General features: G+C 42.5%; 2 protein-coding genes across 3 annotated transcripts; one reads left to right on the top strand and one right to left on the bottom strand.

Moving 5' to 3' along the window:
* Positions 1 to 97,949: 97,949 nt before the first annotated feature.
* suclg1 (succinate-CoA ligase GDP/ADP-forming subunit alph) lies at positions 97,950 to 227,566 on the bottom strand. The gene is made up of 9 exons (XM_069923541.1): positions 227,410 to 227,566; positions 216,571 to 216,677; positions 183,304 to 183,420; positions 177,379 to 177,591; positions 174,420 to 174,477; positions 164,296 to 164,379; positions 159,539 to 159,690; positions 129,905 to 130,093; positions 97,950 to 98,165 (listed from the first exon to the last, which is right to left on the bottom strand). Exons 1-9 carry the CDS (start codon positions 227,441 to 227,443, stop codon positions 98,139 to 98,141), a joined length of 981 nt encoding a protein of 326 aa, XP_069779642.1. The 5' UTR covers positions 227,444 to 227,566; the 3' UTR covers positions 97,950 to 98,138.
* Positions 227,567 to 237,835: 10,269 nt separating this feature from the next.
* rpia (ribose 5-phosphate isomerase A (ribose 5-phosphate epimerase)) lies at positions 237,836 to 269,208 on the top strand. 2 transcript variants are annotated; one of them, XM_069923540.1, is made up of 9 exons: positions 237,938 to 238,016; positions 242,370 to 242,430; positions 252,113 to 252,168; positions 254,647 to 254,706; positions 256,802 to 256,866; positions 260,277 to 260,345; positions 265,290 to 265,431; positions 266,039 to 266,138; positions 267,682 to 269,208. In XM_069923540.1, the coding sequence occupies exons 1-9, from the start codon at positions 237,960 to 237,962 to the stop codon at positions 267,777 to 267,779; spliced, it is 708 nt and encodes a 235-aa protein (XP_069779641.1). In that variant the 5' UTR covers positions 237,938 to 237,959; the 3' UTR covers positions 267,780 to 269,208. The 2 variants fall into 2 exon arrangements, with proteins under 2 accessions (XP_069779640.1, XP_069779641.1); XM_069923539.1 differs by lacking the exon at positions 242,370 to 242,430 and having other exon boundaries at positions 237,836 to 238,016.
* Positions 269,209 to 288,003: the final 18,795 nt, after the last annotated feature.

Here is a 288,003-nt window from a genome sequence, read left to right as displayed (position 1 = left end):
AACTGATTTTATTATTAACCATCCTAACCGATAGCAGGTTCCAGAGCAATGATTCCCTCTGCATAAATTAGATGTTCCCAAACATTGTGGTCATTGTAACAGATGAATCCCATTTCCCCTCTTATTTATCTGTGGTCCTGCAATTAATTCCCCCTCACATGTCCATCATTTGCCTTTGGTTCTTTACCACACCCATAGTAAGCTGCCTCGTGTGATAAGGGGCATGAGGGGGAAACCAACACGATCACAGGACAACACGCAAACAGAGCACAGACATCACCCGAGGTCTGAATCGAACCTGGGTCCCTGGAGCTGTGAGACCTCGCCATTTTTGAACCCTTCAGCAGGTGGGAAAAGTTTCCACCTCCTTCTCTTCCTCCAAGGGAGTCTCGGATCACTTTTCAATTCAGCCTGAACTAGCTCAGAAATTTCAGGTGTTAGGACAATTTCCGTGGCAACTTCAGCGCAGGAATTGACTCTTAAAATTCAATGTCCAATGGCCAACTTCAGCAGACATCAATCCTTAAAAACCATTCTTTCACCTGGGCTGGAGTCCAAAAGTTATTTTTCAGAGGTCTGCAAAATCATTTGCCTTTTGAAGATAATGTGATGGTGCCAAAGTTATTGGTGAGCTTCAATTAAAAGGACATTGATAAGAGTGGAGTAGTTACTCTTTATCACAGTTCAGTAATGCCTGGAACCAGATATGAAAATCAGTAATAAGCATTTAAATCAGACCGCATTAAATCACCTTATTTACAATTTAACAGCTGGGCAAGCAATGCATTTGTGGAAGTGATTTAGAGATAGAGGGGGGGATTTGTTTGTGGATTTTTTTAAACCTTACCCCTGCACATCAACAGTCTCAGAAACCTCCTCTCCAGTGTGCTCTTTAAACTCACAGTACTGTCTCCCCAAGGATTCACTGCATACTAAATGGCCTGTTGCTTTCTCCCACACTACTTCTCATCTGGACACATGAATCATCACTTACTCACATGCCATCAACATCATCGCCGTCTTCGTTACCATCACCAGACTCAATGGGCCAAATGGCCTAATCCTGTTCCTATTTCTTATGTTCTAGTTCACTTTTAATCATCTGCCTTGTATCAGATATTGTTGTTCCCTCTAGCAGCTGTCAACAATCACCTTTCACCTGTTGTCTACTATTGAAGTCTGCCTAATTTGAGACTTTATCCTTTTCCAATGACGACCTCAAAGCTTATTTAATTGTGGTCACTGATTACAATGTGTTTCTCCACAGGTCTATCCTCATTCCCGAAAATAAGGCTGAGAACAGTTTACCTAAATGACCCCCCACCACGCACCCCCCCCCCTACCCCAACACACATACACAGAAGACTTTAAAACCCTTCCTGATCCATTTAAACAATCCCATGGAAGTTGTGGAGATGATGTTTTGCAAACCTGAATTTAATTTTTAAAAATGGACACCTCCAGCACGGTAACAGGTCATTTCGGCCCATGAGACCATGCTGCCCAATTTACACCCTATTAACCTACAACCCCAGTATGTTCCAATGGTGGTTGAAACTGGAGCCCCAAAGAAGAACCCACACAGACATGGGGAGAACGTACAAACTCTTTACAGTCAGCGGGGGATTTGAAACCCTTTCCCAATCGCTGGTGCTGTAAAGGCATTGAGCTGGCCATTATGCCAACAGTGTCACCCCAGATAGTGATGGTGATGGTGGAAATGGTGATAGTGGTGATAAAGATGGTGGTGATGGAGATGGTGATGGTGGTGATGGAGATGGAGGTGATGGAGATGGTGGTGGTGATGGTGGAAATGGTGATGATGGTGATGGTGATGGTGATGGTGGTGATGGAGATGGTGGTGGTGATGGTGGAAATGGTGATGATGGTGATGGTGATGGTGGAAATGGTGATGGAGATGGTGGTGGTGATGGAGGAAATGGTGATGGTGGTGGTGGTGATGGAGATGGTGGTGATGGAAATAGAGATGTTGGTGGTGATGGTGATGGAGATGGTGTTGATGAGGGTGGAGATGTTGATGGTGATGGTGGTAATGGTGATGGTGGTGATGGAGATGGTGGTGATGGTGATGGTGGTGAGGGTGGTGATGGAGATGGTGATGGTGGTGATGGAGATGGTGATGGTGATGGTGGTGAGGGTTGTGATGGAGATGGTGATGGTGGTGATGGTGATGGTGATGGTGGAGATGGAGATGGTGATGGTGATGGTGGTGATGGTGATGGTGGTGATGGAGATGGTGGTGATGGTGATGGTGGTGAGGGTGGTGATGGAGATGGTGATGGTGGTGATGGTGATGGTGATGGTGGAGATGGAGATGGTGGTGATGGAGATAGTGGTGAGGGTGGTGATGGAGATGGTGATGGTGGAGATGGAGATGGTGATGGTGGTGATGGTGATGGTGATGGTGATGGTGGAGATGGAGATGGTGGTGATGGTGATGATGGTGAGGGTGGTGATGGAGATGGTGGTGATGGTGATGGTGATGGTGGAGATGGAGATGGTGATGGTGATGGTGGTGATGGAGATGGTGATGATGATTTTGACTGTGGTGATGATTATGGTGAAGAAGATGTTCATAAAGGTAAGAGCATAATAGGAGCAGGAGTCGGCCATCCAGCCTGTCAAGTGCTACGCTATTCAATAAGATGATGGCTGATCTGATGATAGGGTCATCTTCACCTACCTTCCTTTTCCCTTATTTCCCCTACAATGGAAGGATCTAACCAACTTTGTCTTAAGTATATTTACTGAGGTCGCTCCTCTGCTTCCACAGATTCACCACCCTCTGGGAAAACCAGTTCTTCCTCCTCTCTGTCCTAAATCTACCACCCTGAATCTTGAGGCTATGTCCCCTAGTTCTGGTCTCCCCTGTTTACTGATGTAAACAACTTATCAACCTCTATTGTACCTATGCCTTTCATAATTTTATATGTGATAGGCTCTATCAATAACCACAGAGTTATAGGCTGCAGGAACAATAGGCTTTATTGCACACAAGACTTTTGCTGCCCCGGATCAAGGTACAGGACTGCCGGAAAAAGGGGAGGTAACGCGACCTTTATGGCCAGGGCAAAAGGGGAGGTGACTTAAGGGATGAATCATTAGTGGGAGGGCCAGCCTCAAATATACAGTAACTGGTAAGGGGCTATAAAATGGAGGAAAACATATCAGTACAGATCCCCTCTCATTCTTCTAAATTCGAGCGAGAACAGTCTGAGATGACTCACTCTCTCCTCGTAGGCCAATCCCTCCAACCTTGAAAACAGTAAGATTTCAGAGAGTGTAGGTTCCTGTCAAGTAGGAAACCACAAAGGTAAGACTTGGGTCCATGTTTAACAAAGGAAATGGAGGGTTTAATCAAGGAAAATGTTGGAAGTATAAGGGAAAATGTTATCAGGACCCTTGTGTATGGTGGAACATGGTACCACGGGCATGTCCGGGCATGTCCTCAATGTGCTGGGCAGGCTGGCCCACTTTCTGTGCCTGTAGCCCCTCCCCATAAGATCCCCTAATAAAGTCTCCCCCCCCTCATACCTGCCTTGGACGTGAGCCAGCAGCATGTAGAGGCATGTCTGGGCCTTCTGATCAATGAAGCCTTTGACTCTTGCTTCATGTCTGAGAGTGGTCATTGATCGCGCCACATTGAGGTTTCTGGAAAATAGAGGGGAGAGCTTTAAGAAAGCAGTTAGAAGGGCAATAAAAGGTATTGAAATAGTTCTGTCCATCAGAAATTCCAGAATATTTTCTAAGCAGGAAGATAGCTAGGGAAAGAGTAGGTCCCCTCAGAGAAGTCTTCATGTGGAGCCAGGGGATATTTGTGATCCCCTGGATGAATACTTTGTGTCGGCATTTACCAGGATGGGGGAGGTTCTGATAGTCTATCTCATGTGTGCATCAAGGAGAGAGGAAGTGTTCAAGATACTGACAAGTAATAGGGTTGACAAATCCCCAGGGCCTAAAAAAAATATATTCCAGGATCCTATTATTATAGGGAGCAAGAAAAGAGATTTTTGAGGCTCTGGCAAAGACTTTTTCGTCGTCTATACCCATAGGTGAGGTATCGGAAGACTAGATGGTGGGTAATATTGTTTCTAGATTCAAGAAGAGTACTAGAGGCTATTCAAGGCACAAACGGCTAGTGAGCTTTATGTCAGTGGGAGAAAAATTACTCTTCTTAGCAGTGGTGGATTAACCATTAGGTTAAGTAGGCTGAAGCCTAAAGGCCCAGAAGACAAGGGGCCCATCATAACCACCGCTACACCAATGTAACCACTTGTCAATATGGGCTCACATTAGTCCTGGGGATAGGAGTCCTGTGACATGAGTCCTGTGATCATGTCAGAGATTCAGATCTGAAGCTGATAGTTTGATCGGGTCTCTGTGAGGTTACAAAGGCTGTGGCAGCGCTGGTGGCGAATTCACGGACACTCAGTGGACTGGGAGGAGTTCTCTTTTCGTTCTCTTTCTCCCAGTGCAAGAAGCGCTTCAGACCATTTCTGCTGATGGCAAATATTTCTGTGTAATATTACACTGCTTTCATTACAAGACTAACTTGAATCTTGACCAGTAAAGCTTCTTCCTATTGGCAGCAGCGAGAACAGAGGATGTCCTGGGTGGTGTGGCTCTTTGTGATATTCATGGACTTCAGCAAGGCTTTTGACAAGGTTACACACAATAAACTAGACCAGAAATGTATGAAGCATGAGATCCAAGGTGGTTTTGTCAAACTGGATCCAAATTTGGTTTGCTGATGGGAATCAGAGGGTTGTGGTGGATGTGTGTCACTGACTGGAAATCTGTAGCCAGTGCTGTATTGCAGTGATTTGTCTAGGGACATTTATTGTTGGTCATATAAATAAAAAATTGGAGAAGAATATCTGTGATCTGAAAAAATGACACAAAGATTGGTTTAGTTCCAGGTGGTGAGGATGCTTGACGAGAGAGAGAGAGAGAGACATACAGTTGGAAAGTTAGGCAGTGTAGTGGCAGATTAAATTTGTCCCAGACAAGAATTAATTTAATCCAGAAAGAAATAGCAAGACCTGTGGATAGAAATTGTTCCATCATGGCACATTAATGAAAGAAAAATAGAGGATTATGAGGGTTATAAGGTAAGGAGGGTTTTGGATTTTTTGGTAGGTACATATGGGTCAGTACATCATAGACATGTACTGTGCTGTAATATTCTGTGAAGACACAGTATGGATTTAAGATGTGCAGGTCATAGAATCAGGGAGACATGCAGCACAGAACAGACCTTTCAGCCCATCTCATCCATGCGGACCAAGTTCAAGTTTATTATCATCTGATTTTACATATAAAACCCAACAAAACAGAGTCTCTCCAGACCATAGTGCAAGCTCAAGAATACACACACATAGTACATAATGATCACATTAAAAAATCAAAATAAATATTTATAAATATTTGCGATGATTTACCCAATTATAGGATGCTGTTCATCAATCTCACAGTCAGCGTGAAAAAGCTATTGCTCAGCCTGGCAACTGTTGGAATATAGGGTAAATTAATCATAGAAAATATGGAGAATATATGTACTATTCAGTTTGTCAGTGAGCCCACCTCACTGACAAAAGGCAAAGGAGGAAAAACCCAACACCCAACCCCAACCAACCAATTTTCCCCTGCAGCCGCTGCAACCGTGTCTGCCTGTCCCGCATCGGACTTGTCAGCCACAAACGAGCCTGCAGCTGACGTGGACTTTTACCCCCTCCATAAATCTTCGTCCGCGAAGCCAAGCCAAAGAAATTCAGTTTGTATACATGAATCCAGTACTATGTAACAATTTAATATTTACCTCATGGTGAAGGGAAAGAGTAATGTAAGTAAGGGGCAGCCACAGTATGTAGCAAAGTTGGCTGATTACAGTAGGTTTAGAATTTTCTGCTTCCAAAATACAAAAGAGAGAATATGTATGAAACAATTTAGTAGAAAGGTTAAGGCAAAAGGAGGTGTTGATTAGCACAGGAGACGATGGCCAGACAAGAACAAAGAGAATCCTGACAGAGACTGTCAGAAACAAAGAGAATGGAATAACTCAGTAAGAAGGCAGAAGGAGGTGTTGAGTAGAACAGAAGAACATGGCCAAATGAGAACAAAGAAATAATTAGAAATATCTGGGGTATGAATTGATTTCTGATCAAAATAACAGGATATTCTGGCCTTGAGGATTAAGATGGGAGCTCTACACCCCAGATATCTGCAGAGCAGGAAATTACTTGTGATAAATCTTATGCAAGAAATCTAGCAAAGAAAGCCAACTTTTGCTCTGTATGATAATGAGATCTAGCAAAGGAAGCCAACTTTTGTATGATAAGGTCGAGCTATATAAACTTTAGAGACTGGACAGTAGAGGTCAGTCTTGGGGAATAGCTCACATAGGTGACCTATGAACTAACGACTGACCCAGAGCTCTGTTAAGTTTTATTCTTGTGCTGTGTAATAAACTGATTGTTGAACCGAATACCTTCTCCTATCACTTCATTCAACGAGCTATATAAATTGTAGAGACTGGACAGTAGAGGTCAGTCTTGGGGAATAGCTCACATAGGTGACCTATGAACTAACGACTGACCCAGAGCTCTGTTAAGTTTTATTCTTGTGCTGTGTAATAAACTGATTGTTGAACCAAATACCTTCTCCTATCACTTCATTCAACGAGCACGCTGGACTAAATTGAGGGTAGGGTAAAGCCAGAGTCCGACACAATACTGAATTTGTTGCTTCACTATCTTCTTCCCGATGGTAGTGTTTGAAGATACTGTCCACTGGGTGGAAAGGGTCCTTTGTAATTCTTTGTAGCCCTATTTAGACAAAGTTTCCAGTAAATATCGACAAACAGGAAAGGGAGATCCCAGTGATCTTCTCGGCTGTTTTATTGATCCTCTATATCAATACTTTGCAGCTACCATACCACACCTAGTTAAAATATTTGGTCTAATCCTATTTGTCTCCATTTGATCCAGATTCTTCTAAACCCATCCTATTCATATTTCTATCCAAGTGTCTTTTAGACATCTTAATTGCACCTGCCTCTGTGTCATCCCCTGGGGTAGGAGTCTAGAACCGCGAGCCACAGTCTCAGTATATAGGACTGAACAGAGGAGAACGGAATTGGGTGGAGTCCACATCAAAAATATTGAAATGAGAAGAAATTTCTTCACTCAAAGGGATGTGGATATTTGCAAGTCTCTACCCTAGAGCACTCTTCTTAATTTCAGATTTAATAGATGTCTCTATTAGATGTCTCCACCCTCCACCACAAATCAATAACTCCGTCGTGGAGAGAATAGAGAGCACCAAGTGCCTTGGAGTCCACTTAACTAGTGACCTATCTTTGGCACACAACATCTCACTTCCTGAGAAGATTGAAGCGGGCAGGGCTACCGGCCACCATTATTCTACAGGGGCACTACTGAGCACATCCTGGCCGGCTGCATCACAGTGTGGTACACTTGCTGTAGAGCATTGCATCAGTGGTCAATCTACAGGACCATAAGATCACCAAAGAGGATCACTGGGATCTTCCTCTCACCCCCCCCCCCAATGACATGATCTACAAGAATTATTGTCTGAAGGGCATGCACAAAATCATTGAGGACCCCTTCCACTCTGCACACATCTTTCAGCTGCTCCCATCGGGGAAGAGATCCAGGAGGATCAGAGCCAGCACCACCAGGCTGAGGAACAGCTTCTTCCCACGGGCAGTGAGAATGCTGATCAATGAAAGGAACTGCTCACACTAACCATCCTTGACTCTAATATTTGCAAAGCAATATTTATTTGTTTGTTTTTATATATGTATATTTGCCCTGCATATGCTTTGTTTGTCTATATGTGTGTTATGTTGCAATGGAATATTTGGGAATGATTTTGGAAGATAAATTGGTAAAATTAGAGTACATTACATACATACACTTTAAAACAGATCTTATTTGAAAGATTGAAGAATTCATATCTACAGTACTTTGAAGAGGAACAGTGAGAAATGCTATGCACATTTCACATGTATGTGCTAATTGAAATTATGTCATGAAATGAATGGACTATTGTCTTGGAAGCTAGAGCCAGGTTGTCTGTTTTGGACCATTTTGCAAGGCTTTTGACCTCTCTACAAAGTGCTCACTCAGAGGTCATTGAGAGGTTCTTGTTTACCTAAAACAACAGATTGATCAAAAGAGGAACTCCTATTGTTTGCTGGGGAAGGTCAGGGGTTTTGCAAGTGGGAGAGAGGAGAACAGGCTGCCTGGCAATTTGGAGTCTCAGAGAGAGAGAGAAGGGAGTCTTTGACTATGTGTGATACCGAAAGCTATAACAAGCCAGGAGAAGCTTGTTGGAACTGAAACAGAAGCTCCAGGGCGGCGGATGGCTGGAAGAGCTATCTGTCTGATGTTTCTCTTGCAATAAGTAGAACAGAAAGGCACTCTGCGGTAGCCTGAAAGAAAGAGGTTATCATCTGGAGAACCCCGATGGGGCAAGTTTCCTCAGTTCTGGAAATCCTAGAACCACACACCTCTCTCTGCAAACCTACAATAACCTTCCTGAGTAGTAAACATTTACCTTTCAAGCACCAAAGCCTGGTGAACTTTATACTTGTTAAATTCTGTGCACAGTATAAGAATTGCCTGCAACCAGAGAACTTGGAAGAATGAGAAGTGAGATTGAACTGTGAACCAAAGAACTTTTCTTAAATTTACACGCACGTTACATACACATGAGTTTAGAATAAGAAGGGGGTTAAGTTGGGTTAGTTAAGTTATAGTGATAAGTTAAAGTTTGATTCTGTTTTCAAGTTTAAAGATCATTGAAAACAACATTTGTTTAAGTAAGCATTTGTCATAGTGAATATCTATTGCTGTCTGGTTGTGTGTCTGCATGTTTGGCACCGAAGACTGGAGAACACTGTTACATCAGATTTAACTTGTGCAATCAGATGATAATAAACCTGAACCTGGACTTGTCTGGGTATTCAGGGTATTAAAGGATTTTGGATAGGGCAGGACAATTCTGTTGAAGTACGAGATCAGCCACAATCTTGGGCAAGGACAGAGCTGGCTCAAAAGGCCAGAGGGCCCACTATGGTCCCCATTTCTCATGCTCTTTCAAGAGCTCTGTTTGCTGTACCATGTTGCTATACCTTGTGATTGAATAGCCTGTGAAGTGACTCCAGTCCCTCCATTCTTTCTCCTGGACATGATATCCCAACTACCCTTCGGGATCATCTTAACCAGAAGGAGAGGTTCATTGAGGAACAATCAATAAATGTTGACCTTGCCAGCAATAACCAAATTTTAGAAAATGGTTAAAATAAAAGAGGAAATTAAGGATCTTATCATAAAACAACTCTCTGAACTACGTATTTCCAACCAAGAAAGTAACAGCGAGTGACCCAAGGGAGTTGATAATTATCTCTCTTTACTGCCTTCTCTTTCTTTTTTTCTTTGGCTTGGCTTCGCGGACGAAGAAATGTCCACGTCAGCTGCAGGCTCGTTGGTGGCTGACAAGTCCGATGCGGGACAGGCAGACACGGTTACAGCGGTTGCAGGGGAAAATTGGTGGGTTGGGGTTGGGCGTTGGGTTTTTCCTTCTTTGTCTTTTGTCAGTGAGGTGGGCTCTGCGGTCTTCTTCAAAGGAGGTTGCTGCCCGCCGAACTGTGAGGCGCCAAGATGCACGGTTTGAGGAGATATCAGCCCACTGGCATTGGTCAATGTGGTAGGCACCAAGAGATTTCTTTAAGCAGTCCTTGTACCTCTTCTTTGGTGCACCTCTGTCTCGGTGGCCAATGGAGAGCTCGCCATAGAACACGATCTTGGGAAGGCGATAGTCCTCCATTCTGGAGACATGACCCACCCAGCGCAGTTGGGTCTTCAGCAGCTTGCGGACTCTGCCAGCTTGAGTACTTCGATGTTGGTGATAAAGTCATTCCAATGAATGTTGAGGATGGAGCGGAGATGGAAGCGTTCTAGGATCCGTAGGTGATGCCGGTAGAGGACCCATGATTCAGAGCCGAACAGGAGCGTGGGTATGACAACAGCTCTGTACACGTTGATCTTTGTGTGTTTCTTCAGGTGGTTGTTTTTCCAGACTCTGTGTAGTCTTCCAAAGGCGCTATTTGCCTTGGCGAGTCTGTTGTCTATCTCTTTGTCGATCCTTGCATCAGATGAAATGGTACAGCTGAGGTAGGTAAACTTTAGCAGAGTGTAAATGACATTTCAGTTGAAAAGCTCCCTCTTTAGAACATGTTTTTGCAAGGATTAGCATGGAATAAAATCCAGAAAAGCCCTGCTGTGTTTCAGCGCCTTCATCCCTCTGAACAACAGGTTCAAATTTTCCCTGGATTTATCACTTTAATAAATGATCTACCAGTACAAAAGTCCTGCAGAACGGCTGTGTTCAGCTGCTACTTAATTGCTTGCACTAATTTGCGCTGATAGAGTGTCGAATTAGCCTTAGTTTTCTGGAGGAGCTCAGCCCCAGTGCATAGGAGGGATGATGCCCCAGTTGCAGAACGAGAACACAGGGGCTTAGGAACCTGGAGTGGGACTGATCTCCATTGGCCATCAAGCTTGCTACACTTTTCAATGAAATCATGGCCCATCCCTTGCCTTCACTGTCTTCCTGTCCATTCCCCCATGTTCTCATTCCTCCGACAGATTCTGCTAGGACGCCTGAATCAGAACGAGCCACGGTCACCAGGAGATGGTGTAACCACAGGAGCCAACAATCAACTGAATGGCTCATGAGATTGTCTTGTGCCTTGAAGTCAAGCTTGTGTAAATTTCTATAAATAGCTCACTCCATTTTTTTGAAAAATAAAGAAGTAAAGAGAGTTCGGGTGTGGTTTGGTGAAACTCTGTGTCTGTTGTTAATTCTCTGAGTAAACTCAAGGTGGGAGTTGGATTCCTCAGCTACGTGTGCAGCCCAAATATTTTGGGCACAGATTCAGACTTAAATACACTCAACATCTGAGCACTGTGGCTTCTTGTAGAGAAGTCCAAGGGTCACAGCCCTCACATCTCTCCTCATCCTTCTTTTGCCTTAACCTTCTCTGGACTCTACAATCTGAAGAAATTGTAGGAGCGTGGGTATGACAACAGCTCTGTACACGTTGTAAGCTTCCTCAACAATTGACATACTTCAATATCAGGAATGTTTGCTCATTTAAAGTCTTGTGTATAAGACCATTCCACTTAATTATTTGTGAAACACTCAAGTCTGCAGACGCTGTGATTGTAGAAATCTACAAATGCTGTGAGACCTCCTGAGCTCCGCCAGCATTTCTGTGGTATCACTTAAAATTTTCCCCTTGAACAACCCCTTAACGTCCACAGCCTCAGAATAAGTGGACATCTCTGTAGAACAGAGATTAGGAGAAATTACTTTTGTCAGAGGTCAGTGAGTCTGTGGCATTCGTTGTCAGAGACAGTTGTGAGGTGAAGTCATTGGGTGGATTTAAAGCAGAGGTTGATAGATTCTTAAATAGTAAGGGTGTCAAAGATTACAGGGATGAGGCAGGAGAATGGGGTTGAGAGGAAAATTGCATCAGCCATGATTTGAATATGCAAAGCAGACTCAATGAGCCAAAAGGCCCAATTCTGCTCTAAAATCATACGGTCTCATGGAATCTTTTTTAATAAATTTTCAGTCCACCACTTCAAAGAAAATAAGGCCAGGGGTGAGATATTAAGACCCTGCTCTATTATTTGAAATGATTATGACTGATCCTTTATCTCAATCCCCATGTGGCTCAATCTCTTCTGTCTCAAATTTTATGCATCTTGTTATGAGTCCAGAGGGACCCTAAAACCCAGCAGGGAATAGAAATTCACCAAGACAAATGGTTACTTAAATAAAAGTTGCTTTTATTTTCTTTAAACATAAAAACAGGATCAAACTTTAACTTATTACTATTAACTTAACCTAACTTAACCCCCTTCTAATTCTAAGAGCACGTGTATGCAACATGTCTATGTTCAGGAAAGTTCTTTGATTCACAGTCCAATCGCACTTCTCACTCCTCCAAGTTCACCGATATCAGGCAATTCTTATACTGTGCACAGAATTTAACATTTATGATTCTTCACCAGGTTCTGGTGCTTAAAGGTAAATGGTTACCACTCAGGAAGGTTCTAGTTGGTCTCATAGAGAGAGATTTGTTGCTCATTGGACACACACAAACTGATTCCCTCCAATCAGCCACTTCAATATCTTGCCGATGAAACCTGCCCCATCATGGGTTTTCCAAATGATAACCTCTTCTTCCAGGTCACCACAGGGTTCATCTTGTTTCCCTTATTTCAGGGGAAAGACTCTAGTCAGCCGTTTCCTCTTGTAAGGATTACAAGGGGTTTCAACAGGCTGAACTCAGAACTCACAACCCATCTTCAAAATGGGGTTTTAACAAGCTGCCAGCTTGTCATGTTCCAGCCTCAAAAGCCACTGTACTCACTCTCTCTCTCTCTCTCTCTCTCTCTCTCTCTCTCTCTCTCTCTCTCTCTCTCTCTCTCAACAGAATTACTTTTTTTTCTTTCTCTCTCTGTTTGCAAAACCACATGACCTCTTTTAACAGCAAACTACAACCAGACAGATTTCTGGTACTGGAATCAGTTTGTGAGCCTGGATATCTATTGCTTTAAAGACAATACTCCATTTATTCCTGCTTCTGAAATTCCTTCCAAAGTAGTTTCATGGTCTTTGCAAAGGCACTGGTGCCTCCATGTCTCACTATGAGATGTGGATCCTTGAACATTGCTACTGCTCTCTGACAGCAGCGTTCCCTGTTGATGTGAGATGGGTTTTGTCTGTGATGTCGTGGGTTGTGTCCACTACCTTTTGAAAGGCTTTATACTCAGAGTACTCAGAGGTATTGCCGTCGCCATGATGCAGCCAATCAGCTCACTTTCCACCACACATCTGTAGAAATTTGTCAGGATTTCTGATGACATGCCAAATCTCTGTAAAGGCCTGAGGAAGTAGAAGTGTTGATGTGATTTCTGCATGATGACATTAATATGTTCGGTCCAGGTAAGGTCCTCCGAGACAGTGACTCCCAAGAACTTAAATTTGCTCACCCTCTCCATCTCTGATCACTAGATCGTACTTTTCCCTTCCTGAAATCAACAATCAGCTCCTTATTTTTGGTGACATTGAGTGTGAGGTTATTGTTGGTGCATCATTCAGCCAAGTTTTCAAGCTCCCTCCTGGATGCTAACTCATCACCTACTGTGGTAGCGTCAACGAATTTGTAAATGGTGTCATTGTTATAGTTAGCTACAGAGTCGTAGGTGCACAGCGAGTTGAGCAGAGGGGGCTAAGAATTCAGCCCTGTGGTGCTCCGGTACTGATGGAGTTTGTGGAGGAGATGTTCTTGCCAATCCTCACTGATTGTGGTCTGGAAGTGAGGAAATCCATGATCCAATTACATAGTGGGATGTTGAGTCCCAAGACTTGTAGTTTGTTGATCAATTTTGAGGGGAAGGTAGTGTGAAATGCTGAACTGTAGTCGATAAAGAGCATCCTGATGCATTCATCTTTGCTATCCAGGTGTTTCTGTAGAGCCAGTGAGATGGCATCTGCCTGTAGGCAAATTGGCTCTACCTGTGAACACTGTGAAAGTCTCCAATTGTTCGTCCTCTTGTGGAGGGTTATGGGCCAAGTGTGGGTCAATGGGACTAGGTGAGAGAAGGTGATTAGCATGTACTAGAAGGGCCGAACTGGCCCATTTTTGTGCTGTAATTGTTATACAATTATATGCTGACTACTAGTCCCAACCTACTGTAGGATGTTTTTTTTTAGATAGCCTGTTTCAATTGCACAGCCAATTCCCTTTTGGAAGTTAATATCTAAATCCGTTTCCACACCCCTTGTCTTTCAGATAGTGTAACAATACTCGTTCCTTCATCCTTTGATCTTATGCCAATTGCCTCTGCTGGACCATTAATATCCCAGAGCCTGTGCGATGAATCAGCTCCATGTGCTAAACAGAAGACAATGTCTACAAGTACCCACGGACGGGCCAGGCAGGGATGTGCAGCAGGGCGTGAATGGTGGACCAACTTGGCGTTTGGCAAAAGAACATTAAGAAATACAATCATGGTGATAATTGGTACCACTCAGATCAATTGATTTTCCCCCAACCTATAAATTCATACTCTCCGAGGCCAGAGGAGCAGCAAGTATCCTGACCCTCACCCAACCCAGAGTATTACAGTGGCAGTTGAGTGGTATTATCTGCGATTCGAGCACACAGCTTCTCTCAAGCTCTATTTACAGACACAGAGTGATTTGACATATGACAAGAAGGGTCCCACCGACAAGTGCCCCACAAAAGGTGGAATGAATATAAGTCTGAGGTTCAAGCCTTGGCAGAATCAAATGCTATGCATTTTCAAGATTCAAGATTATTTCGCGTAACATTGTTTGCAAATGTCGTGGATGTCCTTTTGTTTGTGTCTATCTGCGCCGATTCACCTAACACATAGTCCTGTTGTTTAGATTTTAATATAGCTTTTTCTGTTCCATATCTTAGCTTTTTTATTCTCCAGTAACCTGTATTCTTCTTGTATCCCCATTCGTTTATATTTTTTTCTAATTCTATAATATCTTTCTCCAAACTATTTACTTCTGCTCTCAATACTTCTTCTCTCTCAATATTCTTTGTTTAGGAGCCCAAGTACAGAAATAAAATGGGAAAAGGACTATAAATGCAGCTATTTTATATATTTAACCGTGGTTTCCCAAATGTATTCTATTTATTTAAGAGGAACTAAGTTCTGATGGTGTGCGGATTCGTATGTAGGGAAGGGGGGAGGGACTGTTCTGTTTTTGTTGTTTGGAAGAAAAAGGTTAATGTATTGTGATAGTGACATTTTTATTATGTATATTTTTGAAAAAATATCAAAAATAAAGTATTCATGCTCAGGAGGCCTCCAGCTATCTCTTGCATCCCGGCTCCAATACCGATACCTGGTACCCCTTCATCCAGCCTCAAGCTAGTCCCCAGCAGTCTGCAGCCTGGTGTGAGTCCTTTGACCGCAGTCGCCAGCAGCCTGCATCCTGCGGGGGTATTTCGCCTCAAGTCACCAGCAGCCCGCCTCCTATGTGTTCTTCAGCCTCAGAACCCTTCACCCGGGTCCACTGCCGTGGTCACAGTCCCACGGGTCATCTCCTCTACTTCTCCTTCTCAGACAGGGGTGGTTTCCCCTATTTCTGCTGTCCCGCTCCAGTCTTCCATCTCCCCAGAGACAGCAGCCCTTCATGGCCACTGCCAATCATAGGTGCCGTCACCTTGGGCCCAGACCCCGCGGGCATGGCTTTTTAAACTAAACCACCATTTGGGTCCTCTAACAGGCCGTCTGTACAGAGTCAACGTAATCCAGACTGGGCAGTTGACCCCATGGGGAGCGCTGAGACATCACTCCCCGGGGTCCTGCGAGACTGCTCTAATGGCAGTGAAACCATCATGCACAGAGGTACTACCAGTCACCAAATAAACACAAATGAAGCACTTCAAAAATTAGTTATTCCTTTCTTAAACCATTGGAGCATTGCTGTCAGCCAGCACAATCTTTCTGACATCAGGATCAGGGTGAAAGCCAGAAATAAAGGCCGTTCCGCACAAAGGAACTGAGAATACATTTCTCAGAGCTTTCTTTTAAGATTAAAATGCTACTTGACAGCACTTAGAATGGTAATATATTGAGGAAATTTAAAGAAAGTGCCAACAAGGGATTTTCAAAAATGAAATGGAAAAAATCAATTGAATAAGAACATCAAAGCATAAGAAAGAGAAGCAGGAGAGAACCTTTGAGCCTGCCTCGACCATTCATTAAGATTAAGGGTGATTTTTGAACTCAAGCACCATTTTTGTTCCCATATCACTTAATCCCCAAAACATCTGGAAATCTATTCATCTCTGTTTTGAATGAATTCAATCAGTGATAACGCAAAGCCCTCCAGGACGGAAAATACCGGAAGAAAAATCCACGACCCTCTATGAGATGAAATTTAATGGCACGTTCAAGTTCGTTTATGATCATCCGATTGTGCAGATACAACCCGACAATCTCTGCAGACCATGATGCATGTTCAAAAACATACAATGCACCGTGCATGTTGATCACATGAATGATCAAAATAAATATTTGGGGTGATTGTAGCAGACACTGTTCATCAGTCTCCCAGCCTGTGGGAAGAAGTTATTCCCCAGTCTGGCAGTTCTAATTCTGATGCTCCCGTACTTTATTGATGGTGGTGGGATGAAGATACAGTGCATTGAATGGAAAGGGTCTTCTAAAAATTCCTTGAGCTTCTTTTAAACTTAAATTTTAAATTCAGACATGCAGCCACCCTTCAGCCCACAAGCCCATGGCACCCAAATACCCCAATTAACTTATAAACCCCCATATGTTTGAAGGGTGAGAGGACACAGACACGGAGAGAATGCACAGACCGCGTCGGATTCAAACCTGGGATGCTGGTACTGTAACAGCACTGTGCTAAAAGCTGCGCTAACCATGACACCTGAAGCATCCCTCCCACTGAATGGAATCCACGGAGGAAAGGGAGACCCCATTGATCCTCTTGGCTGCTTTAATGATCCTCTGTAGAGAATTCCAGTCCGATGCTTTGCAGCTACATAATGATGGAGCCAAACAGGACACTCTCATTTATGCTGCTGTACATGCTTGTCAAGATGGGGGCTGCCAGCCTTGCCTTTCTTTGCTTCCTTAGGAAGTGTCGGTGTTGCTGTGCCTTCCTGACTAACGAGGAAGTGTTGTCAGTCCAGGAGAGGCCATCCCTTATATGCGCACCAAGGAAGGTTCACTCTCTCCACGATGTGTAATGGAGAATGGTCGACCTTTGTCCTCCAGCCAGACAAGACTGTGGTCTTCGCATCAAGAGGTCCAGAATCCAGATGCAGAGAGTCCTGGTGAGGACAGCTCCTTCACCAACCTCAGGTGTGATCGTGTAGCTGAGGTTAATAGCATATGAAGCATCGTACTCGAGGTGGGTCAGGACGGAGCGGAAGGTCTAGGTTATTGCATTATCTGTGGATCGATTTGGAGGCAAACTGGAATGAGTCAATGTCATTGGAAGGTGCAATTTCATGCATTGCATAACCAGCTGCTCAAAGCGCTTCATGATCGTAGAGTTCAGTGCTACTGGGCGGTAATCATTTAGTCTATTTAGTTCTTGGACACAAGGATGATGGCAGCTGCCTTGAATCCTACAAGGGAAATAGACTACAACAGTCTAAACTTGCCGTTATTTGAAACCATATCCCTGGTTATGGGCTTCTCCCTGCATTTGATCCGACGACACTTTAAACATTTTGTATATGTCAATGCTCTCATTCTGGAGAACACCAATCTACTCAATGTCCCCTCATATGGCAAACTACCATGCCTGTGAGAGTCTAATCAACCTTTGAATCATAGAATCATTGAGATATACAGGCCCTTTGGCCCACCATACCCATGCCAGCCTTTGAGTTTCCACCTCTGCTGCCTCTCCTCTATGGTGAGTACAGTAGGATCCCCGTTATCCGGAATTCAATCAACCAGAAACCCAAACAACCGGCAAAAAAGTAATCTAGGGAATAAATTAATAAATAAATGTTTAAATAAATAAAATTTTAAATAAGGTTTGAATAAATTTGTGTTGAATAAAATGGTGGCACCCAGGATGAAGAGCTGGCCGACGCCATTCACGACTGTGGCAGCTCTCCCAAAGAGTCTCTGCCTAGTAAGGATCTTTATCTTTATCGGTATTTGGCATATTAGTAAAGCTTTATCTGTAAACTTGGGGGAGGGCGGGTTAATTATGACAGCATAATTAGCGCAGTAGCCAGCACGACACTGTCACAGTGCCAGCCACCAGGGTTCAAATTTAAATGTTATGAGTTAAGGGAATTACCTGAATAAAGTGAACTTTAAATATTACAATACTGATTCTTTTTTTCAAATTACTTGTCATTTTGTAGTTTTTTTTCTCTTTTAAACCGTGTATTATAAATGCAGGTGTATTAGTTAGGCATGGTGACTCTCAGTCAACCAACAAATTCACATATGCGGCATTCATGGTCCAAGTAGGTTCCGGATAATGGGGATTCCACTGTATATCCTTTCTGAGGTAAGTAAACCTGAATTGTTCACATTATTTCAGGTCTCATACAAGCCCCCGTGTAATAGGAGTAATGCCACATCCGGAAGTCAAGCAGCAATATTCCTTTATATTACAATCTACGTTATATCTCTAATTTGGCTTTTGACACATAGAACATGGCAGCCAGGCCATGTGCCTTGGCGCCACTTGAAGGGGGGTGCCACTGTGCTCACCTTGCCCGCCCAATATTGAACTTCTGAGTCCAACGCTGATCCTTTCCTTTTGCCTCGTACTCGTGGCCCGCCGACCCAGCTGCTGACCCTACTCCCGCTACAGCACTGCCCAAGTAAGCCCGACTGCCGCGCTGATCCTCAACCCTGCCGTCCGTCACCCCTCTGCCCCATCTAACCCCCGACTCCTGACTGTCTCGGCCTCACTGATCATACCTCTCCACCTCCTTCCCCCACCCCACATAGGAGTCATATAATTTATTCGTTCAGCAAGAAAGGATCCCCCTGCCTCCGTGCTATGTGGGAAATTGATGCCAAGAAACAACCCCTGGTTACAGGACGCCAAGGGGAGATCTCTGGCACTCGGCGCCACATTGAATGATGGCGGACCTACCCTCTCAGAATTCCGTGCGGCAGGGAAACCCCTCCAAGCGTGCTCCATGGATACAGCCCTTTCATTATGCCAAGGTGCTCTCTCTCTCTCTCTCTCCCTCTCTCTCTCTCTCTCTCTCCCTCTCTCTCTCTCTCTCTCTCCCTCTCTCTCTCTCTCTCTCTCTCTCTCCTTTCTCCCTCAGGATGTTGATTTAGGAGAAAAACTGTTTTGGTAATTGTTGAACTTTTTACCTGGCTGTCCAATAGCTGAGAATTTCTTAAACGAGGGCCATTTCAATAGGATTAATCTGTGGGAGTGAGCCTTTTGATTCAAATAACTTTGATGCCATGTTTCCAAGCTTGAAGTACTTCCCCCTCAACCACCATCTCTCTCTCTCTCTCTCTCTCTTCCCCCTGCCACACCCTTGATTTGCAAAACCTCTAGCCACTGAGCTGCCTGAAAATTAATTAAAAGAGCCGCTGAACTCATTTCAACGGGGGTGCAAATTGTAACAGTCAGTGACCACGAAGGAAATGCAGAACAGTCTTCTAACAGATTTTTCTGTATTGTTGATCAGAAGGCGAGCAGTAAGGCCAAGGCTTGGACATATAGAAATCTCCATGAATTCCCGATAGGTCGTCCAGCTCACATAATCCCCCGATTTAAGGAGCTCTCCTTTTCAAGACAATTGCATTGCAAAGCCCTCTTTTTTTGCTCATAATTGAAGTGATGGACAAGTATTATGGACTATAAGCTGTCAAAAGACTCCATGGCAATTGCTTGCCCGAAAGTGAGAAGCAGATAAACGGAATGGCAGCACTGTTTAGGATGTGTACGCTCCTCATAAAAGGACATTTATTATTTTTAGCAGTTTTGGTTGACGTGAAGAGAAACAATGACAAATTTACAAGTGGTCGATCTTCAAAACTAGCCCAATTGTGTGTGGAAACTGGCCAACTGGCAACTTTACTTGTGCTTTTTTAATGGGGGTGGCACAATTTTACCTAGATTCACCAATGTTTCTACATTATCATGGAGCCAGACTATAAAGTATTAAGTCGCAATGTCCTTTGCTCTGTCCTATCAGGTAACCTGTCCGAATGTTATTCAACACTGGGTAGCCTAAATTCAGCATTTCTCAATATCCATGCAATGATTATAAAAGCTAAAGAGTCCGAGAACAGAAAGTAATGAAAGTTCAAGACAAGTCAAGTTTATTGTCCACTGATGGTACAAGTACAACCCAACGAAACAGTGTTCTCTGGACTTCGGTGCAAAACACGCAGGCACACAACCAGACATAACACACATACAGACAAACAATATGTACGCAGAACAATTATTCATCTATACAAATAAATATTGTTTCATGGACATAAGAGTCTCGGATAGTTAGTGTGAGCAGTTCCTTTGGACTCTCACTGCCCGTAGGAAGAAGCTGTTCCTCAGCCTGGTAGTGCTGGCTCTGATCCTCCTGTATCTTGTGGCCATTGGAATCGCAGTGGACACGACAAAATCACCACACAAGAGGTTTTCTAGAATGAATCCAATGGATTTGCTCTGCATCTCCCTCACAACCTTTTAAAAGCCAGGATCACGTACCCGACACACACTGACGTCATCACGCACTGACGTCTCGTGGCTGGTTTGATGCCTCCTGCGAGTGGTAGTGCCGCCATAGCACCCCTATTATCTCTTGTATAAGTTAATCTATGGTTATGTATTGCACTGAAAACGGATGAAGGCGGGATGGCAGACTTTGTCTAGGTGACTCTAGTTAGGCTTTTGACAAGAACCCACATGGTAGGCTGGTCTAGAGGATAGGGTACATGGAATGCTCGATGATTTAGTGACCTCGGTCCGTGAAAAGAGGTAGAAGGTAATGCTGAAAGCATGTGTTTTCCTTTGGAAGTCTGTGACAAGTGCTGTTCCACAGGGTTCGGTGCTGGTGCCTTTAGAGTTTGTGACATCCTATGTTTTGGATATAAATGGGGGCGGTATAATTAGTACATTTTCAGGTGACATGAAAAGAGGTGGAGAGTGGAGAAAGTCCACTCAGGCCAGAGCAGGATATAGATCAGATAGAAAGTTGGACACGGCGTTGGCAAATGGAATTTACTTCTGACAAGTAAGAGGTAAAGCATTTTGCAAAGTAGAGGTTTTTTTGATTTACAGTAAGATAGAAGTCAGTTCTGGCCATTTAAACCCATGCTGCCCAATTATACCCAAATTAAGCTATAATTCCATATGTTGTTTTTGGAGGAAGCCAGAGCACCCGAAGGAAACCCACACAGACACAGGAAGAATATACAATCTCCTTACAGACAACTCCGGATTCGAACCCGGGTTCACTGGCGCTGTAATAGCATGACACCAATCTTGCTCCTCTATTCTTTCTTCTTTGGCTTGGCTTCACGGATGAAGATTTATGGAGGGGTAATGTCCACGTCAGCTGCAGGCTCGTTTGTGGCTTAAAAGTCCGACGCGGGACAGGCAGACACAGTTGCAGTGGTTGCAAGGGAAAATTGGTTGGTTGGGGTTGGGTGTTGGGTTTTTGTCAGTGAGGTGGGCTCTGCGGTCTTCTTCAAAGGAGGTTGCTGCCCGCCGAACTGTGAGGTGCCAAGATGCACAGTTTGAGGCGATATAAGCCCACTGGCGGTGGTCAATGTGGCAGGCACCAAGAGATTTCTTTAGGCAGTCCTTGTACCTCTTCTTTGGTGCACCTCTGTCACGGTGGCCAGTGGAGAGCTCGCCATATACCCGATCTTGGGAAGGCGATGGTCCTCCATTCTGGAGACGTGACCTACCCAGCGCAGTTGGGTATTACAGTTGGGTAATAGCTCCTTTATTACAATTACGCTAGACTAACAGTGCCGCCCTGTTAAGGCACTATCCAATAACTTCAGATAAATAATGCTAATAACATCACCTTTTAGATCAAAATGATGCTATGAAAAATTCAGCTCAATTTTGTAAGCACATGGGAATCCATTTAAAAATGCAACCACTGTTCAAAAGAACCTCTGTGAAACACATTAACAGTCTAAGCCTCGTGTTGTTTGGTAGTTCATTTGTCCTTTTAATAACATTTCTTTTGAAAAATAGCCATCATTTTAAGAAATGTCAGAAGTCAATACTATAAAATGGTACAAACCAAGAATGGAAAGATTATGGGGTCTAAAATCTATTGAGAAGCTGGTTAAGGAAAATTGCACTAAGCTATATAGAGTATTAAATGTTACAGATAAGGTAAATCCAGAAATCACTTCAAAGTAAACATGATTTATGGGAGCCAGAAATTTAAATTAGTAAAGGATAAATTTTGAAAGGATTTTCAACAAAAACATCCTTACGTAAAGGTCAGTATTAGGCTGGAAGTAAGAGAGGCAGTGAGTCAGAGGATGAAATCATGATTCTGCGTCACTAAAGTTGGGAGGTTGAAAGAGGAAGGACCCAGTTTAAGGTGAATGGCACCTTCAGAACTCACAGCTAGCCCACTGAGCCCAACTTCATCCAAGTACTTTGAAGAGGCCAGCAAACCAGAGGGTTGATTTTAAATACTATATATAATTGCATAAAAGTCGATCTCGTGTAAAAGTTGTCCCCTACTATTGGCCAAAAAAAATCTAGATTTTTCCATATATCTTGCGTAAAGGTTGACATAGTCTATCACCTCGACCATGGCTGCCAGCTGGCCTGAGCTCCCGACGCCTCTGTCGCGAACTCGTACCTCGGCCCTGAACACCTGACCATCGGAGCTCCCGAAGCCTCCAACGCAAACTCTAACCTCGAACCCGGCCTCCCGCAAAGCAGAGCTCCTGACGCATCTAACGCGAACTGTCACATTGGCCTGGCCGCCTGCCCATCGGAACTCCCGACACGTGTAAAACTGACTCTCGTCTCGGACCTGGATGCCACAAAAGACGCAGATGCTTCCTGCAGCCCCAACCTCCCTTGTAGTAGGACGAGTGCTTTGATGTGAAAACTTTGTATTATTACTTCAATTCATTGTGTTTTTGTTCTTTATTCATTTAGAGATCATTTGGACTCCTGCTGCTGATGTGGTGTTTTGGATTCTGGTGTGAATTTCAGCTCCTGAAAAGTAATATTCATGTAATAGTCAACCCCTTAAATTTAACATTAAAAAATGGTTTACAAAATTCAACTTTTACATGGTTGTCAGCAGAATTACAAACTGCAATGAGGAAATAGATCAGCTGGTTGAGTGCTATCACACCAACAACCTTGCATCACATTGGCAAAATCAAAGAGATGATTGTGGATTTCTGGAGGAAGTTAGGGGAATAGGACCCAGTCCTCATCAAGCATTTGGTAGTGGAGAGGATCAAGATCTTCAACTTCCTGGATGTCACCATCTCTGAGTATCTCTCCTAGAGCCTCCATGTTGATGCAATCATGAAGAAGGCTCGCCAGCGGCTGTACTTTGTGAGAAGATTGAGGAGATTCAGTATGACACCAAAGACTCTTGAAAACCTCTACAGGTGTACTGTGGAGAGCATTCTGGCTGGTTGCATCACTGCCTGGTACGGAGGTGCCAACTCTCAGGACAAGAATAAATATCTGCAAGAAGCCGTGTTTTTTAAAAGCAGCCTCTAACCTCAAAGACCCCCACCACCCAGGCCATGCCCTCTTCACTCTGCTACCATCAGGGAAAATGTACAGGAGCCTGAAGACGAGCACTCAGTGGCGCAAGGACAGCTTCTTCCCCGCTGCCATCAGATTCCTGAATGAAAAATACACAAAAGACACTGCCTTACTTTGAATTTTTATTCACTATTTCTATTACCATTTATACTCATTGAATTTCTTGGACCATTTTTGATTTTTTTTTAATTTTATTTATTAATCATGGTAAATCATACAATAAAAAAACAACTGAAGGAGAAACAAAATACAAAATGATATTTTTGTAAATAATGCCCTCTACCCTAACCCACCCAGCCCTCCCCACCCCCTTCTAAACTACTCCCAAAAGAAGAAGGAAGAGAAAGAAGAGGAGATCACATAACATAAAACTTTCAATTGATTAATTGCCCTGGTTCGGAGCAACATCATCAATGCGAGGGAAGCAGGTTAATAATTCAGCCCTATATATTCCAAATACGGGCTCCAGGATTTAACGAAAAAGAATAATTATTATGTAAATTATATGTTATCTTTTCCAACGGAATACAAGATCTCATTTCCAAATGCCATCACTGAATACTCAAATTAGTCTCATTTTTCCAGGTAAATTGCCAAACATTTTCTAGCCACAGCTAAAACCAATCTCAAAAAAGCAATTTCAAATTGATTTAGTTTTAACTCCAAACTCAATTTCTTAATATAATCCAACAAAAATACTAAAGGATCAAGTGGAATTTTCAATTTAAAAATAGCTTCTAAAAGTTCCTTAAATCTATTGCAAAAAGGTTTCACCGTCTCACATAGCCAAGTAGAATGTAAAAAGGAACCAACTTCCCTATGACAATTAAAACATAAATCCAAAGAAATAAACATATATTTCCCTAATTTTTCCGGAGTTAAATATAATTGATGAAGAAAATTATAGTGAACCAATCAATACCTGACATTTACAATTTTAGTCATCCTGAGGAATAGATACGGACAAATCTTTTTTTCCCATTTTAATCTTGATTTATAAACATTGGCTTAAGCATTTTATTCTGTAAAAAAGCATACATCTCAGATGTAAATCCTTCCTTGCCAGTAAGTAAAATTTCAAATTTAGACCATCTAGGCAACTGTAATGCATGCCCCAAATTATTCAACTATAAGGCTTTAATTTGATAGTAAGAAAGAGTAGAAGATATTTCATACTTCTCTTTCAGTTTCTGAAATGAAAAAAAAATCCCGCTTCATAACAATCTTCTCCCATTGTAATACCCTTCTGATCCCAAAACTTCATAAGTTGATTATTAAATATAAAAGGAAAAAGCTTATTTTAAAACAAATGGTTTTTACCCAAAATTTTACCTTGAGTACCTATAATTTCATAATTTTACTCCATAAATCCATTAAATGTTTCAACACAAGTAAATTATAATTACTTAATAATTGAGAGTTCCATCTATAAATAAACTGATCCATCTTCTTCTTGCCAATCTGAGATAATACAATATTAGCCCATATCAAAGGTTGATCCACTTCAAATATCCTGTTAATAAATTTCAACTGTGCCGATTCATAATAATTCTGAAAATTAGGAAGTTGCAATGCTCCTAATGCATCCTTCCAAGTTAATTTCTGTAGTGACACACTTACCATTTTATCTTTTAATAAAAACCTCCTCACCAAAGCATTTTGGTCTTTAAAAACTAATTCCAATTTAAAAGAAAACTTTTTATTAATCAAAAGAGTAATCCCTCTTGCTTTTGAATTAAAGGAAGATGCTATAACTTCCCCAACCCAAATTCTTTTTTAATTTCTGATGTTCCTTTTGAGTCAAATGTGTCTCTTGCAAGAAAGGAATGTCAACCTTCATGTTTTTTTAAGATACACCAATACCTTTTTTTTCTTAATTGGATTATCAAGCCCATTAACATTAAAAGTAGCAGACTTTAAATTAGCCATTAAGATGTATTGTGACAGAGTATATGGATATGTTTTTGGGAGATAAATTGGGAAAGGTTTGTTAGAGTAGGTCACATACAAACACTTTAAAACAGATCTTATTTGAAATACTGGAGCTCTGCTAATGCTAGACTTATCAGCCCCACAGCCTTTGCAAAACTGTTGGAGAGTGCTCAAGAGACTTCAATAATGGATTGTTGTTTACAAAAAGCTAAAAGATTAAAGAACTTGTCAGAGTCGCAGATTGTATAGAGCTGTTCTAAGAGGGAGAGAGAGAGAGAGACACACACACACACACACACACACACACACACACACACACACACACACACACACACACACACACACACACACACACACAGATCAGTTCAACAGCAGCTGGGACTGAAACACAACAAGCTGGCAAGCTTGTGGAAACCCCCATTTGGAAGACAGGTTGTGAGTTCTTAGTTCAGCTTGGTCAAAGCCCTTGTGGTTCATGCAAGAGGAGAGGACTGGCTCCCTAATGTTTCACTTGGAATAAGAGAAAAAGAAGGACCTCTGTGATGATCTGAAAGAAAGAGGTTTATCATCTGGAGAACCCTGATGCGGAAAGTTTCATCAGGAAGACATTGATTTATTGATTTGTCTTTAAGTGCCCGTTAAAGTTCTTTTAAAAGTTTATAAATAATAAGAGATGCTGGATTAATGCCTAATGGTTTATATGCAAAAAAAAGGTAAAAGAAAACATCAACAGACTGTTAAAAAACTACATTTTCCGAAATTATCTGAGCCTACTTGTTTACAAGAAGCCAGGACTCAACGTAGAATGGATCCAGAAGAAGACGTACAGAATTCGGCATTGAAACTCCATTTTGAACCGATAAGGCTCTCTGAAGGTCGCACTCAGCAGCTTTCAGAACAAAGAGCTGGCCGGGTGCCAGTATTTCACACAACGGCCACTGTGAATGCTGTTACTGAAACTTTGACAGTTGAATCAGCTGGGGCGCTACCAGATGGAGAGTTAAAGAGCTGTCATTCGACTGCTACAGTGGTGGCGCTGCAAAATGCATCTTCAATTACAATGGTTTTTCCAGACATCGATTCAGTGAAGATGATTAAAGAGATTTGGCTTAAAGATAACCCTGATCTTCAGTCTCCTGGCATTGCTGGGGGGACATTGAGAGGGATTTTTATACGAAGTCAAACTGCTAGAAAAGATACTAAATTAAGGGAAGGGACAGAAGATCCCGTGGTCTCTAAGGAAAAGCAAGACCCCATTATGCCTGAATCTACTTCTGTTGAAATGTCTGTTAAGGATCTTGAAGATAAGATATATTCTGTATTGAGTCACTTAGCTAATTTTGTGAACCCGTTTATTTCCAAGATTAATGCGATGGCGGAAGCCATTAATGGAGCTTTTAAGCTTGAAACCATTGAAAGATTTGAAATATGTGATCAAGGTTTAGTCGATGTACAGGATCAACTGCAAGATGAAAATAGAATAATCGAAACATTGCAGATCCAAAATAAAAATTTAGCAAAAAAGGTTGATTATTTGGAGAATCAATCTAGATGGAACAACGTGAAAATTGTTGGATTGCCAGAAGGCATAGAAGGACCAGATCCAAGAAAATTTTTTACTGAATGGATTCCACGAGTGTTAGGACAGGATAAATTCCCTGAAGGTTTAATACTGGAACGTGCTCATAGAGTTTTAAGAAGAAAATCTTTTTCAGGACAGAATCCAAGACCTGTTCTGATCCGTTGTTTAAACTATTGTGACAGAGAGACAATTTTACGTACAGCTATTAGAAATGCCCAGCAAAATAGATCTCCTTTGATGGTTCAGAATAATCCTGTTTTCTTCTATCAAGATTTGAGTCAAGAAATTATGTTTCAACGACGCGAATTTAATTCTGTGAAAGAACGATTGTGGAAAAAAAGACATAAGGCAACATTCAGGTATCCTGCGGTACTGAAGATTTTTTAGGATGGAAATTAGCCAAAGTTCTTTGACAATCCTAAAGAGGTTATGGACTTTGCTCAGTCTCTACCAATCATGCAGTTTCAGGAACGATGTAGTCCTTCAAGGTCTCCAAAGAGAGTAGAGGTGTAAGGTGGGATCCAGTTTTTTAAAAGAAATGGAAGCAATGGTGACCGAAGTGGTAACGTTGATTTAAAAAAAATAAATCTTTTATCTTTTTTTTTTGAGAAGAGTTTAAATAGTTTAAATAATGATGATAGTTTAATGAAATGGGAGTTGGGAGAGGGAACTGGGTGGGCACTAGTTTCCAGAAGTCATCAGCTACCTGTGAGTTATCTCACACCCAATATTTTGGGGGAGTTACCGCTTTGGGCGGTTTAAACAGGAGGAGGTAGTCGTGACTTCCGACCTGTTTTTGTTTTCTTTTTAATTTTCGGGTTTAAAAAGTGAAGGTTTTTTTTATTATTTTTTTAAATAAATAATTTTTTTTAACTCTTTTTGTTTTCTGATTGTAATTGAGAGGGAATTAGGAGGTTTTTTTTCTCTCTTCTTTTTGGGGGATTCTCTTTTTTCTCTCTTTTTTAAGAGGATGATGTCACAGAAGATAATAAGTCAAAAATTGAGGATGTTGAATTAGATGAAGAGGAAGATGAGGGGAAAGGTGATAAGAAGAAAAAGAAGAAAACCAAGTACAAATATATTGAGGGAGAAGAGTTTAATAAAATTAAGTTAATTTCGATAGAGAATTTTGAAGATGTTATAAATGAAGAATATGGAGAATTTTATAAGAGTTTGAACTTTTTTTTCTTTTTTTTTCTTTTTTTTATATAAGGGGAGGGGAAGGGAATAAAAAGTTTATCTGATTGTTTTCCTAAGGGATGTTTTTGTTCTCTCGATGAATTATAAAGGAAACTTGGTATTAATGGAAATTCTGTATTTATGTATTATTAATTATGATTTTTTGTATAACAGATATGTGGTTGATATATGATTTTATTATTTGAACCTTGTTTTAAAGTGGATTTCATTTGTTAAATACATGTATTATGTTTGATTTAAATATATGTTTAAGGATATTATGTTAGTATTGATTTTTTTTTTGTTGTTTGTAATTTTTTTTGTTGTTAAGTTTTATCCTTTTTTTTGTAAGTGGGTTTTTTTCTATTTTATTTACAACATTGTTAATTAATTCTTCACTCTTTATTTTGGGGGGAGGGTTGGACTAATTTTAAATTAGACGATTAATGTTGTGTTATAATTATTGGGGGGTTAATTTGTGTAGTTTAATGATGTAGTATTCTAATTTTTATTATCTTATTTTTTATTATTTCTTTAAATGTAATTTTTATTTTATTCATGTCATAAAATTTTAAATAAAGTTTAAAAAAAAGGAAGACACTGAAGTAGCTGATGGAAGTAAATCATTTGTGGCTGTCCTGGAACAACAAATCTCTCTCTGAAAACCAAAAGGACCTTCCTGAGTGGAAACCATTTACCTTTCAAGCACCAAAGCTTGGTGAACTTTATAAATGTTAAATTCTATGCACAGTAAATTTGGAGGAATGAGAAGTGAGATTGGACTGTGAACCAAAGAACATTTCTGAACTTACATACACATTACATACGCATGTTCTTAGAATTAGAAGGGGGTTAAGTTAGGTTAGTTAAGTCAATAGAGATAAGTTAACGTGTGATTCTGTTTTCATGTTTAAAGATAATTAATAGCAACTTTTGTTTAAGTTACCATTTCTCTTGGTGAATATCTATTGCTGCTGGGTTTTGGGGTCCACTGGGTTCATAACAGTATCTATAAACACCCCACTTGAAATGGCGAAGCACCTCCCTATGGCAACAATACAAACTAAATCAAAGATCTCCTCAAACATAAAAGAAAACCCCCATTAAAAAAAACCCAAAAATGAATACTGTAATAGTATTATCTCCCTCAATTATACAGGAGTGATCATAGCCACAAAGTGGCCGGTGACTTCGGAAGGATCAGTAGCTGAACCACCTCCCCCGAACAGAACAACAAAAATTAACATATAAAAATTATTTTGAGTATGGAATGCTTCTTCCAAATCTCGATTAACCTGGTCATCATCAATTCCAAAAGCAATCGACTGTTGAGATTCCATCTCTCACTTCCCATTCTTCCTTTTCGGAATCAAAACAGGTTGTTGAGGAAATCTTTCTTAACTTATTATCGGGTAAAGAATTAGCAAATGTAACAGCTTCAGCATCATGACTAAACAACTGAGATTGATAATCGCCATTAAAAAAACTTTTAAGTACAACATGATACCGAAAAGCAAATTTAAATCCTTTCTTCCACAAAACAGTTTTAAACAAATTAAATTCTTTATGGTGTTTAATTACAACTTGATTCAAATCAGCTTATTTAAAAAAATCTATTATTTTTAACCACTAAAGGGCCTTGATTACATCTCGCATTTTGAACAGCAGGTCTTAAAATCAAAGCTCTATCTTGATAATGCAGATGCCTAATCAAAATGGAACGTGGAGCATGACCGAAAAGCAACTTCCTTCTTATTGTACAGTGAGCTCTGTCAGTTCCAGACCATTCGTAAAATATTCTGTTCCCGAAACCTCAGTAATCCACTTCTGAAATAACTGAACCGGGTTCGGACCTTCAAAATCTTCCGGAAGACAGACAATTTTAACATTATTTCTCCAGCTTTGATTCTCCAGTCAATAAATGACTTTACTGAATTTCCCAGCCAGTAATAAAATCCTCCATCTGCCCCATCTTTTCTTTACAATGATCCACATCATCTTTACAATCAATAAATTCTTCTTCAATCTTCTTAAATTTATCCTGGACCTTATCCACTGGTTTAAAACATTTTTGCCACGTCCAATTTAATAGAGGATATTTCCCCCTTCATATCAACAACCTGCTCCTTCATAGATGAAAACCCTTGACTCATCTGGATAGCCAAATTCTCAATCTGCTTGGATAAGTCAATATGTAAAGTTGGATCTGACTGGTGAGGATCAAACTTAAACTTTACGGCCTGCTTTACCATGGGCTTACCCTTATATATGACAGTTTCCTCCTCCTCTATACCTTGTTCTTCCTCTTCTTCCAGTCCAGCTGTATCCACTTCTCCCTCCTCTGTCGATATCGAGGTCGCTTCCACCTGACTATGGGTACAGACACCCCTTCCATTAGCCCAGGATCACTGGACCGAGTGGGGTCAGGTCCCCCCAGCAGCCTGGGCCATTCCGGGAGTAACGTGCATGCATGAAGTTTTGCGCATGCGTGATTGTTCTTCTTAATCCATAGGGTGAACAACGTTGGGCACCGGAGCCATCTTCCACAGCGCTGCATGAAGTTGACATCAGTGTAGACAGAATCCTGCCAGAGGACGGGCATTGTGGACAAGGGTGAGGAAATATAAAGACTGGAGGCTCCACTTGCAAGGTAGGCCCAAATTCTTCAGCAGTTGTTTATTGTTTAGTAGCCATTTTCTTTGCTGGTTAAGCTTTAGTTTTCTTCATGGCTGCTTCTAAGATACTTCAACAGTATATTTAAAACTTTCTAAAATTATTTTTAAAACTTTAAAATGGGTTTTAAGTAGTTCTGCCAGGTGGAGGTGTTTTCCCACATCTTCTCCCTATGCCATCATGCAACACCCCCAACCATTTTTTTAAGAGGGGGTAAATTTTTACATAGGACATCCTTTTGACCTCAGTAAGTACCTGTGTCATGCAGGGCATTGGGAACTCAGATAACTGGGACCGGCTGGTAAGTCTGCGGTCAGGGCATTGAGAACTCAGCCGGGCTGAGGGTCCACGGTCGGGAGTTCGGATGGACAGGCGGCCGGGACATCAGAAGTTCGGATGAGTAGATGGTTGGGGTGAGAATCTGCGGCCAGGAGCTCAGATAGGAAGGCGGCCGGGGCAAGGATCTGTAGCAGGGGCATTGGGACCTCAGATGGGCAGGTGGCCAAGGCCAAAAATAAGGGGAGGGGGGGGTTCGACTTTTACACTGGATTGACAATTACACGAGTATATTCGGTATTTTGCATGGTAATTTATATAAATGTTTGTACTGCGAAGCTCCTGCAAAAATAACTAATTTTGTGGCATGTTCATGACAAACTGCTGTCAGTGATTGAGGAGTGAAACCCTTCATCAACACTGACCGTTGAGAGTGGAAACAGCCGGGATGGGGGTGCATGGCCATGCTAAGGAGCTGAGTAGATGTGCTTTGAAAGGACTCTCCACAAAAAAATCTATTAAAAAGACAGAAAGCTCAAAACCAGAATTTTAGCATCAAAAATGGCTAAAACTAGTGCCAAATGGCCAAACGCAAAAACTGAAGAAGAATTAGCTCAGCCAGGAACATCGAGTGGAAGCCCAATGAGTAGTCACTCAGGAGGAGCCTTGGGACTGGCTAAACCCATCAGGGCTATAACCAAGATTTAACCAACATCCTGAACAGGATGGAAATCTTATGCATCATTTCACGAATGTGTAATCAGCGATGCGAAACATATCGGAAAAGGTCATGGAAATCAAAGAAGTCGTGGAAGACTTAATGGAATAAGTGACTCGTTCAGAGGCCAAACTGAACATAAGACAGGCTGAAGGCACTGGAAGGTAAAGCAAAAACATGGGACACAGAAAAAAAAATTGATGGACAAGATTGATCTTATAGAAAACTTAGCAGATGTAACAATGTAAGAATCATTGGACTGAGAGGAGGAATAGAGGGAAAAGACACAGTGAGTGTCTTTGAAATATGGATCCCACAAATACTAGGACAAAACAAGTTACATGTAAAGCTGCAAGTTAAAAGGGCTCACCAGACCCTCGGACCCAGAAGAACTGGTAAATTGTGAGCACAACCAGTCCTAAATTACCGCAAGAGAGATGAGATCTTGGGAGTAGCATATGAATATTCTAAAAATAATAATGGCTCATGAGTGGAGAGCAATAAAAAAGCAATGTTTTTCCAGGACTTCACCCCTGCCTTGATCAAACAAAGAAAGGAATTTGATGAGGTAAAGAGACAACTGTGATCTAAAAATTTTAAATATTCAATGATTTACTCAACGACATTGAGGGTGGCTGTCTCAGAAGGTAATCAACGAATTTTCAAGAATAAAGAAATGGAAAAAAATTTAAGAAAGTTAAAGTTGCCAGCTGAAAGGACTGAAAAGACCATTTCAAAATGGGACTAACTGAAAGATGTATCTTTTTATTTATATAAGTAGTACAGAATTGTCTTGTTTTCACTGTCAAAAGAAAAACATTTGTGGTTTATATGGAGAGCTCTGAAGGGATAGAAAATGGCACTAAAGGAAGGTTTTCTTCTTCTTCTTTGGAAGAATCCGTGGGCTTTTTTTTGCAACCTTCCCGGTAGTACTATTGTCAATGCCCCTGTCAAAGTAGAGATGTAAATTTGTGTGTGTGTGTGTGTGTGTGTGTGTGTGTCTGTGTGTGACTGTGTGTGTGTAGAGAGAGAGAGACAGTAATATCCATCTCTCTCAGTCCCTCTCTCTATATGTGTGTGTGTGTGTGTGTGTGTGTGTGTGTGTGTGTGTGTGTGTGTGTGTGTGTGTGTGTGTGTGTGTGTGTGTGTGTGTGTATAGAGAGAAAAAGAAATATCCTTCTTTCCCTCTCTCTATATATATGTGTGTGTGTGTGTGAGGAGAAATGTATGTGTTGGAAATGTCTGTTAAAAGGGCAATGATATGGCAGTATTTAAAACACTGGAAAGATTTCATTGTTATACAATATCTTTTTGGAAAATGGTATGGATAAAACACTAAAGTTTATTAGTCTTAATAGGATTAATTGGATGGTGAAGAGGAAGAGGGTCTTGACATACTAAAAGAAATTAAAAGTGAATATAATCTTTTTGCAGGAAACACATCTTACCAAATTGGAACATGATAAATTAAAAAGAGGATGGGTGGGACAAATAATATCATCTTCTTTTGGTTCAATGGCAATAAAAATACATAAGTGTTAATATAAGATATTTCAATTGATCAAGCCAGAAGGTATGTAGTGGCAGTTTGAAAAAATTATGGAGAAGCATAAGAATGAAGCCTTTATTGAAGGACATGAAGGACATCTTCTTAAAAACAGCAGAGGGAAGACAAAATATATTGGTTTGAGGAGACTTTAATTTCTGTTTGGACCCAATACTAGCTAAACCAGCAAGAACAATAATGAGGGTGAAAGCAACAAAAACCGCATTTTCATCTATGAAAGATCTAAATCTTATTGATGTATGGACCCATTAAATCCCACAGAGAGAGACTATTCTTTTTACTCAAGGGTACATAACTCACATACAAGGATTGACTTATTTGTAATGCCTGCCCAGTTAAAATGTAGGGTGATAAAAACAAAATACATAACAAGGCTTCTATCAGACCACTCTCCATTAATATTAACTATGGCAATAACGAAACAACAAGAGAATGTATACAGATGGTATCTCAATACAACATTGCTTAATGGAACAGACTTCTGCGACTACCAGAAGAATGCAAATCAATGGAAAATAAAAAGCTAAGATACAATACAATACAAAATTATACAAATCAGAATTACCAGGAGATGAGAATGAAATGGAATAATTTTTGTTGAATGTGGAACTTCCAAAACTAGAACAGAGAGAAATGATAGAATTAGATACTCCCTTCACAGGAGAAGAAATCGAAAATGCCCTTGACGTCCTACATCAGCAGGGGAGGATGGATTTCCACCTGAGTTTTAAAATTTAAAGAATTATTAATGTCCCTGTTAATGGATGTCCTTGGCCAAGCAGTGGAAACACAGACCCTCCCAGAATCATACTCAAACACAATTATTATACTGCTACCAAATAAGAATAGGGACTAAATAAAAAACTTCATCATACAGACCAATATCCCTGTTAAATGCCGATTATAAGATACTAGCGTAAGCATTGGGTAATAGGTTTGGACAATATTTGCCAAAATTGATACATATGGATCAAACAGGATTTGTTAAAGGAAGGCATTGCTCAAATAGACTAGGAAGATTATTCAATATATTACCCATGGCAAAATCTGAACAAAATCTAAGTATTACAATCTCCCTAAATGCAGAAAAAGCATTCAACCATTTGGAATGGTCCTTTTTATTTAAAACAATGGAAACATTTGGAAAAGGGAGAAAATTTATAAACAGGATAAAAACTTTATACCATAAACCACAAGCTAAAATAATAACAAATAATCAGATGTTAGCAATGTTCCCCTTGAGTAGATCAAGTAAACAGGGATGCCCCCTGTCCACAGCACTTTTAATTTTAGCAATTGAACTGCTGACGGAGATAAGAAGAGATCCGGATATAAAGGCTTGAAAGCCGAGCAAGATGAACACAAAATTATTCTCTTCACCAATGATATGCTATTGTACCTATCAGAACCAGTTAAATCTTTGGAAAAATTACAAGGAACACTAGAAAGATATGGAAGAATACCAGGCTACAAAAGAAATATGGATAAAAGTGAGATAATGCTATTAACAAATTTTAAATATGAAAGGTACCAAAAACGAGGTAAATTTAAATGGAAGATGGATGGAATAAAATATATTGGGATAGCAACTGAAAATAACTTGCAAAATCTGTACAAACTAAATTATGTTCGTCTTCTTGGAAATATAGAAAGAGACCTATAGAAATGGAGAGACTTGCCAATTACTTTAGTGGGAAGAGTTTACTGTGTCAAAATGAAAGTGATGCCAAGACTGCAATTCCTTTTTCAATCATTGCCTATTCTGTTACCTAAAAACATTTTAAAGTTACTAAACAACCACATTAGACAGTTCCTATGGAATTATAAGGTACTGCAGCAGCTGTTACACACAGAGAAACACACCACAGGACACAGTGGAGGTTTCAGTTGAACTGTTTATTCAAACTTTGCGCGTGCCTTTTAAGGGCGGCTTGAGCTCCACCCCTGCGCTGGCAGTGATGTCATCATGTTCGCCCAAGGCACGCACTTTGGCCTAAGCCACAAGGCAAAGAGGTCCCCCGATGGTGCTATCTTCCCGCGGCTGCCCCGCCGGTGCAGCAAGACAAGCGGGACCGGTTCGCCATGAGAGTTGTGCACCGTCACTGTACCAAGAATTGAATTGGAAAAATTGACATGAGACTATGGGTTGGGAGGACTTAGACTTCCAGATTTTTTTTTAATTACCTAGCTGCACAGGTTAGATTTCTCTCAGCTTTCTTCACTGAAGACAACCCTTCACCACCACCCCCCCCCCACCCCCACCATGTCTTGGTTCAAATGGGAATGTACGCAATGGAAGAGGGTGAATCAAAGAACTGTATCTATAAATGGAGATAACCCCATTTTAATATATATGATTAGAATGTGGCAAGAAATTAATGGATGTATAGAAAAAAAAGAGATATCAATAAAATCAGGAATGTGTAAAAATGTGTTGTTGCCTATGAACATGAGCAAAAGAATATTAAATTCATGGTATTACAAAGGTATAAGATATATTAAGGACTGTTGCATGGAAGGAACTCTTGTGTCCTTTGAACAATTAAAACACAAATACAGGTGGCTGGATACGATGAAACACGTGGTTCTAAACATGATTGGATTAATGGGTGGAAAATAATGAAAATAATTGAGGCGAGCCAAGGGATGATGTCCAGTTAAGATATGAGGTTTATCAATGATTGGGTGCAGAAATGTGATTAAGTCAGGACTATAATATCAAAAAAAAGACAGTGTCTCATAGCAACAGGCATTTCAGAGACAGGCTTTGATTTGTCTCAGCCTTTGTTTGCAAATAAAGATTTAACTTTTCTGAAGAATTCTCCGCATTGCCTGACTCATTATTAGACTTCATAAACCACAACAAGGACCGCGGATGTTAAATAAAAACAGGTAGGAGAAAAAATGCACGTCGTCTGCGCTGCATTCCCCATTTCATACTCTCAATTCTTTATCTGCTGGGACGGATTGTTTCTTTTCTCTTATTCGGGGGGAGGGGAGGTGTGAATTATATCTACACACGTATGTGCCACACTTCAACGAAAGGATCATATCTCTTCTGTAAATTGTAGGTAATTTTCTCTAGGGGAATGCAACACAGTATTTCCATATTCTGTTGTGTGATATTTAGCTGGGCGTCAGCCTTCCACGTAACCGCTATACACTTCCTGGTTACTGGTAAGGCGACCTTCACAAACTGAATTTGGTGTTTGGACAGTCTCAGCTGCACTTCTCCAATGTCCTCTAGAAGGTAAAACTCCAGATCCCGTGGAAAATCCACCTTTGTAATTTTTTTTTCAGAATGCCACCCAGGTCTTCTCAGAAGGATCTCACCCTTGTACACAGCCAGCTGGAGAGGACAAAGCTTCTGACCTCCACACTGCTCCTAAAGCACATTTCCAAAATTTCTGGTTTTGAATTGTGTAATTTCATTGGTGTGAGGGTATAACTGATACAAGAAATTATATTGCACCAACATGTGTCTCGCATGAACAATTCCCATCAGGCTATTCGAACACAAATCTTCCCATCAATTCTGATGCCCAAATCTGACTCCCATCTTTCCCCTGCAATTGGATTCTTGACTTCCTGTTGCAGAGATCTCAAGCAGTTCGGATTGGTAACAGCACTTCCAAGGAAATCCATTGAGTATGGGGGGGGGGGGGGCTGTTACGAGCTCCAATGACTCGAAAACCAGCAGTGACAGAAATTTACCAAGATAATGGCGACTTAAACAAAATTGGTTTTATTTTCTTAACACAGAATAAGATCAATATGTAACTTATCACTATTAAGTTACTTAACTTAACCCCTCCTAATACTAAGTGCACGTGTGTGTGTGTGTGTGTGTGTGTGTGTATGTGTGTGTGTGCACGTGCATTTGCGTGTGTGTGTTCAAAGTGGTTCTTCTTCATTGTCCACTCATTTACTGTTAACTTCTCCATGTTCACTGGTATCAGGTAGTTTTCAGTACTGTTCACAAAATTAAAGAAGGCTGCCTGGTCAAAGGAGAAGACTGGCGGTCTGAAAGGTGACCTGAAAGAAAGAGGATCATCTGGAGAACCTAGAAGGGGGCAAGTTTCGTCAGCAAGACTGATTGAGAAGGAATCAGGTGTGGATGTCCTGGAAAAGGAATCTCTCTCTGAAAATCAGCAAGAACCCTCCTGAGTGATAACCATTTGCCTGTTAAGCACCAAAGACTGGTGAACTTTGTTAATGCTAATTTCTGTGCACAGTACAAGAATTGCCTGCAATCAGTGAGATTGGACTGTGATCCAAAGAACTTTTCTAATCTTAAATGTACATGTTAATCTGAAGTCAAGATTATTGCCATCCTAGTCTACAAGTACAATCCAACAAAACACATTCTATGGTCCTCAGTACGAAGCACACAGACACACAACCACACATACCACAATTCAAATTCAGGACAAGTATTCATATATACAAACAAATATTGTTTAGTGAATACGAGAGTCTTGGGTGTTTAGTGTGAATAGTTCCTTTGGTCGTTCAGTCTTTTCACTGTTCATGAGAAGAAAGTGTTCCTCAGTCTGATGGGGTTGGTTGTGATACTTTTGTTCCTCTTCCCTGATGGAAACAGCTGAAAGATACTATGTGCAAGGTCGAAAGCCCCCTCAATGATTTTGTGTGCCTTTTTCAGACCAGGATTCCAGTAGAACATGTCATTGGGTGGAAAGGAGACTCCAGTGATCCTCTCTGCCACACTTATAGTCCTGTGGATTGACCTCCGATCCATTTCTCTGAAGTAACTGTACCACACTGTGATGTAACCAGCCAGGACACTCTTGATAGAGCGCTCCTATTGAAGGTTGGCATAATGGTGGCTGGTAGCTTTGCCTGCTTCAGTCTTCTCAGGAAGTACAGTTGTTGCTGCATCTTCCAGACAACTGAGGACAGATGGTGTGTCTACGATAGGTCACTAGTTAAGTGAACTCCAATAAACTTTCCACTCTGTCCACTACAAAGTTGTTGATATGTGTGCCCATTTCTGGTCCTCCTGAAGTCTACAATCATCTCCTTCATCTTCTCCACGTTGAGACACAGGTTGTTACTCTCTCAACATATCACAAAATGTTCCAACTCTTCTCTGCAGTGCGGCTCATCGTGGTGGCTGATCAGCCCAACTACAGTTGTGTCGTCTGCAAACTTTAAAAAAAAAAAAAATTTTGCACTATGAGCCATTGTAGAGTTCGTCGAAAGAATCAAAGACTTTTTGATCCAAACCAAGGCTTTTATTAGCAAAAGACAGTAGCTCTTCACAGGTGGCCGACCAGTCCGGAATGATGTGACCTGGCTAGGGACACAACCCTCTAAGGCCCAGACAGTAGGCATGGCTTAGCTCTCAGCCAATCGCTGTAAGCACAGTCTAGATACTGTAACTATATACACTATATACATTGGTGATAGATCTGTACTATCACATTCACCCCTTCTTGGAGAACTGACCCTGGAAAAAAAAATGAGGGAGAGAATGAAAGGAAGGGGTAGGTTAAGGACTGTAGCGATCAGGGGGTCTGACCATCCGGCGTGACCGCCGTGGTGCCAGGATTGGGGTGGCTGGAGTGGTGTCGCCAGCGGGCTCGTCGGGTGTGACCGCTCCTTCGCTCAATTCCCCAGTCGTGTTGTTGGTAGGGTGGCCCGGGTCGTTGGAGTGCTGTTGGTCCTTCTGTTGCGGCACGGGGCTTGGGGAATAAAGAGTTGGGGAAGGTTGGGTTGGGAGTTTGCTAGGTCTACCGCGTCCTGAGCTAGGTCCCGCACGGAAACAGTGTCCTCCCGCCCGTCTGGGAACTCAACGTAGGCGTAATGCGGGTTCGCGTGGAGTAAAGTCACTCGGTCGAACAAGGGGTCGTTCTTTGAGTGCCAGACATGGCGTCGCAAAAGGACGGGGCCAGGGACGATGAGCCATGCCGGTACAGTGGTTCCTGATTTGGATTTCCTCGAGAAAAGGAACATCCTTTTGTGGGGAGTGGCATTTGTTGCAGTACATAGGAGGGAGCGGATGGAGTGTAAGGCACTAGTGAGAACCTCCTGCCAGTGAGAGGTGGGGAGACCTTCAGTGTAACCGCTCTCCATATGGTGGCATTCTCCCTCTCAACCTGGCCGTTACCGCATGGGTTATAGCTCGTGGTCCTGCTTGAAGCGATACCACACTCTCGAAGATACTGTTGCAGCTCTACGCTCATGAATGAGGACCCCCTATCACTGTGGATGGAATTGGGGTACCAGAAAATGGCAAAAATACTGTGAAGGGCCTGTATCACTGAGGGGGCAGGGCACAGCGAACGGGAAGCGGGAGTACTCGTCGATGGCCATAAGGATGTAGTTATTATGGTTGGTCGATGGTAGGGGCCCCTTAAAGTCTACGCTAAGACGTTCGAAGGGGCGGGTAGCTTTGATAACGTGGGAGTTATCTGGATGGAAGAAGTGGGGCTTGCATTCAGCGCACACCGAACAGGCTCGCGTCATGGATCTCCTCGACTGTGTAGGGTAGGTTGCGCGCCTTCACAAAGTGGGCAAACCTAGTGACCCCTGGATGACAGAGTGCCTCATGGAGTTTCTGTAGTCTGTCCATCTGTATGCATGTTCCCCTGGAGAGCGCGTCAGGCGGGTCGTAGAGCTTACCAGGCCGGTACAGGATGTCATAGTTAAAGGTGGAGAGTTCGATTCTCCATCTGGCGATTTTGTCGTTTTTTATCTTACCACACTGGGTGTGGCTGAACATGAAGGAGACCGCGCGTTGATCAGTCAACAGTGTAAAGCGCCTCCCAGCGAGGTAATGTCTCTAACGACGCACCGCTTCAACTGTGGTCTGGGCCTCCTTCTCGATTGAGGAATGTCTACTCTCTGGACCCTGGAGGGTTCTGGAGAAGAAGGCTACAGGCCGACCGGCCTGGTTCAAGGTGGCTGCCAGGGCGAAGTCGGATGCATTGCTCTCGACTTGAATCGGGACAGACTCATCGATCGCGTGCAGCGTCGCAGCGGCAATGTCGGATTTGATTCGATCGAAAGCTGCTTTGGTTTCGGTCGAGAGGGGAAAGGAGGTGGTCTTGATAAGAGGAAGCGCCTTGTCGGCGTAGTTTGGAACCCATTGGGCGTAATATGAGAAAAGGCTCAGGCAGCTTTTGAGAGCTTTTTGGGTATGGGGGGGGGGGGTAAGTCCAATAGGGGATGCATGCGGTCAGGATCTGGCATGACTATCCCGTTCTCCACCATGCAACCTAGAATCGTGAGTCATGTGGTCCGGAAGACACACTTGTCCAAATTGTGTCAGGTTCAGCCAACGGGCAGTTTGAAGAAATTTGTCTAGGTTGGCGTCGTGCGTGTCGTGGCCGCAGATGGTGATATTGTCCAGATAAGGGAAAGTAGCGGTTAGCCCGTTCTGGTCCACCATCTGGTCCACTTCCCGCTGGAAGACCCCGACACCATTCGTGACCCTGAATAGTACCCTTAGAAATTGATACAGCCGCCCATTTGCTTCGAAGGCCGTGAATGGTCGGTCCTCACAGCAGATCGGGAGCTGGTGGTAGGCCGAACGTAGGTCAATGGTGGAGAATATGCGGTATTGGGCGATCTGGTTCACCACATCCGTGATGCGTGGCAGGGGGTATGCATCCAGGAGCGTGAAGCGGTTAATGGTCTGGCTATAGTCGACCACCATCCATAGCTTTTCCCTGTTCTTGACAACCACCACCTGGGCTCTCCAGGGACTTGAATTGGGTTCGATGATGCCCTCATCCAGCAATCTACGCACCTCACTCCTAATGAATTGCCTGTTTTCGTAACTATTTTGCCGGCTTTTGGTGGCCACAGGCTTCCAGCCAGGGGTGAGGTTTGCGAAGAGTGCTGGCGGGGCAATCCGGAGTGTGGAAAGGCAGCAGGATTGGCCCCGGGGCATGGGGGTGGGTTGCTCAGGTGCTTCAGGGGTGGGGCGATGGCAGACCGAGAGGGGGACGTGGGGTCCCCCAAAGTGTAGGGACACCGTTCGGAACTGACACTGAAAGTCTAATCTCAGCAACATTGGGGCGCACAATTGGGGAAGGACGAATAATTTGAAGTGGGTGACCGTTACGCCCTGTACTTCCAGCGTGGCGATGCAATACCCCTTTATCCCGGTCGAGTGCGACCTCATCGCTAATGAGATCCTCTGGGTAGTGGGGATAATGCCAAGTCCCCAACGGAGGGCCAGATTTGACTGGATAAAATTGTCAGTTGACCCAGAGTCAAATAAGCAATTGGTGTAGTGTCCATGCACTTTAATCAGTTCCATTGCTCCGGTGAGGGGATGAGAGCATTGCTGGTTTAGTGTTATTGAAGCAGCCACTGATCCAGTTGACAGGGGAGTTCCGCGTGATGACGTCACGCAACGGGATGACGTCACACAACGGGATGACGTCATAGACGTAGTCAACGCTGGAGGAGCAGGTTGGAGGACCTCCCGGAAGTGCTGTTGTGGCGGCGTCGGCGGATGAAAGGTAAGTAGTGGGGTTTGTAGTTGCTCACGGAAGGCGGTGGGTAGGTCATCAGTCGCAGCGGTCGGGCCCCGGCGGTTGTCAGCGATGTCGCTAGGGTGAGTACCTGGTTGGCCGCGGCGGGTCCCCGGTCGGTCGTGGTGGCTGCACCGGCGGCGGCAGCAGGGGAACGGGCAGCAGCAGTGGTAGCATTGGCCGTGGCGGGTCCCCAGTCAGTCATGGTGGCTGCATTGGCGGCGGCATAGGCAGCGGCAGATGGGGTGCGGGCAGCAGAGGCAGTAGCGTCGGCCCCGGGGGTGGCTGTGGCGACGGCAGCAGCAGCGGTTGCCAAAGTCGGGACCAAGGCCGGTTCGAGTGTTCCACACGGGGGCGAGAGGCGGTCCAACACCATGGTTGCGAGGGTGGGCTGCTCCTTCCGGGTTCGGCGTCTCCGTGACGTCAGGCGTTGCCGTGCAGGGGAGCCCTCGCTCTCATTGGACGAGAGCTCTGGGGAAGAAGAGTTTGAGTGGGTTAGTAGCGGTTGGGCTTCACACGAGGCACTGTGTTTGCCGGCAGCCATTTTAGACCTACAGAAAGTGGCCCTTTTTAAGGCACTTCTGGCACCTGGCTTTTCTTGCTGGGCACTGGGACCTGCTGTGCTTTTCCCTCCCGCAGAAATTACATTTTGGGTTCGCAGGGGGCAGTGTAGCAGCAGCCGACAGGCCGTCAGTATCTCGGGGGGTGGTAGGGTAGAAGGGCACTCTACTCACATCAGAATGTGGGGTCCAGTCCTTAGAGAACTTGTTGGACTTTAAGGCTGCATCCTCCATTGTGATTGCAATCTGGGCCTCATCCTCTAGTTTTTCTACCCCTTGTTCGAGCAAGCGCAGCCTCACTTCGATCGATCGGAGCCCGGCCACAGAGGCATCCCGGACGAGGTCATTTGTGATCTCGGCAGCAGTTTTGTCCACACAGTTACAGTCCTTGCCCAATGCCTTTAATACTTGTAAATATGCCCTGCTGGACTCGCCGGGCTGTTGCTTCCTCGGCGCAAGCACAAGCTGGGCATGGACTCTGTTCACCGGTTGATCATACAGTTCTTTCAGTACCTTTATGGCTGCGGTGTAAGTGGTCTCATCCTGGATGTTCTCGTAGACTCTCAAGGACACCATAGACAGCAATGCTGTTAGACGCTGGTTATCCTCCTCCACCCGAATGAATCTCAGGAAGTTTTCAAAGTTCAGCAGCCAGAACTTAAAGGCTTTGAAGGCTGTAGCTGACTGTGGGTCGATATCAAGTTTTTCTGGCCGAGTCAGAAAAATAATTCTTTTTTCTTTTTGCTAATAAAATTGTAGAGCTCGTCGAAAGAACCAAAGACTTGTTGATCCAAACCAAGGCTTTTATTAGCAAAAGACAGGAGCTCTTCACAGGTGGCTGACCAGTCCGGAATGATCCGACCTGGCTAGGGACAAACCCTTTAAGGCCCAGACAGTAGGCGTGGCTAAGCTCTCAGCCAATCGCTGTAAGCACAGTCTAGATACTGTAACTATATACACTATATACATTGGTGATAGATCTGGACTATCACAGTCATATCAATAACAACATCCACAAATGATCAACAATTTATAGAGTGACATTTTTTCTTTTCCCCCCACTTCCTCTCTCCCCTTCCCCACCCTCATCAAAAATCAATAAATCATAAAACACTTAAAACAAAGAAATAACCAAAAAAGAGGGAGAAAAAATATTGTACTGTCTACTTTCACATATTTAAATCTTATCATGCTCTTAATTATGTTGTTTTACAAGATGGAGGTTTGTGGTCAGCGTTCTCTGACATATTCTGTGTATAGTTCCCAAATTTGTTAAAATAATATACACTTGTATTTCAGATTGCATGTAATTTTTTCTAATGGAATACACTTGTTTATTTCTGTAAACCATTGTCGTGTTTTAAGATTCATTTCCAATTTCCAGGTTGTCATAATACATTTTTGGTGACTGCAAGCGCTATCATTAAAAAATTTATTTGGGCTTTGTCTAATTTTAGTCTTAATTTTTTTGTCTTTTATACTATTTAACAAAAAAATGTTTGGATCTTTTGGTAAATTATTTTTTGTGATTTTGTTTAATATTAGGTTTAGATCTTCCCAGAAAGTTTTTATTTTTGAGCATGTCCCAATTGCATGCAATGTTGTTCCAATCTCTTTCATCTATCCGAAGCTGTTGGGTACCATCCTTTTAATTTCTATGGGGTAATATATAATCTGTGTAGCCAGTTATATTGAATCATACATAATCTACTATTTATCGTGTTCCTCATTGTTCCTGTACATAACTTCTCCCATGTTTCATTCTTTATCTCTGTGTTTAAATCTTTTTCCCAACTTTGTTTCGGTTTATATTTTATTTCTTCTTCTTTATATTGTAATTTGATGGACATGTTTGTAATAATTTTTTTTAATTCTCATTGTGTCTGTGATTAATTATTCATAGTTGCTACTTTCTGGTCATCTCAAGCTATTTCCCGATATATCTTTTAGGTAAGTTTTCAATTGCAATATGTAAATATTGTACTTTGTGTTATTCCATATTTATCTTTTAATTGCTCAAATGTTAATAAATTATTTCCAAAAAGCAATCTTCTATTTTATTGATTCCTTTACTATCCAATTCCTTGAAAAATAAATTGTTTATTGTAAAGGGGATTAATGGGTTTTGTATTAATATCATTTTTGGTATTTGATCTTTTTTTTTTCTTCCAGGTTCATTTTTTTCCATAATTTAAGTGTGTGATGTAGTACTGGTAAATTGTTATATTGCACTAATTTTTCATCCCATTTATAAAGTATATGTTCCTGGATATTTTCTCCCAATTTGTCTAATTCTATCTTAGTCCAATCTGGTTTTTCTCCTCTCTGATAAAAATCTGATAAGTACCTTAATTGTACCGCCCTGCAGTATTTTTTGAAGTTTGGTAGCTGTAACCCTGCTTGATTGTAACTCTATGTTAATTTTTCTAGAGCTATTCTTGATTTCTTATGTTTCCATAAAAATTTCCTTCCTATTTTCTTCAGTTTTGCAAAAGATTTCTCTGTCAGGGGGATTGGTAACTTTTGGAAAAGATATTGCACTCGTGGGAACACATTCATCTTAATACAGTTTACTCTTCCTATTAAAGTTAATGGTAGTTCTTTCCAATTCTCTAGATCTTCCTGTATTTTTTGAATTAATGGTTCATAATTTAATTTGTATAAATGTTTTAGGTTGTTATCTATTTTGATACCAAGGTAACGTATTGCTTGTGATTGCCATTTGATAAGGGTACTTTTTTAAAAATTCTGAATAAGCAATTTTGTTCATTGGCATCCCTTCACTTTTATTGGTGTTAATCTTGTACCCTGATATCTCTCCATATTCTTTCAGTTTCATATGTAGATTTTTATTGACTTATCTGGATCTGTTAAATATACTATGATGTCATCTGCAAATAGGCTGATTTTATATTATTTCTCTTTTATTTTTATTTATTTTATCATAGTTTCCTTCCTTATCAACTAGGCTAATGGTTCAATAACCAAAGCAAACAGTGAAGGGGACAATGGGCATCCCTGTCTTGTTGACCTGCTTAATTTAAAATAATCTGATACATATCCATTTATTACTACCTTTGCTAACAGTCCATTATATAATGCTCTAATGTAGTTAATAAATTTTACCAGTAGTTTAAACTTCTGTAACACTTTAAACAAATAGTTCCATTCTACCCTATCAAAGGCTTTCTCTGTGTAACAGCTACCATTGTCATTTTATTTATTTGTCCTGCATGTATTAAATTAATAAGTTTACAAACATTATCAGCTGCTCATCTTTTTTTAACAAATCCAGATTGGTCTTGACTTAATAGTTTTGGTACATAATCATTCAGTCTGTTTGTTAGTAATTTTGCTGTTAATTTATAATCTGTATTCAATAATGATATTGGTCAGTATGAAGATGGCAATAGCGGGTCTTTTCCCTCTTTTGGGATTACTGTAATTATTGCTGTTTTATATGATTCTGGTAAGTTTTTGGTCTCTTCTACTTGATTTATTACTTCCAGGAGGAGAGGGATTAATAGATCCTTACAAACTTTATAAAACTCGGTAGGGAATCCATTTTCACCTGGTGTTTTATTGTTTGGTAGTTTTATTAATATATCTTGTATTTCTTCAGTCTTAAAAGGTTCTGTCAATTTAATTTGTTCTTCTATTTGTAGATGTGGTAGTTCCATGTTAGATAAAAATTCATCAATTTGTCATTTTTCTTCTTTATTTTCAGTTTGGTATAATTGTTTACAGAATCTTTTAAAATTTTCATTAATCTCCAGTGGATTATATGTGATCTGGTTATCATCTTTTGTTGTTGCTCGAATGGAGCTTGTTCTGTTTTAAGTTGCCAGGCCGATATTTTGTGTGCTTTCTCTCCTCGTTCATAATATTTTTGATTTGTTTTCATTATATTTTTCTCTACATTATATGTTTGCAATGTTTCATATTTTAATTATTTCTCTGACAGTTCTCTCTTTTTCTCTGTATCTTCTCTTTCTGCTAATTCCTTTTCTATGAATTTTATCTCTTTTTCCAACTGTTCTACTTCCCAATTACATTCCTTTTTAATTTTAGTCATATAGCTAATTAGTTGTCCTCTAATAAAGTCCTTCATTGTGTCCCATAAAATGAATTTATCTTTTACTGATTACATATTTATCTCAAAGTATATTTTAATTTGTTGTTCAATATATTCTTTGAAATCTTGTCTTTTTAACAGTGTAGGATTTAGTCTCCCTCTATATGTCTTTGGTGGGATATCCTCTCATTCAATTGTTAATAACAGGGGAGAGTGATCTGATAATAATATTGCTTTATATTTTGCTTTTTTAAACTCTTCCTTGGATCTGTGCTGATAACAAAATCATGTCATTTCTTGAATAGGTCTTATATCTATTTGAGTAGTGTGAATATTCTCTCTTTTTGGTGTGGTTTTATCCATATGTCAATTAGTTTCATATCCTCCTTTGCTTTTAGTGTAAATTTAGTTACTTTATTTTTATTGTTAATTGTCTTCCAAGTTTTGTCCATCATTAGGTCCAAGTTGAAGTTGAAATCCCCTCGAAGCAAGATATGACCCTGTGTATTTGCTATCATTAGGAAGATGTTTTGCATAAATAGCTGGCCTTCTTAGTTAGGTGCATAGATCTTTAGTAAATTCCAAAATTCAGAATAAATCTGGCACTTTGTCGTTATGTATCTACCTGCTAGATCTGTTATTGTTTCTTTTATGCAGATTGGTAGATTTTTGTTGATTAATATAGCTCCTTCCCTGGATTTTGAATTGTATGATTATGTCACTACACGGCCTACTCATTCTCTCTTCAATTTTCTGGGTTCTATCTCGGTTAAGTGTGTTTCTTGCACAAAAGCAATGTCAATTTTTTTCTTTTTTAAGTAATGTCAGTAACCTCTTCCTTTTAATTTGGTTGAGTATTCCATTAATATTTAGTCATGAAATTTAATGTACCCATCTTATACCTCTTTCAATTCTCTCTCCTCTCCTCAACTCTTCCATCTCTTTTTTCCCAATATTTTTAAAAATAAATGTTGCACATTACAGTACACGACGACACAGTTAAAAAACAAATTATCCTAGAAACCCCCACTAAATTTAACACATAAAATATTCCTATCCAAAATAATGAAAGTCCCCCCTGTATTGGTTGCCTTTGGCTCCTTCCCAGACAACCACAATTCCCTTATCTATTTGGGTTAAGGCGGGGACGGGGTACTGAACTTTAAGATCAGCCATGATCTCGTTGAATGGCAAAGCAGGCTTGAAGGGTCGAATGACCTACTCCTGCTCCTATCTTCTATGTTTCTATGTTTCTATAACTGCAAGCATCAACAGATTTTGCGGTAGTATTTCTTTTCTTCTCCCTAGCCCCTAACTTGATGACACTGTTGGAGCTGGATCTAGTGATGCAGTCATGGGTCAGTAACATGAATAGGAATGGGCTGAGCACACAGCCCTGAGGTGCACCATTGCTCACGTAATGGAGCTCGATGTTCTTCCACTGACCCAGACAGACTGGTCTTCCTGTTAGGAAGTCCCAGATCCAATTACAGAGTGAGGTGTTGAGTCCAAGTGAGGACAGCTTCACCACCAGCCTCTGGTGAATGATTGTATTAAATGCAGAGCTGAAATCGATAAAGAGCAGCCTGGCGCATGAGGCATCATTCTCCAGGTGGATCAGGATGGAATGAAAGGTCAAGGTTATAGCATCGTCTGTACAACGATTTCTTCTATAGGTAAATTTAAATGGCTTCACCTTCTCTGGTAAATATGCTTTAATGCATTCCATCACCAGGCACTTGATGCTATGTCTGATATGTCTGATTCACAAGGTGAAATGAAGTTTATTGTCATCTGAATGTACAAATACAACCCGACAACACAACATTAACTGGTCCTGCAGACATACAACCAAATATAACACACTTACAGACAAACAAAACATATGCTGGACAAGTATTTTATCTATACAACTAAATAAATATTGTTCTTTTACAAATGAGAGTCTTGGATAGTTAGTGTGAGCAGCTCCTTTGGTTGTCGAGCACCCTCACTGCCGTGGGAAGAAGCTGTTCCTCAGCCTGGGAGTGCTGGCTCTGATACTCCTGTATCTCTTTCCTGATGGGAGCAGCAGAAAGATATTGGGTGCAGGGTGGAAGGGGTCCTCAATGATTTGGCACACCCTCTTCAGACAACGATCCCGATAGATCACCTCGATGTGGGGGGCGGGAGGTAGACTCCAGTCATTCTCTCTGCCACTCTTACGGTCATGTAGATTGACCTCCAATCCATTTATATTCTCGTCAGCTGGCTAGGACACTCTCAATAGAGTCCCAATGGACTGTTGTCATAAGGGCGGTTGGTAACCTTGCCCTCCTCAGTCTTCTCGGGAAGTGCAATCACTGTTGTGCCTTCCTGACAAGTAAGGAGTTAAGTCTCCACGACAGGTCACTAGTTAAGTATACTCCAAGAATCTTGGAGCTCTCCACTCTCTCTAATACAGAGTTGTTGATGTGTAGTAGAGGGTGGTCGTTCCTGGTCCTTCTGAAGTCCACCATCATCTCTTTCATCTTGTCCACGTTGAGACTCCGGTTGTTACTCCTGCACCATTTCACAAGATTTTCCAATTCTTCTCAAAACCACAACTCATCATTGTTCCTGATGAGGCTGACTACTATCTCATTGGTTACAAGAATATACAATAAAGTCCCTCACGTAAAATTCACTAATAAAGAAAGGTTAGCACAATGCTATTACAATGCCAGGCATCCGGGTTCGAATCCGGGGATGTCTGCAAGAGATTTGTTCATTCTCGCCCTGTCCTCGTGTGTTTCTTCTGGGTGCCCCAGTCTCCTTCCACATTCCAATGACATACTGGGGTTAGAAGGTTATTTGGTCATATGGGTGTATTTGGGCGATGCGAGCTCAGGGGCCAGAAGGGCCTGATACCACATTATATCTTTAAATTAAACAGTATGCACTTTCATTTGAAACCTCTGGACTTAACCTGACACAAACTACACAGAATACAGTTTCAAACGGGCAGCTTGAAGGGACTATATCCATTCCTGCCATAATAAGCACCAAACTCTTAGGAGAGTCTGAGTGAACAATTAAAGCCTGTCCCCCTCCCTTATTATCCAATTTCTCTATCCATTAAACGACTGCTAATCCCTTCAGCCTCTGGCCTTCTGCTCGTGAAAAGGCATGTTTTATGGCCCATTCGGAGAGCATCACCTTATTAAAGCTGTAGCTTTTGTTTACCTTGCTCATCATTCTACATTTTATTGATTACATATAACATTCAAAGGACATTGTACGGATTAGCACTGAGTTTAGATTGAAACCATTTATCCTCATTCATCCAATAAATAGACTGCTCTGCTTGATCTGTGCTTCAGAATCAGAATTTAATTTCAAGAACATGTCACAAAATGTGTTGTTTTGCAGCAACTTCACAGTTCAAACATTTATATAAACCACATTGCAAGATAAATAAAAAATAATGCAAGAATAAATCAAAGAAAAGGCAGTGTCTGTGGTTCATTCTTCATTCACGTATCTGATGGCAGAGGGAAAGAAGCTGCCCTTGTGCCACAGAGTGATCATCTTCCTGTAACTTTTTCCCAAAGGTAGCTGAGTAAAGAGGGCATGGCCTGGGCGGTGGCGGTCCTCTCTTTTGGTTGATTATTTTATTTACAAATGTTAAACAACAATAATAATTGTATTTCATAAAATTCAAAAATCATTTCAAAAAATGACATGTAGCATGGTGGGGGTCCTTGAAGATAGGGCAGTGTTCTCAACCTTTTTCTTTCCACTCATATTTTTCTTTGGCTTGGCTTCGCGGACGAAGATTTATGGAGGGGGTAAATGTCCACGTCAGCTGAAGGCTCGTTTGTGGCTGACAAGTCCGATGCGGGACAGGCAGACACGGTTGCAGCGGTTGCAGGGGAAAATTAGTTGGTTGGGGTTGGGTGTTGGGTTTTCCTCCTTTGCCTTTTGTCAGTGAGGTGGGCTCTGCAGTCTTCTTCAAAGGAGGTTGCTGCCCGCCAAACTGTGAGGCGCCAAGATGTACGATTTGAGGTGATGTCAGCCCACTGGCAGTGGTCAATGTGGCAGGCACCAAGAGATTTCTTTAGGCAGTTCTTGTACCTTTTCTTTGGTGCACCTCTGTCACGGTGGCCAGTGGAGAGCTCGCCATATAACACGATCTTGGGAAGGCGATGGTCCTCCATTCTGGAGACGTGACCCACCCAGCGCAGCTGGATCTTCAGCAGCGTGGACTCGATGCTGTCGACCTCTGCCATCTCGAGTACTTTGACGTTAGGGATGAAAGCGCTCCAATGAATGTTGAGGATGGAGCGGAGACAACGTTGGTGGAAGCGTTCTAGGAGCCGTAGGTGATGCCGGTAGAGGACCCATGATTCGGAGCCGAACAGGAGTGTGGGTATGACAACGGCTCTGTATATGCTTATCTTTGTGAGGTTTTTCAGTTGGTTGTTTTTCCAGACTCTTTTGTGTAGTCTTCCAAAGGAGCTATTTGCCTTGGCGAGTCTGTTGTCTATCTCGTTGTCGATCCTTGCATCTGATGAAATGGTGCAGCCGAGATAGGTAAACTGGTTGACCGTTTTGAGTTTTGTGTGCCCGATGGAGATGTGGGGGGGCTGGTATTCATGGTGGGGAGCTGGCTGATCAAGGACCTCAGTTTTCTTCAGGCTGACTTCCAGGCTAAACATTTTGGCAGTTTCCGCAAAACAGGACGTCAAGCGCTGAAGAGCTGGCTCTGAATGAGCAACTAAAGCGGCATCGTCTGCAAAGAGTAGTTCACGGACAAGTTTCTCTTGTGTCTTGGTGTGAGCTTGCAGGCGCCTCAGATTGAAGAGACTGCCATCCATGCGGAACCAGATGTAAACAGCGTCTTCATTGTTGAGGTCTTTCATGGCTTGGTTCAGCATCATGCTGAAGAAGATTGAAAAGAGGGTTGGTGCGAGAACACAGCCTTGCTTCACGCCATTGTTAATGGAGAAGGGTTCAGAGAGCTCATTGCTGTATCTGACCCGACCTTGTTGGTTTTCGTGCAGTTGGATAATCATGTTGAGGAACTTTGGGGGGCATCCGATGCGCTCTAGTATTTGCCAAAGCCTTTCCTGCTCACGGTGTCGAAGGCTTTGGTGAGGTCAACAAAGGTGATGTGGAGTCCTTTGTTTTGTTCTCTGCACTTTTCTTGGAGCTGTCTGAGGGCAAAGACCATGTCAGTAGTTCCTCTGTTTGCGCGAAAGCCGCACTGTGATTCTGGGAGAATATTCTCGGCGACACTAGGTATTATTCTATTTAGGAGAATCCTAGCGAAGATTTTGCCTGCAATGGAGAGCAGCGTGATTCCCCTGTAGTTTGAGCAGTCTGATTTCTCGCCTTTGTTTTTGTACAGGGTGATGATGGTGGCATCACGAAGGTCCTGAGGCAGTTTTCCTTGGTCCCAACAAAGCTTGAAAAACTCATGCAGTTTGACATGCAGTGTTTTGCCGCCAGCCTTCCAGACCTCTGGGGGGATTCCATCCATACCTGCTGCTTTGCCACTTTTCAGTTGTTCGATTGCCTTATATGTCTCATCCTGGGTGAGGACCTCACCCAGCTCCAGCCTAAGGGGCTGTTGAGGGAGCTGGAGCGGGGCGGAATCTTGGCTGTGTAGGCCCCTCACCCCAAATCCAAAGTCCGCTGCGCAGCTCAGATGGCAAAGTCCTCCTCAGCGACAAGATCTCCATCCTCAACCAATGGTCAGAACACTTCCAATCTCTTTTCAGTGCCAACCGCTCAGTCCAAGATTCCACTCATATACCACTTTAAGTAATCCCTATGCCACAGGTGCTCTGTGATTAGTGAGGGATTGCTTAAGTTGGTATGTGGGTGGAAAGAATTTTCTACCACTACTCTCTGACACCTCCCATCCAACCACTGCTGAATCCATTTCACTACCTCTTCATTTATACCTAATGCCTCCACCTTTTTTCCTAACCTCCTGTGGGGAACTTTGTCAAAAGCTTTACTAAAGTCAAAATAGACAACATCCACAGCTTTCCCTTCATCAACCTTTTTTGTAACCCCCTCGAAAAACTCATTCAGGTTTGTCAAGCATGATCTACCCCTGACAAAACCATGCTGATTACTCCCTAGCAATCCCTGTACGATATTTAGGAGGGATCGGCAAGAAATAAAAGGGGATGGGGTTGTATTGATGGTGAGAGAAGGGACTGACACAATTGACAGGAAGGATATCAACTCGGAAGATGCAGAATCTATATGGGTAGAACTGAGGAATAGCAAGGGGTGGAAAACGTTAGTGGGGGTGGTATATAGGCCTCCAAATAGTAGTGTAGAGGCGAGGGAAGGCATTAAAAGAGAAATTAGAAAAGCGTGCAATAAGGGAACAGCTGTCATCATGGGAGACTTTAATTTGCATATAGTTTGGACTAGTCAAATTGGTAAAAATACTGAGCAGGAGGAATTCCTTGAATGTTTACGGGACGGTTATCTAGACCAATATGTTGAGGAACCAACTCGGGAGCAGGCCATTTTAGATTGGGTATTATGCAATGATAAGGGGCTAATCAACAATCTTGTTGTACGAGGCCCTTTGGGTAGGAGCGATCATAATATGATCGAATTCTCACTCGACATGGAGAGTGAAGAAATTAAAACCGAGATTAAATTCCTGAATTTAAATAAAGCGAATTATGATGGTATGAGACGGGAGTTGAGTAAGATTGATTGGGTGGTGTTTATGGGGGAGTTGACTGTGGATAGACAATGGAAAGCATTCACAGATCTAATGGAGAAATTGCAAAAATCATTTATACTGGTTTGGCATAAAAATAAACCAAAAAAGGTGACTCAACCATGGATAACAAGGGAAATTAGAGACAGCATTAGGTCCAAAGAGAGAGCATATCAATTGGCCAAAAAAAGTACCACAACCGAAGACTGGGAGCAGTTCAAGATGCACCAAAGGAGGACAAAGGGATTAATCAAGAGAGCAAAAATAAATTACGAAAGTAAGCTTGCGGAAAATATAAAAACCGACTGCAAAAGCTTTTATAAATATGTCAAGAGGAAAAGATTGGTGAAATCCAGAGTAGGTCCTTTGCAGTCAGAATCAGGGGAATATATAATGGCGAATAAGGAAATGGCAGACCAATTAAATTCTTACTTTAGTTCTGTTTTTACAAGAGAGGATACAAATAACCTCCCAAGGATGTTGGGAAACATAGAGACTAATGCAAGGGAGGAACTGAAAGAAATCAGTATCTCTAAGGACATGGTCTTGGGGAAATTGATGGAATTGAAGGCAGATAAATCCCAAGGGCCTGATAATCTACATCCTAGGGTACTTAAGGAAGTGGCCATTCAGATAGCAGATGCTTTAAGAATTATTTTCCAGAACTCGATAGACTCAGGATCAGTACCCATGGATTGGAGGGTAGCTAATGTTACCCCACTATTTAAAAAGGGGGGTAGAGAAAAAGCAGGGAATTATAGGCCGGTAAGCCTTACATCAGTAGTTGTCAAAATGATGGAATCCATTATTAAGGATGTAATAGCGGAGCATATGACTAGCAGAGAAGGGATCAGACGGAGTCAACATGGATTTACAAAAGGTAAATCGTGCTTGACAAATCTATTGGAATTCTTTGAGATGGTGACAGGTAAAATAGATGGGGGAGAGCCAGTGAATGTGGTGTACCTGGACTTCCAAAAGGCCTTCGATAAGTTCCCGTATAAATGACTGGCTTACAAATTCAAGGCTCATGGGATTGGGGGCAAAGTATTGATGTGGATTGAGAACTGGCTGGCAGGTAGAAGACAGAGAGTTGGGATAAATGGCTCGTTTTCTGAGTGGCAGGCGGTGAGCAGTGGGTTGCCACACGGATCTGTACTGGGACCCCAGCTGTTCACAATTTACATTAATGATCTGGATGAGGGGTTTGGATGTAATATCTCCAAATTTGCAGATGACACTAAGCTAGGAGGGGTTGTGTGCATGGAAGAGGGGGTCAGGAAGCTCCAGTGTGATTTGGATAAATTGAGGGAGTGGGCAGATACATGGCAATGCACTACAATGTGGATAAATGTGAGGTTATCCACTTTGGTAATACAAACCGGAGGGCAGATTACTATTTGAATGGCAACAGATTAAGAGATGGGGAAGTGCAGAGAGACCTAGGGGTACTTGTACACCATTCTCTGAAGGCGAGCATGTAGTTACAGCAGGCGGTTAAAAAGGCAAATGGTATGTTGGCCTTCATATCAAGAGGTTTTGAGTATAGGAACAAGGATACCTTACTGCAGCTGTACAGGGCCTTGATGAGACCCCACCTGGAGTATTGTGTGCAGTTTTGGTCCTGATCTAAGGAAGGATGTTCTTGCAATGGAGGGAGTGCAGAGGCGATTCACCAGGCTGATACCTGGAATGGCAGGAATGACTTATGAGGAAAGATTGCGCAAATTGGGATTGTACTCGCTGGAGTTTAGAAGATTGAGAGGGGATCTCATAGAGACCTATAAAATTCTGGCAGGACTGGACAGAATGGATGCGGAAGGGTTGTTTCCAATGGTGGGGGTGTCCAGAACTTGGGGCCATGGTTCGAGGATAATAGGCAAACCATTTAGGACCGAGATGAGGAGGAATTTCTTGACCCAGAGGGTGGTGAATCTGTGGAATTCATTGCCACAGAGGGCAGTAGAGGGAGGTTCATTAAATCTATTTAAGAGGGAATTAGATCTATTTCTTCAGTATAAGGGTATTAAAGGTTACAGAGAGAAGGCGGGGAGGGGGTACTGAACTTTAAGATCAGCCATGATCTCGTTGAATGGTGGAGCAGGCTCGAAGGGTCGAATGACCTACTCCTGCTCCTATCTTCTATGTTTCTATGTTTACCTCCAAATAATTGTAAATACCATCCCTCAGAACACTTTTCATCAACCTGCCCACCACAGACGTCAGACTCACGGGCCTATAATTCCCAGGTTTACATTTAGACCCTTTCTTAAACAGCAGAACCACATGTGTCACCCTCCAATCCTTTGGGCACTACCCCCGTGGCCAGTGACATCCTAAATATCTCTGTTAATGGCACCACTATCTGTCCACAAGCCTCCCTGAGTGTCCTTGGGAATATTTTGTCCGGTCCCGGAGATTTATCCACCTTTATCTTTTTCAACACAGCCATCACTACCTCCTCGGTTATCCTTATATGCTTCATTACCTCCCCACTATTTTTCTTTACCTCAACTGGTTCAATATTTTTTTCCCTAGTGAATACCAAGGCAAAGAAATCATTCAAAATTTCCCCCATTTCCTTTGACTTCTCACTCAGCCTACCCTCCCTATCTACAAGGGGTCCAATTTTATCCCTCACTAATCTTTTACTTTTAATGTACTTAAAGAAACCCTTTGGATTTATTTTTACTCTGTCTGCCAAAGCCTCTTCGTGCCTTTTTTTGGCCTTTCTAATTTCTTTCTTAAGATTCCTTCTACATTCCTTGTAGTCCTCCTTCAAATTGTAAGCTCTCTGTTCTTTATACCTTTTGTACACCTCACTTTTTCTCCTAACCAAATTTCCAATATTCCTTGAAAACCAAGCCTCCCTATGATTCCAGACTTTCCTTTGATCCTCACTGGGACATAACTACTTTGTACCCTCAAAATTTCTTTTTTGAATATCCTCCATTTCTCATTTACACCCTCACCTGAAAATATCCTGTCCCACTCAATACTCCCCAAATTCCTTCTTATTCCTTTGAAATTTGCTCTTCTCCAATCCAGAACCTCAACTTTAGGCCTCTCCTTGCTCTTCCCTAAAACTACCTTAAAACTAACAGAATTATGATCACTAGACCCAATTGGATCTCCAACATTAATGTCTGATACCTGACCTAGCTTGTTCCCTAACAGGAGATCCAGTATTACACTGTCCCAAGTCGGTTCTTCTACTAATTGATTCAGAAAACAATCTTGAACACATTTAATGAACTCTAGCCCATCCAGCCCTCTAACTGTATTGGAATCCCAATCAATGTGAGGGAAGTTAAAATCTCCCATGATCACTACCTTATGATTCTCACACATATACGTTATCTCTCTACACATTTGTTCCTCTAGTTTTCTTGACCCATTTGGTGGTCTGTAATACACCCCTATTAGCACCCTCATGCCTCCCTCACCCCTCAATTCCACCCAAACAGCCTCACTGGACGATCCCTCCAGACCATCTTGCCACCTCACGGCAGTAATGTCCTCCTTAACAAGCAGAGCAACTCCTCCCCCTTTTTTACCCCCTGATCTATCACATCTAAAACAAATGTATCCTGGAACGTTAACTTGCCACACAGACTCCTGTTCAAACCATTGACAACCTGAGCTCCAAGACAACACCTTTGAAGCCTTTAGTGCCCAAGAACCCTTCTTGTCCACGGCAACCTCTCGAATCCCAGTTCCAATATTAGGTTCCCATGAGCCAGTCTTCAGCAGCCCGCAGCCTATGTGGGTCCTTCAGCTACTGAGTCCCTCCATGGTCTGCTAGTGTAGTGACCCTTCCTGTACGGTCATCCCTTCTGCTTCTCCTTTTCAATGGGTGGAGGTGGGGGGAGCGGAATTCTCACTGATTCATGAAGAAGGCACGTTAGCACCTCGACTTCCTCAGGAGTTTGTGTAGGTTTGGTATGACACTAGAAATCCTGGCAAATTTCTACAGATGTGTGGTGGAAAGTGTGCTGACCAGCTGCATCTCGGACTGGTATGGGGACAGCAAAACTCCTGAGCATCAAGCCCTCCAAAAGGTACTGGACACAGTCCAGGACATCACAGCCAAAGCCCTCCCCATTCTGGAGAACATCTACAGGAAACACTGCCACAGGGGGCAGAAGCAATCATCAATGACCCACACCACCCAGCACACGCTCTGTTCTCGCTGCTGCCATCAGGAAAGAGGTATTGGTGCCACAAGACTCGCACCATCAGGTTCAGGAACAGCTGTTACCCCTCCACTATCAGACGCCTCAACGACACTCTTACTTGTGCACTTCATTGATTTTCTTTGCTCTCTTTGTATCGCACAGTTTGTTTACATTCCTTATCTGCTTACAATCTTCTTTTGGTTGTTTACACATTCACACTGTGTACAGTTTATTTTTTGCCCTACCAATTAGGAGTAATTCTGCCGCGTCCGCAGGAAAAAGGAATCTCAGGGTGGCTTGTGATGTCATACATGTGCTCTGACAATAAATCTGAAGTCTACACCAGTCTGCTGCTTCTCTGGATGTCCAGCACAGGCGTTGCCATCTTGAGCTCAGAGCTCTGTAGTTGCAGAATTTAAAAAAAACACCATTGCTCCTTTAACAGGCCATTTAAAGCCTGTGCTGAGCCATCTGCATCAGGAATAAAACACGAAAGCCCGCAGGCACCGCGATTGCAAGGCAAAGACAACACTGGAGAAATACAACTGGTCAAACCGTGCAGTTTATATAGCAAAGATAAAGATACATAACCAAGGTTTTGGGCTTGATCCCTTCATCAGGATGTGAGCAAAACATAGGCACACATCTGATTAAAACCGTGGGGGCGCGGGGTACAGACCGAAAGGCAGGAGGCAATAGGTGGATAAGGGCACACCAGAAAACGGGGGGAGGGGAGGTGGCTCTGTGAATGGAAGGGAAGGGGGTGGCGAAGAGGAAAGCGGGAATAGAAAGGGAGGGAGAACAGAGAGTAGACTAGCAAAAACTGGAGGTCAATGTTAATGCATCTGGTTGGAGAGTATCCAGATGGAAAATAAGGTGATTCTCCTCCATTGGCCTCAGGACCAGGGGGTAGGACCCTGCTGAGCAGCTCTAATTCTCCACTCCCCACTCTCCCAGGCCTGCACCAGCAGCAGCACCGCTGCTGTTCATTGCTGTTCACAACTTGTGATTTTTTTTGTTTAAAGTTTTAAGCTCATTGCCACTAAGTACCATGTTTAGTATGGTGTTCTTCTGAGAACAGACCAACAGTTCACCCCTGACCATCAAGTGTAGAGCTCATAGGATTGCAAGGAAAAGATGTTCCGGTATCAAAATAATCATTTCTAAATTTGCAAGTATTACCAATGGGGATTGCACTGGGGCTGGTAGGAAGGATATAATCAACTCAAGGAAGAAATTACTTTGACGATGGGCACAAGGCCCAAAATTTCTGTTTTGTACCTTTGCCTTTACTACTAAAGGACATGCTGAGCTTCTCCAGCATTCTGTGTTTTTGCTTCAATCTTGGTGTCTACAGAATTTTGTGATTTACCAAGGAAGAAAGTAAAGTTCAGGATTCAGATATGCGTGAGATTGTACAGTGTGGCAGGTTGGAAGTTTAGGTGGGAGAGAAGAGCCAACGAATCTCAGAGATAATCATTGATTTCTATAAACTGTGCTGAAGTTCGAAAGGAACCATGTGAAAAAAGGAAACAAAATACCAGAGATTACATTTAAAGACAAAGGAGGGGACATTCTGCTGTGCCAATACCTGGAGAACCGTGTATGGGCCAACAAAATACAAAATCAGAAAAGCAATTATATGTATTTGGAAAGGACACCCAAAATGGGCCTCTTGCCTTGAGAAAAGATTTCTGACAAGTGACAAAATATTTGGTTTTTAAGAGATGGGAAGGTCAAAAAGGCCATGTTTCAACCTTTGAGGATGGACGTGACTATTGGTCATCAATACAAGTCATTCACCAACAAATCTAACGGAAAATACAAGATTCAAATTCCTTTATTGTCATGTGTTAAAACCGGTGTAATAGTACATGAAATTAACTTTAGCCTGCCGTAGGGCAGACAAAGATTTGCCACCAGCAGAAATTGCCTGGCGCCCCTTCCAGTCAGAGAAAGAGAAGCAAACGTAAGGCCCCTCCGGAGTCGCTAAGTGTCCATGGATTCACCTCCAGTGCTCCCCCAGCGTCCGCAGCCACACAGATGTCAATCTGAACCATCAGTAGCACGAGACCCAGATCCTAACTTCCGACACATTCCGGAAAACTCAGCGCCCTCTCGCATCCCAGTTTCCTAAACCTGGTACCCCTTAAGCCAGTCTTGAGCCAGTCTTCAGAATTCAGAAGTATTGTCTGAATATGCTATACTTCTAAAATCTGTTGGACAAGCCCTGATAGGCTTATATGAGGAAAGACAGAAGGAAGCTTGTTTTATATAATCTACATATATAAATAACACTTTATTTATTTGAATAGAGGAATTAAGGATTATGGAGAACAGTGGATAAAAGGGGGATGAGGCATGACCTGATCTTACTGAATAGTGAAACAGGTTGGCTGGTGCCAGACCATCAATCTTGCTCTCAATGTCACCACGACAAAGGAATTTATTGTTGATTTTAGGAAAGAGAGGCCAAGGCACTAAACATCTGATTACATTGATGGGACGGAGGTGAAGAGGGTTGAAAGCTTCAAGATCCCAGGAGTTACTATTTCAGAAGACCACTCCAGGAGGTGTGTGGGGATTGGATACCCATGGCGAAAATAAAGTACTAGGTAGTGTCGTTCACCGTTGTCATCAAGTTTGGACAGCTGCCTAATACCCTGGCAGACTTCCCTGTGCCATCCTGCACACTGGCATTCAAAATGCCTCTCCACCTCTCAAGCTGCAACCCAGGTTTCACACAGTCCATGGAACAAAATAGCACAGAAACGGGCGGCGTGTGTGTCATCATCAATTCCTCGTGGTGCACAGACGTGACAGTCATATCCCAGTCATGCTCCCCTGGCCTGGAACATCTGGCAATCAAGTGTCGCCCATTCTACCTGCCAAAGGAGCTCACCACTATCATCCTGGTTGCAATGTACATTCCGCCCCAGGCTAACATCAGGCTGGCATTGGAGGAACTGGGGACTATGATTAACATGCATGAGACAGCACAACTGATGTGGGAGACTTCAATCAGGCCAACCTGACAAACTACCACCAACATATCACAGCCAAGACGAGGGGAGACAATACACTCGACCATTAGAACACCACCATGAAAAATGCATATTGAACCATACCACGACTGCACTTCAGCAAGTCTGTACTCCTACTCCTGACATACAAGCAGAGACTGAAGACCCCTGCATCAGTGGTAAAGATAGCAAAGGTGTGATCGAGGGAGGCAGAGAGGCATCTGCAGGACTGCATTGAATCAGTGGACTAGGACATATTCAAGAGCTCATCCAATGACTTGAATGAATATACAACAGATGTCACCAACTTCACGAAGATCTGTATGGATACGTGTGTGCCCACTCGCAAATACTGGGTGTTCCCCGACCAGAAGGTCTGGATGAATCAGAGAATCCACAACCTACTGAGAGTGAGAACAAGGGCGTTTAAGGCCGGGATCGAGACCTGTACAAGAAGTCCAGGTATGACCTGCACAAGGCCATCTCTGAAGCCAAGTGGAAATTCTGAAGAAAACTAGAGACAGAAACAGATACACGCCAACTATGGCAGCGAGTGCAGGCCATTACAGCCTTCAAAGTGAGGGCAAATGCTATAGATGGCTTTAATGCTTCACTACCCAATGAGATGAACATCTTCTATGCCCGCTTTGAGAAGAAGAACCAAACAGGGCCTACTGGAATCCTTGAAAAGCCTGAAGACCCTGTGAAATCTGTCTTTGAGGGTGACGTCAGAACAACATTCAAGAGGGTGAACCCTTGCAAAGTGACAGGGCCTGATGGTGTAACTGGCACTCCAACTCGCTGGAGTGTTCACAGACATTTTCAACCACTCATTGCGGGAATGATAGGTTCCCACCAGCTTCAAAAGGGCATCAATCATCCCAGTACCCAGCATGGGCTGCCTCAACGACTATCGCCCAGTGACTTGTACTGTGATGAAATGCTTTGAGATGAAATGCTGGTCATGGCCAAAATTAACACGTAACTAAGTAAAGAACTGGATCCACTGCAATTTATCTAACAGCAGATACAATATCGCTGGTTCGCAACTCAACTCTGGACCACCTCGAAAACAGCAAATCAAACATATGGCGGCTCTTCATCGACTACAGCTCAGCCTTCAACACCATTATTCCCTCAGTACTGGTCAAGAAGCTACAAACTCTAGGTCTCTGTACCCCCCCTCTGCAATTGGACCATTGACTTTCTCATTGGAAGACCACAGTCCGTATGAATTGGAAATAATATCTCCTCCTCACTGATTACAACACAGACACACCCCAAGGATGTGTGTTTAGCCCACGGCTCTACTCATTATACACTACAACTGTGTGGCCAGGCACAAGTCCACTGCCATCTACAAGTTTGCAGGTGGCACCACATTTGTCGGGAGAATCACAATCAGCAAAGAGGAAGGGTACAGGAGGGAGATCGATCAGCTCGATGAATGGTGAAGAGGCAACAACCTTGCGCTCAATATCAGCTAAACCAAGGAGATGATTGTGGACTTCAGGAGGAAGTCAGAGGAACACGAGCCAGTCCTCGTCAAGAGCTCAGGAGTGGAGAGGATCACGAACTTCAAATGCTTAGGTGTCAACATCTCCGAGGATCTGTCCTGAAGCCTCCACGTTGATGCAATCACAAAGAAAGCTCGCCAGCCGCTATACTTTGTGAAGTGTCTGAGGAGGTTCAGTATGTCATCAAAGACTCTTGTAAACTTCTACATGTGTACCATGGAGAGCATTCTGGCTGGTTGCATCCCTGCCAGGTATGGAGGTGCTAATTTTCAGTACAAGAATAAACCCCAGAGGATTGTTAACTTGCCCTGCAACATCACAGGCACCAGACTTCACTCCATCGAGGAAATCTACATGAGACGGTGTTTTAAAAAAAGCAACCTCTATTGTCAAAGACCCTCACCATCAAGGCCATGCCCTCTGTGGTGATACCACAGTAATGCTATTTGTTCCATTGTACTGTCTCTGTGTGCATAGCCGGCCCGTCTCCTTGCTGGCTAACCCTGTGGCTCCTCCCCTTGGAATTCCCTAATAAAGGCGGTTACGCCCAAGTCCCTCCTCCAGTACAAACCCTGGAATCGGGCCAGCAACATGAGTGCATATTTAGTCTTATGGGAATAAAACACTATGGTCTGGTAACTTCCAGTCTTTTGAAGTTCTTCTTTCTTCTTTGGCTTGGCTTCGCGGACGAAGATTTATGGAGGGGGTAAATGTCCACGTCAGCTGCAGGCTCGTTTGTGGCTGACAAGTCCGATGCGGGACAGGCAGACACGGTTGCAGCGGTTGCAGGGGAAAATTGGTTGGTTGGGGTTGGGTGTTGGTGTTGGTGTTCCTCCTTTGCCTTTTGTCAGTGAGGTGGGCTCTGCGGTCTTCTTCAAAGGAGGTTGCTGCCCGCCAAACTGTGAGGCACCAAGATGCACGGTTTGAGGCGATATCAGCCCACTGGCGGTGGTCAATGTGGCAGGCACCAAGAGATTTCTTTAGGCAGTCCTTGTACCTTTTCTTTGGTGCACCTCTGTCACGGTGGCCAGTGGAGAGCTCGCCATATAACACGATCTTGGGAAGGCGATGGTCTTCCATTCTGGAGATGTGACCCACCCAGCGCAGCTGGATCTTCAGCAGTGTGGACTCGATGCTGTCGACCTCTGCCATCTCGAGTACTTCGACGTTAGGGATGAAAGCGCTCCAATGAATGTTGAGGATGGAGCGGAGACAACGCTGGTGGAAGCGTTCTAGGAGCCGTAGGTGAGGACCCATGATTCGGAGCCGAACAGGAGTGTGGGTATGACAACGGCTCTGTATATGCTTATCTTTGTGAGGTTTTTCAGTTGGTTGTTTTTCCAGACTCTTTTGTGTAGTCTTCCAAAGGTGCTATTTGCCTTGGCGAGTCTGTTGTCTATCTCGTTGTCGATCCTTGCATCCGATGAAATGGTGCAGCCGAGATAGGTCAACTGGTTTACCGTTTTGAGTTTTGTGTGCCTGATGGAGATGTGGGGGGGCTGGTAGTCATGGTGGGGAAAATTATTGATAGCGCATTACCCTCTTTCACTTTGCTACTAATGTTGAAAAGGTATAGGTATAGACGAGCACTCAATGGCACAAGGACAGCTTCTTCCCCGCTGCCATCAGATTCCTGAATGAATAATGAACCAAAGACCCGGGCTGACTTTTTGTGCACTACTTATTGTTATTATTATTTTATTTTTTATAGTAACGTCGTAAGATGGTTATAATATGTATGTTTTTTCAATGACGCTGCTGCAAACCCCAAATGTCATGGCTTGGTTCATGGCAATAAATCCTGATTCTGATCCTACCTCCCTGTAGGGCCCTGGCATAGGAATTTATGCAATTACACATACACATTACAGTAGCTTGGTTCGAAATCAAAGATGGAACACGGCTCACTGTGTGCATGCTGATCGTCAAGAACTCGCTATCACTTACCCGACATTGATCCCATTTTATTCCACACCTCCTCCCCTAACATTCCTTCCCAGTTCCCCCTCAGTCCATTCTTGTGGCCAAAAAAAAATGGCCTTAATTTACAGAAACACAAGCTGGGTCAGTCAGCACTCTGTGACTCACACATCGTGGATAATCTGAGTGGTAAATCCACACTCTCCCCCTTTACTCTCTCACACTGCAATGGAGCTAGAAATTGAGCAAGACGGCAGGTTAATGGACTAGGAAATTGGGGAGCTTTTTGAGCAAGACGGACTAGGAAATTGGGGAGCTTTTCCATGCTCGGCACATTACCCAAGCTCTGATCCCTGACTTAATGGAAAAAGAAAACTGAATGAGGACCGACTGTGCAGCAACTTCAACAACCTGATAATGTGCCATTTTCGAAAGGTATGCCATTGGTAACGCTGCCAGAAAAGGTGTTTGCACCTCTTCACTGGCAAAAAGGGTTTAAATCAGTCAAGGTGTGGTCACAGCACATGCATGCCTAATGCCTTTACTGCACCAGGGTTCAAATTCCATGCTGCCTGTAAGAAGCTTGTACCTTCTTCCCGTGTCTGTGTGGGTTTTCCACAGAAGCTCCGGTTTCCTCCCACTGTTCGCAATGTACTGGGGGTGTAGGTTAATTCAATGTAAATTGGGTGGCATGGACCCGTGGGCCAAAATGGCCCGTTACCATGCTGTACGTCAAAATTTAAATTAATTTTTTTATTTAGAAGGGCTGGCAACAGCCTCTGAATAAAAGGGTGCCCCATTCGAACAGAGGTGAGGAGTCATTTGTTCGGCCAGAGGGTGGTGAATCGAAGGAATTCATTATTGGGTAGACTTAAAAGTCTTAAAAGTAGAGACGTTGATGGGTTCTTGATTAGTTGGGGCGTCCAAAAGTTACAGGAGAAAACAGGACAGCAGGATTGAAAGGAAAAATACATCGGCCATGATTAGAATAGCCCAGACTCAATGGACTGAATGGCTTTATTCTGCTTCCACATCTTATGGACTTATGGACATTTTTGGGGCATTATATAAAATAAAACTGTGGGAAAACTAAGTGCTTACCAAAGATCCCACTACACTACAAGAACTTGGCAGCAGGTTATATTTTACTTACAATGTTTTGGTCTCTGTCACCTGACTAGGGAAGTTATTCTTGTTTAATAGATGATGGATGGCTTCATATATATTGTAGTGACAGATTCTCTGAGAAATTGAGAATCCTTTTGGATTATATTTTAATAAATGCGATGTCAGCCATGACATTTTTGATTATCTGCACGTTACACTGTTTAAATAAACATGGCACACAGGTCGCGTGACACTTTAATTCTCTGCCCCTCTGACCTGGGAGTGTAGAGTCACAGTCAAGCAGCATAAAACTTGACCTCTTGGTCCACCATGCGGACCGTCGAGTACCTGGCCATCGGGTAATTAGTAAGAGATTCACAGGCTGTGTTGCCTTGATCACACAAGTGCCCATCCAGATGCTATTTTAGTCGGCCAGAGGAACTCAGTGGGTCAAGCAGCATCAATGGGTGAAAAAGAATTGTAGACATTTTTAGCAGGAAACTTCTATCGAGACTAAGGAGATGGAGGACAAACATCTCCATTTTCATAAAAATGGACAAGGTTGGGGTGGGGAGAACAGGAAAGCCATGTGGGATAAGTGGATGAAGGAGAGGTGAAGAATGATGGACAGAGGCAGAATATTGGCAGACGGATGAGACGGATGTGTTATTATTAATCTTTATTTATTATATATTTCTTAGTGATGTTAGTTTTAGGATAGACAGGGCACATTTACAGAGACAAAATTACACTCAGAGAGAAACAATTATGAAAATCAAAATGTCTGTTAAGCCGTTATTTGGTGGAAGCTGTCTAAACAATCAAAGAGCTGGAGTGATTGTCCATTCAATTGCTGGAGCAATGAATGTTTGTTGGAGAAACAGCTGTGTGCACAAGGAAGCCACTTGCTGGTTGAGCTGTGCAGACAACTCATAATCACATGAGCTCATAAATACCTGGAATTTAAACTTCAAAGACAGGAACGATGTCATGCCATGTGGTAAAGACGCTTCAAGACAGAAAGCATTTTTGAATATGAAGGAACTAATTTCAAACTGAAGGCAGAAGATACCTTACCTTCCTATAGATAACACAGGATTGAAACAGTTGCTTGGCCATCCTTTAATCACACAGGATTGAAATACAAGGGGGGGTGGGGCAAGGCCTGATGGCGGAGGAACAAGAAGTGTAATTCCATCTTCTCCCAGTTGGACTAATAAATACCTAAATTAAAATATTTTTAAAAGTCTTGAAAGTTTGCTCTGAAATTGTCTGAATGATAAAAGACTACAATGGCTACTAATACAAAGAAATGAAAAGCACAGATTCAGAAGAAACTTCCTTTTAAGAGTACAGAAGAAATGAGGCCTACTTACCAAGTGGAATCCACGGAATCGATTGGACAGCCACCTAAGCAGCAACGCACTCCAGCTCGCTTAAGTATTACCCCGGCGCCCTCGCAAGATGGCGCTGGGCTTCCAATTTTTTTCTTCTTATCTTGATCAGTGTGCCTGCAATGACGGGCGCGTTGTAGAGTTGCCGGAGTCTACAGTGTCAGGCCCGGTGCGTGACACCGCTGCGTGTCCCGGCGGCGCAGAGGTCCAAGGCAGCGCGGTGCATCCCAAGTCCGCGATCTTTTGGACAGGGTTTGGGCTGTCAGTGAAGTTGGCCGGCAACGGCCTGAACATGTCAGGTCTGGACCTGTAGGTATGCAGACCAGAAGTAAGGTGATGAAATCGATGGCAGAATCAAAAGAACAACAAGGAAAAACTTCATTTCAAACTGAAGAAATGGAAGAAGAATCATTGACTGAAGTGAAAGGAGGTCGGCCTCAAGGAGAGACTCGTGACACTACATTTGATGCTGTTTTTACAATTTTGGAATCCATAGCTCATCAAATGGGTAAAATGTCAACACAAATGTCCACTCAGATTGATCATGGATTTATGAATACGACTAAAAAAATGAATAATATTTGTGAAGAAGTTTCTTCTGTTAAAAAACTGTTGTTAAAGCTGATGTTAATAGATGCTTGAATATGCTGGATTCAGTTCAAGACAATTTTAAGAAAATGGAAGGTGCCTTTCAAGTCTGTAGAGAACAAGTGGAACGTAATAATGAAAAAATAGAAAAAGTGAAAGACTCTTTTTTTGGATGGGAAATCCAGAAGAAGGAGTTATTGAAGAAGACAGATTCTTTCAAAAATCAAAGCTGCCGGAATAATGTTAAAATAATGGGAATTCCAAAGAATTGAGGGTTCAGATCCAATAATTTTTTTTAATGGATCCCTGAAGCATTGGGATTGGAATTTTTTCCAGAAGGTTTAGAATTAGATAGGGCCCATAGAGCCTTAAGAAGTAAACCATATCCGGGTCAACCTCCATGAGCTGTTTTGATTCGATGTTTACGGTATCGAGATAGGGAAACTATTTTGAGAGTAGCGGTCCAAAATGCACGTAGATATCAGTCTCCATTGATGGTACAGGGAAATAAGATTTTCTTTTATCTGGATTTAAGTCAAGAAATTATTAAAAGGCGTAAAGAATTCAATTCTGCTGAAGAGGTGCTTTGGAGGAAGGGTTATAAATTTTCTTATAGATACCCTGCAGTTTTGAAGTTCTTTTATGGTAATTTCCAGTCACAGTTTTTTGAGAGTGATCGTGATGCTTTAATGTTCACCAATTCTTTGCCAGACAGGGCTACTGAAAGGCACTCTTCACCTAAGAGGAAGACACCTGATAAGAAGAATGGAAATGGGAAAAGGAAGGCAAATATGTCAAAGAGTTTGATTGATATTGATGATCCGGAACAAGCCTTGGGATTGAATTCATTGGGGCTGTGAGCTCACTTAGACTCATAATTTTATAAGTCCGGATGGGGGGATGGATGTTGCTGAAGCTTTCAGAAGTCGTCTGCCACCTGTGGGGGGGGTGGAATGGGGGTTATTTCTTTCCACACCCAGTTAAGCAGGGAGTTACTACTTTTGCAGTCTCTACTTTTTTTTTCAAGAACACCTTTTTATTTGTGTAAATTTTACTTTGTTGGGGGGGGGAGTTTAGTGGCTGTTTAATTTAGAGGCTATTTAGCAAGGGTTAGGGTTAGGGTTAGGGGAGCTTTAATTTTTCTTATGGGGGTTTTGTGGATAGAAGGAATAGAAGGCGTGGGTTTTATTTTGTTTTAACTTTATTTTGATAGCAATGTCTAGTTTGAACTTTGCAACATTTAATGTGCAGGGATTTAATAACCTGATTAAGCGTAAATGTGTTTTAGCCTATATAAAAAAGATGAAAGTCGATATTGCAGTTTTGCAGGAAACTCATTTAACTAAAAAAGAACATTTAAAATTGAAGATGGCTTGGGTCGGTCATGTAATTTCATCTTCTTTCAATTCGAAAGCAAGAGGAGTGGCGATCTTGATTCATCAGAATATACCATTTGAATTTGAATCTTTGGTGGAATCAGCTGACCGAATTTTAATGATTAATTGTAAATTGTTTGCTGAGTCATGGTCCTTGTTGAATGTGTATGCACCTAATATTGATGATGAACAGTTTGTGTCTGAAGCTTTTTTAACTTTAAGTAAAGCAAAAGAAAATATTTTGATTGGGGAAGATTTCAACTGTGTATTAGATCTATTATTGGATAAATCTCCGAAAACCTTGAAAAAAATCAAAAGCAGCGGTCCAACTGGTTTCCTTGATGAAAGAGGTTTGGAGAAGGTTAAACCCTACTGAGAAAGATTTTTCATTTTATTCTTCGTGTCATGATTCATTTTCAAGGATTGACTTTTTTTGGCATCAGCACATTTGCAATTTCATTTTATTCAAGCTGAATATAAGAGTAGAATAAATTCTGATCATTCATTGTTATTCATTTATTGTGTTGGGCCAGAAGTAATTCAATCAACTTTTCGGTGGAGGTTTAATGCAATGTTATCAAAAAAAATGGAATTTGTGAAATTCATTAAGGATCAAATTGTTTCCTTTTTGAATTTGAATAGGAATACAGTTCAGAGTCATTTTACTTTATGGGATGCATGGTCAAATTATTAGCTATGCATCAAAGGAAAAGAAGAAAATTTTGGCAGATACTCAGTCATTGGAAAAACAGATAGCTGATTTGGAAAAAGAATCTCAGAGGAATTGTACAGAGGATAATAAGGCAGTTTTGACTAAATTGAAGTTATGATATAATACACTACAAACATATCAATTTGAATGTTTGAATCAAAGATCTAAACAATGTTATTTTGAGTTAGGGGACAGAGCCCCAAAAGTTTTAGCGTGGCAACTGAAAACAGAACAAGCATCAAGAGCTATTAACGCTGCAAGGAGGGATAACTCAGTTACTTTTAAACCTCAGGAAATCAATGACCAATTGTTATCATCTTATCAGAAATTATATGCTTCTGAGGGAGTTCGAGATGATGGTTCCATTGAATCTTTTTTGTCAGAATTAAATTTGCCAATATTAGGGGAAGATTATGTAAGGAAATTGGATTCTCCTTTTACAGATTTAGAAATAAAGGATGTTATTCAACAAATGCCTAATGGGAAATCACCAGGAGACGATGGGTTTGCTGTTGAATTTTATAAAGATTTTTTTTATGATGATCTGTCCTCTATCTGTCCTCATTAGGTAACACAGGGACAAGCTTTACCAAATTCATGTTTAGGTGCAATAATAACAATTATACCAAAAAAAGATAGAGGCCCTTTGAATGTAGCTTCATATCGGCCAATTTCTTTATTAAATGTAGATTATAAAATAATAGCAAAATTATTGGCGAATAGACTTGCTAAGTATTTACCACAATTGGTACATGCTGATCAGGCTGGTTTTATTAAAAATAGGTAAGCTTCTGATAAAAATCTTAGAGTGATTTCACTGATCAATGCTTCACATCAGCAACCTAACCTACCAATGGTAGTTGCTTTAGATGTTGAAAAAGCTTTTGATTGGGTCGAATGGAATTTTTTATTTAAAGTTTTAGAAAAATATAGTTTTGACCCTTTTTTATTGGTTGGGTGAAGGCATTATATAATAATCCTGTTGCTAGGGTGACAACAAATGGTCAAACCTCTTCTTTCTTTAAATTTTCACATTCAACTCGTCAAGGTTGTCCGTTGTCGCCAGCTCTATTTGCAATGATCATTGAACCGTTAGCTCAGGCTATTAGAAATAATGAGAATAATGGAGGTATAAGAATAGTAGATGATAAATATAAGATTAATCTATTTGCTGATGTCATTTTGGTATATTTAACTAATCCGGAATGATCTTTAATTTACTTGAAAGAATGTTTAGAACAATATGGTAAATTATCAGGATATAAATTGAACTGGGACAAAAGTGATATATTACCAATTTCTGAAGGAAATTACGACCAGTGTAAACAAATTACTAAACTCCATTGGACTGATAAAATTAAGTATTTAGGGATAATGATGGATATAAATATTCAATCATCGTATAATTTAAATTATGTACCGTTAATGAGAAAGATCAAAGCTGATTTGATTAAATGGAAGGATTTACATCTGTTATTAATAAGTCGAGTAAATTGTATTAAGGTGAATATCTTTCCACAAATTCAGAATTTTTTCAATTAATTCCTTGTTCTCTTTTGAAATCTTTTTTTCAAGATTTAAATAAAGTAGTTCAAGAATTTTTATGGAAGGGAAAATTAGCCATGTTAGCGATACATAAATTGACCTGGAAATATACTTTGGGAGGTTTGCAATGACCCTATTTTCAAAATTATTATGAAGCAGCTCAATTAAGATTTATTAATCATATGTTGGATGTTTCGTGCCCCACTAGTTGCACCAGGATAGAATTGGCTGGTATATTGGAACCTTGTCCACATCAATTTGTATTCAAATGGAATTCTTTTTTATTACACAGATATAATGTACCAATTTTGAAACATTTGTTAGAGATTTGGACCAAAAGAAATTTATTAATAGGCTCAAAAAGTAAAATATCAGTTCAAGCCCCAATATATCAAAATTAATTGATTTGTTTTTCATTGAATAATAATTTTTTAGGAAAATGGCAGATTAAAGGAATAAATTTATTACAGGATTGATTTGAAGAGGGTAAATTGTTATCATTTAATCAACTTAGAGAGAAAGTTGGGATTTCAGTGAATTCTTTGTTTGTTTATTATCAAATCAGAGAGTTAATTAAAGATAATTTTGGAAGAGAAATGAAAATTCCGAGGTTAACGAAATTTGAGTTTATGATCTCTCATTTTTCAGATAAGGGTTTTATTTCAGAGATGTATGCGTTGTTACAAGACACTATGGATAAAATAAATTTAGATAAATCCAGGATTAAATGGGAAAATGATTTAATTTGCGATATTAATCAGGTTGACTGGGAGATTATGTGTTTTGATGGTGTGAATAAATTGTTTAACGTAAGATATAGTATGATTATTTATAATTTTTTGCATTAGCACTATTTAACCCCTGAGAAATTGAAAAAATATGGATTTAATAATTCAGAGTCATGTTTTAGATGTGGATCATGTGTTGGAACATCTTTACCTTCTGTTTGGCTTTGTGATAAAGTTCAATCATTTTGGTATAAAATTAGGGAATTTCTTCAAAATTTGTTCAAAATTCAATTCTTATTAGATCCCAAAATGTTTTTGTTGGGTTATATTGTTCCATTTATGGACTTGTGGTTAGATAAGTTTCAGACAGCATTTTTACGTTTAGCATTGGCTGTAGCGCGTAAATGTGTCGCGACTTCCAGGAGAGACGAAGCTGAGATAAATGTAAATCGTTGGCAAAACGAGTTGAGGTCCTGTATTTATATGGAGAAAATAACATTTAATTTGCATGATAATTATGATTTTTTTTGTTAAGATGGTGTCACCTTATTTGAAATGTATGAATTTAATAATATCTTAAACTGCTGTATGTATTTTTTTTTCAATGCTTCCCTTGTGGGGTTTGTTGAGGGTGGGGGGAGGGCTGGGATAGTTCTAGTTCTCATTTTTATATTATGGATTTTGTAAAAGTTTTTGTTTTGAAAATATTAAATAAAGTTTAAAAAAAGGATTGAAGTACAATAACCAGGTCAAAGAAGAGCACAGAAATAAGTGTTTTTTGAAAGAGAATGCCTCTTCCAACTGTCTCTTTTAGAGAGAGAAAGAGTGGGCAGTCTTACTGTGTTCTTTTCAACATGTTTGTGAAATCATGGAAGAAAACAAGTTCTGTAACCTTCAAGTAAGAAGGGAGAAATCATTTGTATGAAGAAACAATTCTTTGAAAACTACTCTAGAAGAAATTCATGAGGTGAGGAATCTGAAGCCTCCCTCCTAATCTATAAATGCTGTTGAGCAAAATTTTAAAGATTTGAGTTTCGAAACAAAGCTGATTGAGCTTTAAGTTCATCTCTTCAGAATTATACTTCAACTGTAATGGTTTTGGTTCCCCACCCCCCCCCCCCCCACACACACACACACACTTGCACATAGTGGGGTTAAGTAAGAAGTGTTATGTTATTAATAGTTATTAACAAAATTATTGTTTTGAAGATACCATTGTCTTGGTGAATTCCTATTGCTACTGGTTTAGTACGTAACAATGGCAGACAAAGGGAGGCAAGAGAAACAATGGGGTCTGGTGGTGGAGGATGAATCACTCAGAAGAATTGAAATGGGGAATCTCACTGAAACTAATCGAATCGTGAAAGGCCTGGATAGAGTGGATCTGGAGAGGATGTTTTGCATGGTGGGGGAGTCTTGAACCTGTGGTTACAGCTTCAGAATACAAAACTATCCCTTTGGAACAGAATTGAGGAGGAACCTCTTTATCTAGAGGGTCATGAATTTCTGGAATTCATTGCTGTGGATGGCTCCCCTTCCCTGGTTTAAGTTCAGATATGGCTTACCAGTTCAGATGAAGTGCCATTGACTGAAGATGTGAACTCTTTTATTCTCTCTCCACACATGCCATCTGAACCTTTCTCTCAGGAGGTTCTATTTTCATTTCAGATTTCTAACATAGCCGCATTGGTTGCCCTCCGTTGCTGAAGGTTTCTTGACATCTCCAGAAGCTCTGGAATGCCATACTCCTGAAGCAAATTCATTGTGAGGTGGAGTCCCGTGCTGATTAAGCACAAAATGAGGGTCAGCTTCCTAGCTCTGAAGGAGTTTGAAGTACCAATTGTGATTTTTCTGTAATGAGGCAGATCCTGGATTAACAAGGACACAGGAAGATAGAAATGCACAATTCCTATGGTTCATGATTCAAGGTTCAAGATTATTTTATTGTCATGTAATAAAACAGAAAATGTGACATTTTACAAAATTTCCTTTCATCTACCATAAGGCAGACAAAGATTCGCCAACAGCAAAAATTGCCCAGCACACCTTGCAGCTTGAGGAAGAGAAGGAAAAGAGAGAGACCCCCCCACCCTCCCCCCCCCCCAGGATCATTAAGAATTCATGGATTTGTCTCCAGCACTCTTGCAAACTCAGTCTTCAGTCTGAACCATCAGCTACCCGAGCCCCTGATGTTCACCTCTGACATAATCAGGAAGCCTCCAGCCTCCCTTTCACATCCCATTCCAACAGTCTCGGCAGTCTGCAACCCGGTTCGAGTCCCTTGACTGCAGTGTCTAGCAGTGCACAGCCTGCATGGTTTCTTTGCCTTGAGTCCCCAACAGCCCATCGCCGGTGAGTTCTTCCATTTCAGAGCCCCTCACTAGTCCACCGCTGCGGTCACCGTCCCGAGCGTCATATCCTCTGCTTCTCCTCCTCAAATGCGGAGTGGTCTCCCTGTTTTCTGGTGCCCTGCACCAGTCCTCTGCTTCCCCGGAGTCGACAACCTCTCATCCTTGCTGCCAATCATAGGCATCTCCATCTTGAGTCCAGACCTCATGGTCAAGGGATTTTAAAATATTCCATGATATTCCAGTTATGCTTCTTTGTCCTTCTGTACTGCAGAACGGACAGACTACTTGAAGCAAGTCACAATGCAATCTTTTTCTCTGTCCTTCAGGTGGATATTTACTGAACCTCTGCTACATTTGATCACTGCTCGCCCTCTGTGGTTGACCGGCTCTCTCCCTCTGCACTCCCAGACCCGATGTAGGTTACAGCCCAAAACGTTCACAGTTCATTTACTCCCACTAATGGTCCTTGACCTTCTGTATTTCTCCAGCATGTTATGTTTTGCTGCATTTGCTATGACCAGCCCTAAGGCTCTGATAATACTGTGGAGCAGATTTGTCATGAAGTCAATGAAACTTTCCTTTTCAAAATGGGGCGAAGGGCAAAGATAACTCCGAGTACAGATTTGCAACTCATTCTGAGGGGCTGTTAGGTCTGCTTTGTTCATGAATGAGTGAGACAAACACCAGGCTGAGTCGAAATCAGGGTTCTTTGTTCTTTATTACCGGATTGTAACACTTGCGACTAACGATGTTAGTCGGAGAATGCATTCTGCCGTTATCAGCAAAATGGTGATTTTTTATACCCTTGGATACATGCTTAGAACATCATCATATCATTACTTGTCCAATGACTAAAACTGTTGCTATCCTTTCCCTGCTAGCTTCCTGCCTCTCAATCCATCAATGTCTCTCTTAAACTGTTGCTATCCTTTCCCTGCTAGCTTCCTGCCTCTCAATCCATCAATGTCTCTCTTATCTTGTAAGTACAAGGATGCATTCTGTTACTCCTTAGTACTGGGTGACTCCTTCTCCGGTCCCATCTCATGATGTTTTACCTAACAGGAGTACAAGGACACCTCCCCTTCTTGTTACTGCCCTGTACAGGGTAACTCCCTACACATTCCCATCTCATGATGTTTTACCTTACAGGGCGCACAGCTTATTTCAGTCCCAAAAACGGAAGGTTTTCAAGTTCTGAATGGTTTGATGAAGAGAAATATATTTGTGTGTGTCCATAAGCTCGCCGTCATCAAAGGAGTGAGTAATGAATCCAACAAGCATTGCCCAATTAACCTACAGCCTCTGTGTGGTGGTGCACAGTAGTACAGGTGTGACCTCACTAGACTGCACAGGCTGGCCCACCTATGACCCTGTAACTCCTCCCCATAGATTCACAATAAAGGCCGATAGCCCAAGTCTCCTGTCTTGGATCCGGCCCAGAAGCATATAGAGATATGCCTGATGTTTCTGGATATTAAAGTCTTTCATCGCTCGCTTCGTGTCTGCCTATGCTTATTGATCGCAACACACCCCGTGCATTTTGAAAAATGGCAGAGAAAACCGAAGCACCCAGAGGAAACCCATGGGAAGACACAGGAAGTATGTAAACACTCCTCACATACAGTGCTGGCTGAATTAGCGTTTATTGCCATACTCATTACAACAATATACAGATGCAATGAAATTTTATATGCTGCTGCTTCCCAGTCACATAAAGCATAATTTAAGCATAATTAAGATGCTACAAGGAGGGGAAAAAAAGCAGGAAAAAATCCTTGAATCCAGATCATTCTTGTTTTCAAGTACATGCATCTTCTGCCCGATGGAAGGGCAGAGAAGAGGGAAGATGATGAAGTTGGAATGTCCTTAAATATTTCAGCTGCTTTCCTGAGTCAGTCGGAGGTATGGATCATGTTGATGGAGGGGAGGTTGCTTTGTGTGACCACCTGATTATGGGAATGGGGAGGGGTTATGGGCTAATGTAAACCAGAGAAGATGATGTTAATGTCACCTGGAATATGAGGTGTTATTCTTTCAATTTGCGAGTGGTCTCAGTCTGGCAGTGCATGGACAGACATGTCAATAAGGGGATGGGGCAGGGAACCAAAAAGAGTGGCTTCTGGGAGATCCAACAACTCTCTGCAGTTCTTTGCGGTCTTGGGCAGAACAGCTCTCGTACCAAACAGTGATGTATCCGGACAGGATTATGTTGTTATGCAGCATCTGTGAAAGATGGTAAGAGAATTTGGGGGCATGCTGAATTTTCTTGGGCTTCTGAGATAGAGAGACAGACATGGTAAAATGACAGCTAAGTGGGAAAGTTTCTTTAGCCGGAGGGTGGTGAATTTGCAGAATTTGTTGCCACAGGCAACATTGGGTGTATTTAAGGCAGAGATTGATAAGTGATTGATTAAATGGAGCATCAGAGGTTATGGGGAGACAGCCGGGCAGTGGGGCTGAGTGGGAAAATGGATCATCTCATCAGGGCAGACTTGATGGGCTGAAAAGTCTATTTTTGCTCCTATGCCTTATGGTCAAATATTTCTCTGCCATGTTCATAGATCCTCAATGGTTTCATGAGTCTTTTGAAGTTTTGTGCATGGTCGAGGAGGAGAAAGGAAAAAATACCAAGGGTGGTATTTCAATGCAATGAGATGAGATTGTACATTCAGTGCTGGATGAACTCAGCAGGTCTCACAGCATTCATGAGTGAAGGCATATTACTGACGTTTCTCAAGGTGTGAGCAAAAATCAGGCAAGGTGCCTTTATTAGAAAGCTGGTGAAAAGGGAAGACAAAAGGTGCTAATCAGATATGATAAGAGGACAGGAGAGGAAAGATGAGAATTGATAGGGGAAAGGGAGTTTGTTTTTGGTTCAGTGAAGGGAGATAGATGGAAAAGGGAAGAGAGAGAGAGGAAAGAAGAGATTATGGGAATGGGGAGGGGATATGGGCTAATGTAAACCAGAGAAGATGATGTTAATGTCACCTGGAATATGAGGTGTTATTCTTTCAATTTGCGAGTGGTCTCAGTCTGGCAGTGCATGGACAGACATGTCAGTAAGGGGATGGGGCAGGGAACCAAAAAGAGTGGCTTCTGGGAGATCCATGCATTGCAGTGGACAGAGCCAAGGTGTTCAACGAAGCAATCTCCCAGTCTGCGTTCAGTCTCTCCAATGTAGAGGAGGCCACAACAGGAGCACCAGTTACAATAGATGACCCCTGCAGATTCACAAGTGAAGTTTTGGAAAGACTGTTCGGGACCCTGAATGGTGGTGAGGGAGGCGGACTGAATGTAAGTGGAGCACCTCCTGCAATCACAGGATTAGGTGCCAAGGGGGAGAATGGTGGGAAGGGTGTAGTGGACGAGGGAGTCACCAAGGAAGTAGACCCTTCAGAAGGCAGAGAAGGAGAAGCAGGGAAGATGTGTCTAGTGGTGGGATCATGCAGTAGGTGGCCAAAATGGTGGAGGAGGATATGTTGGTTACTCCATTCAAAGCAGGGCTGTGGACCTCATTAGTAATTTCAATTCATTCATTTACTGCTTCAGTGTAATTAAAACAGTCACGAACAGAGCACTGCAAAGCTTTGCCTGTCGTGCACAGTGAATCCAATTTCATGCACATTGTATGGGTCTTTGATTAAAAGTTTAACAAGTGAATGTCACTGCACTTTACGTACTCCAGTTTGCATTATATTAAAAAAATACCCACATACCATAAAAAACAAAAGTTATCCAGCTGGAGAAACCAAAGTTGTGGATGGTTATTTCTGATCTGCCTTGACACAAGATTAATTAAAGTATTTTCATTATTATCTTACATGGCTAAATCGCAAGAGCCACTGCCTGCAAGAGTCAAATCCTTTCAGTTCCTTCTTGTGCACGTCCGTGATGTGAAATGCAAATGAGCATTACATATGCCTCTATAAAATGTAAGGGTATACTCCCATGACTATTACTGCTTTAGACCAGTGGTTTTCAAACTTTTCTTTCCACTCACATTCCACCTTAAGTAATCCCTGTGCCATTAGTGTTCTGTAAGGAATTTCTTAAGGCATTATCGGAGTGGAAAGAAATAAGTTTGAAAACCATCGTTTTAATCGTACTTAATTGACTCATTATGTGCACAGTTTCATCCCTCCAAAGGAAATGGGCCCAATGACAATTCTTCTCAAGCAAAATATTTCAGTAAAAATTAGATCTGGAGCAGTGATTCTCAACCTTTTTTTTCCCCACTCACATATCACCTTAAGATTGTGTCAGGTGGTAAGTGAGTGGAAAAGAAAAAGTTTGAAAACCACTGCTTTAGACCATAAGACTGTGGGGCTGACTTAGGCCATGTGGACTATTGAGTCTGCTCCACCATTTGAATCATGGCTGATGTTTTGTTTTTCTATCTTCAGTGTAACCTAATTAGAGTTTTATCGAGCTGCAACATTACCTTGGGGCTCTTCAATTCAGTCCTTCAACTAATGAAGGTGAACACACCATACACCTTTTTAACCACCCTATCAATCTGTGTAGCAACCTTGTGGGATCTATGGACGTGGACCCCAAGATCCCTCACTTCCTCCACAGTTAAAAATTTTGCCATTAATTACAATCTTACAATGTGCTTCACAACACACTTACTCAAATTGAATTCAATAGAACGATAGAACCGTGGAATATTACAGCACAGAAAAACAGGCCCTTCAGCCCTTCTAAACCATGCCAAACTATTATTGTGACCTTCACCAGTTTCATATCCCTCCTACCCCTCCCATCCATGTACCTGTCCACATTGTTCTTACATGTTAAAATTGAACCCATATTCATCAGCTGGTAGCTCATTCAACACTCACAGTTTTCTGTGTGAAGAAATTTCCCCTGGCATTCCCTCTAAACATCCTCCCTTTCACCCTTAGTCTATGCCCTCTGGTTTGTATCTCACCTAAACTCAGTGGAAAAAAAAACCTCCTTGCATTTACTCTGTCTATATCCATCAAAGTTTTGTATAAATCTTTCGAACCTCTCCTCATTTTCTACGCTCCAGGGAATAAAGTCCTAACCTGTTTAACCTTTCGCAGTAACTCAGTTCCCCAAGTCCCATGATATCCTAGTAAATCTTCTCTGCAAGCTTTCAATTTTATTGGCATCTTTCCTGTAGTTAGGTAACCAAAACTGCACAAAATACTCCAAATTCAGCCTCACTGATGTCACATACAAATTTACCATAACATTCCAACTCCTGTTCACAATACTTTGATGAAAGCAAATGTGCCAAAATTTCTCTTCATGGCATTATCTACCTGTCACGCCACTTTCAGGGAATTATGTATCTGTATTCCCAGAACCCTCTGTACCACCACATTCCTCAGTGCCCCAACGTTTACTGTGCATGTTTGTCCCATGCTCCCGCTGTGGCCTTTTCGACTTCGGACGAAGACTGGGAGATCACTTTGCTGAGAACCTTTGCTCTATCCGCATCAGTAACAGGAATCTCACAGTGGCCAACCACTTGAATTCCGCACCCCACTCCCACGCTGACATGTCTGTTTCTGGCCTCGTACTGTCAAACCAACACCACCCATAAATTGGAGGAGTAACACCCAATTTTATGTCTTGGCGCTCTCCAGCAGAATGGCATTAACATCAAACTTCTCCAGTTTCAACTATCGCACTCCCCTTTCTTCCTGTTTCTTCTCCACTCCTCTGCTTTATTTCCTCCAAATCTCCAACCCCTTCCCTCTCCATTCACAGAGCCATAGAAACATAGAAAATAGGAGTAGGCCATTTGGCCTTATCTTTCCTGGATCCAATGCACTAATGGCATCATGCAGAAAGCACGTCAACGCCTCTGCTTGCGGAGGTTTGATATGACACCAGAAATCTTGGCAAATTTCTACAGATGTGTGGTGGAAAGTGTGCTAACTGGCTGCATCATGATCTTGTTTGGGAACAGCAATACCCCTGAGTGTAAAGCCATCCAAAAGGTAATGGACACAGCCCAGTACATCACAAGCAAAACCCTCCCCACCATCTCAAAAATATGCAGGGAACACTGCTGTTGGAGAGCAGCAGCAATCATCAAGGATTCACATCACTCAGCACATGCCCTGTTCTTTCCATCAGGAAAGTGGTACAAGTGCCACACGACTCACATCACCAGGTTCAGGAACAGTTGATACACCTCCACCATCAGACTCCCTCAACAACTAATTCAATCAGGGACTCATTTAAGGACTCTTACGTGCACTTTATTGATTTGTTTTTAAATTTTCTCTGCATTGCCCCATCAGTTTGTTTACATTTGTTATCTGTTTAGAGTTCCTCTTTTGTTTACATGTGTACAGTCTTTTGGAACAATCATTAAGTGGTAATTCTGTCTTGCCTGTAGGAAAAAGAATCTCAGGTTTGTCGGTGATGTCATGTACTCTGACAATAAATCTGAAATCTGTGATGCTGAGGCTTGAAAAGGCACTGGTGAGGCCTCACCTGGAGTACAGTTTTGAACTCATTATTTAAGAAAGGATGTCCTGGCATTGGAAAGGGTTCAGCAAGGTTTACAAGTGTTACAGAGTCCAGAGGTCCCCAAAAACCAGCAACAATAGATATGCACCATAACACATGGTTACTTAAACAAAAGTAGTTTTTAATTATAATTGAACAAGAAAACAGAATTAAACTTTAACTTATTACTATCAACTTACTTAACCTACCTAATCTACTTAATCCCCCCTATAATACTAAGAGCAGGTGTGTGTAATGTATATTTAAGATTAGAAAAGATCTTCAAAAAGATCACAGTCCAATCTCACTGGTTGCAGGCAATTCTTATACTGTGCACAGAAGTTAGGATTAACAAAGTTCACCTGGCTTTGGTGGTTAACAGACAAATGATTACCACTCAGGAGGGTTCTTGCTGGTTTTCAGAGAGAGAGATTCCTTTTCCAGGACATCCACAACTGAATCCTTCTCAATCAGTCTTGCTGACAAAACTTGCCCCTTCAGGGTTCTCCAGATGATCTTTTTTTCTTTCAGGTCAACTTTCAGACAGCCAGACTTCTACTTTGACCAGGCAGCCTTCCAAAGTTTGCCAGCTTTGTCCCTCTGGAACTGATTTCTGTGACTCCTTCTCTCTCTGTTTCACAACCTCCCTCTCTGAGAGCAAAACTGTTCTGCCTTGCCTACAAAGATCACATGCTCTCCCAGGCAAGCTGTTGAATGTAACTACTTTGTTGCTCCTCTACAAAAAGCATTCTGCAAAAGTCCTGCAAAAATTCTGTGTTTTGAAATGTGTGTGTGCAAGCTGCTCTAGCAATTCCTCCCAAACCACCTCTAAATACTCTGTCACACAAGAATGATTCCTAGAATCAAGGAATGTTTGGCAGCTCCTGGACTCTACTGCTTGGAGTCCAGAAGAATGAGGACGGACCTCATCGAAACATTTTGAATGTTGAAAGGCAAGGTCAGAGTAGAAGGAGCAAAGTTGTTTCCCATGGTTTGTGAGTGTAGGACAAGAGGGTTCCCATTTAAAACTGAGAAGCTGAGGAATTTCTAAAGCCAGGGAGTGGTTATCCATGGGCAGCTGTGGAGGCCAGGCTGTTTGGGATATTTGTCAGATATTGAAGGGTATTGGAAGAGTCGGGATATCAAAGGTTATGAGGAGAAGGCAGGGGAGTAGGGCTGAGTGGGAGAATAGATCAGGTCATGTTGGAATGGTGGAAGGGACTCGACAGGCCAAATGGCTCCTACACCTTATGGTCTTATATTGGTCCAGGCATTAGGAGCACCAAATATTTTAATGTTATGATAGTTGGCAGAATTTTAAAAAGATGACCTCTTCCTCAAATTTATACCTGGACTCAAGTGCTTGAAATTTTGCACCAACAGGTTTAAAGACAGTTTCTTCCTTGCAACCATCAGGCTCCTGAATAAACCCCAAGACCATGCTCTCATGTGGCTCTGGTTTCTGCTATTAGATCTTTGTTCCCATTACAACTTTGCCCTCTATAATTGCGCTTTTCCACTGCTACTTTATACAGCTGTATATAGGTTAGTGCTGACCTGTTAGACTGCTCTCAGAAGAACCCTTCTCACCGAACCAGGTTCACATAAGCTTAACCATGGGAGATCCCAGAGGGCTACCTGACCACAAGAGTCCATATTTGATGGGCTGTCAATCATCTGTCATGTCACTGTATCCAAAAGTGTAAAACGCAATATCTTTAATATTCCACTGGATCTCCTTTACCATGTGTTTGTTTATACTGAATAAAAGCCTGTTCCATCAATCGATCTGTGAACAAAACAATTTGGCTGCGCTACCACTGGTGTGGACTAGCGGAGAGCAGGGAGCGGAGACACTGGGCTCCTCTGCACGATTCGACCACCCAGTCCAACTACTGAAGGCTCCGTACAAGCTTTAAATGGCCTGTTAAAGGAGCCGATGAAGGTTTACTTTAAAATCCTATGACCATGGGGTCTGGGCCCAAGATGGTGGGCCTGCATTCAGCAGCTGCCACGAGGGGTTGCAGACTCCAGAGAAGCAGAAGACCGGAACAGGGCATTAGAAAATGGGGAGAATACCCCTGTTTGAGAAGGAGAGGCAGAGGAGACGACAGTTTGGCACAGTGATCACAGCAGCAGACCTGGGGGGGGGGGCTCTGCATCTGAAGAACACACAAGAGGCAGGCTATTGGTGACTGGAGGTGTGGAACCCTCATAAGCTGTAGGCTGTTGGCAACTGTGATCAAAGGACTCCGCCAGGCTGAGGACTGCTGAAGACAGGCTCATGACTGGCTGGAGGGGCACCAAGTATCGGAAGTGGGATCTGAGAGGGTGCTGAAGGCTTCCTGATTGTGTTGGAGGTTTGGATCTGGAGCTCAGGTTGTCAATGGTTTGGACTGAAGTCTGTATGGCTGTAGAGACCACAGGACGGCTGGAGGGGAATTCATGGACACTCAGTGACTCTGGGAGGGACTCTCTTTTGCTTCTGTCTGTCAGGTGTGCCGGGCAATTTCTATTAATGGTGAATCTTTGTCAAGGTTCTCAGCCTTGCAGAACCCAAAGCTGCAAGTTTTTAAAAAAAGGTTCTCAGCTCTACAGAACCAAGAGCTGAGAATTAAGAAAAAATAGATGTTAAAAAATAGGTTAGAATCTTCCATTACAACCTTACCGCAGACTAAAGTCAATTTTGTGTAATATTAGATCTGTATTATTACATGATAATAAAGGAATCTTGAATCCTTATTCTTGACTATGAATTCCTGCTGTATAGTCCCAGGCTAGCTCAGATTGCATTAACATAGAACGAGAGAATAAATTGCAGAGCTTTACGAAATGAGGAAAGGGTGAATGGGACTGGAAAGGGGCCAGCACAGACCTAATAGGCTGAATGGTCGCCTGTGTTGTAAAAAATAGAAACCATGCTATTGATTTTCATCTGTTTGGCAACTGATGATTTTGTGTTTCTCCAGTAATTGCATTTTCTACCTCTTTTAAGTCAATGACTTTATCTCATTTGACCATAACAGTGAATCTCAAAATAGCAGGATCTTCATTTCAGAACTCTTGCAGACATGGCCAGAGCTGTCATTGTCCCGGCGGATGTGACACCGATCTAATGCCCCTGAAACTGGCAGTCCCTGAAGGATTATGATGGATAATGAATATAGAATAGCCAATCAACACATCCATAAGAGGGTGTCAAGATTATTCACCAACTGAAATGTGTCCACTGATCTCTTTATCCTTGTATTTGTTTTAATGATATTTCAGAAAACTATACTGACGTCCAGTCTTTTATGTGAGTAACACAGTGAGAATAATTTCCAACCACAATAATAAGGATGAATTTAGTCCATTTAGGTGAATTGAAAGTAAACCATTTTATGTCCATTCACAGCCTCAGCACAAGTTGCTTTACAACTGATCAACATGTTTTAAACTGTAAATGCTGCTCGACCCTCTTGAGCCCCTCCCACAAAACGTGTTTATTTTTGCTCCAGATTCCAGCATCTGCGATCTTCTGTGTGTTCTCACATTTTAAACAGATATATTTTTTAAAAAAAATACAGCCTCTACACTCCAGAAAATTATTCCCAATTTCCTGGAATGCAGTCTGTGCAAAAAATGTGAGGCGCTTCATTTCGGTAAGAATAATCAAAACAGGGCATATGCAGTGAAGGGGAGGGCGTTGAGGAACAGAGAGATCTTGGAATAACGGTTCATCGTTCTTTGAAAGTGGCATCTCATGTGGATAGGGTGGTGAAGAAGGCTTTTGGTTCGCTGGCCTTTATAAATCAAAGCATAGAATATAGGAGCTGGGAGGTGATGTTGAGACTGTTCAAGGCATTGGTGAGGCCAAATTTGGAATACTGTGCGCAGTTCTGGTCACCGAATTAGAGGGTGCAGAGAAGATTTACTAAAACGTTGCCTGGATTGCAGTATCTACAATACAAAAAAACGATTGATAAGACTGGGTCTTTATTCATTGGAGCATAGAAGGTTGAGGGGGGATTTGATAGGGGTGTTTAAAATTATGAGGGGGATCGATAGAGTAGATGTGAATAGGCTCTTCTCCTGTACTGTGCTGTAATGTTCTATGCTTTTAAAAGTTACCTAGTCCTCTACCTTCCCACTAATTTTTACTTCCTTGGATGCCCCTCTTACATTTTCTCTGGCTTTGAATTCTCGTTAGCTACAGTTGTGTCATTTTTCCACGCAGATACTTCTTCTTCTTTAGAATATACCTGCCCTGCACCTTCCTTATTTCTCGCAGAAATTCCAGCCACTACTGGTCTGCCGTCTTACCTGGTAGTTTACCTTTACAGTTAACCTTTACCAGTTCCTCTCTCATACCTCTGTAGTCCCGTTTAATCCACGTGTTCTGACACATCTGGTTTTATTTTCTCCCTCTCAAACGGCAGGGAAAATTCGATCCTTTTTTGATCGCTGCCTCCTCAGGGTTCCCTTACCTTCAACTCCCTTATCGGCTCTGGTTCGTTACATTAGACCCAATCCAGAATTACCAATTCCCTGGTCGGCTCAACCACAAGCTATCCTGAAGGCATTTGATAAATTCCTTCTCCTGGGAACCAGTACCAACCTCATTTTCCCAATCAACCTGCATGTTGAAATTCCACATGACGATGGTAGCATCTCCCTTTTTGCATGCCTTCTCTATCTCCCTCTGCAGTTGGCACGCCACATCCTGGCTACTGTTTGGAGGCTTGTATCCAACTCTCATTAGGGACTTTTTACCTTTACAGTTTCGTCAGTCTACTCACAGGGATTCTACGTCTTCTGATCCAATGTCTCCTCTCTCCAAAGATTTAATTCCATTTTTAACCAGCAGAAACACTCCATCCCCTCTCTCTACCTTCTTGCCCTTCCAAATATCCCAGCATCACCCAAAGTGTGTTTCATGGAAAGGTGTAGGGGTTCCACAGAAGAAATGAGTAGTAATAACCATAACCAGTAATAACTTGTTCTTTAAATTACTTTTTACCTGTATCTTTAAATCTCTGTGGTTCTGTGACAACAGCAAACAGTTGCCTTGACCCTAACAAAACCAAATGCTGTCTTGAGGCCTGACATCTGCACTGTTGATGGCAGGCCCTAAGACGCCATTTTCAACCAATGAGACTCAGATTTCTTTTGGCGTGAGGGTGGCCACATTTAAAAAATTCACACTGAAAGATATTCCACGCGTGCCATACAGCGGGAATGTCTTTTTCTGAGTCTCTGTGGTTTTTGTACTTCCGCCCCCCTCACTGAGGTTGGTGTGGGAACTGGTGATGGAGTCGGCGTGGGCGCCGGAATGGTGTTGGTCGGAACTGGAATAGAAGCGCTGGGGGCTACAGTATTTTTGCAGTCAGGATCACCAGAGGAGGTGACAGTGGCTCCACAACTGGGGTTAGAGGGGACGGGATGTTGGAAACTTGGACGAGGGCAGCAGGGGCTGGGATGCAAACCCATGTCGGAGGCATCAGGAGCTCCACCTACGGACAGCCAGAGCCAAGGTGGATACTCGCATCAGAAGCGTTGGGAGATCTGACCTGTGTGCAGCAGGGAATGGGTTGAAAACCAGCTTCTGGAAGGTCTGTGATAGTGGGCATTTGGGGTATGGGAGATCGGTGATATTTGTATTTGGAATTTGATTAAAATTCAGTTGAAACAAAATAATCAAATTCTGAAGAAATAGGATTTTGCAAGCATTGGCTCAGATTGTTTACTGTTTAAGAAAAATAATCTAAATTAAAACTCAACCACGCTCAAACTGGAAGTTGACACCATTTTACTTCTGGTTCGTAACTATGGGGTTCCACAATTCCAAATGTTCCCCAAAAAAGTTCTACCAGCTAAAAAGTTTGGAAAGCCTGCAATACAGATATTTATATCCCATTTGTGGTCAACTTCCAGCTACATAAATAGATCATCAACCTTATTTCTTATACAGCAGGCATTTAAATACAAGGCCTTCAGTGGTTTCAGTTTTGTTTCCAAAGTACTCCAAGTTAAATCATTAATAGTAGACTTGCACTGTTGCCCTATTGATTGCCTATCATTCGTCACAATCTCAATGCAAAGGGTATCAACTTGTGTATCTCCTACCCTAATTCACTCCCCTCTCATTCTGGTTCCCATATTCCTGCCAAACTAATTTAAATCCTTCCGAACAGTTCTAGCAAGCCTGCCTGCCAGGATATTAGACCCCCTTCTGATCAGGTGCAAACTGTCCTTTCAGTATAGGTCATACCTTCTCCACAAGGGATCCCAATGATCCACAAATCTGAATTCCCTGCACCAACTCTTCTGCCACAAATTCATCTGCCATAACTTCATATTCCTGCCTTCACTGACACATGGCAAAGGTAAAAATCCCAAGATTTCTACCCCTTGAGGTTCTGCTTTTTAGTTTCCTTCCTAACTCCCCATATTCCGTCTTCAGGACCTCATCCCATTTTCTATCTGCTTTTGGAACCAACGTGGAGTATGATATCTGGCTGTTCATTCTTCTACTTGAGACTGCTGTGGACTTGATCTAAGATGCCCCTGAGCCTAGCACCTGTGAGGCAACATGTCCTTCAGGAGTCTCGATCTTGCTCACAGAACCTCCTATCAATTCCTCTATCGAATCCCCAATCACTATAGCTCCCCTATTCTACCCCCTTCCTTTCTGAGCTGAAGGGCCAGTCTCTGTGCCAGAGACCTGACTACTACAACATGTCCCTGATACATCATTCCCCAAACAGTATCCAAAATGGTATACTTATAGTTGAGGGGAATAGCCATTGGGGTCCTCTGCGGTGACTGTCTATTCTCCTTCCCTCTCCAAACAGTCATCCCATGACTTGACTTTTGCCTCTTGGGTGTGAATCTCTCCTTATTGCTTCTGCCTATCACCCCCTCTGTCTCCCAAATAATCCAGAGTTCATCCAGCTCCAGTTCCAATTTTGTAAGGAGCTGCAGCTGGATGCAGGTGCAGTCATCAGGGACAGTCGTGCTGTCCCAGATATCCCTCACATCACTGCCCTAGCTACTCCACGACCTACTCTAAGTTATTACGAAAAGACCTTACTTGACCTTAACTGTATTTGTAATCCTCAGCCTCTGCTCACCGAAGCCTCTCGAGACAAAGCCTCTAATTCACCAATCCTCCACTGGCTGCTCCAACAATGACTGATCCACTTGTGTCTGCTTTAGTTTTATTTGTTCCTGCTAATGAAACACAATGTGATTGGTCCGCTGAATTTCTGAGTCCCACGAGCTCTCCTTTTTATCTTTTCTCCCCGACCAGTGTGCACTTGTGAATCGAATGGTCCGATAAAGCCACATGGTGCATTTCTCCTTTCTGTAGTCCATTGATCTCCTTATCATAAACTCATCACTGTGTGGTGAATTAGAGTTTCAAGTTCAAGTTCAAATTTATCATCATCTGATTGTACTTATGCAACCAGACAAAACCAGTTTCTCATACCCTGGTGCACACACATGCACAACAGAACACATTTCTCACTCTGCACGTCAAAAAAATCAAATATAAAGTAAATATTTATAAATATTATTGGAATAATTTACTCTGTTTCATTTATAAGAGACACATGAATGGACCATCAATCTCACAGCCTGCAGGAAAAAGCCTGGCAGTCCCGATTTTGATGCACCCACACCTCCTTCCTAATTCTCGGAGCCCTATTTAAGTAACGCTCCCAGTGAACGTCATTTCAATGAATATCTCAGAGAGTTGGTTGGGATTCAGTAAGTATATTCCTTTGACTCTTTGCCTCGGGACGACCTCATTATGATTCTGGTACCTTTCTCCCATAATCCCAAAATCATGTATCCTTTTCTCTGTCCCAATATTGAACATGTGCATTTTGAGGAACTGATTGTTTGTACAAAGACTGTCATCTGTTTCAAGAGCACTTATGCCAAGTGACTGCCAGCTGTTTCAATAGATATCAGTCTTTGTTTACACAGCCCTACTTTCAAAACTAATCACTGCTCGTAAGTATCAATGCATTTAGTTGCAGTTTGAAGTCTGGTTAATGCTTATATAAATCTGTCCAATATTATCCATTTACTCTCCTTCTATGTCCCTTTACACACTAACAGACCTGAATAGATTGAATCCGTGTGGATGGTATCACCATCGGTCTGGATATTTAATATAGTTCATCACAGTCTCATGGGGTTAAATTACTGCACAAGCAATCTCGAAGCCTTGACTGATAACTGGAAGAAAGGTTTAAGTTCATTGAGAAATTTAAATTCAGTTCATTAAATAAATTTTGGATTTAAACTTTCATCCAACACTGCTGAGTCTTCCACAAACAGAGATTGTCACAATTTATCACCAATTACTTGTAGGTAGGAAGTCCTGTGATATCTTGTTGAAGGGCTCAGGCCCGAAATGTCAGTAATATATCTTTACCTCCTCAGATTTATTGCCAGAGTATATATCGGTGTTGGTACTGTGCAATTTCTCAGAAAGAGGAAGGTGTGAGGCGCTCCTTCCCTTTGATAGTCTACAGGTCACCCTTGGGCAAGGTGTAGTACCTATTTAACCTCCAAGTCAGGGTCACACGAAGCCACGGATTGCAGACAGTTGGTGGTTTTTACCAGCAGATTTTACAAATTGGAATTTGTGGTTGTAAAACTAAAAATGCTGGGCAGATGGATCTGCTGATCAATGGTCAGGGTTGCCCATCCAGTACGCACACTGCAACTGAAGAAGGCAATGGGAAAGCACTTCAGTACTTTTCCCCTGTGTAATCATGAATTCAACGTCGATTATGGTCTCAGCTCAAAGATGGAGCCTTCAGTGAAGGAGAACAGGGGAGGTAACAACTACGATTCGGAGGGTCTGAGATCGTGATGGATAGAGAGACATGATTGCTCGCGCCGAACGGCAAGGCCACCTGAATGATGATGACATGCATGGTATCACATACAACCTAAAGATTCTTTTTCCTGCTAGAGAGGCGGAATTACCACCTATGCCCAAAAAATGTACACAACATACACATATAAACAAATAAATAAATGTAAACAGATAACAAAATGTGAACAATGTGCAATACAGAGAGAATTTTTAAAAATCAATAAAGTGCAAAAGAGTCCTTAAATGCATCCCTGATTGAGTTTGTTGTGAGTTTGTTGAGCCCTATGGATTCTCCAAGACTGGCCAAGCTTCTCCAGCATTTCTGTGTATTTTTACTGCCATCACTGCATCTGCAGACTCAAGTTTGACTCTTGACTGCAGTATCACACTATTGAATCACACCCTATGAATAAAACCTATGGGGTCAATATCATAGCATGGACCTTTCTTTGAATGGCAAGGTTTAGCTGTTTGTTATAAAAATCTCTCAGATGCAGGACTGCTCAATCAGATGATATTTTCAAGGAATATTGAAGCAGATCTTGTTTCGTACCTTACGCTGGAAACAGACCCTGGAACCAACCTTGGCATCTTCCCACACACAATGCTCCAAGTGACCCATTCTCATTATCTCATCCTCATTCGGATGTGTGGAGTGATTATTAGTCGCGAACACCATTCAGCACACACTCAGAACCATCCAATGCAAGAAAGGTCTGAGTTATATTGTAATTTGGCAACTAAGTTTATGCAATGAATATACCTAACTTTTGCAGTAGCAGACAACATCAAGACTCCCATCAATACTGCAAGAGAATGACAATGCGCTGAAGAAAAGGCCAATCACTTAAATTCTGCTCCCCACTCCCATGCTCACATGTCAGCTCATGGCCTCCTGCACAATCCCACCAAGACCACTCATAAATTGAAGGAACAACACTTGATTCTCCGTCTGAGCACTCTCCAACTGGATGGCATTAACATCGACTTCTCTGGTTCCTGCTAGTCTATGTTCTGTTCTCCCTTCCCTTTCCTCCAGCTCTCTACCCTCTTCCCTTTCCATTCACAGAGCCATCCCTCCTCTCCCTGTTTGCTGGTGTGCCCTCCTTACCTTATCCAACTATTACCTCCTGCCTGTGGGACTGTGCTTCTCTCCCTGCCCCTCTCCTCACCCCTCCCTCCCCAATATCTAGTTCGGGCACCTGCCGACATTTTTCTCATACCTCGATGAAGGGCTGAAGCCTGAAATGCTGGTTATGTATTTTTATCTTTGCTGTATAAAGTACATTGTTTGACCTGCTGAGTTTCTCCAGCATTGTATTTTCACTTCAGCTACAGTGTCTGCAGACTTTCGTGTTTTTCCGCATGGACGGAGGTGCTGAAAGGGAAAATGAACATAACATATTATGTAGAAGCATCGCCGTAAGGTCCTCTGGCGGATGGGATTTATTCTCTGGTCATATGTGGACAGAATAAGCCGAAGTAAGATTAGTTTGGTTGAATTCGACTTTAACTGCCCACCTCATTCATGATAGCCAAGGTATAAAATAGAGAGAGTGCAGAGAAGGTTCACGAGAATGTTGACAGGATTTCAGGGTCTGAGTTACAGGGAAAGGTTGTGCAGACTGGGGCTTTTTTCTCTGGAGCGTAGAAGATTGAGAGGGGACTTGATAGAGGTGTTTAAGATTTTAAAAGGGACAGACAGAGTAAATGTGGATAGGCTTTTTCAATTAAGAAAGGGGGAGATTCAAACTCAAGGACAAGATTGAAGGGGGAAAATTATAAAGGGAACATGAGGGGAAATTTCTTTACGCAGAGGGTGGTGGGGATGTGGAATGAGCTTCCGGCAGACGTGGTCGAGGCGGGATCATTGGTTACATTTAAGGAAAGTCTGGATCGTTACATAGATAGGAGGGGACTAGAGGGGTATGGACCGGGTGCTGGTCAGTGGGACTAGGAGGGTGGGGATTTGCTACGGCATGGACTAGTAGGGCCGAACTGGCCTGTTCTGTGCTGTAAGTGGTTATATGGTTATATGGTTTAGGGGAGACATCCAGAGGAAGTTTTTTTTTATGCAGAGAGATGTGGGTGGCTGGAATGCTTTGCCAGGGATGGTGGTGGAGGCTGAAAAAATAGGGGCATTTAAGAGACTCTTAGACAACCATATGGATGAAAGAAAAATAGAAAAAGAGGTAAGGGAGGGTTTAGTTCTTTTTTGGGAGGTATAAATGGGTCAGCAAATTATTGTGGACCCAAGGGCCTGTACTGTGATGTAGTGTTCTATGTCCTCTTGAGCTAGGCCCACTTGCCTACATTTGTCCCAGATCTCTGAATCTTCTCAATCCATGTAAATGTCGACTAAACTGTTGTAAATGTACCTCCATCTATCATTTCCTCTGGTGACTTGTTCCATATAAACCACCCTCTGCATAAAGCACCTCCCTCCACCATTTTATCTTTGGTCCTCACAACTTTTCCAACCTCAGTCAATTAACCGCTCAGCTTCCTTGGTCCACCCTATTCATTCTTGACTAGTCAAGCCCTGCAGTTCTAGCAACATCCTTTTAGATTTCTTCAAAAGTCTTTACAAAAACAAATACCTCTGTAATTAATTTAAATTATTTAAAATGTAATGTATTATAATTTAAATTTTAATTATTTGAAAATAAATATGCATTCCCCAGAGGCTGGTGGAGAAGCTGTCCTCGCTGGGGTCAACACCCCTCTCTGTAACTGGATCTTGGACTTCCTAATAGAAAGACCACAGTCTGCCCTAGTCGGAGCCGAATGTCAAGCCCTGCCACACCTCAGGGCTGTGTGCACAGGCAGCTCCTGTTCACGCTCTGGAACCATGACTGAATCACCAGATCCAGCTCCAACTGTGTCACCAAGTTTGCAGATGAGAAGAGGTGGAAAATCTCCACATGGACAAGACGAAGGAGATGATCGTGGACTTCAGGAGGACCAGAAACCACCACTTTCCACATGTTGAGGGTGGAGAGCACCAAGTTCGTTGGAGTTCACTAAACTTGTGACCTATCATGGGCACACAATGTCTCCTCACTTGTCAAGAAGATGTAACAGCGACTGCACTTCCTGAGAGGTGGGCAAGGCTAGAGCCACCATAGTGTCAACCTTCTGCAGGAGCTCTGTCGAGAGCTTGCTAACCGGCTGCATCACAGTGAGGTATGGTTGCTGCAGATCAATGGTTTGGAGGTCAATTCACAGGACTACAAGAGTGGCAGAGAGGATCACTGGAGTCTCCCTCCCAACCCCCCGCCCATCCCCCCACCACCCCCCCACCACCAATCGACATGATATAGTGGGATCATTGTCTGAAGAGAGCATGCAAAATCATTGAGGACCCCTTCCACCCTGCACACAGCATCTTTCAGCTGCTCCCGTTGGGGAAGAGATACAGGAGTATCAGAGCCAGCTCCACCAGGCTGAGGAACAGCTTCTTCCCATGGGCAGTGGGAATGCAGAACGACCAAGGGAAATGCTCAAACTAACCAGCTGAGACTCATATTCATGTGTATATATATTGTTCCTGCATATGTATTGTTTGTCTGCATGAGTGTTCTGTCTGGTTGTGTGTCTGCATGTTTTGCCCCAAGGACTGAAGAACTCTGTTTCGTTGTGTTATACTTGTGCAAGCAGATGTCAATAAACTTGACTTGAAAAATATATACAAATGCTTGGGAAGGACAATTAAATTCCATTTCCCAGTTATTGATTCTTAACAGCCTCCAAGTATGATCAATTGAGTGAATACTAACCAGGTTCTAAAGAAGAATGAGGTGATTAATGATTACTGATGCACTTGTGGTGGTTTACTATGGAGAGTTATGATGTGAATATGGTATCAAGGTGTCCCAGCAGGTTCAAAGGAGGCGCTCGGTGGGTCAGACAGCATCCACAATCGGTCAGTGTTTCGGGTATGGGTTTTTTATTGAGACTAAAGAGAAAATGAAGTGGTATTACATATAAAGAGGTGAAAAGAGCTTGGTGGAGGGGCCAAGAGTTGAGAGGGTATTGAGGATGTGAGAGGCAGGTAGAGGGAGTGACCACTGGGGCGGAGAAAGAAAGGGGAGTGTGTGTGTGTGTGTGGGTGTGATTGATTAGTACAAAGCCCCACAGGGTAACAGCATGTCAAATATCAATACATTCACCAAGTGTTTTTGGAAAGGCCTTGTCAAAACGCAGAAGGCATTTGTGAACTTCTTGCCCTTTCAAAAAAATGTAGATTTATTTCGCCCTCCCCCACCCCACCCCACACCAGTTTCTACTCTACCAATTATGTAAAATTTATTTGAGCCGAATAAAGGATCAAGACATCAAGAAATGCGATCAACACTACACTGAGAGCCTTTCTCCTTTTGTCACTGACAGCGAGTACATTGGAAGTCAAGCAGAATGCTGTACATATCTGACTGGGTGAAATACTAAAGTCAGCAGGAGGTAAAGATAGACCACTGACGTTTTGAGCCTGAGCCCTTCTGACAGGTACAGAGAACTTCTTCAGGGTAGGTAATTAAAAAGATGTCGCAGTAAAACTCAAAAGTCTGCAGACGCTGTGATTGCAGTCAAAGCGCAGAAATGCTGGAGGAACTCAACTGGTGTCGCAGCGTCTATAGGAGGAAAAGATGTCTTACTGTGGTGGCCTGAATGGATCAAGCCCCACGTGGTCAGGTGTCAATCACCCTCCGGGATATAAGCCTGCACCGGCCTCCCAAGGCCTCACACTGAGCTGCTGCAGCCACAGCCAGCCTGGCTCTGTGGAGGTTTTTGTGGATTAAAGCCTATTGTTCAGTCTTCAGTCAACCAACTGAAATACCTCACAAAGATAAGCGTATACAGAGCCGTTGTCATACCCACACTCCTGTTCGGCTCCGAATCATGGGTCCTCTACCGGCACCACCTACGGCTCCTAGAACGCTTCCACCAGCGTTGTCTCCGCTCCATCCTCAACATCCATTGGAGCGCTTACATCCCTAACGTCGAAGTACTCGAGATGGCAGAGGTCGACAGCATCGAGTCCACGCTGCTGAAGATCCAGCTGCGCTGGATGTGTCACGTCTCCAGAATGGAGGACCATCGCTTTCCCAAGATCGTGTTATATGGCGAGCTCTCCACTGGCCACCGTGACAGAGTTACACCAAAGAAAAGGTACAAGGACTGCCTAAAGAAATCTCTTGGTGCCTGCCACATTGACCACCGCCAGTGGGCTGATAACGCCTCAAACCGTGCATCTTGGCGCCTCACAGTTTGGCGGGCAGCAACCTCCTTTGAAGAAGACCGCAGAGCCCACCTCACTGACAAACGACAAAGGAGGAAAAACCCAACACCCAACCCCAACCAACCAATTTTCCCCTGCAACCGCTGCAATCGTGTCTGCCTGTCCCGCATCGGACTTGTCAGCCACAAACGAGCCTGCAGCTGACGTGGACTTTTTACCCCCTCCATAAATCTTCGTCCGCGAAGCCAAGCCCAAAGAACCTTGTATGTGTCTGATTCTGGCTAACAGCACACCACACTTACTGATGCTTCAAGCCTCAGTATCTGACTGGGTGCACACTCAGAATAAAAGGTGCAGCTGTCCTCCCAGCATTAAGTCAGACTGGACTCTGCTGAGTCCACTGGTTCCCACTGGACATGATCCACATTTACAAACACAGAATGGAGGGTAGGTCATTGATGGAACATTTAATTCTACTTAAACTACAGCCAGAATATAGTAAGTTTGGTTACTGCTTTACTATAAAGTTATGCCTGCATTAGAAAGTATAAAAGGATTTAAAATTGCCGTAAGTGGAGAATTTTAGCATCCAGGAAAGAATGATTAGACCAGACTGTGAGAGAAGAAGGTGGTGAGGGAAGATATAATTGAGGTACAGGATAGATTTGTTAGGAAAGACTAATCCCATCATTTAACTGAGACATAGATTAAAGTGATTAATGAAGGATTTGGGGACAAGACATCCCCTGCCCTGTTTAATTCTGATCTTTCAATGGTAAAAGAGTTGTGGAGAAATTGTGGGAAATTTCTTAAATGTTAATGTTACCAGGCAGTGATGTGTAAAAGGGCAAGTCTACAAGAAGTCAGGTGGATCTGGATGGGAGTGTAAAAGTGAAAAAAGCTGAGGTGAGAGGGGAAAGTGGTAGCTCGCTGGAGAGGGAAGAGGATGGGGGGAGGGGGGGGTTGGAGGAAAGGAAACTGAAGGTTAGGGAAAAGATGGATACAGGGGAGAGACAGAACAGACACTGGAGAAATCAATGCTGATGCCATCTGGTTGGAGCGTGCTCCGATGGAATCGTAGGTGTTGTTCTTCCAGCTTGTGTGTACCCTCTGGCAGGGCATAAAGGCATGGACAGACATGCCGGTGTGGGAATGGATGTGGAATTGAAATGGTTGACCACTGAGGCGCTCCATTATTGCAACGGACAGAGCAAAAGAGATTAGCGAAACAAGGTCTGATGTAGAGGAGGACACAGTGGGAGCACTGGATGCAGATTCACAAGTGAAATGCTCTTTCAGTTGGAAGGACTGCTTGGGGCCTCGAATGGTGGTGAAGTCACGTCAACTCACCTTCATTTATCATTCATGCCATGCTTGCACGGTAAAGATAGCATTTCTCCAGGACCATGGAGCATCTTTACAAATATAAGTTAGAAGTTATTGAAATATTAAAAACTAAAATTATGTAACTATATACCAGTTTAGTTATACTATTTAACCATAATTAAAAGAAATACAAAACGAAACCACCGGTGTCCTGGAGAGGACGTTGCGTCCAGCATTGTGCTGCCTCAATCCAAGGAGGAGATTTGGGCGCAAGTGAAGCAATTCATGCAGTCACTAAAATAGGTACTGAGGAGGCGATTAGTGGGAAGGGATAAGTGGTTGAGTCAGAGAGTGGTCCCGGTGGAAAGTAGATAAGTTAGGAGAGGGGTAGATGTGTCTGGTGGTGCTATTATGTTGTAGGTGGCTTATTGGATACACAGAGGATGGTGGGGTGGTAGGTGAGGACAATACGAATCCTGTCTTTGTTGGTCCAGGGCGGAGGGGGCAAGGGCAGATGTGCAGGAGATAGAGTTGCGGGTAAGGGCTAAGTTGATGCCAGCAGAGGGGAAGCCACATTTTTGAAGGACATCTCGGATGCTCTTGAATGGAAGACCCCATCCTGGGAGCAGATGCACCGGACGCAGAGGAATTGAGAGAAAGGAATCCAATCCTTACAGAGGACGGGATGTGAAGAGGCAAGGTCATGGTGGGAGTTGGTGGATTTGTAGAAAATATCTGTAAAGGATTTGTCTCCTGAGACAGAGATCGAGAAAGGGAGAGTGTTTCCAGAGGAGGACCATATGAATTGGAGGTCAGGGTCAAAGTTAACAGCAAAGTGAATAAAATTGACCAGCTCATTGTGGGTGCCTGAGGCAGCACTAATCACATAGAGGAGAAAGAGTTGAGGTGCCTTTGCACGTGTAGGCTTGTAGCATAGATAGCCAACAAGATAACATACCCTTGTGGGTATCCACGGCTCCTTTGACGGAGAAAATTGAATGTCAAAGGAGAATTTATTGAAGGTGAGAACAAGTTCTGCCAGGTGGAGGGTGGTGGTGGTGCAGGGGACTGGTTGGGTCTGCTGTTGAGAAATGGGGGATGGAGGTGTTATAGAGATTGGATATTCATGGTGAAAATGACACAGCTGAGTTCAGGGAACTGGAAGTTGTTGGGGGGTGGGGGTATGTGAGGTATTGCAGATGCAGGTAGAGAGGGACTGGACTGGCAGGACAAAATGGCGCCAAAGTAAGATGATACCAGTTTGTCAGGGTACGAGCACACCGAAAGAATGGGTGTACCGGATCAATTGAGTGTGTTGATCTGAGGTAGAAGATAGAACCAGGTAGTGTGGGGTTGGGGAACAATGAGGTTAGAGCTTGTGGGAGGGAGATGACCAGGTTGTGAGGTCAGGGATGGTGCACGACACAGTGGCTTGATGTATTTTGGTGGGGTCCTGTTCGAGAGGTAAGAGGAGGAGTCTGAGGGCTGTCATCTGGCCTCAGTAAGTGTGCCAGAGCACAGCAGCTCCACCCTTGTCTGTGGTTTTGATTGTGGGGTTGGGATCAGTATAAAGAGAGTGGAGGACAGAACGTTTCAAAGGGGTGAGATTGGAATATGTCAAGACCATTGATGTCTCAGCAGCAGTTGGAAACATAAAGATCCAGAGAGGGCAGAAGACCAGAAAGAATTGTCCAAGAAGAGGAAAAAAGGCTCAAGGCGGAAAAGGGGGTCTCCAATGGGGGGTGGGTGCAGATTCCTGGTGGAAGAAGTAGACACGGAAACAGAGCTGACAGAAAAAAAGAGTTGGGCATTGGCACTGTGGTGTTTGCAAAACTCAAGATGTAGATGAAGAGGTCAGAGCATTCTGTCTCCAACATGGGAAGGTCAGAGGGGACAGTAAAGACCCAGTAGGGGGTTAGAGTGGGTGTCAATGGAGGGTGTTGAGGGGAGGAGGGTGGGGAGTTGGGATCAGGTGGGAGGCTAGGAGGTGTCACCTCAGCTTTTTTTAAAAATCTTCCACCCACATCCTCCTAGGACCTCTGCTCTGTTGGCCTGTGCACCTCCCCCTTCTTCCCTCTCCCCCGCCTTTTAGTTCATGCCTACCTGCTTTCTGCTCACATTCTGACATGAAACATTGGTGAGATATATTTTTGCTTCCTGTGGAAGCTGCGTGACTACTAAGTTTCTCCAGCACTTTTGTATATTGCAGTAATATCCAAAATGTGTGAATTATGATGAAATGAGATGGGATATGGAGAGAAGGTAGATTGGAGATTAATGTACAAACAAATGGTAGGCAAGTTAGGGATGGTTTTAACCTACTCTTCCTGAAATTTGTACTGAAAAATTCTTCAATTAAATCTGAAGACTGGGTTATTTTTGAAAATTATTTATTTTGAGTGTTTCATCTCATGTACACAATTGGACAAAACATATATTTATGGCTCTGTTCTTTTTCAGTAGCCACGCGTTGTATCCAGCAGAATGAATGGTACGACGACAATCAAATTCAGGAACCGTTTAGGAAGCTTCTGGTCTTTTCCAAACCTTTTCTGTCGACATTCACAGCAACTTCCTCTTCTCAAACTCCTGGGAAAAGGGATAAAAAATAAAGAATAATTCAGTCTCATTAATCAAAACAGGTTTCAGATTGCCTTGTAAATGGAAGCATTTCAATCCCTGATCAGATATAAATTTCATTTTCATGAGTCTCTTTTGTATTTCATCTTGCACCCAACTACATCTCCCCTCTACTATATCTCATACTATACAATCAAAAATTTCTTTGCTCATTGCAAATATAAAAATAAATCAATTCCAATCTGCTGCTCAAAATTTTGAACTACATGCAGATTAAGAACAATTCTTGAATCCTTCCCTGTCCACAGCTCCAAACCTGTCCTCATGAGCATCTGCACTTTAATCTTCCACTGACTACCCCTCAAGCTCTGCAATTCCCTCCCTCTCTGCTGCAAGGTGTCCCTCAAAATCTAACTGGTTAACTAACCAAGGTAAAAATTATCTGGTGCAATTTTCATGTCTGACAAGTGCTGTTTTGTCGCAGGAGGCTTTAAGTGCACTAGAAGTCATTGACAGGCATACGGGGAAACATTCGCCTTCACTTCCCAAAAAAAGGCCAATATCAGGATCCTGAGCCACAGCAATAACTTATCTGCTATCTAGAATGGATTGGTATACAGACTCTCTGATGCTAAGACACTGATGGGCAGTGAGACTGTTGAACTACTCAAACAACTCTCCCAGACTCTACTATATTGTGTGTGTGTGTGTGTGTGTGTGTGTGTGTGTGTGTGTGTGTGTGTGTGTGTGTGTGTGTGTGTGTGTGTTTGTGTGTGTAAGATGTGTTTCCTGCAAAAAGATTATATTCACTTTTAATTTCTTTTAGTATGTCAAGACCCTCTTCCTCTTCACCATCCAATTAATCCCATTAAGACTAATAAACTTTAGTGTTTTATCCATACCATTTTCCAAAAAGATATTGTATAACAATGAAATCTTTCCAGTGTTTTAAATACTGCCATATCATTGCCCTTTTAACAGACATTTCCAACACATACATTTCTCCTCACACACACACACACATATACATAGAGAGGGAAAGAAGGATATTTCTTTTTCTCTCCACACACACACACACACACACACACACGCACACGCACGCACACACACGCACACACAGAGCGTGTATATATAATTTCTATGCATGTGCACTTGTACTGTTTTTGCATTGAGGAAAAGAGAATGCTGTTTCGTTTGGTTGTAGGGGCAGATGATAAATACATTTGAAAATCCCATCTCCCCAGCTGTGTCTGTAAATTAAATTTAAGCAATTAAATCAGTCACGGTGACTATAAATTGAACGGCATTATTCTGTCAGGTTGACTGAGACACAGTAATTTTTTTTATTTTCCACGAGTTAACTCACAGAGCAGGTCGTGAAACAGTAGCCAATAAACATAAATATGTAATAGTGTTCGTAGCAGTATTACAAGTCAAAGAATACAGGGTACAGAGAAAGGTAATAGTAAAAGACCATTTAAGAGACTGATAGCAGCAGGAAAGAAACTGTCCTTAAATCCAAAGGTTTGTGTTTAGAGCACATGCACCTTCTGGCCAACGGAAGTGGGGAGAAGTAAGTATGACCATGCTAGAATAGGTCCATCAATGTGAGCATCTTCCCAGAGTCAGCAGAAGGTTGAGATGAAGCTGAAGAACAGGAGGTTGGTTTGTGATGGCCCTTGGTGCAGTCTTGAAAAGAGCAGTTCTCGTATCAAGCTGTGAGGCACCCAGGCAGGATACCTCTTCTAATCTTTCTTTGGCTTGGCTTCGCGGACGAAGATTTATGGAGGGGGTAAAAAGTCCACGTCAGCTGCAGGCTCGTTTGTGGCTGACAAGTCCGATGCAGGACAGGCAGACACGATTGCAGCGGTTGCAGGGGAAAATTGGTTGGTTGGGGTTGGGTGTTGGGTTTTTCCTCCTTTGCCTTTTGTCAGTGAGGTAGGCTCTGCGGTCTTCTTCAAAGGAGGTTGCTGCCCGCCAAACTGTGAGGCGCCAAGATGCACGGTTTGAGGCGATATCAGCCCACTGGCGGTGGTCAATGTGGCAGGCACCAAGAGATTTCTTTAGGCAGTCCTTGTACCTTTTCTTTGGTGCACCTCTGTCACGGTGGCCAGTGGAGAGCTCGCCATATAACACGATCTTGGGAAGGCGATGGTCCTCCATTCTGGAGACGTGACCCATCCAGCGCAGCTGGATCTTCAGCAGCGTGGACTCGATGCTGTCGACCTCTGCCATCTCGAGTACTTCGACGTTAGGGATGTAAGCGCTCCAATGGATGTTGAGGATGGAGCGGAGACAACGCTGGTGGAAGCGTTCTAGGAGCCGTAGGTGGTGCCGGTAGAGGACCCATGATTCGGTGCCGAACAGGAGTGTGGGTATGACAACGGCTCTGTATACGCTTATCTTTGTGAGGTTTTTCAGTTGGTTGTTTTTCCAGACTCTTTTGTGTAGTCTTCCAAAGGCGCTATTTGCCTTGGCGAGTCTGTTGTCTATCTCATTGTCGATCCTTGCATCTGATGAAATGGTGCAGCCGAGATAGGTAAACTGGTTGACCGTTTTGAGTTTTGTGTGCCCGATGGAGATGTGGGGGGGCTGGTAATCATGGTGGGGAGCTGGCTGATGGAGGACCTCAGTTTTCTTCAGGCTGACTTCCAGGCCAAACATTTTGGCAGTTTCTGCAAAGCAGGACGTCAAGCGCTGAAGAGCTGGCTCTGAATGGGCAACTAAAGCGGCATCATCTGCAAAGAGTAGTTCACGGACAAGTTTCTCTTGTGTCTTGGTGTGAGCTTGCAGGCGCCTCAGATTGAAGAGACTGCCATCCGTGCGGTACCGGATGTAAACAGCGTCTTCTAATGGTGCATCTGTAATTGGTCTTTTTTCTGAAAACTTTATTTAAAGACTTTAAACAACTTACAATCAAACATAACAGAAGAAAGAAAAAACAATTTTTATATATATAAAAAAAACCCACCCACCCTCCCTCCCTCTTCAGCCAACTCCCTTAAGGGGAGCCAAATATAAAAATAAAGCATAGAATGTAGACAGTATTTCAAAGTATTTCTAAATTCATGTACTCCAAATAAGGAGAACACATTCTAACAAAGAAAGAATAATTATCATGCAAATAACATGTAATTTTTTTCCATAATAATACAATTTCTCAACTCATTATGCCAGCGCATTATATTAACCTCCACATTATCTTTCCAAGTACTAGCTACACATTTTCGAGCTACAGATAACACTAGATGTACAAACGCAATTTGAAATTTATCCAACCCTAATCCTTTCAAAGAGACCAAATATCCCAACAAAAAGATCGACGGGTCTAATGGTAATTTAATCTTAAATAATTTTTCCAAAACCAATCTAATTCCTTCCCAAAATGGTTGTACTTTAACACAAGACCAAACAGCATGTAAAAAAGTTCCAATACATAGTCTGTATCGAAAACAAGAGTCCGAATTGCTAAACCCATATTTTTTTCAATTTCTCTGGAGTCAAATATAACTGATGTAAAAAATTATAATTAACCATTCCATATCTGACTTTCATCAATTTAGTTACATTATCAGAACACATAACCTCCCAATTATCTTCCGGAAAAATATAGGTGATCACTTTCCCATTTAAGCCTACATTTCTCCAAGTCTGGTTTATCTTGTAACAATCGATACATATCCAAAATATAACCTTTCTTAGGTACAGAGGAATTCAAAAGCTCAAATTTCATCAACATGGGTAAATTCATTTCTTTACCATAATTATCTTTTATCAAAGCTCTGAGTTGATAATACACAAATAAAGAATTTACAGATATATCAAATTTATCCCTCAATTGGTTAAAGGAAAGAAACTGGCCTTCTTCAAAATAGTCCTGAACTATCTTTATGCCCTGAGAATTCCATCTCTTTAAATGATTATAAAACATTGAAAAAGGAATAAGTTGATTATGATATAACAGGGTTTGGATTGATAATTTACCCTTTGATCCTAAAACCATATTTTGTTTAACCCATATTCTTAACAAAAATAAATTCCCATTTCACTTAAATATAAACTGGTGTATCTCAACTTCAGATACACAAGCCATTTCCACCTTTGCTCAACTCGGAGGGTGGTCCATATCCATCATCTACTAACAAATTTCAACTGAGCTGCTTCATAATAATTTTGAAAATGAGGTAACTGCAATCCATCTAATGCATATTTCCATGTAAGTTTATGCAAAGCTACCCGTGTTAATCTTCCCCTTCATAAAAACTCCCGCATTGCTCTATTCAGATCCTGAAAAAAAAAACCCTTTGAAAGTAAGCATGGTATTGACTGAAACAAATATTGGATTCGAGGAAAAATATTCATTTTAATGCAATTTACTCGACCAATTAATGTTAACGGAAGATCTTTCGATTTAGTCAAATCCATTTTAATAAAGTAACATAATTTAATTTATATAAAGATTGATAATCTTCATTTACTACCACTCCTAACTGAGTTAAGTATTTGGCAAGTCTATTTGCTAACTCCTTCGCTATAATTTTATAGTCTACATTTAATAGAGAAATAGGCCTATACGAAGATACTTTCAATGAATCCCTATCTTTCTTAGGAATCACTGTAATTATAGTACTCGAACAAGATTCCGGTAACAACTGCTCCTCAGTTACTTGCTGCAATACATCCCCAAATACAGAGGATAAATCTTCATAAAATACTTCATAAAATTCCACTGAAAATCCCTCATCTCCTGATGACTTCCCATTCGGCATCTCCGGTATAGCCTCTTTAATCTCAAAATCCGTGAATGGAACTTCCAATTCTTTAACCTCCTCCTCCCCGAAAACAGGTAAATTTAATTTAGATAAATAAGAATCAATAGAACCAGCATCTTGCTTTCCCTCAGAAGTATATAATTTCTGGTAAAATGAATAAAACTGGTTATTAATTTCCTGAGGTTTATAGGTAACTGTTGAGTTCTTTTTCACAGCATTAATAGTTCGTTTTTAACTGCCATGCTAATACCTTATGAGCTCTCTCACCCAATTCATAATAATGTTGCTTAGATCGATAATAAGTTTGTAATGTATTATGATGTAATTTCAACTTCGTTAAAGCAACTTTTTTTATTTTCTGTAACATCTTTCTGAAATTTCTTTTCCAACTCAGTAATTTGTTCCTCCAATGTTAAACTTTCCGCCACATATTGCTTTTTAACTTTCGTGGTATAGCTAATAATTTGCCCATGTAAATATGCTTTCAAAGCATCCCATTCTCAGCTAAAAACAAAGTAATCTGCTCCTTAACAAAAGTAATAAACTGGTTTCTTCAGTAGCATTGAATTAAACTTCCATTGCACCACCTCTGGACTTACACAGGAGAAAAATAACATGGAATGGTCCGATATAACCTGACTTTTATATTCAACCTTGCAAATGTGCCAAAACCAATAAAAAATCTATTCTAGAAAATGAATCATGTCTAGATGAATGAAAAGTCTTTCTCTATAGGTTTTAATCTCCTCCAAACATCAACCAAATTCAAATCAAGGATTTATAGAAGTGAAAACTAAAATGAAGAGATTAGTATTATGAAGCAAGATATTACTGTAGTTAAAAGTGATGTTAGTAGGTGTATAAAATCAGTGAACACTGTACAGGATAATTTTAAAAAGAATGAAGAAGCTTTTTTTGAATGTAAAAACCAAGTGGAGCGTAATAGAGAAAAAGTGGAGGATTCTTTCTTGGATTGGGGGATTCAGAAGAAGGAACTATCGAAGAAGATTGATTCATTAGAAAATCAAAGTTGAAGAAATAATGTAAAAATAGTAGGTCTTCCAGAAGATATGGAAGGTTCTGATCAGGTAAAGTTTTTAAGAAATGGATTCCTGAGGTATTGGGCAAGGAATTTTTTTCAGATGGTCTGGAGTTAGATCGGGCACACAGAGCATTGAGGAAAAAAACATTTCCAGGCCAACCACCACGAGAAGTCCTGATTCGTTGTTTGAAATATCAGGATCGAGAAATGATATTGCGAATGGCGGTGCAGAAGGCACGGCAAAACTAGGCTCCAATGATGGTTCAGAATAACAGAGTGTTTTTCTATGCTGATATGAGTCAAGAAATTATTAGAAGGCGCCGATAATTTAATTCAGCCAAATAAGTATTGTGGCGAAAGGGATATACATTTGCTTTTCGTTATCCAGCTGCATTGAAAGTTTTTAATGGGAACTTTCAATCTCAATTCTCTGAAAATGATCATGATGTATTAATTTTTGCTAATTCATTGCCAGATTTACGAGGAAATAGACGATCGTCATCACTGTCACCTAAGAGGAGGGGAAATGGAAATGGGAAGAATGGAAAACATGGAAAGAATGGGAAGAAAGCTGAATTGACGCAAAGTCTTCTTGCTATTGAAGATCCGGAACAATCATTGGGACTGGAATCATTGGGTTGATTATTTTTGTTTAAGTACTTTGTGAAAGTCTGACTGGGGGTGTGGTGGATGACACTGAGACCTTTGGTCATCTGCCACTAGTGGGTTTTCCCACACCCAGATTTTTAGGGAGCTACTACTTTTTTAATAGTTTGTTTTGGGGACTGTTAGTATTTTTTTCCTTTTTTGGAACATTTACATAAGGGGGGGGTTAGAATATTAAGAGAATTAGAAGGGGAGCATTATTTTATAGTAGTGGAATATATTATTAGATTAAGAAATGTCTAATTTTAAATTTTGCAACTTTTAATGTCCAGGGTTTGAATAACCCAATTAAGCAAAAAATTAAAGTTGATATTGCTTTCTTGCAAGAAGCACACTTGACCGAAAAAGAGCATTTGAAATTGAGGAGAGAGGGGTTTGGTCACGTGTTCTCTTCTTCCTTTAATTCTAAGGCGAGGGATGTTGCGATTTTAATTCATAAGAAATTTCCATTTGAATTGGAATTGTTTGAGGGAAATGCTGGGAGGGTTTTGATGGTTAACTGTAAAATTTTTGCAAAAAAAAAATGGACTTTGTTAAATATTTATGCACCTAATGTAGATGATGAACGGTTCACGTCAGAGGATTTTTTTTTATTGTTAAATCAGGCCAATAATAATATTCTGGTTGGGGGAGATTTTAACTGTGTTTTGGACCCTATATTGGATAGATTTCCGAAGAGTATAAGGAAATACTCTTTGTGGCAACACAAATAGGAGTTTTGATGTAATTGGTCTTCTTGAAGCAGGTAGGAAGGTCACCTTGTAGCAGAGAGAGGTTAAAGATGGCTGTGAATAGTTGGGTCTACCACTAGATTTTTAAAAATCTGGTTTACCTGTGTTCTTCAGGGAAGTAAATTTGCCATTCTTAACTCGTCTGGCCAGTATTAGGCTCCTGAGCCACAGCCATGATAACTTATCTGCTATCTAGAATGGGCTAGCATTCAATCAGTGCAGGTAGCACTCAATACTGGGTAACCAATGCAAGCCAAGATGTCTATATCCTGTTAAAAAAATTAGCCATAAATTGTGCTTCCTTCTGCTGAATGAGAGAAAAGTATGCATACATAACAATTTCAACACAATTAATTTCAGGGATAGAGGCATTCCAGGGAGCAGGTGGGGAAAGATATGCAGATAATCAATAGCAGTTGAGTGCAGTTTGGTCACCTAACTACAGGAAAGATATCAATAGGATTGTAGGAGAGCAGAGATGATTTATAAGGATGTTGCTGGGAGTGGAGAAGCTGAGTGACGGACGGTTAAACAAGTTAGGACTTTATTTTCTGAAGCGTCAGAAAATGATTGGTGATTTGAAATCAACGGCTGGCAAAGGTGAGACAATGCTCCAGATGGCACAGTTAGGTAGTGGTTAGCACAATGATCGGGATTGGACTTTGAATCCCACACCGTCTGTAAGGAGTTTGCACATTCTGTGTGGGTTTTTTTTTCCGGGGCTTTGAAAACGTACCGGGGGCTTGTAGGCCAATTGGGTATAATTAGGTGGCATAGATTCAAAGGCTGAAATGTCCCTGTAACCGTCCTGTATGTCTAAATTTAAATTAAAAACTTTAAACCCCAGTATAAATAAAAGATTATACCTGTTGGTGATACTCTACTTATTTCTATCCTTGGCTGAAACTAATATTTCTTTACCGGATGGAAGCACCTTAGAAGTGATAGAGCTGTGGATAGAGAGGAAGGTTGTCAAAACAAGATAAAGGTCAGTTGGAAATATGGGTCCAAAAGTGACAGCTGGAGTTTAATCCTGACACGGTTGCATTTTGAGTCTTTGACTGGAAGAGACAGTATACAGTAAAAGGCAAGACTAAGAACATTGAAGTAAGGAAGGATCTAGGGGTGCAAGTCCACAGCTCTCCGAAAATGGCAAACACAAGAGGTTAGGGTGGGTAGAGAAGACATTTGGCACGTTTGATTTCATCAGTCGGGACATTGTCTATAAAAGATGGGAAGCACTGTAATATTGCAGTTATAACATTTTTTAGTTAGGCCACATTTGGAGCAGTGTGCGCAGTTCTGGTTGCCACACGCACAATCGGAAAGATGTGGGTGCTTTGGAGAGGAGAAGGTGCAAAAGAGGTTTCCCAAGATCTTGCATTAACTGGGAGCGATTGGATAAACTTGGATTACTTCCTCTGGAGTATCGGGGCAGGGTAGGGGGTGGGGGAGGGCTGATAAAAAAACCATAAAATTATGAGAGGCACAAACAGGTTGGGCCATCAAGGTAGATTCAAAGTGAAAGGTGGAGAGTTTAAAGGAGATTTGTGGCAGTTTATTCCCCTCCCTGCACAGAGCAGTGGGTGCCTGGAACATGCTCCCACATGGGCTGGGAGAAGCAGGTACAACAGTAATGTTTCGGAAGCCTTTGCACAGGCATAGAATGGAACGATATAGACCACGTGCAGGCAGATTGGATTAGTTTCATTGGTGGTCATGGTTGGTGGAAGCATGATGGGCTGAATGGCCTGTTCCTATTTCACCATCCTCGCTCCAATTACCATTTGATAATTTTTCTATGGATGAGCTCACACATGGCTTTGATGATCCAAAGTCAAGTAATTCACTGCAATTCCACATCAGGGCAAACAGATCAAGCAAAGACTCCAAAAACAGCTGTGTAACGACGATCCTTAGCTCTTAAGCACTCTGCTTGCAGCTGTTGATCATAAATAACTCAATGCAAATTGCTTCCGAGAAATAAAAAAAAATCAACTGCAATAAATTTAACCTGGAGTTGTTTTTTTTTTAAATTTAGCACATTAATCCCACTTTCAATAAAAATGTTTCTCTGTCTAAAATGGGTTCTCTTCTGCTTAATTGTTCGATTTAAAACACAGAGCAAAGTGATGCTGCCTACCCTATAGTTCTTAATCAATTCTCGTCCATTCACTGAAAACATTTGTCCGTCCTTCAATCTGCTGCAGCAGATTCCCTTCTGGCTCAGTTTCATGGGCAGACAGAGAAAAAAAAAATGTAGGAGAGCCACAGACAGCACAGAAATCTTTCTTTCAATTTACTTTGCTGGATGCTAAGGTATTTTATGGCATGTTGTGTATTATCTGTAAATTTATTTCTCTCCTACGGCTTTCATCCCTGGTAGTGGTTTGTACATCTGCCGAGATTTATCATGAATGCAAAACTCACTGCTCTTCCTCCTTCTACCTTCACGAGTCAAGTCAAGCTTATTATTATCTGATCGCACAAGTACAACCTGATGAAACGGCATTCACCAGTCCTCGGTGCAAAATGTGCAGACGCACCGTCAGACATAACACATATTCATGTGCAGGACAAGTACTCATCTATACAATTAATTAAGTAAATATTGTTTTCTAAATGGCCGAGTCTCGGATGGTCAGCGTGAGCAGTTCCTTTGATCATTCAGCATTCTCACTGCCTGTAGGGAAAAAGCTGTTCCTCGGCCTGGGGGAGCTGGCTCTGATACTCCTGTATCTCGTCCACGACGAGAGCAGCTGAAAGATGCTGTGTGGGGGTGGAAAGGGTCCTCAATGATTTTGTTAGCTTTTATTTTTAAATTATTTTTTCATTCAGTGAATGCTTTGCCAAAAAAAATTGTCTTTTAAAAGATCAATGCAGCTTCTGTCCTGAATAGAAATACAGATTTCAAAAAAAAACCCCTTTGCATCCAGGCATCACTATTACATTACAATAAGCCATGGACCGACTGTTCTTCTTAATAAAGCAGGCGTGGCTGACAGTAGAAGATGGAATTTAAAAATAGTACAGATGCACCTTAACAATAGCCTCCAATTTGGAAAATCATACTTCAGGTCACACCAGAGAGGAATGCCTGATGTAGGCTGAATACTGCAATGAGGTACTGAGGGAGGGTGGATGAGGCATTATAATCTGTGCCATTGTCTGTTTTCTCAGCCAGATAAAAGATCCAATTGCAGTATTCAAAGCAAAGAGAAAAGATGTTCTCTATAGTCCTGGACAATAATTTGCCTTCCATTAACAGGACAGAAACAGAAATTGGTCACGTTTGGTCTGCTGCAGAGTGTTGCGCAGAATCCTGCTGCATGTCTGTATTATGCAAAAATGGCATCATAACCCAATAACACGGAATTTAAAAAAATTAAATTTGACATACGGCACCGTAACAGGTCCTTTATGGCCCACGAGACCATGCTGCTAAGTTACACCCAATCCCCATACACTTTGAAGAGTGGGAAGAAACTAGAGCGTGCGGAGGAAACTCACGCAGGCACGGGGAGAATGCACAGATTCAAACACCATTCCAAACGCTGGCACTGAAAAGGCGTTACATTACCACTATACTAACCTTGCTGCCTATTAAATGTCCTTATTATGAAGTTATAAAAAAGGCACAGAATAAATGGCATTTTTAAAAAAATTTAGAGTTGTACACAGCTGGGGCCTGTGGGTTACCAGATGCTGAAATGACTGAAATTCTAACTGGTAACAGTCAGGAATTTAGAAGTCTTTAACTCCTAGCTATGTTGAGAATACAAATAAACTGGATTAAATTTGAAATTGCATCATTATTTCAGTCTTTGTTTATCAAAACAGGAGTTGTAGAGTCATACAGCATGGAAACAGGCCCTTCCACCCACCTTGCTGACCCAAGGGTATTAAAGGTTACGGTGAGAAGGCGGGGACGGGGTACTGAACTTTAAGATTAGCCATGATTTCGTTGAATGGCGGAGCAGGCTCAAAGGGTCGAATGACCTACTCCTGCTCCTATGTTTCTAAATGTCCCAGCCGCCTGTATTTGGCCCATATCCCTTGAAACCTCTCTTCAATTTTTTTCATTATACAATAGTACCTGCCTCAACCACCTCCTCTGAGAGCCTGTTCCATGCATTTATCACTCATAAAATGCTACAACACTGAAAACAGGCCACTCGGATCCTCAAGTCTGTGCCAACCATCATCTCCCTAGACCCACTGACCTGCTCCCAGTCCATAACCCTTCAGGTCTCTCCCATCCATGTACATTATCTATCCAATTTATTCATAGAACTTAAGATTGAGTCCACACCCATCACATCAGATGGAAGCTCATTCCACACTCCCACCATTTTCTGAGTGAAGAAGTTCCTACTAATGTTCCCCCAAATCTTTCCCCTTTCAACCTAAAGTCATGACCTCTCGTATTTATCTCTCCTAATCTAAGTGGAAAGAGCCAACTCACATTTACTTTGTCTATACCCTGCATAATTTTGTAAACCTCTTATCAAATCTTCCCTCATTCTTCTTCGCTCCAAGGAATAAAGTCCTAACTTGTTTAATCTTACCCTGTAACTCAACTCCTAAAGACCCGGCAACATCCTAGCAAATCTTCTGTGAACTCGTTCAATCTTATTGATATCTTTCCTGTAGTTAGGTATCCAAAACTGCATACAATATTCCAAATTTGGCCTCACCAATGTCTTAAACAACTTCAACCATAACGTCTCAACTCCTATAGTCAATACTTTGATTTATAAAAGGTAAGATACCAAAAGCTTTCTTTATAACCCTGTCCATATGCGACAACCCCTTCAGGAATAATGTATTTGTATTCCCAGCGCTCTCTGCTCCTCCACGCTCTTCAGTGCCCGATCAGTTACTATATATCTCCTACCTTGGTTTGCCCTTCCAAAATGATTCACCTCATACTTGTCTACATTAAACTCCATCTGCCATTTTTTGGCCCATTCTCCTAGCTGGTCCACATTCCTCGGCAAGCTTTGAAAATCTTCCTCTCTGTCCACAACATCTCCTATCTGCGTGTCATCAGCAAACATGCTGATCCAATTCACCAAATTATCATCCAGATACAACAAACAACAATGGTCCTAGCCCTGATCCCTGAGGCACACCATTAGTCACAGGCCTCCAGTCTGAGAAGCAACCATCCACTACCTCTCTGTCTTCTCCCAACCAGCCAATTTCAAATCCAGTTTACAACCTATCCTCAAATTCACTCATGTCCATGTAGTCAACATCCACAGCCCTTCCTTCATCTACCTTCCTGCTAACCTCCTCGAAAAACTCTGCAAGATTCATTAAACACGAACTACCACGCACAAAGCCACGCCGACTATCCTTAATCACCCCATGACTGTCCAAATACCTAGATATTCTGTCTCTCAGAACTCCCTCCAACAATTTATCCACCGCTGATGTCAGGCTCACCAGCCCTATAACTACCTTATTTATCTTTGGAGCCCTTTTTAAACAATGGGACAACATGAGCTACCCTCCAATCCTCTGGAACATCACCCGTGGCTAAGAACATTTTGAATATATCTGCCATGGCCCCTGAAATTTCTACTCTAGTCTTCCTCAAGGTCCGAGGGAATATCAGATCCAGCCCAGGTGATTTATCTGCCTTTATTCGCAGTGAGGCAGCAAGAACCTCCTCTTCCTTAAACTTCATCTGTTCAATAATTCTTCTGTCTGTTTCCCTTCCTTCCTTATACACTACGCCAGTTTCCTGAGTAAATACTGATGCAAAAAAAACATTTAAGATCTCCCCATTCCATGCGGCTCCACACATAGTTGACCACTCGGATCCTCTAGGGGACCACTTTTGTCCCTTACTATCCTTCGGGTTTTACCTCCATATTATCCACCAGAGCAGCCTCATGTCTCCTTTTTGCCTTCCTGATTTCTTTCTTGATTACCTTCTTGCTCTTTTCATACTCTTCAAGTGCCTTGTTGCCTACACTTGCTATATATCTCCCTCTTTTTCTTAACCAGATCTCCAATATCCCTTGAAAATTAGGGTTCCCTCTGCCTGGTAACTTTAATCCTAATGGGAACATGCAGATTCTGCACTTGCAAGATTTCTCCCCCCGTGTAAAGAAAAGTTGCATCTCATTTTGCTATTAAATCTCTCCTGCCTCACCTTAAGCTCACGTTCTCTGCTTATTGATTCCCCTACGCTGGGCAAAAATACTTTCCGCATTCACCAGATTGATTTTTCTCATGGTCTTGTACACTCCTAAGAGATCACCCCTCATCCTTCCAGCACTTCAAGGAACAAAGCCCAAGCCTGCAAAACTACCCCCTGTAGCTGAGGCCGTGAGTACTGGCAACATCATCCAAACTCTTCTCCGTTCTTTCTCCAGCTTCAGGTCTTTCCTGCAGCATGGTGACTAAAATGGAACAGAATACCCCAAATGGGGCCTCAAATACACCTTATACAACTGCAACATGATCTCCCAACTTTTATACGCAATAGTCTCATGGATTCAAGTTTTTAACCACCCTTCCTACCTGTGCCTCCACTTCAATACCTATATTCCATGACACCCCTCTGCTCTACAACAGTCCCCAGATCTCTACTGTTCACTGTGTAGGTCCTATCCATGTTACATTTCCCAAAATGCAACACCTTCTATTTCTTCGTATTATAATCCATCAACCATTCGTCTGCTCACTTGCCCAACCGATCATGGTTCTGCTGCAATCTTTGGCAACATTCTTCACTACCTACAATATCAGTGTCATCCATAAACTTGCTAATTGTGCCACACACGTTTTCATCTAAATAATTAATATTGATGACAAACAGCAATGGGCCCAGAACTGAACTCTGTGGCGCACCACTAGTCACAGGCTCCCCTTCCAAAAAACAATCCTCCACCATCATCCTCTGATTTATTCCATGAAGCCAATTTTCTATCCATTTATTGTACATACATGACATCACGTACAATCCTGAGATTCTTTTTCCTGCGGGGGAGGCAGAATTACCACTTAATTGGCAGAGCCATAAAAATGACTCAACATACACATGTAAACAAATAAAGTAATGTAAACAAACTGACTATGCAATACGAGAGAAATAAAATCAATAAAGTGCAAAGAGTCCTTAAATGGGTCCCTGATAGAGTTTGTTGTTGAAGAGTTTAATGGGAGAGGGCTAGCAGCTGTTCCTGAACCTAGTGGTGTGAATCTTATCTCTTCCCTGATGGTAGCAGTGAGAACGGAGCGTGCGCTGGATGGTGTGGATCCGTGACGATTGATGCTGCTCTTCAATGGCAGTGTTCCCTGTAGATGTTCTAAATGGTGGGGAGGGTTTTGCCTGTGATGTCCTGGGTTGTGTCCACTACCTTTTGGAAGGCTTTCCACTCAGTGGGATTGGTGTCCCAATACCAGACTGTGATGCAGCCAGACAGCACACTTTCCACACTCTTCTGTAGAAATTTGCCAGGTTTTCTAATGTCATGCCCAACCTCCTCAAACTCCTGATGAAGTAGATGTGCTTTCTTCACGATACCATATGTGTGGTAGCTCTAGGAAAGATCCTCCAAGATAGTGGCTCCCAAGAACTTAAATTTGCTAACCTTCTCCACCTCTGATTCCCCTATGATCAGTGGATTGTATACCTCTGGTTTTCCCCTCCTGAAGTCAACAAACAGCTCCTTGGTTTTGGTGACATTGGTGCACCATTCAGCCAACTTTTCAATCTCCCTCCTCTATGCTGTCTCATTATTACTTTTTATACAACCCACTACCATGACATCGACAACAAATTTGTAGATGGTATTGCTGTCATACTGAGCCACAAAGTCATAGGTGCAGAGCGAGCAGAGCAAGGGGCTAAGAACACAGGACTGTTGTGCTCCACTACTGATCAAGCTTATGGAGGAGATGTTTTTAACCAATCCTTACTGATTGTGGTCTGGAAATGCGGATCCAATTACACAGTGGAGTGTTGAGTCCCAGTCTTGGAGTTTGCTGATCAATTTTGAGGGGATGACGGTGTTAATGCTGAACTGTAGTTGATAAAGAGCACCCTGATGTAAGCATCTTTTGCTGTCCAGGCTTTCCAGGGCTTTGTGTCGAGCCAGTGAGATGGCATTTGCCGTAGACCTGTTGCTACGATTGGAACAGATCTATGTCGCCGCTTCAACACCATGATATGCTGTCTCACTATTAAGGTCGTCTTTATAATAACAGACGCAAAGAAACTCTCATATGCTGTGCATTGCTGCCACTCAGTGGTATTTGCAAGTACTGAACTTGCATTTTAGTAGACCTGTTGTCAAGCCTAATCTTTGACTAAAGTCAAAAGCCAGCTTTACAAAAACAATTATGACTAGAAAAAAATTAGGGCTGTGGAAATTAATTTTGAACAGTGATTTAACGGTGAAAACAAAAGAGGCTGCTGTGCTGATAAACAACATCCATGTTTTATAATGCACAGACAGAGCTGCTTCACCCAAGACTATCAGAAATGACTGAGTGAATGCAGCTCGTGTAGCAGGTTGTGAGCGAGTGCAGAGAAAAGACTGAGGCAACAGGCTGGGAGCTCGAGTATCACAACTGCTTTAACTTGAATTCTACGCTTTAAGCCCGTCTCTGGTTCCACCCCCTACTTTCCGGCACTTACATCACAATGACGTAAGTGCGCAGGCGCCCTTCTGAACTGGACCGGAAGAGACGATCCCGCAACTCCATCTTTGCCGTGGCTGCCCTGCTGACCGGGCACGACAAGTGGGACTGGTTCGCTGCTACAAACATGTGCGTCACCATACAAGCACCCTCCCCCCTTGCGATGCGTCGAGTGAGGTGTGCTGTTTCGGTGGCTGACCCCTAAGTATAGGTGGGGGGAACTGTACTGGTTGGAACAAGTCCAGGTGGGCTGATTTCAAACCGTCCAGTGTGAATAACTGCTCCTTGCCCCCAACGTCAAGAGTGAACGTGGATGTGTTTCTTTGCAGCATCTTGTATGGTCCTTCATAAGGTCGCTGAAGGGGAGTCCTGTGCATGCCCCTTCTCATGAATACATACTCACAGGAGGACAAGTCTGGGGGGTAGTTGCAGGGCAGTTGACCATGTAGCGATGGCAGCGGTAGTGCAAGGGAGCCCAGTTTGTCTCGCAACCTCTGGCCAATGAGTTAACCTGCCCACCGTCAGCAGATAGCGCAACCCTTGGGAGACTGGCAAGGACCTGAGTATGTCGAGGTGGACGTACTGGAACCTGAAGGTTGGGGTGTCAAACTGCTGGACTTGGTGAGCTGCTGGATCTTGGCAGATTGGCCGTCTGTGCAGGTTTATGCCCACTCTGTGATCTGTTTACGAAGGGAGTGCCAAAGAAATTTTGCGGACACCAGCCACCCTGTTGTGCGGATGGAGTGGTGCGACAAACCATACATTATGTCGATAATCATTCTCCTCCATTGGGCGGGGTCTGGAGGTCGGGGTTGGCTTGTGGAGACGTCACAGAGGAGCAAAGTTCTCTTGGTGTTAAGTGGGAGGTCTTGGAGCTGCAATCCTGGGACAGCAGTTCTGAAGCTGAGTATCTCAGGGTCATCTTACTGGACGTGAGCCAGATCGTGGTAGTTGATGCCCTGAGCCATTGCGTTGACCACTGGCCTGGAGAGTGCATCAGCGACAACATTGTGTTTTCCGTATATATGTCAAATAGGGGTGGTGTCGCCAAAATGTACAGGAATTTGCCTCTTGCCAAAGGTTTTGATGGTAATGTTGTTAGCAACGCGTAGGGATGGACCCTGGAGGTCTCATGCGTGTCTCGAGGAGCCTGAGATCCTGACCCAGAAGAAGGCTGTTCAGTTGGCCAGCCACCACAGCCACTAACGGTGATTGGCCCCATTGTTTCCCAGGAACGAGCATGGCTGGCAGCACCTGCATGCTGTCGCACCCCAATGCTGATGGCAGAAGCACCATTTTGGATCGGGCCTTTCTGCTCTCTGGCAGGGCGGGACCTGCTCACATGGTGGATTGGACTTGGCATTGTTTTTGGCGGCAACCATGTAATGTGGTTAACTTGAGTCTATGGCATCACACTTGGAACAGTAGAGAACGTCAGCTCATGCCGCAACCTTGCGTGGGTTTGCTGAAATCTGCGTCAAGAGTCTTTGGGCTTCTGATCGAGGAACTCCTGCTCGAACATGAGGCAGGAACTGTGCCCTTCTGCTAGTTGTGAGCATCTTGTCCATGGGGGTTCTATCACCTGAGCTGTTCAAGTGAAAGAGCTTGGCAGCCCTCTAGCATCATGAGAGGCCGTACATGCTAATGAGGAGGTTTTTAAGAGACATGGATTTACTTTCCTCTGGCGGTGCCTGGATGAGGTCATCGACTTGTGAGGTGGCTTCCTGGTCGAGCGAGCTGACAACGTAGCAGTATCTCGTCGAATCGGAGGTTATCAGTTTGATCTGGAACTGGGCCTCCGTCCACTTGGCCGAACCAAGTGCAGGGCCTGTTCGTTCAGAGTGTTGGCAGCTTCAATGCGATGGTCCCTGTGGCTGCAGATACCATTGTGCTGAGCCTTCAGGACTTGGAGACACTTTGGGGTCACCAATGTAGTGAGTTGTGAGCGAGCGCAGCGAAAAGACTGAGGCAACAGGCTGAGAGCTCGAGTATCACAACTGCTTTACTTAGAATTCCTCTCTGTGGCCTTTAAGCCCGTCTCCGGTTCCACCCCCTGCGTTCCGGTACTCGTGTCACAATGATGCAAGTGCATTGGCGACCTTCCGATCTGGACCGGAAGAGAGAATCCTGCGACACTATCTTTGCCATCGCCGCCCACTGACTATGCGTGATAAGCGGGGCCGGTTCGTTGCTACAAACAGGTGCGTCGCCATGCTCAGTTGATTCTCCTTTCCATCAATTCTATCTATTTTTCCCATTGGCTTGGGAAAGAAGTCAACATACAGTAAAGGCCCTGGTACCCGGCATCTATGGGGATTGGTAGATGCTGGATAAGTCAATTTTCTGGTTGCTTGAGACTACATGTTGCATGGATTGGTGAACAATGTAATTATTAACCTATTTATTTTCCATGATATATAGCCAGTTGTTTGAGGCTGCCGGTTGCTTGAATTCCAGATAACGGAGATTTTACTGTATTAAAAGACACACTTTATCCTGGTCATCTCTGCACCACCTACCCCCCACCCCATCCCACCCCAGGTCACGCTGAAGATGCACGACTTTGAAAATGCATATCATCAGTTTCAAGGATTTTATTTTGCACTGTCCAATTCAATTAAAATGTTCAATGATGACTGAATGAAGCCAAAGCTTGCTCTAAGCAGCTAGAATTAAATCTTTGTTTCAAAGCTAGGAAGCCCACCAAGATCCCAAGTAGGATTGAATATCAACTAAGCTGAAATTAACCATCACCTGTTGAAGTGCCGGCAGTAACAGCTGCATGAGCAGGCTGGTGTTCATCTTTTAATGCCCATTGATATGACAATCTAAGACGATGAAATGGGAACAAACAGGATGGAATGGGAACAATCATGGGTAAATAATAAAGCAAAACTAATTCTAAAAAGATGGAAGAGTGATACAGAGAGCTGTTCCAGTGCAGATGAAGTCTGAACTTCCGTTCTCCGAATTGGCCATCGATACCTTCAGATCACAACAGTTACTAACTGATTTTATTGAGCGAAGCCAGCCTGAAAATGCAGCACAACAAATCAAAATTTCACATCAAACAGAAGAGACAGGCAGGCTAGAAGCTCCCATTATTAAATCCATGGTTTAATTCAGCTGAAATCCTGATGGTTGCCTGAGAAAATCTCAAAATCCCTCCAACCAGGAGGTGAGCATTTGGCCCATTGTGGCTGGGTCTTCCTGAAGGAACACAAAGCAAACCTTTTGAAAACAACTCTTTAATCGTTTCCAACATCCTGGATGGTATAGTGAGCATAGCTATTACAGTGGCAGTGGCCTGGATACAAATCTGGCACTGTCTATGAGGCGTTTGTATGGTGTCCCCGTGTCTGCATGGTGCTCCAGTTTCCTCCCTCCCTTCAAAATGTACTGGGGTTGTAGGTTAATTGGGTGTAATTGGGTAACACGGGCTCTTGGGCTGGAAGAGCCTGTTACCGTGCTGTTTGCCAAAAGCATCTGTTCGACAGACTCTTCTAATCTCAATGCACTTTTCCATCAATAACCTCACGCACTGTCAATACTACAAGTTAATAGTGAGTTAATTTGTTTAGAGTGAAACAATGTTATCCATTGATTTGCCCACCACTAACTGAGTTTGTATGCAGCCTAGCACACAGCTAGGCTAAGACACGATGAGCTAGATGAAATTCTGCTACACTTGACTATTACTTTGTGTGCATATTGAAAATGGATATTATAAGAGACTGTAAGAGAAACTGATGTCAAAAGCATATTCGTATTCAAATAAAATCACTTTCAGGATGATCTAAATTGCTCTGTAAGGTAAGAATTACTTAAAAAATCCAGCTCTTAATATCTTATATAAAACTCCCAACAACTTACGTGTGCACCACAAAAACACACAACAGCAATGGAGGTAAATCTCCAATTATTTGGATGATGTGTGTTGAATACGAGAGGAATACTAGCCAGGATAGTGGAAGAAGCAGTGGTAGCTTTGAAATTGTGCTGAGGGTTCTCCCATTTGCTTTAAGGTTTTTATTTTAAAGGTAATGGTGGTACATTGTTTCAAAATCACAATGCAGTGGTAAGCTTTTCTTTGGCTTGGCTTCGCGGACGAAGATTTATGGAGGGGGTAAAAAGTCCACGTCAGCTGCAGGCTCGTTTGTGGCTGACAAGTCCGTTGCGGGACAGGCAGACACGATTGCAGCGGTTGCAGGGGAAAATTGGTGGGTTGGGGTTGGGTGTTGGGTTTTTCCTCCTTTGCCTTTTGTCAGTGAGGTAGGCTCTGCGGTCTTCTTCAAAGGAGGTTGCTGCCCGCCAAACTGTGAGGCGCCAAGATGCACGGTTTGAGGCGATATCAGCCCACTGGCGGTGGTCAATGTGGCAGGCACCAAGAGATTTCTTTAGGCAGTCCTTGTACCTTTTCTTTGGTGCACCTCTGTCACGGTGGCCAGTGGAGAGCTCGCCATATAACACGATCTTGGGAAGGCGATGGTCCTCCATTCTGGAGACGTGACCCATCCAGCGCAGCTGGATCTTCAGCAGTGTGGACTCGATGCTGTCGACCTCTGCCATCTCGAGTACTTCGACGTTAGGGATGTAAGCGCTCCAATGGATGTTGAGGATGGAGCGGAGACAACGCTGGTGGAAGCGTTCTAGGAGCCGTAGGTGGTGCCGGTAGAGGACCCATGATTCGGAGCCGAACAGGAGTGTGGGTATGACAACGGCTCTGTATACGCTTATCTTTGTGAGGTTTTTCAATTGGTTGTTTTTCCAGACTCTTTTGTGTAGTCTTCCAAAGGCGCTATTTGCCTTGGCGAGTCTGTTGTCTATCTCATTGTCGATCCTTGCATCTGATGAAATGGTGCAGCCGAGATAGGTAAACTGGTTGACCGTTTTGAGTTTTGTGTGCCCGATGGAGATGTGGGGGGGCTGGTAATCATGGTGGGGAGCTGGCTGATGGAGGACCTCAGTTTTCTTCAGGATGACTTCCAGGCCAAACATTTTGGCAGTTTCCGCAAAGCAGGACGTCAAGCGCTGAAGAGCTGGCTCTGAATGGGCAACTAAAGCAGCATCGTCTGCAAAGAGTAGTTCACGGACAAGTTTCTCTTGTGTCTTGGTGTGAGCTTGCAGGCGCCTCAGATTGAAGAGACTGCCATCCGTGCGGTACCGGATGTAAACAGCGTCTTCTACTAAATAGAATAATACCTAGTGTCGCCGAGAATATTCTCCCAGAATCACAGTGCGGCTTTCGCGCAAACAGAGGAACTACTGACATGGTCTTTGCCCTCAGGCAGCTCCAAGAAAAATGCAGAGAACAAAACAAAGGACTCTACATCACCTTTGTTGACCTCACCAAAGCCTTCGACACCGTGAGCAGGAAAGGGCTTTGGCAAATACTAGAGCGCATCGGATGTCCCCCAAAGTTCCTCAACATGATTATCCAACTGCACGAAAACCAACAAGGTCGGGTCAGATACAGCAATGAGCTCTCTGAACCCTTCTCCATTAACAATGGCGTGAAGCAAGGCTGTGTTCTGGCACCAAACCTCTTTTCAATCTTCTTCAGCATGATGCTGAACCAAGCCATGAAAGACCACAACAGTGGTAAGCTAGGCTTTGTCTAAAGGCATGAAATGGAAATGACGCTATGAGGTCTTCTTTGATGGATAGGAATGTATGAAATTCTCTCTCCGAGACATGCAAATGTTGAGCCATATTACAGACAGGAGAAAAATAGATTTTTTGTGCCACAGTGATCAGGAGAAAGGTAGAGCAGCAGTCAAAGACCATGATCTCGGTCAAAGGTTCTCAAACTTTTTCTTTCCATTCATATACCACTTTATCCCATAGGAGGCCATAGGTGCTCTGTAGTTAGTAGGGGTTTATTTGAGGTGCCATGTGATTGCGGGTGGGGGTGGTGGGGGTGGGGAAGGTGGAGAACTGCTGATCTTGGTAAATGAAAATGAAAGTGGAAATACAGTACCAAAAATTTGGACACGGAAGTGACATCTGTTCGGCTCCAAAATTTTTTTTGGATTATTTGAAGCCTAAATAACGTCATTTCTCCCCCAAAAAATTTTGGATAAATGAGGATACCCAAAGCAATCAGAAATCCTCAGTTATCTGAAATATTTTCAGAGCCGAAGTGATGTCACAGGTTGAAAAAATTTTGGAATTTTGGAAAAACCTCTCAGTAGAATTTTTAGTTTTTGGTGTTGGATTTATTCTATTTTGTTCAGGTTGTTTTTTTTTGGTGAGAAGTAAACATTATTTCACGGTTTAAAAGTCTTCCATTGTCATTGCTGTTGCTACTGGGCTGTTTTTTAAAAGATGACCAGTTATCCGAAAATATAATTTATCTGAAATAGGCCCAGTCCTGACCATTTTGGATAATCAGAATTATACTGTAGTAGCAAGATAGACTACAGCCCCTATTTCTTGTCACTTTAAAATAAGTGAGTTATTGAAGTGAACTCATCATAGTCCAATGATCACAGCTGCAGCCAAAAAATATCAATTTAAACAAGTGAGTAAAGATCAAGCAAGGCAGATGAGCAAGAAGTGAAAGGAGATATAAATAGAATAATTTTGCTTCAGGCAGGGACTCAGATTACTTCACCATGGAGAAAAATAGTAAAATCCGATAAACGCAGCAGGTGCTTGTCAAGATCATGAGATCTGGCCTGTAGAAATGGCTTCTTCAATGGTTGAGAGCATTGTATCCAGCCAAGACTATTGAACCACACACATTTCAACTTTAGTACTGTAGTTCTCCCTGTATTGTGTGGGTTTTCCCCCGAGAGCTCCAGTTCCCTCCCAACTTTTAAAACATACCGGCCAATTGGGTGGCATGGACTCGTGGGCCAAAATGGCCTGTTACTGTGCTGTATGTCTAAAAATAAAGAAAGAAATGTTCATTGTGTATCTTTATCTTTGCTATATAAAGTGCACTGTTTGACTGCTGAGTTTCTCCAGGATTGTGTTTTTACTTCAACCATGGTGTCTGCAGACATTCGTGTTTTCCTTCTCTCTTACTTTAGTACTGAAGATTTACGCTCTAGAATAAGTTGCACCTTGGGCAAGCTTCATAGTTGAAAGAAGGGCGTCTATTGACCAGGGGGAAAATAACTTAGAGTTGTCTGGTTCACACATAGCATGACAAATCCAAGTCAGATAATTTCTGCCCAATAAGACTATTCTTCATCATCAACTAACTGGTTCCATCAGGAAGCATCTACTCATCTCATCACCCATCAAAACCTCATCACTACCTTGGTCCAAATAGGGAACAAAGTGCTGACTTCAAGGCAGCATTTGACCGTCAAGGCAACCTGAAGTCAACAGGAAGTGAAGATTTAAGTCTGCAGATGCTGGGGTAGAGTGGAATACACAAACTTACTAAAGAAACTCAGCAGGTCACGCAGGATCCATAGAAAGTAAAGCGTAACCAACATTTCAGGCCTGGGCCCTTCATCAAGTATGAGCAAAAACAGGTGGACGCCTGAATAAAAAGATGGGAGGAGAGCAGAAGGGGCAGGGGGAGTAGTAAGGTCTAACTGGCAAGACTTCAAAGTGAGGGGGGGGGGGATATATGTGAGAAGGTAGAAGAGAAAAAAGATGAGAAGTGGTAGGGGGAAGAAGGTAGCTATAATCAAAGAGTCTTATTTTGCACAAAGAAAGATGGTTGTGGTTAGAAGTCAAGCATCCCAGCTGAAATGATTACAGGTGGGAAAATGAAGCCAGAACATTGTGATAGATGGCTGTTGAGAGTTGGGTACTTAACTATTCACACATCAAAACAACTTCCCGATATTCCTGAAATCTCAAGGGAGTGACCAGGGCAGCAAAATCAATACTTCACATCAAACTGATAAACGTTACAACAACAAAAAAAAACTCCTTTCTAGGTGTACTCTGAAATCATGTTTAAGACTGGAAATGTATCTTGAGTTTCAATTTCGAAATGTTTTAAAAACTAAACGCTGTGTAGGTTCAACAAGGCTTGGAAAGACTCCAAGATAGATACGGCAACTCTTTTGCCCCTGAAATGACTGAAGCTGAAGCAAGATCGAGCAAAAATGCAAGGGTCTGCATACTAACTTTCAGTGTCTCTGGTATTTCTTGCTGAAACTGCAGCAGACTTCAGTTAACTCAGTCTTCATTTCTAAACAGCAGGGAAAGCCAGTGGGGTTGCATATCAAGTTGCCCAGGAGCAGACGATGACAGTACATCAGGCTGCTTTGTAGAACGCTACTGAGGAGAGGAAAGCAACAGCCTGCCATGCAAAGCCACATGCAGAGCACTGCTGTGAACAGAACTGCCAGGCAGAAGAAACATGCCAGTGAGAGTGACACCACAGTGAAAGGAGGCTGCACACAGAAAAGAGGTGTGTTACAGCTAGGCAGGATGGAAAGCAGCTGGGCAAGATAAACTAAGCAGTGAGATGAACACATCATTACAGTACTAAGCTTAGATGAGGCAGAGCACAGCAAGTCCAGGAATAATTGTTGTTGTGTTTTAAATTTGAACTCCAAAATCATTTTCTTGAAATGTTGAAGGCTGGAAACAGATTGTACTTGAAGCTATTTTCAGTTGTACTCCACTATGATTTTCTTTTAAAACATAGTTAAGGAACAGCAAGAATAAGAATTTAGATTTTTTTCAGTGGACCTTTATAAAAGAGCAATATTTCCTTTAAATTCAAAACCAGTTTTGAAGGTGTTAGATTATATTGGAGCATAAATTCTGGCAAGGAAAGATTCACTCCACCTTAATGGTGTGGGCTCAAAGTGCCTGATAACCCCTTCTCCTCATCTCTGTCTCCCTTCCTCCAGCACCCCACCCCTTTTCCAATGAGAGCTTTCTTAGCCCACTGCTCCATCACTTCACAGCTTCTACCCCCCCCAACCCGCATCCACTTCTTACCTGTTCCTCACCTGTGCCTAGATTCCTCCCCCTTTGCCTTCACACCTCCGCGTTCATTCAGGGGTGTTCCTGTTTTACAGCCCTCCAGAAGAAGGGCTCAAGCCTGAATTGCCGACTGCCTCTTAGATTCTATAGATTCTTTGTGATCTGCCGAGCTTCTCCAGCACCTGAGCCTACTACCATGCACATATCTTCCCAATAAAAGACTCAATCCAGAAAGCATCCAAAGACTGCATCTTAATTGAAATAGCAAATAGATTCTCTCTGGAAAGGTACTGTATATGCTGGCATATAGGACAATCTTCAAAACTTAAAAATGTCACCTCAAAATCAGGGGTCATCTTCTGCATGGAGTATAAGAATAGAACCTTGACACCAAAGTCTAAACCTCAATGCCATCTTCCTGCTGGCTCCACACAATCTCATGCATGTCCCATTCGTTATCAACCAAGTCTCAGCGCTCCCCCATGTGGTTCATCTGCCATCTTCCTGCTGGCTCCACACAATCTCATGCATGTCCCATTCGTTATCAACCAAGTCTCAGTGCTCCCCCGTGTGGTTCATCCACCTAGTCCAACTGCCGCTGGCTCTGTACAAGGCTTCAAACAGCCTGTTATAGGACCAAACGGTGGTTTATTTTAAAATATGTTAATAAAATGAAAACCTTTACAGGGTGATTGTGATTTGCTTTCAACAGCAGTAATTGTCAAATTTTTGGGTGGGGTGGGTGTCTTATACAAATTTTAGGTGGAAATTCCGGGGTCATCCTATATGCTGATATATACGGTAGTTACTTGTACAAGTAGTCTTGCAACCTCCATTCTCTTAAAAAAAAACATTATCTCATTCACATTAATCTGTGCACATTTTAAAACCTGGTACAGACAAACGAGGCCAAAACATCTACTTAGGTAAAGGTAAATAGGTGAAAGTAAAGGTTCCATTATTGTCATGTAATGCTACATTTAGAACATAGGAACATAGGAAGTAGGAACAGGAGTAGGCCAAAAATGGCCCATCGAGCCTGCTCCGCCATTCAATACGATCATGACTTATCTAATTTATGACCTAACTCCACCTACCTGCCTTCTCCCCATATCCCCTAATTCCTCTATCATGTAAAAATGTATCTAACCAAATTTTTAATGTGTTTAATGAGGCAGCCTCAACCACTTCCCTAGATAGAGAATTCCAAACATTCACTACTATTTTTCCTCATCTCTGTCCTAAATCTACTCCCCCGAATCTTGAGACTGTGTTCTCTCGTTTTAGTTTCCTCGGCCAGCTCAAAAAACCTTCCTACATCTATCCTATCCATGCCCTTCATAATCCTATATGTTTCTATAAGATCTCCTCTCATTCTTCTGAACTCGAGCGAATACAATCCTAGACGATTTAATCTTTCATCATAAGTCAACCCCTTCATCCCAGGGATCAACCTAGTAAACCTCCTCTGGACCGTCTCCAAAGCCAGTATATCCTTCCTCAAATATGGAGACCAGAACTGGACACAGTACTCCAGGTGCGGTCTCACCATTACCTTATACAGTTGCAACATTACCTCCCTACTCCTGAATTCAATTCCTCTAGCGATGAAGGCCAACATTCCATTTGCCTTCTTAATAACCTGCTGCACCTGCAACCTAACTTTTTGCGATTCATGCACAAGCCCTCCCAAGTCCCTCTGCACAACAGCATGCTGTAGTTTTTCACCCTTTAAATAATATTCAGCTCTTTTATTTTTCTTCCCAAAGTAGATAACCTCACACTTACTAACATTGTACTCTATCTGCCAGACCTTTGCCCACTCATCCAGCTTAACTATATCCCTCTGCAGACTCTCCATATCCTCATTACAATTTGCTCTTCCACTCAATTTGGTGTCATCCGCAAACTTGGCTACACCACATTTTGTCCCCTCCTCCAAGTTATCAATGTAAATGATGAACAGTTGTGGGCCTAACACCGACCCCTGCGGCACCCCACTTACCACTCTCTGCCAACCTGAAAAACTGCCACTTATCCCGACTCTCTGCCTCCTGTCAGACAACCAATTTTCAATCCATGCCAATAGACTTCCCCGGACTCCACTTTCCTGTAACTTACTGAGAAGTCTCTTGTGCGGCACCTTATCAAACGCTTTCTGGAAATCCAAATATACAACATCAACCTGTTCCCCACTATCCACCGCACCCATTATATCCTCAAAGAATCCTAACAAGTTTGTCGAACAAGATCTTCCCTTTCTAAAACCATGCTGCGTCTGCCTGATTGAACCCTTACGTTCCAAAAGTTTCACTATTTCATCTTTAATGACGGCTTCAAGCATTTTTCCAACTACGGACGTCAAGCTAATTGGCCGATAATTTGCAGTCTTCTGCCTACATCCCTTCTTAAAAAGTGGCGTGTGTAACATACATGAAAATCTTAACTTTTGTCTACTGTAAGGCAGTCATTGAGTCATCACATTGTCCAGTGCTCATCACAGAGACCTACAGCACCCGGTGTTCCGAGGTAGTCTCCAAGTACTGACCAGTCCTGAGCCTGCTTGGGTGTCCTTCTGGATTATAGTCATAACCCATTATGTGGCCAATAACTCCAATAGTGGAAAGGGGTGAGTCGTTTTTAAAAATTGAGCACCCCGTAATGAGATCTGTTTGCTCCACTGACCCCTGCTTCGCCACATAGCACTGAACACAGTGGAGGGCTGGAGAGGTGGATTTTCCTGTGTACGAGCCTGCTTTTATGTGGAAGAGCCCAGCTACCGACATCACTGAGCAGCTGAGTCTTATGGGGTCTCTGGCTGAGTGAGCACTTGCAATTGAGGACAGGCATCTATGTTTGTAACGTGTAATTAATGAGGACACAGTAGTATGGGAGGTACTTAACAGGAAACCAGAGTGGTACATATACATAATTTGGGAGATTTTCATTGCACTATATTTACAAAAGTGTTTTCTTTTGCATATGCAGAAGTAATGCTTGCAATGGAGCAAGGGGGAGAACCCATGGATGTGCTCTCATGTAATTCCATTCCTTGACTTTAATTTGGTATTGTAATTGATATGGGAGTTCTTGAAAAGAGACTTGGGTGTCAGACACACCAGGAGTAAGTGTGCAAGCAGAGCTGAAGGAAATAATCAGGTACCAAGAACATAAAAGAATGTGTATGTAGGGCCCAACCTATATGGGTTTATGAGGAAGACTCTGAGGATAGACAACCCAAGGTGGGAAGATCCAGTTTTTCTGTATATGCACAAGGAAGACCTGCGCTTGGCTTACCAGGAGGTCCTGGACTTGGGTCAACAGTGGCAACCACCGACCCAGTGACATGTCAAAGGCCAGGGATGTAGAACACAAGAGAGGCCGCAAGGTGGCTGCAGTAGATGTAACCACATCAAGAGCTACTCATCAAGTCGGGCAGACACCAAGCACAACACAAATTGCCCCATACGCATTCCAGACATAAATGGAAGGGTCTGAAATAAAGGAAGGAATTGGACAGACATAGTTGAATTTTTTTAGGAACACATCACACGAGACTACAGATGAATAAGTCATATAATCTGAGGCTATCGTGTTAAAGAATGGAATGTGAGAAAGCTCAGATGTTGTTGGAGTTGAGAATATAGTGACAGGCTTAAATATCTATTGGGCAATAGCTCTGATGTCCACTTCAATGAAGTTCTTCAAGAGGTTAGTCTTGGATCTCATTAACTCCAGCTTACCGGCCACTTGCTGACCCATTCCAGTTTGCATACCCCCTTCCCTCCACGTCTCAGACTAACTCCCACTGCATTCAGGGTCATCCCGCTCTGGCCACAGTCTCTTCACCCTCTTCTCATTAGGATGAAGATTCACACACCAGTTCAAGGAGTTTCTTTCCTGCTGTTATCATAGATCTGAATTAGCCCAAAAAGAGGAAAATTCTGTTGCATTTGCTCTGAACTGACTGTTCAAACTCTGCACTTTTGTATCGTCTTACTTACACTATGTGAGATATCTACTGCTCTGCTTGCAAAACAACATCAATCACTACATCGTGGCACATGATTTGATGTGAGGACCTCTGAATGTTTGTTGTCCATGATTAATTACTTCCAGAATTTCTTTGTCTTAAAGTTTAAAGGTGTCCACAAAGGTTTGAATATGTGATGGCTCACCCATGCAACAGGCAAACTGACTCACGGAGTTGCGGGGCAAGTCCATGGCAGATCGGACTGTGAGAGCTCCGGGTACGGGGCAAGCCCACAGCCTGGCGGCTGATGTCATAAAGGTCCAAGGAGTCGCAAGTGTCATTGGGTTCCGAGGGATTTAAACGCGTGAAAGAGTTCTATTAAATTCATCTGGTTCAACTCATTTTCGACTCTGTGTTGTTTTTCTCATTTGCTGCGTTCCTGGTGCGACTACAACTGATTGTTTTGAGAAGTTTTAAAGGGAAAGAAAATACATGAATGAGTGTGTTCAAAGAGTGTTTGAATTAATCCTATGCTTCAGTTTAGTTGACGGACTCAGCCTCTAACAGCAGCAACAGCTGACCATTGGGAAGCAGAGAGAAGGCAGGACAAATGTCAGTCCACGAACAGTTAGGTGGCTGGAAACTCAAATAACAATCGCTTGCTTTTCACAGAACACTACAACACAGAAACAGACTCTTTGGCTCATCTGGAATGTGCTGAACTAACATTCTGCCTTGTCCCAATGACCTCCATATCCCTCCATACACCTCCGATCCATGCACCTATCCACTTTTTTCTGAAATGTCAAAATTGAGCCCGCCTTCACCACTTCAGCTGGCAGCTCGTTGCACACTCCCACCACTATCTGCGTGAAGAAGGTCCCTCTAAGGTTCTCTTTAAACATTTCACTTCTCACCCTTATCACGCACCCTTTAGTTCTTGTCTCAACTAACAGTGCAAGAAGTCTGCAGTTTTGGTCACCTTATCTCAGGAAGGATGTTCTTGCAATGGAGGGGGTGCAGAGGTGGTTCACCAGGCTGATACCTGGAATGGCAGGAATGACTTATGAGGAAAAATTGCGCAAATTGGGATTGTACTCGCTGGAGTTTAGAAGATTGAGAGGGGATCTCATAGAGACCTATAAAATTCTGGCAGGACTGGACAGAATGGATGCAGATGGGATGTTTCCAATGACGGGAAAATCCAGAACCCGGGGCCATGGTTTGAGGATAATAGGCAAACCATTTAGGACCGAGATGAGGAGGAATTTCTTGACCCAGAGGGTGGTGAATCTGTGGAATTCATTGCCACAGAGGGCAGTAGAGGCAGGTTCATTAAATATATTTAAGAGGGAATTAGATCTATTTCTTCAGTATTAAAGGTTACGGAGAGAAGGCGGGGACGGGCTACTGAACTTTAAGATCAGCCATGATCTCGTTGAATGACGGAGCAGGCTCGAAGGGTCGAGTGACCTACTCCTGCTCCTATCTTCTATGTTTCCATGTGTGGACACCAATACCTCTGAGCAGAAAGCCCTGCAAAAGGTAGTGGACATAGCCCAGGGCATCACAGGCAAACATCTTCCTACCAACAAGAACAGCTTCAAGGAATGTTGTCGCTGGAAAGCAGCAGCAATCATCAAAGATCCACACCACCAAGCACACACTCTGCTCTTGTTGCAACCATCAGGAAAAAGGTAGAGATGCCACTAGACTCGCACCACCAGGATCAGGAACAGCTGCTCCCCCTCCACTATCAGACTTCTCAACAACAAACTCCATCAGGGACTCATTTAAGGACTCTTACTTATGCACTTTATTGATTATGTTGTTTTTCTTTTTTTCTCCTCTCTATATTACACATTTGTGTACGTGTGTGCATTGTGTACAATTTTTTTTACTAGCAATAAGTGATAATGCTGCCTGGCCTACAGGAAAAAGAATCCTAGGGTTGTGTATGTGATGTCATGTATGTACTCTGTAAATCTGAATCTTTAATTCAAGAACAGGTCCTTCAATCTAGAACAAAGACAACTGCTTCAACAAACACCATTATCTACAGAGACCCATCGCTCCCAAGAGACTAAACCACTTGTGAACCATTTGCATGTGCTGAATAAAGATTGTTTACATTTATGGCTCCAGTCTCTGTAAAAGGCACATCTGACTTACAGCAGCTTAAGCAAAGTTAAAATTGCAGATCTTACATACAGTGAAACCCCTGATACCCAGCACCTATGTGGAGCTGGTATCACCCAGGATAGATTGGTGATAAGTGTATTTTCCGATTGCTTGAGACTTAATCTTACAATGCCTAAACTAATACACCTGAATTATCAGGTTAAAATACAAAAATACTATACTGTACTTACACTAAACAAACTTCACTTGCATGAATATTTAAACCTTAAAGCATTTTACTTTATTTTCAATCATTCTTTGAAAATATTTAACTACCGGTGCATCTGCAGGTTCCTCCCCCTCCACGAAGAAGTCCAAAAGACAAACAATCAAAGTATACCTAATTAACTCCACTCCCCCCTAGTTCACAGTTAAAGTCTCTGACTTGGCCGACGCTGACTAAGCAGGGATAAGGAGACACTCTAAGAGAGTCACCCGAACGGCGCGCAGCATCAACCAGCTCTTCATCCTGGGCGACGCCATTGCTGTTTCACACAACTTTATTCCAACACCTGTTAGGAGCGAAGCCTGAACAAGGCACTCTGCTGGCTGACATTTGCTCCCATCGTCACCAAACGTCTGTTAGTTCAGAGAACATTGATTTTCACAATTTTAAACTTGCGTATATTTTTATCCATTATTTTATCGTATTTATTTTAATCTTTTTATTTATTTTCCTTATTATTTTTTTTGCTGGTTGCTTGAGGCTGCCGTTTGCTTGAATTCCAGGTATCAGGGGTTTTATTGTACGTTAGAATACATCCAATGCTCAAGTCGTACACTCGGTAAACTCTGGACCTTAAACGAAAGTTTACCTTTTGTATAGTGCAGCCCAGCTGGGCAGGAGACATGCTGATGACAACACCAGCCTGCTGAAGAGCAGCAATCTTTTCTTTGGCTCCACCTTTACCTCCAGCGACGATGGCACCAGCGTGACCCATTCTCCGCCCTGGGGGCGCAGTAAGTCCAGCAATGAATGACACAACTGGTTTGGCATTAGGCCCCTAATAAAACAAGAAATAGTATACATGAATAACAAATCATATTTTACTGGATTGTAAATATAAAATAAAAAAACATGGAGATAACATTACCATTTAAAAATCTCCAGCTGATTTATTATTATTTGGGGGAAGGAAACTTGCCATGGTTCATTATCTAGTCAAGCCCATGCATAGTTCTGGGGTTTTGAACTGAACTGTTTATCATCATGTGTACCAAAATAAATTAAAAGCTTTGTTCCTTCTGCTATCCAGGAAGGTCAACTCCTACTTAAGTAAAAACACAATGCTGGAGAAACTTAGCAGGTCAAATAATGCACTTTATACAGTAAAGATAAAGATACATAACCAAAGTTTTGGGCTTGTGCCCTTCATCAAGGTATGATACTTACTTTGATGAAGGGCTCAAGCCTGAAACATTGGTTATGTATCTTTTTCTTTGCTATTATAAAGTGCACTGTTTGACAGCTGAATTTCACGAGCTTTGTGTTTTTACTTCAGAGTCTGCAGACTTTCGTGTTTTACTTAAGTATAGAGGGTAGTGCAATAATAAAATTAAAGAGAAAGATGGAGGAGTTCTCTCTTACTCATTTATATTTGTGAATTATATAATCTGAAGTTACACATCTTTCAATGACCAAAGATTATCCTTATTTTTCCAGGCTCAAATTCCTGGGCCATCTTAGGATAGAATGGACAATTGTCATTTATACGCAACAACAGAATGAAATCCAAGGTCACAGAAGAACATTTGAAATGGATCCCATTAAGCATTAGGGAAAAGTTGTTATAATGATCACATTTGATGAAATGCAAACCTTTCCAAAAGAATTGCCATCAAATAAGAAAAAGCAAATTAAAAAGTATCTTGGATTAAGGGAACAAAAAGAACAGGTCAAATGACTTTTGAGAGTCAGGGAAAGTTTTGTCCAAGAGATATTTGAGAAGTTCAGCTCCTGGGTGATAATGGTGTAGATCATTTTTATTGGCTATGGAGCCCTTTGGACTCTGCTCAAAGTTTATGAGTCCCCTTCCCTGTGAAGCAAATTTTATGATTTTAATTTGGGCTCCACTCCTCGCTTTAACGTGCTGGGGCCCCCGGGGAAGGGGCGTACAGCTCCTGTCGAGAATGGTTACTCCAGATCACAGCTTTGCCATCAAGGACTTGATCTTAAAAATTATAAGGTGGAATAGATCAGGAGCCTGCTTCCTGATCTAAACCATAAATTCTCAAGTGTGGGAATATTTTAGTGGGGCATATGAATATTTTAGGAAATAATTAAAAAGTTGGTTTGAAAAAATAAACTCGTTATGTTGGTGTGAAAGATGTGACTTGGCAACACTGTCAGTGGAGAACAATTGTGGTAAATTCCAAATAAAATCACTTTGTTCTTTTTATTTTCTTAATGCGTTTTTGCTCTTCTGAGGTTTCTCTGTTGTTTCTCTTATTTGAACTGTTGTTATCCTTGGTTAACATTATAATTATAATTTTTCTGACCCATCTTATTATCATCCATTCCAAATGATCTCAGCGGCGACAAGGATTCCAAATGATCTCAACAATCATGTCTCTGTCCATACCCCATTACTTTTTCAATTCAGTAATGAGTAAAACCTGTATCTGTATGCATCTTTGTGCACTAGCATATTGATGGGGTGGGGGGGGGGGGGGTGCTCGCCCCAGGCACCAGCCTGAGGGAGACGCCAAAATTGGAAAAGGGACCCCAAAAGGCTAGTGAAGTTTTGATGCATTCTCTGCAAGAAAAAAATGTCAGAAATCTCACTAGTGTTTTTTTCTTGTTTTAGGTCAGTATTCTTCCTTTGATTCGATCATTACTTTTATTACATTTTTCAATTCCAAGACATAATAAAATATTGATTAATCTGTTTCAGGGAGCTCGTACTGTTGTATCAATCTATTTCAGGAAGCTCGATTTGTTGTTTATTCAAAATGAGCAGACCCAGCAAGCAAAAGATTTGTAAATATTCAGTGGAGTTCTTGAAGTTTGGGTTTATACCTGCTGTACACGACGAACATGCACCTTTTTGACTATAGTGCCCACACTTGACAAATGAATCAAATGAAAGCAGACCGTCCTGAAGCTCATTTGAGGGTAAAACATCCTAACCATGTCAATTTGAAATTGGAATAATTTGAATCACTGAAAGAGAAGTTTGAAAATAGATCAAAATCACTTCATTATTCACAGCGGAAAGTAGAGCCCTGAATCGTACCCTTGAAGCTAGCTATGAAATTTCTCTGTTGATAGCAAAACATGGGAAGAATCATACAATTGGGGAGGAACTGATTAAACCTGCAATATCATTGTTTCTCAAAATGGCTCTGCAAAAGGTTGAACAGAATAGATGACAGGGGTCAAGATGTTGAAAAACAGCTTATTGATAAGTTGAAATCACAAAAGTTTTCCATGCAACGATGAATCTACCATAGGGGACAGAGAGGCTCTGTTATTAGCGTAAATGAGATATATTGATCAGCAAGTGTTTCAAGAAAAGATGTTGATTTGAGAATTATTTAAAAACAACCACTAATGCAGTTGATAGCTAGAGCAAGCTCAAAAATTATTTGGATGAAAATGAAATACCAAAAGGAAACATTGTATCTTGTGCTTCAGATGGTGCACCTGCTATGATGGGTAAAAATCAGGATGTTTAAAATTAATGAAGGATGACCATCCAAACATGTTGGTTGTGCATTGTGTTATCCACCAAGATAACTTAGTTGTCAAGAAAGTTTCCCCTGTTCTACACGAGATACTGCATTCTGTGATCAAGTGTATCAATGCCCACAAAGCAAATATCAAATCTGTTTTTAATGTTTGGTGTCGAGAAAAATGGAGAACGTGAGATTATTGCTTCACACTGAAGTAAGGTGGTTGACAAAAGGAAACTGTTTCAAAAGGTGTATGAAACAGTTTGATCTCCTCAGCGAGCTTTTGAAGGACAAGTCTGAAATGAAGCTCTTGCTAACAACAGATGGCAAAGTTTATGTGAGTTACTTGATGGACATTTTTGGGAAACTAAGTACAATGAACAAGCAACTCCAAGTAGCAAATATGACACATTGATATTTGGATTTATGACACTTCTAGAATTATGCCAAAGGAATATTTTTGCAAGAAATTTCAGTAAATTCTATTGGTTGACTAAGTGTGAGGTAACTAATGCTGCTACAAACATCATTGTAAATGTTGGCTACTGACTTCAACGATAGATTTTGTGATTTAAAAGCAATGGATTTTCCCTCTTGGTTAACTCAGCCATTGCTGGTGGACTTACCTGAAGTTCCAGTGCAATACCACGAGGAGTTATCTGAGTTGCAACATGATGAATCTGTGAAAACTTTGTTCAAAGTGAAAGGAACTATGACGTGGCTGTCTAACGAGATTGAAAAGAAATACCCAAACGCAACTACTTTAGCAAGGAAACTATTGATACATTTTTCATCGTCTTATTTAGTAGAATGTGGCTTAAGTGGTTAGTGATTTGCTACAAGCTAAGAGAAACTGACTGGAAATTGCAAAATGTGGAGATTTAAGGTTGAAACTAACATAATTAGTCTCTTGAATCTAAAAAATCTCCAGCCAGTGACAGGAGCAAGGTTCACACTGAAGTGAGGACAATTGTTGAATGTGTGTTTGAGATGGTCGACATATTGAAGTAGTAACTGAATATGAAATATAACCATATAACAATTACAGAATGGAAACAGGCCAATTTGGCCCTTTTGGTCTGCACTGATCCAAGAACCCTCCTCTAATCCCACTTACCAGCACTCTGCCCATATTCCTCCATCCCCCTCTCATCCATATACCTATCCAACTCTTTCTTAAATGACAAAATTGACCCTGCCTCCACCACCTTTCCCGGAAGCCCATTCCACACAGTAACCACTTTCTGAGTAAAGAAGTTCCCCCTCATGTTACTCCTAAACCTTTGCCCATCAACTCTCCACCCATGACCTCTTGTATCCATCTCTCCTACTCTCAATGGGAAAAGCCTTTCCACATCAACTCTATCTATCCCTCTCATTATCTTAAACACCTCTATCAAATCCCCTCTCAGCCTTCTATGTTCCAAGGAATAAAAACCCAATTTGCTCAATCTTTCCTTGTATTCCAGATGCTGAAACCCAGGCAACATTTTTGTAAATCTTCTCTGCACTCTCTCTCTATCTTGTTAATATCCTTCCTATAAATCGGTGACCAGAACTGCAAACAGTACTCTAAATTTGGCCTCACCAATGCCTTGTACAGTTTCATCATTACTTCCCAATTTCTATATTCTATGCACTGATTTATATAAGGAAGCATACGAAAGGCCTTCTTCACCACCCTATCCACATGCGCTCCTACCTTCAGGGAACAAAGCACCGTTATTCCTAGATCTTTCTGCTCCACTGCAGTCTTCAAAGCCACATATGTTTTGCTTTGATTATTCTTTCCAAAATGAAGCACCTCACACTTATCAGCATTAAACTCCATCTGCCATCTTTCTGCCCACTCCTCGAAGCAGTTTAAATCCCTCTGCAATCTTTGAGAACTCTCTTCATTATCCACAATTCACCCTATTTTATTATCATCTGCATATTTACTAATCCAATTTACTGCCCCATCCTCCAGATCATTAATATATATGACAAACAGCAATGCTCCCAATACCAATATGTGCTCCAATGTATTCCTGACGGCAATTACATTGAAATACACTTGCAGTAAATGATTTAATTAAAACTTCTTTTGAATATATAACTTTTTTCTGCTAATGGTAGGGCATACGTTTTTTTAAATTTAAAGTGGGGCTTAGGGTTGAGACCCACTGATCTAAACTGATTCTTGAATACATTAATGCCTGATCACCTGATCCTAAAGGTACTATAAGGTTGAGATATGGGTGGATGGGCATTGTTGGAAGAAATCTTGGCAGTGAAACTGATAGAAAGAAGGGAAATTCAGCTCTCACCAACAAGGGGCAAATAGACCCACACCATCAAAAAGGTTGGCTATGAAAGAACTCCTGTTCTTCACCAATCCTTCAAATTGACCAGTTATCACCAATCACATTAACCAAGAACATCATGGCTGCCGAGAATTACTTCTGCTTCTCAGAAGGGAAAAAAAAAGGCAACATGGCAGAGCAGAGTGCTCTCTCCTCTTGGGATCTTCGTGCAATTAATTTTACTGATAGTTTAGCCAGGAATTATCAGGCTGAATGCAAGCTAGTATTTCTTAGTTAACCTTTGGAGTACAACCATTTTTTAACCTTTCATAATATATACTCAGAATGGGTCTATGGGTAAACTGCAGTATGAACTAGCTGGTGGTTGGGTATAAAATCAGCCCTGTGGACATGGAGTACATGTGCATGCTGGTAAGAGTATATGCGCTGGTCAGTCGTCCATGAAAACAGGGACGTGGAGTCCAAGGGGTTAATGGCTGCCAGGTCCAATGTTGAACTTTTATTGATAGTGTGGAATAAAATAAGCTGGAGCAGTGGAACAGCTTTTCAGCAAATTCTGTGCTCTTCCAGCCTTGCCCGAAGATCGGATGCTGTATTCTGGAGCTGGTGTTATCCCAGGCAGTTTTGATGATAGGGGTCTGCCTCTTTAAACTCCCTAGAGCACAGCACAACAAGCAGATCCAGATCTAAAGCAAATTGACTGCAAGTGTGAAATGACGAACTTAAGGGCGGATGTGGTTAATAGCAGGATTTTCAATAGTGTGAAGGAATAAAGGGATCTTGGAATCCAGGTCCACAGATTCCACAAAGTTGCTCCACAGGTTTATTAGGTGATTGAGTTCAAGAGCTATGAGGTAATGTTTCTGCTTGATAAAACCCTGGTTCAACCACATTTGAGAGTATTGAGTTCAGTTCTGGTCATCTCATTACAGGAAGGGGAGAGGATGCAGAGGAGATTTACCTGCATGTTGCCTGGATTGACTTGTGAAGCAAGGTTGACCGAGCTAGGGCTTTTCTCTTTGGAACGACAGACAATGAGAGGTGACTTAATAGAGGTACACTAGATTATGAGGGGCATAGATAATGGTAAATAGCCAGCACCTTTTTCCCAGGGTGACAATAGCAAATACCAAGGGACATCTGTTTAAAGGGAGTGGAGAAAAGATTAGGGGAGATGAGAGATCTATCTTTTTTTTTGCACAGAGAGTGGTGGGTGAAGAACTAAAGTTCACTAACCTGTAGCAGAGGTTATATTTTGCTTATTAGAGGAGAAGGGGGAAGGGGGAGGGAGAGGAAGATCATTCCCAAGAGCCTCATTCCCATTTTCCTGCAGGACTGAAATTTATTCTCTCTCATACCGATCAATTCCCCTTATCCTTCCCATTTATCTATGCACTGGTCAACATTTAATGTACTGAATACCTTTGGGCGAAAAGTTAAGCAGCTGGAAAAAACTCACAGGGCCAGAGAGAACATACATACTCCACAGAGACAAGACTCGATGTCAGAATCAAACCAACTGCTGTACCACCATGCTACACATCAAGAGTTTCTCCAAAACACAGCAACATATTAAATGCACAATCATTACTTGGTGTGTGTAGCAGCATATAAAGACAACCCCAGAAATTCCACTTAAAATTTCGGTTTTGAGCTACACTCACTGTATCAGACTTATATATATCTCATTTTTTTAAATGACTTTTCTGTCTTCATCCAGTGCCATGGAGGAGGGACCGAGTTTACACTGTTTGAAGTTTTATCTTGAAACATATACATGTGATATATTTTCAGTTTTGTTCCCTTTTCTTCATTGTACTGTATTTATTATAAAAAACCAATAAAAAAGATTGAAAAAGGGAATTTGTAATTGTAATGTCAAGATCTATTGGTAATATCTGTACTATTTTAACTTTTGCCTCAGTATTAGATCGTTTCTTTCCATAAAAGAACTATACCTTGAAGCAGTGGCTTTGGAGTCTTTGCTGTGTTCTTGGTTGTCTTTAGCCCAAATAAGTGCACAAACACCAATTTTATCTCTTGATACAATGTATCCATTTTGTTGTTGCTCATGGACCACGTCTGCTATGTTCTTCTCCAGAATCAGCCAGTGTGCAGTGCCTCCTCTCATTGCGCATTAGTGAAAACTGGAGCCTTGCCAAGAAACCCTGTCTTTAAAAGTTTCAAAGTACCAGTAACAAGTCACTGCAAGATTTATTGTGATTGGGCCTGACCAGGCAGTGTAAGCAGAACGCACTCTGGTAACCTGGCTGATTGTTTACTGTTTGTCAGCTGTTGCAAATAGTGGCTGTTAGCTTTCTGTGCTAATCTGTTATTTTAAGGTATGTTAGACAGGTTTAACACACGTACACCAGGCTAGGCAACACAAGACTGTTTATTTGAGTTTTACATGCTTCTTTTATATTCCTCCCGTCCCGGGCTCCACAGGACGGGGTGGCGACGTCACTATGTATTTGCCGCTGATCCACAGGGCTGGCAGGTTTAAAATAAACAGAGTGGGGCCCCCGCGTCCTCTAGAAGGAGGCACAGCAAACCAACGTGCCGTTATTCAGCATGCAGCGTGCGGTTCATTAACCAGTTGAGTACCTAGCGGTCTGGCCTGAGGCTCTACACGTTTGCTGAAGAGTCGTGCCGGCGACGGTTCGTAATACCGTGCTGTGCGCCTGTTCGGCCCGCTACACAGCAACTACACCATTACTATTAACCCAGCTTCCCAAACGCAAGTTTAGGTAGAAAAATATTTAGCGGTAGGACCGTAGCTGTTCTCCATTGCATTAGGGTACAGTCTAAATCACAGGATATTAATGTCCAGATTTTATACATGGCATACAAGACAACCCCTGGTTTTGGGGTGGTATTTTAAAGATTCAAATGCTATCTTACATGCTGACAAATACGGGACTTTATGGATTTGTTTCTGGACTTCAGCAACACACATTGGCAATTGCCCTTCAGTTTTCTCACCAGATTGACTTGCCGAAGAAACCCCCAATGGGAACACAGCATCGAGCAGGGGAATACAAGAGACTTATCTGTAATTCCATGTCTCCAGGCAAAAGGCGAGGGTTGGGGAGCTGACAAAAATGTTGCTGTTGGTTTATTAGATGTTAAGGACCAAAACAAACACTTAAGAAAGCATGGGAACTCTATGTGCACAGACATCATAAGGAAATTTCAACAAAACTGTCTCAAATCAAATTCCCCTGGCAAGCATCTGCCAAACCTGAACATCCCCAATGTGCTGTGTTTACAATGCCTGAAACCACTCTTTTTGGTGTCACAAGAGCTGTCAGACTGAAAAGGAAATCAACATCTTGTTCCTTTGGACTATGTTCAAATTCAAGTCTACAGAGAGAAGTGGCAGCCACCAAGATTAATGTTATATTCAGAGCTACCATCTGGCCTTTGTACCAGCAACAATCTTCAGTGTGCCAGCATCAAATCCTCAGTATCTATTGCACATCACATCTGTACAAAGAATTATTCAAGAGAAATAATAGCTTTACAGCTCTACACAAAGACATGGCAGCATCTCTACTTCTTCAGATAGATATGCAGTGGAATATATGCTGACTGGCTGCATCATGGCCTTGCACGTGGGCACCAATATCTCTGAGCAAAAAAAAGGTAGAGGGCTCAGCCCAGTACATCATGGGAAAAATTCTCCCCACCCTCGAGAAAATCTACATGGAACGTTGCTGTTGGGAGAGCAGCATCAATTATCAAGGATCCACACACCCAGGACATGCTCCGTTCTCACTGCTGCCAGCAGTAAGGAGGTACAGGTGCCACAGGACTCGTACCTCCAGGTTCAGGAAGAGTTGCTAACCCTAATCTATCGAACTCCTGAACAATAGGCTCGTTCAGGGACTCATTTAAGGATTTGATTTTTGCTTGTTATTTATTACTGTATATTTATTCCTTCATCTAATTTGGCAGGGGTATGGGAACCAGAGTGATAGGGAAAAGGGTAGGGAAGATAAAGTAATGGCCAGGAAAAGTAAAATAGGAAAAGTAATGTTGGGAGGAGAAAAGTAAAAAAATCAGATGGTGCAGTGAGTTTTCGGGTCAATGTTAGTGTTAAGAAAATTACAAAGAAAAACAGTGGGCAGAAAAATCAAAAGAAAAGGTTACAGAAGTCACTAGATATTAAAAGGACAAAGAGAATAAGGGCACTTTATCTGAACGCCCGCAGTATTAGAAATAAGGTTAGTGAACTTGAGGCGCAAATCGGTACCCATGCCTATGATTTGGTCGCCATCACGGAAACATGGCTACAAGGTGACCCTAAATGGGAATTAAACTTTCAAGGGTATCAGGTGGTGCAAAGAGATAGACAGGATGGTAAGGGAGGTGGAGTTGCACTCTTAATCAAAGATGAGCTCCAGGCAGTAGTGAGGGATGATACAAGATCTAAAGAGCATAATGTTGAGTCCATTTGGGTAGAGATAAAGAATAACAAAGGGAAAAAAATATTGGTGGGTGTTATCTATCGCCCACCAAATAACAATAGTTTAGTGGCACAGGAAATAAATAGAGAGATAAGTGAGGCATGTAATAATGATACGGTAGTCGTCATGGGGGACTTTAACTTCCACATAGATTGGGAAAATCAAGTTGGTCGTGGGAGTCTGGAAGAGGACTTCATAGAATGCATCCACGATAGCTTTCTTGAGCAGCATGTGAAGGAACCCACAAGAGAAAATGCTCTCCTGGATCTAGTGTTGTGCAATGAGATAGGTAGAGTAAATGATGTAATAGTCAGAGACCATCTGGGAAATAGCGATCATAGTATGACTGAATTTCTCATTCAGATGGAAGGGGAAAGAGTTAGATCTAAAACTAATATATTATGTTTAAACAGGGATGACTACCATAGGATGAGGGAGGAATTGGGCAGAGTGGACTGGGAGCACAGGCTAATTGATGAAACAGTTGAGGAACAGTGGAAGATTTTCAAAGAAATATTTTGTAATGCTCAACAAAAATATATTCCGGTCAGGAAAAAGGGCAGCAAGGGAGGGAAAAATCAACTGTTGTTAACAAAGGAAATAAAGAAGAGTATAAAATTGAAGGCGCAGGTGTACAAGGCTGCAAAGAGTAGTGGGAAACTGGAAAATTGGGATAACTTTAAGAGACAACAAGGGGTTACAAAGCGGGTAATAATGGGAAAAAGGATTATGAAAGTAAATTGGCACAAAATATAAAAACAGAACGCAAAAAATTTTATAAAGATATAAAATGGAAGAGAGTGGCCAGAGTTAACATAGGACCCTTGGAGGATGAGAAAGGAAAACTGGTAGCAAAAAATGAGGACATGGCCAAGGCATTAAACAAATATTTTGTGTCAGTCTTCACGGTGGAAGACACGTCCAGCATGCCCAAGTGCGGAGTTAAGGATGCGAATGTTGGGGAGGGCCTTGATAAAATAGTTGTTACAAAGGAAGTAGTGATGGAGAAACTAATGGGACTAAAGCCAGACAAATCACCTGGTCCTGATGATATGCATCCAAGGGTTCTGAAGGAAATGGCAGAAGTTATAGTTGATGCATTGGTGGTCATATACCAAAATTCCTTGGATTCTGGGCAGGTCCCGGCAGTCTGGAAGACAGCAAATGTCACGCCACTTTTTAAGAAGGGATGTAGGCAGAAGACTGGAAATTATCGGCCAATTAGCTTGACGTCTGTAGTTGGAAAAAAGCTTGAAGCCGTCATTAAAGATGAAATAGTGAAACTTTTGGAACGTAAGGGTGCAATCAGACAGACGCAGCATGGTTTTAGGAAGGGAAGATCTTGTTTGACAAACTTGTTAGGATTCTTTGAGGATATAATGGGTGCGGTGGATAGAGGGGAACAGGTTGATGTTGTATATTTGGATTTCCAGAAAGCGTTTGATAAGGTGCCGCACAAGAGATTTCTCAGTAAGTTACAGGAAAGTGGACTTCGGGGGTTTATTGGCCTGGATTGAAAATTGGTTGTCTGACAGGAGGCAGAGAGTCGGAATAAATGGGAGTTTTTCAGGTTGGCAGAGAGTGGTAAGTGGGGTGCCGCAGGGGTCGGTGTTAGGCCCACAACTGTTCATCATTTACATTGATGACTTGGAAGAGGGGACAAATTGTGGTGTGGCCAAGTTTGTGGATGACACCAAATTGAGTGGAAAAGCGAATTGTAATGAGGATGTGGAGAGTCTGCAGAGGGATATAGTTAAGCTGGATGAGTGGGCAAAGGTCTGGCAGATGGAGTACAATGTTAGTAAGTGTGAGGTTATCCACTTTGGCAAGAAAAACAAAAGAGCTGAATATTATTTAAAGGGTGAAAAACTACAGCATGCTGTTGTGCAGAGGGACTTGGGAGGGCTTGTGAATGAATCGCAAAAAGTTAGGTTGCAGGTGCAGCAGGTTATTAAGAAGGCAAATGAAATGTTGGCCTTCATCGCTAGAGGAATTGAATTCAGGAGTAGGGAGGTAATGTTGCAACTGTATAAGGTACTGGTGAGACCGCACCTGGAGTACTGTGTCCAGTTCTGGTCTCCATATTTGAGGAAGGATATACTGGCTTTGGAGATGGTCCAGAGGAGGTTTACTAGGTTGATCCCTGGGATGAAGGGGTTGACATGATGAAAGATTAAATCATCTAGGATTATATTCGCTCGAGTTCAGAAGAATGAGAGGAGATCTTATAGAAACATATAGGATTATAAAGGGTATGGATAGGATAGATGTAGGAAGGTTTTTGGAACTGGCCGGGGAAACTAAAACGAGAGGACACAGTCTCAAGATTCGGGGGAGTAGATTTAGGACAGAGATGAGGAAAAATAGTTCTTCCCAGAGAGTAGTGAATGTTTGGAATTCTCTATCCAGGGAAGTGGTTGAGGCTGCCTCATTAAACATATTAAAAATTTAGTTAGATAAATTTTTACATGATAGAGGAATTAGGGGACATGGGGAGAAGGCAGGTAGGTGGAGTTAGGCCATAAATTAGATCAGCCATGATCGTATTGAATAGCGGAGCAGGCTCGATGGGCCGAATGAAGTGATAGAGGAATTAGGGGACATGTGGAGAAGGCAGGTAGGTGGAGTTAGGCCATAAATTAGATCAGCCATGATCGTATTGAATAGCGGAGCAGGCTCGATGGGCCGAATGAGGTGATAGAGGAATTAGGGGACATGGGGAGAAGGCAGGTAGGTGGAGTTAGGCCATAAATTAGATCAGCCATGATCGTATTGAATAGCGGAGCAGGCTCGATGGGCCGAATGAGGTGATAGAGGAATTAGGGGACATGGGGAGAAGGCAGGTAGGTGGAGTTAGGCCATAAATTAGATCAGCCATGATCGTATTGAATGGCGGAGCAGGCTCGATGGGCCGAATGAGGTGATAGAGGAATTAGGGGACATGGGGAGAAGGCAGGTAGGTGGAGTTAGGCCATAAATTAGATCAGCCATGATCGTATTGAATGGCGGAGCAGGCTCTATGGGCCGAATGAGGTGATAGAGGAATTAGGGGACATGGGGAGAAGGCAGGTAGGTGGAGTTAGGCCATAAATTAGATCAGCCATGATCGTATTGAATGGCGGAGCAGGCTCTATGGGCCGAATGAGGTGATAGAGGAATTAGGGGACATGGGGAGAAGGCAGGTAGGTGGAGTTAGGCCATAAATTAGATCAGCCATGATCGTATTGAATAGCGGAGCAGGCTCTATGGGCCGAATGAGGTGATAGAGGAATTAGGGGACATGGGGAGAAGGCAGGTAGGTGGAGTTAGGCCATAAATTAGATCAGCCATGATCGTATTGAATGGCGGAGCAGGCTCTATGGGCCGAATGAGGTGATAGAGGAATTAGGGGACATGGGGAGAAGGCAGGTAGGTGGAGTTAGGCCATAAATTAGATCAGCCATGATCGTATTGAATGGCGGAGCAGGCTCTATGGGCCGAATGAGGTGATAGAGGAATTAGGGGACATGGGGAGAAGGCAGGTAGGTGGAGTTAGGCCATAAATTAGATCAGCCATGATCGTATTGAATGGCGGAGCTGGCTCGATGGGCCGAATGAGGTGATAGAGGAATTAGGGGACATGGGGAGAAGGCAGGTAGGTGGAGTTAGGCCATAAATTAGATCAGCCATGATCGTATTGAATGGCGGAGCAGGCTCGATGGGCCATCTTTGGCCTACTCCTGTTCCTACTTCATATGTTCCTGTCTGCACTTGCAGTCAGTTTGTTTAGTTCTTTCCCTCTTTGAATACAGTTTACATTATCAATAAAGGAAATTTCGTCTGGTTCACAGAAAAAAGAATCTCAGAGTTGGACATGATGTCATGTATGTACTAACCAATTTTTTTGAAATTTTCAAGGAGGTTACCAAGAAAGTTGATGAAGGAAAGGCTGTGGATGTTGTCTACGTGGACTTTAGTAAGGCCTTTGACAAGGCCCCACATGGGAGGTTAGTCAGGAAGGTTCAGATGCTCAGTATTCATGATGAGGTAGTAAACTGGATTCGACATTGGCTATGTGGGAGAAGCCAGAGAGCGGTAGTGGATGATTGATTTTTAGACTGAAGGCCTGTGACTAGTAGTGTAACTTAGGCATTGGTGTTTTTGTTAATGATCTGGATGATAATGATAAATTGGATCAGCAAGATTGCAAATGACTCTAAGATTGCAGCCATTGTGGACAGCAAGGATGGCTTTCAAAGCTTGCAGAGAAATATGGACGAGCTGGAAAAATGAGCTGAAAGATGGCAGATGGAATTTCATGTAGAAAAATGTGAGTGTTGCATTTTGAAATGAAAAGCCAAAAAAGGAGATACACAGTAAATGGTAGAACACTGATGAGTGTTGTGGAACAGAAGGATCTGCAAATACAGATCCCATTTCCCTGAATGTGTCATCTCAGGTAGAAAAGGTTGCAATGAGAGCTTTTGGTATATTGGCCTTCATAAATCATAATACTGAGAACAGGAGTTGGGATGTTATATTAAAGTTGTATAGGACACTGGATAGGCCAAATTTGGAGTATTTCGTGCAAGAAGATTTACTAGAATATTACCTGAACTTCAGGAACTGAGTAACAGGGAAAGGTTAAACAGGCTAGGACTTTAATCCCTGGAGAATAGAAAAAGAGGGGTGATTTGATAGAGGAATTTAAAATTATGAGGGAGATAAACAGAGTAAATTTAAGAAAGCTTTTTCTACTGAAAGTAGGTGGTGTGATACAAACTAGAGAACACGGATTAAGGGTGAAAGAGGAAAAGTTTAGGGGGAACTTCTTCACACAGACAGTGGTGGGAGTTTGGAATGAGCTGCCAGCTGAAGTGGTGAGCTCGGGCTCAATTTTAACATTTAAAAATAATTTAGACAGGTACATGAATGGAAGGTGCATGGAGAGCTATGGACTGGGTGCAGGCCAGTGAGACGAGGCTGAATATTAGTTTGGAACAGACTTGAAGGGCCTGTTTCTGTGCTGTAATGTTCTATCGTTCTACTTTGATAATAAATTCCTGGTACTTGACATTTCCACCCTGGGGAAGTCACTCTGACCTTCGCTATGCCTCTCATAATTTTTAGTAATTCTATCAGATCATCCTTCACACTTCTATCAGGTCACCCCTCATCCTCTGATATTCCAAAAGAACCAGTTCAAGTTGATTCAACTTTTCCTTATAGCTAATACTCCAATCCTGGCAACATCCTGGTGAATCTCTTCTGCACCCTCGCCTAAGCCTCCACAATCTGTATTCGAGCGACCGGAATTGCACACAACACTCTGAATGTGGCCGAACCAAAAGTTTCATACAGCTGCAACCTGACTTCCCAGCTTTTATCATCAAAAGTTATACAGCATGAAAACAGGTCCTATGGCCCAACGTCCATGTCAAACTTGTCCTAAGCCTTATATGTCCATGTTCAACCCGTATCACTTTAAACCTTTCCTGTCCATGCCATTTAAACTTCAAAACTGTATTTGCCTCTTCAGGCAGCCCATTCCACAATGCAAAACTTAAGGGACAATTTAATAATTAATATTTTAAAGTATTTTAACCAGTTATTTATTATTAACTTACAAGATATTTTTCTGCATCATCAACATTTATTGCCCATCCGTTAGGGTTTGGTGAATCTGCTTCTTGAATCATCGTCAAAACCAGTTGAACCCAACTGATGGAAACAAACTGGCTGTATGATGTTTGACCACCCTGTGCACTTTTAGTGGTATTTTAGAGCAGCAAGATCCCTCTGAACAATGCTCCCAAAGGCAAAGGTGCTGTCATTCACTGTATACTTTCCTCTTGCTTTTGACCTTCCAACACCTCACACTTGGCCAGATTAAATCCATCTGTCATTTTCAGCCCAAATTTCCATCTGATCTCTATTCTGCAATATCCTTTTGACAACCTTTCCTTACTGTCTACAACTCATTTTCGCATTATCTGCCAACTTAAGTCATCCTTGTGGAACACCATTGGTCAATGACCTCTAATCAGAAATACACTCCTCCACCACTACCCTCTGACTTCAACAACCAAGCCTCTTTTTAATGCCACTTATCCAGACACTGTGGATGCCTGACTTTAACTTCTGGATTGGTCTAGCCTTTGTCAAATGGTTTAGATAGAAAAGTCCATAAATTAAAATGCCAGGAAGTGAATGTGATTGTCATGGACAAAAACTGCTGAAATTCATTTACAAAATGTAGATAGGAACTTAACAAGGTTTATGGACATTTAGCTAAAATATTTTGACCTTCTTCAGTTTTCACTTTCATATTGATGGAACTATTTTAGTCTCGGCATGGTCTAACTTGTGAAATTCATCAGTAATTTGGTCCACTTTCTTCTAACACGGGAGGCAGAAGGAGGACAGAGTCCCTTCATCCTCACTTTCCACCCAGCCCACTAACCTGTGTATTGGACGCGTTACCACTGCCAAGTTCAGTGCAATCCCACCAACAGCCCCACTTTATCCTTTTCACCCCTAATGTTTTCCCACAGGAATCAGCCTCTTTGAGACTCCTTGGTCTGCTCTTCTCTCCAGATCCACCCTTCCATCCCCTTAAGCATTTCCCAATGTAATCACAGAAAGTGCACAACTGGTCCCGACATCTCCCCCCTCATGTCCATTCAGTGCCACAAACAGACCTTCCAGTTGAGGCAGAGCTTTACATGCACATCGTCCAACCTGATCTGCTGCATTTAGTGTACTCCTTGTGGACTTGTCTACAAGAGCAAATGCAGATTGGTTGACTGCTTTGTCAAACATCTACAATCTGTCAGTGGGTCTCAGGTTGAACTCCCAATTGGCAATCATTTCAAATGCCCCCACCATTCCCACAAACAAAAATCTGTCCTCAGCCTCATTCACTGCCAGGATGAGGCCAAACATAAACCTGAAGAACAATGCATCATATTCCTCCTGGACAACCTTAAACCCAAAGGCAACTCATTTTAGGTAACCCAACCTCCATCTGGTCCCACTTTTAAAAAAAAATCTCTTCTTTACCTACTCCTGTTCTTATTTTTCTCTCTGACTTCACCACAACACCCCCCTTCCCCGTGGTCTCTCCACATCTCCAAACTTCCTATGACTTTTCGGTCCCTCCTGAGCTTCTTTCCCCTTTAAAAGACTTGATATCACTCCTTCCCTCAATAAGGTGTGCTGATCCAAAGCACCGACTGACCATTTTTATCCACGGGTGTCACCTGTCTCACCAAGTTCTTCTTCCAGCATTTGTTTTTGTTTCTCATTTTCATCTCATTAAAAACCATTGATAGCATTTTTTGTGTTACACATAAACCTTAACTGACTACATTTCTCTAATCCTTCCAGCACAATTTATTTGTTTCTCCCTCTTTGACTTACCTCCTGTACTGATAGAGAATGGAGATGTTCCTAAGTTAAGGTTGTAACATTACGCTGGGGGGAGTGGGCAGAACCAGCACTAACAGTTCCAAACTCATGATAGCTTGACACAACAGGCTCCTATCTACTAGCAACTAGCCACGACAGCCACGAGGCACACCTGTAGGTCTACGGAGATGTCCTGGCCTACTCAACGTGAATGTCATGAGGTAGTATGTACTGCAGATGTCATGACGCCAGGTCACCTGTTGTTTGTCTATATCAAGCCTGACAGCACGCCAAAAAATGCTGTTGCTCTTCTCTGGCTGAAACATGAGGTGTGGTCTCGTTATTCATCTTATTTCAACATGATGGCATATATCCATAACTAACATCTTCCACAAGATGCTCACTTACCTGCAAAGGTTGTGCTTAATTATTTGTTAGGATTTAATCTACTTTTAAGGATTTTGACATCAAATCATCAGGACACTGAAATATCAAAAACCAATTCAACTAATGCAGGGATTTTCATTTCAGAGATTATGCAACACTTTACCTAAACACAAGGACAGTCCTTATTTTAGAGGAAAGATTACTTCAGATTTTATTCCAAAAATCTTGGCTCCACAAATCTCAACTTCACAATCCTGCAGCGTTACATTGGATGGAAGAAAATAATCCCTGTCATAATTATTAATTGGGACAGGCTTGCTTGAGCTCCAAAATACTTTCTCAGATCTCACAAGCAGTATAATCCCAGTCTGGCAGGCAAACAAACCAAATGATAAGCCACCACTTTGCAAAGTGTAATAAATCTCACATTTCCATTCTCCGGGATAAACAAGAAAATCTGCAGATGCTATGGTCTCGCTCAGAACACAAAAATGCTGGAAAAACTCATCCGGTAACGCAGCATGCTCGGAAAATAAAATGCAGTTGGTGTTTCAGATTTGAGCCCCTTTCTTCAGGAAAGTCTGATTTTCGGGTCTCCTGAAGAAGGGTTCAGGCTCAAAACGTCAACTGCCTTTAACTTCTTATGGGCGCTGTGCAACCTGCTGAGTTTCTCCACCACTTTCCCAAACTGTGATGGAGGAGGGTTAAAAAATGGGCATAGTTAACTTCAATAGAGCACACAAGGAGAAGTAAATAAGAATTTTCATCCAGCAACAACAAGTCAATGGGCAACAGATCAACTCCTAACAGTATGCACGACAAGACAATGGAATTTAAAATGAATAATCAAATTTAAAACTGAAGATTTTTGAGTTCTTGGAGAGCTTAAAGACAGAAAAACACTTCAGCATTTAATAACAAAGAATGCAACGGCTCAAGCCAAAACATTGGTTATGTAACACTGTTTGACCTGCTGAGCTTCTCTTACACTTTCTTCAGGAAAGTCTGATTTTCGGGTCTCCTGCACTTTTACTTCAATCATGGTGTCTGCAGACTTTCTTATTTTATTCACGCAAACATTTTTACCAGGGTTTTCAAGATTTTTCTAAAAAAATGTTGATGTGTGTAAGACGGGGAAAAAAAACAGGAAAGCAGGGCTATTTTGTGAAAATGTTCAATGAATTTTATATTGAACATAGAACAGCAAGCACTGCAACAGGCCCTTGACACCATCATGCCTGTATCAACCTTGAAGCCAATCCAGCTAATTCCATCCTTAGCGAGGACACTGCGATTATAGTAAAAACACAAACACCTTAGAGGAACCACACCCCCATGCACAACAAGGACAGATTCCCCTCATTTTCACCTACCACCCCATCAGCCTCTGCCAATTCTGTAACCTACCATGTGATCCCAACACTAGACACATCTTCTCCCCTCCTCTCCTTCAGCAGGGACCTCTTCCTCATTGGCATGCTCATCCACTCTTGGCACCTAACCCTATGACTGCAAGAGAGGCTCCACTTGGGCTCACATCTCCTCCTTCACCACCTTTTGGGGCCCCAAACATTCCTTCCAAATGAAGCAATGAATTTGCAGGGGTCATCTACTGCACCTGGTGCTCCTGTTGTGGCCTTCTGTGCACCAGAGAGGCAGGACACTGACTGGGAGATCATTTCATTGAGCACCTTCTCTCTGTCCACTACAATAGTGGGGATATCTCAGTGGCAACCCATTTCAAATCCCATTCCTAAGCTTACTTGTCTGACCATGGTTTCACGCACTGCCAGATAGAGACGACTCGCAAATTTGAGGAACAACATCTCATATTCTGTTTCAGCACCCTCCAGCAAGATGGCATGAACATTAACTTTGCCGTTAGCCCTCAACCCCCCTCCCTGGTCTCCATGTTTCCTTTCTTCTTGATCTCCCCTTTCCACATCTCCTATCACCCAGCTCTGCATTCAAAGTCACTACTAATCAATTCTCACCTTTCCTCTCCTGTCAAACCCATGTCCAATTATAGCTTTTTGTCTATCGGTATGTGCTCCTCCCCCTGCCTTTTCTTCCCTCCTCTCAGGCTTTTTTATTCAGGCATCTGCTTGCTTTTTACTCATTTCTTGAAGAAGGGCTTAGCCCTGAACCATTGGCGATATATTTTACCACCCATGGACCCTGAGTTCTTAGACTCCTGCTCTACCCACTTTACACCTATGGCTCGGTACGACAATAACACCATCTACAAATTTGCCGACAATACCATGGTAGCGGGTTGTATAAAGGAAGGGGATGAGTCAACATACAGGATGGAGGCTGAAAACTTGGCTGAATGGTGCACCAACAAACTTGCACTCAATACCACCAAAACTAAGCAGCTGATTGTTGACTTCAGGAAAGGAAAGCCAGAGGTGTACAATCCAGTGATCATTGGGGGATCAGAGGTGGAGAGGGTGAGAAAATTTAAGTTCTTGGGAGTTATTATCTTGGAGGATCTTTCCTGGACCCAACATACCAATGGCATCATGAAGAAAGCACGTCAACTCCTCTGCTTTCTCAGGAGTTTGTGGATGACACCAGAAACCCTGACAAATTTCTACAGAGGAGTGGTGGAAAGTGTACTGAGCAGCTGCATCACGGTCTAGTATGGGAACACCAATACCCCTGAATATAAAGCCCTCCAAAAGGTGGTGAACACAGCCTAGGACATCACAGGCAAAAGCCTCCCCACTATTGAGTGCATCTTTAGGAAACGCTGTCATTGGAGAGCAGCAGGACTCATCAAAACTCCACATGCTCTGTTCTCACTTCTGCCATCAGGAAAGAGGTACAGGTAACACAAGACTTGCACCACCAGGTCACGTGATGCTGTGAAGCTGGGAGGACATGCCCTAAAGAGCTCCTGTTAAAAAGCTTCAAAACAGGGAAAATTGGCCCAAATAAAATATTTAAAAACTTACCCATGCTGAGGCAACGTGGTCAAGAAGAGCAGGAGGCAGGCGAATGAGGAGCAGGACCAGCTAGAAACACTGGAAACTGAGTTAAGGGGAGGGCAATGAGGCACACAGAGGAGCAGAGGGACCTTGGGGTTATGGTACAGAGTTCACTGAAGGTGGACTCCCATGTAGATAAGGTGGTTAAGAAGGCATATGGTATGCTGGCCTTCATAAATCATAGTATAGAGTATAGGAGCTGGGAGGTGATGCTCCAGCTGTTTAAGGCATTGGTGAGGAGTACCGTGCTCAGTTCTGGTCTCCAAATTATAGAAAGGATATTAATAAGGTGGAGAGGGTGCAGAGAAGGTTTACAAGGATGTTGCCTGGCTTACAGTATTTGGATTAAAGAGAGAAATTAAGGAGACTGGGACTTTATTCATTGGAACGTAGATGACTGAGAGGGGACTTGATAGAGGTATTTAAAATTATGAAAGGAATGGATAGACTAGACATAAACAGACTCTTTCCCCTGAGGGCGGGGGAGGTTGGAACAAGAGGCCACGAGTTAAGAGTAAGGGGGAAACACTTTAGGAGAATTATTAGAGGTGGCTTTTTCACTCAGCGAGTGGTGGCAAATGGAATGATCTTCCAAATGAGAGAGTTGCGGCAGGGTCCCTTCTGTCATTTAAGAGAAGGTTAAATGTGTATATGGAGGTGAGGGGGTTGGAGGGTTATTGGCAGAGAGAGGGAGGTTTGAGCTAGTGGAGTTGTTCTCGTGAACCGGTGGGGACTCGAAAGGCCGACATGGCCTATTTCCACTCCGTAAATGGTTATATGGTTATAAACTTAAAAGGGAATTGGTGGGGTAAGTGTTCTCCTCCTCCTTTGGTTCCAAAGCTAGAGGGGTAGCCATTTTAATACACAAAAGGGTCTGGATGGTGGTGAGTGGTGATGTAACAGATTTGTAATGTTGCACTGCCAACTATATTTAGAACCATGGACGCTACTAAACTTTTATGTCCCAAACTTTGAGGATGAGCAGTTTACACAAAATGCCTTCCTGAGGGTGGCAGAATATATTGATGGGTGGTGACCTGAACTTTTGCCTGGACCCCATTCTTGATAAGACAACAAAAACACTGGTAAGATGCAAAGCAGAAAAAAAAACAACTCTGGAAAGAATTAAATATGATAGACATATGGAGACAGAGGAACCCACAGGCTGGGGGTCATTCCTTTTATTCGAAGCCTCATGATTCCTACACTAGAATTGACTATTTTTTGATGTCTGCCTGGTTGGAGAACAGAGTCCTTGAATCGGAATACTTAGCAAGACTAGAATCGGATCACTCACTGTTAATTTTACAGATAACAATGCCTGAAAAACATTTGCATTTAGATGGTATTTTAATGCTAAAGAAAAGACCTAAGGGAGTTAGAGAGATTGGAACAGGAGATCACAAAATTAGAAAAAGAATACCAAAGTCCGGGATCAAATGAGAAATATCAGGAATTGGAAAACAAGAAACTTAAATATAATACTCTGCAAACATACAGAGTGGAAAAAATGCTCTTGAAATCCAAACAAAGATATTATGAAGTAGATGAAAAAAACACACAACTGAGAGCAGAGGAAACTCAACGGACAATTAATGTGATTCAGTTGGGGCCAGACTCGATAACACACATCCTGAAAGAAATTAATGACACCTTTAAAGCTTATCATGAAAAATTATATAAATCCAAGGCGCCAAGAGATATGATTAAAATTGAAGAGTTTTTGGTGAGGACTGAGCTGCCAAGACTGGTCCAAGAAGACCAGGAATTAGATGCCCTACTCTTTAAGGAGGAAAGTGAACAGGCCCTGGGAACTTTACAAACAAACAAGTCTCCAGGAGAGGATGATTTCCCCCCCACCACCCCAAGTTCTTTCAAGAATTTAAAGATTTACTAATACCACTATTAATGGGGGTAATGGACCAGGCGATGGAGTTGCAAACTCTCCCAGAGTCTTTCTCAACAGCCATTGTTGTGGTGATGCCCATAAAAAACAGGGACCCAACAAAGCCATCCTCGTACAGACCCATATCACTACTAAATATAGACTACAAAATAATAGCCAAGGCACTGGCCAACAGGTTTAATCAATATCTCCTTAAACTGATAAACCCGGGTCAAGTGGGCTTTATCAGGAAAAGGCACTCCGCCAATAATTTAAATAGACTGCTCAATATTATTCATTTGGCGCAAACAAAGCAAGATTCAAAAATAGTAGTCTCACTGGATGCGGAAAAGGCTTTGATCGGCAAGAGTGACCCTTTCTTTTCAAAGTTTTGGAAAAATTTGGAATGGGCCAAGCATTTGTCAACTGGGTAAAAACATTGTACGACAATCCATGGGCAAAAGTCAGTACAAACGGGTAAGCATCACCAACATTACTCTTTAGTAAATCCAGTAGGCAGGGAGGCACCCTGTCGCCAGGGCTGTTTGTTCTAGCAATTGAACCATTGGCAGAGACTATTAGAGGAAGACCCATTGATGAAGGGATTCAAAATGGGTCAATATGTACAGATGTACTTGACAGGCCCGGCCAGGTTCTTGCCAAAGCTGCTCGCCATACTGGAGGACTACGGTACAATATCAGGCTACAAGGCCAATATAGAGAAAATTAATATTATGGCATTGAATAAATTTAAATATGAAGAACACCAAAAAAATAATAATTTCAGTTGGCAGACAGGAGCCATAAAGTACCTAGGAATAAAGATTGATAACAATTTGGAAAACCTATATAAACTTAACTACCCCCCTATGCTTGAGAAGACCAAGGAAGATCTGACCAGGTGAAGGGACCTGCCCATTACTCTAATGGAGAGGGTCAAATGCATAAAGATGAAGGTAATCCGAGGTCTTCAACACCTCTTCCAATCATTGCCAATTCCACTCCCGCATTTTTAAAAAAACGCTGAATGACAACATAAGAAAATTTATTTAGAATGGGTAAGTACCCAGAATAGCCTTAAAGAAATTGACATGGGACTACAGCCTGGGAGGGTTAAAATTTCCTGATTTAAAGAAATATTATCTAGCAGTCCAGTTGAGGTTCCTCACATCTTTCTTTGAAGAGAGGGAGACACCCACCTGGGTGCAAATGGGATTACATGCAATGGGGGAGGAGACGGTGAAGGATTTCATATACAAATGGGACTCCAAATCAATAACAAAAAAAAAGAGTAATCCCGTACTGAAACACCTAATCAAAATTTGGTACAAAATTATCGAAAGCACGGGGAAAAAATGGAAATTTCACCTAATGCACCATTGACTCAAAAGGAGTTGATGCCCATGAATAAGGGCAACAAAATTTTGGAGATTTGGCACCGACAGAGGATCCAATATATTAAGGACTGCTACAAAGGGAGACAACTTATGTCCTTCGAACACCTAAGTGGCAAATCCGATTTGTCCTACAGGACCTTTCACGGTTTTCTCCAATTAAGATCATTCCTGAGGGACAGGTGCAATCATCCCGCCTGTGCCTAGTGAGGTTGAGAGGTTGCTTCGACAGGGAAATGCGCTTAAATTTATATCAAGAATGTACTCTGTTCTCCAAGCTGAAAGCGATCAAAGGAAAGATGGGAGTCGGACCTGGGAATCACAATTGACGAAAGATGCTGGTCAGATTGGTGCAAGGACAGTATCACAACAATCATTAATTTTAGATAGAGAATGGTTCAGTACAATTTTTTGCTCCGTGTCTACCTCACACCCCAAAAAATTCACAAAACAAAACCAGAGGTGCCAGAAACATACTTCAGATGTGGAATGGAGCAAGGAACATTCCTTCATTCAACTTAGTCCTGCGTAAAGGTAGCCTCATTCTGGCAAGATTTGGCTTACATACTAACCAAAATAATGAAGGTAACCTTCCTGCCGGACCCTATCTACTATGGAAACTTTATGGATATAGACTACAAAATGACTAAATTCCAAATTCAATTTACATTTATATCCCTGGCCACAGCAAAAAAATGCATACCAATGAACCGTAAATCCAACTCTTCTCATCAGCAAGTGGGGTACCAAGATGCACAGCTGTATTCCCATGGAAAAAATTACCTATAATCTTAGAAACCGACATAGCACCTTCTTTGTAATATGGCAACCATGTCTGGAATATATTGGAGCACGGCTGTAGCCACTCCCCAGCAAAAAGGTTTACAAAGAACTGCTAACAGATAGATTCAGAAAAGTGCCTGTACAAAAGGATGGGCCCATGGTCTCTATAGACACAGATGGGAAATGCTGATGTCAGATTCAGCCTTTGTTTCTTCTCTTTGTTCTTTTCCTTTTCTAAGTATTTTTTAGTTTGTATCAAATCTATCTTTTTTCTTGGGGGGAGGGTTGGGGGGTGAAAACGGGGGAGGGAGAGACATCGTAAATCACTGGATAAAAATGACATGGTCTGTAACAACCAGTGATGTACTCTCCTGTTTAAGATGGAAAATCAAAAATAAAGTATTTTTTTAAAAAAAGACTCGCACCACCAGGTTCAGGAACAGCTGCTACCCTTCCACCATCAGAATCCCCAATGACAAACTCAATCATTAGGCCTTTTCATAGTCGGTCTAAGCATGGAGGATGTCTTAAAAGCTGAATTAAGAATATTTCTTACCTTTTCATGCAGGCCCAGAAAAGTCTGCTCTGATGTTCCCTTTGAGCCTGGAGGCAGCTGGGGCATTGATATAGTGTTCAGGAGGCATGCTACTAGTGCCATGATGCCATACATATGTGCTGAGCAATGGCTGATTTCGATACCCACAATCCTCCACACATTTGGAACTGCTCTGCGTTTCTCAGAGGATCCAGCTGCGTGGAGGATTATGGGTAGGGTAGACGGCCATTGCTCTGATGCATATTGAGCCGCTGGCGCCGATGAGTGGCCCCGAAAGCCGAAGAAGCCCGGTGAGGAGCTGGAGGCTGGAGGGGCCAGTGTGGCTGTCGTAGCCAGCCCCGGCTGCCCCCTGAAGGCTCAGCCCTCACTGCCCTCATAGCCCCTGTTGGCCCACGCCAGCCGCCCCTGCCCTAAGGTTAAGGAGGAAGAGGGTGAGTGAGTGGGAGAGAGATAAGTGAGATGTGATATCATTGTGATATCATCAACCCGCCCTCTAGCCAGCCGCTTATAGCGGGATTACATTCATGCTGGGTGGTGGAGCGCTACAAGAATCCCAAGAAGGATTCAAGTCGGTGCCTTGGAGCCAGCCAGGGCGCATTCATGCAGGTAAGTTTCCCGATGTAAGGTCGGAGAATCTCTGCCTTTACGCTTGGGTATTTTGACTTAATGAAAGTGTCTAGTGACACATTTAAGGACACTTACTTGTGCACTTTATTAATATTCTTTTGTGCTCTCTGTATTGCACAGCCAGTTTGTTTACATTTGTTATCCATTTACAGTTCTTTTATTTGTTTACACGTTTATGCTGTGTACAGTTTATTTTTTGTACTACCAATTAGTGATAGTTCTGTTGCGCCCACAGGAAAAAGGAATCTCAGGGTTGTATGTGATGTCATGTATGTACTCTAACAATAAATCTGAAATCTAAATCTAGAGTTCCTAGAGCATTTTTGTGTTTTAATACCACCCTTATCTTATTCAAATAACAACATTCATTGAAACCTGACAGACAGCTCAGGAGTGTGCAAAGGAATTTAAAACAACATAGTATGACTTTTGTTTCTTGGATGCCCTTGCTCTACAGTTGCCCTTGCTCTACAGTTGTATAATCTTCCAATTATACAATTGATCAACTGACCTCAGCTGAAATCTCCATAATATTAAAAATGCAAAACACTTCAAACATATTGTTTACATTTACCTACTGTTCATCCAATATCCACAGATATCCACACAGTAAGACGCTCTGCAGATAAGACATTAAAAGCATGCTTTCTTTCAAAAGATACTGCTTTTTAAGAGTCCAGTAGATTAAGGGGGGGGGGGGGGAATGGCTCAAACAGGGTTTACAGTCTTACAGGCAACACCAATATATAGCTTTGGACTCCAAAAGAACTTCCCCCAATAAAGCAACAAAAACAGAAAATGGTGAAAACAGCCAGCAGGTATGGCAGCATCTGTAGAAAGAGATAAAAACACAAAGCTGGAGAAACTCAGCAGGTTAATTAGTGTACTTTATACAGCAAAGATAAAGATATGTAAGCAGTGATTAGGACTTGAGGCCTTCATCTGAGAAAGAGGAACAGAGTTAACATTTTAGGTTGAAGCCCTGTGCTCTTCAATTTGAAATGTCAACTTTCCTTTTCTTTCCACTGAAGCTGACAGATCTGCTAAGATTTTTTACCTATGCTCATTAAATCTTGGGTTTTTTGTCATTACCATCCTCCCTTTCTGTTCACATTAATAATTTTTCTCTGCTCTGTTCTGAGAACATCTCCTCTCCTTAGCCCTCTCCAATTCTCTGGCTCTCAATATTATTCAGCTGTCTCCTCATGGCAATCACCACCACTCCCTTTCTTTCAGCCCCACTATCCTTGTGCACTCCCACTACTACAATATTTCAAGAATCCCTGGAAGAAATCCAATAGCAGTCAAATATAAATCAGGGATTATTGCCGTGGACACATCTGCCTCAGTCATTTCAAGTGCATTCTATTAAGTGTAGCCTGAACAAACAATTTGTTTTAAACTTTCCTTTTATCCTAGAGACTCTGGGTCTCATGCTACAAATGGCAGGCCTCCAGTCTCACATTACACGGTCATTCTTTATGCACACCACCAAATAGTTCACAAAGCAACAGTTCAGAACAGCCTTTGGCTGTATACAACCACTGGTTGCAAAGGAAGTCTCTTGAGTAGTGATCTCCAGGGAAATCTGCCTGAAAATCTTCTTCACCTCTACAAGGGTCTTTCAGCTGCAGTGACTCTCACTGACATCCCAGCTATGAACACAATTCAACACAATATCAGTATTCATTGCCCAACCATAGGAAATTAGTAAAGCCAATTTATTTGCATTTTAGCAAAAAAATGGTTAGCTATAGCTCACTGCCTAGCACTCTTGCTGATGGATTGTGTTTCAAGTGATTAGAATGGAAAGCTTGAGTACCAATAAATGTCGAGCGAGAATTTAGAATTGGCATTGCTACGCAGGTAGAGATGGCGCCAAACGGAAGAAATGCTAATCCATCATTTTGTTTGACCTTTTAAAGCAGTGGTTTTCAACCTTTTTCTTTCCACTCACACACCACTTTAAGTAGTCCCTATGCCATCGGTGCTCTGTGATTAGTAAGGATTGCTTAAGGTAGGATGTGAGTGGGATGGGAAGGTTGAGAACCACTGTTTTAATCGGACCTGACTGACTCGTTATGTGCACGTTATGTTCCATAACTCCAAAGGAAATGGGCCAATGACAATTTTTCTCACGCAAAATATTTCATTAACAATTGGGTCTAGAGCAGTGATTCTACACTTTCCCTTTCCATGCACATACCACCTCAAGCAATCCCTAACTAATCACAAAGTGCTGATAGCATAGGGATTACTTAAAGTAGTACTTGAGTGGAAAGAAAAAGATTGAGAACCCCTGTTTTAAAGGATCACATGGTACAGCTTTGACGAATAGGAGAGATGCTCTATCTCAAATCCTCCCCTGACCAATGGCATTCAATTTCTGGTAATGTTCATTGTTGTGTCTGTGGGAGCTTGCTGAGTCCAAAATGACTGCAGCATTTCAACAGTGCCTGTAGCTCAAAGTTTTCATTGGGCTGTTAAAGCTCTTTATAAACAATAGACAATAGACAATAGGAGCTGGAGTAGGCCCTTCGGCCCATCGAGCCAGCACCGCCATTTTACAGATCATGGCTGATCACTACCATCAGTACCCCTTTCCAGCCTTATCCCCATAACCCTTAACTCCTTTGCCCACTAGAGTCTTATCTAACTCTCTTTTGAACATAATCAGAGAATCTGCCTCAACCACCCTCTGTGGCAGAGCATTCCACAGATTCACACTTCTTCAACAGAGTGCAAGCATTACATTGAACCATACAGCACAAGAACAGGCTCTTCGTCCTACGTCTGCACTGAACATGATGCCTACTTCAAAACTTGGCTGCTTGTACCTGATGCAGATCTCTCTCTTCCCAGATTATTTATGTGTCTATTGAGAAGTCTCTTCAATGCTACAATTGTATCTGCTTCCACCACTAATTCTAGCTGTCCGTTCTAGGCACCCACCACAAAATATGTCTTAATTTCAATTATCTTTCTCGCTATCATTCTGATTCAAGAAAGGTCTTTGTGGAGTCATCCAGCAAGAGGGTCCTTCTGCACCCACATCCATTCCTGTGATCGTAGCTATCAACATTAAATGCATTTCCCAGACTTATCCCAAACCCTTCACTGCCAGGACATTTCAAGTGCTCATCCGAACACAATGTCAGAGGACCTGCCTCCACCATCCCAATGGTCACCGAGTTTCAGGTCTCAGCCACAGTACAGGTGGCGAGAAATGGAAAATTCTGGAAATAGAGTAAAATCCGAAAGTGTGCAGACATCGCGGTGGAAGTAAGCACACAATGCTGGAGAAACTCAACCGATCAAACAGTCTATTTTATATAGCAAAGATCACTTGATGAAGGGCTCAAGCCCAAAATGTGGGTTATGTATCTTTATCTTTGCACAATAAAGTAGGCTATTTGTCTGGCTGAGTTTTCCAGCATTGTGTTTTTATTTTAAATGCTGGAAATTCTCAGCAGGTCGGGCTACACCTGTGGGAAGAGAAGCACATTGAATGCTCCAGTTCAAAGACCTTTCGACTGACCTGAAACTTTAACACCGTTCTTTCCATGCAGATGCAGCCTGACCTGCTGAGCATTCCTGGTTTTTTATTTTTTAATTTTTACTTTAGCATTCCAGCATTAGCAATTTTTGTTTTCATTTTCACTGCAATTGCTCGTTGTTTTCGGTCCGCAAGGTAATTTTGCATCCAATTTACCAAACTGCCCAAGGCCTTTGACTTCAGTCCAGTATTCCATTCAGGAACTTGCCAAAGATCTTATGGAAATCCACTTATCACTCTACCCTTACCAATACATTGCAAAATATTCAATCCCAATGAGTCAGAAAGACATCCCCATGCTGAGTTTTCCCGATCAACCCATCGCTCTCTTTGAAGATTGATTCTGTCTCAGAATGCTTTCCAGTATTTTCCTTACCACTCATGTTAGATTAACAGAAACTCTTATGGAGAAAATAGTGCATGTACCATATTGTGCCGTTGCAAGTATTCTGCTGCACTCTCCTCAGCACTGCCTCCAATCTCTCCTATTAAAATGATGCCTTCTGTTTTTGGGTCCTTCAGGAAGACTTCGAGGCAATCAATGAAATCTGTTCCGTTGAAGGGGTCCCCACCAATTCCTAGAATTGAGAAACAAAGTCACCAAAATGACTGGGTACTTCTTCACAACAATTTAAGATCATAAACCCGGCCTTTAAGGAACAATCTCAACATTTGGTTTGGTTGAAAGTTGTCGATCAAGTCTCACTTCCCACCTGCAAAGACTACCGAGCAAGGATTGAATCATGAAAAACTCTGGCTGACGGCCGATAGTTAACTGCAGGATTAATGTGTTATATGCAAGATAAAGTATAGCACGTTACAGCTCAGCCTTTCAGCCCACGATGTTGTGTCGAGCCACGTACATTAAAAAAAACCCTCCCTACCTCTTAAACATCTACTTTTCTTTCACCCATATGCCTGTCAAAAGAGTCTCTGAAATGCCCCTATTGCTCCAGCCTTTCCCACCACCCTGGCAATGAATTCCAGCACCCACAACTCTGTGCAAAAAATGTACCACTGATGTCTCCCGCAAGCCTTCCTCCCTTCACTTGTACAGATGTCCGATGGTGTTTGCTATTCTCCCCCCCCCGGGAAATAGGTGCTGGCTGCCTACCTTATCTATGTCTCTTATAATCTTGTAGACCCCCCCCCCCCATTAAGTCAACTCTCACCCTTCTTCGCTCCAAAGAGAAAATCCCTACATCTGCTAAACTTGCCTCATAAGACTTATTTTCCAATCCAGGCCACATCCTGGCCAATCTCCTCTGCAGCCTCTCCATCTTTCCTATGAGGTGGTGACCAGAACTGAACACAAAGATAATTTTTTAAGGTACAACATCACCTCACGACTCCTGAACTCAATCTCCCAACTAATGAAGCTCAGCTTAACTATCCTGTCTACCTGCATGGCAACCTTGAGAGTTATGTGCAAAGATGAAGGAAGCTGTGGAGAACTGAATTCTGTCATGAGAGACCACTATCAATCATTCCTCAGCATCTTATATCTAACATGCTCTCAAACAAGCAGCAATCAGACAAACGTTAATTGTCATGGAGTGATGCACCATGGGAAATACCCTTTGGCATCTCTCGCCATCCTGACAGTTTGGGATTCTGAGCGAGTCCTATTTGCCTGCACCCGGATTCATCCCTCTCAAACCTCTTATCCATATATCTGTCCAAATGTCTTTTGGACATCATACCCACGGGCTTCCTCTAGCAGCTCATTCCAGATGTGGTCTACCCTCTGTAAGAAAGTAGCCTCTCAGATTTGGCCTGCCATAAATGTCCATCAAATATGCTGTGTATTCTTGCCTCCAACTTGCTACCCATCCCCTTACTTGTAAACTGCCTTACCCAATCAATCTCTGCAAATTCCCACCTAATGACTCCAAAAGTGGTCTTACCCCTCCTAAGGAACTTAACTCATGGACCACTTCAATATTTCTCCTTTGCTATTTAAAACTAATAGCACCTATCGTCACTGACTCCAAAGTGCTCAGCCAATGACACTTCAGTCTTTTGGCCAATCTTGTTTAGTACTATTTCATTTTGAGACACTGCAGTCTGTCCCTAGTAACTAGCAGTGAACATCTTCACAATGCCACAGGTCTCAGACAGGTCGAATAGACCAGTATGAACAAATAAAGCATGAAAAACAAAATAGATGAGCTTCAGAGCGAGCAACCGTCATAAGCACTTGAGACAAAATTGGGAGGTTTTGAACAATCTATTCATATAGATCAGGGGTGTCCAACCTTTTAATTTTTAATTTAGACATACAGCATGGTAACAGGCCATTTCAGTGCTCATGAGCACTTTACGAGCCCAGAACACCCCAAAACCCAGCAGCAAGACAAATGGTTACTTAAACAAAATTTGCTTTTAATTATCTTTAAACATGAAAATAGAATCACACTTTAACTTAACTAATCTAACTTAACCCCCTTCTAATTCTAAGCACGTGGGTGTGTAATGAGCGTGTAAGTTCAGAAAAGTTCTTTGGTTCACAGTCTGATCTCACTTCTCAATCCTCCAAGTTCACTGGTTGCAGGCAATTCTTATAATGTGCACAGAATTTAACATGTATAAAGTTCACCAGGCTTTGGTGCTTGAAAGGTAAATGGTTACCGCTCAGGAAGGTTCTTGTCAGTTTTCAGAGAGAGATTTGTTGTTCCAGGACAGCAACAACTGATGTACTTCAGTGTCTTGCTGACGAAACCTGCCCCTTCAGGGTTCTCCAGATGGTAACCTCTTTCTTTCAGGTCACCACAGAGTACATTTTTGTTTCTCTTATTCCAAGTGAAACATTAGACAGTCAGTCTTCTCCTCTTGCATGAATCACAAGGGCTTTAACAAGGCCGTCTTCCAAATGGGACTTTCCACAAGCTTGCCAGCTTGTCCTGTTCCAGTCCCAGCTGCTGTTACTGTCTGTAACACTGTAGAAGTGATCTCTCTCTCTCTCTCTGAGAGAAAGCCTGTGACTCTCTCTGCCTGCAAAACCACATGACCCTCTTAGAACAGCAAGCTCTACTCCAGACAGAAGGCGGCTCCGACAAGATCTTTCATCTGTTGCCTTTTGTAATCGACAATCCATTAGTGAAGTCTCTTGGGCACTCTCCAAAGCTCTTGCAAAAGCTGTGGAGCCGATATGTCTAGCATTAGCAGAGCTCCAGTATTTCAAATAAGATCTGTTTTGAAGTGTTTGTATGTGACCTACTCTGACAAACCTTTCTCAATTTATCTCCCAAAAACATATCTATATACTCTGTCACAGTACATACCAGGAATGTATTGGCCGGCATTAAATCATGGGCAAAAATGGCCAGTTACCGTGCTGTACACCTAAATTAAAAATTAAAAGGTTGCCCCTCCCCCCCCCCACCGATATAGATAAATAGTTATGGTAAATAACTAACTAACACAAACTGGGAAATACAAGTTAAAAAGCTGCCAAGAAAGAGAAAATTCATGCTGAGTAAATAAGATCTCTTCCCACTTAATTAACAAACAATAGCCATTGTTTCTATAGCATGAAAGATTCAGAAAGAGTGTTTAAATAAAGACAAAACAATGCTTGAGTGAAACAAGAATGTCTGCAGAAGTTGTGATTGTAGTTAATACACAAATGTGCTGGAGAAACTCAGCAGATCACACAACATTCATACGAGGCGAAAGATAATATAACCAATGTTTCGGGCCTGAGCAAAAAAGGAGAAAAAAAAATCACCAGGCACCTGAATGAAAAGGCTGGGGGAGGAGGGAAGAAGGAGCACAGGCCAACCACCAAGTGGCCCTAGGTGGACATGAGCAGAAGAGAAAAACAAAGAACTGATTTGGTGGGGGTGGGGGGGGGGGGGGGGTTGCTCTGTGAATGCAGAGCTGGAGTAAAGGATACAGAGAACAAGAGAAACAAAGGGGTGTAGCGGCCCGATCCCCGGGAGGCGATCCAATACACAAAATGTTGGGCGAACACGGCGATCTCACAAAGCCCGTGTGGGCTCATGGCCTTTCTTCCCAGTCAACTGCCCACACTGTGGGGATCAGCGAACATTGGTGGGAACGCTGACTAATCAGTGGCTGGCACGCCGGTGGCGTCACTTCTGCCAACGACGGAAGGAAAACTGGGCCCAGAGGTGAGAGGCTGGGCCTATATTAGCAAGTGCAGGGAGAGCAATAAAAGCAGTCTTAACTACAGTCATGTCGAGTGTGTGTCATTCTTCCTCTCTGCTGTAGCACTCGCTACAGGGGTATGACATAGTGGAAAACGGAGAAGTCGACGTTGATGCCATCTGGTTGGAGCGTGCGCAGATAGAAATAAGAATGTTTTCCTCTTATCTGCAGGTGGTCTCAGTCTGGCATTACATGAGATCATGGACAGACAGGTCACCATTTTGATTACCCATTTCAATTCCCCACCCCATTCCCACACCAAAATGTCTGTCCCATGCACCGACCGAGACCGCTCACAAATTGGAGGTACAACACCTCGTATTCTGTCTGGCATCCTTCAACCAGATAGCATTAACATCGATTTTGCTGATTTTCATTAGGCTCCAGCCCCTCATCTCTTTCTTTCCTTATCCCTCAGTCTCCTTTCATCCAGCTCTGCATTCACGGAGCTACCCCTTCTCCCGATCAATTGCCAGCTTTTCCTCTCCTGTCCTCCTATCCTTGTCTGGCTTGTGCTCCAACCCCTGTCCCTTCTTCCTTTATCCCCCTACCTATTTATTCAGGTGCCTTTTTTCACTTGTACCTTGAAGGCCCCAGGTCTGTAATGATGGTCATATATCTTTGCCTCCAATAGACTACTCAGAACCTGCCTCGTTTCTTCAGCACTTTTGCATATTGGGGAAAAGGGGCTTGAACTATTTTTATAACAGCTCACGTGCAGTTTTTTGTATTGTGACTTAGAGGCCAAGTGACAAGTCACTGTCTGTAATATTAATGGAAGGCTGAAGCCCAAAATGTTCAATTTTATTTTCTCTTGTAAAGAACTAGGCGAAGGAACGGCAAGACATAATTATGACAGTGTAAATTCTATGAAGATGCATAGTCCACTCAAAACCAACATCAAGAGAGCATGGATGAATGCAGTCAGTTTGAAATTTCCATTGCAGAGCTACATGTGGCAATACAGCACGGAAACACTAACGTAAAGGATAAGAAAGTACACGACTTACCAACACACAGAGACTGGCCCAAATCAACCTGTGTCGTCTGGTGAACAGCTTCATATGTTAGCGTACCAGATCTTGAGACAATACCTGAAAATAAGTACATTTGTTTATTGAAAGCATAACAATTTCTTCCCCCCCCCCAAAATAGCTCATCGAGCATTAACCTCCAATGCAATCCTTGCTTCAATTACTTTAGTAGTATGAACCATTTAAATTTTATAGTTTAATTTTATAGCATCGTAACAGGCCCTTCTAGCCCATGTACCCGTGCCTCCCAAATACCCCAATTAACCTTTGAAGAGTGGGTCGAAACCCATGCAGACATGGGGAGAATGCACAAACTCCTTTCAGATGACACCAGATTTATAATCTCTACCTTTTTTAGGATACATATGCTGGGAGTGAAGACGGGTTAGAATTGGCAGAGTGGTAGCTGCTTTTCTAAAATTAAATTCTAAGATGGCAATATATAAATCAGGGCTTCATTCACTGGAATAAGGGACAATTTAATTGAAGTTTCTAAGATTTTGGAGAATTTCCTCATTCTACTAGTCTTCAGGGTGTGGTCCAAAAATTAGAACCAAAGTGATGTCAAAAAACATACACGAGTGCAGAAAAGATGTGAAGTCCTGTGCTGCACATGTGAGATTAGTTAACACAAGAGGAGAGGTTTGATTCTTTTCACGATCACTTGGAAAATTAAGTTAAACATTCCCTGCATTAAGCAAAGTCAAAGCAATGTTAAGGCATGTTGTGACGTGATATTTGTGGCACAAAAGGGCAAGTCAATAACCAAATCCAATCATAAAGTCTAGTTACCTCCCCTTGATATAATGTGGCTTTGCCATTCCTGGTCCTCTGCCATTGTTAACCTGGGAATTGCCACCAACCAGAAATTGGCAGGCGTCGCATTTCCTGACATCTCAAAGCCCTTCCACAATCAGCAGGGCACATGTCAGGAAGAAGGGCAAAACATACTCAGCTTATCTGGATGAATGGAGGTCCAACAACACACGAACTTGGCATTACAAAGCATCCCGCACCACTTGATTGGGACTCCATTCACTACTCTTAAGTTATTCCCTCCACCCACAGTGAAGCCTGGTTTCATTGTGCACTGCCTACAAAATAAACTGCAGATTTTCACCGAGACTATTCTGACAATAATTCCCAAACTCAAATGAAAAATGCAGCTGTGCATTACCTTTTACACATTCCTCCAATTTGGCCATTCCTGATGGAGGCCCAACAGCCCTTTACACCTCCCCCCCCCCCCCCCCCCTCCCCTACCACCACCACCCAGGGGCCACAGCACATTCAAGTAAAAGCCTTGTTTTCATTTTACCATGTAACACAAATATTTTTTACGCTTTTTATGTAGTTGGTAGGAGCAAAGTATGGAAGGAACCAAAAGATGACTGCTTCCCAATGAAGGGGGCCCATAAACTATGAGTAGAGTCCTGGGGGGGGGGGGGGGTGTGGGGAGAATAGATTTCATATTTTAGATTTATTGTCAGCATACATATACATACAACCCTGGGATGACTTTTTTCCTGTGGGTGCACCAGAATTACCACTAATTGGTAGTACAGAAAATAAACTGTACACAGCATGAACAAGTTAACAAATAAATGAATGTGAATGAACAGATAATGAATGTAAACAAACTGACTGTGCAATATAGAAAGGCCAAAAGAATATCAATAAAGTGCACAAATAAGAATCCTTAAATTAGTCCCTGATTGAGTTTGTTGTTGAGGAGTCGCAGCTGTTCCTGAACCTGGTGGTGCGAGTCTTGTGGCCCTTGTACCTCTTTCCTGATGGCAGCAGCAACAAAAAAGCATGTGCTAGGTGGTTTGGGTCTTTGATGATTGTTTCTGCCTTCTAACAGCAATGTTCCCTGTAGATGTACTCAATAGTGGGGAGGGTTTTGCCTATGATGTCCTGGGCTGTGTCTACTACTTTTTGGAGGGCTTTATGCTCAGGGGTATAGGTGTTCCCATACCATACCGTGATGTACCCATCAGCACATTTTCTACCACACCTCTGTAAAACTTTGCCAGGGTTTCATAGCTGAAAAAAGCTTGAGAATTGCTCTAAGTTGCACCTATCCTGGCCTGGAAATATGTCAGTGTTCATTTTTAGCTGCTGGGTCTAAATCAGCTATTCCCACGGAGGCCACAACACGTTTAGGGGGCCACGTTCTGAAATCATAACATATTTTTCATTTTTTTTATAAAGTAGTTGGTAGGAGAGAAATACAGAAGAAACCAACTAAACTTTACTGCTCCACAGGGAAAGAGGCTCCACAAACCTAAGGGGGTGGGGGGGGGGGGGGCTATACCCAATAAAAGGTTGAGAATGGCTGGTCTAAGTTCTTGAATTCCCTAACCAGCACTGAGGGCATGCCTTTACCAGAAGATCTGCAAAGTTTCAAGAGGTGGCTAACCACCATCTTTAGAGATGGACAATAAATGTTTACCTCGCTAGCAGTGCAGAGATGCTGAACATGAATAAATAATTTCTGAAGAGACACGCAAAAGGAGTTAGCTTTAAAATCATCCTTAATTTAAATGATTGGGGGAATAGGTAAAGTGAATTGAATAGTGTAGCCGGAGCCCCACACATACAACAGAATTGCGCGCAGCCACAACAGTTAAGCAAACGCATTACCAGAGCGCATAGCCTCCAATGACATCCCAGTCCTCCAGCTGCAGGTCAGGCACCAGCAATTAGGAAAAGCGCACGAATAAGAGCCCGTGCTTTTTATGGCACCTGACACCAGAGGCTGGAAACTGACGTAACTACCACATCCCAGAAGGCTAAGCGTGAAGCATGCAGTGGGAACTACAAAAGCTGTGGTTAAGCACAATAAAGGTACTGAATCCTGACTCTACTGACTCGTGTCATTTATTGCCACTTGCGTAAGGTAGTATCGTCAGATAGGCCACTACAATAGTCTCCTCATCTTGTGAAATATTGCTTGTATAGCAAAGGGAGATTAGTTGTTTTCTCTGATTGTGAACTAGTATGTTCCCCATCACTTCGCAGCCCATGCCTTAATTTTGTTTGTCGTTGTTGCATGAGGTCACTGATTGCTTTATGAGCCAAGGAATTACTTGGTTAAATGTCAGTATTAAAGATTTAATCGTCAACATCTGAAGCCTGCCAACTTCGACTGATTGAGGATCAAGTTGGGCATACTGACCTGGATATTTTCTAACTCTCGTGACAGCTTCTGAAGTGCATGTGTGCAGAACCATGGTGGATATGGGTTTTAACAGCATGCTTAAGGCTCAGAAAATAATGGGCTATTGAGGGACATTCATTTCTTTAAAAGGGAAGAGGTACAAGAACAAGAAATGCATTGATATGCGAATAGGATACATTGAGCAGCTGAAGGACTCACAGCTGCAAGCTGCTGGAGTGTGGCTTGTGGGAATTAGGATTCGAGAAGGTACTGAGGGGAAAAAGGGCTCCTGAAGGGCCTTGGGCGGTAAATATCTCTTGATTGTTTTGGATGTTTGAACCTGGAGCTCAGGTTGCTAATGGATCGAACAGGATTCTCCACAACGGCAGAGGCTATGGAAATGCTGGAGGCTAATCCATGTCTATGAAGGAACTTTCTTCTTCTTCTCCTTCTCTTAGTATTGGGCAAACAAAAGTTGAAGTATATGATATTATTCCATGACAATAAAAAGAACCTTGAACCAGATAAGTAGCCAAGAGATCGAGCTAACAATTGAGAGAAAACAAGGACAAACTCTATTAAGTTTTGAGAATTCAAGTTTTGTTTTGTTAAAAATGGAAAAAAAATATATCATTAAAAGTGATTTCAAGCAATAGGGTCACAAAGACCAACTGGTTCACAAAAGTTATTTAATGATGAAAAGTGTGAGCTCTGTCTTGATTCATTCTCCACAATCCAGTGAAAAACCAAAAACAAATGCTGAAAATCTAAAATTAAAAAAAAACAGAAACGCTGTAATTACTCAAATCAAGCTGCAGCTGTGGGTAGAGAAACAGGGATAATGTTTAAGGTCAAAGATCCTTAGAACTGGGAAGAAGACAAAGCTCATTCAGGTGCAGAGAGGATAGGAGATTCCAATAGGGTAACATCAGCGAAGACCATGTGGCTAAGATGTAAACAAGGTTACATTGTCAAGGAGTGAATTGAAAGCAGTTAAAGTGAGAAAACGGACAAAAATGGGTGGCACGGTTAGCACAAAACTGTTACAGTGCCAGCGACCCAGGTTTAAATCCAGCAGCATCTGTAACGAGTCCGTACGTTCTCCCTGTGACTGCGTGGGTTTCCTGCGGCTGCTCCAGTTTTCTCACACATTCCCAAGTCATGGTGAGATGGGTGTATTTGGGCAGCATGGGTTGCTACTGTGCTGTGGTTATAAATTCATAATTTATAAATTTATTTCAAAAAGTATGTCAGTGTTGTAAAATATAGAGAAGAATGATATGCCCGGCTAGTCAGGCTGAATGTGCCCTTCACTCCAAGAGTGGGAAAGAAGCAAGTTGAGCCAAAATCACAGATTTGACTTAATTTAACTTTAATTTAGACATATAGCACAGTAGCAGACCATTTCGGCCCACAAGTCCGTACTGCCCAATTTACACCCCATTAACCTAAACCCCCCCGGTACATTTTCAACAGTGGGTGGAAACGGGAGCCCTCAGAGAAAACCCACACAGACATGGGGGAAGCATACAAACTCCTTACAGACAGCACAGGAATCGAACCCCTGTCTGGTCCCGATTGATAGCACTGTAAAGGCATTTCGTTAACCACTACACCAACCATGCTGCCCGTAGAAACTGATTACTGTATATGCCAGCATATAAGATGACTGTCTCAGCTGACCCCTGAATTTACACCTAAAAGGTATGTTTCTGAGCTATACTTGCTGTACAAGACTACCCCAAGTCTTACTGCCCCCATAGTCCTTTACGAGCCATCCCAGTGGAGTGATTGCATCACAATATTTTAAAAGCAAATTACCCAGTAAAAGGTTTAAAAGGTTTAAATTAAACCACTGTCGGCTCCTTTAGCAGGTCATTTAAAGCCTCTAGGCAGATGGACCTTGCAGGGACTGCTGAGACCTCGCTGCTAAGGTTCGGATTTTATACTCGGCATGGGGGAAGCGCTGAGACTTCACCGTTAAGATTCCATTTTTTATACTTGATGTACAAGACAATCCATGGTTTTGGGCTCATAATTTTAAAGTTCAAGCACAATCCTATATGACGGCATACAATAAAGCAATCAAGTTACTCTAAGTAGTAAAATTTAATATCCAGTCCTGCATATGTATTGCTTGTCTGTATGTGAGCTATGTCCGGGTTGTACATCTGCGTGTTTTGCACTGAGGACTGGGGAATGCCATTTCATCAGTTATACTTGTGCAATCAGATCAGATTGTCATGAACTGAAGGCAGCCACATGCCCATATAAAAGATGAGGTCCTGCTTTTCAATACTGCAAGAGGTTACCTAATGTCAGGGGAAATTTAGCTTGGATTTTTTTTTAATGCAAAGGTGGGGCACAATTGTGCAACAATTATGCACTTAGTTCTGCTGCTTTCACAACTCTCAGGACACAGGTTTGATCACAAAATCTGATGCTGTGTGGAGCTTGTCCATTCTACAGTTTCTACAATGGCTGCAGTTTCCTTCCAAGTTCGAAACACGTGGATCTCCGTGGATGCTGAATGACCAGTTGAGTTCCTCCAAGGTCTTTGTTTTCTCGTAGATTAGTTGCCTAGTATAAATTTGTGTTGAAGAAGAATCAAAAGAACTTTACGCATGTCAAAGGAAATGTATTGCAGGGATACAGAACAAGAAGGTGAAGGAGATATGGGGTTGGTCTGTTGGAAGCCAGCAAGGACCCAAGAGGCCAAATACCACCTCTTCTGTCATAAAAAAATGGACAACTTTAATCTTTAAGAGATTATTCTTTCTCTGACATATCAAGTTAAACAGCATAGCTGTTTCCTCATTTCTGTACCTACTCATTGCAATACACAAGCGCTCAGTTAGATAATGGCACATCTGGCCATCTGCAGTGCCAAAAAACTCAGACTCACTTAAACAGAAGAGGCAAGTCAAAGCAGAAGCGGTTTTCAGTTAACATTAATATATTTTAATTAAATGAGTTTTAGAGAAAGCTTTAATCATTTTTAATTACTTGGTTATTAAAAAAGCCGCAAGGGAAATCTGGGAAGGGGCTTGACATCTGTCACTTGAGGCTTCATAGTTTCTTACAGACCATTCCACTTCACAGAATAGCTGCAGCAGCAAGCCCGCAAGCTCAATTGGACACAGGGGACAACAAAAGGTTCATACGACCACAAGAATTAAGCCCGAGCCAATGCAAGATGTGTGCTGGATCAAGCATGATTTGGCCCAACGGATTTTAGGCTAATCAAATTCGCAGACTGAGCATAATCCTTTACTCCAACTGAAAGCCAACAGAACAGAAATCTGGACTAATATTTTCCTCTCCATGATCTTCAGGCTGGAGATTAACAGCAAAATCCTGTGAGGAATGAATATTTTAATCCAACATGACCTAAATAAAGCTAAATGCTTTCTTATCTGTGTAGTTCAGAAAAACCATAATAAATGTAAAGAAAAAAACATTATTTCAGACTTAATGCAGAAATTTATTACTCAAACTAAAAACCAGAATCCTTCAAAGTGCTACATAATATCATCTATTAAGAAAAATGGCCATGAGTAGGTGTCAAGTGACTACAGGATTAGTCTCTGTTTAATGCCCTTCTCACAGTATAGGCTAACAAAAATTAGGCTGGATTTTGCAGCCAGTGACAATGCAACTACCCAAAACAATCAATGTGGTGCAAATATAAGAAAAGCGACATGTTGCTTAAATATTTCCAATATTGTTTACTGTTAGTTCAAAGAGATCTCTGGGATTCAGCAGCAGGTGAGGGGGTCAAATGCACTGAGGAATTTTCACACAGCAGAGGAAATAGTGTCCTCCATTAAGTTTGAGACAAAGATTTTTTTTCCCCCTTTATTTGCCCGTGCTCCACAGTTTTAAATTTGTAATTAAGCAATTCATGTGATTAAAGTGCGCATTCCAGATATTATTCAAAGTTATTTGTGTATATTTTTGTTCGACCATGTAGAAATCACAGCACTTTTTATATATATTGTCCCCTCATTTCAGGGCATAAAAATATTTGGGACATAGCAATGGTTTGTATATTAAAATACTCATATTAAATACTTTGTTGCATGTCCTTTGGATGTAATGAGTGCTTGAAGTCTGTGATTCACAGACATCACCAGGTGCTGAGTATCTTCTCTGGTGATGTTCTGCCAGGCCTCTACTGCAGCCATCTTCAGCTCCTTCTTTTATCGAGGGCTTGTCCCATGAGGTTTTCTCTTCGACATATGGAAGGCATTTAGATTAGGTAACTTTCTTGGTCATTCCAAGAGTTTTCCAGTTTTTAGCTTTGATACTCCATTAGCAGTATGTTTGGGATCATTGTCTTGCTGGAGGATGAAGTGCCATCCAACGAGTTTGGAGGAGCTTGCTTGAATTTGAACAGGTAAGATGTTTCTATACACCTCAGAATTCATTTTGCTATTGCCATCTGTAGTTACATCATCAATGAAGATGAGTGCACCAGTACCTGTGGCAGCCATACATGCCCAGGTCCTGACACCCCTACCACAACATTTCACAGATGAGTTGGTTTGACAGGAAATGACAGGAAGGACCAAGTTAAATTTTTTAAATTTTAAATTTAAACATAAATTATAGCACACTAACAGGCCCTTCCAGTCCATAAGCCCATGTCACCCAAATACTTTAATTAACCTACAATCCCATACGTTTTGAAAAGAGGGAGAAAACCAGAGCATCTGGAAGAAACAGGGAGAATGTTTACAGATCACGCTGGATTCGAACCAGGGTCGCTGGCACTGTAATAGCATTGTGGTAACCATTCTGCCCTAATGAACATGTTGTATATAAATTTTGGAGGAACACCCGACATCCCTGTATATCTGGAACATTGTGGATGGTCACATGACCTCCTGTCTGAAACTTATTCGGAAGTTGCATCACCTGCCAATCAAGGTGGGACTTCGGACACACATTAGTGCACACCTTACCATTGGCTAAGTTAAATTACTCAGTTTCATCAATGGCCAAACATCTAGTTCAGAACAGTATAAAACAATCAATATACCTCTTTTTTTTTCTCTCTTTCTCTCCTTGCCTCTTGGTTCAAGACCTGGATATCACAGGTTGCTACTGTGGACATCGCTGGAGAAGTTGCGGGTAAGGTGTGTTTGGGCCATAGTACTGCAATAGATCAGAGTTTGCAGAGAGCCGCACCTCCATTCATGCAGGGAATTGCAAGTGTGTTTGAAATTTTGTCTGTGAAGTGTGTACACGTGCGAGAGTGTTAGAAGATAGGCAGCTACTAGTAACGTAGTCCAACTTGAGTCTGATTTGAATGTCTATATAGTTGTTTCGTAGTAATTAAGTATTGTTTGACGTCTTGCCCTGCTTGTCTCATGTGCGTTCAATAAAGTGATCTTTGACTGTAATATCTCTCTGTGAACCCACTGAACCTGATACTTTCCAAACACGACAATGCAGATGGATAAAAATCCATTCATTTCAAGCAAGGGGAAGTAACAGGTATGGCAGATAAAAATTGGGGCCTAGATAAGCATGCAACTATGATACTGCATCCATTACAGAAACTGACAACTCAAGATTCAGATGCAATAGAGAGGGATGCAAATGAGATAGGGGAGTTGCATTACTGATCAGGAAAATATCACATGGTACTTAGTGAGGATGTTCTGGAGACCTCATCCACTGAGGTAATGTGGGTAAAACAGGAATAAGAAAGGTATAATCACAATTATAGGGTTTTACTCTAGGTTTTCCAAAATCTAGAAGGAAATAGAGGAACAGATACATCATCCAATTAAGAAAAGATGTCAAAGCAACAGGGTAGTTGAAGTGGTTGACTTTTCACTTCTCCCATATTGACTGGGTGGGGTGGGGGGGGGGGGGGTCCCTTATTCCCAGAGACTTGTATGGGGCAGAATTTATGAGGTGCACCCAGACAGGTTTCTGGACATAGTACATGGATAATCCAACCAGGGAAAGGGCATATTAGACCTTGATTTGGAAAATGAGCCTATACACTGCTGTGAAAAGCCAGGAATTAACCAACTTCTAACTGCTTCACTTACCTGTGTAAGCACAATGAACGCAGGATTGGTGGGGGGAGGGATCATTTTCATCCCGTGTATATACCCAGCAAGGTAGGTAACATCAGGGCCGATGTGTTTCACATTGGCTCCTGTCTAAAAGGTGCACTGACCCCACTTTTCTTGGCTCAGTTTGAACAACCCAGCTGGCTTTAAAGAAGGGTCGTTCACATGCCAATTAAGTGGGATCACTGTGTAAAAGGGGTACCAGTGGGAGACATTATGGGAACAGTGATTATAACTCCATAGATAAGATTGGACCTTGGTATAAGTGCTAATTGGGGAATGGCTAATTACAACACTATTAGACAGGCGCTTAGGAGAGTAGATTGGGAGCACGTTATTGGGGAAACCTGTCAATGAAGGACATCTTCAGTGGAATGCAAGTCAAGTTCAAACAGAACAACAGTTTAGTAACTCTGAGGATAAAAATAAAAGTCTGATTAAATAACCTCTGTCAATCAGATTTGAAGTGGGCGAGTGAGGGCAACTTATTTCAGTCCCCATTTCCCCCATGCCTCAAATTTAAATGTAACTGCAGAATTTTCCTCTTCTAATTTCTTTCTGAAGATCTCTGAAGTCCCATCGATCTTATTTCTATCCTAAAATTGTAGATCTCCTCTCCCCACCATTCAGAGCAGTTCCTTCACTTCCCTGTTTAGCACAGGATGTGATCCTTTCCCAATGTGCACCTTCATTTCATCTTATTATCCTCATAATAAAATCTTTGGGCATCTTCTTTGTACTTGCTGCCCTTGCATTTGAGTAACTGGATTAAATATAAAATTGAAGTTTCCATTCGTACACACAAAAGTAATTGAGAGATAAAATCAATTTGTTTTGGTACTCACCAATTCTTCCTTTCTTATGGATATGTCCAGGCATGATTCCAATTTTACACTCTCCAGGCTAACAAAAAATAAATAAATTAATACAGGAGATTAATGCAAGTCAAAACTCACACACAGCAGCTGAAGTATCAGAATAACAGTGTAAGAATTGCTTTGCACATTAATTTTAAAGGAAAATGTAGCACTGTCCTGCACCTGGACTTTATCGCTCCATTTCCCTTGCATCCATGTACCTTCCCCAAATTTTTCTTAAATGCCAAAATTGAGCCTGAATTTACCATTTCAGCTGGCAGCTCATTCCACACTCCCACTCTGCATGAATAAATTTCCCCAATACTCCCTTTAAACTTTTCCCCTTTTACCTTTAACCCATATCCTCTAGTTTTTATCTCACCTAAACCTAGTGGAAAAAGCTTGCTTGCATTTACTCTATCTATACCCATACTAGTTTTGTAGAACAATATTTTTCTATGCTCCAAGGAATAAAATCCTAACCCATTTAACCTTTCCCTGTAACTCAGTTTTTCAAGACCTGGCAACATCATTGTAAATTTCTTCTGCACTCTCTATTTTATTGATATAATTCCTGCAGTTGGGTTACTAAAACTGCACACAATAGTCCAAATTTGCCATCACCAATGTCTTTTCCAAGTTCACCATAACACCCCAACTCCCATGCATGTTATTTTGATTTATGAAAGCAAATGTGCCAAAAGCTTTCTTTGCAATCCTATCTTACTGGTGATGCCATTTTCAGGGAATTTTGTATCTGTATCCCCACATCCCTATGTTCTACCACACTCCTCTGTGCTCTACCATTTATTGTGCATGATGACCTTGTTTTATCCTTCAAAACTGCAACACCTCACATTTATATGCATTAAATTCCACCTGTCTATTTTAGCCCATTTTTTTTAGCTGGTCCAGATCCCTCTGCAAGCTCTGAAAGCTTTCCTCCCTGTCCACTACATCGCTAATAATGGATCCAGCTCCAATCCTTGAGGCACACCACTAGTTACAGGCCTCCAGCCGGAGAGGCCATCATCCATTACCAATCTCTGGTCTCTCCCGTAAAGCCAATGTTTAATCCAATTTACTACCTTACCATGAACACCAAATGAGAGAACCTTCCTGATTAAACTCCCTTGTCAAATGCCTTACTCAAGTCCATGTAGGCATATCCATAGTATTTACTTCATCAACTTTCTAGATAACTTCCTCGATAAACCCTCTAAGATTGGTTAATCATGACCTACCACACACAAAACCATGTCAACTATGCCTAATTAGTCCCTGCCTATCCAAATACTTGTACATTAGATCTCTTAGTCCATCTTCCAATAATTTACCCACGACTGATATCAGGCTTATCGGCCTATAATTTCCCAAATTACTTTTAGACTTTAAAATTGTAAAAGTAAATGTTCTCCAAAACAATACACAGCCCCTTGGGAGCAAACAGTCAGCCAGCGGAGCATGCCCTGCCCGCAGCAGCTGTTTTAATAACGTTTCAATAAAGTTGTGTTTGAATAAAATGGCAGCACAGGATGAAGAGCTGGCTGATGCCGCTATCTGTTGGTGTAACTCTCCCAAAGTGTGTCCCCATCCCTGCCTGATAAGAGTCTTTATCTTTATTAGTGTATTCTTGGCTTGGCTTCGCGGACGAAGATTTATGGAGGGGGTAAATGTCCACACCAGCTGCAGGCTCGTTTGTGGCTGACAAGTCCGATGCGGGACAGGCAGACACAGTTGCAGCGGTTGCAGGGGAAAATTGGTTGGTTGGGGTTGGGTGTTGGGTTTTTCCTCCTTTGTCTTTTGTCAGTGAGGTAGGCTCTGCGGTCTTCTTCAAAGGAGGTTGCTGCCTGCCGAACTGTGAGGCGCCAAGATGCACGGTTTGAGGCGATATCAGCCCACTGGCGGTGGTCAATGTGGCAGGCACCAAGAGATTTCTTTAGGCATTATTAGTATTATTAGTAAAGGCTTTAAACCTGTGGCGGGGGGAGAGCAAGTTAATTATGATGGTGGCATTGTTAGGGTAGAGGCTAGTGCAATGATATTGCAGTGCTTGTGAATGGGGTTCGAATTTAAAGGAAGGTACACCGAGGGCCTAACCGGGACACTTGCACGGAGGTGAGATGCCTTGCGCCAAGGGCCTGGCTGGAGCATTTGTATGGAGGTGAGTTTGATTGCACTAAGAGCCTGACCAGAACACTGGTGTGGAGGAGAGTCAGGTTGTGACGAAATACTGACCAGGACACTTCTGCGGAGGGGAGTTGGGTTGTCAGGTTCGTAATGACTGCAAACAGTTAGCGCAACAGCTAGCACTTCACTGTTATAACACCAATGACCAGGGTTCAAATTTAAATTTTGTAAGTTATGCGAATCAGCTCATTAAAGTGAATTTAAAATAATTAATGACTACAATACTGATTTTTATTTTCAAATTTATATTTTACACTTTTTTTTGTCCTTTAAACAGTGTATTCTTAATGCAGGTGTTTTAGTTATGCATTGGAAGTGTGCGTCTCAGACAACCAGAAAAGTCACATATATGGCATCAACGATCCCCCTAGGTGCCGGATGATGGTAATTTTACTGTCTATCAGTACCCTTTGCACATGTTCTCATCACAACTTACCTTTCATTTTCTTACTCCTAAACCTGATTCCACATGCCCACACATTATTCCCCATGAACGCTCAATAAATACAGTAAAACCTCCGGTATCCAGCATCTATGGGGATTAGTAGATGCCGGAGAAGTGAATTGAAATTGCGTATTGTATAATTGGAGAACCAATGGTGGGGCACACCAATTTTAAATTTGCGTATTTTTTACCTTTTTTCCGCGGATTTATTTTGCTGGTTGCTTGAATTCCTGATAACTGTTAATTAGAAGTCTGCAAAATTACATATCTGGTTCACTAAAGTGGTATAGATTACATGGAAAAAGCACTTACATTTATTATTCCTGGACAGTTGGGGCCAATGAGGCGAGTCTTATTCTGGCGCAGTAGCCTATGTTTCACCCGCACCATATCCTGCTGTGGAATGCCTTCTGTGATACAAACCACCAGCGGAATCTCGGCATCGATGGCTTCATGGATGGCAGCAGCTGCAAATGGAGGTGGGACGTAGATAACAGATGCATCGGCTCCTGTATTTTCTTTGGCCTAAACATAGATATCAAAATAATTTATCCTTTGTAGGGTTCAGAAAATAATGGACTGTTAATCCATTCACTTTGATGAATAGGTTGCACCGACTAGAATGATTCAAGCTTTACGCACCAAGTTTCCATACTCGTACATTAGCATTAAAGACAATGTCTTGAGAAAAGGAAGAAAGCAGCACTGCCCAGGTCATGAACATCCCAGCCATGAACAAAACACTATGCCCTCAGCTGGGAAACTTACAGAAGATGTAATGACTTATACAGGGTTACAGAATGCACATGAGCTTATTCCAATATATTTCAGCCTACATATGCAAATAGAACACGCATTAAAATGGAGGAATAATTTGAAAAAGTGAACGTCCCATGATGAGACATGTCACATCCAGACGGCAGTGCTGCCGCTGGTGCAGACCCGGCGGAGCAGAGATGCAGTGCTCCCGCGTGGGGTCCAGCCACCCAGTCAACGGTCTGAAAGGACTTTGAAGGAGCAGAGGGGGGGTTTTATTTGAAATCCCACAACCGCAGGTTGGTGCCTATTTATTGACAGCAGCCACAAGAGGCTGCAGGCTCTGGGGAAGCAGAGGACTGGAGCAGGGCACCAGAAGACAGAAAGACCACCCACCCCAATCTCAGGAGGAGTAGAGGAGACGACCCGCTGTGATCACAGCGGCAGCTCAGGGACCATTCCACGCTGCAGACTGCTGTAGACTCAAGGCGAGGAACGTACGGAAGCTATGGGCTGCTAAAGACTGTTGTCGGGAGACACGTGTTGCGCTGCGGAGTGCTGGAGACTGGCTCAAACTGGTTGGGGGTGGGGGTGGGGAGTATCAGGTATTGGAACCAGGGTTCATGTTGGAGTTTTGGATCTGGAGCTTGGGTTGCCAATAGTTTGAACTGGACTATGTGTGGCAGAGGAAGCGCTGGAGGCAAATCCAAGGACACGTGGTGACTCTTGGGGGGGATTCTCTTTTCCTTCCCTCTCTCTGACGATAAGTCTGATTGTAAGAACTGTAAGAGGAGCTTAGTCAATTCCTGCTGGTGGCAAATCTATCAGCCTTGCAGTAGGGAAAAAATCCCTATGACACTGTTATAACTATGATCATAAATTAAATCTTGATCTTGAATGAGACGAATAAAGTCTCCTTATTGACTGAAATATTGTCAGTCAATTGATTTCATTAGTTAGCTAGAAACGACGGAAGAGATGGAGTTTATCAATGAGGATATTGGTGGCTTTAAAACAATAACCTACAATGTGGGGCTTAACTTGTTGGAAGCAAATTTCTTTGTAGTGGGACAAAGGCAAGGGAGGTAAGCAAGAAGTCCTTATCTGCAGAATTAACTATTACAACACTTTCCTCGCTGGCGACCCATTGTCAACCTCATTCAAAATTATGCTTGTATAGCTGCACGCTACTCGAAGAAAGACACACACGGGTGTAGTGAGATATAGCTCTGTGTTTTATTGGAGCTGAAGCCTGGCGTTTATACTGTTGGCGTTCCTGCCATTTGGTCCATCAACTGACATCACCGCACTCATAAGAATAGCAGTTTTCCCACGCGCAGGTCCCCTTCTTACATTACAATGTCTTCTTTCCCGTGTGCTATCCACAAGCTGTTGGCTGTACAGCGAGCGTCATGTTGGGAATGCTGGCCCCCATGTTGCCAGCCATACGACTGCCAGTTTGCTTGCTCGGGCCAGTGCTGCTGCACGGTCTGCTGGCTCCTGGTTGCAATCTCTGCCCGGAGCACTGGCCCAATTGCCACGGCGGCATGCAGCTACATGACACACCCCCAGAACCGGTGCTTTTGTCTTTGATGCCTGAAGGCAGTATCTCTGTTGTCTTTGGTGGTCTGCCTCTCTTGTGTGGTATTGGAACCTCAACGGGGCATGCCAGGTCCAGGAGTGCCGGCGTCAACCTGTCTTTAGTGAAGACCTCCATCTTACCTCCAACCTACAATTCGAACGTGGTGCTGTTGTTTCACACAACCCAGAATGGACCCTCATACTGCCTCTGAAGTGGTGGACAGTGTGAACCCCTGTGGATTAAAACATACTCACACACCTGCAGGTCTTTGGGTATGTTGGCCCTCACCTGTCCGTACATGGCCGGTGGAGTCGGGATCAGGTTGCCGACTCGTTCCCGTAGCCTGCAGAGGAGGGCTGCAGTATCATCCGTTGCTTGTCTGGGGACATTACGAATTCCTCGGGGACCATCAGTTGAGCTCCATACATGAGTTCTGCGGAAGAGGTGTTGAGGTCCTCCTTGGGCGTAGTGCAGATCCCCAACAGTGCCCTTGGTAGCTCGTCTGGTTGGGTCCTTGTAGGCTGGCCATGAGTGTGGACTTGAGGTATCTGTGGAAGTGCTCCACCAGCCTGTTTGATTGTGGGTGATAGGCTGTAGAGTTGTGTAGCTGAGTGCCCCACAGACTCACAAAGTTGAACCAGAGGCTGGAGGTGATGTAGGATTGTATGCTACCTAGGAAGAACTGATGGCTCTTGCACAGGAGGTTGTGGAGATGTCTGCCATCAGGACTGCTTCTGGTCACCTGGTGAAGCGGTCAACCATTGTGAACAAGTAGTGGAACCCTGGGATACTGGTAGGGGTCCCACAATGTCCACCTGGACATGGTCAAACCTTCACTCCAAGGGCCCAAAGTGCTGCGGTGGGGTCTTGGTGTGCCGCTGACCCTTGACTGTCTGGCACTGCATGCTCACTTTCGCCCACCCACTGACTTGTTTTCAGAGACCATGCCACACCATGGTCCTGATGGATGGGTAAGACAGCCCATGGATGGAATTGAAAACCTGTCATCTCCAAGCTGCAGGGAAAATAGGTCTGGTCTATCCGGAGGCCACATAGCACAGGAGGGTGGCTTTACCCGTGCCGATCTGGATGTCCTGGAGTTGCAGACCCAAAATGGCTGTCCTGTACTGGGGCATCTCCTCATCATCTTGTTGTACCTTTACTAGTGCCACGAAATCCACTCCCTTTGATAGTGCTTGGATGGTCTGCCTGGACAGTGCCACCACGTTGTCTTTGCCTGAGACGTGTTGCACATCTGTGGTGTATTTGGAGATACATGACAGAGGAAGCTGTGAGCGAGCTGACCAAGGGTTCAAGATTTTGGCCAGGACGAAGGTCAGGGTTTGTGGTCGGTGAAGGCGGTAAAAGTCCTGGCCCTTGAAGATGTATCAGAGTGGCGGATGGCTAGGTACAGCGCCAGTAGCTCCCTGCTGAAAGCGCTGTACTTCAGTTCTAGAGGTCGCAGATGCTGAATGAAGAAAGCCAGCGGCGGCCGCCAATTCCCTCTGATCTGCTGCTCTAGAACTCCGCCAATCGCCGTTCCCGAGAAGTCCACTGTCAGGGCAGTTGATGCCCTGGGATGTGCCAAAAGACTGTCGCCCACCAATGCTTCCTTGGCCTTTATGAAGGCCTCTGCCGACTCTGTGTCCCAGGTTACGTCCTTGGCTTTGTCTGCCATTTGGGTGAATAAGGGCCACATGATTCTAGCCACTGAGGGGAGGAATCTGTGATAAAAGATGATCAGCCCCACAAACTCCTGTAGTCCCTTGGTCGTGCTAGGTCGAGGAAACTTTAGATGGCCTTCACCTAGCTGGGTAGTGGTGTGGCCCCTTCCCTGGTTATCTTATGGCCCAGGAAGTCAATGGTTTCCAACCTGAACTGGCATTTGGCTGGGTTGATTGTCAGTCCAAACTCACTCGGTCAGATGTAGAGGTTGTGGAGGTGCACGAAATGTTCTTGTTGATCTTTGCTCAGCGCCAGGATGTCATCGAGCTGGACGAAAGTGCCGTCCAGGTCTCAGCCCACCGTATCCATCAGCTGCTGGAAGGTTTGCTGACATTCTTCAGCCCGATTGGAATGCGTAAGAATTCAAACAAGCCAAATGGGGCGATGATGGAAATCTTGGGGATGTCATCAAGTTGTATGAGGATATGATGGTATCCCTGCAGGAGGTTCACTTTAGAGAAAATCGTTACCCCATGCAGGTTGGCTGAAAGGTCTTGAATATGCGGCACAGGGTAGCGATCCAGCGTAGTGGTCTCATTAATCCTCCAACCCCTTGTAGCTTTGGGCACCATGTGCAGGGGAGAAGCCCATAGGCTGTCTGACTGCCGTATCATGCCCAGTTCTTCCAGTTCTTTGAACTCCTCCTTAGCTAGTTGGAGCTTCTCTGGGGGGCAGTCATCTGGCTCTTGCATGGAGTGGTGGGCATCTCCGAGGTGAACGGTGGGGGGGGGGGGGTACTGTCGGGAACTCCACGAGGATCTGGTTCTGAGGGGGGGTTGGGAGGAGCCGTGTAGTGGCACTATGGCGTCACTACAACTCCCAGAAGGCATCGAACCGGCTATGTGACGTCAGTGCATGATGACGTCGGGTGTGTGATTCAAGCTTTTAAAAGGTTGTGTACGTTCTGAAGAGTAAATCCATTTGATTCACTAAAGAAACGCCTTGTGTGGTTATTTCATCGTGTCCACTGTGATTCCAGTGGCCACATATCCTAAATATGTTTTATTACTTGTAAATATAGCTTCCAATTCTGTTCTGCCATCCCTGCAATTAGTTTACTCTTCTAGTTAACTTGAGCCAGTTCCTTTCACATGCCACTATAACTTCCTTTATTTCACCCAATAACATCTTTTCCTTTTAAAATATGAAACTAAGTTCAACCATGTTATGATTGCTACTTCCCAGAGGCTCAAAATCGTAAAGTCCCTAATAATCTCAGGGTCATTGCACATCACCCAATCCAGAATTTCAGATCCCCTGGTGGGCTTATCAACAAGCTATTCAAAAAAGCCATCCCTTAAGCTTTTTACAAGCTCTCTCTCCTGGGATCCAGTAACTTCCTGCCCTTCCCAATCGCCTGTCATGCTAAAATCCCCCATAATTAAAATCCCAAATTTTAATCTTGGAATATCTTCCTGGAGCTAACAATCTAATGGCGTCATGAAGAAAGCACGACAGTGCCTCTACTTCCTTAGGAGTTTGTAGAGGTTTGGTATGACACGAGAAACCCTGGCAAATTTTTGCAGAGGTGTGGTGGAAAGAGTGATGTCCGGCTGCATAGGGACAGCATGTCTGGTATGGAGACAGCAAAACTCCTGAGCATAAACCCTCCAAAAGGTAGTGGTCACAGACAGTCCAGGACATCACAGCTAAAATGCTCCCTACTATTGAGAACATCTGCAAAGAACGTTGCTGTTGGAGATCTGCAGCAATCATCAAGAATCCACACGCTCGGTTCTCAGGAAAGAGACACAGGTGTCACAAGACTCGCACCACCAGGTTCAGGAACAGCTGCTACCCTCCACCATCAGACTCCTCAACAACAAACTCAATCAGGGACTCATTTAAGGACTCTTACTTGTGCACTTTATTGATTTTGTTATTCTCTCTGTATTGCAGTTTACATTCATTATCTGTTTACAGTTCTTTGTTTAGATGTATATGCTGTGTAGTATTTTTTTGCATTACCAATAAGTGCCTCGCCTGCAGAACAAAAAAACCTCAGGACGTTATGTGAAGTCATGTATGAACTCTGACAATAAATCTGAAATCTGCCAGGAAAAATCTGCATAGTAAATTGTGATTGACTGTCTCACTTTTTTTTATTAAAGCTGAGGAAACAATTCTCTTTGATTAGAAAGTCACCAATTAAAATATTAATCCAACTCACTTACCTCTTGAACTGTGTTGAAGACAGGCAAATTCAAGTGGGTTTTGCCACCTTTCCCTGGTGACACTCCTCCTACAAAATTGGTACCATACTCCAAAGCCTGCTCGCTGTGGAATGTTCCCTAGAACATGTAATAAAAATAAAGAACAAATGAACAGAATGAAACAGCTACTTGGGTACTGAGCACACTTTCTGCCCTGCATGAGGCTGTGAGTGGTTGGCGACTTGCGGTGGAAGGACCAACGCAGGCTGCGGGCGAATTGCGGTGGAAGGACCAACGCAAGCTGTGGGAGACTTGCGGTGGAAGGACCAACGCAGGCTGCGGGCGACTTGCGGTGGAAGGACCAACGCAGGCTGTGGGAGACTTGCGGTGGAAGGACCAACGCAGGCTGCGGGCGACTTGCGGTGGAAGGACCAACGCAGGCTGCGGGCGACTTGCGGTGGAAGGACCAACGCAGGCTGCGGGCGACTTGCGGTGGAAGGACCAACGCAGGCTGCGGGCGACTTGCGGTGGAAGGACCAACGCAGGCTGCGGGCGACTTGCGGTGGAAGGACCAACGCAGGCTGCGGGCGACTTGCGGTGGAAGGACCAACGCAGGCTGCGGGCGACTTGCGGTGGAAGGACCAACGCAGGCTGCGGGCGACTTGCGGTGGAAGGACCAACGCAGGCTGCGGGCGACTTGCGGTGGAAGGACCAACGCAGGCTGCGGGCGACTTGCGGTGGAAGGACCAACGCAGGCTGCGGGCGACTTGCGGTGGAAGGACCAACGCAGGCTGCGGGCAACTTGCGGTCAAAGGACCAACGCAGGCTGCGGGCTGCTTGAGAATGGCTCTTGGGAACCAGGAAAAAGAACCAGGATACAAAAGGGCAAGAATGGCACCCAAAGGGCCTCAGACACTGAAGGCTTCTTAATCATATCGGAGGTTTGAACCTGGAGCTCGGGCTGTGAATGATTTGATTCTGCGGCTGCAGAGCCTGCAGAAGCACTGGAGGTGAATCCACAGGCACCCAGTGTTTCTGAGGGGACTCTCTTTTGATTCCATTTCTATTATTGTTGGGAAAGCTGGGCAATGCCCATGGTGATTCTTGGCACTAGGGCAGACAAAAATTGAAGCATATCAATGTTTTATGGAACAATAAAAGGAACCATGAAATTGCACAACTACCTCACCTTTGGCACATCAGACAGAATGTCAGTCAAGCAATGAATTGGATTTACTACAAGAAGTAAAGTTAATTTAATCAGAAAGCAGAAACTGCTGAGAAAGCAGAAAAAAAATAGAAATTACCACAACTTCACCTGGTAAAGGCAGGTGGTTTCTCTCAATTGCTGTGAGTAGAGAATTGTTGTTTCATAAAGATGTACAATAGACAGAGCCAATCACAGTGACTTTGCAGCGATGTGGTCACTGTCTTTCACTCAATTGATTAATCACCAACACTCTACCTGCCAATGTTGTTCCCACCACATGCAGTTTTAACTAACACTTTTCACTTGGATTCTCTCACAATATGTCAAGCAATGAAGCAAGGTATTGACAATAATCAGAGAGAGTATAATAATGACATCAAAGCAATGTCTACATCAGTCAGCAAAAATAAGAATAACTGCCGTCATATACCGTGGCATTATTATCAAGTGCCTCACAGTTCGGCGGGCAGCAACCTCCTTTGAAGAAGACCGCAGAGCCCACCTCACTGTCAAAAGACAAAGGAGGAAAAACCCAACACCCAACCCCAACCAACCAATTTTCATTTGCAACCGTGTCTCCCTGTCCTGCCACAAACGAGCCTGCAGCTGACGTGGACATTACCCCTCCATAAATCTTCGTCCGCGAAGCCAAGCCAAAGAAAGAAAGATTATCAAGTGCAACAACATCCCACTAATCAAAAGCTTACATGTACCAGTCACGTGAAGCAGCTGAGAAGCTGAATATTTTACAGCAAATGAATCAACTCTCAACTCCCCAAAGCTTTTCCAACTTTTCTGAAAGAAACACCATGATTGAGAAGCCCTACAGCTCCCAGAACAAAGCAGTCACTCAACTGTGACACATCTACCTAATCAAACGTTTCACAGTTCCGAAGCTGGTACTCCACAGCTGCAGTGTCTCACATCTGGATGTTGTCGCCATACAGTAATTCACCAAAGCTCTTGTAATCCTGATGCAGACCTAATGGAGGGTATCAACCCAAAATGATTTTTTTTTTAAAAAGACATATAGCATGGTAACAGGCCCTTTAGGCCCACAAGCCTTTGCCGTCCAATCACACCCAAATGACCTGCAACCCCCAAACGTTTTGAAGGGTGGGAGGAAACCCATGCAGACACAAGGAGGACATACAAACTCCTTGCAGAGAGTGCCGGATTCGAGTTCCTCCAGCTGCACCTTTTAAGCATCCTGCAATAGTTTCCTTGGATTTACAACCTTGACCACTGAAAAGAATTTCTCCAGTTTCCACTAAACCCCACCCCAGTCTCTCATTTTCCCTCTCCCTCTAGCTCACCACCCCCTCTCCCTCCCTCTCCATTATAGACCTACCCTTTCCCCATCACTTCTCAGCCTACTTCTCTTCTACTCTCCCACCCGTACTCATCTATGAAGTCTTACCTGTTAGCTTGTGGTTGTCCAGCCCATCCCCCGCACCTTCTACCCCTTATCCCACCTTTTTATCCACGTTCCTGCCTGTTTTTTGTTCATACCTTGATGAAGGGTTTAGGCCAGAAACGTTGGATACACTTTACAGCCTGTAGATGTGAAATCTGCTGAGTTTCTCCAACACTGGTGCATTGCTGGTTATTTAATTTTTTTAATCAATTCATTACCACCTTCATTAACCATCAATTATTTCTCACAGTTGTGGCCTTAGTTCCTGATATATCCTTTATTTTCTTTTTTCAATTCCAGGACACCCTGTTGGGTATAAGCTCGTCATGATGTCACCCTTCCATATATAACTCTGTGTGTCAGTAGCCATGTTAGTCTAATAGAAGGATGAGAAAGCATCACATCTACGAGTCTTAATTGTGTGAGTACATACACAGCATACTCCAAGCACCAACAGAAAAAAGGTAGAAAATGACTAACAACCCAAAAAATTTCCACCAAAAGATCAAAGTGAAAGCATACCAAGATGGTAGAGGGGAAGTTCGGGGAATTATACAAAGTAGGAGAAAGTTGGGTTAACTACGTAGAATGAATTAACTACTACCCCGTAGCCCACAATATTGTGAAAGGTCCAGTAAACCCCAAACGTGCCCTCGTCCTCAGTATAACGGGCAGCAAAACATTCAATCCCCTTCAGACCTTGCTGGCCCCATAAGATCCAGGGACGAAGACATTCAACGAATTATACACAGCTCTCAGGAACCATTTAAGCCCCAAACCACCAGTTACGGCAGAAGGGCAACGATGCAATTAAAAAAGACAAGGACCAGGAGAAATAGTAAGTGAATTCCTAGCATCGTTGCGCAAACTGGTGGAGCCCTGTCATTTCGAGCAGTTTCTAAATCAGATATTGCTAGACAGATTAGTGATGGGGCTAGAAAATCACCAAGCAAGGCAAAAATTATTAGCAATGGATGAAGATGTTACATTATAGATTGTATACAGGGCTGCCTGCAGCTCAGAAATGGCAGATAAAAATTTGGATGTGGGTCAACCAGACCTACTCGTCGGGAGGTCTTCCCGCCAACAATGCTTCTGTTGTGGGAAATACAACCACCAACCAGAAAAATGTATCTTCAAAAATTCTAAATGCAACCACTGCAAAAACAGAAGGACATATCAAAGCTAAATGTCTGCTTCTAAAATGCAGGTGGCCTGCAAATAAACAGGCAGCTAAAGTCAAAGTAATTGCAGAGAGAGAGAGAGAGAGAGAGAGAGCGCAACGACTGACCTTCAAACTCCTGAAATTTCATCTCTTGAGATATTACACATCCAAGGAATAAATGGAGGAAACACAGCAATCTTTATACAGCTAGAAATAAACGTGCACCCACTGGAGATGGAGTCAGACATAGAGACAGAGGTGTCCCTAATTCCGTTACATGTGAAGGAACACTTGTTACTATGCCTCCCGGTAAAAACAACTGAAATAACTCAAAGATCTGTTACAGGAGACTGAATCTAAGTGTTTGGAAAATGTACGGTCCAGGTACAATACAAACAACAGCAACCAAAACACTCCAAGGACATGTTAATCACTATTGAAAACATATCCCTAATATGTCTACACTATGCATCATAGATACCCAGGGACCAGCACTCTTTGAAAGAAACTGGCTACAACACTTTCCAGCCAGTCGAGGGGAATTTGGTTCAATACTAAATGTACCTCCCAGCCAGAACTCTACCATCACGCAGTGGTTTTCCAAAGCAAAGGCATTCAAGGCAAACTGCAATTAAAAAATAATGCAGAACCAAAATTCTTCAAAGCCAGAACAGTCCCATTTGCTATGAAAGGGGAAATTGAGACTGAATTAAACAGACGAAAACAAGAAGGCATATTAGAACTGATACAATGCAGCGAATGGGCAGCGCCCATCGTACCTGTACGAAAAGCAAACGGTGAAATTCGCATTTGTGGTGATTACATCACCATCAGTTCATCACTTAAAATACCCAAACACCCAATGCCCAAGGCAGAAGAATTGTTCCAAGCACGAAACAGAGGGAAAAAATTCACAATTAGATTTGTCACAAGCATATCAACAGACAGAATTGGACAAAAAAAATCAAGGGAATCTGCGATTATTCACCTATTCACGCATTCCTTACGGAATATCAGCAACACCTGTGGTTTTTCAACAACGACGGACAAATTACTACATGGATTCTCAATTGGGTGTTACCTAGATGATATCATCAACATGGGCCGAAACGACAGTGAACACTTACAAAGCCTTGAGAAGGTTTTAAAGGCTAAAATACGATTACGAAAGGACAAATGTGTCTTCATGCGTCCCTCAGTAACATATCTTGGGTTTACAATTGACAACGAGGGAGTGCAAATTAATCCAACAGGAACAGAAGCCCTTTGTAAGGCCCCATATCCAACCAACAAATCGGAATTACAGTCCTTCCTAGGACTTGTTAATCATTATTGAAAACATATCCCTAATATGTCTACGCTGAACCAATTACTCAAGAAAGATCAAGCGTGGTATTGGAACTTGGAAACTAACACAATCGATCAACTAAAGGAAATACTGTCCATAAATAAGGCGCTGATCCACTACGACCCTATTAAAGAAGTTACGCTAGCCGTGGATGCTTCACCAGTGGGACAAGGAGTGGTACTATCCCAAATCACAGAAAAAGGTGAGCAACCAGTAGCGTACACTTCGCGAACATTAACCACAAGCAAACGCAATTACGCCCAACTAGAAAAAGAAGGATAGACAATAATGTTTGGTGTAAAAAAATTCAACCAATATCTTGATGGAAAAAAATTCACCCTGATCACAGACAACAAGCCTCTTAGTTTAATCCTGGGGCCACACAAAGGTAGACCAGTATTAGCTGTGGCCAGAAGTCAAAGATGGGCCATGCTACTAGTGGGATATAACTATGATTTAAAACATAAACCAGGAACACTCAACAGCCATGCAGATGCCTTATCACACATGCCGCTACCCAAGACAGAACAACGAGAAGAAATTATTAAATGGACAGCAGACGCAGCAGCCATCAACCAAGAACAACTTCAACAACTGCCCATTACAGACCAGATGATCGCAAAGGAAACCCAAAAAGAGGCAACATAAAGCAAGATCCTATACGTCATTCTTAATGGGTGGCCCAAATCTGAACTCATCCCAGAAGATCTAAAGCCTTACCACATGAACTATCGGTTGAAGAAGGTTGTTTACTATGGGGTACCTGTACAATTATTCCAGCCAAATGGCAAACTACCAAGTTATCAGAACTGCACCACAACCATCCGAGAATGGTACCACTGAAGGCACTGGTCCAAATGCATGTCTGGTGGCCCTCCACAGACAGAGACATTGAAACAACAGTAAGAGAATACAAAGTATGTCAGTCAATGCAGCCAAAAATGCCACAAGCCAAAGCTAACCCTTGGAAATGGCCATCCCCCTGGCATCGGATTCATGTAGACTTCGCTGGACCATTCATGGGTGAGACTTTCCCAACACCTGTGAATGTCCACTCCAAATGGCCAGTAGTTTCACAGCTGAAAAATACCAAAGCAGATCCCATGATTGACTGTCTACGAGCCATCTTTGCCACTTATGGACTGCCTCATGAATTAGTTACGGAAAATGGGCCTCAATTTAAAAAACATTTTTTTAAATGTATGAGTGACAATAATATCAGATATATTTTGTCCGCACCCTATCACCCAACTACTAACAGGGAGGCAGAACATTTTGTACAAACATTTAAAAAAGCAATGAAAACCATGAAACTTCTTTTTTTTTTAAAGACTTTATTTAAAAATTTTATAACATGAATACAATAAAGAATTACATTTAAAGAAAAATAGAAAAAAAAATTTAAAAAGGTATGATTACAATTTTTTCTTTTCTTTGGCTTGGCTTCGCGGACGAAGATTTATGGAGGGGGTAAAAAGTCCACGTCAGCTGCAGGCTCGTTTGTGGCTGACCAGTCCGATGCGGGACAGGCAGACACGATTGCAGCGGTTGCAAGGGAAAATTGGTTGGTTGGGGTTGGGTGTTGGGTTTTTCCTCCTTTGCCTTTTGTCAGTGAGGTGGGCTCTGCGGTCTTCTTCAAAGGAGGCTGCTGCCCGCCAAACTGTGAGGCGCCAAGATGCACGGTTTGAGGCGTTATCAGCCCACTGGCGGTGGTCAATGTGGCAGGCACCAAGAGATTTCTTTAGGCAGTCCTTGTACCTTTTCTTTGGTGCACCTCTGTCACGGTGGCCAGTGGAGAGCTCGCCATATAATACGATCTTGGGAAGGCGATGGTCCTCCATTCTGGAGACGTGACCCATCCAGCGCAGCTGGATCTTCAGCAGCGTGGACTCGATGCTGTCGACCTCTGCCATCTCGAGTACCTCGACGTTAGGGGTGTGAGCGCTCCAATGGATGTTGAGGATGGAGCGGAGACAACGCTGGTGGAAGCGTTCTAGGAGCCGTAGGTGGTGCCGGTAGAGGACCCATGATTCGGAGCCGAACAGGAGTGTGGGTATGACAACGGCTCTGTATACGCTTATCTTTGTGAGGTTTTTCAGTTGGTTGTTTTTCCAGACTCTTTTGTGTAGTCTTCCAAAGGCGCTATTTGCCTTGGCGAGTCTGTTGTCTATCTCATTGTCGATCCTTGCATCTGATGAAATGGTGCAGCCGAGATAGGTAAACTGGTTGACCGTTTTGAGTTTTGTGTGCCCGATGGAGATGTGGGGGGGCTGGTAGTCATGGTGGGGAGCTGGCTGATGGAGGACCTCAGTTTTCTTCAGGCTGACTTCCAGGCCAAACATTTTGGCAGTTTCCGCAAAGCAGGACGTCAAGCGCTGAAGAGCTGGCTCTGAATGGGCAACTAAAGCGGCATCATCTGCAAAGAGTAGTTCACGGACAAGTTTCTCTTGTGTCTTGGTGTGAGCTTGCAGGCGCCTCAGATTGAAGAGACTGCCATCCGTGCGGTACCGGATGTAAACAGCGTCTTCATTGTTGGGGTCTTTCATGGCTTGGTTCAGCATCATGCTGAAGAAGATTGAAAAGAGGGTTGGTGCGAGAACACAGCCTTGCTTCACGCCATTGTTAATGGAGAAGGGTTCAGAGAGCTCATTGCTGTATCTGACCCGACCTTGTTGGTTTTCGTGCAGTTGGATAATCATGTTGAGGAACTTTGGGGGACATCCGATGCGCTCTAGTATTTGCCAAAGCCCTTTCCTGCTCACGGTGTCGAAGGCTTTGGTGAGGTCAACAAAGGTGATGTAGAGTCCTTTGTTTTGTTCTCTACACTTTTCTTGGAGCTGTCTGAGGGCAAAGACCATGTCAGTGGTTCCTCTGTTAGCGCGAAAGCCGCACTGTGATTCTGGGAGAATATTCTCAGCGACACTAGGTATTATTCTATTTAGTAGAATCCTAGCGAAGATTTTGCCTGCAATGGAGAGCAACGTGATTCCCCTGTAGTTTGAGCAGTCTGATTTCTCGCCTTTGTTTTTGTACAGGGTGATGATGGTGGCATCACGAAGATCCTGAGGCAGTTTACCTTGGTCCCAACAAAGCTTGAAAAACTCATGCAGTTTGGCATGCAGAGTTTTGCCGCCAGCCTTCCAGACTTCTGGGGGGATTCCATCCATACCTGCTGCTTTGCCACTTTTCAGTTGTTCGATTGCCTTATATGTCTCATCCAGGGTGGGAACCTCATCCAGCTCTAGCCTTAGGGGCTGTTGAGGGAGCTGGAGCAGGGCGGAATCTTGGACTGAGCGGTTGGTACTGAAAAGAGATTGGAAGTGTTCTGACCATCGGTTGAGGATGGAGATCTTGTCGCTGAGGAGGACTTTGCCGTCTGAGCTGCGCAGCGGGCTTTGGACTTGGGGTGAGGGGCCGTACACAGCCTTTAGAGCCTCGTAGAAACCCCTGAAGTCGCCAATGTCCGCGCTGAGCTGTGTTCGTTTGGCGAAGCTAGTCCACCACTCATTTTGGATCTCCCGGAGTTTGCGCTGAAGATGGCTGCATGCCATCTTAAAAAAGCAATGAAAACCATGAAACTTCTTTTTTTTTTAAAGACTTTATTTAAAAATTTTATAACATGAATACAATAAAGAATTACATTTAAAGAAAAATAGAAAAAAAAATTTAAAAAGGTATGATTACAATATTATATCAGTAAACTACACAAAATAACCCCCCCCCCGTTAATTGTAACTCAATATTAATAGTCTAACTTAAAATTAGTCCAACCCTCCCCCCAAAATAAAGAGTGAAGAGTTAATAAAATTGGCATTATATATGAAAAAAAATACCCACTTACAAAAAAAAATAAAACTTAACCTAAAAAAATTCTAACAACAAAAAAAATCGTCAATACTAAAATATCACACTTAAACATATATTTAAATCAAACTTAAATGCATATAATTAGCAAACGGAGTCCACTTTAACTTATAAAAAGACATCTTATCCTGAATTGAAAAAGATATCCTTTCCATAGTCAAACAAAATTTCATTTCCAGATACCACTTATCTAAAGTTAGTATATTTCTATTTTTCCAAGTAAGTGCTATACATTTCTTAGCCACAACTAAAGCTAAATAAATAAATGAAATCTGATAATCCTCTAAACCCAAATCGATTAATGATTGCATGTTCCCTAATAAAAATATATCGGGATCTAATACAAGATGGATATTATATAAACTGTTAAAAACAGATTGAATACCTTTCCAAAACTGTTGCAATCAATCACAAAGCCAAACAGTATGCAAAAAAGTATTGGCTGTCTGATCACATCGAAAACAAGAATCCAACTTACTAAAACCAATTTTTTTTAATTTCTCCAGCGTTAAATATAGCTGATGAATAAAATTATAATTAATCATCGCTAGTCTAGCATTAATTAATTTCCGAATACTATTCTGACAAAATTCCATCCAAGCTTCTTCAGCTATTTTATGTCCTAAATCTTTTTTCCCATTTCAACTTATCTTTATCCCAGTCTTTTTTACTATCAATTTCTTGTAAAATACAATTCAAATCAGATATATATCCCTTTTTTGGTATTGAAAGTACATATTCTTCAAAACTAGATTCAGGCAATAAAATCATATGTCGACCACATAACTGTTTTACAAAAGATCTTAATTGATAATATACAAATATAGAATTTGCACTAATACCATATTTCCTTTGTAATTCGTCAAAGGAACAAAAACAACCCTCAGAAAAACAATCAGATAATTTTTTTATTCCCTTCTTTTCCCATTGTTTCAAAGTGGCATTGGAGACCGTAAAAGGAACAAGTTGATTATTATATAATGGCAATCTTCCAGAATATATATTTTTAAGTCCCAATTTTTTAAGTTTACTTGTCCATAAATTCAATAAATGTTTCAATATTGGCACATCATAAGTTCGTAATAAATATTTATTCCATCGAAACAAAAACTCATGAGGAAATTTTTCTAAAATAACCGCCATTTCTATCTTTACCCAACTAGGTGGGTCGTCTATATTCATTAATGCACTAAGAAATTTGAATTGAGCTGCTTCATAATAATGCTGAAAATTCGGTAATCTTAAACCTCCAAATTGAAAATCCCACATCAATTTTCTCATTGCTACTCTCGGAAATTTTCCCTTCCATAAGAATTTTCTAATCACTTTATATAAATCCTTAAAAAAAACTTTTTTTTTAAAATTAAGGAATTGATTGAAACAAATATTGTATTCTAGGAAAAATATTCATTTTTATGGTATTAATCCTCCCTAGTAAATCCAAAGGTAGATCCCTCCACCTAATCAAATCTAATTTAATCCTTTTTATTAAAGGAAAATAATTAATTGAATATAATTCTTGAAATTCCGTATTAACATTAATTCCTAAATATTTAATTTGTGTAGTCCACTTCAAATTTGTAATATTTTTATATACTGAATAATCACCTTTACAAATTGGTAAAATTTCACTTTTAGCCCAATTTACTTTGTAACCAGATAATTGGCCATAAATTTCTAAACATTCTTGAATTGCAGGTAAAGAAATATCCGGATCCACTAAATATAATAAAACATCATCAGCAAATAAATTAATCTTTAATTCCTCATTCAGAACTCTTATACCTTTAACATTTTCATTTTGACGTATTAATTGTGCTAAAGGTTCAATAACTATAGCAAATAAAGCAGGTGACATCGGTCATCCTTGTCTAGTAGATCTTGTCAAACTAAAAGATTCTGAAATTTGGCCATTAACAGCAATTCTAGCCTTCGGGCTATTAAATAAAGCCTTTATCAACCCAATAAATGAAGAACCAAAACAAAATTTCTCAAGTACTTTGAACAGAAACTTCCATTCCACTCTATCAAAAGGCTTTTCTGCATCCAATGAAACCACTATTGGATAATTCAACTGAAATTTAGATTTATTTATCAAGGTTATTAACCTTAAAATATTATCTGATGCATACCTGTTTTTTATAAATCCCGTTTGATCACCATGTATAATTTTAGGCAGATATTGAGCTAATCTATTAGCCATAATTTTAGCTACAATTTTATAATCTACATTTAACAACGAAATTGGTCTATAAGAAGAAACCTGTAAAGGGTCTTTATCTTTTTTTTGGTATAACCGTAATTATTGCGTTAGAACAAGACTCAGGTAATTGAAAAGTATTGTAAGTTTGTTGTAATACATCCTTATAAATAGAAGATACATCAGCATAAAAAAACTTTATAAAACTCTATAGAAAACCCACCTTCACCAGGTGCCTTTCCATTCGGCATGTCTCTTATTGCCCTTTCTATTTCATCTTCTGTAAAAGGTTTATCTAACTCTTGTCTATCTTCTTGATTCAATTGTGGCAAGTTAATATTTTCCAAGAAAGAATCTATTGCGTCTCCAGTTACATCTTTACATTCCGAAGTATACAATTGTTTATAGAAATTACAAAATTCCTCATTAATCTCCTTTTGATTAAAAGTAATACCTGATTTCTTTCTAATCGCTGGTATAATCCCAGATAATTGTTCCTTTTTTAATTGCCATTTCAAAACTTTATGAGCTTTCTCACCCCATTCATAAAACTTATGCTTAGTTCGATTCATTAAACATTCAAACCGATATGTTTGTAATTCATTATATTTAAATTTTAAATTAGTTAACTGATTCTTTTGCGTTTCGGTAGCATGTTTTTGAAATTCTTTTTCAGTAGCAGTTATCTTTTCCTCTAAGTCTTCAATCTCTTTAATTCTCTCCTTCTTTACTTTAGAGGCATAACTGATCATTTGGCCTTGCAAAAAAGCTTTCATTGCATCCCATAAAATAAAATGACTAGAAACAGAATTACAGTTAATACCAATAAAAATTTCAATTTGCTGTTTTAAAAAACTAATAAATTCCGGTTTAATACTATTAAATCTCCATCTTGAAGCTTTCTGAACATCTTGTGAACTCAAATATTCTAATAATAGTAATGAATGATCCGAAACCAATCTAGCCTTATACTCCACAGATGTAACCCAATCCTGCAAATGTGCTGATATTAAAAAATAATCAATTCTAGAAAAAGAATTTATGTCGCGAGGAATAAAAAGAAAAATCTTTCTCTGTAGGATTAACTCTTCGCCAAATATCAATTAAATTCAAATCTGCCATCATATTAATCACTTGGATTGCCATCTTAGACTTCTTAATTACTCTTGGGTACTTATCCAATAAAGGCTCCAACACCACATTCAAATCTCCCCCAATTATCACATTAGAGTTCGATCGTCCAAGTAATAAAGACATATCCACAACAAAAGCTGTATCCTCAACATTAGGAGCATAAACAACAAGCAAAGTCCACGCCTCATTAAAGATTGTACAATTTAATTTTAATAATCTTCCACCATTTTTCTCTTCATTCTGTAACTGAAATGGTAGATTCTTATGTACCAAAATTGCCTTAGAATTAAACGAAGAATAAAAAACTTGCCCAACCCATTCACGTTTGAGTTTCAAATGTTCCTTATCTGTTAAATGAGTTTCCTGTAAAAAAGCAACATCAACTTTTAATTTTTTTAAATAAGCAAGTACTTTCTTATGCTTAATAGGATTATTTAAACCCTGAACATTAAGAGAAGCAAACTTCAATTTAGACATTTCTTACACTCAATAAAACACAACAAGAAACAAACAAAAAGGAAAAAAAGAGAAAAAGAAAAAAAGAAACCACCCAAAAAAGAAAAAAAGAAAAAAAAACCCTTAATTCCCCTTTGAAATTACAACCAAAAACTAAAAATATAAAAAAAGTTATATATAGAAAAAAAAATTAATTATTTAAAAAAGATTTTTAAAAAAGCTTCACTCCCTAACCCAAAAATTAAAAAGAAAAAAAAAACAGGTCGGAGGTCACAATTGCCTCCTCCTGTTTAAACCGCCTAATGCGGTAACTCCCCCAAAATATTGGGTGTGAGATAACTCACACGCAGCTCATGCATTCTGGAAATTGGTGCCCACCCAGTTCCCTCTCCCAACTCCCATCACTATTTAAAATCTTCTCAACAAAAATAATAATTTTTTTTAAAATCAACTTTGCCATTGAGACCACCGTTTCTTCCATTTCTTCCAGAAATCAAATTCCCTCCTTGCAGCTCTGCCCTCTTTGGAGACCGTGGAGGACTACGTCGTTCCTAGAATTGCGTAATTGGTAAAGACTGAGCAAAATCCATAGCTTCTTTAGGATTATCAAAGAACTGGTTGATATTCATCCTGAAAAATCTTCAGTACCGCAGGGTATCTAAATGTTGCCTTATATCCTTTTTTCCACAATAATTCTTTCACAGAATTAAATTCACGTCGTTGAAACATAATTTCCTGACTCAAATCCGGATAGAAGAAAACATGATTACTCTGAACAGCAAAGGAGATCTGTTTTGCTGTGCATTTCTAATAGCCATACGTAAAATAGTCTCTCTATCACAGTAATTTAAACAGCGAACCAGAACAGGTCTTGGATTCTGTCCTGAAAAAGGTCTCCTTCTCAAAGCTCTATGAGCCCATTTCAATATTAAACCTTCAGGAAACTTATCTTGTCCCAACACTTGTGGAATCCATTCAGTGAAAATTTTTCTTGGATCTGGCCCTTCTATGCCTTCTGGCAAGCCGACAATTTTCACATTATTCCATCTGGATTGGTTCTCCGAATAATCAACCTTTTATGCTAAATTTTTATTCTGAATCTGTAGCGTTTCAATTGTTTTATTCACATCTTGCAATTGATCTTGTACATCAGATAATCCTTAATCACACATCTCAAGTCTTTCAATAGTTTCGACTTTAAAAGCTCCATAATCAGCCATCTGTTGAGTATTGACATCCACCAATGCATTAATCTTAGAAGTAAGATTATTCATAGAATCACCTAAATGCATCATTGAAGAAAATATCTTATGTTCAAGACTCTTGAAAAGTATATCAACATCAGTAGATCCAGACATGGTGGGATCCTGCTGTTCTTGTGGAATCAGAGGACCTTCTATCCCTTCTTTTAATTTAGTAGCTTTTCTTGCAGTTTGACTCTGTGTAAGAGCCCCTGCCACAGACCCCCAGAAGTATCAGGAGGCTGATGATCAGGGTTATCTTTGATCCAAACCTCATTTAAAAGCTTCGTTACGTCAGTATCTGGAAGAGCTGTTATAACTGGTGGTATAGCAGTCAAATAACAACTCTTTAACTCTCCAACTGGTGGCGCCCCAGCTAATTCAGCAGTCAAAGTCTCAGTAGACGTTGTTTGAAATACTGGCATCCGGCCAGCCCTTTGTTCTAAAGGCAGCTGAAAACGACCTTCAGAAAGACTTACGGAATCAGAACGGAGCTCCAAGGCCAAATTCTTCGCTTCTTTTCCTGGATCCATTTCACGCAGAGTCGTTGCTTTTTGTAAACAAGCAGGCTCAGATAATTTCGGAAAATATAATTTTTTAACAATCTGTTGATGTTTCCTTTTACTTTTTTTTAACAAATGTTTTTTTACTATTTATAAACTTTTTTTTTTAAAAAGTTTTAACGGGCACTTAAAGACAAAACAATAAGTTAGAGTCAGGAGAGGACTGGAAGGCACGTCTGTTCCTTACGCCATCTTGCCACGCCCCCACCATGAAACTTCTAAATGCCTCCTGGAAACACAAAATTGCAGATTTCCTATTGAGGTACAGAAACACGCCGCATTCTAGCACAAAATGAACCATAATAGAATTAATGTTTGGCCGCAACCTGCAGACCAGGCTGTCCACAGTTCATCCAGATCTAGGTCTCCGATTGCAAAATATTAGCATCGCCACAGACCTCACCCAGAACACTGGAAGTAGGCAAGAGAGTTCTGGGACAAGATTATAGACAATATAAAGACCCATGGATGGTAGGAGTAATCTTACAAAAATTGAGCCCCTGCTCATACTTTGTTCATGGTCTGCCCCGACCATCCCACCCCTCAGGCCTAGTGAGGGAGGGCAGAGACTGTCGCGGAGCCAAGCAGTCCAGTGAGTAGTCCAGTAACTGGGACACACAGCTAGGAGGGCAGCAAAAATGGGCAGTTGCCGCCGAAGGTCAGCGAAGATGGGCAGTCGCCACTGACTCAACCGCCAACCCAAATTTCTATGGGTCCTGAGTAAAGACCGGCACAGCAAACCACGCCGAGGTGGTCCGAAAGCGAAAAATGACCACCTAAACACTTTAAGGACTATGTGCCCTGATTATTATTAAATACTTTCCCTTTTATAATTATAATTACTCATGAGATGTATTCTAATTCTCACTTGGAAGTCCTGGGCCTGATGTAATCTTATTCATTTGAAGGGGCCCAGTCAGCATTTACTGCATGGGGAATTAACTGGGGTGGGCGGGGGGGCGGGGGGGGTGGTGGTGTTGGGTATAAGCCTGCCCTCTGCTGGACACACCCTTCCATATATACAACCATGTGTGTCAGTAGCCAGGTTAGTCTAAAAGTGAAGGGTGAGAAAGCATCACGTCTCAGAGTCTTAATTGTGTGAGTGTCTACACAACACACCCTCTCCAGCTTAACGATAGCAGTGACCAAAACTGAACACAATACTACAAATTTCCATAATTTGGCAATCCCATTTCAGAGAAGCCACAGGACGCCTGAAAATGCCTCACAGAAGGAATTTTTTTTAATTTCTTTTTTTTTAATTGAAGTTTAAACAAGCATTTCCATAAGATGTATCTCAGCCATTTTATCATATATTGCCACAATTTTCTACATAATATATTTCTGAGGTATACACATAGAGAGAAGAAGAAAGACAAACAAGATAAAGAAGAAAACTATATGCAAGGAGGGAGTGTTTTTTTTACAACATAATCATTGTGTTGTAACAATAAGGACAGCAAAATGAAATATTATGTCATTAAACCATTTTTCCCCAATATGAATCAAATCGTCCCAACTTATGATTAACAATGCTGTTATCTTTTCCATTTTATAAATGTCCATTATAATTACCTTCCATGTATTTAAAAGTTGGGCTTTACTATCCGCTATTTCAATTTTTTCAACAATTCTTGAGGTATATACCCAAAAAATATGGTCTTAATTTCTAAGGGCATTTAACATTTAAAAATGTCATGTTGGGCATTATGTATCCCACTCCAATAATCTTGGATAACAGGGTATTCCCCAAAAATATGGTAATGGTTTGCATTTTGATTTTCTCAATTTCTCCCACAAAAGGAAGGTTATTATTACAGGTACACAATCCTTTATCCGGAATCCTTGGGGGACAGGGTGTTCCAAATTTTTCCGGATTTCGGAAAGCCAGATTTAAGCCCACCCGACTCGCACTGCTATCTCCCCCTCCCCTCACCTGCCCGACTCGCGCAGCCAGTCTCTCGGCTGCCCGACTCACGCAGCCGGTCTCTCGCCCGCCTGCCCACCCGACTCGCGCTGCCGGTCTCTCGGCCACCTGACTCGCGCTGCCGGACTCTCCCGCTCGCCCACCCGACTTGTGCTGCCGTCTCTCTCTCCACTTGCTAGTTTTTGGAGCTTTCCGGATTTTAGATGTCCGGATAAAATTGTGTACCTGTATAATGAGGTTTCTGAAAGGGTGTAATAAAATATCTTATCAGATTTTTCCACCCAAACTCCCTCCATTTCTATGAACTGGTACACTTATTGATACCTCCATATTATTTTCCATTCTTCTTCAGATATAGTTATCACTCCTTCCTTTTACCATTTTGTTTTAACATATGAAGACGAGTGTGTTTTAAGATTTTACAGACCTTTATATACACTTGAAATGATTTTACTACCATTATCTGAATTATATGCTTTTCTAAACAGTTCTATCAAACTTGCCTTGGTTACATTTTTAACTTAACTATTAACATAATGTCGCATCTGCAAATACTGATAAAAAAATCTTATTTCTCTAATAAGTATTTTGTAGCGACCACTCCCAATAGAGCTATTAAATCAATTCACCAGATATAGTGGTTAGTCAGCAAAGCCCCTTTATTAAAATTTGCCTCCTCTTTGAAATCCCTTCTGGCCTGGACACCCAGGACCAGAAGTGACATCACCCCGTGCCTGCAATTCACATGAAGGGCACGTCTTAAATTAAAGACGATGGGAGCCCCCTGCCATCTGGTGCCCCCTTCCCCCCCACCCCTGGCCAGGTGAATGAGCTGCGACCAGGGCCGCGGTGCTGTGCAGCCACTTGGCCAGCTGTACTGGCGACGGTTCGAACCACCACGCTACACGGCCACTCAGCCTGCTACACCCCCCCCCCCCCAAGAATCATCGCCCAAAAGAGATGAACCGGTTGCGCGCGCCTTAGGCAGGCACCCTCATCTCCTTGGCTGGGGGCAGTGAATAGAAGTAGTAGGGTCCACATGTGCTGGTTTGAGTCTGTTTATAGTAAAGAGTTGAGAATGTCCTCCAATGTCTTAAGTGTACATACTGCAGAAACAAAACACTGGAAATATGATAGGAAATCTGAGAAACACACAGCAAGTCAAGAAGTGTTTCAGGTCGAGCACCCTTTATTCGAACCATAGCTTGTCAAAGAAACTGAATTGTCAGCAAGCTCGCGCGACAATAGATGGTGCAGCTCATCTTCCTCTCTATAGGCCCATTCATGCCATGAAAAAGCCTAACTGTAAAGCCAGAGATTCTCCGCCCTTGCGTATTGATGTGGAAAGGGCCATCATACGGCCGTTGCAAAGGGGTGCCTGGGGCCTGTCTGCGCACGAACACAAAGTCAGTGTCGAGGAGGGCTGGAAGCACATGCTGCTTGAAGGTTCCATGCCTGTTAATGGGAATCAGTTTTCTCACCGCAACGTGGTGTCAAAGCTGCTGAAGCACCTCCAGATCGGAAGGGCAGGTTGTGAACTTCGTCAAAAAGGTGCCATCTCCAAAACGCAGGGATTACCAGCTTAGGGTAGCCCATAGACATGGCGCAAAGCAGACTTGGCCCGCCCAGTTGTGGTGCCACATGTTGTATGTCTAGGTTTGTAATGGCAGCTCTGTATGGCTGAACATCCGGGTCCACGGCCTGTGCACTCGCCAAATCAGAGCTATCGATGTCAGTCTGGACAGAGCATCAGGGACCACAATGTTTTTCCTGAAACATGACGCACATCTGGAGTGAACTCAGAAATGTATGTCAAGTGGCATTGCTGCCTGGCCGACCACAGGTCCAGTACCTCACTTAAAGCAAAAGTGAATAGCTTATGGTCTGTGAAAACGGTGAAATGGCAGCCCTCCAAAATAAATCAGATGTGTCATGTGGCCAGGTACAACACCAACAGCGCTCGATCAAATGTGCTGTACTTCATTCTGATGGCCATAAGTGGTAGCTCAAAAAGTCAGACGTTGCCAATGGCTGTATCAGAGGCATCGGTGGTGAGTGCCAGGGCAGCGGTGGGATTAGGATGTGCAAGCATTGCTACGTTGGCCAGAGCGTCTTTGGCGGCTAAGAACACAAACTTCGTCTCTGCGGTCCAAGTAACTTCTTTGTGCTTTGTGGTGAGTTGTTGAAATAATGGGGCAAGAACGTTGGCAGCTGCCAGAATGAAAAGGTGATAGAAATTCGCCATTCCCATAAATTTATGCACTCCCTTAATTGTGGTAGGTTTCGGGAAAGCATATATTGAGCCCATTTTGGTAGATAAGGGAAACACACCGTCTGCCGTGATCTTGTGTCCGGGGAAATCGATGGCCCTTCTGCCAAACTGGAATTTGCTAGGGTTGACGGTAAGTCCGAATTCATCTAGCTGTTGGAACAGACGGAACAAGTGCAGTTGGTGATCTTGCTTATTTTGACAGCTGATGAAGATGTCATATATGTAAGTGAATTCTAAATCCCTACCCAAAGCATCCATAAGCCACTGGAATGTTTGAGTGGCGTTCAAAAGGACAAAAGGAGTAATAATTGCTGTTTGGGAATGCCATCTGGATAAACTGGGATTTGATGATATCCCTTGATGAGATCAATCTTGGAAAAGCCATGGTAATTGTGCAGGCGTGCAGCAAAATCCTGTTTGTGCGGACGTAGTTATATCGTTGTGCCGGCGATAGTCGCCACAGGATCTCCACCCACCAGGGTTCTTGGGCACCATGTGCAATGGTGATGCCCAAGGGCTGTTGGAATGCCAAATGATGCCCAATTCCTCCATGGCAGTAAGTTCTGCCTTTGGCCAGATGTAGTTTATCTGGCAGGAGACCAGGGGCCCTGGTATAAATCGGCGAGCTCAAGTTGTCAATTTAATGAGCCCTTGTCGAGGAATTGAATTTAGGAGAGAGTACACCAGAAAATTTGTTGAGCAGGGCAGCATAGGTGTCAGTGCGTAGAGCAGGCACCCCGAGGAGGGAGACTCATCGTCTGTTGCTCATCAGAGGGTACACTTGGAAAGTAGTGGTAGTGTCAGCTAGTTTCTTTCTCCCTAATTAGAAGTCATAATTTCCTCACTGCGATCCTAAACCTTCACTGTTATTCCAAAATGGGAATGCACCTGCAATGCCTCCCTGCCATACATCCAGCTCCTGCGCTTGCAGCGGTATTACATTCACGTGAAGCAGCGGAGCGCAGCGCTCTGCCGATGATCTCCTCTCCTAAAAGGGATCAGTCGACACCTTGGAGCTGGTCATGGCACATTTATTGAGTTAAGTCTCCTTGCGTAAGGGCGGAGAATCTCCAGCTTTTCAGTTGGGCTTTTTCACGGCATGAATGGGCCTATAGAGAGGAAGATGAGCCGCACCGTCTATTGTCGCGCGAGTTTGCTGACAATTCAGTTTCTTTGACAAGCTATGGTTCGAATAAAGGGTGCTCGACCTGAAACACTTCTTGACTTGTGTGTTTCTCAGATTTCCTATCAGATTTCCAGTGTTTTGCTTCTGCATTATGTCCAATGTGAGAAGTTATGTTATATTTTATATTGTAATAGAGATATGATTTTAGGAGATAAATTGTGGCAGGATTTTTTAGTGCAGGTCACATACAAAAACTTCAAAACAGACTTCATTTAAAATGCCAGAGCTCTGCTCAAGCCAGACAGTCCCGGCTCCGAGTGCCTTTGCAGAAACTTTGAAGAATGCCCATAAGGACGTCACAAGTAGGTGTTAATTGGACATGCTGTGGAGTCATGGATTATTGTTTTTGAAAGCAACAGATGAACAACTCAGAAGATTAGGTCCAAAGCCACAGTCTGTCTGAGTGCAGTTGGCTGTTCTAAGAGAGTCGTGTGGTTTTGCACAGAGTCAAACAGGCTTTTCTCTGTGAGAGAGAGAGAGAGAGAGAGAGAGAGAGAGAGAGAGAGAGAGAGAGAGAGAGAGAGAGAGAAAGAGAGAGAATGAATTCAGTTCTACAGTTCAGTAGTAGCAGCTGGGTCTGGAACATGAAAAGCTGGCAAACTTGTAGAAAAACCCCATTTTGAAAACGGGTTGTGAGTTCTTAGTTCAGCCTGGTCAAGGCCCTTGTGGTCCAAACAAGAGGAGATGACTGGCTGTATATTTCACTTGAAATAAGGGAGACAGAAAAGGAACTCTGTGGTGACCTGAAATAAAGAGCTTATCATCTGTTTTTTTGACAAGACACTGAAGAGGCTGATCAGAAGTAATCAGTTGTGGGTGTCCAACAAGCAGCAAATCTCTCTCTGAAAACCAACAAGAACCTTCTTGAGCAGTAACCATTTACTGTGGAAGCACCAAAGCTTGGTGAAATTCATAAATGTTAAAATCTGTGCACAGTATAAGAATTGCCTGATACCGCTGAACTTGGAGGAGTGAGAAGTGAGATTGGACTGTGAATCAAAGAACTTTTCTAAACTTTTACATGCACGTGCGCTTAGAATTAGAAAGGGGTTAAATTAAGTTCATTGTAATAAATTAGAGTTTGATCCTGTTCTTATGTTTAAAGATAATTAAAAGTAATTTTTGTTTAAGAAACCATTTGTCTTGGTGAATTTCTATTGCTGTTGGGTTCTGGGGTCTTCTGGGCTCATAACACCAACTTTTCCAATACCAGCATGTTTTGGCTTTTCTTTGCTTTCATTCATCTCCTATTTTTATTTTGGACCGTTAACATGTCTTCACTACCTCTCAAGCAAGTTCATTCCATCTTTATGTTTCTATTTTAGACTGCAGCATCTATAGTTTTATTCTACTCTTGAATAAAGGTATCGCTGTATATATCGAGTAAAAGTACAGAAATGCTGGAGGAACTCAGCAGGTCTCACAGCATCCTTAGGAGGTAAACATGTATAACTGACACTTAGGGTCTGAGCCTTCTTCAAGGTATGGTCTGAGCACCTCAATAACAATCTAGAATGTTTTACCTCTCGCAAGGCACCTTATAATTGCTTGGGAAAATAATTCCTTTTACCTCTAAAGTAAAAGAGCAGCCGATAACAAAAACAAGAAAAAAAAGGAGACTGCAGTTACTGTAATCTGGGCAAAAAATACACTGGTGGAGAAACTCAGCAGGTCAAACAGCATTTAAAGAGAAAATGGGATATAGGCAGTCCCCGGGTTAAAAATGAATTCTGTTACCTAGGTCTGTCTTTAACACGAATTTGTAATTAGGTCGGAACAAGTATATACAGTCCTTATTTAGTGTCAGTTAGTCAAATATTTATCTTAATATATAGCATATATAATACAGTACAACTCTAATTATCCAAAATGGTCATTTTGGATCAACAATTTTTTTCAGAGAACTGGTTATTTTTAAAAAAAGCTCAGTAGCAACAGCAAATCACTTGTAACAGTGTTTGAACAACAGCAAACAACAAGGTAAGGCTTTTTAAAGCATTAAAATAATGTTTAATTCTCACCAAAAAAAGTGCTGGCCACTGCCAATCACCGACACCTCCCCACCGAGGCCACATTCATACCAGGAGCCAGTGCCAGGACCCCAAGGTCCACTGCTGCTGGTGCCGGGAGCCTGAGATCCGCTGCTGCCGGCGCCAAGAGCCCAACATTCCCAGTCAGATCAGCTCCAAAATTTTTTTGATAAATCAGGATTTCAGATATCCATCCTCATTTATCTGAGATCTGAATTTTTATCTATCTATCTTTCTATCTATCTATCTACTGTCTATATTTTACCTTTCTATGCATGTAAAACTTCCAAATACACTATAACTTAAACAAGTCGAGTTCCTGGCAGGAGTGGGGACCTCAGGCACCCGACAGAAGCTGGGACTTTGGGCTCCTAGGAAGCTATGCTGATTCAACTAAGTTTGAATCGGACGTTGACAGCATTCTACTTCTGGCCAGCTAGTCAGTTCGTATGTGCAAGTTCTTCGTAAATCAGATGTTTTTAACTCAGGGACGGCCTGTAGTTGAGGTTTCATGTCATGGCCCTGCATCCAGGAGTTTCTAGTCAAACTGTTAAAGGTTTCATTACAATTAAAAGAGGCAATCTTGGGTCATTAATACAGTTCACACCTCACAATCAGATGGTGATAACTTGTTCAAAGTAATACTAAGACAAGGCTCATCAAGAATTACATATCCCGAGGGGCGTGGCAAGATGGCGTAGAGGGCAGACGTGTGATCCCACCCCTCCTCAGCTAGTTTTGTAAGCACCCGTCTTTAAAGTTTATCCAAGTGATTAAAATTGTTTCTTTATTTTTGGGAACATTAGTGGGTCATATGGTGACTAATGTTAAAAAAACAAAAGCTCAATTACAGAAGAAATTACCTTTTAAAAATGCTGAAGAATTGAGGCCTACTTGTCCAGCTGAAGCCACAGAATTCTTGTTTGGAACCTCCAAGGCACAGAGAACATCTGCTAGGTTGACAACCTGCTAGGTTGACAAGATGGAGCCGGCATGCTGATGAGCTCAGCCGGAGTTGATTCGCGTGTTCACGATGTCGGACGCGTGGGTGACCCGGCTGAGAGAAGAGCCCTTGAGCCCGGACTGCCGTCGGGTGAGCCGGGGATGCGCAGAATGGCGTCAGAAGCTGCCTTTGCGCAGTGCCTGGCCTTGCCGGGCAGGCATGGTACTTCAAGGGTCAATGAGTTACTGGACTGCGTGTGGGCTGTGGGGGGGGGCGCGAGCGGCAGCGTCCCAACGTGGTCGGGATGTCACCGTCGGGTGTGCAGTCCCGCAGCCGCACCGGGAAGGGCCCGACAACGTTGGAAGAAGAGGAAGACTTACCTTTAACGAGCAGTTCACGGGAACAATTGGAGGTGGAGTCTAAAGAAGGTAGGCCTCAAACTGTGGAACTGGAATCTGGAATAGAGTCTGTTTGCACAGTCTTGGAAGGGATTGCCTATCATATGGACAATATTTCTAAACAAATGACTCAAGGATTTTTGGATGTGACAACTAAAATATCTAATATGTCTGAAAATATATCTAATATGTCTGAAGATATATCTACAGTTAAGAGGGATGTCAGTAAATGTATTAAATCAGTGGATACAGTCCAAGAAAATAAAAAAAAATTGAAACAGCTTTTTCTGAATGTAAAATTCAAGTTGAACGTAACAAGGAAAAAATAGAGAAAATGGAAGATTTGTTTGTGGATTGGGGAATCCAGAAGAAAGACTTACTGAAAACAATTGATTCATTGGAAAATCAAAGTCGGAGAAACAATGTGAAAATTGTGAGTCTTCCAGAGGACATTGAAGGGTCTGATCCAATTAAATTTTTCAAGAGTTGGATTCCCGAGGTGTTGGGCAAAGAGTTTTTTTCAGAAGGTTTCGTATTGGAGAGGGCACATAGAGCGTTACGAAAGAAACCGGGACAACCACCACGAGCTGTCTTAGTTCAGTGCCTGAACTATCAAGACAGAGAAATTATATTAAGGTTGGCGGTACAGAAGGCACGACAAAGTCAATCTCCAATGATGACTCAAAATATCAGTTTTTTTTATATAACGCAGATTTGAGTCAAGAAATTATTAGGCGACGACGGGAATTTAATTCGGCTAAGGAAGTACTATGACGGAAGGGTTATAAATTTGCTTTTCGATATCCTGCTGTGTTAAAAGTCTTTTATGGTAATTTCCAATCTCAGTTTTTTGAGAATGATCACGATGCATTAATTTTTGCTAATTCATTACCGGATTTACGAGGACATGGAAGAGTTTCGTCACCGTCGCCCAAGAAGAGGACAAATGGAAATGGAAATGGGGAGAATGGGAAAAATGGAAAAAATGGAAAGAAACAGGTTTTATCACAAAGTCTTACTGACATTGAAGATCCGGAACAATCAATGGGAATGGAGTCATCGGGGTGAATATATTTACAGTACTGGATTGTATTGATGTGAATGATGTATTTCTGGCTGGGGGGGGGTGGAGAGCACTGAAATCTGCCACTAGTGGGGTTTACCACACCCAGTTTTTTAAGGCGTTACTACCTTTGGGTAGTTTTTTTTGGGGGGGGATAATTAATTTTTTTATAAATACTTTCTTTTAAAAAATATTTAGGGGAGGGAGAGAGGTTTTAACTTACTAGAAGGGGAGTGATATTTTGTTGTAAGTGATTATATTGTTAGTTTATAAGGATGTCTAATTTGAAATTTGAAACTTTTAAAGTTCAGGCGTTAAATAATCCGATCAAGCGAAAGCGAGTTATATCAAGAAAATGAAAATTGATAATGCCTTTTTACAAGAAACACATTTGACTGAAAAAGAACATTTGGAATTGAAGAGAGATTGGGTTGGGCATGTGTTTTTTTCTTCATTTAATTCTAAGCAAGCGGTGTAGCAATTTTAATTCATAAGAATTTGTCTTTTGAGTTGCCAACTATGGAAGGGAATGCTGGAAGGATTTTAAAGGTGAATTGTAAAATTTTTACTGAATCTTGGACTTTGCTTAATGTTTATGCACTTAACGTGGACGATTAGTGTTTTATTTCGGATGCCTTTTTGTTATTAAATCAAGCTAATGAAAATATTTTAGTTGGGGGAGATTTTAATTGTGTCTTGGATCCTTTGTTGGATAGATCCCCAAAAAGTATAAAGAAATCAAAGATGGCGATACAAATTGGGGCCTTGATGAAGGTTTTAAATTTGGTGGATATTTGGAGAAGGGTTGACAACTAAAATACAGAGAAGGATTTTTCTTTTTACTCGTCTCGACATGATTCATTTTCTAGAATAGATATTTTTTTAGTATCGGCACATTTACAAGGAAGGGTATTACAGGCAGAATATAAAAGCAGGATTATAACAGATCATTCTTTATTATTTTTTTCTTATGTAAATTCAGAAGTGGTAAGTTCATCTTATAGATGGAGATTTAACAATGTTGTTGAAAATACCAGAGTTCGTTATCTTTGTTCAAGAACAGATTACTTTTTTTTTTGTCTGAAAATGCTAATTCAGTAAAAAGTAGTTTTGTGTTATGGGATGCATTAAAACCTTATTTAAGAGGACAGATTATTAGCTATACCACTAAAGTTAAGAAGCAGTGCAAAGCAGAAAGTTTAGAATTAGAAAAGCAAATTGATGAATTGGAGAATGAATTTCAGAAGGAAGTGACAGAAGATAAAAAAAAGTGGCTTTGACAAAATTGAAATTGCAGACTTATCAATTTGAATGTTTAATTAATCGATCTAAGCAGCATTATTATGAGTTGGGTGAGAGGGCACATAGGTACTTGCATGCCAGTTAAAGAAGGAACAGTTTCACAGATTATTAATGCTATAAAAAATAATTCAACAGTTACCTATAAACCTCAGGAAATTAATGACCAGTTTTATTCATTTTATTAAAAAGTATATATTTCTGAGGGGAAACAGGATAGTGGTTCTATTGATACTTATTTTTCTAAGTTAATGTTATCAGCATTAGAAGAGGATGATATTATGGATCTGGAAGCTCTGTTTACAGAATTAGAGATTAAAATGGCTATGTTGGAAATGCCCAATAGGAAGTCACCAGGTGATGATGGATTTTCGGTGGAATTTTATAAAACTTGTTATGAAGATTTATCTTCGGTGTGACTGAATAGCATGAGTTACCAGAATCTTGCTCTAGTGCTTTAATTACTGTAATCCTAAAAAAAAGATAGAGACCCGTTGAAAGTGTCTTCGTATAAATCTATTTCTTTATTGAATGTTGATTATAAAATTATAGCAAAAGTGTTAGCAAATCGACTTGCTAAGTATTTACCTAAATTGATACATGTTGATCAAACAGGTTTCATTAAAAATATAAATGCTTCAGATAATATTCTTCGATTGATTAGTTTGGTCAATACATATCGACAGCAGCCCAACCACTTTAATGTGGAAAAAGCCTTTGATTGGGTCGAATGGGATTTTTTATTGAAAGTATTAGAGAAGTTTAAATTTGGCCCTTTTTTTACTGGTTGGCTTTATATACCTATTTAGCTTTATATTAACCCTATTTAGCTTTATATACGAACCTGACTGCTAGGGTGGTGACAAATGGTCAAGTTTCATCATCGTTTAAATTGACGTGTTCAACTCGACAAGGTTGTCCATTCTCACCAGCTCTGTTTGCATTGGTTATTGAACCGTTAGCTCAAACAATAAAGCAGAATGAACAGATATGAAGGATGAGAGTTATGGATGGAGAGTATAAGATTAATTTATTTGCAGATGATGTTTTGATATATTTAACAAACCCAGAATAATCATTGCCACATTTGTGGGAATGTTTATTACAAGATGGAACATTATCTGAATATAAAGTTAACTGGGACAAGAGTAAAATTTTGCCAGTCGGATAAGGAGATTATTCAGAGTATAAAAATATTATAAAACTGAAATGGTCTGATAAAATTAAATATTTAGGAATAATTGTAAATACTGAGCATCAATCTTTATACAAGTTAAATTATGTTCCATTATTAAAAAAGATTAAAGTAGATTTAATTAAGTGGAAAGGTCTTCCATTAACTTTAATTGGTTAAGTTAACTGTATTAAGATGAATATTTTTTCTCGTATTCAATATTTATTTCAATCAATACCATGTTCTCTTTCAAAGAGTTTCTTTCAGGATTTAAATAAAGTTACAAGAGAATTTTTAATGGAAAGGTAAACTACCACAGGTAGCATTATATAAACTTACTTGGAAGTATGCGTTAGGTGGGCTTCAATTACCTCATTTTCAAAATTATTATGAAGCAGCCCAGTTGAAATTTATTCGTAAACTGATGGATTTGGACCAGCCCCCAAGTTGGGCTAAAGTTGAGATGGCATGTATTTCTGAAGTCGAGGTGTATCAATTTATATTTCTATGGAATGTGAATTTGTTGAGGGAATATAATATGCCGATATTAAAACATCTATTAAAAAAATAAGATTTTAGGATCGAAAGGTAAATTGTCAATTTTAACTCCCTTATATAATAATCAGCTTATTTCTTTTTAAATGTTTTATAGTCATTTAAAGAGGTGGGATTCTAAGGGTATAAAAACATTACAGGATTGTTTTGTAGGACACTTTCTTTCTTTTAATCAATTGAAAGAGCGTTTTGATATTGCTGAAAATTCTTTATTTGTTTATTATCAACTTCGAGCTTTGTTGAAAAATATGTATGGTAGAGAGATGATTTTACCTGTATTGACAGAATTCGAGTCTTTTATTTCTTCTATACATTATATTTCTGTTATGTACCAAGTATTACAAGACAATATGGATAAGCCAGAATGGGAGAAGTCTAAGCTTAAATGGGAAAATGATTTAGTTTTTGTTTTTCCTGAAAAATACTGAGCAGATACGTGTCGTGATAGTGTTACTAAATTGACGAAAATGCGGGATGGAATGGTTAATTATAATTTTCTACATCAGTTGTATTTTACCCCAGAGAAATTGAAAAAATATGGTCTTAGTAATTTGGATTCTTGTTTTAGATCTGGTGTATGTACTGGAACTTTTTTTACATTCGGTTTGGTCTTGTGTGCATGTACAACCATTCTGGGATGAAATTAAGTTAATTTTGGAAAAATTGTATAATTTTAAGTTACCATTAGATCCATCTATTTTTTTAATGGGTTATATGATTCCTTTAAAGGGATTAGGGTTGGATAAATTTCAAATTGCATTTATATATTTAGCATTGTCTGTAGCTTGAAAATGTGTAGCAACTATGTGGAAAGATAATATAGTGATTAATATAATGTGATGGCATAATGAATTGAAAGCTTGTTATATATTTTCAGCTCTCCTGATGGGGTGGGAGGGGGGTAGGGATTTGATTTTTTTTCTCATTATTTTTTTCTTCCTTTTTTAAATATATATTCATATAAAATTCTCTTTATGGAATGTATTCTGTATTACTATTAATGATTCTTCAAATAAATAAAGTTTAATAAAAAAAGAATTACATATCTCTCATTAGTTCAAGAAAATCTTCATTATTGGTATGCATGGAATTATAACTGATGTCAGGTCATTTAACACTTTCAGAATTTTGTATAATACTGGACAGTATGTGCTCATTACTGGGATGGCTAGCTCTTGCATATTGCCAATTGATTGTCAAAACTGTCATCTTTTCACAAAGGCATAAAACCATGACAATCTCTACCTTTTAAATAGTCCAAAGGAACTTATGCCACATGCTACAGAACTTTGATGCAATTCGCATTCATAAATCATCCACAATTGCCCTGGAGAAACTGGCAGCAAATATTTTGGTGATAGTATTCAAAGAGCAAAATTGGATATGGAATTTCATGTTATGAGCCCAGAGGACTCCAAAACCCAGCAGCCATAGATATTCACAACGACAAGTAGTGACTTAAACAAAAGTTGTTTTTAATTATCTTTAAACATGAAAACAGAATCAAACTTTAACTTATCACTATTAACTTAACTAACCCAACCTAACCCCCTTCTAATTGTAAACGCACGTGTATGTAATGTGTGTGCAAATTTAAGAAAAGCTCTTTGGTTCACATTTCAATCTCACTTCTCATTCTTCCAGGTTCACTGGTTGCAGACAATTCTTATGCTGTGCACAGAATTTAACATGTATAAAGTTCAACAGGCTTTGGTGCTCGAAAGGTAAATGTTTACCACTCAGGAAAGTACTTGTAGGTTTGCACAGAGAGATGTGTAGTTCCAGGATTTCCACAACTGAGGTACCACCATTAGTCACCTCAAGGTCTTGCTGATGAAACTTGCCCCATCAGGGTTCTCCAGATGATAACCTCTTTCTTTCAGGCTACCGCAGAATTCCTTTCTGTTCCTCTTATTCCAAGAGAAACATCAGACAGATAGTACTTCCAGCCATCCGCCACTCTGGAGCTTCTGTTTCAGTTCCAACAAGCTTCTCCTGGCTTGTTACAGCTTTCTGTGTCACACACAATCCAAGACTCCCTTCTGTCTCTCTATCTGAGATTCAAACTGCCAACAGCATACCCTTCTCTCTCTCTCTCAATTGCAAAACCCCTGACCTTCTCCAGCAAACAATAGGAGTCAGTTTTCTGGTCCATCTGTTGTTTTAGGTAAACAAGAACATTTCAATGACCTCTGAGTGAGCACTTTGTAGAGAGGTCAAAAGCCTTGCAAAAAGGTCCAAAACAGACATCCTGGCTCTGGTTGTTCTTCCAAGACAATAGTCCATTCATTTCATGACATCATTTCATTTAGCACCTACTTGTGAAATGTGCATAGCATTCTCCATATTTTCTGTAAAGTCACTGAATATGAATTCTTCAGTATTTCAAATAAGATCTGTTTTAAAGAGTAAGTAACCTACTCATATTTTACCAATTTATCTCCAAAAAACATTCCCAAATATTCCATCACACATACCAATGAAGAACATCTTGGGATCGTTATAAGGAGCGTGGGACTCGTGAGAGAGCTGGGACTGTCAGGAGCCAGCTGGAGGTGAGTATCTTTAAAAAGCAAGTAAAGGGTTAAACAGATGGTGATTGGTGGGAGGAGTAATTAAGATAAAGAGTAGTGACAAATAAAAAAAAGGATAGCACAATCAGAGTGGCCAGTGTATGAATGGGACAGAGGCTTTGGCTTATGAGGCTTGTTGAGCAAAGGCTGAGGATGATCTTGATTCCAATAAGGCAAGAACTTTGAATTTAATTAGGAAGAGTTAATGGAGACAGGAGTTGAATGCCAATTGCAGGATGTGAGAAATCTGGGACAATACAATTGTCCCTGTTGACTACACCTGAAAGAGGTGCATCCAGTTGCAGCTCCTGGGAGCCAATGTTAAGGAACTGGAACTAGAGCTGGATGAGCTCAGGATCATTCAGGAGGCAGAGGCAGCGGTAGAGAGGAGCGTCAGGGAGTCAGTCATCCCTAAAAGTCAGGAGACAGGTAACTGGCAGAAGTTAGGAGGGGGAAGGGAGAAGAGGAACACAGTGCAGAGCACTCCTGTGGCTGTTCACCTCAACAACAAGTATACAGTTTTAGATAATATGGGGAGGAATGAGCTAACCGGGATCAGTCATGGTGGTCATGTCTCTGGCACAGAGCTGGCTCCTCAGCTCAGAAGGGAAGGGGGGGAAGAAGAAGAGGAGAGCTTTGGTAATTGGGGACTCATTGATTAGGAGAGCAAATAAAAAGGTTTAGTGAACAAGATTGTGGCTCCCAGATGGTATGTTGCCTCCCAGGTGCCAGGGTCAGGGATGTCTCTGATTGAGTTCATATCATTCTGGAGGGGGAGGATGAGCAGCCAGATGTTGTGGTCCATGTGACAAATATGGGAGTAGGGAGGAGATCCTGAATAGGGAATATAGGGAGTTAGGAAAGAAATTAAAAAGCAGGACCTCAAGAGTGGTAATCTCCTGATTTCTGTCTATCCCACACACCAGAGGTCAGGGGATCAGTGGGATCTCTTCTGGGGAAGATTTGACCTGTTCAAAAAGGATAAGCTGCATATGAGCTGGAAAGTAATCAAAATCCTGGTGAGCAGGTTTGCTAGAGCTGTTAGGAAGGGTTTAAACTAGTTTGGCAGGGGTGGGAATCAGAATGTGAGTGCAGAGATTAGGGTAGAAAGACAAAAGTGCTATGTGTTCTGAGTTGGTGTGGAAGGACAGCGAGGGAATCAAACATAAAGGTAGCCAGTTAGAGGGGTTGCAATGTGCACTCCTGTTCGGCTCCGAATCATGGGTCCTCTACCGGCACCACCTACGGCTCCTAGAACGCTTCCACCAGCGTTGTCTCCGCTCCATCCTCAACATCCATTGGAGCGCTTACACCCCTAACGTCGAAGTATTCGAGATGGCAGAGGTCGACAGCATCGAGTCCACGCTGCTGAAGATCCAGCTGCGCTGGATGGGTCACGTCTCCAGAATGGAGGACCATCGCCTTCCCAAGATCGTGTTATATGGCGAGCTCTCCACTGGCCACCGTGACAGAGGTGCACCAAAGAAAAGGTACAAGGACTGCCTAAAGAAATCTCTTGGTGCCTGCCACATTGACCACCGCCAGTGGGCTGATAACGCCTCAAACCGTGCATCTTGGCGCCTCACAGTTTGGCGGGCAGCAACCTCCTTTGAAGAAGACCGCAGAGCCCACCTCACTGACAAAAGGCAAAGGAGGAAAAACCCAACACCCAACCCCAACCAACCAATTTTCCCTTGCAACCGCTGCAATCGTGTCTGCCTGTCCCGCATCGGACTTGTCAGCCACAAACGAGCCTGCAGCTGACGTGGACTTTTTACCCCCTCCATAAATCTTCGTCCGCGAAGCCAAGCCAAAGAAAAAAGAAAAAAAAGATTTCAAAACTAGGAGCATTAAGAATAAAGGGGATGAACTTGGAGCATGGATCAGTATGTGAAACTACGATGTTGTGGCTATTACTGAAACTTGGCTGGATGAAGGGCAGGATCGGCTGACGCAGGTACTGGGGTTTAGGTGTTTTAAAAGGAATAGGATGGGAAGTAGAAAAGGTGGGGGTGGGGGTTGTGATAAGGATTACTGGTCAGGAATAGTATCATGGCTATAGGAAGGGAGTGTTCACTGAGTTGGTGTGGGTGGAAGTCAGAAATAGGAAGGAAGCTATCATGGTGCTGGGAGTGGTCTATAGGCCCCTAAATAGCCCTTGGGCACTGAGGAGCAGATAAGCAGGCAGATTTTGGAATGGTGCAGGAAATACAGGGTTGTAGTTCTGGGTGACTTCAACTTCCCTAATATTGACTCTCACCTCATGACTGCAAGAGGGATGGATGGAACTGAGTTTTTCAGGTGTGTTCAGGAAGAATTCCTGACGCAGTATGTGGACCAGCCGACGGGAGGAGAGGCCATACTGGATCTAGTTCTGGGTAATGAACTTGGTCAGGTGGTGGACCTCTCCATTGCAGAACATCTTGGGAGAGTGACCGCAACTCCCTTTGCTTCACCATAGCTATGGAAAAGGATTAAAAACAGACAAAATGGGAAAGTGCTTTATTGGGCAAGGTCTAATAATGAAGGGATGAGGCAGAAACTAGTGAGAGTAAATTGGAACCAGATATTCAAGGGTGCAAGCACAGAAGTAACATGGAGGACATTTAGGGGCCACTTATGCTGGGTTCAGGATAGGTCCCACTGGGACAAGGAAAATATGGTAGGAAAAGGGAACCATGGCTGAAGAAACAAGTCAGCCAACTCGTCAAGAGGAAGAAGGAAGTAAAAAAAAAAAAAGAGGAAGAAGGAAGTATATGTTAGAAATAGGAAGCAGGAAAAGGGAAAGGCTCCTGAGAAATGTATGGTAGCCAGGAAGGAGCTTAAGAAAGTACAGTAAAACCTCGTTAGAACGCGGTAGTTGGGGTCCAAGATTTCATACAGCGTTACAGCCGAATCACGGAACAGATACATATACGTCATGATTCAGGAAGCAGGAAAACAGAAAACTGTGACTCGGACCCTATAATAAGACCTTTAAACTCCACATATTAACATCCACATCTTGTAAATGAGTCATGAGAGTCAATTTTTGAGTTTGTGGCTGTTCGCCTGGCACCCCTAAAATCAACGTTTGGGGTCCACAGACTCCCGTGCTAGAAGTGATTCCGCGGATTAACGAATCACATTCTAACGAGGTTTCACTGTACTTAGGAGAGCTCGAAGGGGGCACATTCAGCAACTATACATCCCCATAGGTGCTAGATACTAGGTTTTTTTGACTGTATTGCCATTACATTCAACTCAAAGACTGGAGCAAACATGACATACCTGCTTTCCAGTAAAACCCTGGCATATCACCTTCGTAGTCTTGTCTATGTAGAGGTTTTTCCTTGAGCTAGTGTAGCAGTGTCTCACACAACTCCGTTGTGCTGCAACTGACAAAGAAAAAACCGTTAATATTTTGTTAAATTTCTTTTCCAGTGATGGGATTTGGTGTGAGAGTGGATAAGAGACGGACACCTTAAAAAGGCCAGTGCTGAGCTGGTTTCTTTCCCAACGACAGGAGTTTGTGCAAGAAACACTGTAATTAACTGTACCCAATTTTAAAAAAATGAAAGCTTCAGTGGAACATCCACTGCTGGAGTGGAAAATAAAGGCTCTGCCTTGAGGAGGTTCAGACAGTGATGACAGTCACTTGAGTCAGAAGACACAGGTAAGAACAGACAAGGACATTTTCTTATTGTTAAGAGCAAGGGTGGCCAAACATTTTAGTTGTAGGCCTCATACAGAAAAATATGAGGGGACACAAGTTAAACAATATTAAGCCTGGCAGTTTTCAACCAGTTGCGCTGCAAGTAAAATGGTGTTTTTGGATTAGAAAACCCCTGTGCCATCAAAAATTCATTTTCTATCAAAATAACTATTTCATAACAGTTTAACTATTGACATAACAGTAGTTTATTACAGTAGGCATTTCTATATCTGCTGCTCTTAAATTTAAAGTAAGTGAATACAATTAAACTCTTTAAAACTCTCCTTCAAAAAGAAGTGCAAAAAAAAAGCTGGGTGCAAAATAAGAACAGGAGAAAAGATCAAGAAATGGACAAGACCATCTCCAACATTCCTCCACAACTCTCAGTGAGTCCAGTTCACAGCCCAAGTCCTCACCTTAATGATTACGATGCAATGTGTAAATCTGGAGATTGGCTAATAAAGTTAACATGTTCCTTGCAAATCAAATAAACAGACTCTCCCTTGATTTCTGCTCAAAAGTATTCATTTTCGGAACTCCCTTACTATTTTTCATCTTTTAGATTCCACCATTTTTAATTAACAGAGAATAACATTTTCATCGATGAGTAACTTTTCAACGGTCGGTCTAGTAGTTGTTCAAAATGGCAGCAACATCTAATGTTGAAACTAAAATGTACATCTAGTTCAATTATGAGTGTGACAGAATATAGATCTGTTTTTAGGAGATAAATTGGTGCAAGTTTTTTTTAGTGTAGATCACATACAAACTCTTTAAAACAGATTTTATTTAAAACCGAAGCTCTGCTCATGCTAGACATGTCAGTTCCAGAGCCTTTGCAAAAGCTTTGGAGAGTACCCAAGAGACTTCACTAATAGACTGTTGTTTACAAAAAGGCAACAGATGAAATAACTTATCGGTGCCGCAGACTGTCTGCAGTGGAACATGCTGTTCTAGGATGGTCATGTGGTTTTGCAAGCAGAGAGAGTCGAACAGGTTTTTCTGAGAGAGAGATCAGTTTTGCAGTGTTGCAGCCAGCAGCAGCAGCTGGGACTGGAACAGGACAAGCTGGAAAGCTTGTGGAAAAAGCCCATTTGGAAGACGGGTTGTGAGTGCTTAATTCAGCCTGGTCAAAGCCCTTGTTGTTCATGCAAGAGGAAACGACTGGTTGATTAGTCCTGTCTTTTCTCAGAAGTGGGAGATTTGGATGGACGACTGTTATATGTGGATTTTAGAAGATAACGTGGCCTCCCTGCCTGTCTGGAATATTGTGGATTGCAGGTGGTCATGTGTCCTCCCCTTCTGAAACTTATTTGGAAATCACATCACCTGTCAATCAAGATTGGACTCCATCCACCCATTAGTGCACACCTTGGTTATTTAAATCACCTAGGGTCATTATTGGCTAGACGCCTAGATCAAATATTGATGCATAGCACATTCTTTCTCTCTACCTCATGGTCCAAAACCCAGACATTGCCCCATGTTAGGTCACTACTATGGATTACCCCCTCCATAAATCTTCGCATGCGAAGCCAAGCCAAAGAGATGGATATCGCTGGAAGTGTCGTGGGTAAAGCGTGTATGACACTGAAGCTGAGCCGTAATACTGTGATAGATCAGTACTTGCAGTGAGCTGCACCCCTGTTGGTACAGGGAACCGTGTGTGTGTGTGAAAGTTCCTGTCTGTACAGTAAGTTCTCATGTGTGTGAGTGTGTAGAGAACAGGCGGCCAATGGTATCGAAGTTCAACCTAGGTCCGATGTGAATGTCTATATCATTGTTTAAGTAATTGAGTACATTTTGACATTCTCCCCTATTTATATCCCGTGTGTTAATTAAAATTTGTGTGATTGTAAGGCTTGAGATCAGTCTCTTTTCACTGTGAACCCACCGAATTGGATACTCTTTCCCCACACAACAACTGGTGCTGCGAACAGGGTTCAACGAGTTTCGGCTGTATGCAGATGGAGTACTAACCATGTGGGAGATTGTGCCAACGAGTGTGTGTGCGGAGTCACCAAGGGGGGCAGCAAGAGGTGACCCACAGCTAGTAAAAGAACCACAGGGTCAGAATATAAAATTCTCAGGTCGACCGACGACTGCTAGGAATAGAGCCTGGCAAGACACCTCATGCTAGTCAACCGTGTGAACAGGTTGGACCCCCGCAGAGAAGACAGGGCACCACATGGGGTTTCCTGGGTGCAAGGGGGAACCCTATGGCTACTGATATCCCTACTTAGGTGCCAGTAAGGATTCACATCTGATTTAAGTAATCAGGGCACCCAGAGTCAGACATCCAGAACTGCTGGAAGGCCATCAGCTCGGTGAAAGAGGCACTTTGGTCTGGCTGAAACCTGTTGGTCTTTCATCACACATCAGTCTGGAAATGCTGCCGACTGCCACGTTCTAGGCTGCAGAAGTACGTAATGAAGGACACAATGAGGCTTGCTGAAGATACCTAAAGGGCGTTGTGGGGAAAGTATGACAGTCTCAAGTCCTTCAGTCACCAAGCTTTGAGGGCCCGGCCAAACAACAGGGGGACGACAAGATGCCACAGTGGCGACAATGGTGTAAATAGAAAGTAATGATGTACAGTGATGGAAATGTACGGATATGAACAGACTTTAAATTATTTACCAAAGGAAAACTGTTCATTGTGAATAAAGTCCTGTTTTGCGGAAACTGCCAAAATGTTTGGCCTGGAAGTCAGCCTGAAGAAAACTGAGGTCCTCCATCAGCCAGCTCCCCACCATGACTACCAGCCCCCCCCACATCTCCATCAGGCACACAAAACTCAAAACGGTCAACCAGTTTACCTATCTCGGCTGCACCATTTCATCAGATGCAAGGATCGACAACGAGATAGACAACAGACTCGCCAAGGCAAATAGCGCCTTTGGAAGACTACACAAAAGAGTAGGAGGGGGTAAAAAGTCCACGTCAGCTGCAGGCTCGTTTGTGGCTGACAAGTCCGATGCGGGACAGGCAGACACGATTGCAGCGGTTGCAATGGAAAATTGGTTGGTTGGGGTTGGGTGTTGGGTTTTTCCTCCTTTGCCTTTTGTCAGTGAGGTGGGCTCTGCGGTCTTCTTCAAAGGAGGTTGCTGCCCGCCAAACTGTGAGGCGCCAAGATGCACGGTTTGAGGCGTTATCAGCCCACTGGCGGTGGTCAATGTGGCAGGCACCAAGAGATTTCTTTAGGCAGTCCTTGTACCTTTTCTTTGGTGCACCTCTGTCACGGTGGCCAGTGGAGAGCTCGCCATATAACACGATCTTGGGAAGGCGATGGTCCTCCATTCTGGAGACGTGACCCATCCAGCGCAGCTGGATCTTCAGCAGCGTGGACTCGATGCTGTCGACCTCTGCCATCTCGAGTACTTCGACGTTAGGGGTGTAAGCGCTCCAATGGATGTTGAGGATGGAGCGGAGACAACGCTGGTGGAAGCGTTCTAGGAGCCGTAGGTGGTGCCGGTAGAGGACCCATGATTCGGAGCCGAACAGGAGTGTGGGTATGACAACGGCTCTGTATACGCAGTGTAGGTCTTGGATTTTTGTCCCAAGTCTGGAAATCAACTGGATTTTGTTTCAAATGATACTGGTTACATGCAAAGTTATCTTTACTGATCTGCTATCTTTTGCATACCAAGTTGACTCCAATGGTTCACACAAGTACAAATACTGAAAAACAATTTTTTCTTGAAAAAACTAGCCTAATTAGAAACAGTAACATCCCAAAAACAAATGTGGATCACTTGGCTGCAACATTTTACCACAAGCAAAAAAAAAACCCATAGACTCATAACCCAGCACTGAGCGCCAAAAGGCTTTATATGACTTTCAGATCTTGTAGTGCAAAAAAAAACAACTGAATATACAACAATCATGGGCAAATCCAACAAGGACTATACAACCTTTAAACATTTCTAAAATTTGCAATGATCGCAAATTCATGATATCTGTAAATTTGCTTAAAAGTATAACATATTACGACATGGAAAAATAGTTCAGCCAGAAATAGCAGATAGCTGGGAGATACAAAAATTCAGGAATAATGAGACAAGTAACAGATGTCAAACCAAGCCCATTTCCTTATCCCTAGCACGTAACACAAAACTTTCCCATTTCCTCTCCATCATTCTGAACCTCATGCTCAACTATTAAATCCTAGCTCCCCAAGCCCCCAGAAATGGACCAAAGTTCCTCAAATTCCAGATATCAAACCAAACTTCAAGGTACCTTTTCTTCTTTCGCTTGGCTTCGCGGACGAAGATTTATGGAGGGGGTAAAAAGTCCACGTCAGCTGCAGGCTCGTTTGTGGCTGACAAGTCCGATGCGGGACAGGCAGACACGATTGCAGCGGTTGCAAGGGAAAATTGGTTGGTTGGGGTTGGGTGTTGGGTTTTTCCTCCTTTGCCTTTTGTCAGTGAGGTGGGCTCTGCGGTCTTCTTCAAAGGAGGTTGCTGCCCGCCAAACTGTGAGGCGCCAAGATGCACGGTTTGAGGCGTTATCAGCCCACTGGCGGTGGTCAATGTGGCAGGCACCAAGAGATTTCTTTAGGCAGTCCTTGTACCTTTTCTTTGGTGCACCTCTGTCACGGTGGCCAGTGGAGAGCTCGCCATATAACACGATCTTGGGAAGGCGATGGTCCTCCATTCTGGAGACGTGACCCATCCAGCGCAGCTGGATCTTCAGCAGCGTGGACTCGATGCTGTCGACCTCTGCCATCTCGAGTACTTCGACGTTAGGGGTGTAAGCGCTCCAATGGATGTTGAGGATGGAGCGGAGACAACGCTGGTGGAGGCGTTCTAGGAGCCGTAGGTGGTGCCGGTAGAGGACCCATGATTCGGAGCCGAACAGGAGTGTGGGTATGACCTTTTAATGTGATGCAATAATACATAAAAATGTATATCCATGATACGCTTCAACTTCCATCTGTCTTAAGCCAAACAGTAAGTTATCATGAGTATAGCATGGTGCCCTGAACAAGAATCACTGCCTGGTATGGACGCGCCAACTCTCAGGTGTCATATCACAGGCATCAGACTTCACTCCATCAAGGCCATCTACTTGAGGTGATGTTTTAAAAAAAAGCTCATGCCCTGTTCACTCTGCTAAAATCAGGAAAAAAGAACAGGAGCCTAAAGACGAGCAGTTGGCAGCACAAGGAAAGATTCTTCCCCACTGTTGTCAGATTCATGAATAATCTGCCTTACTTTTCATGCAACTTTATTGTTATCATTATTTTTTTATAATAGACATGTTGTAAGATGCTGATAATATCATGCTGCAGCAATGCAATGAATTTCATGGGTCCTTCTGATTCTGAGGAGACCTTCAGCCCCCAATGCCCTTCTAGACATCAAATAAAGCTCCTCTGGCTCCAGACGGCGCGTCCACGCCGAGCTCCTCCGGACCGCGGTGTGCTCCTCCGGCTCCGGATGTCGCGCCGAGCTCCTCCGACTCTGGACATAACCCCGCCGAGCTACTACGACTCCAGATATACCACCAAACTCCTCCAACTCCGGATATCACACCAACCTCCTCCAACTCCAGATACCCCACCGAGCTCCTCCAAGTCCGGATATCCCACCGAGCTCCTCCAACTCCGGATATACCACTGAACTCCTCCAACTCCAGATATCCCACCAAGCTCCTCCGACTCCGGATATCCCACCAAGCTCCTCCGACTCCGGATATCCCACCAAGCTCCTCCGACTCCAGATATCCCACCAAGCACCTCCAACTCCGGATATCCCACCAAGCTCCTCCGACTCCGGATATCCCACCAAGCTCCTCCGACTCCGGATATCCCACCAAGCACCTCCGACTCCGGATATCCCACCGAGCTCCTCCAACTCCGGATATCTCACCAACTCCAGATATCCCACCAAGCTCCTCCAACTCTGGATAGCCCACCAACTCCGGATAGCCCACCAACTCCGGATATCCCACCAACTCCGGATATCCCACCAACTCCAGATATCCCACCAACTCCAGATATCCCACCAAGCTCCTCCAACTCCAGATATCCCACCAAGCTCCTCCGACTCCGAATATCCCACCGAGCTACTCCGACTCCGGATATCCCACCGAGCTCCTCCAACTCCGGATAGCCCACCAACTCCAGATATCCCACCAAGCTCCTCCAACTCCGGATATCCCACCAAGCTCCTCCGACTCCGAATATCCCACCACGCTCCTCCAACTCCGGATAGCCCACCAACTCCGGATATCCCACCGAGCTACTCCGACTCCGGATATCCCACCACGCTCCTCCAACTCCGGATAGCCCACCAACTCCAGATATCCCACCGAGCTCCTCCAACTCCGGATAGCCCACCAACTCCAGATATCCCACCAAGCTCCTCCAACTCCGGATATCCCACCAAGCTCCTCCGACTCCGAATATCCCACCACGCTCCTCCAACTCCGGATAGCCCACCAACTCCGGATATCCCACCGAGCTACTCCGACTCCAGATATCCCACCGAGCTCCTCCAACTCCGGATAGCCCACCAACTCCAGATATCCCACCGAGCTCCTCCAACTCCGGATAGCCCACCAACTCCAGATATCCCACCAAGCTCCTCCAACTCCGGATATCCCACCAAGCTCCTCCGACTCCGAATATCCCACCACGCTCCTCCAACTCCGGATAGCCCACCAACTCCGGATATCCCACCGAGCTACTCCGACTCCGGATATCCCACCACGCTCCTCCAACTCCGGATAGCCCACCAACTCCAGATATCCCACCGAGCTCCTCCAACTCCGGATAGCCCACCAACTCCAGATATCCCACCAAGCTCCTCCAACTCCGGATATCCCACCAAGCTCCTCCAACTCCGGATATCCCACCAAGCTCCTCCGACTCCGAATATCCCACCACACTCCTCCAACTCCGGATAGCCCACCAACTCCAGATATCCCACCGAGCTCCTCCAACTCCGGATAGCCCACCAACTCCAGATATCCCACCGAGCTCCTCCAACTCCGGATAGCCCACCAACTCCGGATATCCCACCGAGCTACTCCGACTCCGGATATCCCACCACGCTCCTCCAACTCCGGATAGCCCACCAACTCCAGATATCCCACCGAGCTCCTCCAACTCCGGATAGCCCACCAACTCCAGATATCCCACCGAGCTCCTCCAACTCCGGATAGCCCACCAACTCCAGATATCCCACCGAGCTACTCCGACTCCGGATATCCCACCACGCTCCTCCAACTCCGGATAGCCCACCAACTCCAGATATCCCACCGAGCTCCTCCAACTCCGGATAGCCCACCAACTCCAGATATCCCACCAAGCTCCTCCAACTCCGGATATCCCACCAAGCTCCTCTGACTCCGAATATCCCACCAAGCTCTTCCAACTCCGGATATCCCACCAAGCTCCTCCGACTCCGAATATCCCACCACGCTCCTCCAACTCCGGATAGCCCACCAACTCCAGATATCCCACCGAGCTCCTCCAACTCCGGATAGCCCACCAACTCCAGATATCCCACCGAGCTCCTCCAACTCCGGATAGCCCACCAACTCCGGATATCCCACCGAGCTACTCCGACTCCGGATATCCCACCACGCTCCTCCAACTCCGGATAGCCCACCAACTCCAGATATCCCACCGAGCTCCTCCAACTCCGGATAGCCCACCAACTCCAGATATCCCACCGAGCTCCTCCAACTCCGGATAGCCCACCAACTCCAGATATCCCACCGAGCTACTCCGACTCCGGATATCCCACCACGCTCCTCCAACTCCGGATAGCCCACCAACTCCAGATATCCCACCGAGCTCCTCCAACTCCGGATAGCCCACCAACTCCAGATATCCCACCAAGCTCCTCCAACTCCGGATATCCCACCAAGCTCCTCTGACTCCGAATATCCCACCAAGCTCCTCCAACTCCGGATATCCCACCAAGCTCCTCCGACTCCGAATATCCCACCACGCTCCTCCAACTCCGGATAGCCCACCAACTCCGGATATCCCACCGAGCTACTCCGACTCCGGATATCCCACCACGCTCCTCCAACTCTGGATAGCCCACCAACTCCAGATATCCCACCACGCTCCTCCAACTCCGGATAGCCCACCAACTCCAGATATCCCACCGAGCTCCTCCAACTCCGGATAGCCCACCAACTCCAGATATCCCACCAAGCTCCTCCAACTCCGGATATCCCACCACGCTCCTCTGACTCCGAATATCCCACCAAGCTCCTCCGACTCCGGATATCCCACCGAGCTCCTCCGACTCCGAATATCCCACCAAGCTCCTCTGACTCCGAATATCCCACCAAGCTCCTCCAACTCCGGATATCCCACCAAGCTCCTCCGACTCCGAATATCCCACCACGCTCCTCCAACTCCGGATAGCCCACCAACTCCGGATATCCCACCGAGCTACTCCGACTCCGGATATCCCACCACGCTCCTCCAACTCCGGATAGCCCACCAACTCCAGATATCCCACCGAGCTCCTCCAACTCCGGATAGCCCACCAACTCCAGATATCCCACCAAGCTCCTCCAACTCCGGATATCCCACCAAGCTCCTCCAACTCCGGATATCCCACCAAGCTCCTCCGACTCCGAATATCCCACCACACTCCTCCAACTCCGGATAGCCCACCAACTCCAGATATCCCACCGAGCTCCTCCAACTCCGGATAGCCCACCAACTCCAGATATCCCACCGAGCTCCTCCAACTCCGGATAGCCCACCAACTCCGGATATCCCACCGAGCTACTCCGACTCCGGATATCCCACCACGCTCCTCCAACTCCGGATAGCCCACCAACTCCAGATATCCCACCGAGCTCCTCCAACTCCGGATAGCCCACCAACTCCAGATATCCCACCGAGCTCCTCCAACTCCGGATAGCCCACCAACTCCAGATATCCCACCGAGCTACTCCGACTCCGGATATCCCACCACGCTCCTCCAACTCCGGATAGCCCACCAACTCCAGATATCCCACCGAGCTCCTCCAACTCCGGATAGCCCACCAACTCCAGATATCCCACCAAGCTCCTCCAACTCCGGATATCCCACCAAGCTCCTCTGACTCCGAATATCCCACCAAGCTCCTCTGACTCCGAATATCCCACCAAGCTCTTCCAACTCCGGATATCCCACCAAGCTCCTCCGACTCCGAATATCCCACCACGCTCCTCCAACTCCGGATAGCCCACCAACTCCAGATATCCCACCGAGCTCCTCCAACTCCGGATAGCCCACCAACTCCAGATATCCCACCGAGCTCCTCCAACTCCGGATAGCCCACCAACTCCGGATATCCCACCGAGCTACTCCGACTCCGGATATCCCACCACGCTCCTCCAACTCCGGATAGCCCACCAACTCCAGATATCCCACCGAGCTCCTCCAACTCCGGATAGCCCACCAACTCCAGATATCCCACCGAGCTCCTCCAACTCCGGATAGCCCACCAACTCCAGATATCCCACCGAGCTACTCCGACTCCGGATATCCCACCACGCTCCTCCAACTCCGGATAGCCCACCAACTCCAGATATCCCACCGAGCTCCTCCAACTCCGGATAGCCCACCAACTCCAGATATCCCACCAAGCTCCTCCAACTCCGGATATCCCACCAAGCTCCTCTGACTCCGAATATCCCACCAAGCTCCTCCAACTCCGGATATCCCACCAAGCTCCTCCGACTCCGAATATCCCACCACGCTCCTCCAACTCCGGATAGCCCACCAACTCCGGATATCCCACCGAGCTACTCCGACTCCGGATATCCCACCACGCTCCTCCAACTCTGGATAGCCCACCAACTCCAGATATCCCACCACGCTCCTCCAACTCCGGATAGCCCACCAACTCCAGATATCCCACCGAGCTCCTCCAACTCCGGATAGCCCACCAACTCCAGATATCCCACCAAGCTCCTCCAACTCCGGATATCCCACCACGCTCCTCTGACTCCGAATATCCCACCAAGCTCCTCCGACTCCGGATATCCCACCGAGCTCCTCCGACTCCGAATATCCCACCAAGCTCCTCTGACTCCGAATATCCCACCAAGCTCCTCCAACTCCGGATATCCCACCAAGCTCCTCCGACTCCGAATATCCCACCACGCTCCTCCAACTCCGGATAGCCCACCAACTCCGGATATCCCACCGAGCTACTCCGACTCCGGATATCCCACCACGCTCCTCCAACTCCGGATAGCCCACCAACTCCAGATATCCCACCGAGCTCCTCCAACTCCGGATAGCCCACCAACTCCGGATAGCGCACCGAACTCCCGCTCCCACACCCCTTCCCCTGATTAAACCTCTCCTGTGAGATACCCCCCCCCCCAGTCATCTGCAGCTCAGGCTCCACTCGCAGTCGCCGTGGGCCCGGAAACCAGGACTCACCGAGTAGCCGGAGCAGCCGCCCCGTGTGCGCCATCTCCTCGCGCCGGCTCGGGGTCAGCGCCAATGACAGCCCCAAGGCCTTTGCCAGGATCCCAAGCCGCGCCTGCCTCCTGACGCGCACCCCCACATCGACGGCTTTCCCCTCCACACTCGCCTCTCCCCCTCAACAACTGCTGCTCATTCACCTTCCTGCCTTCAAAATCCCATCCCCGTTCTCTGCCTCTATTTTCGAGACGGGCGATCGGCTCGGCCACCTGCCCTTGGGCCCTGGAGTTCACCTGGCATGCTGGGAGTTGTAGTTCTTTGGAGGCAGGAGCCATTCACTGCAGGATACAAGGAGGATTCGGCCACTCAGGCAGCTTCTATCGAGAGGAACCGGCACAAATATCAGCATGGACCGAATGGCATTTCTATGCAGAAACGACATAAAATATGAAAGATGGGGAAACTAGTGCAGACATGTGGAGTGATGGATTAAAGCAGTATGAACAGGCTAAGCCTAGACTGAAGTACCAAGTTCTACATATATAATTAGTAAGCCATACACAGATTGATCAAGTTATGCATATTAAATTAGTTAACCCTAGACAGGATTAGCGAACTCTGCATATGAAGAGACTGTAGCTTGAGTTGGAAAGGTGTGGGACAAGGGCAATGACATGAGAAGACACCAACAGGATACCCCCTGGTCCTCTGAGACTGCACGTAGGCAGGAAGGATTGCCTAATGCCAAACCCATCCAGGGGGCAGAAGAATGTAAGGGGGAGGGTATTCTGATACTGAACTCCACTGTATAAAAGTTGGGTGAGCCCCAGTGTAGGTGTGTATTCCTAGGGTAAGGGGAAGCACCCAACTTTGCATTGTTGTAAAATAAATGTTCTTTGTTCTCAATTTTTGTCTCGAGCAATTTCTGTTAAGGTACTTCTATTTCTAACACTGGGAAAGGGCTGGCTGATTCAAGTTCTCTCCTCAAACAGGTTGAATTTGTTCAAGCAAAACTTCTGAAGCAACTGATAAAAAAAATAACTTCAAAGTAAATCTAAAGAACATCCTTTGGTTTAAGTCACCGGTTGTATCCTCAAGAGAAATCTTGAATTCGTAGAATGCCCGGAGCAGTATTGCCTTGTTTATTGTCACTTGTATTAATTACAGTGCAAAGCTTTGTGTGCATGCTATCCAGACATGTCACCCCTTTCTTCGATACAGCAGGTAATGCAGTAATCAAACAAAAGTGTAGGGTATAGTATTGCATTCATCGTTGCGGCTATCCCTCAAGGTCAGGGATGATGGACTTGATCTGTTTAGGCGCTCTCAAGTGGCTCGTGATCTTCCACATTCAGCACAGGTAGTCCCAGATGGCAGATTGGACTTTGGTGGTTTGCTGCCTCTTTTTCCATTTATTTTTTTCTTCTAGTTCTGCACATCTGTTGGCTTTGAAGGCAGCTGTTCCTTCCTTTCCCCTGCAGCTCTCAGGGAACCTCTCTGTAAACCAATACCAGAGCCCTCTACAGGACCAAAGATCTGCCTGCGGTCTGGAAACATTTTTTTTGCACTAGTTACACTTAGGAATCTACCTGATGGCTCAGTCTCCTGAATCATTTTCAGACATGGTGACAACAAGCTCAAAATGTGATGTGAATAGTGAACTTGCCTCAAAAAGTAATGGAAGAGATTTTTCCGCAGTGTTGTATGTGATGTACTCTGATAATAAATACTAATAATAAATTTAAAAAGCGATTCTGCTGGAGGTACATTGCCACATAAACAGAAAATATGACAACAAAAAACCAATGGGTCAGGTCACATCTCTGGAAAGAGAAACAAAGGCTCTCTGACCTGAAGCATAAACTGTTTGTATTGTTGTCTGATCCACTGAGTACTTCCTGTATTTTCATTTCGCAATTCCAGAATCTGCAGGATATAAAATTTGCACCTCAGATTGAATTCGTCAATGGTGTGGTTGAGTTTGAACGGTTGTGAATAGAAAAACACAAACACCCTAGTTAATACCTTGATGCAGGGTATTATGTCTCTGTGTTACACTTTTAAAATAGCTTTTGAATGCTAAATTGCACTTCTACTGAAACCTTTTAAACGATTCTACAATGTCCTTCAGCCTCCCGGTCCATCATTGGGTGAACTGCTGTTGTTCAATTTTTTTTTTCAGTAATGTGTTTTCTCTTTTTCCCCTTCATATTTCAGTAACAGCCTGCAGCTGACGTGGACATTACCCCTCCATAAATCTTCGTCCGCGAAGCCAAGCCAAAGAAAGAGAAGAAAGAAGATAATCTTGTTCGCTTATACCGCTGCCACCATGGTATGTCTCTTGTGTTACGTGGGAGGCTTCTTCACTAATTTAGAGATGAAAGATTCAAATAACAGAAGAGATTTTACTGACTGATGTCTTCCATTATCTCAGGAAACTGTTCACACACACACACACACACACACATGCAAGATTCAAACAACAGAAGAGATTTTACTGACTGATGTCTTCCATTATCTCAGGAAACTGTTCACACACACACACACATGCAAGATTCAAACAACAGAAGAGATTTTACTGACTGATGTCTTCCATTATCTCAGGAAACTGTTCACACACACACACACAGAGTGGGGCACTACAGTTGCTCCAGCGAGAAGGGTGTATTCTTCCATGGTTATGAAATAGTTCACATTATCCTGACTATGAAACACAGGGCTGAAGCCTTTAAACGGTGGTGTATCTAGAAAAGGTACAAGGACTGCCTAAAGAAATCTCTTGGTGCCTGCCACATTGACCACCGCCAGTGGGCTGATAACGCCTCAAACCGTGCATCTTGGCGCCTCACAGTTTGGCGGGCAGCAGCCTCCTTTGAAGAAGACCGCAGAGCCCACCTCACTGACAAAAGGCAAAGGAGGAAAAACCCAACACCCAACCCCAACCAACCAATTTTCCCTTGCAACCGCTGCAATCGTGTCTGCCTGTCCCGCATCGGACTGGTCAGCCACAAACGAGCCTGCAGCTGACGTGGACTTTTTACCCCCTCCATAAATCTTCGTCCGCGAAGCCAAGCCAAAGATCTTTATCTTTGCATACACTGTTTGGTCTTGTTAGAAATTAAAGTACCTTTAAAGAAATTGCTCGAGACAAAAATTGAGAACAAAGAACATTTATTACTACAACAATGCAAAGTTGGGTGCTTCCCCTTACCCTGGGAATACACACACATACTGGGGCTCACCCAACTTTTATACAGTCAATTTCAGTATCAGAATGCCCTCCCCCTTACATTCTTCTGCCCCCTGGATGGGTTTGGCATAGGTAATTCTTCCTGCCTACGTGCAGTTTCAGTACACTTGGAGGACCAGGGGGTATCCTGTGGGTGCCCCATCATGTCATTGTCCTTATTCACACCTTCCTGATTCTCTGGGCTACAGTCTCTTGATATGCAGAGTTGACTCATTCTATCTAGGGTTGGCTAATTTCATATGTATAAATCTGTGTATGGTTAGCTAATTAGAAATGTATGACTTGGTACTTCTGTCCAGGGCTAGGAGACCCTTATCTGATCCAGACTACCTCAACTTCCTACATTCTATTGTACCTTACCATTCCTTATCTTAGTCCTATGGTCTTGTCACAAAGACTAGAAGATTCTTATGTTAATCGTGCTGACTCTGCTTTCCTGCATCCTAAGCCCCAAGCTTATCCTGTTTGAACTGGTTACAGCCATTTTACTGATGAACTTTAGTTTCTTCCATGTTCATAATTTTAGATCAATTTTCCCATCTCTCACAATCCTCACTTTTCTTTTAGATCAGTAATACTGATCTTTCACCATGATCAGTGTTACTGATCTTTGGCTACTAGTGTCAGTGTGACTGATCCCCCCCCCTTCCTCACTTTTCTTTTAGATCAGTAGCACTGATCTTTCAAGTGTAAGGTGTAGTTTTACCCAGCTGGTCAATAATCGAATTGTAATCTCTGTGTAAAGTCTTTAGGTAGGGGAGCACCATGAAGGTCAGAGTAGCGAGTCCAGCTGCTATAAAGGTTGTGAGTATCAGGCTCCAGTTTTCAGTAAAAAGTCTAGTCCATCCCACATCAGTCCGAAGTTGCCACGTCTGAACATGGGCAGATTCACGTTGAAACATTGAAGCAGTGTCTTTTAACCACCCGACTTTTGTAAGCATTGTCCTGACGAAGTCTGTGAGAGACGCTGCCTTCAGCAGCGAACAAGTAGCAGTCGTCAGGCGGTTCCGTTGAATTGTGGCTAGTATCTGATGTCCTCTTCAGCCCCGAACCCTAGGGTGTTGGAATCTAGGGGTTAAAACATTATGAAATAAATGATTAATCAATAAGTTTATTTGTACTGCATGAGTCAGGGAAAGAGGAATGTGGCTAAGTGGCTGTCACAGCATGGAGCAAAGTTGGCTGAACAGAAATTGGCCGCTCCCAAGATACAGGGAGAGGATATGCATAAAACGATTTAGGAGGAATGCTCAACTGAAGGAGGTGGGAAGTAGCACAGGAGACACAGGCCAGATCAGAACAAAGAATGGCCCGCAAGAATCAAAGGGAATGGAAAACCAGTCTAGGAGGAAGATTAAGGCACGAGGAGGTGTTAAAGAGAACAGCAGAAATTGGCCAGACAGGGACCAAATGGTGATTAGAAATATCTGGGGATGAATTAATTTCAGATCTAAACAACAGGATAGTCTGGCCTGGAGGATTAACATGGGAAGGCTACACCCCAGAAATCTGCAAAACAGGAGATGACTTGTGATAACCCTTATGCAAAAAGATCTAGCAGGGAAAACAACTTTTGTTCTGTGTGATAAGATTGACCTATATAAACTGTGCCAACTGGACAATAGGGGTCAGTCTCGGGGAGTAGCTCACTGGCAGGTGACCTATGAACTAACGGACTGACCCAGAGCTCTGTTAAGTTTTATTCTTGTGCTGTGCTGTGCTGTGTGGTGTAATAAACTGACTGTTGAACCGAATACCTTCTCCTATCACTTCATTCAACGAACGCGCTGGACTCAGCTCACACATAGACTAAATTAAGAGTAAATAAATTAAAGCCAGAGTCCAACAAGGGCCACCGATCTCCGAAGGCTGTTTGGAGCCTGATATTAAAGTGTCAAGCAGCTCACGTTGTTGGAAACTGGTGCTCCCCTTCACGGGGTGATGAAAAGTGACCAAGCAGGGGGGGGATTGTTTCTTGTGATTTAACTGTGTGTTGCAGCTTGTCTGCTAACATTAGCATATATATCATTGAACTTGTGAGTTGCAGCCTGTCTGTGTACATTAGCATATGTATTAACTCTCTCTCTCTCTGTTACATGTACAATCCTGACTACCATTCTGTCTGTCTTTGTCCCACCATGTCCTTTGTGCTATCGCTTCAAAACTCCTGTCTTTAATACCTGTGTAGGCTAAGATACAAATTAGATGTACTCCACTAAAGCTGTTCAGTTCCCCTGGTCCGTATTGGAATCCCTTGTTAACCCATATCCCACTATGACTATACATTAAATCTATGCCCTGTCTACATTCTAAAGGAGCACAATTGTAACCTCTGCTGCCCCTATTCCAGGGGGACTTAAAACATTAACGAACAATATTCCAAAAAATGAGTAAAACAACAATGAAAGTAAAACCCATTGAAAGCAGCAATAAAATATAACAATAACTGAATAAACAACAATAAATGTAAAGCTCATTGAAAACAGCAATAAAATACAACAATAGCTGAATAAACCACAATAAATGTAAAGCTCATTGAAAACAGCAATAAAATACAACAATAACTGAATAAACCATTAAAGAAATGAAAAAAAATGTAACATTACGGCACTTTGTCACGGCGCAGTGTAAGTTTCAGGTCTGATGGATGAGGAACTGCACGCCAGGTTGAGGTTTGAATCTGTGTGTCGTGATGTTGCGGTTCAGAAGCTGGTTTAATTCTTTGAATGTGGGTCCAGCCTTTCTCTCTTGTTCTTACTGCGGTGTCTGTAATTAAAAGTACACAGAAGGGACCATCCCAGGCAGGTTTTAGTTGATCCTCTTGCCATGCTTTTACATAAACCCAATCGCTAGGTTTTAATAAAATGAATAACAATCTGACTTTCCTTTGTGTTAGTGTAAAAATTGTAAGATGAAACACAAACCATATTTGCATGGGTTTTGAATATGTTAGACCTTATTAAAATGCAGTTGGAGCTGCTTGTCTGTATGGGGCACAACCCTCCAATTTGTTAGAGTACATAACAGACATTGTAGCACAAGAGCCTCTGCAAGAGAACTTGAAACATATTCAACCTTTAGTTCTGCCTTAAGTAAAATGCCTTGTGCCACAGCTCACAGGAGCTGGCCTTATTTAAAACAGTCTGTAAAACAGGCACCAAAAAAAAGTTAAAAGATGTTCTTATGAAGATTGCACACACAATAATTTAAGTACAGGCTAGTTTCTATTATATTCCACTTAAAAGTTCTGCTGCATGAATCCTGGAGCTTGTGGAGTCATTATTGAATCAAGAAATATTGGTGCCATGCCAATCTCATTCTAACATGCCAATTTCTCCAGTCCTTAAGTCAAGATGTACTGAATAGCATCTGGTACAAGATCTGTGAGTTCTTAATGATATTATTATTCTTATGCACCCAATTGTTCTGAACTATGCCACCAATTTAAATCATATTCCACCTATTGCAGTACTCACACAGCACCATAGACCAGTTCGCAGGTTTATTTCTCCATTAAGCTGAATCCAGTCGCGCAGGGTTTACCTCCGTGATTATTTACAATGTAACTTCTGCACTACCGGATTTAAATATAAACCTGATGAATGGGGAAAGTTATCATGAATTAAATAACAGCGGCAATACAGAGAAATTGTGCTGAGGCATTAATTTCATTCCAGAGGAAAATGCACCAGAGAAATGATTAAACTTATAGGTGATTAAACTTATAGGAATCCCCATAGGAATCCCCAGAGGTATCTTTATTCTCCAGAGGTGGGTGATCTTTAAACTCACGGACCTTGACTGCTGAATGTGTAGAAGAAATGTATTAAATGTGTTGATAGGGCTCCATACCTCTAACTGCAAGACAAGAGCCTGAAGCCTCAATTTCAAGTGCCACAGTGCACTTAAAGGGACATGCACACTCCTGCTTCAACTGGCTGAACCAGCCACTTTACACATCAGATCCTTTCTTTATCTTACATACACTTAAAATAAGACGTGTAGAACTCACCCTATTTGCGCAAACATTTCTCCCTGCAAATGTTATAACATCACAACTCTCAGGTACTCCCTGTGCAAAATCACATTTGAATACAATTTATTTCATAAATTGGAATTAACTGGTAGTTAAATTCGCTCATTCTACAGTATTGATAAACGATCCTTTATGACATTTAATTTTTAGAATGAATTTTAATCAATAATGGTCAGTGACTGAAGTGGGAAGTCGTGATTTATGAAATTATCTCTGGTCTCTACTCTCCCACTCCCTGCACTTCTCCCAACATTCAGGAGCTGGCACACAGTCCCTGCCTTTTTCCAGGTTACTCATCTACTATTACTTTAACTGCTTGCATCAAAATGTTAGCCTTTGCTTTCTGCTTATCCTCAGATGTCTGGACAAATGCTTTTTGTGTGATCTGTAGAAGCTGGGTTATTCCCTGCTCATGCCAATTTTCTGTCTTTTGTAATTTTCTCCTAATGTCTGGGGCTGAGTTGGTAACAAAACCTGTTAGTACCAATTGTTCCCCTGCTGGGGATTCTATGTCGAGACCCCCATATTGTATATATATTTGGTCCCAAAAATTGGTCTTAACTGTTCGGCACATCCCTGGGGATCTTCTATCAGGGAGGTCAGTTCTTTCTTAAAGTTACGCACTTCAGTACTGGTCAGGGGCACATTTACGAAACCGAGACCCTCTCCCATGGGAACTTCCCGCAGTGGTCTCATCCAATTGGTTTCTTAGCTTATTAGGTCTGGGTTCCTGCTCCCTGGGAAATGAATCAAAGGGTTCTGCCCTTTCTTCCTGAAGAGTCTCACGCTGTTCTGAATTAAAGTTACCTCTCTCTCCTGTCAACAGAGGTGGTAATCGAGTGCTTTGTGAGCAAGTTATCATACCACTCCTGCTCTCTTCTCTCTTCTCTAGTGGTGGGGGAGGTGGGGAAGGTGCAGAAGGGTAGGTCATAGGAGGGGAAGGAAAGATAGGAGCCGGCATAGGAGGAACATAAGGTGGAGGGAGGGAATGTAACACATCCCAACCCTGTGATTCAGGGACAAAAGGTTCCTCCTCTCTCTTATCCCTGAATTCTTTCTCATTCAAAACCAGCTGTTCAATGGATCCCTTGAGCCAGCAGGCTGCATATTCCCTGCTCTCAACATTGTCTTTCTGGTTTTGATAGAGCCATAGGTTCAAAGCTTTACACATCCATTCATCCTCGGATCCGAATTTTGGCCAGTACACGGAGCTCCCTTTAACCGGGTATTTAACCCATTCAATACAACAATACCTGACCATTGTCAGTTTGTCTTTACCATGGGTCTTTCCTGTGCCCCACTCAGATAACATCAACCCAAGCGGGCTGTACGTAGCTATCTGGTGGTCACGTCCTGTGTCAGGACTCTCTTCTTTACTGCCCGTTATTCCCATGCTTAGAAACAAGTAAAATACCTGACCGTCGTCAGTTTCTCTTTACCACGGGTCTTTCCTGTGCCCCACTCAGATAACATCAACCCAAGCGGGCTGTACGTAGCTATCTGGTGGTCACGTCCTGTGTCAGGACTCTCATCTCTACTGCCCGCTATTCCCATGCTTAGGAACAAGTAAAATACTCTTACCGAGTTCTGGCAGTACTGCTCTAGCGCGCGTCCTTCCGCCGTTTGTTCTCAATGCCTCTTCTCGGATATCACTCGCTTCTTCACTGACCAGCCACCCGTCGCCCGTGAGTCCAGCTGAATCAGCCGGGGTGCACCTACTCTCGTCGTCGGGGTACTCTGTCAGTGGAGGGAGTGTGATCCCGGACGAGCCCTCATTTGTTAGGAATTAAAGTACCTTTAAAGAAATTGCTCGAGACAAAAATTGAGAACAAAGAACATTTATTACTACAACAATGCAAAGTTGGGTGCTTCCCCTTACCCTGGGAATACACACACATACTGGGGCTCACCCAACTTTTATACAGTCAATTTCAGTATCAGAATGCCCTCCCCTTACATTCTTCTGCCCCCTGGATGGGTTTGGCATAGGTAATTCTTCTGCCTACGTGCAGTTTCAGTACACTTGGAGGACCAGGGGGTATCCTGTGGGTGCCCCATCATGTCATTGTCCTTATTCACACCTTCCTGATTCTCTGGGCTACAGTCTCTTGATATGCAGAGTTGACTCATTCTATCTAGGGTTGGCTAATTTCATATGTATAAATCTGTGTAAAAAGAGGACTTGGTACTTCTGTCCAGGGCTAGGAGACCCTTATCTGATCCAGACTACCTCAACTTCCTACATTCTATTGTACCTTACCATTCCTTATCTTAGTCTTATGGTCTTGTCACAAAGACTAGAAGATTCTTATGTTAATCGTGCTGACTCTGCTTTCCTGCATCCTAAGCCCCAAGCTTATCCTGTTTGAACTGGTTTCAGCCATTTTACTGATGAACTTTAGTTTCTTCTCCATGTTCATAATTTTAGATCAATTTTCCCATCTCTCACAGTCTGCTGAATTTCTCCAGCAAAGGGCTTGCATTCAATCCACCAACCCTCGCTTTGGGTTGGGGGTGGGGGATGAGGAGGTGGGAGTTACTCTTTCATATTCAGGGAGTGCACGAGAAAATCTGCAGATCCCGGAGTCTGGTGCAGTCCATCAGTGCTGGAGAAACTCCAGAGCAAGTCAAAGGCAAGCGACCTTTCGACTCTGACCCCCTTCTTTCAGCCCGGAACGTCTACTGCCATTGACTGAATGCTGCACCAATGATCTGTTTTGGTGCATTGCATTCAACCTCAGCATCTGAGGGGGGGGGGGGGGTGGTGGGGGGGAGGTGGGGGGGGGGTGGTGGGGGGGGTGGGGGGGGGTGGGGGGGTGGGGTGGGGGGGGTGGGGGTGGGGGTGGGGGGGGTGGGGGGGGGTGGGGGGGGGGTGGGGGTGGGGTGGGGGGGTGGGGGGGGGTGTGGTGGGGGGGGGTGGGGGGTGTGGTGGGGGGGGGTGGGGGGGGGTGGTGGGGATGGGGGAGTTAAACTTTCTCGTCTCACTCCGTGCTGAGTTTCTCCAGCACCTTTGTGCACTAAACGCGCGAACAACAGCGTCCGCTGACGGTGGCCAGCACAATCCTTCTTTTACGCATGCGCGGTTGGTGTTGGGGGCTAATGCATGCTGGAGTCGTAGTTGGGCTACGGACTACATTCCCAGAGTCGGTGGGGGGGGCGTGTCGGCTCGCCTGCGGGGAGGGCCGATGTGGCAGAGGCTCGGGCCGGGAACCTTGTGGCGGGGGTCGCGTGGAGGGGTCGAGCTGCGCCGAAGGTCGACACTGGAAGTTGAGCGGAAGCATGGAGGAGGAGGCGAAGCGGCAGGCCGGGGACGTGGCGGTGCACAACCACGTGCAGGTCAGCCCAGCCCAGCCCAGCCGCCGGCAGGGGGGAGGGGGAGAGGGGTAGAGAGAGGGGGGGGAGGGGGGAGGGGGGGGGGGAGGGGGGGAGAGAGAGGGGGGGGAGGGAGAGGAGAGGAGGGGAGGGAGAGAGAGGGGGAGTAGAGGGGGAGAGAGGGGAGGGGGGGAGGGAGAGGAGAGGAGGGGAGGGAGAGAGAGGGGGAGTAGAGGGGGAGAGAGGGGAGGGGGAGGGAGAGAGGGGAGGGGGGAGGGGTAGAGAGAGAGGGGAGAGAGGGGAGGGGTAGAGGAAGGGTAGAGGAGGGAGGGCTGGAGAGAGGTGGGAGGGGTAGAGAGAGAGAGGGTATTGAGAGAGGTGAGGGGGGGTAGAGAGCGAGGGGGAGAGAGGGACAGGGGGAGAGAGTGAGTGAGGGGGGGCAATGGAAGGGGTAGAGATGTCCCCCATAAGAAGGGGTAGAGATGTCCCCCATAAGAAGGGGTAGAGATGTCCCCCATAAGAAGGGGTAGAGATGTCCCCCATAAGAAGGGGTAGAGATGTCCCCCATAAGAAGGGGTAGAGATGTCCCCCATAAGAAGGGGTAGAGATGTCCCCCATAAGAAGGGGTAGAGATGTCCCCCATAAGAAGGGGTAGAGATGTCCCCCATAAGAAGGGGTAGAGATGGTCCCCCATAAGAAGGGGTAGAGATGTCCCCCATAAGAAGGGGTAGAGATGTCCCCATAAGAAGGGGTAGAGATGTCCCCCATAAGAAGGGGTAGAGATGTCCCCCATAAGAAGGGGTAGAGATGTCCCCCATAAGAAGGGGTAGAGATGTCCCCCATAAGAAGGGGTAGAGATGTCCCCCATAAGAAGGGGGTAGAGATGTCCCCATAAGAAGGGGTAGAGATGTCCCCCATAAGAAGGGGTAGAGATGTCCCCCATAAGAAGGGTAGAGATGTCCCCCATAAGAAGGGGTAGAGATGTCCCCATAGAAGGGGTAGAGATGTCCCCCATAAGAAGGGGTAGAGATGTCCCCATAAGAAGGGGTAGAGATGTCCCCCATAAGAAGGGGTAGAGATGTCCCCCATAAGAAGGGGTAGAGATGTCCCCCATAAGAAGGGGTAGAGATGTCCCCCATAAGAAGGGGTAGAGATGTCCCCCATAAGAAGGGGTAGAGATGTCCCCCATAAGAAGGGGTAGAGATGTCCCCCATAAGAAGGGGGGAAGAGAGTGAGAGACTATTTCTGTGGCGGGAGAGAGAATATTTCCCCTAGGGGGTGGTGGAGAGAGAAAATTTCTCCTGGGGAGAAGAGAGAGAGAGAGAGCACGAGCGTGCACTTCCTCTGGGGGAAGGGAGAGAGATTGGATCAGAGATCCCTTGGTGAGGTGGGGGGAGGGAAGAAGGAAGAGAGAGGAAGTTTCTCTCTCCCACCCAGGGAAACCAGGGGGGTGGAAAAGAGAGTTTCCCCTGGGATGGGGGGGGAGAGAGAGAGAGCGCTGCCCTGGGAGAGGGTGAGAGCTCCCCTTCGGGGATGGGGTAAAAGATTGGGACCGAGATTGCCAGGGAGGGTGGGGAAGGAGCTTCCTGGAGAGAGGAAAGAGCTCCCATGGGGGAGTGGGGAGGAGAGTGAGAGAGCTCCCATTGAGGAGTTAGGGAGATCCTGAGTGGAGGGGGGTTGAGGAAAGAGGGGGAGTTAAGGATTTGGAGGGAACTACCCTGGGGGGGGGCGGGAGGAGGAGAAGGAGGGAGCTCCCCTGGGTGTGTGGGTGCGACTGAGGCTTCCTCTGGGTTTTTGGGGGGGTAGGAAAGTGGGCTCTCCTTGGTGTGGCGGGGGGGGTGCACGCGAAGAAGACATCCCTGGTTGGGGTGTGAGAAGAGGGCTCTCCTTTATAGTGGGAGAAGGGAGCTCCCTGGGGGAGGTGGAGGAGCAAGGAGGGCACCCCTGGGGGGGAAGGGGTGAATGAACTCCACTTGGGGGGAAGTGGGACATGGGGAATGAGCAGGTCGTGTGGCATCAGCTTTAAAGTCTTCATCAGAATTCAGAGGTTAAACACGAAAGTCTGCAGACTCTGTGATTGAAATAAAAACACAACGTTGGAGAAACTCAACAGGTCAGGGTAGAAAAGATAAAGATATATAACCAACGTTTCAGGCTTGAGCCCTTCATCAAGGTACAGCAAGGTTATGTATCTATCAGAATTCAGATTCTCTTACTGTCCATGATCTGAGGAGTGTTTCAAGCATTTCCAATTATTATTGCAAGGAAGTTGATCACTTGCATTGAATGGTGGCTATTCCAATGGAGTGTTGCTGAGAGTGACCGCAGCCAATTCCCATAGGTGCCACTGGGCCACTGACCTCCCGTGCCAATGCTCATCTCAAATTTTACTCAAAAGTTTTTTTTTCCGTAAAGGGAGTCGCTCCTGACGCTGCAGACTCTCACCACAGCCCTGTATGACTCCCCATAGGAGTTTCTGATCACAGACCGACCTTCCGCCCATCCGAGCTCACAACGCCCGACCACAGATTCCCACTTAGGCCCCTGCTGCCCACCCACCAGAGCTCCCAACCATGGACTCTCGCCTATCCACCCCTCTGAGCTGACACCCTAAGCACGGACTTGCCACCTGGTCCCAGGCGCCCATCCGTCCAAGCTCCTGATGCGTCGAACGACACGAGTACTTAACATGATTGAAAGTTGTATGTAATAGTTGAACCCCAAAATTTTACCCTAAAAATTGGTCCACAAAATTCGACTATTGCATGTGAATATATGGTAATTCTGTGTTTATGCTATGTTGTACTCCCCATCAACTCCCCAGATTTTATCTTTCACTTGCACCTTGGGGATAATTTTAAATGGGCCAATTAGCCGACTATCCTGCATGTCTGTAGTATATGTGTGGAAACACTGTCCAGAGTGAGACCTGGCCACTAGTGCTGTGAAGCTGCAGCTCCAGGCCTGTACCACTTTGCCTCCCTTGAGCTCTGTGTGCATTAGCATTTGTGTTGAAGGAAGATGGAAATAAAGAAATTTTTTCAGAGATGTATAAATTATTACAAAAGAACACTCGAAAAGGTGTTCATAAATCAAGACAGAAATGGGAGGTAGATTTAAATAAGCAAATACATGTCTATAGATGGATTTAGATATGTAGAGAAATTATGAAAACTACAATAAATGTGAGAAATCAATTAGTCAATATCACACACCACAAAAGTTATGCAATATGATCTATATTTAGATTTAAATTTTAGATGTGGACCAGAAGTTGGTACTTTTTTGCATTCGACTTGGCAGTGTTCCACAATTAAACCTTTTTGGCTTGAAATGGGTAATTTATTAGAATTAATAACAGGATCCAATATTATTTTTACTGGGAGAGATTACAGGGATTAAACCTAAATTAAAACTGAATATGTATCAAGTAAAATTTGTTCAAATTGCTTTGGCAATAGTGAGGAAATGTATTGCTATAACTTGGAAGTCAGATTTTGATTTGGGAATGGATAGATGGCATACAGAAGTTCGGAGTTGTAGTCCACTTGAGAAAATTACTTATAATTTAAGAGAAAAATATCATACATTTTGAAAAATATAGAACCCATATTTACAAATTGTTGGTATTAAAATTTAAACGAATCTCAAGCATTCCCTTTCTCTTGTAGGTCTCGATAAATATTTATATATTTAAAAGTATCAGAAAGTGAAGTACTCCTGTTGTGGTTTTCTTGTCCCTCTTTTATTTAATTTGTAGGGAGGTGGGGGATTATTAGGTTTTTCTTTTGTATTTCTTTTTTTAAATATACAATGTGTATTTGGATTAAGTTTGAAATATTGTAATATATTTGCTAAGTGGTTTTATTTTAAATAAAGTTTTTTTTAAAAAAAGGAAGATGGGAAGTAGTCTTTATGGTCCCGATGGACTGTTGAAACTGAACATGAATCTTAGAATTATAAAAGCCTTTCAGCACCCAATCAATGTGTTTGCTCCTTCCCTGGATGGATCGGAAGCCTACACCCTTTCTTCTGTTGGCTAGCTCATTCTGATAAATGGATGACCAGGCTAATGAGATCATTAAGTACATGGGTCGGTCAGGCTGCTAGCAACAGCGTTATGAACAAATAGGAGCACCCGAGCATCTGCACTAATGCTGTTTTGGAAATTAGATTGCTACTGGGCAAGTGTTCTTGTCCGTGAATGGTTGCGACGAGAGGCTGTGTTCTCCAACTCCTTCCGTGATTTTGCAGTGCCCCAAAGTTTATTTGATGTGCAGTAACTGTTGAAAGAAGGGAAGAGCCAATGTCAAACTGGAATTAGGTATCACTTGAGCAAGAATACACTCACTCACCCTATTGTTGTTTAACCTCCAGAATAACCATGTTTTGGGTATCGGGAGTGGATCCACGATAGTTTATGCCGTGGACACATTGGGTAGGTGCATAATTTTTGTTGTGATGAACAGTTGATGACCTAATTTTTTTTAAATTAAATGAGTAATACAGTAAAAACCCTCATATCCGGAATTCAAGCAACCAGCAAAAAAAAATTGAGGAAAACAAATTTTTTTAATTAAAATAAATAAGAATAAAATAATAGGTTAAAAATATGCAAGTTTAACATTGTTAATGTTCTCTGAAGTAACACAAATCTTTGAAGATGGTCATTGCAGTTATTTAAATAAAGTTGTGTGAAGTAGCAGTGGCGCCACCCAGGATGAAGAGCTAGTTGATGCTGCTTGCTCTTGGGGGTGTCTCATCCTTGCTTAGTAGGAGTCGCCCCAGTCAGAGGCATTATCTGTAAATATTGGGGGGGGGGGCACGGTGGTGTGAACTGGGATTCACTGGTAGGCTGGCCCCGCCTCCCAGCTGCTCACTTATAACCCTGATTTCCCACCTGAACCTTTCTGAAGACGACTGAGATCCTACCCATAGTTATAAGTTAATAAAAGTGTTTGTTCTCCCTCCAGTCGTGAGAGCTTTTATTCAGCGCTACACATGGTTAATTATCCCTTTTGTTATTGTTTGTCGACTGGATGGCTCCATGGAGGGGAGGAATCTGCAGATGCAGCGACGGTTAAATTTTTTCAAAGAATTTACCTGAAAATAAAGTAAAATGGTTTAAGGTTTATATATTCATGCAAGGGAAATTTGTTCAGTGTAAATACAGTGGAGTATTTTTGTCTTTTAAACAGGTGTCTTAGTTGGACATTGTAAGAGTAAGTGTCAAGCAACTGGAAAATACACTTATCCGACATCTAATGATAGTGAAGTTTATTATGTTCATATATACAATGTGAACTTGCTGCAGTTGGTGTAAGATACATCAACAACATTAGAATTAATTAAAATTACCTGGTAAATTGACCCACTGAGCCGCTCAGCCATAAATTCAGGATGTTAACTAGCATCTATGCTGATCGAGTTAAAACTTTGGTATCCAGCATTTTGCAATCATCATGTTTCAGAGATGGGGAGTCTGCTGAAGAAGGGGCAGTGTGGAGAAGCAATTCCACCAGCTCTCTATTAACCACCCTTACCCCCCCCCCCCCACCCAAGTCTGAGTCGTAGAACCTGACGAGAACATTAATCCCTTTGAGTCTATGCTAGTTTACCAAAGGAACACTACAATTGGTTTTAATTACTTACAATCCATTTGATTTTTAAACCAACCTGTGTATCCTTTTTGAAACTTGCTCTTGAATCTGTTCCCATTGCCTTTTGAGATGAGATGTTTCGGGTCACTGTATTTTCCTCTGGCTCAAAGAGAAAGATCTGCTCTTCTCCCCTTTCCCATTCACTTTTTTCCCTCTCAGCCACTGAATCTTGGGCAGCCGAGGGATTTAAATTGAAGCAAGGACAGAATAAATTACCAAAATGGTGATCTTGAGGACTGGAAATTCACTTTCTTTACTGGGTTTATTTAGAGCCATTGAACATTACAGCACAGAAACAGGCCCCTTTGGACCTTGTCTGTTGAACTGATGAAAAGACCATTTAAGATCTCCCTATCTCTTGGCTCCATACAACACTGATCCTGATCTTCAAGGGGACAAATTTTGGCTCTTACTATAATTTTGCTCCTAATGTACCATTAGAAACCCTTAGGATTTTCCTTCACTGTCTGCCAAAGTGACCTCATGTCATCTTTTAGCCTTCCTGATTTCTTTCTTGCCTTTTTATATACTCAAGTACCTCATACTCCCTATTGCACATATCGGTATGCACCTCTCTTTTTCACCCCTTGAAAACCAAGGTTCCCTATTCCTGCTAACTTTGCCTTTAATCCTGACAGTTAAAGTACAAACTCTGTACTCTCAAAATTTCGCCTCACATATTCTTGCCTGAAAACAACTGATCCCAATCTAAGCACCCAAGATCCTTTCTCATTTCCTCAGAATTGGCCTTTTTCCAATTTAGAATCTTAACCCAAGCCCCAGACCTATACTTCTACATAATTAACTTGAAACTAATGGCATGGGGAGGCACAGTTGGCGAAGTGGTCAGCGCAATGCTGTTACAGTGCCAGCTATTAAATCCCATGCTGTCTGTAAGGAGTTTGTACGTTCTCCCCGTGTCTGTGTGGGTTTTACCCAGGGCCTCCAGTCTCCTCCCACCGTTTGAAAGTTGTAGGCTAATTGGGTGGCACAGGCTAGCGGGCTGAAGTAGCCTGTTACTGTGCTCTATGTCTACATTTAAAATTGAAATTTAAATTTAAAAAAAATAATTTAATAAAGATTATGATCACCAAACCCAAAATACTCCTTTACACATATGTACTTCTGACACCTGTCCTGTCTTGTTCCCCAATAGGAGATCCAGTATTGCACTCTCTCAGATACCTCTATATTGATTTAGAAGTTTCTTTAACCCATTTGACAAACTCCAAGCCATCGAGCCCTTTTACAGTACGGGAGACCCAGTCAATATGTGGAAAGTTAAAATCTACTATCACAACATTGTGTTTCTCTACAGTTTTTCTCCTCCAATTCCCGTGGACTATTGGGCAGTCTATAATACAACCCCATGAGTGTGGTCATTACCTTCTCTGTTCTTTAGCTCAACCCTTACAGCCTCAGTAGATGTACCCTCTGGTCTGACCTGCCTGAGCAAAACTGTGATGTTTTCCCTCACAATGTCACACCTTGCCCTTTCATTCCACCTCCGCCAAAATTCTATTTCATCTGAAGCAACAAAGGCCTTGAACATTGAGCTGCCAGTCCTGCCCCTCATGCGACCCAATTTCACTGGCCACAATGTCATAATTCTAAGCTTGTCTGCCTTTCCTACAATACTCCTTGCATTGAAATAGATGCACCTGACAACATTTCGTTGACATATAACGGAACATGCGATTTTCTCATCTTGACCCTCTATCTGCTCCCCCACCACCCCCCCCCCCCCACCCCCGCAAAGCTGTTTAAACCCACTGGTGCAGCTGCATTATCCCTCCTATGTCTAACCTCACTAGCACCTGGAATGGGTAGCAATCCTGAGATCACAACCCTGGAGGTCCTGCCCTTCAACCTACCACCAAACTCCCTGAACTCTCCTTGCAGGGCCTCTTCATCCTTCCAACCCACGTCATTGGTCCCGATATGGACCACAACATCACAATGCCGTGAACTTTGATCTGTTTGCCTCTATTTGATCTCAGTCCCCATATGATTGTCTTTGCAGCTCTCTGAAACAGCCAAGCAACTCCTCTAAGTAGTTTCCATTTCTTGATCAATATTCAGTGACCTTAAATCGATTTGAGAGAGTGTTACCACCTGTATGAGAGACCATTATCTCATGCTGTGGACCTCTTTAACTTTTTGTCAAGTTTTGTTGTTGAAATAATTGTATTGGAAGATCTGCATTGATATAGTATCCTCCTAATTACAGAACTTCCAAAGGGCTTTACAGCCATGAGTAATCAGTTGTACTATTGGAAACACATCAATGATTTGTTCACAGCAATACCCAATATTTTGAAATGAAATGGAGCTTCCCATGGCTTCTGAAAAATTCAGCTCAATTTAAAAAAAAATTAAATTTAAATTTTATTTTTTAAATTTAAATTTAGACAGTACAGCACAGTTACAGGCCATTTCAACCCATGAGTCACTGTCGCCCAGTTTACACCTAATTACACTTGTACGTTTCAAACGGTAGGAGGAAACGGGAGCTCCCCGGGAAAACCCCATGCAGACACGGGAAGAATGCCTTACAGACAGTGTGGGATTTGAACCCCAGTCCCAATCACGGGCACTGTAAAAGCGTTGCGCAAACTGCTATGCTAACCGTGCTGCAGAAGCTAAAACCGAAACGAGAAAACACAAGAAACAATCAGGAGGTCAGACCAAATCTGGGTTAAAAATGGGCAATCTGGACATTTTCCCAATTTGGCCTCCTGAGTCATTCAGAAACGTGATTTTAATTCTGCGTTCCAACATTTGGTTGTAGCCCAGGTCACTGCTCTCCAGGTGCACAAAAGAGTGCAATTCCTGACTCTCTATCACCCTTTCAGGCAGAGAGGTCTAAACTTTTGCCACCCACAGAGGAAAACTAAATTTCTCATCTATCCTTTGATCCTTTACTAATTACTCTTCATTTATTTTCTTTTTTGTTGCCCCTCGTAATAGTACATTTCAATTAACTCTCCTTTTTGTCAGCTCGCTTTCAAGGAAATCAATCCCACTTATAGCTAAATTTTCCAGTCTTGGCAGCCAACCTCATAAATCTCCTTTGCACGGACTCCTGTGTAATTGCATCTATCCAGGAATGTGATGAACAGAAATGCATTCCGTACTCAAGCTCTGGATTCATAAAATAATCTCCCTGCTCTTGTATTCTACACCACAGCTAACAAGGTAAAACATCCTGCTGGTTTCATTGCCTTTATCTGAACTCAGGTCCTTCTATTCCTTTGTGCATGCCTTGATTTATTTGTGTATACAGTTATGTTGCCTCAGACTTCTAGTTTAAATCCTATTTTCCACTTCTTTGCTCAACAAACTGTTTCACCAGTATCTTCCTGCAGTTATCCTCATATATATTAAAAAATTGGCTATTAAATCCAAGCACCTTTATCGTGCACCCTCCTCTAAGTTCATAGCACAAATCACTGCTCTCCAAGAGCACCTCTAAATACCAGTTCTGACTAAGTTCTCGGCGATGCTGTGCTGACCCTTATCTGCCTACCAAAAAAAAAACTGAAAACTACTTCATTATCCTCTTTTCCTTTCATCCATGCGCCTGCCTAAGAATCTCTTTAATGCTACTATTTCACCCTCCATCACCACCACCCCTGGCCATGCATTCCAGGCATCCACAAATCCCTGTGTTGTTTAAAAAATATATATCTTATCCCTGATGTCTCTTCTAAACTTTCCTCCCTTCACTTTGCAAAGACGTCCTGTGGTGTATTTTACTCCCACTTTAGAAAAAAGGTGTTGGCGATCTACCTTATCTATGCCTCTCAGAACCTTGTGGACCTCTATTAAGTCATCCTCTCCTTCTTCTTTGGAAGGAAGTTTGCCTCAGAGAACTTGATGGAATGTTCAGTTCAACAAACTGTATACACTACTGCCCTATCCATAAAAAGTTTAGGGGACCAAAGTCATTACAACGTGTGAATTGGATGGCATGCTCCACTTACCCACTGATAGTTGCTGACCAGACCTGAAGGGAGCCCTCGTCTTGAAATGCTTCTGAGGAGCAACTTAAATCAGTTGTTGGACAATGACTGGAGTGAATCTAGGCACAGGTTCCGAAGCTTGAATTTCACCCCGCTTGATTGGCCAATCCTGTCTGGGGCCCCTGATTCACTCCTGCCCTGTCCTCTTTACACTCAATCGGCTCAAAACCGACCATTCTTTTTCTCCCACTGATGCTGCTTGATTCGCTGAGAGTACCTCCAGCAGATTCCATTTGACTTCAGGATCCAGCCTCTGGTGTGTCTCCTTGGGGAAAAGTAAGATGTATGAAATTGTAACAGGATCAGGTTTGAGGCGGTGAATTGGGTGGCATTCTCTTTGAAACCAGGAGATCAGTCATAAGGATTTGTTATTTGTGTGTAAAACACCACAATATTTGGACAAGAAGAATGTGCAGTTATTTGTCCACTTGCTTCGACAGTTGCGGGTGATCTCATCCTTTCTGAACTGAGTAGCCACAGCTGTTTGTCCGGCTTTTTAAATCCTGGCTTAATTATGTTGAGTTGAGCCATCAATTCAAGCTCAGAGTACTCCAACTCCTTTTTGGATCAATAATAGTTTAAGCCCACCAGAGGAAGCTGTCGATAACTAAAATTGTATCTTTTATGATGCTGCCTTTTCACTACTGCACAGTCAAGCTATATGTTCTAATCTCTCGAGTGGATCTTTAAGACCACCCCCCCCCCCCCCCCCGCACTTTCTTGGAGGAAGTAGTGCTTCCAACTGAGAAACAGCGGTAAACCTATATTCGCCTCACTCACACATTATTAAACAGGGACTCCTGCTTCCCTGATCAATGGGGGTGAGGCTCTACTGCAAGTTTTGATCTATTGCAATACTCCAGCTCAGCTTCAGTGTAGTGCACACCTTATCCATGATGCTTCCAGCGATGTCCACATTTGTGACTTGACATGGAGTGGTGTCCAGGGCATGGACCATGATGCAGAGAGAGAATGTATTTACAGTGCTAATCTGTACTTCTAGCCAATAATGACTCTGGGTGATTTAAATTAGCCAATGGCAAGGTGTGCACTAATGGGTGGCCGGAATCTAATCTTGATTGACAGGTGGTGTTATTTCCAAATAAGGGGAGGACACGTGACCACCTGCAATATTTACATTCCAGATAGGCAAAGAGGCCATGTTTCTTCCACACACAACAAATGGGCAGCAGTTGCTTGAAGATGTAGGAATTGTTTACATGGTGGTAATTAGTCTGCATAATGTTATCTGCCTTGGTTTTGTATGTAATTGCACCACCTCCACACCAATTTAAACCAGAGCAATCCACTGTAGCTCTGTACCCGACATCTCCAATAAATTCACCAGGAAGGCCTGGAACCAAATGCTGGCAAATGGGATCAATGTGTGTAAGTACATGATGGCAGAATAGCCACAGTGGGCTGAATGGGCTGTTTCTGTTCTGTATGACTGACGGTGTTTAGAAATTGTCAACTTCATTGAATTGTTCCTTCGAGCCATGGAATTTTACTGCACGGAAACTGGCCCTTCAGCCCACTGATTCTGCACAATCCATCTTACACTAATCCTGTGCAAATCCCATATTATCTTCCCCATCAACCCCCCCCCCCCCCCCCCCCCAGATTTTACCCTTCACTTACACCCACATGAACCAATTGCACTACAACCAGTTGGAATCTGGCGCTGTCTGTAAGGAGTTTGTACATTCTCCATGTGTCTGTGTGGGATTCCTCTGGCTGCTCCAGTTTGCTCCCACTCTGCAAAACATGCAGGGTTGTCGGTTAGTTGGGCAGCAGGGGCTCATGGGCCGAAAGGGCCTGTTACTGTGCTGTATGTCTAAATTTATACCCAATGTTTCTTTAGGATATAGAATATCACAGCACATCACAAGGCCCTTTGGCCCTTGATATTGTGCCTACTTACATATTCCTGCCAAAAAACAAGTACTAAACCTTCCAACCTCATAACCTATTTTCTTCCATCCACGTGCCTGTCTCAGAATGTCTTAAATACTCCTAATGTTTCAGTCTTCACAACCAGCCCTGGCATGGTATTTCTTTGTGCAGAAACTTAACCTGATGTCTCCCTGAAACTTACCTCCCTGCACTTTGTAGAGATATCCCCTGGTGTTTGCTGTTCCAGCCCTGGGCAAAAAGGTGCTGCCTGTCCACCTTATCTATGCCTCTCAGAATCTTGTAGACCTCTCTATTAAGTCTCCTCTCATTCTCCTTCGCTCCAAAGGGAAAAGTCCCAGCTCTTAACTTTGGCTCATAAGACTTATTTTCCAATCCAGGCAACATCCTGGTAAAGGAATATACAACACAAAAGTCTGCAGACCCTGTGGTTGAAGTAAAAATATAATGCTAAAGCAGCTCAGTAGGTCAAAAAATGTTTTTTATCTAGCAAAGATAACAATGAATAACAAATGTTTTGGGCTTGAGCTCTTCAACAAGGTATGGAAAAATGTTGGCAGGCGTCAGAATTAAAACATGGGGAGGAGCATGGTAGTAATGACAGGATATAATAGGTGGAGAAGGGAGGGAAGGCACAGCTGTAAACAAGGGGCGGAGGGATGGCTAGGTGAATAGAAAGGGGAAGGGGTGGAGAGCTGAAGGAAAGAAGATGGGTGGGGGGGGGGACGAAAGGAAGAATAGGTTAGCAGAAACTGGAAATGTCATCAGGCTGGAGAGTGCCCAGGTGGAAAATCAGGTGTTCCTCCAATGGAGGTGAGGGCTGAGTTGATGGTGTAGAGGGGAAGTCATGTTTGTGAAGAAGGCGGTCATTTTTCAGAAGATCTGGTCTGGAATACCTCATCTTGGGAGGAGGCAGAAATTGCAAGAAAGGAATAGGTACAGGGTGTGAGGAAATGTTGTCAAGGTGGAATATATATATATATATATATATATATATATAGGTGGAAAGCTTGTCTCCTGAGATGGAGCAGAGATTCAGAAAGGAGAGAGTGTTGTCTAAGATGGACCAGGTGAGTTTGAGATTGGGGTGAAAGTTGGAGGTGAATGCAGCTGACCATCACTTCTATGGTTGCTAAAGTGTCCTTTTACGAGGGAGATGGGTTCTGTGCTTTCACCCTTGAACATCTTTTTCCAGTTTACTCTCAACAGTTCCTGGCTTATCTCATTGTAATTAGCCTTTCCCCAATTAAACAGTTTCCCATTTAATCTTCTTTTATCCTTATCCATGGCTATGCTAAAGCTCAGGGCGTTGTGATCACTTTCGCTGAAAGGATCCCCCACCCACCTGACCAGGTTCATTAACCAATATTAGATCCAGTATGGCCTCTTGTCAGATGGTCCACATACTGCCAGAAATCCTTCTTGAACACACTGGATAAATTCATCTATTTCTCATTATTAGGGAAATTGAATTCTCCCATAACAACAACTCTGTGATTTCTGCACCTTTCCAAATCCTGCCTGCTTATCTGTTCCTTGGTGTACCAGGGCTTATAGCCCACTCCCAGTATAATGATTGCTCCCTTCCTATATCTGACTTCCATCCACAGTGACTCAGTATACACTCTCTCTGCAGTGTCCTCCCTTTCTATAGCTGTAATACTAACCCTGACCAGTAATGCTACCCTTTCCACTCCCCTTATCTTCCATCACTATATGTCTAAATTTAAAAAAAACACCTAAACCACAGTACCAGCATTAGCCAATCCTGTTCTTCCACCAGCCAAGTCTCTGTTATGGCCACATCATAGTTCCACATACTGATCCATGCTCTAAGTTCACCTCCTTTATTCCTAATACTCCTAGCATTGAAATGGATAAATTTAAACTTTCTGACTACATTTATGTTTCCTCCCCTGCCTACCATATTCCTCACAAACACACAGCATCCTGCTTTTGACCTTCTGCACTCATATTCTCGTTGCTACTCCCCGCCAAACTAGTTTAAACCCTCCCCAATAGCTCTAGTGAACCTGCTCACCAGGATATTGGTCCCTCTCCGGTTCAGATGCAGCCTGCCTTTTTTTTTGTACAGGTCAGACCTTCCCCAGAGGCGATCCCAATGATACACAAACCTGAAGCCCTGGCCCCTGCACCAATTCCTCGGCCACACACTCATCTACCATATCTTCCAATTCCTACCCTCACTGGCACAGGCAGCAACTTTGAGGTCCTCTTTTTCAACTTGCATGAGGAAACTTGAAGAAAGCCACACAGAAGGCGCCCAATGTCAAGAGTAAGCCCAGGTGATTGGTGCTGTGAGGCTGCATTACTAGTAGTTCTACCACTTTGCCTCTGGTACATAATGAGCTCAGTGTCCATTAGCATTTGTACTGAGCCAAGATGGAAGCAGCCTTTGCCTTTCCTGGAGTGGTCCTGACAAGCATTCATGTCTTGACGATTATCTGGACCTAGACTTGCTTCCTAGCCTGTAAAGAGTTTGTGTTTCTGTTCTCTGCAGCCAAGCGGGTTCGAAATGAACACCTGAAAGTTGTGTGTGTACCTTCCTCCTTCCAGGTAAGTTGAAGTTATTTCCTTCACTGTATACCTCACATTCACTCTGGCAGCATCTGAGATGTGCACTGAGATCTGTGTCGAAGGCCCTGGATAACTTGTCATGCCTCTCAGGATGCAAAGACCAGATAACCAATCATGTATTTCTGAAATCTGGTTACTTAAGAAATAGAGATGGGTCACATTCAAAGTTCCAACTTCTTGTTAGAGTATATACATGACATCACATACAACCCTGAGATTCTTTATCCAGTGAACCAGGCAAAAATTCTGATCACTGGTAACTAAAAAGAAAAAATGTACACAAAGAAAGGAATGGAAACAAACTGTGCAAATGCAGAAAATAAATATTCAGTAATAAATAAAGAGCAAAGTAAGAGACCTCAAGTGAGCCCCTGAATGTGTCTGTTGTTCATGAGTTTGATGTTGAGGGGTAGCAACTATTCCTGAACCTGGTGTTACATGTGCCATCTGCAACCCTTTCCTGATGGCAGCAGCGAGAAACGAGCATGTCCTGTGGTGTGAATCTTCAGTGATTGCTGCTGCTCTCGGACAGCAATGTCCCATGGAGATGGTGGGCAGAATTTTGCCTGTGATGTGCTGGGATGTATCCACTTCCATTTGCAGAGCTTTCTGCTCAGTGGTGTTGCCTCGATAACCAAAGCAATAAACCTGCCTTAACTACCTCCAGCAGCAGCCGCTCATTTAATACACCCACCATCCTCTATGTAAAAACAATTTTCCCTCCGGTTCCTGTTAAATGTCTCTCCCTGCACCACCACCCCCCTACACCCTGTGCCCTTTTACCTTAAACCACATATGTCAAACTCAGGCCCGCAGGCCAAATTTGGCCCGTGATATAATTATATTTGGCCCGCAAGATCATATCAAATATGTATTAGCGCTGGCCGCCGCGCCAGTATAGCGCATGCACAGCTAATACTACAAATCCCAGAATGCTTTGCAAATGCATTGGCGCCGGCCCGTCAGCCCGCTAATCACCCCCACCTCCTCTCTTTACTTTCATTACCATCTGCGACCTGTCGCCAAACTCACATGTAATAAACCCCTTACGAAAAATGGCCAAACGAAAGACAGAAAACAGAACCTTTCAAGACAGGTGGGAGGCAAACTCTGACCCCAGAGTTTGATGAACTTGCATCTAAGAAGAGATGCCAAGTATCTGGTTTAGACCCAGGTGCATCAGAGTAAATCACAGTGGAGCAAGCGAAGCTTGGATTAATATTTTCTTTGGTTAACTTTGGAGTGTTCATAGTTGAAAGATTGGATTTTCATTGAAGCAAGTTGTTATTTTTTTGACTTGTTGGCTTGTGAAAAAAAATACATTTAAAAGGAGTTTAAAGGCTATAGAGAAATATTATTTATTGAATATTTTATTTCTCATTTGTTAATGATTCTTCTGGAAAGAGTTTAACCAAAACTATTATTGAACATTTATTTTAATAAGAAAAAGTTTAACATTACATATGTTGAAAGAAGAGAAAACATGCAGATGTTGTTGAAAATTTTCAATAAATATTTAGTTTGGCCCACGACTTAGTCCAATTTTTTAATTTTGGCCCTCTGTGAATTTGAGTTTGACACCCCTGCCTTAAACCTATATCCACTGGTTACCAACTCCCTGACTATAGGTAAAAAGACTGTGCTAATTGGCAAGTAAATATTACCCAGGACACAGTGGAAGTGGGTGGGGAGGGATAACTATTTTCTTGATGTTACTGACTGATGGAAGTCCTAGTCTGTCATTTGATCTCAAAGATACAAGCCTACAGTGACTGGACTGGAGTCTGTGGTCAAAGGTCCATCTCTATCCACATTGCTATCTGCTTCTGGTCACTCATTAATAAAATGGCCTTGAGTTAGTTGTAGCTTTGTTTGCAAGTCTTCTTTGTTCACTCCATAGTCTTGTAAACCTGAAGGAGAGCTGTGCTGGAAATGAGACAAAAATAAAGGAGGCTCAGTCTGTTTTCTTGCATGACGTAAAGACCCTTGGACACTATTTTAAAGGGCAGTGGAGTTATCACTGTTCTGGCCAATTTATATGCCTAAGTCCATGTTATTTGAACTAAATATCTGGTGATTTTCACCTCGTATGAATTTGTTGTTTGGAAATTAGATGCCACTTATCAGTGACTAGATATCATAAACAGGCTGTTTAAAGTCATTCTGGCTCTTTCAAGCAATGTAGAAATTTGTCTAGTTTCACTGTACCTTAATTTGGAGTCAGAGGTGCGTTCCAGTATTTTCTGGGCACTCCTGGATAGTAATTACTAAGAACAAAATGTCCTTTTGGAAAGAAGCCAAAACTGTTAATGATATAACTGCTTGAATGATTCTTTTCAATGACTGAAAGGAAGTATTAAGCACATGATGTTCCAAAGTCAGCGATTTGACCATGGTTGCTAAAGTGTCCTTTTACGTGAGAGATAGGTTTTACAAGCAATTCTATTCTCCCTGCAGGCTCGCCAGCTGATCCTACAGCATGACCTGCCACTCAGTGACCTGGACAGACACCCTGAGGTAGGGCACATTCATTAAACTTGTCGCATTGCCTGTTTTTGCAAGATGGTGGTGGGGCCTTGCCAGGCAGTTATCCAAACCAAGCCATGCACTCAGGCAAGTTGGGGAAGATGGTACTGTGTCGCGCCCTAGACAAGCTTGCATGTATGCAAAGACAGGCAAGCGTGCTCTGCTATCTCCATTCCCGCATCTCTCGCCCAGAGTAGATCTCGATGAGATGCGTGGCAGAGACTCACAAAGACCTCTTTGAACCTTTCCAACCTCCGCCAGCTGGGAGGCCAAGGGTAGTAGGTGCAGGAAAAGTCACTCCTCCTATCCTTCAGCATTACTGTTTCTCCATCGTCCGTGTCAATACCTTAAAACTCTTCAGCTCATTGCGCCGTCATCACACCACACGACTGTTAGAATTTTCTTCTGACATTGAAGTCCATTTGTCCATGACATCAATGATGGCTCTCCGAGCAGTCTCATTAATCCCATTCCTCCACTTGTCTCGTGCCCCTCAACTCATCGCCAACCTGCAAGCAATCAACCCTCCAACCAGCACATCTCTTGGGTGTTGAAAGAAACTGGAGATCCCAGGGGAAGCAAGCGCAGTTGCAGAGAGAATGAATGGAGTCGACAGGATCAGGATTGAATCTGGGGCCACTGGAGCTGTTCTACTTGCTACACATGCCCCACTGCGTCCAGCTATATCCAATATCTTGTGGATGCTAAAAACACTTGAGAGACAGGGATCTGTACTGGGACCCCAGCCGTTCACAATTTACATTAATGATCTAGATGAGGGGATTGGATGTAATATCTCCAAATTTGCAGATGACACTAAGCTAGGAGGGGTTGTGTGCAGTGAAGAGGGGGTCAGGAAGCTCCAGTGTGATTTGGATAAATTGGGGGACTGGGCAGATACATGGCAAATGCACTACAATGTGGATAAATGTGCGGTTATCCACTTTGGTAATACAAACCGGAGGGCAGATTACTATTTGAATGGCAATAGATTGGGAGATGGGGAAGTGCAGAGAGACCTAGGGGTTCTTGTGCACCAGTCACTGAAGGCGAGCATGCAGGTACAGCAGGCGGTTAAAAAGGCAAATGGTATGTTGGCCTTCATATCAAGCGGGTTTGAGTGTAGGAACAAGGATACCTTACTGCAGCTGTACAGAACCTTGGTGAGACCACACCTGGAGTATTGTGTGCAGTTTTGGTCACCTGATCTAAGGAAGGATGTTCTTGCAATGGAGGGAGTGCAGAGGCGATTCACCAGGCTGATACCTGGAATGGCAGGAATGACTTATGAGGAAAGATTGCGTAAATTGGGGTTGTACTCGCTGGAGTTTAGAAGATTGAGAGGGGATCTCATAGAGACATATAAAATTCTGGCAGGACTGGACAGAATGGATGCGGAAGGGATGTTTCCGATGATGGGGGAGTCCTGAACCCGGGGCCATGGTTCGAGGATAATAGGCAAACCATTTAGGACCGAGATGAGGAGGAATTTCTTGACCCAGAGGGTGGTGAATCTGTGGAATTCATTGCCACAGAGGGCAGTAGAGGCAGGTTTATTGAATATATTTAAGAGGGAATTAGATATATTTCTTCAGTATAAGGGAATTAGGGGTTACGGAGAGAAGGCGAGGACGGGGTACTGAACTTTAAGATCAGCCATGATCTCATTGAATGGCGGAGCAGGCTCAAAGGGCCGAATGACCTACTTCTGCTCCTGTCTTCTATGTTTCTATGTTGGAATCTGGCGCAACAAACAATTTGGTTGAGGAACTCAGTGAGTCAAGCAGTATTAGTGGGAGAAGAAGAATGGTTGATGTTTCTGGTCAGAACCCTTCATCCAGGTGATCGAAATGAAGGGTTCTAGCCCAAAACGTTGGACCTTTTTCTCTCGCTGGTGCTGCTCAATCTATTGTTCCACTGGGAGATTGTTTCTTGTTCCAACTCTTGTAACTCTGTAACCCAAGAAAGAATTTCTAAGTAAGCTATATCCAGCAGTATGCTAATAGATAACAGAGACTGCCACATTGTTGTATATTTACTGAACTAATGTATGTTATTTTATCCCTTTGTTTCCTGCTACTCACAGCTTGATTTGGCCATTGATGGTGCAGATGAGGTTGACTGTGACCTCAATTTGATCAAAGGTGGAGGGTGAGTGCTGCTTGGGAACTTTGATACTGTCAATTTTGAGTCCTCCTATTTACTTTAAAAAATGGTGCAAAAAATGCAAGGAAACTTGTGCTTGCAGTTGCCTTTCACAAGAGTGTAAACAAGCTGTATCATAAAACTGAGTTATAAAAACCCAACAAAGTGCAGGAGGAACTCGGCCGGTCTTTGTGTCCATAAAGAAAAACAGAGATATATTGCTGATGTTTCAGGCCTGAGGCCTTTTTCAAGAAATAAATAGAATAAGCCAGAAGGAGAAAATCTCAGAATTCAGTTACAAGGCTGACTGAGGGAGGAATCAAGACCAACAAGTGGTGTTAATTGGATATGATAAGGGGAGAGGTGAGAATTATTCATGTCTGTATTAAAGGAAATGGGGAAAGGAGAGACAGAGCTGGAGCAAGGGAGAAACAGCTGGAGGAAGGTGATGGGAGGGGGTGGGGAAGAAGAGAGGGAAGGGGGTGGGTGGTTTTAATGAAACCCAGAGAAGTCGATGTTAATGCCATCTTGTTGACGCATGCCCAGTCGGAAGATGAGATGTTGTTCCTCCAATTTGTGGCTAGTCCTAGTCTGGCGGTGCATCAGAACATGGACATAGACATGTCAGCAAGAGAAGGGGATAGGGAATTTGAAATAAGTGGCCACTGGGAGATCCACACTATTGAGACAGGCAGAGCTGAGGTGCTCAACAGCGATTTGCCAGTCTGCGCTTAATCTTTCCGATGTAGGAGAGACCACAACAGGAGCACTGGATGCAGTAGATGACTCCTGCAGATACACAAGTGAAATGTTCCTTCATTTATGGCGTACAAAATAAAGAGGAGACAGCAGGGGTAGGTTTTTTTACCCAGATAGTTGTGGGTGCCTGAAATGGCTTGCCAAGGATGCTGGTGGAGGCTGAAATATTCGGGGCATTTAAGAGACTCTGAGACAGGCGTATGGATGAAAGAAAAATAGAGGGTAACTAAGTAGAAAGGGTTTAGTTTTTTTTGGTAGGATTATACAAGTCAGCACAATATCGAGGGCCGAAGGACCTGTGCTGTACTGTTCTGTTCTATGTAAGCAGAGGGGGTGGTCTGGCTTTGTTGGTAAACAATAACATTAAATCATTATAAAGAGGTGTCATAGGATCATAAAGTTTTGAATAATTGTGGGTTGAGTTAAGAAATGGCAAGGGTAATATGACACTGTTGGCAGTTAAATGCAGACTTCCAAACAGCCAGGATGTGGACAACAAAAATACCACATCAAATAGAAAAGATGTATCAGAAGGGCAATGTTATGATAGTCATGAGTAGATTGAGAAAATCAGGTTGGGGCTGGATCTCTAGAAAGAATTCATGGAATGCTGATGAGATGACTGTATAAAGCGGCTGGTTGGTGAGCACACAAGGGGATCAGTTGTACCAGACTGGGTATTGTGTAATGCACCGGAAGTGATCCGAGAGCTTAGAGTAAAGGAACCATTAGGAGGCAGTGGTCACAATATGATTGCATTCATTTTGACATTTAACAAGGAGAAACTAAAGACAGAGGTGTCGATATTTCAGTGGAGTAAAGGGAATTACAGTGGCATGAGAGAGGAACTGGCCAAATTAGACTGAAAGGAAGCACTGGTAGGGAAGGCGCCAGAGTAGCAATGGATGGAGTTTCTGTAAGGAATGAGGAAGGTGCAGGATAAATGCTTACCAAAAAAAGGAGATATTCAAATGGAAAAATGTCACTACTGTGGCTGCCAAGGGAAGTCAAGGCCAATGTAAAAATAGAAGAGAGAGCATGGAAGGAAGCACAAAATAGTGGGAAGATAGAGGATTGAGAAGTTTTTACAAACTTGCAGTAGTTGGCAAGTTTTAAAAAAAAAAACATGAGGGAAAATAAGTCTGAAAGTAGGCTAGCAAATAACATCAGGATACAAAAAGCTTCTTCAAGCATATAAAACGTAAGAGAGGTGGGTGTAGATTTGGGACCTCACAAAAATGAAGTTGGAAAAATAATAATAGGAGACAAGGAGATGGCAGAGGAACTAAATGAGTATTTTGCAAGGTCTTCACTGTGGAAATAAGCAGTATGTTGTATGAGCGAAGGTATCAGGGAAGGGAAGTGAGTGCAGTTAATATTTCAATGCTTCCATGCTGTGTAACTGTGACCTGCTCAGAATGACACTGATTCAGGAGCCTTTGTAGAAGTGTGTGATTTACCTTCTCCCCAAGATCTTGTCATGTTCAAGTTTATTATCATCTGAGGGTACATCTACAACCAGATGACACAGTGTTTCTTTGGACAATAGTGCACATACAACACAGAGCACATAATAATCACACATTCATTGATCATAGTGTAGAGTATAGGAGCTGGGAGGTGATGCTGCGGCTGTTTAAGGCATTGGTGAGGCCAGGTTTGGAGTACTGTGCTCAGTTCTGGTCTCCAAATTATAGAAAGGATATAGATAAGGTGGAGAGGGTGCAGAGAAGGTTTACCAGGATGTTGCCTGGCTTACAGCATCTGGATTACAGGGAGAGATTAAGGAGACTGGGACTTTATTTATTGGAACGAAGACGACTGAGAGGGGACTTGATAGAAGTATTTAAAATTATGAAAGGAATAGATAGACTAGACATAAACAGACTCTTTCCCCTGAGGGCAGGGGAGGTTGGAACAAGAGGCCACGAGTTAAGAGTAAGGGGGAAACACTTTAGGAGAATTATTAAAGGTGGCTTTTTCACTCAGCGAGTGGTGGCAGAATGGAATGAACTTCCAAATGAGATAGTTGCGTCAGGGTCCATTCTGTCATTTAAGAGAAGGTTGGATGTGTACGTGGAGGAGAAGGTTTGGAGGGTTATTGGCGGAGAGCGGGAGGTTTGAGCTAGTGGAGTTGTTCTAGTGAACCGGTGCGGACTCGAAAGGCCGACATGGGCTGTTTCCGCTCCGTAAATGGTTATATGGCTAATATGCATAAAGATATAATTTAAAATAAATGTTTTGGGCTGATTTAGTCAGATACAGTATAATGTTCATCAATCTGTGGGAAGAAGCTATTTCCCAGCCTGGCAGTCCTGATTTTGGTGCACGTGTACCTCCTTCCTTAGGGTAGTAGGTCAAAAATACTGCACGCTGGATGGAAAGTGTCCTCAATAATTCTTTAACATGATATTCAACCAGTGCGTGCTGCAACAGAAATTCTCCACCCGCTGCAATCAGGCTTGGCTTCCCACAGGTTATAAAGCAAAAATCCAGGTGTTGTTTTTTTAAGTGGACTACTGCAGTTAAGTATCTGTGTAATGTGGATGTGGTGCAGGCTGCCATGAGTCACTTGTCTTTCTGTCCAGATGCTCTCTGCTGATAGGCAGATGGCAGTGATTTTTATTTGGTGTAACACTGTTCTATTCTTCCTATAGAGGCTGCTTGACTCAGGAGAAGATCATTGCTAGTTGTGCGAAGAAGCTGATTGTCATTGCCGATTACAGGTAAGGGTAGCTAACTTCTCCGAAAGGAAGAGGAACTGCAACCTTCAGTGGTTTGCTAGTACCATTCACCTGAATGGGAGGTGATGTTGTCTTGTGTGCTTCCTAGAGGAAGCCCCCTTGGATAGGTTCTGGACAGGACCAACTGTTCAACTGCAGCACAGTTATGCTGGAATGGGGAACCACACCCACTGTTACCTGCTTGAAAAGAGTCCTGCTTGCTGTGTTCAGAATGCCAGCAACCTCTTAACCAGGATTGCACCTGTACAGGTGTTCAAATTAAAAACGGGAATGGGCCATGTCCTCTCAGCTCTGCTTCGATGCATAACAAGATTGTGACTGATCTGATTTTTAATCTCAGCTCCATATTCTTGCCTAACTACAGTAATCTTTAACTCGCTTTCTTACAATGTATCTCTATACTGCCTTTCATAATTTTGTATGTTTCTACAAGATCCCCTTTCCATATAACCATATAACCATTTACGGAGCGGAAATAGGCCATGCCGGCCTTTCGAGTCCTCACCGGTTCACTAGAACAACTCCACTAGCTCAAACCTCCCGCTCTCTGCCAATAACCCCTTCTTCTAAATTCCAGTGAGTACAGTCCCAGTAGACTTTCCTCATCCTTCATCCCTGAAATCAACTGGGTGAACCTCCTCTTCACTGGCTCGAAAGTCAGCATAACCTTCCTCAACTGCACGCAGTACTCCAGATGGGGCCTCTCTAGTACCTTGCACAATTGCAGCATAACCTCTCTTCTCTTAAATTCAAACCCTCTAGCAATTACATTTGCCTCCTTGATAGTATCCAAAGGAGGTAAAAGCTGGCCAACATTTTGGGCCTGAGCTCGACATCGGGAATTTGGAATAATGGATAGATAGTTGAATAAAAAGGTGAGAGAAGGGGATGTAGGTGAGAGAGTAGAAGGGAAAGAAGCTGAGAATGATCGGGAGAGAACAGAAGGAAGGGAAGGGGGTAGTGATTGTGGTGTTCCCCATGTGGAGCTTGGATTCACCCTCATCAAAGTGGATGAGACTGAAGGACCCTGCAGAGGTTTATCAAATTATGATGGTTGTTTGCAAAGTGGATCAAGCCCTTTTCTCCTGGAAAGGCAGTCAAGAACTAGAGGGCACAGTATGAAGGCGAGGGGGAGAAAATTAATGGGCATCTGAGGGAGATGTTTCCCACATAGGAGGCAGCAGTGGATGTGGATAAACTTCAACATTTGGATAGATAACAGTTGTCCTATGAATTACTGCCATTTATATAAGGGAAATTCATCCTTACAGAATTCACAAATTGCTAAAATACAGAATAAAACTCACTCTTGGAGATTTTGTAAGGGTATATTAAAAAAATCACTTTTTCCCCCAGCTCCATTCTCTTGATGCATGCACATGAACATGGCCTTCATTCCAGAAGATTACAATACAAACTGGTTGGAATACAACCCCCACCCCATAATGTAGAGGGGCCATCTGTACTTAAATGAGAAAGGCATGGAGGGTTACTGGCCTGATGCAGACAAATGGGATTGGCACAATAGGCATTGAACCATGGAACATTACAGCAAAGAAAAGTGCAAAACTGTAGGGGGGGTGCGCTGATCCATAAGCGAACCAGTTCACAGAGGTGTAGGCTTGTGCACAGCTGAGAGCCCCAAGACACTGGGAGCATTGCCAGCCCTGCAGGCTATTGTTACAATGGTCCCAGGGGCAGCAAAGTAACATGGGTGTTGTGCTTATAAGCTTACATGGGAGTTCCAGTAAAATCAATTAAATCAACTACTATGCTCGTTCACTACATTTAGTGACCATGACGGGCCAAATTGGCAAATTTGGACCTCACAATGAATGACACTAAAATGCCTTGAATCTGCCAACTTTCTGGACCACTCAGCCTGTTGACTGGTTCTAGCAGGCTGAGGCTCAGTTTCATGTTCGGCAAATCACCACTGACGCCACAGAATACTATTACATGGTCAGTTGTCTAGACCAGGAGACCGCCGACAGGATTGTTGACTTCCTGCAGCAGTCCCCCACTGAAGACAGGTATGAAGCACTCCTCATACGCACTTTCGGGCTCTCCCACCGTGAGTGAGCAGCGAGGCTGCGGCATATGGAAGGCCTGGGCAACCCGCACACCATCCGCCCTCATGAGCAGCATCCTGGCACTGATGGACGGTCACAGACCCTTCCTGCTGTTTGAGCAGATATTCCTAGGACAGTTGCTGGAGAACATTCACCTGCTACTGGTCAACGACACCTTCGGTGACCCACGCAAGTCTGCTGCCCGAGCTGATGCCCTATGGCAGGCTAAGCAACATGGCGACCTGCCATTGACTTTGTTGCTACATCACAGGCCAATCAATATGGCGAAGCAGCCAGCGACCTGGTTGCTGCATCACGCTAGGGTGCTCATACTGTTCCAGTGCCAGAGAGAAAGCCTCATACAGCTGGGGTCAGCTCGGAGAAGGGACGGTGGTGCTACTACCATCAGCGCTACAGTTCCGCTGCCCACCACTGCTGACCACCTTGCTCGCATCCATAAAACACCTTGGAGATCCAGCTTTGCACTCTCCTCTTTTGGTATCTGTATGTATTGATTTAGAAAACTTTCCCGAACACATTTGACAAACTCCTAGTCATCCATCCCTTTTACAGTATGGGAGACCTAGTCAATATGTTGAAAATTAAAATCCTCTACTGTCTCACCCTTGTGTTTCCTACAGCTGTCTACAATCTCTCTACAGATTTGCACCTCCAATTCTTTCTAACTTTACACCTCCATAAATCTTCGTCCACGAAGCCAAGCCAAAGAAAGATAGGGTGATCTATAATACAATTCCAATAGAGTGGTCATACCTCTCCCATTCCTCAGCTCCACACATACGGCCTAAGTAGATGATCCCTCTGGTTTGTCCTGCCTGACCACAGCTGTGATACTTTCCTCCCTCTTTCACCCACCCCCCACCCCACCATTCTATCATATCTAAAGCAACAGAAGCCTGACACATTGAGTTGCCAGTCCTACCCTTCCTGCAACCAAGTTTCACTAATGGGCACAATGTCATAGTTCCACATGCCAATCCATGCTCTAACATCATCTGCCTTTCCTGCAATACTCACTGCATTGAAAAAGAAGCATCTAAGAACATTTTCACCATGTTCAACCCTTTGATTTTTGACTTAACATGCAGTCTTCACATCATCGTTAACCTCCTCCATTTGTTCTGGCAGACTGGTTCCCATACCCTTGCAAATCTAGCTTAAACCCCCTGCAGAACCAGCAAACCTTCCCACACGGATATTACTCCCCCTCCAGTTCAGATCAAACCGTCCCGATGGAACAAGCCCCACCTTCCCTGGAAAGAGCCCAGTCATCCAGAAACTTGAAGCCCTCCGTCAAGCACCATCTATTTAGCTGTGCCGCATTATCTTTTTTTTAACACTACAAGGCTGTGGCATGGGTAGCAATACTAAGATCACAACCCTGGAGATGGAAGTAAATCACAAAATTCTGTAGACACCAACCTTGGATATCCTGTCCTTCAACCGAGCACCAAACTCTCTTTGCAGGACCTCATCACCCTTCCTTCCTCCATCATTGGTCCATCTGGCTGCTCATCCTCCTTCCTGAGAATGCCATGAACAAAATCTGAAGTATCTCGAACCCTGATTCCAGGGAGGCCACATACCAACTAGGATTTTTGATCTCTTCCACAGAACCTCTTATCTGTTCCTCTTAACTATGAAATCTTCTATCACTACACCTCGCCTCTTCTCCCTCCCCTTCTTAGCCACCAGACCCCATGTCAGAGACCTGACTACTGTGGCTTGTCCCTGGTTGGTCCCTTCCCCCCCTCCCCTCCCAAAAAAACCCAGTATCCAGAATGGTATACTTGTTATTGAGGGGAATGGCCACAGGTGTGGCCTGCACTGAATGACCTGTTCCCTCTCCCTCTCCTGACTGTCACCCAGCTACCTTACTCCTGCCTCCAAAAATATGATAACATCCTTGTAACTCCTGTCTATCATCCCCTCAGCCTGCCCGATGAACTGGAGTTCATCCAACTCCAGGTCTAATTCCCTCACTTAGTTTGTAAGGAGCTTCAGTTGATTGCACTTCCCGCAGATGAAGTCGTCAGGGATACTGTCAGCTTCCCTGACAATCCACATTCTGCCCGCCCTGGCTTTCATTCCCACTATAAAACAAAAATAGTTAGGAAATTCTGACCTTGCCTCACCTCTTTTCAAACTCTGCTCACCAAAACTTCGCAAACCAAGGCCTCAAATTCCCACTCCTACACTGTGCCTCTCACACACTAGCTGCTCTCACAGTAGGTGCTTCGCTGAGTGCCTGCTGCCCTTCTATTTCCTCCACCTATGTAGCTTTCTCATTCCGACTTAATTGGTCTGCGGCTAATCGTGAACAGAATGGACTGGTGCCCATTTCTGAGCTGTACAATCCCTCGATTCTGCCTTCCTTTCAGGAGTTCACGTAAACCTCCACAAATTCTAGCTTAATTTTAATTTAATATTTTGATTTTGAGATACAGCACATAACAGGCCCTTCCGACCCATGAGCCTGCACCACCCCAGTATACCCCTGTGACCAATGAACTTTCTAACCCTGTACGTCTTTGGAATTTGGGAGAAAACCATAGCTCCAAAGAACCCACGATCTGGAAGAAGGGGTGGTAAATTGAATAAATAATTGGATAAGCAAGTTTGCCGATGATACAAAGATTGGTGGTATTGTAGACAGTGAGGAAGATTACCGTAGCTTAAAAAGAGATATAGGAAAGCTAGAGGAGTGGGCTGAGAAATGGCTGATGGAATTTAATACGGATAAGTGTGAAGTGTTGCATTTTGGAAAGGCAACTGTGCCATACTTTGATGTGATTTGGTGCCAGGTGACCTGTTTTTCACAATTCCATTTAAGGAAGGATTCTAAACACTTGGGTGAGAAGTGGAAAAAAGGTGTTCCAATTGAAGTCATCCCAATGGCTTGCATGCCAGTGAGGAGGAAGATTGTTGCAAAGTATGGAGGGAATGTCGAGCTGAGAATGGCTGTCAGCAAAGCTGTAAGTGCACAACTTAAAGCACCTCTGAGTGCATAGAGCATCCTGCCAGCATTAGAACTGAATATTGTCAAGTGTACCATCAGGCAGTGAAAACAACTTTGCTTTTTTTCAGTTATCCAACAACACAACCTCTATGGTGCGGCAAATAGTGCAAGAATAAAAACAAAAATGCAGAGTTGAATAGAAAAGTGAAGTTAAACAGTGCAAGCCACCATCTTATACCAATGAGAAGTCCACTTAAGACTCTGATAACAGCAGGAAAGAAACTCTCCTTAAATCTGGAGTTGAACAAGTTTATCTATGGATTTGATAGTGATGTTGGATTTGTCCAGAGAAAGTGGAGGACATTGAATCTGGAGATGTGCTTTTCAATTTCATGCATCTTCTGCCTGGCCCGGTGGGGGAGGGAATAATCTTGTCAGCTTTCCGCTATTTGGTGCCTTGCTTAACTGAGGAGTCAGCTTAGATGTGAGGTGAGGCATCTGCATTGTGATATGAGTGTTGCTCAGAGCGATGAGGAAGACCCAACACTGCACGTTAACTCTTCTGGGACTGCATGCTTTGCAAAGAAATGAAACTGTCAGTCTGATGCTGGTTTTAATTCCAGGGTCCAGTGGTCACAGATAATGGGAATTTTATCCTGGACTGGAAATTCGATAATGTATCCAACTGGAAAGATGTCAATGTGGACATTAAAATGATCCCAGGTAAGGAAAGGAACAGCAGAAATCTGTTTTTTTAACCGTGTCCATAACATCCGTTACTGCAGTAATTTTCACTATTCTTGCTGTGGGAATTTGGGGAAAGGAATGAATCGGGAAAGTCCACTGCATATTCTGGAGTTTCTGGGAAGAGAAAGAAGCTGTTCAAGTCCCTCCTGGATCCAGCATGCAAAATGTATCGGATCTCTCAGCTTGCTCCAAACACCATCCGGTCTTTGCATGACATCACATTGAACCTTGCTTCATAAAAACCCGGCCACCTCACATTTATATGGAATGACCTCGCACTGGTTTCTATTGGGCCAAAGAGGCTTCCAAATTTCCACTACCATCTTCAAACTTCTCTCTAAATCGCAATAAAACAATCGACTGGCTTGCTGCACGCAAACCTGCTGGAGGAACTCAGCAGCTCGTCGGAAGTCAAGGTTAACCAGCGTTTCAGGCCTGAGGCTTTTTGTTTTTACTTCTGATGGATGCTGCTCGAGCTGAGTTTCTGCAGCACGCTTATGTATTGCACTTGACCCCAGCATCTGCGGACTTTCTTCTTTAACTACTGGAGGAACAGTGACCTGAGCAACAACTGATGGGGAATGGAAACTTGACGTTTTGCATCGGGACCGAGCATTGGTCATGAAATGTTGCCGATCTTTGTTTTCCGCTCCTCACTCAGCGTGTGACCTGCCCCCCTCCCCCCACGGCTGGTGTGACCTGGGGAACATGTGACCCCTCCTCATGATTGCAGGGGCTATGGAACAGATGACCCACCCCCCCCTTACCCATGCTTGTGTAACTTGGGGAAACATACAGCCACCTCGCCCCTATTCGTTTGAGTGATCTGAGGAGAATGCATTTCCTCCATTCATCTCCTCAGTTGGTTTGCACTGTGTAGCCCGCGATGTCAGCTGTTTTTCCCAGGCAACGGGAAATGTAGATGGAATCCATTGGGGGGGAGGGAGATTTGTTTATGTTCTGAGCTGCATTTACTGCCTTCTGTAACTTCCAATCTTGAGCAGAGCAGCTCCCAAACCACACTGTGATGCATCCAGCAAGGATGCTTTTGATCGTGCACTTGTATACGTTGTTGAGGGACGGGGGGAATGGCGAACTTAGTTTGGTGGTACAGTTGTTGTAGGGGTGGCAGTTTCCATAGCAGTTAGCACAATGCCTTTACAGAACCAGCGATGGGGACTGGGTTTCAAATCCTATGCTGTCTGTAAGGAGTTTATAGGTTCTCCCTGTGTCTGCACAGGCCCTGGTTTCCTCCCTCTGTTCAAAATGTACTGTGGGTTGTAGGTTAATTGGGTGACAGGGACTCGTGGCCGAAATTGCCTGTTATGCTCGAGGTAGTTTGAATTTTTTAAAAAATCTTTAAAAAAAAAAAATTTAGTCTTCAGAGAATGTAGAGGTTATAATACAGTTTCTTGACTGTTGCATCGAGATGCTTGCTGCAAGTCAGGTCATTTGAGATCTGTACCAGGTACTTTGTGATAAATAAACCTTAATCTTACTGAACACTGTGTCCCTGCAGGAGTGGTGGAGACGGGTCTATTCATCAACATGGTGGACCGGGTTTACTTTGGACTGCGAGATGGGAGCATCTGCTTTCGAGACAGACACTTGCCCTGATGAAACACAGGAACTGATCTTCCTTCCCTTGATTGACAAGATTACTTTGCCTTAAACTTTCTGATTTGAATCTTCAAGAAATTATCCTGCCAAATCTCACTACAATCAATTTTTTTTTTGTTTTTGAAGGTTTTGTTTTATGCACCCTCTGACAGACCCTCAGCCTTACTCAGAGTTGCAGTAGTCTGGAGATGCTTGTGGAATATCTCTTTGTTATAAAAGCACAAGAACTAGAAGGAAGATCATTTGGCTTGTTGAACCTGCTCTGGTATTCAATAAGATAATCGACTTGGCTCTGCCTACCTGCCTTTATGCCAGAACCCTTAATTCCCCCTACGATCTATCTGTGTCTTAGATATGTTTTATTAAGTAGCCGCTTCTTGCTTCCTTGGGCAGATTCACTGCCCTCTGGGAGAAGTAGTTCATAGGACACGACAAAACAATATGATCGGCCCACACAACCTACTCCACACAAACAATTTTTTCTCTCCCTCCAACCCATAAATCTTTATCTTCCTGAAACTTCCCTCCTCATCTCTCTCCTAAATGTATTCCTCTGAATCTTGAAGCTATGACCCCTAATTCTAGTCTCACCTACTAGTGGAAACATCTTTACTTATTTATTCCTTTATTAGCATTATACGTTTCCATTTAATTCCTTTTTTTTTAAGCAAACGATGGAGTCACGTGACAATGGACTGAGATGCGGAGCAAGGGAGCTTGCACCTTTGACCGTCCTTCTGGATTTTAGCCTCTCTGGAGCAGAGGGTGTGAAATGCCCAGAGGACTTTCAGGAATACCACAGTTTGCTCTTCACTGTCATCTGGTCTTGCAGTGCCTGTGCCCGATATCAGAATCCATGTCCCATGGAGACGCTGATAGGGATCACCTGCAAATTCCCTCACTTAAGGGATTCATATGCAGAACCTGGCTGTGTATATTCCGACCCAGTTATATTACTGAGCTGATTGGCTATTGTTGCATGGTGTTGGTTATTGACCACACTGTGAAATGGTTGAATCTTGGTTTGGGGAAGGGACAGTTGTGGTTCACGCCTGTGAGACTTCAGACACTCAAACTTCCCAGGGCAAACACCAGTTCACTGAATGCAGTGTTTCCTGGGTGAGCGGATATTTTTCTGCATATAGACCAGTTGACACAGTGTGGACCAGTGATTACTCCTTGTATTTTGGATTGGGACTGACCTGTATCTACAGCTGTTGATGTTGTTCAACTGTTCTCTCATGTCTATTCATGGCCCTGCTGTTGCCTTAAAGAAACAGTCAACAAGGTCCAGCTTGTCTTGCTGGCTCTGTGTTTATTATTTATCTCAACCAATCCTTGGCTGACTGGTGGATCAGCAAGTTTTATGCAGATTCTTGGTTAATAAATTCAACGGAAAATAAAATATCTTTTTAAAGAAATCAAATTGATACATATGCAACTTTTTGGAAATCCTTGCAATCATTTTTCCTCTATTAATTTTATTTTAAATATATCTCTGAACACATTAATAATATGTTCAAGAAGAGAGTAAAAACACGACATGCTTCAGAAACTCACCTGGTCAAAATGTCCTTTATGTAGCAAAGGTAAAAATACATAACTAATGTTTCGGGCTGGAGCCCTTCATCAAGGTATGGAAGTATGTTGGCAGACATCTGAACAAAAGGATGGTGGGGTAAGATCTGGACTGGATGGCCTTGTCTTGGGAACAGATGCAACAGAGATGGAGAAATTAAAGAAGGGGATGGAATCCTTGCAGGGGACAGGGTGTGGGGAAGTGAACTGAAGGTAATTGTGGGAGTTAGTGAGTTTGCAATATATGTAGGTGGAAAGCTTGTCTCCCATACCTCCCCCCTCACCATGGTCTGGGGCCCCAAACAGGCCTTTCAAGTGAAGCAACACCTCACTTGCATATCCACAAGACTGATTTACTGCATCTGGTGCTCCCTTTGTGGCCTCTACATCGGAAACACCAATCACAAATTAGGAGATCACTTCACTGAGCACCTCTGCTACAGTAACAGACTTCCCAGTCGCCAACCATTTCGATCCTGAGTCACACTCACATCTTTGTCCATGGCCTTATACACCATGCCACCCAGACCACCTGCGGATTGGAGGAACAATACCTTATTTTCCATCTGGGCACTCTCCAGCTAGATGGCATCAACATTGACTTCTGTTTTCTGCTAATCTGCTCGCCTTTTCTCCCCTCCCCTTTTCTAGTTTTTCCACTTCTCCTCTCTCCCCCTCCACTCATCCAGCCATCCCTCCTCCCCGATCACTGTTGTCCCCTCCATCCCTTCTCCACCGATATCCTCCCCAACCCTTTCGGATGCCTGCCAACTTCCTTCCATACCTTGATAAACCGAAACGTCAGTTATGTATTTTTACCTTTGCTACATAAAGGACACAGTTTGACCAGCTGAGTTTCTCCAGCATTTTGTTTCTTTAATTCCACCACAGTATCTACAGATTTTCGTGATTTCCTTCATTCAGTAAGATAACTGAACTTATCAGAGGTGCTGGATTCAGACAGTACTTTATCTGTTGAATAGTCTTCAAACATAAACCTTAACTTTCTTTTCCACAAGTAGAATTGAATAGATTTGTTTGTCATGTGTACTAATATGCACCAAAAAGCTTTATTTTGTCTGCTATCCAGGCATGTCAACTAGTAGATCAATTTTGTTTATCATCTGATTATATGTGCAGCAGATAAAACTTTAATAATGGTGGCATTGGTGCACCAAATAATGAAGAGTACTGGTAAAACCAGTGGAAGGGCTGAGGGGGTTCGCCTTGCAGCGGTGTGTAAGATCATGGGGGGGGGGGGGGTTAGGTAAGGTGAATGGTCACAATCTCTTTCCGAGGATAGAGAAGCCTCAAACTAAGGGGCATAGATTTAAAATGAGAGGGGAAAGATTTAAAAGGGGCCTAAGCCTTGGAGACGTTTAGGAGACCAGATGCAACCAGGCTTCAGCACCAGACTCACTCCTTGTTATGGTGAGAACAAGTTCAGAGGGTTCAAGAAGTAAGAAGTCTGAATGCAGTTTAATTACAAAGAAAGAATATTAATGCACGTGGGGAAGTTGCAACAGGGATGGCACAAATGCACAGTTCACATGCAGTGGACACAACTGAACATCCAATATATCCTACAATCAGTGATACCCACAGATAGTGTTTAAATAAAAGGCGGTACTGTATAAAACTGTACCTGCCACTCCTTGGTACCCTGTAGGCATGGCAGAACAATCAATCACAAATATATTACAAGGTGAATTACAGAAGTTCTACAGGCATGCAGCGACTAGCTCCCCACCCTTCTATGGCACACACGTTATAAAGGTAATGGTCTTTCCAGCGTCGCCCACGACTCACCACCTGGAGTAAAGGTAAAGGTTTGTTCCATTATGGTCACATAATACTACATTTAGAATGTAACATTCTTGAAATTCATTTAATTTTGTCTCCACTTTGTCCAGCGCCTCTCACAGAAATGGTCCCAGCAAGGAGCCCCTGGTTTACAGGACCAGTGCTCTAACCACTGATCTATTGGAGCCACTAGGTTCTAGTGGAGCTAGGGGAAATGAAGAGTGCCTTTATACAGCGGCTGGCTCAGCTGTAACTAAAATAGGTAAGGCAATTAAGAGAGCCAATGGCAAGATGTGTGCTCACCTGCAGATGGGCTACACCTTGATTGGAAGGTGAGGTGACTGATGACCAGGTTCCTGCTGGAGAGGTCACGTGATTCCTCGTTGCACCCCTTCCCACCACCGCCTTCCATAGGGATTGCACTCTCAGTGATTCCCTTGTCTGTTCAACGCTCTATTAATCCTGGTTCTTTATCCTGCAGCCAGAGGAAGTGTAACACTTGCGGTCAGGCGGCATGGTTAGCGTAACACAGCGCCAGCGATCGGGTCCACGGTTTGAATCTCGGCCTGGATAAGGAGTTTGTACGTTCTCCCTGTGTCTATATAGGTTTTCCTTGGGGACTCTGGTTTCCTCCCACCATTCAAAACATTACATGGTACATTAATTGGCAGAATAGACTCGTGGGCCAAAATGGCCTATTACTGTGCTGGATGCCAAAATTAAATTTTCCAGCTCCTCCCCCCCATGGCTAAGGTCATATTAAATATATTAACAAGGGCACCTGTAACTTTATTTTAAAATTTAGTTTTGAGATAACAGCGTGATATCCAGCCCATGAGTCCATCCTGCCCAAATATCCAGTTGACCTACAATTCCTATATGTTTTGATGGTGGGAGGAAACCCACGCAGACATGGGGAGAATGTACTAATTCCTTACAGGTGGCCCCAGATTTGAATCTGGGTCGCTGGTACTTTAAAAGTGTTTCACTAACTCGTATGCCAACGGTGCCTCCCCCAAATTCTATACTAGTTTCCCTCAAGCTCCGAAGGAATGCCTTTATTCACCCTTACAGAACCATTATTTGCCTTAAGACAGGAAGCATCTCCTCCTCTTCAATCTGTATATGTTGCATGACCTTGGAAGTAAAATACGAAACACCTTGATGAAGGGCTTCAGCCTGAAATGTTGGTCCTAATCTTTGCTCTATAAAATACACTGCTTCAGCTGCTGAGTTTCTCCAGCTTCGTGTTTTTACATGTTTTATGACCTCACTTCCCGAGACTGTGCCAGTTTCCTGAGTAAATACTGATTCAAAAAAAAAACATTGAAGAACTCCTCCCATCTCTTCTGGCTCCATACATTTCTGACCACACCGATATTCAAGAGGACTAATTTTGGGGGTGGGAAGGTAGGGGGGAGAAAATGCCACTGTGTATATTTAAGAGGGAAATGTTTGTATGTATTTTGGTTGATATGGTTCACAGTGTGAAAAATATTTTAAAAAAGAGGACTAATTTTGTCCCTTACTATCCTTTTGCTCTTAATATACCTGTAGAGGACCTTAGGATTTCCCCTTTTCTGCCAAAGTAACCTTGTGTCTGTTAGCCCTCCTGATTTCTTTCTTAAATGTTTTTTTGCATTTTTAATACCCTATGTGCTCTTTGTTGCCTATACCTGCTAAACATCATAACCAAATCCCTAATATCGCTCCAAAATCAAGGTTCCCATGCTTGTTAATTTTGTCTTTAATCCTCATAGCAACATACAAACTCTCAAAATGTCACCTTTGAATGCCTTCCACTTACCAGGCACATCCACACTTTATAGATCCTTTCTTGTGTCCTCAAAATTGGCCTTTTTCCAATTTAGAAACTCACCTTGATAACCAGATATCCTTATCCATAATCATCTTGAAACTAATGGCATGATAATCCCTTGACCCAAAATGTTCCCCTAAACATACTTCTGTCACCCGTCCAATCTCGTTCCCTAAAAGATCCAGCATTGCATTCTCCCTAGTTGTATTATTGATTGAGAAAACTTTCCTGAATACATTTGACAAATTTTAACCCTTCCACCTCTTTAACTGTGGGAGTCCTAGTCAATATAAATAGACCCCTGATTTACGATGTTCTGCTTAACAATATTTAGAAGTTATGATGGTCAGAATTCCCACCACTACTTGGGCTCTCCATGGGCTAGTGCTGGGTTTTATGACTCCTGCTAAGAATCATTTGACCTCTGCCTTAATGAAGGCTCTGTCCCCGAGCCTGTACCGTCTGCTCCTAGTGGCTACTATGGAAAATATACCTATGTACTATTCATTATGTATTCATTAATCCATTACTATCTAACAATTTACTATGTACTTTCTTTGTTTTGAATATTTTATTTAAAATATATACACCATGACATAATCAAAAAAATAAACATTTCAGACCAAAAATAATTACATGATATATAATATATATGAAATGTTTAATCCCTCCCTACCACCCAAACCCCCAACCCAATCCCATATCCCACCCCTAAAAAAAGAAAAAAGAGGAAAAAGAGATATTACCAACAATAATTTCATTAAATGCCATGGATTAGAACAACACCACCACAGCGTGGCTGGAGAATTCACAATTTTAAACCCATATAATAAGGGCTCCAAACTTTCCTGTTGAAAAAATAATTATCACGTAAATTATACGTTATTTTTTTCCAATTCCATCTGCCATCTATGTAAACCCAAATCAATCTCATTTTTACATGTAATCGCTACATATTTTCTAGCAGCAACTAATGCCAGTCTCAAGAATGCTATTTGAAGTCTAGTCCATCTCAATTCTAAACTCAATTTTTTAATACTACCTAACAAAAATAATAATGGATCGAATGGTATTTTAACCTTAAAAATATCCAAAATGGTTTTACCATATCACATGACCAAGTTGAATGTAAAATAGAACCAACCTCCTTCCAAAATCAAAAACCTAAATTTGAAGAAGATAAATTGTATCTCTTTAATTTTTCTGGGGTTAAATATAATTGATGTATAAAATTATAATAAACTAATCTATATCTCCCATTAATAATCTTAGTCATGCCATCTTTACATAAAGTTCTCCAATCATTTTGAATGATCACAATCCCTAAATCTTTTCCCCATTTTAACCTAGACTTAAGTAAGTCTGGTTTAAGCATTTTATTCTGCAATAACAAATACATTTCAGATATAAATCTTCCTACCTTCTATAAGTAAAGTTTCAAATTGAGATTATCGAGTCAACCTCAAAGTATATCCATAATTATCCAATAATAAAGCCATAACTTGATAATAACAAGAATTTTTGACAATATTTTATATTTCTCTTTCATTTTTCAAAAAGAAATAAAATAACTTGCTTTAAAACAATCCTGTACTATTTTAATTCCTTTTTGATCTCATCATTTTAAAAACTGATTATTAAGTGTAAGCAGGAAAAATTATTCTGATATAGAGGTGCTTTATCTGAAATGTTCCCTTGTGTACCTATTTTTAAAATGTATTACAGTCGATAATTCCATCAAATGCATTAAGATTAAGTGACTTATGCTGGCATAACAATTTAGAATTCCATTTATAAATACATTTATCCATCTCACCAATCCAGGATAATTCATATTCACCCATACCAATGAATTTCCTAAATCAAACACTCTATTAATAAACTTTGATTGGGCTGCCTTATAATAATTTTGAAAATTCAGTAACTTTCCTATTTCCAAGTCAATTTTTGTAAAGATACTCTTGCTATCTTATCCTTCCACAAAAATTTTCTTATAACAAAATTCAAATCCTTAATAAAATTTTTATGAACTTTGCATGGAATAGACTGAAAAAAATTGTAATCTAGGAAAAATGTTAATCTTAATACAATTTAATCTGCTTATTAATGTTATCAAGTCCATCAATTGAGATCTTTTTTGATTTTATGAAATAAAGGTAGATAATGTAATTCATATCAATGATTAAAATCTTTATCAACTTTCATTCCAAAATACTTAATTTGATATGACCAGCTAAATTTATCGATACCTTTACAAGAAGTATAATCCATTTCAGACAATGACATAATTTCATTTTTTTCCATATTAATTTTATACCCTGATATTTCTCCATATTGCTCCAATCTATCATATAACTGTTTAAAGATTTCTGAGGTTCTGTTAAATATATCAAAACATCGTCAACAAACAAATTGATTTTAAACTCATCAGATCTCACTTTAATACATTTAATATTATCTTGCCTTATCATTTGTGCTAAAGGTTCAATAACTAATGAAAAAAGAGCTGGTGACAATGGACTACCCTGTTTGGTAGATCTTCCTAATTCAAATGGTAAGAACATCTGTCCATTTGTTACAACTCTAGCAATAGGATTTTTATATAAAGCCTTAATTCAACCAATAAACACAGAACCAAACTTGTACTTTTTAAATACTTTTAAACAAAAAAAAACTCTACTCTATCAAATGCTTTTTCAGCATCCAATGAAATAACCATGGTAGGTTGGATTCCTCCTGAGAAATATGAATCAAAATCAATTTTAAAATATTATCTTCAGAATAATAATTCTTAATAAATCTACCCTAATCTAAATGAATCAAATTTGGTAAATATTTTGCCCATCTATTTGCTAAAACCTTTGTCACAATCTTATAATCCACATTTAATAACTAAATAGGTCTATAAGTTTCAACTTTTGAAGGATTGCTATCTGTTTTAATAATAACTATAATTATTGCCTGTGAAAAAGAATCTGGGGATGAATGAACCTTCATCATTTGCTTCAATACTTCCATTAACAAATCTTGAATTTTTTAAATAAAATTCCACAGTGAATCTGTTTTCACCCAGAGATTTCCCATTAGACATAGTGCTTCTGTCCATTCACTGCAAGTAAAAGAAGCTTCCAAGTCTTTAATATCTTGATATCTTAATATTAGAGAAGGTAAATTAAGATTAGACAAAAAAATTATCAATTTTAAATTCATCCTTCTTTGATCCAGAAGTATACAATTTTGTATAAAATTACTTAAATGCATCATTTATCTCTTGGGGTCTATACATAATTTTAGAATAGTTCTTAATTACATTAATCATGCTAAAAACCTGTTCGGACTTCAAATGCCAAGGTAAAACTTTGTGCTCTTTCCCCCTATTCATAATATCTTTGATTAGTTCTATATACTAATTTTTCAAACTTATAAGTTTTTTAATGAATTATATCATAATTTCTTATTGATCAATTGTCTTTTTAATCTCATTTGGATTCTGCTGTATCTTTTTCTAATAATTCTATCTTCTCTAATTTATTAACTTCAGAAGAATACTGTTTCTTAATCTTTGATGAAGAACTGATCATTGGTCCTCTTCAATAGACCTTCAGTGCATCTCATGAAACAAACTTACTATTGACTGAATCCATATTTATTTTCAAAAATTGCTGTATTTGGTCCCTCATAAAATTATAAAACTCAAAATTTTTTAACAATAAAGAATTAAACCTCCATCAATATACAGTATCTACCTTTTCTGAACCTACACATGTTATTAACAAAAGAGAATGATCTGATAACATTCTACTTTTATTCCACCGATATTACATGACCTTGCAATTGTGCTGATGTTAAAAATAAATCTATTCTAGAATAAGAATCATATCGGAAGGAATAAAATGATTTTTTTTTCTCCTTAGGATTTAACCTCCATATATCAATCAAATGAAATTCCTTCATTAACATTAAAAGTAATTTTGCCATCTTAGTCTTAACTAAATTTTTTGGGGATTTATCTAATAAAGGATCCAAACAGCAATTAAAGTCCCCTCCATTCATAAGTTTATCATATGCTTTTGACAAATTAAGAAAAGAATCTAACAACAATTTTTCATCATCTATATTATGAGCATTAACATTCATCAATATCCAAGACTCTGAGTACATTTTACAATTAACAATTTACTATGTACTTCTTTGTTTTGAATATTTTATTTAAAATATATACACCATGACATAATCAAAAAAAATAAACATACAAACATTAAATTAACATTAACCTAACTTACTCTACCCACTGACTCAATCATGGATTCCATTTTAAATTATAAACTTTTTATTAATCAAAATAGCCACATGCCTTGTCTTGGAACTAAAAGAAGAAGCTATGACTTTACCAACCCAATCTCTTTTTAATTTCTGATGTTCCTTTTCAGTCAAATGCATCTCTTGCAAAAAAACCATATCAACCTTGAACTTTTTAATATGAGCCAAAACTCTTTTCCCCTTAATCGGATTATTGAGCGCTTTAACATTAAATGTAGCAAAATTCAAATAAGACAGCATTTTAATCGAGATCACTAAGCCTCCACACCTGATATGGTGGGCTCCAACCCATGGTCAAACAAAGGAAAATATTGTGTCTCCTTAGTTAAAGAAATAAAACAAAGAAAGGAAATCATAAAAAGAAAGAAAAAAAAAACAAAAAAAAGTACTGAAACAGTATGACCTTCCTCTACTGTGCAGTGAGTGGCCAATGACTCTGGAAGGAGAAATGAACAAGATCACCTCCCCCAAACAGAACTTTTCAAGAATGATGAGCTTCCTCCAGATATCTATTAACTTGATCATTATCAATTTCAACTAATTGACCACTTTCCTCCTCCTGAAAACTTTTTCTTCTCTTCTTGAGCTGATTTCGATTGGTAAAAAGAATGTTCTGGACTTTTCTTCTGCCTATTTATCCAGCAAAGAATTAGCAAATTTAAGCTTCAGCATTATCAGTAAAAAATTGTGATTGAAAGTCACCATTAAAAAAAAACTTTTAAGAATGGCAGGAAATCTAAAGGCAAATGTATAACCTTTCTTCCACAATACAGCTTGGGCAGAATTAAAGTCTTTACAACATTTAATAATAGATTGACTCAAATCTGCATAAAGAAAAACTCTACTATTCTTAGCCACCAACAGATGTTTCCTTGCATTCTGAACTGCTACACATAAAATCATCTCCCTATCTTGGTAACGTAAACACCTAATCAGTATAGAGCGTGGTGCCTGTCTGGGAAGAGGCTTTTTTCTAATTGCTCTATGAGCTCTATCCAATTCCAAAACATTTGGAAAGTATTCCTCCCCCAAAATTTGAATCCATTTCTGAAAAAATTGAACTGGGTCCAGTCCTTCAAATTTTTCTGATAAACCAACAATTTTAACATTATTTCTTCGGCTTTGATTCTCCAAAGTATCAATCTTCTTAGGAACATAGGAAGTAGGAACAGGAGTAGGCCAAAAATGGCCCATCGAGCCTGCTCCGCCATTCAATAAGATCATGGCTGATCTAATTTATGACCTAACTCCACCTACCTGCCTTCTCCCCATATCCCCTAATTCCTCTATCATGTAAAAATTTATCTAACCAAATTTTAAATGTGTCTAATGAAGCAGCCTCAACCACTTCCCTGGATAGAGAATTCCAAACATTCACTACTCTCTGGGAAAAACTATTTCTCCTCATCTACTCACCCGAATCTTGAGACTGTGTCCTCTCGTTTTAGTTTCCCCGGCCAGCTCAAAAAACCTTCCTACATCTATCCTATCCATACCCTTCATAATCCTATATGTTTCTATAAGATCTCCTCTCATTCTTCTGAACTCGAGCGAATACAATCCAAGACTATTTAATCTTTCATCATAAGTCATTAGTTACCCTTTACTTCCTGTAGACAGTGGCTGCCATCGACTCCTCTGTACCTGATGCAATCGTATTGCAGCCACCATACACGCAAGAGCACAACCAGGGCGCATTATTTGAATCGAGAACTAGCAGGGAGTAGTCACCACACTGTGGGATCTCTCTCTCTCCCTACCCTGTTTATCATGTTTGGTTGTGTTCAGTAAAGTATTTTATTTGGTTTACCCCACCTGGCGACTCAACTCGTTATTGAGCACACAATAACAAACATGGTGTCTGAAGTGGGATCAAGAGCCCCCCAGTCTGAAATCTACCAAACACAAAATGGTCACAGTGACCATGTTTTTCACAGTCACCATAATGGCGGATGGATTCAGGCAGCCCGACCCACTCATGTTTGATGGAAATTTGTTGAAAGTTTTTGCTGTATCTTTGAACAGGAACACCACATAATCATAGCAGCAGCACATAGCGACAAGCCTGCCTGTACCAGGTCGTACATTCTGTTAAATCTGGTGGGCCCGGAAGCCTTTGAAAGGGAGAAGTCATTTGCATATGCAGGCGAAATATGTGACGGGAACGTCGTTACCAGCCTGGGTGAGTCGAGAGAGGTCCCTGAATGTTTAGGACGTAAATTCAGAGAAATGTGCAATGCCCATAGAAATGTGACAACGGAAAGGCACAAATTCAACATGAGACCAAAACCCTGGTGAGTCGATAAACTCATACATTAGTGATTTAAATATCAGGGTGAAAACCTGAATTTTTGGGATGCTTTGCGATGGACTAATTAAAGACAGAATGGTCTGTGGCATTTGCGTTGACAATATGCAGGAGGTGCCCCTGCGTGACTGTGAACTAACACAAGCAAAGGCCATCGCAACATGCTTGGTGTATGAAACTACCGAGGGAAACGGTAAAAGGTTAGCCTCCACAACAGCAGGCCACAAGCATCGACGTGATACAGGCAGGACCGGTGAGCAGACAGTGGTTGGAGGTTAGAAGGAAGAGGCAGCCAAGCAAACCAGGCCACCCTACACCCAAGACAGGATGTGGCAAATGGGTGGAGTCCATATAACGAGAAGGGAGATGTGACCAGCATTTGGCCAGCAGTGCAGGAACTGCGGCAAATGGAAACACTTCAGCAGATGCGGCAGATCCAGGCAGCAGACCACCACACGGACCAGACCCTGGAGGACCATCGATCATTTGGAACCAGAGCAGAGAGGGAGTGATCCTGATGATTAGAGAATGGCACGAGAATGGCAGGCAATACAGCAGAAACCCGGATCAGAGGTAACAATGAGGACTTCGTGACTATGGAGGTCAACATTAAGATGGCTGAGATGAAAATTGACACCGGGGCAAAGTGCAATGTCATGTCACTGGAGACATTGAACCAGCTCAGAAAGACGGAACAGTTCAAACATATCAGCAAGCAAGGCTATGAGCCTAGTGGCTTATGAAGGCAGCAGAATCCAGACCAGTGGCTCGGCATGGCTGCGTTTTTTCATACTAGGACGGCTCCACATATTAACCTTAGTGGTCTGGGAGGACGCCATTCCTCTGCTAGGCCTCAATGTGTGCATGGACATGGGGCTTGTCTCATGAACCACAGAGGACCATCAGATAAGCCCATCTGAGGATGATTTCTCACAGAAGATCTTTTCTGAGTACGGTGAACTTTTCAAAGATGAGCTGGGGAAGCTGCTGGAGATGTACTCCATGCGGCTTGACCCGGAGGTAAGACCCATAGTCTGGCCGGCACACCGCATTCCAGTAGCAATGAAGGATAATGTCAAGGCCGAGCTGGACAGAATGCAGGACTTGGGCGTTATCACTCCAGTCTCAGTACCTACTGAATGGGTATCCTCCATGGTGGCCACCAAGAAAAAAGATGAACAGGAGATCTGAATTTGTATATATCCGCGAGTCCTCAACATGTCCCTGACAAGACCACATCACCCCATGCGCACTGAGGAGGAGATTGCCACACAGATGATATTCTTGGTCCTGCATGTGAAGAACTCATTCCGGCAGGTCTCACTCGACCATTTTTCGTCACTACTGACCACATTCAGCACTGCATTTGATCGGTGCAGGTTCTTGAGGATTCCATTTGGCATCAATTCAGCTAGCAAGGTATTCCAAAGGTCTGTGGAACAAATTTTCACCAGGTACCCCTGTGCCATTATAGTCCATGACATACTAGTAGGTGGTAGGACACTAGAAGAGTGCAGTGCCAACCATGCTTGACTGGGCACAGAAGGTAAAACCTGCTGCTCAACCCCCACAAGTGCAGGTTCCATTTAAATGTAGTCAGCTATGTGGGTCATGTGTTCACCAGCAAGGGCCTGCCAGCAGACCCATCCAGAATGAGGCCCATCAGCGAAATGTCGGTGCCATCAGATGTGGCTGCCCTGCAAAGCTTCCTGGGCATGGTGAACTACCTGGATAAGCTAATTTCCCACTCCATTAAACTGACAGCCCCAGTCGGATGGTTGACCCATAGGGACGTTGAATGGACCTGGCACAAACAACGACAAAATGCCCATGATGCCCTAAAGAAACACATGTCGTATCCTCCAGTCCTTGCCTACGACAATGCCTCACAGTTTGGCCAAGGGGCAGCATGCCTGGAGGATGGAAGACCAGTGGCATATGCTTCCAGGTCACTTACAGACATGGAAATGAGGTACATTCAGGATAAGGTGCCCCAAGTCTCCACATCAGCTGAGGCCTTTTGCAAAATGCACGCTGGGCATGTCTGTAAGTCGAACCCAAAATGAACTGGGTTGAATGTCTATATTGTTGTACTAGGGGGAAAGTTATTCATTGTATCATGCGGGGGTTAGCTCAAGAAAGGGGATGTAGACAGCCACTGCCATCAACTGCTCTGCACCCACTGTACTCACAATAGCGCACCACGCATGCGTAAGCACCACGAGGGGCCATAAGTTGAATCGAGAACTAGCAGGGACCAGACACCACACTGTGGGTTCTCCCTCTCCCTACCCTGTTTGTCATGTTTGGTTGTGTTCAGTAAAGTCTTTTATTTGGTTTACTTTACCCACTGACTCGACTCTATTTTTGTTTGAAAATTTTATTTATTAATCATGATAAATCATACAATAAAAGTATGAACCAATACATAATATTGTATCCCATATAATCCCACACCCACCCATCCCTCCCAACCGCCCACTAAACTACCCAAAAGGCAGAAGGAAAGAAGAGAAAGAGGAGATCAAATAACATAACACCCTTCAATTATTTGCCATGGTTTGGGGCAACACCATCAATGTGTGTGAAAGATATATTAATAATTGGATCACATATATTCCATATACAGGCTCCAAGTTTTAACAAAAAAGGAATAATTATTACGTAAATTGTATGTTATCTTTTCCAATGGAGTACAAGATCTCATTTCCACATGCCATCTTTGAATACTCAAACTCATTTTTCCAAGTAATTGCCAAACATTTCTCACCACAGCTAAAGCCAACCTCAAAAAAAAAATTGAAATGTATCTAATTTTAATTCTAAACAATTTCTTAATGTAACACTCAATAAAAATACCCTAGGATCAAGTGAAATTTTAAATTTAATCATTGCTTCCAAGAATTCCAGAATTTTATTCCATAAAGGTTTTACCATTTCACATCGGCAAACAGAGTGTAAAAAAGAACCCACTTCCTTATGGTATCTAAAACATAAATTTGAAGAAATAAATTTATATTTCCAAAATTTCTCCGGAGTTAAATAAAATGTATAAAATTATACTGAATCAGTCGGTACCTCACACTTACAATTTTAGTCATACTGTCCTCACATAAATTCATCCAAATATCCTGAGAAATAGGTTTAGCCAAATCCTTTTCCCATTTTAATCTTAATTTATGAATGTCCGGCTTAAATATTTTATTCTGTAATAAAAGCATACATCTCAGATATTTCTTTTCTTTGGCTTGGCTTCGCGGACGAAGATTTATGGAGGGGGTAAAAAGTCCACGTCAGCTGCAGGCTCGTTTGTGGCTGACAAGTCCGATGCGGGACAGGCAGACACGATTGCAGCGGTTGCAGGGGAAAATTGGTGGGTTGGGGTTGGGTGTTGGGTTTTTCCTCCTTTGCCTTTTGTCAGTCCACCTCATCTCAGATATAAATCCTTTCTTACCACCATCAGTAAGTAAAATTTAAAATTTAGACAATCCATGTAACTGTAACGTATGCCCAAAATTATCCAATAATAATGCTTTAACTTGATAATAAAAAAGAGTACTTGAAGATTTCATATTTCTCTTCCATTCTTTAAAAAGAAATACAATATCTGTCTTCATAACAATCTTCTATCAATTTAATTCCTTACTGTTCCCACAACTTCAAAAGTTGATTAACCATAAAAGGAAAAAGCTTATTTTGAAACAAAGGAGTTTTACATAACATATAACATAACATAACAATTACAGCACGGAAACAGGCCATTAGGCCCTTCTAGTCCGCACCGAACCAAACACCCCTTTCTAGTCCCACCTCCCTGCACAATGCCCATAACCCTCCATCTTCTTCTCATCCATATACCTGTCCAACCTTTTCTTAAATAATACAATTGACTCCGCCGCCACTATTTCTCCCGGAAGCTCATTCCACACGGCTACCACTCTCTGAGTAAAGAAGTTCCCCCTCATGTTACCTCTAAACTTCTGCCCCTTAATTCTTAACTCATGTCCTCTTGTTTTAATCTTTCCTCTTCTTAATGGAAATAGTCTATCCAGATCCACTCTGTCTATCCCTTTCATAATCTTAAATACTTCTATCAAATCCCCTCTCAACCTTCTATGCTCCAAAGAATAAAGACCTAATCTGTCCAATCTCTCCCTATACTCTAGATGCTTAAACCCAGGTAACATTCTGGTAAACCTTCTCTGCACTCTCTCCACTCTGTTTATATCCTTCCTATAATTAGGCGACCAGAACTGCACACAGAACTCCAAATGAGGCCGCACCAACGTCTTATACAATCTCAACATCACCTCCCAACTCCTATATTCCATGCAATGATTGATAAAGGCCAGCATACTAAAAGCCTTCTTCACCACCCTATTCACGTGAGTTTCTACCTTCAGGGAACGATGTACCGTTACTCCTAAATCTTTCTGCTCTTCTGTATTCCTCAATGCTCTCCCATTTACCACGTATGTCCTATTCTGATTCTTCTTACCAAAATGAAGCACCTCACACTTATCAGCATTAAATTCCATCTGCCATTTTTCAGCCCACTTTTCTAAGCAGCCCAAATCCCTCTGCAATCCTTGAAAACCTTCTTCATTATCCACTATTCCACCTATCTTAGTATCGTCTGCATATTTACTAATCCAATTCACCACCCCATCATCTAGATCATTAATGTATATAACGAACAACAATGGGCCCAATACAGATCCTTGAGGCACACCACTGGTCACCGGCCTCCAACCTGACAGACAATTATCCACTACCACTCTCTGGCCTCTCCCTTTCAGCCAATGTTCAATCCATTTGACTATCTTAAAATTTATACCTAAAGACTGCACCTTCCTAACTAACCTTCCATGTGGTACCTTATCGAAGGCCTTACTGAAGTCCATATAGACAACATCCCTGCGCTACCCTCATCCAGATTCCTAGTCACCTCTTCAAAAAATTCAATCAGATTGGTCAAACATGACCTTCCTCCCACAAATCCATGTTGAGCCAAAATTTTACCTTGAGTACCTATAGTTTCATGTTTTTACTTCCATATTTCCATCAAATGTTTTAACACAGGCAAATTATCCACAAAAACATCCTCACCAAAGTATTCAAACCGTTAAAAATTCTTTGAGGGATCCTACAAGGAATAGACTGAAAAAGATATTGAATTCAGGGAAACATATTCATTTTAATACAATTAACACATCCTATCAATATTATAGGTAAATTTTTCCACTGATTCAAATCATACTTAATTTTAGACAATAAAGGTAAATAATTTAATTCATATAAATTATTGTAATTACTATCTATTATTATACTCAAATATATAATCCAATCAGATCACTTGAATTTCACAACATCCCTACAAAGCAAATAATCCATTTAAGCTAAAGGCATAATTTCACTCTTTTCCCAATTAATTTTATATCCTGATATTTCACCAAATTGCTCCAATCTTTAATGTAATTTTTCCAAGGATTTCAAAGATTGTGTTATATATATCAGGATGTCATCTGCAAACAAATTCATTTTATATTTATCAGCTTTCACCTGGATGCCTTTAATACTACCATCCTGGCTATTCATCTGAACCAAATATTCAATGACCAATGCAAGTAGAGCTGGTAACAAAGGACAGCCCTGCCTCATCAATAACATAAAAGGTAAAGACACCTGTCCATTTGTCACAACCATAGCAGTAGGATTTTTATATAAAGCTTTAATCCAACCAATAAAAAGAGGTCCAAAATTAAACTTTCCCAAAACTTTAAACAAAAACTCCATTCCACTCTATCAAAGGCTTTTTCTGCATCAAGAAAATTGGTTGGTCAAATTGCTCCCGAGCAATATTAACTAAGGAGATCAACTTTACATCATTTTCTGCTGAATATCGATTCTTAATAAAACCCGCCTGATCTACATGAATCAAATCTGGTAAGTATTTAGCTAATCTATTAGCCAGAACCTTGGCAACAATTTTATAATCCACATTTAGTAAAGAAATAGATCTATAAGTTCCTGCCTTTAAAGGGTCCTTATCCTTTTTAAGAATAACCGTAATAATTGCTTTAGAAAAAGAGTCCAGGAAGGAACCAGATTTCATCGCTTCCCCCAAAACATCCATCAATAAAGGAATCAATAAGTCCTGAAATTTCTTATAAAATTCAGAGGTAAAACCATTGTCCCCTGGAGACTTACCGCTCGGCATAGATCGAAGTGCTTCCATCAGTTCTTTAGTAGTAAGAGAAGCATCTAGATTCTTAATATCCATAACCTTCAATGAAGGTAAAACAAAATCAGATTTTAAAAATTCAATTTTCACTTCATCTTGCAATACTTCAGAAGTATACAATTTCTCATAACACATACAAAACTCATCATTAATTTCCTGAGCTTTATATGTAATTGTCAAACCATGTCTAATAGCATTTATTCGAGAAGCTGATTCCATTTTTAACTGCCATGCTAACACTTTATGTGCTCTTTTACCCAGTTCATAGTATCACTATTTAGTTCTCTGTAATAATTTCTCAATCTTATCAATTTGTAATGAATTATAACACAATTTAAAAGTAATTAAATATACTTTATTAACTTCCATGGAATTTTATTGTAAATCTTTCTACCAAAATCTTTCTCCAATTTACTAATTTTAGCCATTTGTTGTTTCTTAATTTTAACAGTGTAACTAATAACTTGTCCTTGTAAATAAGCTTTCAAAGTATCCTTAAAACAAATTTACTATCAACTGATCCTGTATTTATTCACAAAAATAGTTGTATTTAATCCCTTATAAATTTAGAAAATTCAGCATCCTTCAGCAAAAAAGAATTAAATCACCAGCAATAAACATTCTCCATTCTCTCTGAAGCAGTGCAAGTAATTACTAGCAAGGAATGATCAGACAAAATTCTAAGCCCCTTAGCAACTCAGCCATTTAATTGTGTTGATTCTAAAAATAAATTATTCTGGAATAAGAATCATGATGAAATGAATAAAATGAAAAATCTTTTTCCTTAGGATTTAATTTCATCCATATATCTACCAAATTCATGTCTTTCATTAATGCCAATAACTCTTTAGCCATTTTAGTTCTAGTTATTGATTTAGGAAATTTATCTAATAATGGATCTAAGCAACAATTAAAATCACCCCCTACTGTAATTTTATCATAAGGCTGGCTTAAATTAAAAAAGGAATCCATCATAAATTTCTCATCGTCTATATTAGAAGCATAAACATTCATTAAAATCCAACATTCAAAAAAAAAAATTACAATTAACAACAGTCTACCAGCTGGCTCAAAAACTGAATCCAACTAACTTCTTATTAATCAAAATAGCAGCTCCCCTTGCCTTAGAATTAAAAGAAGATGCTATAACTTGCCCAACCCAATCTCTTTTCAATTTCTGATGTTCCTCCTCAGTCAAATGTGTCTCCTGCAGAAAAGTAACATCAACCTTGAATGTTTTAATATATGCTAATACTCTTTCTCTTAATTGGATTATTAAGCCCATTAACATTAAAAGTAGCAAATTTTAAATTATCCCTAAGGCATCTCTTTAACCATCCCACCATAAATGGTGAAGACCTCCCCATGGCATCAATACAAACAAAGCAAAGATCTCTTCAAAGAAAAAAAATGAAAAAGACAAAAAACCCCATTAAAAAAACCCAACACAAAAAAAAGAATACTATAATAGTATTACCTCCCTCAATTATGCGCAAGTGACAAATGCCATAAAATGTCCGAGAACTTTGGAAGGGTCAGCAGTTGAACCACTCCTCCCCCCTGAACAGAACAACCAAGGATAAAACATAAAGTCATTTAAAGTATGGAATGCTTCTTCCAAATCTTGATGAATTTGATCCTCATGAATTCCAATATCAATCAACTGTTGAGATTCCATCTCTCACTTCCAATTCTTCCTTTTTGAAATCACAGCATGCTGTTGAGCAAACCTGGCTGAATTGTGACCCTGCTTATTATCGTATTGCCCGATGGGCTCTACCCAATTACAGACTATTCGAGAAATAAACAGTTCCCAAAATCTTGGGAATCCACTTCTGAAAAAACTGAATGGGGTCTGGACCTTCAAAATCTTCCATAATACCAACAAGTTTAGCATTATTCCTCCGACTTTGGTTCTCCAAAGTATCAATCTTCAACAAATAATTTTTCTGAATTTCCCAGCCATTAAATGAACCCTCCATTTGTTCCATCCTTTCTTTACACTGATCAACATAATCTTTGCAGTCAATAAATTCTCCTTCAATCTTCTTAAATTTATCATAAACCTTATCCACTGCTTTCAAACATTTTTCCACATCCATTTTAACAGAAGCTATTTCTCCCTTCATTTCAGAAAATTGATCCTTCG

This window comes from Narcine bancroftii, chromosome 3 (genome assembly GCF_036971445.1).
Source record: "Narcine bancroftii isolate sNarBan1 chromosome 3, sNarBan1.hap1, whole genome shotgun sequence".
Taxonomy (NCBI): domain Eukaryota; kingdom Metazoa; phylum Chordata; class Chondrichthyes; order Torpediniformes; family Narcinidae; genus Narcine; species Narcine bancroftii.
Note: the sequence above shows the minus strand (reverse complement) of the source record. Positions and strands in the feature narration are given on the sequence as shown.

Bases quoted from the DNA above. Each gene is read 5' to 3' on its own strand.
- suclg1 (XM_069923541.1), bottom strand. From the start codon at position 227,443: ATGGCGCACACGGGGCGGCTGCTCCGGCTACTCG. The intron at 183,421-216,570 runs GTATGTCATGTT...TACATGTTCTAG, and splicing joins AGGGTTTTACTGGAAAGCAG to GGAACATTCCACAGCGAGCA. The intron at 98,166-129,904 runs GTAAACTTTCGT...CCCTTTTCCCAG, and splicing joins TGGGCTGCACTATACAAAAG to GAGTTTGAGAAGAGGAAGTT.
- rpia (XM_069923539.1), top strand. From the start codon at position 237,866: ATGTGGCAGAGGCTCGGGCCGGGAACCTTGTGGCGGGGGTCGCGTGGA. The intron at 238,017-252,112 runs GTCAGCCCAGCC...TGTTCTCTGCAG, and splicing joins CGGTGCACAACCACGTGCAG to CCAAGCGGGTTCGAAATGAA. The intron at 256,867-260,276 runs GTGAGTGCTGCT...TTCTTCCTATAG, and splicing joins AATTTGATCAAAGGTGGAGG to AGGCTGCTTGACTCAGGAGA.